Below are 273340 nucleotides of genomic sequence, written 5' to 3' on the forward strand. Positions count from 1 at the left end.
CGCTCCATGAGTTTACTGCAGGTCCAGTGGAATGCAAAGTATTGAGGGTCAATGAGGAAATATATATTATTATTATTAAAAATACACATGTGCTGATAGACATTGTCAGGTGGCATACAAGTCCCAAATAATCGCAAAAGATAATAGATAAAATCAGACTTCAAAACACAAATCTCTTTAACAAAACAAGCGAATCCCCATCCTATTTACAACCATTAATCAGCAAGAAAAAAAGATAAATTAAAAAAATTAAGCTATTACATATAATACAATACACCACACATCAATCAAATTATTACATATATACCTTACATCTTTTCTTAAAAGTATACACTCTGTTAGGAAAGGGCTCGAATATTTTTGCAGGTAAGGTGTTCCACTCAACAATTGTTCTATTTAGAAAAGAACATGTTTTTCATTTGTTCTCTGTTCCCGGCATTTTACCTTAAATTTGTGATCATTTCTGCCTATAAAATTTGGGTTCCCCGCCTCTTTCCTAAGATCTGCCCAAGCTTTCTCCCCCTTCAGAATTCGGAACATTCCACAAAGTCTGCTTACTTTCCTTTTAGTTTGTTGAGGTTCCCAGCCCAGCGTTTCTAGCATGTCAGACACACTCTCCATCCTCCTATGCTTCCCCAGTACATAACGGGCAGCCTTTCTTTGCACCTTTTCCAGTCATTTAATATGACCTTCTTCAAAATGTTTGACTTAAACCAGCGATAAGGATATGATTTGATATTCATTGAATGACATTTTACCAGGTTTTTGTGCCATAATTTGAATAGTAAATAGATACACAGCAGGATCGAGTGCAGGAATTTAGAAAATAATATTCTGTGAGGATAATTAGATTCTGAAGTATTTTCCATCGTTATTTAATTACATTGCGAAAAAAATCTAAGAATTTACTTTTGCGGAAAGTAAGTGTATTAATTGTCACATAAAAGCAGCCTTAAAAGTCGTAATTTAACTACAATTTCACAGGTAAATTTCCGGACAAATTTATGCTTATTAAGATTTTTTCGTTTTAATTATTTCCTGGTCCATTTCTGCAATTTAATTTGTCCGTTTTCTTTGTTGTTTATTAACTTTTTTACAAGCCGCTGCGTATTTGTTTTTTTTAAACTGTCGTTACACAGTAGCGTGTCCCTTTGGGGCGATGTTCTAAATCTCGGATTATTTAATGAAATCCCCCACTCACCCACCTTACGGATCGCCTCCACTTGCGACCCTTAAGAGAAGAATTAAGTAAAAAGGGACCATTTCGACTCGGAAACAGACGCGGAACAAAATGCTCCGTAAGTTTCGGATGTTCCGCAGAAGGATGCCATCACGTGGGGACGTCGACCCGTGGTCAATCCGATTGCTTCGCCACACCCTTTCCTTTTCTGTTTCTCTCTCTCACATACACACACTTTCTCCCGCCTTTCTCCTTCTTCTTCAATAGTGTCCGTTGACTCCTCCCTTCTCCCGCCTTTCTCCTTCTCCCACGGCCACACTCCCCCAGGTCCCTTTCACATACAATTACCATTCGGGCGATTGAACCCCTCTGCCGAATGCCCCCATTTCCCTCTTTCTCCGCGGGAACTTCTGGCTTTGATGGGCTCCCATTTTTTCCCTCTCCGGGTGGAGGGAACGGCCGCTACGTTGCATTCCTGTGAGGAAGGAAGGTCCTCGGGAATCGGGAGGAAATGAAAATCACAGGTGGCGGAAGCTGAGGGTGGGGACCGGGAACTGGAGAGGAGGGAAGGTGAGTGGGGAATTCAAAGAATTCCTCAGGCAATTGTCTTTTTTATTGCTGAGCGGAGCCTTTGAGTAAATTTTCGTGCGGGGAGTTTTCCGTGGATTGCCGTATCTTGGCCATAAGTTCGTCTGCCGTGGTGAAAAATCTCATCGAAGTGATCTGGGGTGAGTTGGTTGAATGAGGGAAGAAGGAGTTGGGGAGAGCTCATCCCGTAGTAGTGGGTGGTTGAGGGGGAGGGGGGATGATGATCACCGTCGGAACGGGATTTCGGGCGCCGGAATCCCTGAAGGTCTTCGGAGATAGGATCGAGAGCTGGGCCTAGTCGAATATTCAATGCTGAAAGTAAGGGAAAAACCTTTTGAAGTTTATGAACTGCGTCATTAATGCGAATAGAAAGAAGAACGGGGGTTAGAAAAATAATAAATATACGTTACGATCAATTTATTATGAGAGAAGGACTTCCTCACGTATAGCTGGTTGAAATTATACATTGGTAAAAATTAAATGCTTGAGTTTTGATCCTTTGGTTAAATTAGTCTAGATGAAATTAATTCAGATCAGTCTCTGGCAACTCGTTTGTGGTTTGGCTATTATCGTGCTTCCTTTCACTGTTTGATATAAACTAATTTTAAAGATAATTCATCAATTTAAGAGTTTATATCATGCTTAATCTATTAAACGTGAGATGCGTGTACTTTTTACTAGCACAGCATATGATTTTATTCTTTCTGTTGTGATTTTCTAATCACAGATAACTAAATGGTCGTATTAATTAGAGAAGTTCCTTTTGCTCTTGAGCCACGGATCTATTGTGTGTTTACACGGACCTATTGTGTTTATCTAAAGACACATTTTCCAATTGAATTCTTAACTATAATTAACATTACCGGATGACTTCTCTCCCTGAATCAGTACCAAACCGTTGATTTTCACGGCATAAAATGTTGACATGCCGCAATGCTTACCTTTTCGGAACGAATTTTAAGGATGAGCTTTGAATTTCACCCAGTAAAGCCACTTAGTTAAATAACCATGTAGCCTAAACCCTTAAATATTTTATAAAATAAGAATTAGTCATGAAGGTGCAAGGATCAAGATTTTATCCTCATTCTACAATAATCTTTGCCGACTAAGCACATTGGAGGAAGAATAAGTGATAAAAACATTCAATGCACCATATTTAAAAAAAATAACAGAATTAATCAAAAAAGAGTAATTAAATTCGAATCCGAGCATCAATAAATTAGGAATGCTTACCAGAAGTTTTCAACAACGCTTGAGCCGTTTCAACAGCGTCACACTTGCAGCAGGAGGAAGGGTGAGATTGAAGGCTGCGCGCATTGCCTAAATATGTTTTGCCAAATAATGTTCCGCTTTTGAGCCAGTTCTCTCGTTTTACAACCGATCAAAATTCCAGGCTGTTTTCTCGGACCATCGAGACGACGCGGAGCTCATATCCCTCAGGTTGCTAGACACCCTTATGAAGCCTGCGGAAGGAGTTTACGTGGAGGAATCGGCGGAAGAATGGGGTGTTCCTATGGAGGAGAGACGAAGGGGTTTATGCCGGGAAGGCCGGGGGTTGGAAAATGGAGATGTGGAACGGGGGAACGAGGATTATTCTATAACGACCCTCTGGTTCCCATTAAAATTTAACGGCAGCCTTTTCTATTAGGAAAACCGCAGCCGTGGGTGAGAGGGAAGGGACTCCCCATGCACGTCCCGACACGGCCATTTCCTCCGTACTCCGTATATCAACGGACGATCGATGTCGACTCCCCCTGATGGAATATAAAGTAATTGCCTTCCTGAAATGAATCCTTCCGTGCGTTTTACTGTCAATTAAAAAAATATTTTAGAGGCTAAAAGTTTACGAGAGCGACAGAGCGTGCTGTGGGGGTTATTTTGGATGCTATTTTCTGGACGGAGGGGAATATAGTATAAGCAGAAGGAAAGGTTCACGGTGCTGTCATGATGGTGCGTTGTATCACAGAGGATTATGTCCACCTACTCCATTGGCTTAGGGTCAAACCCAGATTTTATTCCTACCGTGGTGTGCTGTGCGGTACACCCCAGTTTTTCTACTCTCCCTTGTTAGGAAGGTAGAAATTCGTCTTTGTATTTTGAAGTATTATTTGCTAAAGAGCGAGCTCGTCAGTACATTCTTTCTCAATTGGTATAGACGGCAGACCTTCAGTCAGAGATTGCCGCGACTTAGTATCTGTAACGTTTTTTAAACATTTATAAATCAGTCCATTTTAGGGTGTTCTTGACTGAAAAGTTTGACCTAACTGAACTGAACTGAAAAGTTTCCGACCTAACAAAGATACTTTTACTGACATTTTTACTGAAATATTCTGAAATTTTTGAGATCGCAAACTGTTCAGACCACCCTCACAATAAGCTTCACAAATCAGTATTTCATTCCAAACGTGAAGTCTTACTTGATTCTGTGGGGAGTTGCTGATCTGATCTGATTAATTTTCACGTGGGTATTTATATGAGCGTATATATCATAGCTATCAACCTTTCGCACTAAGTAAACTCGTGTAATGAATTCTCTTTCGGAGCACGCACTACCTCAAGCTCTTCAGACAGAACGGCTCAAGATCACAAAATATTCATTCTTTTCGCTAACTGTCTTCATTTAGGGGATCATGTTGCTTAGTGGCAAGGATAAAATGTGAAGATCCTTCCAGCCACCGTACTCCATATGCTTGATACGAGTTTGCGCGTGTAACCATTAATTAACTCCTAACAACTGAAATTGTTTCTTTAGGAGAGATTCTTGTTTGTCACACTCTTAGTAGAAAGAAACGTCAAAATGACCAACTCATTGCATTTTTTTTCAACGAGATCAGGATAACCAAGAATTCGCATCCTAGACTTTCTTGACTTCATGCTTCATGGCTTATGTTTTTACGAGTTATTTTATCTAAATTAATCCATTTTGCTTCGTACCGACAAACGATAGTTTTAATTACATTATATCACAGTTCTAATCTGAGACAAATGACGATTTCTATTGCATTCATTCGATTTTTCAAAAATATTCCGTCAATCGGAAAATAAACAGTAAATTTACCAGCCGAATAAGATCTCTTATGTTCTCAAAATTAATTTACATTTTAATCCAAAAAAACGTAGGTAGTGATGCCATAGTTTCACTGGGCTGATTTGTTGCGCCTCTTAAACATCCAAAGCCATTTGAGCGAGTTACTCTGGTGGCAGTCTTTGATTGTGATAATTCAATAATAGGCGTTCTTATAAAAGCTATTTATTTTGAGTGTTAGAAGTAGGCATTCTTTGTGTCGGCGTCTTCCGCTTCCTGATTCTCCCCCTTCCCACCCGATGTTATGTAAATAGCATTTCAAGCGTGACAAATGTTTCTTCCGCATGGCGAAGTGCCAGCATGCACCTGAAACGCTTAAAAATAGGAGTCCTCACTCTCTATTTCCTGCTCCTTCTCTTCTTCCACCACTCCCTTTACCTTCGCCACACCGTTAGTTCTTCTCTGCTAATTGATCATTTGGTTATCTCAACCTCTCGCGCCGTCACCTCCGCTATGTTTGAGGTCCCATCCGTGGCCAGGGTGCTGTGACAGGGGGCCGTAGGGAAAAACTCCCAGAGCACGGCTCCACTAGGAGCCAAGAGCCTTCTCGGGGTCGTCCTCATGGCTCGTTTCGTCCATCTGTCCCGCGCACTCATATTTGTCTCGTTGGTCATTGGTAGAGACAGGATAATGGAGCGAAGTCGTCACAGCTTATTTTTCCTTTCGTGCGAGATTGATCCGAATGATCTCTGGAGTGCATGGACGGTCCCTGCCACTCCGTTTCGTTGAAGTCAAGTCCCGCTGCAACTGGGTGGAAAGTGGTCAAAAAGACTTTTTTGAAGTGGCACGGGAGGGGTCAGGTTCAGGTGACCGATGTCACTGCGTCCTGATGTTGGTCAAAGTTTTAGCCTCAATGAATGCATTGGCTGGACGACTTTAGGCGTACCACATTAAAAATTGCAAATATTTCTTCCTCGAAGATGATTTAAAAAGTATTTAAAATCAGGTCATCAGACAATAAAAGACGTTTTAAAAGAGTCTGAAACTTATTCCCTACTCTTTAAATAGTACAAAGAAAATAAATATTAACCAGTGTTTGCAATTGATTGGAGTTTTCCTCGGAATTCATCACTTTTTATTTTGATTGTGGTTGCTTTTGTCTGCATGATTTTGCCTGTGATATAAGATTTACGTTTTCTGTGCAAAGGTCATTTTAAAATTTTGCTTAGTTTAATCTGTTTTAAAGTGCAAATTTCAAGAAACAATTTTTATTTTGAAATTCTTATTCCCTACCTACTTATTAAACTCTGAAAACTGATTTACTCTGGCAACAACATATCAAGCACTGACACCTCTGTATTTTTTCCATTTTTTACAACAATTTGTTCCCCATCAATTTTATACGAGTATAAGAGTATAAATAAACGTTTCGCTCTTGAACCTTATTTAATTATTAATTACCATATTCTTTTTTTTAGGTATGTGTGGGTGAAATATCTACGATACTCACTTGCTACTTTGAAGAGTTAATGGATCATCAAATCAAGGTCTGTCTTTAATTTAAACGCTTTTCTGGGTCAGATACTCGTCAGATGTCTCAAAATTTGGTATTCTTTAGTCAGAGTTTTATGAAGCAATTTTTTCTTTGCTATACTAAAAGCAGTAGTGATTCTTTAAGAAAACCACATTTATTATTAAAATGTCAATGAAAATTTTAATGATTTCCTCCAAGACTTTCCGAGTGTATTTTTTCTCTTTCCGTTTGATGAGGCTCTAGGAAATCTTGCCGGCTTTTGCAACTATAAATTGGTCAATTATTCAAGGATTGGTCGGCTACAAAATTCCGTTTGGATCTTCTTTCGGTCAACAGCTTCATGCATATTATTTGGTTTTATTACTGCTTTCTGCTCCGTTCATCTAAACTGTTTTCATTTCCGCTCAACTTCTCTTCAATAAATGTTTTACTCAAACCACCGCGTTTCATTTAGTGCCCGACAAGCTCTTTCAGTCTCCATATTGTTTGAAACGGTTTCTGCCGTTGCCCTGTGGAACCGATTTATTCCAAAAACTTCTATGTATAATTTTACTTTTTTATTATTTGGTAATGTTTTCGATACGTTTTGGATGGTCACAAACTTTACGTCCTTACCGCGCAATTTCCCCACGCTTTTGAAACATAGTGGGCATTCGGGATTGGGTTGCTATTAACTATTATTTGATAGCCTAGCATTAAAGTTCAGTTTTGGGTGGGCACTGACTTTACATTTCAGAATTTACATATTTGACTTACGCTACATTAGCCTATCGAGGCTAATGTAACTTAAGTCTTAGATTAGCCCAAATAGGCACAACCTGACACCTTAAAATAAAATAAATGCTTCTTCAATTCCCTGAATATTCCACCTCTCTTCTTTCCGTCCAATATGCCTAATCTTTCCCTCCCCCTACCTCACTTGACTGACGTTCCCCTCACACAATCTTCAGCATTCCATCACTCATCAAAATTTTCAGTATCCATCTTTTTCGAATAACATGCTTCATTTGCAACATGGACAGCCACGAATATGATATTATAATATAGTGAAACCTAGTTCGTAGCGATAAAATATACTAAAATCGAATTAAAAAGTGATGTCTCGGTAATAATACCTAAGTGTTTATTTCCGTAGAATATCGAGTAAGAAACAATCGAGGGCATCCCGGTGTTTTTCTTCTACGTGTAGTAGCTTGTATTCTTCGAGAAATAACTGAAATTAACGTAATATTTTCCCGTAAAATACTCCTACCATTATCAATGTCTACATCTACAAAATACCCCGCAAGCCACCATAAGGACGTGTGGCGGTGGTGGTTAGGTCACCACTCGAAGATAGAATAAAACCACATGCGAAACCAAATTATGTTACCTCTACACAAATAATAGTTTGTTCAAGCGCTCGACAAGCCTTAATCATACGAAAGAAAGACTAACAAGAAACAATATTTAAGAAGAGCATACGTACATTCAATTCATGCTGTAGAACTATTGAAAAGATGGGTCTATTAAATAAAAATAATAACATGCAGAAATAAACGTGCACGATAGCGACAAATATTTATACCACCAATTTAACCATCTCCTACGCAATTGCTGTCATGTTTATTATGATCTCTAATGGTTCGAGGAAAAAAAAAACGTTTAAAATCTATCCGTTCTGCAATAAATCTCCCTGATTTTACGTTGGTGATCTGATCTACCATAGTGAGTCGGGGGCCTGTAATTTATCCTTAATATCCTCAGATTAGTAACCTGCCTCAAATTTACGAAGTGAATATAACCTGTATTTAAGCCTACGATCAACTAGAGGCTCCCATCCTGATTCGTTTAATAGTGTCGTGACACTGCTGCCTTGTTCATAAAACCTTTTGACAAACGTAGCTGCTCTACGTGGCACTCGGTCTAGTTCCAAAATTAGGCCTACTTCATGAGATATAATTTAATTGTTTGTTGGATGATGTTGTAGGTGCTTGCATGCGTCTGGGATGAAGGGATTTTTGCAAGAGTGTGGACACCACTGTGGGTGTAGTTTTGCATGTATGTGTTGATTTTGCATGTGGTTTTGTTTCTTTTTACGGTTGGTGACCTAACAACCCCCGCCACAGGCCCTTGCGGTGGCTTGCGGGGTATTATGTAGATAAGATGAGGATCCCATACACTTTCAGTATGCTCAAGATGGGGTCTATTTAACGTGAAATAACAAAGCTCCTTGACCCTTTCATTACAATTCCCAAGTATGCTTTTCTGAATCCTAACTGCTAGAGATTGAAGTTATGTCATGTGTTACGCGCAGTAATAATTACTTGGAGTAATTTGTGATGTGATAAACGTTCACAGTCAATATTTGGCGTTATGCAAACCAGTTCCATGCATTAGATTACAGAAAATGATAGTCAACGGTTGTTTCCAACAGCACCACCAACAGATTGGGTGGGCTAATAAGCGAAAACAAATCCTATAGGTACTGCAATGCAACAATTTCAGAGAGTAAAAAGCATTCACTTTGACCGGGATTCGAACCCGAAACACTCGATTTCCGGCCGAGTGCTTTAGCCAGTTTAGCTACCGAAGCGTTCCCCTTACCTTCCGAAATTTCTTTTGATTAGCGGGTAACTCCGAAAAAAGTTGCTGTAACGGCATCTCCCACAGTTTCTTTGAATTAATCCTATAGGTGTTTAAAAGGTAAATATTCAATGGAAAGGGGAAATGTGACCATTTTGTTCCTATTTTTAAGTTTTTTTACAAGGGAAATCGCTAGCAACCCTCTTTTGTATTTCCTTAAATTACGTTTCATTAAATTTCCCTCATTTTTTGGTGGCGTTAAGCGACGGGTGTGAATCCCACATTTTCGGAAGATGGTGGGAGGAGGGTGGTGGCCAGCTTACTCAGAAGCTCTCAGCATTACTCAGCAGGATCTCGTAAAGGGGATCGGAAACATAGGAAAGCCTTATGTACATTAATGCAATGTGGTACCCGGTGATGTGACGAGGAATCATTTGAAATAGAGGCTCACGATTACTGCGTGTTTCGGGGACAGATGATGTAAAATTAATGCTACACCATTAGATTATTTTTTAAAACAGCGTAAATTATCTTGCAGTGTATTTCTATGTCTCAGGAAGAATAATCTAGTTACTGGAAAAAAGAAACAAAAACTCTAGGCCAGAGAATATTGTATAAGACAGCAACGAGACACGTGGTCAATTCTCCCAATCAATGTTCGTTTAGTCGTAGGAATTACGGAACATCATCAACAATACAATATATCAACAATATAACAAATGCAGCTAAAAAAATAAGAGCCATAAAAGTATCGCTTGAGGACTAGGGGAGGAGAGGAGGAAAAGTATGGTATTATTTTGTTAACTAAACTATTTTTCTTCTTTTCGCCCATTTATTAAGAGGATGGAAATGGAGATGAGGTAGGGAGTCCCGGAAATAAGGAAAAAGGGGAGAAAGAGTTTTAGTTTTAAATTAAATTTCAGTGCTTTCAGTGTCACCAATCCGAGAAAGAGGATGAGGATGCCATGTGACATTTAGGAGTAGTCCGGGACTGCGGTGGTTCTCCTCGTACCCTCGCTGTAGTACCACCAATTCTGCGCCGGACAACATTCCCCCCGAAACCTAGTCGTCACTCCAGTCCGAAGGACGCAACGGGGTGCTTATCCTACCTCTGGCCACCGGTTTTTCCCCCACCTTGACTCCGACAAAGTTTCTGCTTCCCTCAGATTTTTCTCCCTTTCCCCATCTCCTCCTGCCCTTTTACATTAGACCTGCGGGAGGGTTGTGGCAGGCGGGGTGCGTCACCACTTGGAGAATTTGGCACTAAAAATTCCCGCGGTCATTATGGGAGAATAGTAAAAGGAAATAGTCGGGACTTGAGGGCTCTCCCCTTGCCTGATTTATACGGAATTTTTTTCTTGTCGAGCTCTTTTGGTGGAAAGAGTGGGGGTTTGGACGATAGGACATTCGCCCCATCCACATAAAAACACTAAGAAGCATGTCGCATAGAATACGTTTTTTGCTTTTCAAACCAATTTAATTGCTCGCTAGTTACATCTACATTCATCTACATCTACATAATACCTCGTAAGCCGCCGAAAGGGTGTGTGGTGGGGGATGTTAGGTTACCCGTAAAAGGGAACAAAACCACATGCAAAATCAACACATCCGCGCAAACCTATGCCCACAGTGGCGTGTGTATTTATACAAAAATCCTTTCAACTTACACGCACGCCAATACATATATTATCAACTAACCAACTCATGCACCCTGAAATGAAGTAAAAATTTATCCAATAACGAACACAATAGAATTTGAAAAACAAGAAGGGGAAATTCCACTACCAGATGAACATGCAACATACAGTGGTCTCTTCCCCAAGAAAACAGGTAGGGAACGTGACCCAACGCTGCAGGTAGCGAGAGGGTCCCACCACAGCGAGAGACGAGGAACAGAAGGGGAAACTTAAAAACAGACAAGGCAGAGCAATCAATATAGTAAAGAGCACTGCTTTATGTAATGGCATTCTAAAGCGGTCATGCGGGAAGGGTTTTGACAAAAACACACACAAAGTTAGCGAAAGTGCATGCAATTGAGTAGAGCTAATTTTTCCCAAGGCGCTGAGGGTGGCAAGTGGAATTTCTGATATCTATAACACTACTATTGCTATCCCGTAGTTACGGACTTTGTAGATTATATAAGGAAAAGATTGGAAGTCATAAAATTCTTCGATGAACGTAAGTGAACTCTCACATGGGCTTTCTTAGCCAACTAATCTTGTGGGTTTTTTTTCTTTAAGCTTTAGAATTACTCACATACGGATAAAAATTAGGAAGTAGTGCTTCTCCTTTCCACAGTATCAGTGTATCGAATCGAGACAGGTTAAAATTATTATTGGAGATTTACCGTTTAAGTTAGGTTTTGTATGAAGGCCAACTAAGCATCGATGCCCTTCTTAGCATCGTCTAACAGGACTTATCCTAACACTTAACACTTTATTGAATTGGTTTTCAATTCAACATGCTTATCCTTTTTCTCCTCCCCAGCCACACCTGCCTACGATCCCACGAATACCCACCAAATGGCGAATACAATCAGTATGGATAGGTACGAGGCTCGTATAATGTGTCAAGTGTCAAGTGTGACAAGTGTCAGAAACACATGTAATGCATAAAAATATAGCTCCTGATCGCCATTTCTTGGCCAAAAGAGTAGCTTCACGTGGTTGCATAAATCCCCGCGGGTTTCGGAAGTAATTAAATTAATTAATTAATTTAATTAATTAATCCAATAAAATTCGGTGGTAATATCGGCGGTTGCCTCGATAGATTAATAGGTAGAGAATCGCTGCGGCAAGTCGAAGATCCGCAATTCAAGTACCGAACAAGGAAACTTTTTTCTGCTGTGATTGGCACCTTTCCACCTTCCTCACCAATCCTGTATTATTCTTGCATGTGCATTTCTATCCCTTTTTTTGTATATATCCGTGTAAATATCCTTTTGAATTTAAATTTAAAATGTCGTTTTTTCCTCGAACCATTAAAGATCATGACAGACATGACAGCAATCGTGTAGGAGATAATCAAAATTGGTAGTGTATATATTTGTCGATATCTTGCATGTTTCTTCCCGCATGTTATTCTTTTTATTTCATAGACCAATCTTTGTAATAACTCTACAGCATGATTTGAATGTGCGTATTCTGTCATTAAAAATTTTCGACTGTAAGTGCTTTCTTTCGTGTGATTTAAGTTTGCCGAGTGCATGAACAAATTAATATTTGTATAAAGGTAACATGATTTGGTTTTTCATGTGGTTTTATTTTAATTTACGAGTGATGACTTAACATCCCCCGCCACACGCCCTTGCGGCAGCTTGAGGGGTATGGTGTGGATGCAGATTTAATTGACCAATTAAATATTTTGGATAGAGCAGCCGAAATGTATCACTCGAATTTGAATCTGAGACGCTCCGATCAGCTCTCGAACTCTTGTTGACCAAATATTTCTCGGTCAACGGGAACAGAGTTTTCCCCCTCCCTTTGGCATTTGTCGTGGCATGCTACTGGTAACGTAGCCGATGGTAAATTTCTCGTAAGGCGTGCGCCCGCAGTCATTGGCCCCAAGCGGAATAAGTTCATTGACTCCACCTTAAGACGATCGGGCGATGCCGTGCGTCCCTGCTTTTCTTTTAAAATTGAAACTAGCCCACTTCCGCCTTTGGAATCAGTATCTTACACTCACTACTTCGCCCTCGCTGTTGATTATATTGGGCGCTCCTTAGCAGCGGAGAATTTTGCAAAGACGTTGTTGGTGAGGTGGAAGATTCGAAAATATTTTCAAAAAGGAGGTAAATGTAAGCACGTTAACTTACGCAGGCGAAGTTTCATGAATTCTGATTACTAAAAGTATGAGTCGACTAAACTCTGAAGCAAAATTAGAGAAAATGTCACCGATTCAAACAAATATGTTATTTCGGTCCCACTGTTTTCTTTGGCTGCGGTCGTCGGAAGTGGGGAATCGTTAAACGGAGACGGAAGAGTTTTTCGCCCAGACGGAAAATACGATTCGTGTGTGAGTTGTGCGCCTCGTTTAACTAACGAGAAAGTTCTTGGGAAGAAATTTGAACAGTAAAGATTTAATAGTTTTGATTTGTTGGGAATTTTGTATTTGTGGGTATATTCTGGAAAGTATACGTGTTTGCCAATTAATCATCATATTCTCAAGGAAGCTATTACTAATTTCACCGGCCAGAGGTAAAGCGTAAAAGAGCAGAACTGCCAACTGTATTATAACTCGTCCATAATTATTTATTCTGAGGCCTTTCTCTTTGAAGTTTTCCTTAAATTTCTACCTCCTTCATGCTTATTCTGTTTCCCTATTTGCCAACTGTATTTCGCTCCAACTCTTTCCATTTCACAACTCCGCGCATCTTCACCGTTCTCATAATTTCCTTATTTGTTCTCAACGGTCGTATCTATAACCGCTTGTTGAAGACTCTGAAAGCCCTTATCCGTCCCATTACCCAGTTTCCCTTGTTACTGAAACACAAAACACCGCAATTCTCATATAAGTTTTCAAATTGGGTTCTGACGTTAACAATTAGGTTTTTTGGGCCCATTTCCAAGTAATTTATTTTTTTTCTAATTCACAGAAGTCTGCGAGTGGATTGACAATCCCAAAATCGGATTTCCACGAAACCCAATTTCGTGCACCCACGATCCGTTTATTATTTTTTTTGCGACGTCAAGCGAGGCCAACATCTCTCTCTCTCTCTCATCCATCGACCCAACTTTTCTTTCCCTGGTGTCACCGTTCTGTAAACCAAATGCTTCAGTGGGAATGTCGTCGCTCAGGATTACGATTTCATAAAAAAAATTAATTGGAGGTATAAACCCGTTCTGTCGCTTTCATTTGTGTGGGGTGAAATGAGAGGGAAAGTGAAGAGACATATCGGTGTAAAATCAATATGGAGAGAGAAGTGGTCTAGGCCAGCGAGTTTCCTGAACTAAGTTTCTCGTGAATTCTTTTTCTGTATCTGTTACAGATCCAGTTCTTTTTTTACAAGCCTAAATGTTATTCCGGGTCAATTAGCGCATTTGGAAAAGTGGTCTTTCGGTCGCTCCGCTCGAGTATTGTAAAAAGTGAATGAGAATCTAAATCAAACCAAATGGTAGAGTAAAAACTTCGAATCCTTCCAAATAATATGGGATGAACATAAGTGTCGGTTAAATACGGTGAGTGTGAGGCACTTCAGAAGCATCTGTGGGAAAATATAAAGCCCAGGATGAGAAACAAGAAGGTCAGAAAAATATGTAGTTTTATTATCCAATCATGTGAAAAATCATGAAAAAAGTACGTTATGTCACTTTGGATATTTTAGGATAATAAACGAATATCGAGTCATTAAATGTCTTACACATTCAAGAAAAGAAAATTATTTGGGAAGTAGCGGTAGACTAAGAGCACATATGGTCGTCAAAACTCTGCAAAGTTAGTTAAGATACGGTCACTGTATTTAATATGAAAGAGTTAAATAAATCGGGAGTTGTATTCGTTGCATAATTTGAAAGATGTAATTTTTAAATTTGCTTGCCTCAAAAGGAAACGAGTCCTGTGGTATTTGTGCGTGCGTCTGTAATATGACGCTGGATCGTTAGCATATTTTTAGACAGTATTTCTCAGTCATAATATTACTAATGCTATGCTATTGATAATCAGTGTGATACCTAGATGATGATAATTAATATAAGCAAAACAGAAGCTATGAGGTTTTATAAAAAGATGAATGCTAAGTTAAACGTTAAACCAGGTGGTCAAACATTAGAGTAGGTGGAATAATTTTCGTATCTTAGGAGTATCTTGGACAAGGATGGTTATAGCATTAGGAAAATCATAAGAAACATCTTTAGGCAAAAACTCTTTCAAGTGGAGAAGGATCATTGATGGACTGGGACTGGGACGTCGAATAAAGATGTTAAAAAAAGATTCGAGAAAACTTCAATACAGAGTGTGGTTTTGTACGGCGCCGAAACATGTTCGTTGAAGCAAGATAATAGGGATAGAAGAGAGAGCATTAGATAGGGCAGGAAAGGGCAAGAAAAGGGTAGTTGACGTAATTTTAAAGAGGAAGGGTGTATGTCGAATTGAAGAAGGGTCTATCGTAGTGTAAGGTGTTTGTATGTACGTATTAGGTAGGGAAAGGCTAGTTAAAATAGTGGATTCCTATCTTAAACTATAGACTGCATAATAATAATTATCATATGGTTAATATATTCTCACTCGCAAATCATTGTAAAAATTCTTCGGAGATTTTCGTAATTCCGTAGCTTTTAAACTTGGAATACCTTCTTTACATTATACTATTTGTAGCATCAGAGATCCACAATTGCTGCGTATCACAATGAGAATTTAGCGTGCTATTTGGATGATCAGATGCTAGTGCGTAAAACTCATATTACAAATTAATTAATCCAGCAAGCCAATTTTAGTGCTCTATTCCTTCTTTATTAACTTTCACCCAAGTTTCCATTATGCCATTATCTTTTAGAAAATGAGAACAGTATATTTTGACAAAAGTTAGTCAACAATGTAAACGGAAATATCTTCAGTTCTACTTTTCTGCTACGTTTTGAGTTCCATTTAACTCTCATGACACGTAGACGTCTTAAAACTGGTGTATTGTTAATTTAACTGAGCTTTACCATAAGGAACACTTTAAATGACTTAAATTCGATTGGATTAATAAAAAAAAGTAAAAGGGATAGGAATAAAGAAATACAAAATTAATGCCATCACTAAATAGGTTTGAAAAATACTGTCAGGCAGTTATGTGGGTGCATCCGGGGTAACTGCGTATGTCATGGTGCGGGGGCTAACGTACTGGCTTCCCACCGTGAGGGCGCGGGTTCAAATCCCGGCGGTGTTGAATATTTTTCAGAGGTATCTCGATCCCTACTTGAGGTGCTTTGTGGAGGGCACTTTGAGTGAGTACGCCGTCCGTCGGATGGGACGTTAAACTGCGGACCCCTTGGCGCCTTTCGTAAAGAGTAGGCTATTGCCGACGCCGGGTTTCTCTCCACCCTTCATCCTTTCCTGTCCATCTCCTATGGCGCAAATGACCTTAGCTGTCGGTCGCCCCCCCTCAAAACTACTACTACTGCGTATGTCAATCACACTCCCCAGAGTTATGATCTTTGCACATCTTTCATTGTAATCATCCCCTCCATTATGGTAAGTCATCTCAGAGTCTCAGTTGGTTAATCTCTCACGTTTGCGATCTACCTTATGCCAACATCAATATCGTTAAATTTATAAATTGAGCTCCTTTAAAATTCAACAGAAAAAACATGCCTCAAACAAGGAGATAAATCTGAAAAAAGTTAAAGTGACTAAATCTGCTAGCAGTTGTTACAATTAAGATCAATTTGAAATTAGCAATTTTTAGGTCCATGATTATGAAAGTTTTGAAGAGTTATTGTCAAAAACTACAAAAATCTGACGCGTGAGTAAAATGATACTCTGGATATTTTAAATATATTCTCTTCCGTTTTGTGGCATAAAAGGCGCATATTATTTAGTCAAACACAAACATTAATACTAAGGGCATTGTAAAACTTTGCTGACATTTTTATCCTGCAAGATTTAATATAGGTGATTGGAGCATATATATATATATATATATATATATATATATATATATATATATATATATATATATATATATATATATATATATATATATATATATATATACATATATATATATATGCATGTATATATACATATATATATATATATATATATATACATATATATATATACATGTATATATACATATATATATATATATATATATATATATATATATATATATATATATATATATATATATATATATCAGGCTAACTAACTACTGACGGGTAGATAAAAGCTGAAATAATAGGCCAAGTTGCAAGTTTTCAGCATTAAGAGTGGGCAGTGCAAAAATTTCTTCCACTAATTTTTTCATTCATCCATAGAGAAGATGCAAGAAATCTTTTATGTCTCACTTAAGGTTGGTAATTTCATATGAGACATCAATTTTTGGGTTTTCCTATGGAGAGTTTGGAAAGAATGTGCAATATATCTCCACCCGAAGAAAAAGAATAAAATTTTACCAATAAATGATTCCCTCGTCCAGCGTTCCCATCGCGTGCACATGAGCTCAACTCCCGATGAAAAATTTTCCACAGATTTCAAAAGAGGAAAAAGATCTAATATGTAATTTTTTTTTGTATTATTGCGTGCTAAATGAAAAGTTGTGCTTTAATGAAACATTACGTCGAGAAAGAACGTTTTTCGCATGACTCATTTTAGTCGATCCTTGCGTGTAATTGCGATGCTTTCTAGATTATCACACAGAGTGTGCCCATAAGGCTTTAGCAACTTGCTCTTGGACTTTCAAAAATGAATTTTTGAGCGATTTCCTTCCACTCTATCGTCAATGATATGTTCACTGCCCATCAAAAGAGAATTTGTTAATTTCTATGCCTTTTGGTGTGTACCATTTGGTGTTTCACAATGCATAAATGCTTGAATTTTATCGTCAAATCTTAATTCTGACGCGCATAGTTCTCAAATTAATTCCATTTTAATCTTTACAAGGGAAAAAATTCATTAATACAATATCTGGTTTGCAATTTTCAACTGATGTCTCACTGTACCATCTCATACGGCTCGACAGGGATTTAAGTTTACTCTAAAAATGTTTATTTTCTTTCTTTCATCAAAATACTATATTTCTATCATATTAATTCTTCGGCAAAGTACATTCTCTCTCTTATTTAATGTATATAAAAAACTCCCTAATTTTTTTGTTATATTACGTCAAGAGTAACCTTCTTTACGAATGCCTAGTAGACTCAAAATATGAAGAACTTAAAAAAAAATGTTGTTTTCGGCGTAACTTTATGGAATTTACATAGCATTTCGAAATGAAATGAAATTATTGACTATGTACGAGTAATTTCACCAACTTTATTCAAAAACACGACCCAAGTTTCGGCGTTGAACGTCATCTGATGACGGTCAACGTCAAAACCTGAGTCGTGTTTTATATAAAGTATGTGGAATTACAAAGTCATAAATTTTATTTCATTTCAATGAAGAACTCACATAAATTAGGGATTTAAAAGAATATGTGACGTCAGAGTAACTTCTCTCTATCCGGTCAAAAATTAACTATGATATGATATTTAGTAAGATATATTTATTATTGTCATGTTTAGTTAGTTAGTTTTTATACGTTTTTATGATTGAATTTATGGATGAATGTAATAATAGATTTAATGGATTTCCAACCATTATTTTTTAGATTAACTCTAACTTAATCCTTAGGATTGTGAAATATATGATGCCACTGTGATAACAATGTAAAAAATAATTCTAACGTATTATATTATGTATAAGGTTATCTTCTCCGGATATTCTTGTTTAACACTGCAGTAATTTAAATCCTACTTCATAATTTTCAACTTAACTGTGTTAAAGTTACAAGTGTGCATTTTTCTGGAACGCATTTCGAGATATCAATGGAGACTATATCAAACCTTAAGTTCAAATTGTTTGTGAAAAATTGAAAAAAAACATGAATTGTAATAACGAAATATTATAAAATGAGATTTCATTCAACGTCAGGTTCATTCTCGTGAAATAAAATGACTTTACTTAAATTAAAAACCATTACACTTACAAATTCTCGTTATTTTAATGCTGTTTAGATAAAGGTTGGTAGCTTGTTTTAAAAAGTAAAAAGTATATTATACTTTTGGATTCGTCTAGATAAAAATGGCCAGATGCTGTAGCAGCTGTTGTGCTAGCGTCAGGGTATAGCTGTAGTTGTGTTTACAGGAAGCAACTCCCGATATAATAACTACAAAAAAGTTTATTTCAACTAATTAAAATTAAATGCAACGATTTCAGTGCTAAAATCATTCGCCTTGACCGGGATTCGAAACCGGATCCCTCAATGAGGGATGGCGGGATTTTAGCGGATGACTCTGTTAAATGTGACTGCTGCGGATCTCTCGCAGTTTCTTTGGAATTTAATTAAAATTAATTAATTAAAGCAGTCTTTCAGTAATTTCAACCAACTTATCACGTACAACCCGCGGTGACCAATCATGCTTGTTTATTTGCGTTTTAAAAGAGATAGTTTTCCCGCAGCACAGATTATTTAAACTAATTCCTCCTACTGCTACCGATTTCCTTGCTTCTCATTGCCCTTGAAACATCTCCTTCATTATTGGAGAGTTTTGATTTCTCCGTGGAGTTATAAGTATGCAGCCCGTATGGTCTTTCACCTCGCGAATTTTACAAGGCACTTCCCTTTTCCAAAATTTTCTTTTTTCCTGCTTTGAGCAGGGCAAAGCCGTGCCCTTTATATGCGCTATGTGGTGTTCCTGCATTCTCTCTGAGAACTTAACCCCGTGGGATTCCAATGTGTACATAGCAACGGAGGTGGATGATGGAAAGCTTTTAGTGTTTGCGTTCGAAGGATGTTGGAGAAGTTTGGGAGGGAAGTAGTCCTCTTTCACTTTCCTTTCCAGCTTAGTGCTGATCTTAGGATTTGCCAATGTGTAGTTCTAAACCTTTCAACAGCTAAAAAACAGTTCTATGTTACAAATCAAAATAAACAAGAAAATTTTTATGATTATCTGTTTAAGATAGCATGATAAATATTACCTCTTTTCAACTCATTCATGTCACTGAAATACTGTAGTATCCACAACGTTTCTTGGTCTCACGGGCACACAGTAATCTGTGCTTAAAATACTACTGTTTACCACCAGGTATTGAATGCAATTATATTGTTTTACAGAGCAATTTTCCTGCTCAGTAGCGTCATGTAAAATTGTAGCGCTTAAATCTGACATAGTGCTGTTCTAAAATCTGACATAGAGATTTGTTCTTAATAAAATATCTGCGTGCATTTATTTATTTTTTAATATATGATGCACTTTTTTATATGCTTTGTCAAAATTTTCAGACGTGCTCATCTTACAATTACCACCGTAATCAAATTGCATAACACAGAAATATTCCATTTAGATTTAAATTCAGAGCTTGTTGATTTTATGATTCTGGGAAAATAAATTAATACAGATGTGTATACTATATGATTATGGGTGTATGTATATTTAAATTTCCATCGTTCTGAGAGTACACAATATCTTTCATTACTAAGCTGCTATTTTGAATGAAATGCCACTACAGTTGGAGTAATTTACTTCAAAATATTGAAATTTTATTCATATTTGTCCATTCTCAGTTATTCATTAAAAAATATTAAATTCTCTTTATTTAGATTTTTGACTGAGCCGACTCCTTAAATATGAGTTTCTCTTCTTTCTGCTTTGAATTTCTTGAATTTTTTAATTTTTACTGTATATTTTTCTTCAAAATGAGCCATGAATTAATTTAAAACAATCCTCTGATGAATTGAAAATTATAATCTGAAAATTGCGAAAAACTTTTTCCGTAAGTTTGATTGATAAAATTGAATTTTGTATGAATTTAATAGAGCATGAATGGGGGTGAATATGTTCCAAAATTTTTATTCTCCGTTGAGTCTTTTGAGGCTTATCTTTGATGAGGAATATTTGTGAATTCAGTCAAAAATGTATTGTGATGAGACCCAAATTTAATTTTTACAAAGACTAAATTAAAAATTGGGGTGAAATAAAGACTGCTTCTTATCATTAGGTCATACTGCAATGTATTCGGTAGATAGTTCAACTTATTATCATCAGAGTTGAGATTTTTTATATAAGCATTTTTCCTACGGAGAATCGGCTTTTTTATCAAATGAAAAACCCATGAAACCTCTCATCAGAACGATTAAATTTAATATTAATGATAAAGCCTTTTCCATTCATGTGATTGAGGAGGAGGTAAGAGTTGTAATGCATGAGCAGTGAACGGTGGAATTGAAAAGGAGAAGTAAGCAGTGAAGGGAGTTTTTATTGATCCCTGTAATAGTTGAAGTACCCTAGTGGGGTCGAATCCCTAGCAAAAGGCTTCGAAAAGGTCTCCTTTAGAGTGGCTTTCTTCCTCCCCCCCCCCCCCAAATGGGAAAACGTTCTCAGCCTTACTAGAAGCTTCTTTACTTCTTCCTTTTGCTGTCAATGCCTCTCTCTTCTCCCTCCCATACTCTATGCCTTCTCCTCTGGCTGTCGTTTCTCTGCGTTTCCTTTAAATACACTTATGAGCGCCCGTACTTTGAGGATGGAAGTGCCTCTATTGACTGACTGTGCCTCTATTGACCACAGCTGTCAACCGTTCATTCGAGTATTTATTTTATAATGGTGACACATAGTCTCACTTTGCACGGAGGGCCGTATTTTTCACACGACTCCAGAAGAGACCTGTGTAGCATTGAATGAAATACGATAGGTCGAGCACCATAGTAGTCATTTTTGGAATTTGCATACATGAAGTGCATTTCTATAACCACCATATTTTAATCGCAAAAATATTTTATAAAAGATATTTCAGTGTGTCTATGTCAATAAGGTTGTCATTTTGAGTCTCATGCCTTTATGACGGCAATGAAACATGATGCTGGACGGATAATCAGGCGAGGTCGCCACTGACTGTAATTAATTATTTTTTTGAAGCATGGTTTACTAAACAGATACCGACTTATTGATGACAAGTTTATTATATTTGGAATTGACGACTCAATTTTAGAAGATAAGAAAATGAAGTACCCAGGGAAAATGAATTCATTTATATCTGACAATTAAAATGGAAACAAAGTGTTTTTTTTTATTTTTCTTTTCATATCTCATTTCTTAATGTTTACGCTTTCCCATACGTGACTGCGTGTCTCCTTTCGGTGTTGCCCCAAAAACTTTGGGACCCGATGAAATAAGGCTTATCGCGGCTACGTTTCCAGAGCCATGAATCATTACTCATCCAGGTCTATTTGCGGCAAAGGCAACGATTAGCAGAAGACGCTGGGGAACGTCAATACTTCCCCGACACCCCGTCGCTCGCCTTATCGCTCACTCGCTCAAATGGCCCGTGGCTTGGAAGTCGTTTTGTTGTCGGCCAGTGGGTGTCGTATGGACATTCGTCATTCAAAAAAAATTAAATTAACCGACCCGCGCAACGGGCGATTTGTTTAGCAGTCAAGCGGAAGGGTGGTAGGGACGTTTTGTTTGCCAGCTCGGCAGCCACTCCAAAGGGATACCAATTTATTCCGCTCCGTTTGAAAGGAAAGAACACCGCCTTCAAAGTGACTCGCACAAACGAAATGTGAAAAGTTTTTGGTTCCCTCCGAAGCCGAACGGTGAATTTTTCCACACCAGGGCTATCCAAGGAGTAGTATATGGGATCCTTATGAAGTTCGATTGATTGCTGAATTGGATTGCGTGCAGCGTAGAGGAGCTAGATTTGTAGAACTTAGTTGCGTACCCAAAATAGTAGAGCAGCTAGGCTGGGTTATCACTCACGGAACAAAGGTTAAATTACAGATTAAATCTCTTCAATAAACTGGAAAGACAACTCTGCAGCAGTGATGCGGAAAATGTATTACTACTCCCATTTTACTAGGGTGGAGATATCATGTCTATATAATTAGAAAGATTAAATGTAGAACAGATAGATTTAAAGTGTCATATTTTCCACGCACGATAAGGGATCATAATAACATTATCTGACCGCGTTAGGGTCATATTCGGGTCAAAATTAGTCTGGTGTATATTTAAATCCTGCCACACATACTAGCTGTAGTTTGCAGGGTGCTAAAATAACTAATTAAAATCAAGGAAGAATGCAAAGAGAGTAAACGGATAGAGGAAATGCGGGAGAGAAAATATCCATGTATTGCTTCAATGGAGGGCTTTGGCATTTCCGGGCATCGGGTAGGATCTCATGCAGCGAGGGATGACTGCTTCAGAGAATAGGGTCTTGTGAAGGGACGGAGTGAAGAAACCGTTGACAAGCTGCGTTATGTGTGTGTGCACAGGGAGGGAAATGCAAAAATTTTTAATTTTGAAAAGTTGGAGACAGGCCGAGTCGTATTTCTTATTCAAACCAGCTCTGCTGCTCCGTCAGCGTCGTGTGGACTGAGAGATATAGGACAAGTGTGCATACCAAGTTCATTGAAATCAGTCGTCTTTAAGGCGGAGGATCTTTTTTCCTCAGTCTGTTTGCAAATCGCGAAATTCCCTCGCACTCCTCTTTGCGCGAATGATATCGCTGTGTGTCGTCTTCGGGCTTCTCATGTTCTCCCTCCACTCGAAACGGACCAGTTGTTTGAAGATGAGCTTCCCCTGTTTCTTTAAATGAAGTGTGCCGGAGGCATTAATTTGAATGGCTTCATCTGCCAACTTTTTTGGAACATATTGCATTTGTTTTATAATTAAAGAAACAAGTATATGCTTGCTTATTTATTTTAAGTATACGTTTTCCTTAAACTTTGCAAGTTTACTCCAGTAGTTATATTCCGCTTTGCCGTTTCATTCAAAGGGGCATTCGTTATGTATGCATAAGAAACTCTGCTCTCAAAGTTTATTTTGTCATAAATTATCTTTCAAAGGTCAAACCGTTCTTATTATTCCGTCTCGTGGGTGTTCGGTTTATCAAATGCATTTAAATACTCCTTTTCATTAGAATGCCTTCTGTCTCTTATTTTTTTACTCATCAGATCAGTTTGAAATTCTTAGATCAAAGCAGCTCTGTATCAAAAAACTCATACCTACTGAGGTAAATAAATACAATTGTTAAATATTGCAAAAATATATTGTGGAGCAGTTTTTTTGATAGGTAATTTTAGCTTGTAATTTGGATTGCGTATTTCAATAGAAAACTTTTACCAAAATGTGTAAAAATTTCACTGAATATTTGAACATTTGTAAACCAGTGTATAGTTTTAGACCTTAAAAAGATTCCCGCGCATGATAAAAAGGTCATGGTTCACATCAAAACTGTTGAAATTAATAGAATCAAAATTTGTCTCTTTCGTCTCCAACTGAGAAAAAGATATTATTTTAGGAAAAATAATCGCTGGGTAATAAGGGACAAAAAATGAACGTAAAAAAGTATTGCTCTGGATACTGAATCATAATTATTTTTCTTATCGGTAAGTTTTACAAATAAATTATACTGGGTGATCAGGTCCTGACTGTAGGAATCACAGTGTTTCAATAATATTATTTCGCTAGTATTTTTCAAACACTTAAATATTTTTATTAAAATAACTACTAGTCCATTTGATGTTCGTATTTTAACGATGCCAGAAATGTTTTTGCAAAATCATATTTTTTGGATTAATGTGAAAAAATAGTGATGAATATATTTTAAATAGGGGGCATCGTAATGCACAGGCTGAAGGTAATGAATAATAAGATACTATTAGTGAAAGAAGTTATGAGGTACATCGGTACGTTTTCGGGGTCCAAATTGGAAATCGCTGTTTCGAATTATTTCAGATATTGATTTCTTTCAGTGATCTTTTGGTAATTACGTTGAGAAAAATGTAATTACTTGGTGAGCTGGCGAGGCATTTCACGTAATGCCTGCGTTTTGCAAGGCAAGGATGCAGTTAATGAAAGGAGTGAGGCTGGGTGGAACCCCATCAAATGCATATTCTTGCTCCTACTGAAAGGTAATAAGCTGTAAACTATCTAAGTATTAGCAAACTTCACTCAAAGAGCTCTCCAAAGTAACTCAGAGCAGGTGCTGTACTTGTAATTGGTATCAAATGGAATTAATTATCATTGTGTAAAAGAAGGCTACATAGTGACCAACCCTTATGAAAACAATAAAAAAATATAAAAACTGAGGAAAGGTAAAGGATCAGTCTAATTTATAATTTATTTACCAGCCTTTTTTTGGATTTTAATCCTGATTGCGCGCAAAATTACTATTTTAATGCATTTCATTTGTATATGAAACAGAATTATCGCAAAATACAGGAGGGTCAACATGAAGTAATGGTAGAAAGTACAACGGCGATGGGAGGAGCAAGAAAGCATAACATAAATAATCAAGAAAGTATTTTTCAGGTGGATAGATTTTTATCGCTAATATAATACTAGTCTTGGCACAAAAAATTGATTTTTTAGACCTCGTAGAAGGAGTTTTCTTTTCCAAACTCTACGAGGTACGAATTAAGAAAGAAATCAGAAAAAAGAAGCTATGGAGGAAATGAAAACGTAGTGATACTCGAGCAAGGAATTGTGAAAATAAAATGGATAAAGAAGTAAGTACCTAATTCAAAAAAGAGACGGAAGGAAAAGTTTTCGGAAAGCACAATCAGACAATAGGGCATAAATTTGATGCATTCTCAAGCACTATTTTTTACAGAAAGAACATAAATACAGGAAAAATGTAGAGGAGGAATAACAGAGTAAGGCTAAAGTTATATTACGATAACAATGTTGGAAGATATCAGTGCAAAAAACTATGAAAGGAAGAAGAATTTTTCAGGTGTAAGGATTACTTGAGAGGTTACTAATGCTAACCTATGATTACAAATCATTTAATGTTAGTTTCAATGTTAAGGTAGCGGCTTTCCCGCTAAATTAAATTATTAGTAAAGATAGTAGCCCACAGGTATTGAGTCGTTTTTTGATGAATCCAACGTAATAGAAACCACTGAACTCGTAAGCTGCAACTAAACTGGCATATAATATAATTAAACCCCATTTAAAACGCGCAATAACTCTTCCCATAGATATGCATACTTTTAACCTGCCTTAACTTTGATCCAAAATTCCTATTTTTCTGCCCAACTGCCACGTTTCTCTTTTTCCCTTATCAACTCCTTTGCCACTGTCTTTGGCTGCCAATTTCCTCTTAAAATCTTTTACATTCACTTATCCTGTCTTCTAAGAAACTTTTCAAACGTCCATGCCTATACTCCCACCTTGCCTAGATCTTCATTGCTTGTTTTCGCTCAAGACCATTTTATTTCTCCCATTCTTACTTATGTTCGTATTGCAGAAACCCAAAATAAAAAATTTGAAAATAAATTTTCAACTGGCTATACTCCTCCCTGCCCTCATAAAGGATATTGGATAATAGTTAAACCAATAAATGAGATAAAATCTCTGACATGTTTGTAATATATCGTCGGCATGCATCTACACGTATTTAGAAACGCTATTCGTTTGCTGAAAAATCAACATCCAATGACATTGGCTGTTGACCATATATATGTGTATTATACATATATATATATATATATATATATATATATATATATATATATATATATATCTTCGAAATGGAACGCTCTTCGGCGACGCACAAATATATAAAAACACGGATGTAGATTTGTAGAATATATAGTAGAGACACAAAGAAAGGACACTCACAATATGTTATTTGACGATTCGACAGCTCGGCTGTCGTCTTCAGAATGGCGTTCTCAGGGAAGAGCGGAGAGGACATGTGCGGGGGAGAGGTGGGGGAAGGAGTGTTTATATATATATATATATATATATATAATTGGCTGACACAACATAACACAAATAGAAAAGAATAGACACATATAAAAGAACACTTACACGGTAAATTGTTCGAGCTTTCGGCCCTCTCAGGGGCCTTCTTCAAGAGAGACTGAAAATATGCTATGGAACAGGAGAGGGGAAAGAGTTATGGGCGTGGAGGGGAGGTGTGGAGGGGAGGTGTGGAGGGGAGGTGTGGAGGGAATGCTGGGAGGGAAATTAAATATGGCGGTTAAGGGTGGGAATTTTAAAGGAACGGAAGGATAGTATGTAGGCGGATTCACGAGTTCTCACCTCTATGTTGTTAGCTGAATCAGGTAGGGATTCTAGGATGCTGAGGGAAAAACACTGGTCGAATGAAAGGTTGTGGGAATTGGCGTGTGAAGGGATAGGAAGAGAAGAGAGTGAGGCAGAATTACAGGAGTATCGGTGATTATTCATTCGGATGGATAAGGGGGTAATGCATTCACCTATGTAGAAGGAAGTGCAATGCTTGCATGATAAAAGATAAATAATATTTTTTGAGAGGCAATTAGCGTGGGAACGAGGTGGGGGGGCTATGAGGGGATGTAGGGAGAGGGGAGTAGGCATAATAAGAGGACAGGTTTTACATCGGGGGCGGTTGCAAGTTGGGGAAATATTGGGAAATTTGTCACGGGGGGGCGCCAAAGGGTTGGTGGATCTCAGAAGGTTTTTGAGATTGGCGGGTCGTCTGTATGCGATAGATGGGCATTGGGGTAGTAAGGATGAGGTCGCGTCATTGTCATGTAGAATTGGGAACAGTTCTTTAAGGAGGGTTTTCAGTCTGTGTGATCCGGGGTAATAGGTGGTGCAAAGGTTGAGTCCTGCGTCAGATGTGGGCTTGTTATTGTGTGGTGTGTGTGGTCGGGTGGAACGGTGGATTTTATTTCGTAGCAACTTTTCTGGGTAACCGCGTTTGAGGAGTGCAAGGTGTAGATTGGCAAGGTATTTGTTGAGAGTGGCTATTTGTTGATATTTCCCCAACTTGCAACCGCCCCCGATGTAAAACCTGTCCTCTTATTATGCCTACTCCCCTCTCCCTACATCCCCTCATAGCCCCCCCACCTCGTTCCCACGCTAATTGCCTCTCAAAAAATATTATTTATCTTTTATCATGCAAGCATTGCACTTCCTTCTACATAGGTGAATGCATTACCCCCTTATCCATCCGAATGAATAATCACCGATACTCCTGTAATTCTGCCTCACTCTCTTCTCTTCCTATCCCTTCACACGCCAATTCCCACAACCTTTCATTCGACCAGTGTTTTTCCCTCAGCATCCTAGAATCCCTACCTGATTCAGCTAACAACATAGAGGTGAGAACTCGTGAATCCGCCTACATACTATCCTTCCGTTCCTTTAAAATTCCCACCCTTAACCGCCATATTTAATTTCCCTCCCAGCATTCCCTCCACACCTCCCCTCCACACCTCCCCTCCACACCTCCCCTCCACGCCCATAACTCTTTCCCCTCTCCTGTTCCATAGCATATTTTCAGTCTCTCTTGAAGAAGGCCCCTGAGAGGGCCGAAAGCTCGAACAATTTACCGTGTAAGTGTTCTTTTATATGTGTCTATTCTTTTCTATTTGTGTTATGTTGTGTCAGCCAATTATTGTGCCGCTCGTATGAGTTTTTCCGTACAATCGTGGTATATATATATATATATATATATATATATATATATATATATATATATATATAATATTTTTTATATTTTATATCATTGTAAGATAATCTACCGGTTAAGGTAGGTTTTTGGATGGACAGAACTACCAAATAAATATTTTATTACTCCTAACAAAACGCAATCCAGAAACCTATACTACAGCAGGTCCCTCTTCATCTCTGAGTACTTCCGTCCTCGCTTCATCCCATCAAACATCCCTATCCTGAGCCTACCCTTTCCTCGTTTGCCTAACATTTTCCCCTCTACTACAGTCTTCAAAATCCCACTGCCGATCAATACGCCCTTCATCTATTTTCCCTGCCTCCATTATATATATATGTATATATATAAATATATGTATAATTATATATTGGCTGTTGATTATTTAGAACCAATGCGACAGCCCCAATATTGCACTGTAATAAAAATTTGACAGGATTATTTCGTCGATTGGCTGCAGATTTTGGATAATTTGTTTTCCATCCATTTTGAAAAATATTTTTTTACCGTTCACAGCTCTTTTGCCCTCTAGAGTGAATATTTTGATTAGTTGAGACTCATTCGCCATCTCACAAGAAGAAAATTTGCCGGTGCGTTGTGTGGGTGGCCTAAGCTGTAGGATACATTATTGCCGTCTTCGTTCTTCCGTAATACTTTAAGCAGAATCTCAACGCTTATTGGTTGCATTACGAAAAACCTTGAATTTATTTGGTTCATGATTCACATATTTTCGTTAGATGGTCAAACCTTTTGTCATTCTCTTCATTTAATAATTAGCATAATGTTAGTTAAGTCATTATTTTAATTTTGAAAACGCAACATTCCAAGATGGGTCGATGCTCTCTGATCATGGTGAAGGCCAGAATTGCGAGAAAAATATGGAATGTGTTCAAAGTTGAGCTGTATGCTTGGTTCAACTCAGTAGATAAATAAAATTTTCATTTCACATTTTTTCTGCCCTTAGAATTATTCGTTTAAGGATCAAATTATTTTTACCAGAAAATTTATTATGATTTTAACCATAGCAAACCTTTCTCTATTTTACTCTAATGTTCGTTCTAATGATTGAATTTTCTGTGTTTGGTTAATTTGTTAATAAAAATTTAACAGTATTTGTAATAGTAACACTCTTGCTGCGTTGAATACAAGGTATATTGACTGATAAAAATATAATTAACGCGACAGCATCCTAAATCAAATAGTAAAATTATTCTAAATTTAACCATAAGTTAAAATACAAAATTCTATGGTTTTTATAACGAACATAGCTTTAAGCATATTCACCTAAGTAAAAAAGGCAAAATTTAGTGCTCTCTTCACCTAAGACCTTTGGGCATTCAAAGTAATTGCCATTTATGTATCGCAACGAGAGTAGGATGTGCCAAATCGCAACATATAGAGCGTATAAATAATTAAATTCTTTCGTCATTGTTACAGTCTATCAGTACCGTTAATTTTCCCCTACCGCGTCTACCGAAGTACAAATCCGTGGTAATGTAAGTGTATAGAACAAGTTGAACTAATATTACATGACTATTTTGAAAATCAGAATTCAGAGGAAACTGTTTGCCGCACGTAGAGGACTTGAACTTCTCCCCTCGCCATGATGTGAGAATTTAACTTACCGTAGAGATTATTGAAAAGTGAGGTTTACCTTTGATTACGCCGCAATTACACTGTCGTAATACTGGAAAGAAATCACAAAATGTCCTTGGTAAGAATAATGGTATAGAATTATAATTATCCCTAATTGTTATCAAAATTTAATTTTCTTATAATTTAGCATTGAAGTACTATTTTGTATCACTTATATGATAAGATTACGATGAAAAATCATCTTCTAACGTAAAAATATTTTACTAATTTCAAGTGGCATCGATTAAAGTATTATCGGTACACACGAAATGCTATACATGTACAAAGACACATTCTTTTGAATTTATGCGAGATCTGATTAATTTTATAAATTTTTCCCACTAAAGTTAAATGATTTCATGGTACATGTGGTATTTTTGACACCACATCTCCCTAACTAAGTAGTAAGACTTCATATTATCATTAGTATTCTACCGATTAATATATTTTCGATGGACACAGCCTATACTTCTATGTAGCCATACATTTGCTTGCATCTCCTTACAAAAAAACCTAAAATTTGGCCTCATCGTTTTTTCTTCTTTCTGTTCACTTCACCTTTCCCATCTTTCTCCCTCAAACACATTTCAAATGTTTACATTCTATACCTATTTAAATCACTTGATTATTCAAAAACTTATTTAAAATCATATTGCCTAAGACGTCCGAAATTTGCGCATTAGTTTCGTGTATGACACAAATGTATGCTTTACCTCTGGTTCAGCACTTACATAAAAACATACACACAAAGGAAGGACACTTTCGAGTATGTTTACAGTTCCGGCGGGCAGGTCATCACCTTCACAATGCCGTTCTCAGAGAAAGAGCAGAGAGAATATTTGGAAATTGAGTGGAGGGTTAAGGAGGCAAGGGACAAAGAGGTGAGAGTGGAGGGTGGCTGGATATTGGATACTTTTGGTGGAAGATATTAAGTCCGGGTTGTTTAAAAGACTGAAGCACCCAAGTGAGCATTCTCGCTTGTTCTCCCTTCCAGACGGCTTGTGGATTGGAAGAGGGTTTCGGGCACCGAAACAGAGAAGCCTTTGCCAATTGATTAGTCCTGTGAATCTGTATGAGTAGAGATAGGATGATTTAGGAAATCCGAAAATTTAGTGGAGTAGCGGTGGTTATTGCGCAGTGAAAGGGATATGGTTCATTCTTCCACTGAGAAGGTGGGACAGAAGCTATAGGAGAGGCGGTAGATATTTTTTTTGAGGTGCAAGAGGCAAAGGAATGATTTATGGATGGATCAGGATGGTGTGGTGGTTAACGCACTGGCCTAACCCAGAGGGTCTTGGTTCAAATTCTGAAGGTGGCAGATATTTTTCAGTGGTATCCCGATCCCTACTTTAGGTGCTTTGTGGAGAGCACTTTGAGCGAGCACGCGTACAATGATTTATTGGTTGGGATTTTGGAATTAGGGAGATGGCGGGTCGAAAATGATCAAAGCCATCCAAACGTACAGGAAAAACATTGATAATAGGAAGTACTATAGAGCCTTTATTGCGTCTGGAGAGAAAAATATCGACATGTCGATATAAAAAACATTTGCATATTGATGGGAAGCGTTGAAATGGAGAGCGATGAATGATGGACCCGGAAGTTTTGCCTTATGAACAAGGGGTTGTACGAGTCAGGGGGGGGGGCAGTTTTAGGGATCGAGATTGTGGACATGCCCCCTGAGGACTTCCCCGTAAAGTAGCGAGGGTTTGATAACATCGGAGGGGTCTCTCCCGGGGAGTGGTCTCGTGTTTAACGCTCGAGAGGCCGGAGTGCGAGAACGTAATGAGAAGGGTAGTGGGAGGAGGAGGGAGAGGGGTAAGTTGAGAGAAGCGCGGATCCCTTCCCACAGCGCGCCTTCTCTAGTGGAATTGGAGATCTCCAAAGGAAAAGGAAAAGTGGTCGTGGGAAAATATAATCCAGGAAAATAATTTCGTCACTCGGGGGATGAGGCGGTCGTAAATAGAGACAGTCACCCTGATATTCATCGCCCGCGAAGTGAGGAGAGGACACAGGGGGGAGAGTAGAATTTACGCTCCGTCAAAGATTAAAAAGAAAAAATAAACAATCTGAGATCCTGTCCACAGATGTTTACCATATCAGAAGCTCTCAAAAAAGGGACGTTATATAAAATCCGGGTCCGTTGAACTGTGTACTGAGGCAGCGGGAATGAGGAAAAAGGGGTTACTCCCGAATAAATCATCACCCTGTAAAATTTTACGTCCGGGATGCCGAGAAAGTTTTACGGCTCAGTTTTCTACCGCAAATAAAAATAATCGCAATTTTCATCCCTCAGAATTTGCCTGTCTTCACTTAATAAGATAGCGGCCGAAATTGGTGGTTTTTTTTATGGCGCACGACAAAAAAATCATTAATATTCCTACGTATATTGGTGACTGATGAACGAAAGATATAAAAGACTCATGAAGAGAACCCATTATTCTTCCTACATTTAGACGCAAATCTAACAATGCCTATAGTGTATTTATATTCATATAACCCAATTACGGTTATAGTTAGGGTAGAAATTATATACATAAATATAGTGTAGAGATAGAGTAAAAGAGTGATGATAATAGAAATTAAAATTTTACCACGAATAAACAGGGGATCAGGATGATGTGGTAGCTAACGAACTGGCTTCCCACTCAGAGAGTCCAGCTTTGAATCCCGGAGGACGAAGATATTTTTCAGTGTTATCCGCATCCCTACTTAAAGTGATTTGTAGAGAGCACTTCGAGTGAGTACTTTCGTTAAGAGTAGGCTAATACCAAAGCCGGGGTTCCCTCCTTCCTTCCTCCTTTCCCATCCATCCCTAATGGCGCAAATGACCTCTGTTGTCGGTTGCCTCCCGTAATAACAACAGCGAATTGAATTTTTAACTCAACGCCAATAAATTCCCGACATAATTTGATGTCAGTTTTCATTTTAAATAGTTTGAAACGCAAGATTGGCATCGTTCTCCAGTACCTATTTAAACATCAATGTTAAATGCCAAATTCAATTAGTTGGGTGAATTTTCCTGCTTCACTTATTTGATGAAGGCTGGTGAAATTCTGGCAGAGGCAGTACATATCCTTCATTGAATCGCGAAAAAAATTCCATTCATCTATTTCGACTAAATCACATGCATGAAAGTACTCATATTGTGATTGAAAAATTTCGGAAGCATTAACAATGAATCTTTTCATCTCAATATATAAACCATTTAGGAATCGGTTTTTTGCATTTCTCTTCAAAAATACTCCTGCTAGTCTTCCACATTTCCAAATTTAACTTTCTTCGTGCATTGATTTTCTTTCATTCCGAGTGACGATCCCATTGATTTGAAATTCGAGTCTGCTGATAAAGGCAAGACGTTCCAATTAAGGGGTACACCTGACACCCTAATGAGCCTGTTTGTCAGCCATATGCCAAGAAAAAGTTAGGAAATGCCATTCGATGCATTCAGACATTAATTGAGTTTCAGTAATCCCGCCCTATTGTGCCCAAACACTCGAAATAATTTTACTTATTGATAGAGTTTCATTCACCGGGAAATAAATCTCAAGAGAAATCACCAATTTTGGAAATTTCCGTCTCCTCAGTATCATTTTTCGCATGTCTCATTTGCAGGCCTTTGAAATTTGATATAATACATGATAAGCAGATATTTATTCGCATTTAGTAATAGCATTGTGGTTAGTATATAAAAAGCAGGTTTATTATTTTCTATTTATTGAGTTAAAATGAACAAAGTAATTGCAAATTTATTTTTTTAAATTTATGTTTTAATTTGAAATCAAGTTCACAAATTCGTCCATCTATGTGTCATCTCTTCATAAAATAGTAATCAAGGGTTTGAATGAAATTACTTGTTTTTACAATAGTAATTTACCTGAAATAGTCTTACATATTCAATTTACGTAGATGTGGATCTAATTTCGAACTATTTTGATGAAGGGGGAACTTTATATCATGAAGTCTTTTCGACTAAAATTATGGGGTTAAAATTTACATCACTTCTCCAGGTCTCAAAAAATCTCCTCATATAATTTCTTTGATTATTCTTCAAAATCTCTCCCTCCCTTCAATTTTATGTACTGCTTTTAGGTTAGATAAATTCTCCATGTTTTCTTCACCCTTATGCGTATACATCTTTAAAGTTCCCATGCTATAGTAACCTTTTAACAAGAACTAGGTGCTGTTCGTAAAACTTATTTTCGTATCTTTGCAGAACTCTTCTCCATAGCCGTATCACCGAATGACGCCAAATTTATTTCAGTACTGAGGTGAAAAAGAATTAAATGTGTTTTTTATACTGAAAATTGTGTTAAAAATTTTTGACAGTGATCCTGATTGAAAATTGACATTTTTTAAAAGACCTGTAAACAAAGGCATGACATTGTACGCCGGATACTTTTACATTTCTAATTCTTTGAAAATCATACGTTTATATGTACTTTTCCATAAACCTTCGGTCATTAGTTCTCTCATCGTATTTTTTTTCTAACATGAATCTTTAAATTTACCTGATGGGGAGTTTAAATTCCTTCCGAGATACTGCCAAACACGTTCTGACTCGTTTTAACATGTACACTCCTGCTGCGTTTTGCTCTTCTACGAGGGTCATCCGGAAAGTAGTACCCGTTCGTGAAATAAAGACACAAAAGTAAATATTAACAAACATAAAAAATTTTATTTGAAAGAGGATACTTTAAACTACTTCTCAACATAATCTCCAAGCAAATTAAGGCATTTGTCATAACGTGTGACAAGTTTCTGTATTCCTGCTGCATAGTCCTTCGCCGCCAGCTCATTGAGATACGCGAGGGACCCATCTTGCACAAATTTTTGCATAATGCAGATGGTGTTTAACAATTTCATGAACAATTGTTCGAGAAACATTGGGAAAATGCTCACAGATGTCATCAATTGTGACGCGCCGATCGTTCCTCACGAATTCGTCAACTGAGCTCACCAGTTGGTCTGTAATGACAGAACGCTCTCTCCCCGAACGCTCATCGTCGTGTGTGTTCCCCCTCCCCATGTTGAAGTTGCGACACCACCGCCGAACAGACGACTCGTCCATTACATTGTCTCCATACACCTCCTTTAATTGGCGATGAATATCACATGGGCGAACGTTTCTTGCATTGAGGAATTTAATCACTGCCCTCACTTCACAACTGGCGGCGTTCTCAATTTTTTTAAACATTGTAAACAATCACAGAAACAACACAGGCAATGCTAGCGTCACGCAACTTGGCTCAGAGAAGGCAGACAAGCCACTGAAGCTATCTGACCTCGTCCAGCGGCTACTCGCGTCGTCAGCACTTCATGCGGCACGAACGGGTACTACTTTCCGGATGACCCTCGTATCTTCCGGGCATATTTTTTTCTTTCATTTTTATGGATTTAATTTCATTAATGCTTTTCTAAATGGATCCATATTTTTTCCTAAAACGACTGCTACTTTTTGCATGATTGCCCAACTTAGGTTTAATTCCACTAGAAAATTACGGAATAATCTCCACGACAAATTTCATTAATACCTCACTTTAATTAATACGTCAGTACTTGCCTTGTTTCTCATGCTATTATTACCTTTGCGTCATTGTTAAAAATATCAGGTGGAAACAGTGTGCGTTATTATTTTCCAATATGTATTACTATCCAATCTTTGGCATCTAGACATTGACAATTTCACGGAAGAAACACAGATATGCTATGTTTCATATTTTCATTGATTTTTTTATCTATATATATTAATGCTCCTTCCCCTCTCTTTCCCAAACCTTTTTTTTTGTTTCAGTTAAATAGTCGTTTGCCCTTTATTCAATATTTTTTTAGGAATGACAGTACTACTCAATCTGTTCGCGAAAATACACTTCTGGAATTAAGGCTTCACACAGCGCTTTATACTTGTTGCAATAATCAGATACATTCTATCGGTTAAGTTAGGATTCCAATGAGCCAAGGAGCTAAAGCTTTTTACTTTTTACCCGCCGATACTAAAAATTAATACGCTAAAATCATACGTCACGATAAACACTTTTTCAGCTCAACAAACTTTCTGTCTCCTATCATTCCGATCAACATGCCTTTTCTTTTCCTGCGTTCGCTCAATGTCCTAACCTCTACCAGAGCCTTTAACACTCCATTACTCCTGAATATAAACTTAAACAACTCTTCCTTCAATTGAATTTCTCCAAACATTCTTCTCTTCTTTCCTTTTATCCTTAGTACTTCCTCCCTTGAATCATTCTGTTAATTTAGTTTTTTTTCATTTTGATTAAGGTAAAAAATAAGAGAAACATTAAAAGTGTGTGGAAGTGTAAAGTGTCTCTTAATTTTTAATCTTATCATGAAGGAATTCCACAAAGTTAAGCCTGAAACTGTAAACGTTTTCCATTTTCCTTAACTCCCATATCTTGAATGCTAAATTCTAAGCGTTTGCTTGTGTCTGGTATAAAAAGGTTTCAGAGCCATGTAAAAACTCTTCCTTATTTAATTGCCCTTGGTCCTTTCCTAGATCTACCTAAGTCAGTCTCTACCACGTTGGCAGTTTTGACTATCTAAGTGTACTAGTACAATACCTCTGGCTTTCAGTTTTCCTCACATTGCATTCACTATTTCTCAATATATTTCCGTTAATTTAATTTTAGTAGTTTAATTACAATAAATTTTTACTATTCACATGAAATAAGCAACTAGATATAGGACATAATACTTGAGATCATACCAAGAGCAGCCGTGATTGTTACAGTTCCCATTGCCAATTGGAATACTCAACACGCTAATATTGTAAGTACTGAGACAGGATTACTTTGAAGTTTATGGATATTATCTGTTTACAAAATTATTTTCAAGTAGCAGTTGTAGTTATTAGGAAAGTAGAGCGGTAGCTGAGGTCATTTGTGCCATTGGGAACGAAGAAAAGATGAAGAGAAATCCGGCGTCGGTATTAAAGTATTTTTTCCATTGGTTGTTTTAATTCTTGTAATTAATTATAATTATTTTAATAATACAATTTAGCTGAATATTTTGATTATGATTAGTGATTATTCACCTTTTTCGACGATTGATAAGCTTTTAAATGTTGGTCAACCGCGGGTAATCGATTGGTCATGAATATTTTCGCTGGGCTCTTTTGTCTTCTGGCCACGGTAAGTCACTCGCCTTAGATCGATGGCGTTCTTCATTCTATGGAAAACAGCACTCTTTTCACGAATCGATTTTCTCATACTTTACGTCTGTTTTCTTAGGTGGGCGCGTTTATCTGACGGAGGGAAGATGTTTGTTTACGCGGTGCGGGGAGGGAAAGAGAGGTCTTTTCGTATTCCTCGAAGGAATTTTATGCCAAAGAACATCGAATGAGGGAGATATTTTACCGTTTTAGAGGGATTGGTCCAAGTTCTCGAGTTTTCATGCCGTGTTTTCCTTTGATTCCAGACTTTCCTTGAGTTATTCATGGTGTGCTATCTTTTCGTGACCCTGGTCACTTGTGCTAATATACTTGTATGTACGAGTTCGTAAATGAATGTAAGCTTTTTGATTACGATTGTATATTTCAGTATGAATACCAGAATATTCCTCAATCGTGATTGAATGCGGCGGAATTGAGAGTATCGTTGAATCAATTGTGAGTTAAATAGACATTTTTTTCGTCATTTTTTCTTGATCTAATCTTAGCAAGTGTCACCAAAACGTAAGTACTCCTTATATTCACATGTATCATTCTCTACTTGATGCATTAATTTGTTAGAGACGCTTGATACCAGTTCAAGAATATACTTTCTGGGGAATTTATCTCATATAGTAGCCAGAACCCTTCCAAATAATAGGACCGGTCTTCTATAGCATAGGCAACTTAGGGAATCTTTTATCCAACAGCAAGGAAAAAATTCCCATCATAGAAAAGAGTGGAGTGTATGAATTGCGCGGTGAGTACTCAGCCATTTACATTGGACAAAGCGGGAGGAAAGCGATAGGAAAAATATTTGGACATATTACTCCGCGAGTTATTTCCATCACCTGCTCCTCTTTATATTTCTTAATTTCTTATTTGATGTCTGGGTTTATAATCATATTATTTCTCTGCCATAACAATAGAAAACTTCTAGCCTTCTTTTGTTAAATTTTCTAATGGGTCAATGTTATTGACTCTTGGCGTTCTTCGCATTAATAATATCAACTGTTTCTTCCTTGTGTGCAAATGTATTCTATTATCTTAATCATTATGAAGGTGTTTGAAGCTATTCAGGCCAGTCCAAGTTCTCCCATCTCATTTCATTTCACATCCACGTTATTTTTCCCCCGATTGATTTTCATGCAACGTCCCTGCTTCCATTGCTTCCAAATTTGCTTGCTTTTCTACTTGATTTGCCGCATACGGGCGGTGTCATTTGTTTACAAAATTTTCACTTCTTGTCCATTTTTGAAAAGATATATTTTTACAAAATACAAAATTACAATTATAGATTTAGAAATTAAAATAAAGTTGGCAATAAAAATCGCGGATTTTTTTATTAGCACTGCCAAGACATAGAGGTACGTTGAAAAACCGTGATAAAATGGAATCATTCTTGGGCAAATGTTGAAGAAATAGGAAGGGATGTATTCTTTTCGGATGGCATGAAGGCAGGTGGAAGATACACGGAGCTGAAGAAGGGAAATATGAAGCGATAGAAAGACAATGTAAAACGTCATGCATAACAGTAGTTAGGGTCCGTCCAAAATCTACCTTGAATATGTGGATTATCCATGATAGTGTTACGAAGTTTTCGGGATGGCTTATGGTTTTTTTCGGCTTCCCTGCTTTCATCATGTGATAGGAAAGCTGAAGCTTGTTTCATAGAAATCCACGCTCAAACATGTTCACGTGCCTCTATTTTTCCATCCATTTTCCCCAATTTATCTCTTACGCTCCCCTTATCCCACCACCAATAACCTCGCGGCTCCCCCGCGGGAGGGCATCAAACAGAGGGGTTGTCTTTGCCCGGAGAAAGACAGGAGAGAGGGTCTTAAGAGGGGCAGCAGCCAAGGCGAGTACGGCATCCCATCAAAGGAACCCTTACAGTGCTTTTACGGCTTTCTGTTTTATGGACCCATTTCCTCTTTGCTCGCACCCCCTTAAGCACCATGAACGGCCGGACTTGGGCTATCACAGCGGACGCCCCCGTTCCCCTATCAATTCCATCCCTTTGCGAGTTATCGACGAAACTATCCATGACAACCAATGGCACGCATCCGCAAAATTAGCTTCTCTATGAGCCCTTTATAATCGATACCGTGGGGCCGTGAGTGTTTTTCGAAGCATTCCATGGTAGGATAGGTCCATGAAAATACATGTATGTCATCGATTAAAATATTTTGCATCACTCAATTGTGGTATATACTAAATGTGAAACTCCAATAGCCGTAAACAGTTTACCTTTCTAAACAAAGTAAAAATGAAATTAATTGGCTAGCGCCACAAGTCAAGAAGGGGTAAAAGGTAAAAAAGGATAATGAGGTAGGTAAAAGGGGTAAAAGGTAAAAAAGGAGAGGATAAGAAAGGCGAATACGAATACGCGTATTTCGGCCACAAAGTAGCCCTCTTCAGCGTACTGAAGGGTAATCGTCACTACAACACAAGTCGAAGTGAGCTAGCTAGCTCGCTCAGTATCAGTATCAATACTCAATTGTGGGTTTATTTCGTCCATTTTATGTGTGCAATCAAACAATTTCTTTATTTTACAATGAAGGATGTACGGAAACAAATGAAAGCGGGTGCGCATGCCTGTACGCGGGCAAAGAAACGGATTTTCGAATTGCTTCACCTAGAATCTCTGTCTGTGATTCCTGTCATCCCTCGTTGTTTGTAATTATTTGAACATCATGTCTTATTGCAGATGTGATAAAGTTATACATTTTTGCTGTCGATGATCTCATCAGACGTGCTTACTCTGCCTCTCCTTTCAATCTCCTCGCTAGTTTTCAAATTCTTCAACTTTGATCGTTAACTTTGGATATAGAATATTATTAAATTAATTGTTATCATGTTTCAATATTGAAGAAAAATTATGTATCTCCCGTAACGTTTCGATGCGTTACATAGAAACAGTGCTTATAATCACGTGTGATGACATATTTCAGATTATTTATTATTATAAATGAATTTTTCAGATGTTTAATTATGCTGTCTCATGTAAAACTTCATTAGTGTTAATGTATATTTACAATGAGGATGGAACCGCACCTTAAATAAATTGATGCACGTCGTATCATATCGCATATTTTTTCGATACACATGCTATACCATGTGTGCACATTTGTGATGGCTTCTAGATAAATATTGTGATATAAATGAATAAAATTCCAGTACAAACCAAGTCATGGACATCTTAGACGGCAGCTCAATTTGCTATATACCCCATATCATTGGTTTTTTTATCCATACTCCTTGATCAAAAAGTTCCCGGAATAACCACCGTGTGGCGCTCCCATCGTTCCGATTTGAGTTCTGTTTTTTTTGTTAAATTGGTACATCTGTTGTTGATATTCCCTTTAAATCTTAGTGTCATAACTTGACATTTGCAAAAGTTACGTAGCCAAGAGTACATCTATCTCTGTGTGTGTTGGCGATTTTTTACAATTGCAGAAATGGATTTAAATTTCCAACAACGAACTTGTATTAAATTTTGCGTAAAAAACGGATTTAGTGGCGCACGGACGTTGGAAATGTTGGAAAAGTGTTTCGGCAACGATTCTCTAAAAAAAACGGTCGTTTACCAGTGGCACGAGCGGTTCAGAAGTGGTCGTGAGTCAATCGAAGATGATGAACGCAGTGGCAGACCATCGACATCGAAAGTCGGTGAAAAAATTGATAAAGTAAAAGAAATGTTGGTCAATAACCGCAAATTAACCATCAGATAAATAGCGGAGGACTTGAACATTGCCTATGGATCCGCCCAAGACATTGTGGTTAATGATTTGGGTTTCCGTCGTGTAGCAGCAAAGTTGGTTCCAAAAGACCTCAATTTCATGCAAAAAAGAGACCGTGTTGACGTCGCAGAAGACATGATTTGCGAGGCTGAATCCGATCCCACATTCATCAAAAGGATCATTACTGGAGACGAGACGTGGGTTTATGAGTACGACACGCAATCCAGACATCAGGCAAGTGAATGGCGTTCACCAAATGAGCCGAGACCAAAAAAACCACGTCGTTTTCAGTCAAAAAAGAAGGCAATGCTGACGGTTTTCATGGATTACAACGGTGTAGTGCATCATGAATTTTTGCCAGAAGGCCAGACAGTAAACAAAGAGTATTATTTGGGCGTTATGAGACGTTTGCGTGAAGCAATTCGCCGAAAGAGACCAGAAATGTGGGCAGAAAACTCGTGGATTTTGCACCATGATAACGCACCGTCGCACAGTGCTATCATTATTCGTAATTTTTTGACGAAAAATGCAACAAATACCATCCAACAGCCACCGAATTCACCTGATTTGGCTCCCTGTGACTTCTTTCTGTTCAATCGAGTTAAAAAACCATTACGGGGAACGCGTTTTAGCAGCCGAGAGGAAGTAATGGAAAAATCGCAGGAAGCACTGATGGACATACCGAAAACCGAATATAAAAAATGTTTCGAGGATTGGATCAAGCGCTGGCATAAGTGTGTTGCAGTCGATGGGGATTACTTTGAAGGGGACAATATAGATTTAGATGAATAAACTTGTATTTTTAATTTTCTGAATAAATTCCGGGAAATTTTTGATCAAGGTAGTATATCGAATGGAATCTGATAGTACTTGGGGATGAATCTGTTCCCCTTCTTTCCCCAAGGGAGAGATATTTTAGTTTCGCTCAAATTATGAGTGTGCATCACCCAGACATATTAAACTATCGTCTGAAGCAAATAAAGGATGGTTATAGGAGAAAAAAGCGTTTTTACTTCTCTTTCTTGAATTTTAGTAATTTTGGAGAATGTTTCATTCATATTTAAACTTGACCGTCCTTTATTATTCATTTCACATCCCTAAAACATCTTGAAACGATTTAGGGGACCAAATTTTTTCCTAAACTAGATTTCAAACATCATCCAATAATTAAGATACTTCAAATTCGCCCCGTTAGCACCTGTGTAGTAAATCAATCCAATCGGTTGGGTCCAGTGAATATTTGGTTGTGCAACAACTGAAATGCTAACATTTGCGATAACGTTGGCGTAAGATAAAACTATGCAAACTTGTGTTAACCATGCACAATATATCTTCATTCCCATCGTAAACGTGACGTCCTGGGGGCGCGAATTGAACGGTGAACTAGGTCAAGAACTTGTACGCTTCCCAGCGAGACGTCATTGAATTCTGAAACTAACACGTTCAAATAATGTTTCTCACTTCCATTTCACCCTTAGGTTCTCAAATGGAATTTCCGATTCCCGTTCCAGAAACTCATCCCAATTGTTCACCTGTACTTGAAAACGTTTACATGGTTTCGTGGTTTATTTACTGTTAGATCAAAACATCTCACGGTAAATGAGGACACGTTTATATTTCAGAAATTGAATGGTTATTTTTCTCGAAATTTTTGTCACCATTCACCAATTTAAAAAAAGTTAGCGTGACAGAGTATGAGACGCCAAATATTCACCAATATGAAAATTAGTATACCTATATTTCACGGCACAGATTCCGATAAATAGAGCTTTTCTGGTGTAGCTATGACGTAAAATATAATTTTCAGATGATTCCAAATTATTTTAGATTCTTTTTACGGAAAATAGGAAATTTATAAACGATGGATGTTACGAAAAAATGTTGTAATATACGGATCTAAGGTTATAATGGATTTCCGACAATTTTAGTGCTTAAATGCGATCTTGTTAAGCTGAGATATGGCCCCTTTACGCTTTGAGAGGCTTATTAGTGAGTAGTTGTTTAAAAAACCGAGCCTTTATAGATAATGTTCTTGATTTACACGAGAAAAATACTGATTCTATAAAAAAATTAACAACTCGCCTCCGCAACTGAATAATTTTGACCGGCAAACGAAAAGTAGTAGTAATCTATGAAGGCGTTCATAACGAAGAAGTGACCTTTACGTTCAGAGAGAATTAACTAGCAATCAAGGAAGCAGTTCGTCATTCGTATGGAGCATGGCAATCTAAGGATCAGAGACATGGACTATTGGATAAGTATACCGAGGAAGAATGGAGCCATTAAAACATCATGATGTGGAGAATTCTGACGATTAAATGGACTTAGCGAGGAACTAAGAAGCATATCGAAGAGCAGAAGGGTAGTATGGAAAACTTTTCGGAAAAGAAGAACTAGATGAATTGGGAACACTTTGACGCACAATGGGTTCGTTAGAAATATAGAATAAGGGAAAATTGTAGAGAAGATCCCGCGAGGAAGATTAAGAGTTAAGTACATAGGGCAAATTGAGTAGGACGTAAAAAAGTGAAGCTTGTTAGGGAGTGAGGAAAATAACAGGGAACCAACAAAAATGGACGGCTACAGTCAATCAATCCCGGCATTGAAATACTGAGGTTACGATCAACCTTGGCATTTATTTCATATGCACATATTTTTTTAGTGGGCCATTGTAGTCCAGGGGTGGAGCGTTGGACTACCGAGCAGAGAGTCCGGTCTTGTTTCCAGGACTCTCTGGGCACCTGCAGCTCCACCCAAGCTATGTCATTTTTCGGGTTTCATATCCTCCTGGGAAACCAAAAGGAAAGAAAGAACAAGGAAACAGGGCACAGGGAAAGGAACTGCCCCCCCTACCCTGATGTGTGCATTTCACGCGCCGTATAGGGCTTAGTACTGGGTTAACCCTACGATCACTTACCAAACCAATTTTCGGGTTGATTAATATGTTTATTGTGTTATTATTATGCTATAGACTTTTAATCTTCGCTGCTGATTGGTTCCACGCATATGATACTAGCAAGTTCGACAATGGTACCTAACATTTAATCTTATTCATTAGAGATACTAATATTAAATGGCAACGACATAATTATGTTAACTTAGAATGTAATGTATTTTGTTTTCCCAGTGATCACGTGCACACATTTCCACACACGCCGTCGCCTAATGGTGGCTCTGCACGAGATATCAGATCTCTCGGTAGCCGACACGACCCAAGTCGATACGACAGTCACAGTCACAAAGTCGTTGGGTACTCGAGCCTTGGGGTTAATAGTTGGGTCGATGCTCTCTTGATCTTATCTTGATGCAGTAGTCACTTTTCTTTATTTCATGATGAAAAAATTCAATCTTTTCAACTCGAGACGATATTTTATCGTGTAATCATTGTGCCATCTAAATGTTAATAAAAGGCACGTCCCTGAGTCACGAGGCAAACGGTAAGATAGGTCAAGAGCCTGTACGTTTCCGTGCGGAACAGTTAAATGATATTGATTTAGTTTCGCCTTCATGCTCTCAAAGGGGATTATCGATTTCCGTTGTAAAATAATACTTATTTTTGTGAGCTTTTTGCCAAGCACGTAATTGATCGAGGACCCTCGGATGGTTGAGGCATTCTTCCGATTCATGTTGAAAAGAAATGCGTCAGACTTGACAGTTAAGAACGACTGTAGATCTTCCTCCGCGATAAACTCTTTAACTTTAATATTGAATACTCCCATTTCCTTACCTCCCCTTATAGATGTCGCAGTACGCTTTTGACCCCAAGCCCTTCCTGCTGCATACCTTCTTCCACTGCTCCACTCTACCTGCCCTGCGATCCAAACCACCGTAAAAATACCTTCATCTAACCCAACACCCCATTACCCCTCAGTCATCCACATCTACATCTGCATAATACACCGCAAGCCGTCGCAAGGGCGTGTGGTGTGGGGTGTTAGGCCAACACCCGTAAAAGAGAACAAAACCACGCGCAAATTTAACATATTTGTGCAAACTTACACCCACATTAGCGTATACATTCATGCAAAAACCATTTCAATTTGATCAATCATAAGCATTTTGATAAAATGAGGTCCCCAAGCACGCAAAGATCTGAAATGGATCACATTATATTAATTTTTCGATAACCTGAAATATTTCTGGGATTTTATAACAACTGTATTAAGACTAAGTACCCGACATGGTCTTTCAATGATAGCGTGAGGACCCAGGCAATAGAAGATGTATGTTTTTCACAGGTAATAACTTTGAAAAAATAGGTCAAAACAATCTGAGAATGCATATGGAATGGTCCCGGCTTAGACAGATAGTTGTACGCATTATATATTCCAGTTCATAGTAAATATTTTATATTATTTAAAATATGATGGTTTTAGCAAAATAAAAGATCAAACATGTTTCGCAAATTTAAGGACAATTTGCTGCTGTAATCAAGCGGCTACTTCTTTGACACTCCGCTAGGAATCAGCACCAATTAGGCGTTCCAACGTCAATGTGCGAAGTTATCAGGGCGAGCGGGATTACCCTTCGCTCCTCCCTTACATATTACCGGTCTCTCTCTCTTTCTCTCCCCTCCCCCGCCCAACCATCCCTCCTATGCTTGATTAACGCACTCTCGTCCGTCGCTTACTGAAGCTTGCCACCAAACTCTCCCCAAACTGCTCTGGGCACCCGAACTATCTCTTTCCGACCACGATGCCCTCACACCCGCTCTTCCTAAACCTCCGTATTTATAAGTGATAAACCCTCACACCGAGGTATAGGAGGACGAAGTGTGTTTAGGCAAATCATCTACGAAAACCCGGTGTGCAAACAAACAAGAAGGAACCTCTATCATGTCCGGCTTACCCCTCCCGCGTCACGGTAAGTTGTCACGTGATGGAGGGCCGCACGTATCAAGCGCTTCAAGAACGCTGCACCATATTCGGGGAGTTATTCCATGTCTTAGGTAATGACGCAGTTAGTATAGATAGTATTTGTAAAGTTTTACCCGGAGGAAAATCTTATATCAAAATTATATATAAATTAAACCGATGACCCACGGTCAAATAACGTTTTCAAATATATTTAATCGATATGTAAACACTCTAAAATAATGTCTCTTATGTCACACACTGGTCGGATTCGTGAAACATTTGCGTAAAATACAATTGGTTTCATTATGTGAAAGGTCTGTCCCAAATGTAGTAGAAATGAGTCGATTAAAAAAATGTATTGCCAGAATAAATACATTCCCTCAAAGGTCTTCGAAGTAGCACCCTTGTGCGTCCACGCAACGCTGCCAGCAGGTTTTCCACGCCTCGTATGCATCCTGGAAGGCGGCGCCCGAAATACTACTAAGCTCCCTCGACACGATTCCACCGAGCCGTGGTGACGTCCTTCCAGCACGGATTTGAGACGGCGGAAGGGGAAGAAATCTCGTCCCTAGTAACGGCATTGTCTAAAAAATTTGGATCCTCTCTCACATGGTCCAGAAGCTCTTGGCAGATCCACGTGCTTGTTTCGCAAACAAATTATCTGCACTCAGCAAAGGCTGGGAGCTGACTACCACCGGCTTCCAGCCTTTTCTGAGACTCCGTCCGCCCGTCTATCCGGGATAAAATAAGTCCTACTACCTTTGGGACAGACCTTGTTAGTTCCACCGTCAGGCGTCGCTCTTAATGCGCATTAGTGGTTGATCGTGATGAAAGGTGATTTACGAAAGTAAACTTAAGAACGTAAACAAATCTTAAATGAAACAAGCGGAACAAACCAAAGTCGTAGTTAACCCTCTGCTAGTTAAAATTGGACTGGTTATGGATTTCAAATTTCTTCCGGTTCTTCCAGCGTCATATTCATTGGGACCATACGACTGAATGTAATTTAATCTGGATTTTTAAATATGAAATGGTCAAATTATAACCTCGTTATGTTTAAAGTTAATAAACTCATATGGCGCTCAAACGATTGCGCATGAGATGTCTTTGAGTTAATAACGTTTTTACGATTACGTGAGAATTTCCTTGGTTATTATTTTATTCCTCCAGGGTTCGAAATAAGGTTCTTTTGTGATTTTTATGAACCCTTAATTAATTTGGCAGTTGACAACTTAGGGTAAGTGTATTCTCCAAGCGAATAGCATAAACTGACGATAATACACAAGAGTCAACTCTCTAAGCAGCCCCCCTTCAAAGAGCGAACTCCACGTAAATCAAAACGACTAATACGATACGAGTCCTGAATCTAATACGGTCGATTGAGATACCTGACTGGAGTAGCTGACACACCGGGCGGAATCTGAGGAAGTGGCAGTACTTGTCATATCGGCCTAAATCGGGCTTTCAACAGGACAATTTTCATTATTTTGCTCTAACCATTACTGAATTAATTATACCCTTCATTATAAATAACGAATTCCATTATTAATATTAAATTAATGCTTGAAACTTTTTTAGAGTATCAAACCACAAAACATTGTTTACGGTAGCTGTAAAGGTGTGGAAAAAATTTATTTCCAGCTTTAGCCGAAGTGATATTCGAGTTAATATATGTTGATCAGTATCGAGTCAACTCCAGTGTACATGCATTTACGAGGGATGTTCAATAAGTACCCGTGTTAGAAATGAAGAAACAATTTTTTTCAAAAACATTTTTTTTTAATTTTTCAACATAGTCCCCTTTTAGAAAGATACACTTTTTCCAACGTTCCGACCATTTTTTTAACCCCTCCAAAAAATAGAATTTGTCGAACTCTCCAAAATACGCCTTTGTCTCGGCGATAACTTCCTTGTTTGAGCTGAATTTTTTTCCCGCGAGTCATTTCTTCATGTTAGGGAATAAGAAAAAGTCGCAGACAGCCAGATCGGGTGAATACGGGGCGTGCCGCAGTAATTCATAACGTAGTTCATGCAGTTTGGCGGTGACAACTCCGGATGAATGTGCTGGTGCGTTATCATGGTGAAACAGCACCTTCTCGCCAAATGCGGCCGTGTCTCCTTCAATTTTTTGTCAAAGCGGTTCAATAACGCGCTGTAGTATTTCCCAGTGATCGTTCTTCCTTTTTCTAAAATGTCCATGAGGATGACGCCATTTGCATCCCAAAAAACCGTCGCCATGACCTTTCCGGCCGATCGGACCATATTCGACTTCTTTGGAGCAGATTCACCGGCAGAAATCCATTGTTTTGATTGTTGCTTAGTTTCTGGTGTGTAATGATGAATCCAGGTTTCATCAGCAGTGATAACTCGACGCAAAAACACCTTCGGATCTCGCTTAAATTGCTGCAAACACTACGAAGTTGACAGCCGGATCAGCTTGTTGTCCACCGCGAGCAATCGCGGCACCCATCGGTCCGACAATTTTTTCATCGCCCACTTATCATGTAAAATATTAATTGCCGTTCCGGTCGACGCACCCACAGCCTCTGATACTTCGAGCACTTTCGTTCGTCGATCAGCGAGAATCATGGCTTGGACTTTTTGAATGATTACCTCGGTAACCACGTCTGCCGGGCGTCCTGGTCGCTCCTCATCAAGAACAGATGTTCGCCCACGTTTAAATGCGTTGAATCAATATCTATGAGGTCATAGATTTCGAAGTGTCCCCATAAACAGCATCCAACATTGCTTTTATCCCCTCGCATTTCTTTCCATCCAAAAACAAAAAGCGAATTACCGAACGATACTGGTCTTTTTCCATCTTAGCGAAAATCACGAAACACGTCATACTCGAATGGCTGCCAAATCCAAACGCTAACCTTTAAATCAGTCTTAAATTTGTTTCAGCGTCGTTAGATAGATGGCAGCACACGATGATAACATTAAATTCCCTCAGGAACGCCCTTTGTCGTCAAACATGGGTACGTATTGAACCGCCTTTGTATGTCGCTTAAACTGATTATTATGGCTCGCCCAAACACGAAGCTATGACATACACTAAAATCAACAAAATTGGTCCATACGATAAGTACAAAAGACCAAACATGGTGTTAAACCCCTAACACATAGGAAAAAAATAATATATAAATAATGAATATAATGACAATTAAAAAATGGAAAAGGGAAATAAAAACGACGCTGGATTGGTAGTCCAGGAAAAGACGGAAAAAATACACAGGACACAGAGCAAAAGCCCAAATAAGGCGATCTCTGAAATAAAAAAGCCGCCTAAAAAACGGCAAGACATCTTCGTGTTACGTCAATGTAAGCTAGCTTCAATTGCTTAGAGATCATTTGAGCTGGTATCGACGAGCATACCACCATCATTATTTTAATCTTTAAAATGTGTGTTGAACATGATTTTTAATATTATTTCATGTTTATTGCTTGGATTTATCCATAATTTAAATATAAAACTATATATTATAACCCTATTACGATATCTCTGAACAGGACTTAAATGGTCAAAGTAGGAAAAAAATTAAATAGAGGTGCTATCAGTCATTGAAAGAACCCCAAATTCAATACTTTGTCGATAAGAAAGCCGACTTGCAGGCTGCCTAAGAACAGGGATATGGATTGTGACAAAAATTGTGTTTATTTAATGAAATTTAAAAACAGATAATTGCGATTTCTTTATCAGAGTGGAAAATAGAAGAATGCATGAAGATATATATATGCGTATAAAATGTTAGTCTGCATTGAGAAAACGTTTAATCGTTGGCAAATTTCGTTCGCATTTTTTGCCTACGATTTGTAATTTCTATATGCTTGCGGTATGGATGCTAAATATCAATTTTGTGGAGAATTTGAAGAATTCCAAAATTTGGTGTCATCATATTGTTAAATGATTTGGTTCGTTTGATCTTCACTTCCTCTTTACGGTACCTGTCTCCTTCACCATTTCCCACTCGCGCATTATAGAAGTTGACCGTATCCTTTTTGTTGGGTAAATTTGATGTGTTTGCAATAACGTCAGTTGATACAATTTCACCCTTCAAAATCTCACTCTTCAACTTGGCACAGGTGTATTTGGCAGGTGGTTTACATCACCAAACATCGGCGAAGCTGGTGGTCATTTTTATTGATATCATTTTATTTTTAAAGAGTTCAAATCGTCTAACTGGATGATCTGGTCAGCTATAATCACGAATTTTGTGAGGAAAAACAGATTCCATGAAAATCTTTGTTCGGCAGTGAATTTTCCTCAACTTCTAAGCGCAATCTCTCCAGCCAATTTATATGCATTAGAGAATTATTGCTCTTGCGATTTGGTTGAAATGTTGCATTCACTTTGCTCTTGCTATTTGTAATCCTCTTGCAAATGGCTGAATAGTTCGAAACCGTTGAGGTGTCCTAAAGCACGCAAATTGCTTCATATTGCAGTCTTTTATTTCAATCACGCTGATGAGACTTTTGAACGAGTTTGAGCGAATAACCTTCCATGCTCAGAGATTAATTTCTCTTCAATTCGATTATTAGCCATCAGTTTTTCTGTCAACTCATGTACGTGATCAACCCTTTAGCCAAAGAAAGTCTTGTCATTCTTTTGAAGTGCTCCGGGGGATGTTTGGGGGTAATTCCTAGAGATTAAAATTGACGTAAAAAAATAAATTTTTCCTTTTAGTCGAACGAGCAATAATGAATGGGTAGCGACGTCGGCATTGTGTGTACTCTGTCGCCCTCCTAAAACGCGCTGCTCTCATGTCGATTTCATTTTACGCTCACTTGGGGACTGGAAAAGCTTCCGACCGGGAGAGTAGATCAACCCCGGAAGGCAAGAGGCAACTCCTTCAGCGTTCCTCTCAAGAGGGGCACAAAGGCGCGCGCATTTCCTGATGTTTGCTAGAAAATCTGATGGGGTTCACATATTTCCCTTCGAAGGGCTCCCCCCTCCCGCATGCCTGGTTTGCGGCAAGTGCTCGTTTGCGATGGAGTGAATGGAAAGACATTCCATTTCTCCATTCTCAGTGGTGTGGGCGGGTCAGGAAGGAATGATATATGCGTTGAATTCACACTTTTGACGGAAGTCAAATGACCTTTGCGTTGAACGTGTAACCCAGCATTTCCCATGGCATCACATAATTTCATTTTGGCTTCAAATCGAATGATTTGTAAGTGTGCCCATCTAATAGGAATTTATTTCACAAATAAAATTTTTTGTCGTGATTTTGGTTTTAACAAAACTCTCTCTCACTGTCTGTTGAGTTATTGAATGATTTCATTTCAAAAAATGAATTCTTTATACATACTTACTTGCTAAAGGGAGGGAAATGTTTTTATTTGACGATAGTAAATATAGTTGTAATTATGAGGTTAAAATGTTGTATTCATCAAAGATTATCCTGTACGTATTGCAGGTAATTAATCCATGATGTTGCTATAAATGCATCAGTTAACATTAAAATAATATTGAAACAGTCGGCATGTTATCGTATATACCAAGCCATTAGTCCCATATTATTCTACAAAATTATGAAATATCTGTCTGCATGTAAAACATTGATTGTGTGAGAGAAAATTTAACTCCGACTCCGTCGATTCTACACTAATTTGCTATTATCTTAGCACTAATTCATAACTTATAAAAAGATTATACGTTGACAATCATTGCATTGATAGGGCGGTAGTTTTTTTCGTCCATATACGAAGCACAAGCAAAGTAGGAGATGTGAACAAACGCTGATGAAATCCACTGCCCATTAATCCCGAACTTAGTTATGCCATGTTTTAGATCTCCAGCGACTGTATTTAGAGACGCGCATTATATGCAATTCTTGCATCAAATTGATCGCAACGTTATCTCTCTTTGTGTTGTTTTTCTCTTTTCTTGACGTATGCTCATTGGATTCGCACTTATAAATATATTTTCCTCATGTATGCCACATAATAGAGATTATCACGGAGAAAAATTACTCATTTATGCGGGAAAGGGGATCATTTTATTGGGCGGGCGGTTTAGACGGGTAGATTCCAAACGTAAGATGAAATAATGAAAATTCAAGCATATGAAATTAGCGTGGAGGACGGTTAAGTCAAGTGAGAAGGAAATAATTTCATAAGGAGGGGGTAAGGGTGGTAAAAATGTATGCTTTGGCACTTTTTCGATGGGATCGATGTAGCGCTGGGTGAAAATTAACTCATTTTTGAATACGAAGATGATATTTGAACGTGTGATAATTTTATGCATAAAAGATGTACGAAATAAAATTTGAAAACATTGTTCTATCCAAATAGTCCAATAAAAAATATTCATTCACATTACATGGCACTTATTATTCTTCTTTATGCGTCTTTGAGTCTCATGATTAAATCATGTGTTGTTCTAAGGAAATGTAATCGTTCTTTTTTCATTTCAGTCAGAGATATCTCATTGGACATTGTAGATTGGCCATTGGAACTATTTTTGATTTGTTGCATTATTTTAATTATTATTGTTTTCGTGTAATTTTAGCTCCCATTAAAAACCATCATGTACGAAATTCTCTGAAATTATATCTATACATTTTATGTTACACAGTAGTATTCTCAGCATCTGAATTCATGTTTAATCAAATTATTTTTCACCGTGTTCAATCATTTAAAGCGAGGCATTTTATTTTTAAAATATTTTTTTTTCAAGATTTACGTTCTCATGTATTGTCGACCTTTGAAGAGAGTAAATAATTGCACCTGCAATAGAAGTTGCAATACTAATGAATTTAATTCCCATAGTAAAATGTACCATTTCATCGTTTAGAGCGTAAAGTGCGTGTGCATTTTATGAATAGCAGCACGCATTTTTTTTCAATTTTTATCTCATAAAGCACTCTTCAACATTTAAGTGTACCTCTTTCAACATTTTTTACTATCTTGTCTTTTCAACTCCTTGGTGGCAGGTTTTTTTATTCAGTTACCGTCTCATGAAATACAACCCTGTAATATTAAATTTTTTGTAAGCAATACTTGGTCAGTAGGCAATGATTTATTTCCTCAGCTCGAACAACGTGACAAAAAATATGATATTTTCAGTGAGTTGCCAAAATAAATGAGAGAACAATTTTTCAGATATTAAATTCATGAGTAAAATAATAATTGGTGATTTAAATTTTGAAATAATTCATTTTCAGCGTGACATATTGACTTTCATATTGAAAATGTCAGCATTCAGTTAATGCAAGGTTTATAATTTCCTCTGGTTATTTAAATATTCCTTAAGTTAATGATAAATAGAACTCAATGATAACCAATGGTTCATACTTTTGATTTTTACATCTGATATCCATTTTTTTCGAATCATTAGAATAAACAATATGTTTTTAACTTTAGATCGTTGCCAAGTGGCAATTAAGCCCTTGCAGAACTTTACTCCACGTTGATAGTATTCTTAACCATTCTTTTAATGCGAAATGCGCCTTTCATCCCGAAGTATACGTGAAAATAGCATTCTTTGAGGACACAATCAATCGGGAAAATATTCACGAATTATTGCCAGTGATTTGCATCCATCTTAAGACACGCACATTCTTCCATTAACCAGGCACGCACCAAATTTACGCCCTCATTCTTATTTTTGCAAGGCCCGCGATCGCATAGCCTGATACTCTTCCTCATTGCTCTGGCAGTAATCTTTTTCTCAGGGCGTGATATCGGATGACGTCCATTGTCTCCCATGCCTCCGAATCTTTATTGCCACCGTCCTCTCCCAACCCTTTATCTCTCCTTTATTTATCTCCCTCTCCATAGCGACTGAAAGCAATAACCCTCCGCAAGAACCGCGTTTCCTCCGGGGAAGAGTGAATTTCACCGACGGTGGTGCAATAAAGAAGTAACAAGAAAAAAAGAAAAGACAGTGAAGAAAAATAGTCATCTGCTTTCGGGAGAGGAGGCTCGACGGAAGGGCAGGTATCGCGCGGGGAGGAGAGAACCGGCGAGCGCTTGTGGCATGTCGACGGCGACTCTTTATTTTATTTTTCGCTACAACCCAGAAGCAATAAGTTTTTTTGGATAATTTCCGTTATTTTCATGCCCTTCCTCAAGTTTAAACGAGATTTTTCTTTCTTCCGTAGTTATATCTTTTGGTTTAATCTTTGGGAAACAAATTGATTTTCTATGCTCTTAAATAAATCCGTAGTTTTACGTTTATGAAAGGAATAAGTTCGGAATCTTTTGAGGCAGTTCAGTGCGGCCCACCATGGCAACTGCGCTCCCTCATCGCTCTACCGTCGCGCCACTTGGCGGGCCAAAAGCCTGGAGGAAAGTAAATGGGAAGCAGACGCGTTTCATCGAGAAGATAGACGAGGTTTACTGCTCTTATAAAATTCCATAGCTGAGTGAACAATTGTCTTAATCTTCGATTAACAGAAAGTTGAAAAATTGTGTTCCTGGGAGACTAAAGTTGACAAAGCAAGTAACTTATGGACTGTGTTTGAGGCATCAAAAGCTCCAGGGTTGGATGCATTCATCCAGCCAATGATGGAGAAGCCTGTGGCATAGTTTCGTGCCTTAGGCTTGAAATTAGCTGCTGGTTTGAGTGACACGTCCTCAAGGTTAGCCTGTATATATCAAGTTATGCCATATTTACCGTAAGCATAGCTTAAGCTTGCACTTATTTGTCATTATACCCAAATAATTCGCAATTACTGGATCCCTTTCTGAGCATTCGCTTATTAATAAGATAGTTTTCGCTCTCCTGTAAAGTAATCATTAGAAATAGCTTATTTTTTACATGGTTGTGAATCTCTTAAAAATTAAATCTTGAAAAATTCATGTGAAAATGTGGAAAATATGTGTAGATACTTGAAAAGAAATCCTGCTCTTCGCCTTCTCATTCGACATTTCTAATTGATATTCGTAATATTAATGCATGGGGAATCTTTTTTAATAATATCCATATGATAAACTTCGGTGCTAAGTGTTCCACACTATTGTTTCTGTTGTCGAACTTGATAAGATGAAATAAAATATAGCACGCCGTAAGTGAATTAAAGAAATTGAGAAAGAATGGAAGAAAATGGGACATGCGGGCTGGTTTCGAGTCCGACAACATACTTAGGAGCCTGGTAGTTACTTGTACCCTCCTGCCGTGGAATTGTAGTAAAATTGCGAAGCGCCCAAGAGCTCAAACTGTCCTTTCCTCCCAGGGCTAAACAAAGGCTAGAAAGTTATTTAATTTCGTTGGTCATGTCGGGTGAATCTTTTTTGCAAAAATAAAAGTTTTTCCTCGTTTATTCCGTTTATTTATTCCGATGCCTCTCTCCTCTTCTCTCCTTCCGAAAAAAAGAGAACCTCCCGGCGGGCCGCCAGCCCAAGTTTCCTCTCTGTCGTTCCTCTTGTTGAAGAGTCTCTCCTGGCCAGCATATCCGAAGTTCCCGGAGATGAGAGGAGAGAGAGAGGGGGGAGGGGGGAGAGGGAAAGGAGAAGCTGGTTGGGGAGAGGACAGAGGCATGGGAAGCGATGGACGGGAGGGTGGAATAATAAAACGGGGAGGAGGTGTGGGAGGGTGGTTGTTGGGGGTGGGGGAGAAGGCAGGATATGTGGAGGGAAGGGAGGCGGGTCGATCGGTCGCGCTTTCGTGTCGTATGAATTGCGGGGTCGGCACGAAGGCACGCACGGCTCTACACTCTAATGTCCATCACGTGGCGCTATCTTCGCCGCGTTCGAGACCGTGGTGTCTGGGGGAGGGAGGAAGGGAGGTTACGCACTCACACTCCGGGAAGGGAGGATGGGGTGGAGGGAAACGCCTTCCCCTCCCGAGAATGATAAGTCCAGAACGTCTTTCCTCCTCTCCCCTCTCACGCCGACCTTTCGCAGCCTCCCCCTCTAGTAGTGCCTTTCACGACGGTGAGTATGCGCTATTTTCGGGGAAAAACAGCGTTCATTTCTTACTTTTTGTTTTAGCCTTTTTTACCCTCTGAATCCTGTTTTTTTACTCCCTCCTCTTCCCTTCAAGCGGCTATGCTCTCTTCTTCTGGTGGAATAAATTTTCTTGCTTATTGTAACGAAATTAGGGGTTGTCACCTTTAAAATGCAGTCAACGTCCCTACCGTATCATTACAGTTTAAAATGAAACGGAGGGAATACGGTACAAGGTCAACCGGGAAGAGTGTAAAGTGATCTACGTTTATAAGTTATCCTGTGAAAATATTGAGCCGTTACACAGGTTAAACTAGGGAAGAAAAATGTAAGAATGCTATTCTAAAAGTATTCAATCATAATTATGATCAATAATTTCATATTAGTTACATAGGAGACCTAATTCTGCTTAAAGATTAAATTTGTTTGTCATTATGCAACTTGTGAGAATTTTATAGTATTACTTTATTATTAGTTACATTCTTACCATTGTATTGTAATCTTTTCAAAAATAAAAACAGTAAATGTTAACATTACATTATCCCAGTAGTCAAGCGTGTGATACCAGCGGTAGACAGACAACAAATCGTTTTCAAGAAATGTACTTTACTGGGATACAAACGGCTTCGGATTCAGAAATATAACTCTGTGCATTCCGCCTAGAGTGTACCACTCTGTTTCTTTAGATGTGTAATTCATTTTCTTTTAGTATGCAGGTGGTATTTTTTATATGTACATATGTACTAATATGTATAGTTTTTGCATCTCATGGTAGAACTGTTAGGAAGACCTCTCATTTATGGCCGATAGCACATTTTTTGTGGGTTTTAACGAAGTTCGTAAATTATTGTATAAACTAAACAAAGTTAAAAATAATGAGCTAGTATAGGTATAAAATAACTTCACCTTTATTTCATCACAAACTTTAATGAAAGTTTTTCAACTTACAGCCAGAATATATGTCGTGTCAGGCCGGTTTCCCATCGCGTTATTTTTTTCTAAGAGTCCCTATATCGCTTTAAAGACAGGTTTAATTCACCCCCACCCTCCTTCCTTCCCTTAGTTAAATTTTCTCAAACTTTCCAATAGTTAAACATAGGATTTTATATGCATTAATTCAATTTTTTTATTTTGGAAAATTTTCCAGTTGCAACAATATTGCTGTTTTCAGTTGCAATTTTCAACAGTTGCAATTTTCAACGGTTGCAATTTTTGCAATTTCAACAATTGCAACAATAATTTCAATTTTCCAGTTGCAACAATCTATCTACAGCAAATCATCACATCTGATGATGATTGTACACGATTATTTTCTTCAGGAACTGCTCTGGGTACCTATGCACACTTAAACCTGTTCTCTTAAAGGAGTTACCCATTCATATATTTTCTTCCCATACGCGCGCCTTTAAATTTTTTTTATCATGTTGAAGTCTACCCGCTATAGCCATTCAGAAGAGAGTGAAAATTAAATTCTTATCATTAGTGTCAACAAAATCAACCCTATGAGTTTAAGCTGTGAGATAGGGTTTTTTTTATTTTGGTTACTTCTCTCACCGTCAGGAATAACGCTACGTGACTAAGTTGAAAGTGGATTTCCTCCTGTGAAATTGACGTATTTCATTGCAGTTATCCCCTGCATAGAAGCAATGAATTGTTACCGCAGACAGTGACTCCGCTGATGGATGAAGACGCTGGTCCGTCGCTCGCGTTTGGAGGCGGGAGTGGGGTGGGTCGAAAGAGAGGGTGGCTTGTGGATGGATCGGGGTCAATTGAATCGAGGTTAATTGGAACGGGGGAGGATTTGGAAGTAGGTGGCGCGGGTTGCGAGGAGGGTGAGTGGTGGAAGGAAGCGATTGAAAGTCGTCGGTGGTGTCGATTCGCGCGGAGAGAGAAGTGGGAAAGGGAGTGAACGGAAAGAAACCACACGGACGGGGTCATCTCTCCAGCCCATGTCTCTCTTCCCATAATGACATGGGAACGAACTCTCTCTGTGTCCCTGCACAACTAGCCAACTTCAGAAAGAGTTCTGTTATACGCGGAGAGCGCGATTCGAAGACAAGATGAATCTACGAAAGGTGTGGTTTTGAATCATTGCCAAGTTAAAAAAAATATTATTCCAATAAAAAATATTAATGATAAATCGTTATATTTCATAAAAGATGAAAATCTACGCGGATATATGTAGAGATAAAAATCGAAGTGGAGATGGATAGACATGAAGAAGTTTTGAAATGGAATGATATTTTGCAGAGCATTAGACATGGACTGAAGGAAGGGAAAACGTAAGTGTTTTATGCAGAGTGGATTTACGGGTGGAGCGCCATGGGCATGGTATGTCCCTACTTCCGTGTGAGAATATTCGTTGCTTGAGTACAATTCAAAATAAATATTACTTACATTCCGGAAACTAATTTCAAATGCTATTCACCAGGAATAAAATTATGTACTCTAGATTGAATTGCGGACTCTTAAGTTAAGTTTATTAATTAAAACTTCATGGGTATCGACTTTCTTTGAAAGAAGGCAGGTATTTAAATTATTTTTGTTCACATATGAAAGTAGACCTCTGTCTTCAAGATATTTTATATATCCGTAACTGAGCGTATTTCTGAGCTGTGCAAGTACATAGAAATTGTAAAAAAAACTAAGGAAAGGAGAATTGAAGATTTTGACACATGAATGTAGAAGGGATTGAAGTAAATAAATTGGAAAGCTTGGGATAAAAATAGGAATGTTTCTAAGAAAATCTTTATAAAATAGAACCCTTTTGCCGGCAAGAAGAAAGGGAAAAATAAACTGGATACGGCATTTGCTTAAGGGACACGGTTTGTTGAAAAAAATTATTGCGAGCGTGACTGATGATAAGAAGGAGTGAGCGGAAGAAGAATAAAGATATTGGACGACTTTAGAAGAGAGGGCAGTCTCATGAAATGAGGAAAGTGACAGAAAAATAGCGTCGGTGTAGAAGAAAGGGGAAATTGGTGATCAATCTAATGCAGAGACAAACGACGTAGAATGCTGACTTGAGAGTTTTATTTTTTTCCGTTACCTTCAATTTGGTGACTGAAATCACAATTAATAATTGCTTGAGCTCCGGAGTTGGGGATGAAAGTTAAAAGTGAATGAAAGTTATCATGTAATGTAATGTGTAATATCATATGAAGTTACCAATAATATTTTGTAAACTTTCACCATCGAATTTCAGGGGAAAGAACAAATAACAAATTTTTCTTAATATAACCTCCGGATTCGTGTTTCTAAGCGTTGATGTGTTTGCAGCGCAAAAGTGTAATGGATTAAACGGTGGAGTATTGGAAACCGTTCCTCAACATTTCCCGTTGTGTGCAAGTTTTTATAAATATAATAAAATATATTTTGGCGTGTAATTGGTATAAAAATTTATTTGCAAATATATTTTCCAAATGTAGACCGTCACGTCATATCACAGCGACGTGAATAATCACTTTTTGTATCTTCTCTTCGATTTTAGTCTTGAGGTATTTTTCAAATATTATACCCAACAGCCATCGGCAACCAGTGAGTACCGTTTCGTAGTACAATCGAATGTGCCTTAGCCCTGGAACTGTAACGCAATTTTTTTCACCCTATTCTGGCAGCAATTTTCAAAAATTCGTATCTCACACCCATTATGGCTATGAGGGTCCTATGGGGGCTCATTTTTTACGTTTTTAATGTAGAATGACGTGACACAAAGATTTATTGTTCTAAGTTTATTGGATGAGAGAAAATTTATTTCATATAGCGATATCTTCAATCGCTCTGGGATGTTTTTTCACTCCAGTTACCGCTCTAGGGTTAAAATCACTATTTCCCATCAGTATTTCTTATTGCGCTTACACAAATCATCGTAACCACTGATATATGTTGAATTATCCAGGACAAATCTAGGATATAATTTCAAACAAAAAAGTACCTACTTTTAAAGCGTAAATGCGCCGTAGGTTTTAATAAAAACGGATAAAGGAACTTAATATGTTCATTATTATTATTAATAACCAATGTAGCAGTTTTTTATGGTGAATTTATTATTGCTTTTCTGAAAATGTTCACTATTTCGTTCATATTCATTTCCTATTGATCGTCATTTAGGTGCCTACACATTTCGACACGTATGCCATGTTTACGATTAATTATTGCTCAAGCCTGCAATCCTTTAATCTCCGTGGTAATGGGGCAAAGTTCCCAAATTGACGGTAATGCTCCGAGGCTCATATGCATGAGCTTAATGCATGAGGGGAACTTGCAGATCTGAGGTATTAAACGCCTCGCGGTCAGCGCCGAACCAGGCCGACGTCGCGGAGGAAAGCGCATTAGCTGGCTCACTTACGGGCGCACCATCAGACCTGCACCTGGGGGCACGGTGGAGTATGAGGTACAGTGAAACCTTTCAAAACCCCTCGGCTTTAAGAATTTCTAAGATTCTAATGCCTGTTATCCACAGTTGGAACCAAAATGGCAAATTTGCAAGCTTAGTTTTATTTGAGTAAAAAGAGGAATGCGTTGAGCAGCCCGTAATGTAGAAGATTTTCTATAAAGTAAAACAAAACTTTGCCAATTATAATGGGATGTATGCTCTGCAATTATCACGCCGGATTAGCATTATAATTAAGTGTATGCAGATTTAACAACAAGGTGAAAGGTTATTATTTGGTACGTATTTCTAAAAAAATGAAACTCGGCTTTGTGTGCCTATGTACATAAACTACTGAAAATGTTTCAAACGGCCTATTTGGAACGTTATATTTGTAAGCCGGAATTATGAGAATTACGTGCGATGGAAATAGTTTCCGCATTGAAAATTGCATCAAAAGATCATTTCATTAAAATTTTACTTTGAATATAAATTTTCAAATTTATACAATATATTATCATTTGAATTCAGCTGTCTTTGGTTATTTATGTTTAACATATGAATGAAGTGATTTATTTTCATAATATGGTTTGTACTGTGTTTGAATGAGTACCGCTTATGATATGCGATGAAATAGGGGTGATTGGTTCGCTCAAAATTTTTTTTGTCCGTTCGCCTAGCGTTTTTTTATAAAACAAAGCCATTTTTTCTACGCCTTCCGAAAAAAAACTGCAAATACTCGGTCGTTTGAGGTAAGGGGAGCGTATAATATGTGGTAAGGGGAGAGAGGGTTCTTGCAGGGCCCTTATAAGCTTCCCCAACGCCACTTCACCTCAACACTTGTTAAAGTTTCGAAAGCTCGGCTCCTCCGACCCCCCCCCTTTGCCCTCTTCCCTTCCCCCATCTGTCAACACGATTTTCAACTCTTCCGACGTCCCGGCCCTCCGCTCTACGCCTCCCTCCACCCCGCACCTTCCCGCGAACCCCGACCGCCCCGGGCCATTTCACCCACTTCCGAGAGTTCCCCATCGCGCACGTCCTTCGCCACTCTCCCCACCCTCCACTACTCCCTTCCTTTTTTCCGACCTCAGACCCCCAAAACCCCGAACCCAACCCTTATTCACGCACCTCATCCCACCAACTCCCTCATCTCCCATCGGGAGTTGGTGCGGAAAGATTTAATTTTCGAATGGGCCGAAATTCAAGGAAATGTGGCTCCGTTCGATTTGCTAAAAAGCGTTCCGAAAGAGCAAAAAGACGCCACCCGGTGGGAAACGTTTGCTCGTGTTGATCCACGGAATAAACGGAAATCGTATGAGTTTGGTGTTGACAAGGAGGGGATGGTTTTTTTCTAACCACAGGTTGCATTGACAGGCGTGATCAAAATTAGAAGTTGAGGGAAATAGAGTTTCGTCTGAACCGATACGAGAATCACTTTAACAAAAGCAAAATATGTGAGGATGCCAGCACATACCTACAATTGGTACGACCACACTCTAACACACGAATGAAATATTAATTAATTTTTATTTATGTTTCGTTTACTCCCTTGTAGCTGCATGAAGTTTAAGTAATAAGTGCGAGAATTTCTCCTCGAAAATCGTCAAAACATTCTTGAAATCTAAATATGAATATGGATTCAGGTATAAAATTTTGTGAAGGTAAACGTTCACAAAAATCCGCAAAGATTTATATCAAAATAAAAGGAAAAGAATTTCCAATTTTTCGGTTACTTGCGAAATATTTGCGAATAAGGAATTCGGGTTATTGATAGAATTTAAGTTGTTCGTGAAAACGTATTGGTGTGACCATTAAGGAACGTAGTGGTAGCATTTATCTTTTGGAAGCTGACGCGTAGGTCCCGTGTTACAAATCTGAATAAAAAAACTCAGCGAGTCGATTTTTTTCTGCATGCCAGACCCAGGAATGCCAGAGCAGTGGGCAGGCGGTGGAGAGAACTAGACCCCCATATTCTGAAAGTGCGAGTTAAGCACGGCTGAGGGCTTGGCACGTGGCGATCCCGACCTAACCCATAAAATTCAACTTTCGTGTTGATTACTTTGAGGGTGAGATGGTGGTGGCCACACTAACGGATCCGTTTACGCCTCATTCACCGAAAGGTGCTCCCACGAAGTACGCCGTAAGTCGTCGCATTATCGTTGAAGAGTTAAGCGCACTCTTAATTTTTTTTTTACTTTGGAGTTAAAAAAAGTAATTCGTTGAAACAGGAGCATTTAGTTTTAAGGCATAAAGACAAAGTATAACCGGTACGTTTAGCATTTCATAAATGCTTTCACAAATTAGATCTTTAAATGAAGGCTAACTCTATTAACATCAAAATTTTTTATATTGACACCACTCACCTTTGGGATAATGAGCAGAAGAAAATAAGATGGCAATCGAAAAGGTTGAATTATAAGTAAATTGTTGGAAATTACCACTAACTAACGCGTATCTGCGCGTGCTTAAATGCTTCTAATTTTTTTCTTTTGATATTGTCGTAGTTTTATCGGTAAATTACATTTTTGGGAACGGTTTCTGGTACACTTGATAACTCTCTTCTTCATTCATGTAGTAATATTTTAAAGTCTCATCATCATCTTTGTGGAATACAGGCATATATGTAAGGGAGGCAGTCGTACTTATGTAGGCATTTTTCTTCTAAGACATATTGAAAGTGGACCGGATCCTGGGTGGGAGTGTTTGTCCAATGGTTAGAGCGCTTGATTTCCGATCAGAGGGCCAGGAATCGATTCTGGGTGACGCCGCTGTTCACCTTTAGCTTCATACAAGTTTTGCGAACTTTTGGGTACCATATCTCCCTGGGACACTAACCAAAGGCGCACGCGGTTAGGCTCCGTACTTACTATTTGAGCCTTAAACCTCACCCCTCCAAACGAACGTTTGGGTTTAGTTGGTGGAAGGGTTTGAGTGGTTTGGATGGGTAATGGGTTGAAACTTTTATCAAAATTATTCATTTTCGAAGTTAAGCTTCAAACAATTCAAATGTTCATGTATTTTAGTAGTTTTGATGTGCTTGTATTGTTTACCTGTATGTCGACCACAGAGATCCCTTTGGACTTATCCTGACGTCTTTAATCGTCCGTGAATGCTTTCCTCCCAACCTTCAGTTCGGAGCTGCCCCTCACATCGTCCTTTTCCCCTCCCGAATCTCCCACTCTCCCACTTCAAATATTCCTGCCCACCCATCCCCGGATCTTATCGTTACCGGCAGGGAGCAGTCTTCTTCCTCCCATCAGCATTCGTTAAATTGTGAGGGCAGATATGACCTGTCCTGCGAGTGGAAAAAATGTGAAAAATGGGGCCAATGATTAATACGTGAAACGGTAATAAATGTATTCACGGGAATCCAAGACGACTGGTGCGAAATAAATTTTAGAATATCGATGAATATTTTTGTGTCACATTCCCTACCCGAGTCCCTGGAGACGGAGGAAATTGTATGTTGTACGTCCACGTGGCAGTGGAATGTCACCTTCTTACTTTTCAAATTCTAGCTTACATGTCATTGGGTAAATTTTCACTACTTTCAAGGGTACATGTTTTTGTTAGTTGATAGTATATGTATTTGCAAGCGTGTAAGTTAAAAACGTTTTTGCATGAATGTATACGCCACAATGGTTGTAGGTTCGCATAAATATTTTTATTTTGCATGTGGTTTTGCTCTCTTTTACAGGTGGTGACCTAACACCCCCCGCCAAATTCCCTTGCAGCGGCTTGCGGGGTTTTATGTAGATGTAGATGAATATCAAACGTATTAAGTTTCCTCGGGGATTGCGTTTTTGGATAAACTGCAGGAGAAATAATTGTTCCAGGTAGCAAAATAACGGATGTCATGCTTCAATCAATTCGATGCGTTCACACAAATCTGAACCATTTCCTTCATTTTTTATTCATCGAGCGTATCATATTAAGTCGGTGATGTATTCTACAGGATAGTACGCATCACTGTGGCTCAATTAGGCAGTGAGTGAGAAAAATATGAGTTTATATCTTATTTTCGCCCACATCCCCACGTGTGCACACCTGCACATCATTGAACATATGTTTGCCTCAAGCGAATAACGCCCACCGAAACTTGATAATAATCTGACGAGCAAAATTTTGGTCATTCTATAATTCAACTTAATTTACTTTATTGCATTAAAGATTCAATTTATTTGGTCTACCAGATAATCACGAATTTGCTGTCATTGTCAGTATAAAAACTATTATCTCATCCAGTTCTGTTATATTTTGCTGGCATGTCAAATTATATTAATTTTCTGCGTCAGCAATCAAAGATGCATGGCTGTTGGACCCCAAAAAGTATAAATATTTTGTAATTTCTGTATTAAGTGTATGCTCAATATAGAGCCGGAAATGCAAAAAACATTAGGCTGTGAAAATACTAATAGCTGCGAAAACCTTCTGAAATGTCTCTTGCTAACTTAACTGCATGTCAATTCCTTCTAGTATGAGCTATACGTATGCCCACGAGGTAAAGAGAAAATTAATGAAAGCTACATTATTATTTGTAATAATATTCAAGTCAGAGTTTTGAGTACATGAATTTTGAACGCTATGTAACCTTAATACTCAAAGAAGAATCGAACTTCTTTGCATGAGCTTTTATATGTTACACAAAGGTCACATTTAGAACCACATAATGTTGTACTGCATTTAAGTATAATATCAAGCCTTTATTTTGAGTGATATGCATTAATATGCTCCAAATATGTATTAATTTCTGCAGAAAAGACTCTAAATAAGACTTAATGCCGCAGAAGGATAATATCACAATGCATTATCCTTCATAATCTCTCATTACGCGAAATGGAAGCGTTTTCCGCGGGAGTAAACCGTTCTAAGACCGACAGGAAGGCCTTGATACGATTATTGGTGCCTTTGGACACTCATAGTCTCTCCTGAACCGTGTGACTTTTCGGGTAAAAGCTCTTTTTGGGATATCAAAGGTAACACAGTGACTGGCAGTTCCGCTCCTTCCATGCACTAGATGCATACGTATAATTGGTCCATGCCGAAGGGCTTAGTACGAGATGAGTATTACTACTATCACCTGCAGACCAACTTTAGAGGCTTAATTTAATGTGGTCGTAAATTCATTTCTGGCACAATAATCTGAAAGTATTTGAGATGTATAAGTTCAAATAAGGGATATATAATGACGAGTATTTGCCATTTGTAATGATTATTCTGTTAGCACGAGTATTTAAATGAGCTCCTTGATAGGACTTTCATTCTACCGGCCACGCACGAACTTATTCGGAGGAGGTCAGATATCCTTTTGGAAGACTTTATAATTCCATGACCTCCCAAGGCGAAACCCTAACCAATACTGTCTTTCTTTTTGATTCTTCTCCGAAACTTTTCAATTTTTCTCCCGTTCACTCTCCGTCATTCTGCTGCCCTTTCTCCTCTCAGTTCCCGTAACTTTCCTCTGCGGCCCTGGATATCACCGCCCGAAGAAACCCTCGGCCCTCGGAAACTTAACGTCGTTCAGTCCATCAATCTTCGGCAGAGTGGTAAACGAAAACCTCTCTCAAGCCTCTCGGTACATTCTTCAAAGGTTTTACACCTTTTTTATTCCACGAGAAGACGTTAAAGTAAAAACTCCGCAAACCCTTTTGTCTTTCCTTTCCTCGCTTGGCCCGGTTTAATCTTTTCTGCGTCAGTGGTTCTTTTGGTTTTATCAAAGTAACCGTCAATTTCCTCTAATTTTCCGTACGAGTTACGAAAAGAATTACTCTAATTCCCTCACATATTGATGCTTTAAAATTTTAAGCGGTTTTGTTTTGTCTATTTCTATGATTACAGGTATAATTCCCTGAATGCTGCGTATTTTAAATATCGTTGGGATGGCAACGCAGAGCGAAGGAGCCAGTCAGCCAACCACCAGAATAGCCAGAGTGATGTTGGTATCTATTTCTCTTTGATTGGTGTGCAGATGTGTGGATTTCGTTTTTATGGGGTCGAACATTAATGCTCAGGAGACTGATATCGAATTTGTGTGTTGAAGAAGGCAATTTTGAGAGGAAAACTAATTTTGAGCCTCAAATATTATTAATGAGGGAATCCCGTGACAAATTCCCAAAGGAAAATATTGATAAGCAAAGAAATGCTTGTGGAGAATAGGCATTTTGGACTGCATGAAGCAAGATACGCGAAAATATTTTAGCTTGTGGTATGTCTTTGGCCTCAACTATTTCGCGAGCTTTGATTCGTCTATCACTCAAAATCATATCGTGGATTTTATCTATTATTTCGGAGGAAGCTGCTTCCACTAAACGTCCAGAAAGATTTTCATCATTTGGGGATGTACGGTTACTTTAAAACTTAATTACCCAATTTAAACACTTGGAAACATAGGGTCAGATGTGACATGGACTTTATCCAGCTAGGCTTTGACCTCTTTCAAAGAAGATAATGGTAAGGAATAGATGTAATAATGGCCCACTCATACGAATGAACAGCTGTCTTCTAGTGATGCTGGAAAACGCGAATTCACTTATTAGATCGTTATTTATTTAACTGTCCCATTTCTTTAACTATTACCATAAAATTTACTAATTAGAATGCATTATAACAAATTAAGAAGACATTTTTAATTCATAATTAATTGTAAACTGTATCATTCAACGGGAAACTCGATTAGAAATTTAATATTTAAGTCATAAAATGTCGACCACTGGATTTGCACAAATTTCATTTTGCGTTGATTTTATGCCTAGGGTTTTTAGGGGGCTCATTTTGAAAAGGGTAAACGGCTTCACTATTTATCGTCAAAGACTTTCACAAGAATTTATAATCATCAGCGGTAGCTACGCTTCAGAATTTAATCTTCTTACCGTTCTTGCTATGCGAATATTAGGTCGGAGAAAGAAGAAAACTTCGGAATTCCACTCTTGAGTGGGTCACACGGAGTATTTTAGTTTTCTCTCAAAGCTTTGTAAACCCAAAGATTATCATAATCAGATTAAATTATTTTTATGGAATTTTACCCTTTGTCGTCAAGTTGATGAAGATGACGTTCTAAGCTGCCCGTCAAATCTCCAATGATAATAAGGCGTGAACATTTTTGAAAATATTGTTGCTGCGTCACTAAGAGTACCGTGATGCAAGTCTGTGATAGAAATAAGACTTCTTGAATCCCACTAATCAAACATTCTTCTGCCCCCGCTCTTCATCCGGCGTGCACAATATAAATGCCTTTGGACCTCAAATAATTTATTTAATTACACCGCTCGTCTTACCACTTATCACCCACTCGTTCCTTGCCCGAATTCTCATTTACTCATTCCCTTCTACTTTCCCAAAAAATCCTTTTCAATTTCTTAGGTCGGTGAATACCACACTAATTACATCTAAATCTGCCTTTTAATATATTTCGACTTCGTAATATAATTTATGCATAATCGGTCAAAATGTACTGTTAATATTCATTTGGATTCAAATTTAATTACCACTTTAAGCATTCAATATTTTTCCTCTAAAAATAGAAATTTTTAGAAGATTTTTTGTTGCCAATGTTTATCACCGTACAAAATCATTGATAACCCATTTTATTTCCGTTTCTGAATTACCTGACATGTAGTACGAATTGTGTCTATTGTTTTTGTCCATAATGTTCGTCGTTTTTCAATAGTTTTCCACTGACTGCGACCATACTGATTTGGCTAGCTTTGATATGAGCAGTCAGGGAACGGATTTTTTTACCATGTTGGATATTTTTCTGACAAAAGTGTCAAAAAACTTTTTCAAAGTCCATTTCTTTCGAAGGGCACATGACAGCTAAAAAGGAATGGGCTGAATATTGCTAATTTTATCCGGCAATCGAATTCAAGTTTTGTCTTCAGGATGGATATAAACATGAGTGCTCAAATAAACATTACTTTTAACAGGAAAAGACTCTCAAAAGAAAAAATTCTTTTGCTAAAATTTGTTTGTGCCTCCTCAGTCCTTAAGACAAACGAACCTTTGAATTCACTTACATCCTTCCTTCAAATAACCTTTACATTGTTGCGATTGTCTTGCATTTGAATGCAATAAGCAGCCTTCAACTGAATGAAATTACCTAAGATAACCATAATTTTCGGATTTTTATTTTTGAACCTGATGGTTCATACATTGGCAGGATTTTCTTCGAGGATTTCTAAGTAGCGATTTTTTATTACGTTCTTTTTGATTACTATATTTGGAAACTTCGGCAGAGAGACTTAAAACACCATTCTTTCTCTTCTTAATTTTATTGATTACAAAATATATTTTCATGTGTGGAGCACATTCTTGCAAAGTCTAAAACATAGAATTATTACGCGTGTACATTATTAATCTATTAATCATTCCATTGCCGTGAAACAAATTCAAAGGTTGAGAGGAACATTAATCGCACACATACAAAAATATTTGGTACAAATTAACAATTAGACTACATCATAGCCATTACATTCCTAGCCAATAATAATTTGCATTAAGTAGGTCATACGAAGAAGTATAACCATTGTCAAATCAATTGGCAAAAAGCGCATTATTACAAAGATGTTAATATTGGTCACGCCGGGTTTTTAATGAACGCAGGGACTAGCCAAATTTTTACGCAATGGGATACCGTAAAAATCATAATCGTCCAGAGTAGGATAAACTAGTCATCAAATCCACGTTATTAATTTTACTTCTCTTCATTTCGTCAAACATTATTCTTCACCCCTCTAATCCGCTTCGCCAAGGTTCTCCAAAAAACACTCACACATACCAATAATTAATATAGAACTTATGTGCCGTGAAAATAAACTACAATCACATGCAAATTCATCCCTCATTGAACTCCTAATTCGAGTGTACCAACGTCGGTAGGAGTTCACCAGCCACTTTTATTCGGCAAAATCCATTTTCCGAGCCTCCCAAGTTGGGCAATTTCCCCTCTATCACGTTAATTCGACCCATTCCCCCCCCTTTCCCCCGGTCTTCTCTCATTCCGGGGACAGATTGAATCCATCCAGATTCCCTCCCACCCATCTCCGTATCCCCGTCAGTTATCCCCTTTTCCACACTCCCGTGCACTTTTCGTTTATCGCCGCAGCGTCGTTTGATATCCACCCTATCCTACCACCCTCCCCCCCTTCGCCACACCTTCCGGCATTCCCATTCTCTCCCTCCGAACCCCTCTCTCCGGATAACCCTTTATCCCCATTATCCCTTCCTCGCTCAAGCCTAAACCCTTATTTCCTCTAAACCCTCCCTTCTTATCCTTCCACTTTCTCCTTTGAGGCACTCCAACCCTTCCGCTCCGAGATCAAATGCTGTGGAAATGGGAAAGGGGCACAAGGAAGTGGTAGAGGGTGTCTCCTGCACCCTTGGTCGATTCAAGGATTTCGGTATTATGGGGATTTATTTTTATTTTAAGGGTACGGATCAACTTCCGATCAATCCCAAGAGATTTTCTTTTTCTTTTCAGAACCGCTTCACACCCCCTGGGTCTACCTAGGGGTGGACATTCTCCTCCCCTTCGCGAGTCAGTCATCAATTAATATATCGATGTAAAAAATCGATGCTAAGAGCATGTATCAATGTGAGAGAGAACATGTTCATATGTTCATGAAAATCTCGTTGCACTCTTGAAATCTCCAAAGAAATCTAAAATCTAAAGATCTAAAGAAATTGAATCGACAATTGTTCGACGCCTAAAATTGAAATGGTGTGATTGCTCGCTTGAAACTAAATCTGAAATAAATCAAAAGCTTGAAGTCGAATAGGTGTAATCCATCAATAATTTTGTATAAATTGTGCTTTTCCTCGTCATGAATCTTTCAACGTCCGAATATCATCGCCCACAACTAAGTGTAATGGTTTTAGCCTCATTCTTCTGATTCGTAATTGTTTAATTTGCCCGTAAGATAAGCATATTAATTTATGAAATCTGCATTGAAATTGATTTCTTTCTCTTTCATGTGACGATTCTACTTACGTGTATATATCGATGTCATGGATATCTTTTTACCCTTGAAAATATCGGGTTAAACGTTGAATGTGTATATAATTATATTTTATTACATTTCTATTTCCGTGCGTTTCCATCATTTATCACCGTCACGTTATTCTCTCGCCGAGGAATTTGGGAATTTATAGGCTTCCAGCCATTAGCCCAAGAGCGGAATTCGCGACGCCGTCGATACATTACTCTCTTTTGCGTGCCATTCCTAACTGGCACCCTTCTCATGTTCAATTCACGAGTTTGAAATGTTTCCTGGGAATTTCTTGTTAGAAGCCCGGATATATCATGTGGCATTGACGGCTGGCGTATATTCCTCCCGGGTCTCCTGCTTTAGCGCAGTGTTGAGTTCGCCCGCCTAGTCACGATCCCGAGTTAGAATCCTTTGCTTTTACGGGACTCGGTGTTTGTGTTTCAGCGATAGGGTTAGAGCCAAGGAGAAGAGAAAGCCAAAGAAATATTTCTTAATCCGAAATCCTCTTCAGCGTAAGGGGAAGAAGACTGGTAAACTTCACAGTCATACCCTTGCGCTGAAGAAGGTGGTTGTGCCACCGAATAATTCAAATTCAAAAATGATGTTTTTTCCTTATTTTATTCCACCCCCTGTCCCGTGACCGTACTTATACTCGCTTCATTAAAATATTAACGTGCGTGTGCGTACACACACAAAAAAACCTCTTCCCCGATTGCATAGAAATCTTCCCTTCTGCCACAGCCGTCACCATTCTACTGCCTCTCGATAAATCCTTCGTCCATATTTGTATCTCCTTCGAATTTCAACCAGCATGGTCCTCTCTTATCCCACCTTGTATACATTTGTAAGACGTCTACGTTTGTTTCATTTCATCCCGCTAATTTTCTTCACTCTTCTTAAAACCCTGGCATAGAAAGATTATAATCTATTCTTGACTTCTTGCCTCAAATTCCTTCTCTGCTCCTCAAATTAGTCTTCACTAATCCTTTCATTACGTTTCCACTTAGCGTTTCTGGCATCGGCTTCATCCACTTGGCAAATTCTTTTTTATTCGCCGACCCAAATCTTCTCGTGGCATGTCTATTACTGCCCCCATTTTCTTCTAAAATGCCGCCTAAATTCGTCAACAATTCATCTCACTCCACTTTACTCAATCATAATGTAATTATTAACTATGATTTCTAATTCTAAAGAATCTCATGATTTTCCTTTCATTTTAATTACGTTTTTTGTTCATGAAATTCCTTTCTGCATTTGTGTTATGTCTGATTTGTAGAAGCAGTACATTGTTGTATATCCATTGTTGTGTTTTATCAATGCAACGTGCGTACGTTGGGAAGCAGAATAAAGTTATTTCAGATATACCCAACGAAACTTATCCTTTGAATAAAGTTATCGAATAAGTTGATAGTACCACTTTCATCTATACTGTTTAAACGATGAAACGAAGCTGATAAGCTTGTAATTAAATACTGGATTAAAGGCAGTTTGATTGGTCTCTTACAAAATTCAGTCATACGAGTCTGGTATATGGTGTTAGCTTAAATGCAGTAAAAGTTTTTTCAGTTGTTTCTCTGGGAAGTGTAATCGGACCTCTTTTATTCCTTTTTTACGGTAACGACTTTAACGTCGTGGTAAATACGAGGGTCATCCGGAAAGTAGTACCCGTTCGTGCCGCATGAAGTGCTGACGACGCGAGTAGCCGCTGGACGAGGTCAGATAGCTTCAGTGGCTTGTCTGCCTTCTCTGAGCCAAGTTGCGTGACGCTAGCATTGCCTGTGTTGTTTCTGTGATTGTTTACAATGTTTAAAAAAATTGAGAACGCCGCCAGTTGTGAAGTGAGGGCAGTGATTAAATTCCTCAATGCAAGAAACGTTCGCCCATGTGATATTCATCGCCAATTAAAGGAGGTGTATGGAGACAATGTAATGGACGAGTCGTCTGTTCGGCGGTGGTGTCGCAACTTCAACATGGGGAGGGGGAACACACACGACGATGAGCGTTCGGAGAGACCGTCTGTCATTACAGACCAACTGGTGAGCTCAGTTGACGAATTCGTGAGGAACGATCGGCGCGTCACAATTGATGACATCTGTGAGCATTTTCCCAATGTGTCTCGAACAATTTTTCATGAAATTGTTAAACACCATCTGCATTATGCAAAAATTTGTGCAAGATGGGTCCCTCGCGTATCTCAATGAGCTGGCGGCGAAGGACTATGCAGCAGGAATACAGAAACTTGTCACACGTTATGACAAATGCCTTAATTTGCTTGGAGATTATGTTGAGAAGTAGTTTAAAGTATCCTCTTTCAAATAAAATTTTTTATGTTTGTTAATATTTACTTTTGTGTCTTTATTTCACGAACGGGTACTACTTTCCGGATGACCCTCGTATTAAGATACATTTATTTGCCCACGATGGAATCTTTCGGTAGTTAGGCCTCATTTAGAATGTGCTGCTAGTATATATGGGATCTTCATGAAATTGCATTGATTGCCGAATTAGATCGCAGGTAACGTAGAGGAGCTAGATTTGCGAAGCGTTGTTCTGCTAAACTAAGTAGCGTATCAAAATTATTAGAGAATTGGGCATCACTAACGAGGGTTAAATTGCAGATTAATTCTCTTGTAAAAATAGTTTTTCTTAGCGGATATGCTAAAATTATATTAAACTATCAAACTACGTTAATAAGAACATGTGAATAAAATTTGAGCGGTAAATTATTGAATAGATAGATTTATGGATTTTATAGTTTGTGAGGCTCTACTATATTAAAATTCACTATCACAAAACAAATAAACTTTTAATTTCAATAATAACAAATAAATTGTTATTTTTTCACTGAAAAAACTTAATAATACCTTACTTTAAGTTTATAAAGACTTTACTTTAAAAGTTTTTTGTGTGAAGAAATTCAAAGTTTATTTATTCAGTGAGATAGGTTTATGATGCAATTTTCCAATGATAGATAAGGGCTCCGAATAAATGTATCCGACTACGCTTGAGGGGATAATATTTTGCATCAAAAGTTGTCGTGTGTAATCATACCCTGCCATACACCCTAGAGGTGGCTTGCAGGGTACCATGTATAAATAAATGCGGACAAAAAGGTCAATAATCGTGCATTTTAAGTATCACTTAGTAGAGGAGAATTTGCATCAAAAATGAAGTTTTGTTTTTAGTTAGGAAAACATGCGCAATTGACCTAAATCAGGCAGTGCATTTATTGAGTGAATCTTTTAATTTTACATAATTTCAATGAAATGTGAAAGATTGTTTTGTTGTTGAGTCTTACGCTCAATTCAACCACCTTTTTCGTCAATAGGTTGATGTGACATCGATTCATCGTACTAAAGAAGCCAAAAAATAAGTTAAAAGAATGGAAATTGCGTTAATATAATTTAAAATCAATTGTTTTCACTATAGAAATTACTGAGGGGCTTTCATTCCAATCACCTCTTCCCCCATTTCCCGAGATATTATTTACAGAAATGGAATAAGTGCGTGAAACCCGTTATCAACCCGAACCGTGTCGTTTATCCCCCAAACCATGCCTTCCTTCCTTCCTACTCTCCCCAAGACCCACAGAACTTTCCCATCCGTACAAAATTCCATCCACGCCGATAACTTCCAAATTTCTCACTCCTCCTCTTGACTCGGGGAGGGGGTTGGGGGTGTTCTCCGTTCCTCCATCTCGCGGAGTTCAGGAGAACTGCGGCTTCTTTCGTCGGAATGCCGTCGCGCGCGCACAATTTCGGAGCCCGAACTTCGTTTGTTCGGAACCGCCGCGCGTCCTTGGATGTTCCTGCTCTGCTTCAGGTCCGCCGAGTGAGATTGGTTACCGGGTTGTTTGCTCCCCGCGAAAAGGTTAAAGGTCATGGTCTCAGCCCAGGGAGGCACATTTTCGTTTTCCTACCCTCGTTGTAATCTAGACTTACTTTATACGCAAATCAGGTTTCCATTCGCGTCGAAAATGTCGTTTTTCTTTTTATTTGTTCCAAAGTTACTCTGACATGCATGGGTTCTCAGAATTAAAGAAATCATTATTGTAAACCTTATCTTTTGTCGATGTGTGATCCCTTGAGACATTTTCCGGAAAACAATATTTTCATATAATGAATCCAATTCTTAGTGCACGGTAATTACATTATTATACATTAGGATAGTGTTTATGAGAGAGAAGAGAGTACTTTAATGATTAGATTCTTAATAATTGTTACCAATGAAATAGTTATAAAGCTTTAGGTATTTTACCATGTCGTGAGTTTGGTATATGAATCACAGCATTAAAGCATCATCATTTCAGTGAAAATAAGCACCTGATATCCTAGATATTTCTACATAGGTTTATGTCATCCATATAATTTAATTATTCCAAATTTCTGACGAGGCTCTGGTTCTCAAAGACAATAATGTCACGAAACAGATATTATATATTCGACCGAACATTCGTTAACTTTTGGAAAAATTGAATATCAACCTATAAGTCGGTAGAAGTAGTTCCATTTCTTATTTTAAGTTCTCCATAATGGATCGATTACTGTATGATACTTGTTGTTTAATAATTTCTTCTTCATAATGCGATGTAATTTAGAAAAATGATGACAGGTTGCGTTGTAATTTATGTACGAAATGTCATTGAAAAGCAATTCTTCGTTATTTTTAATAGTAGGCCATAAATAAAAGGCTTGATTTTTATCACAATTTAAGAAAACATTGCAATTTATTATGCTTATCTTAGAGGTAATGAAGTGAAAACAGAAATATGGAAAAAAATTGATAAATGATTAGGTGTTTTCCCGGCGTATCAGCTGCGTAAAATCCTCTCGGGTCCTCCACCGGGTTATATCGTCCATATTGGCCGACGTTTCGATGTTCCACTCGGTCATCGAAACGTCGGCCAATATGGACGATATAACCCGGTGGAGGACTCGAGAGGAATTTACGTACATGGAAAAAATTGCTAACTAAAATATAAAAATGGAACAAAGAGTTTATCGAACTACAAAACAGCATGGCAACTGTTTTTTCCATGCTGTTTTGTAGTTCTGTAGTTCAAAGTCGTAGTCCTCATAGTAGTAGTAGTCACGTAGTTTTGTAGTTCGATTTACAGCATGGCAATAAAGACGTTGCTAATCAATTGGTGGAGTAGTACATGAACATGTAAGAGCTATACGTACAAGTACACATGCATTGGAACCGATATCACACCATAAATCATTGTATTTTGAGGAGCCTAGTAAAGGAAGAAGGGACTTCTCTTACATATGTCAAAATGAATCATTGCCAAAGAATAATAAAAAAAATGAAAAAAACAAAGTCGGTGTGTAAAAATGAGTTCTGAAATAAATTGTTCATTAAAAAGAAAATCACGTTGTAATAGCATTTAAATTCCACAATAAATATTATAGAGTTATCAAATAAAATAATTGAATAGCCTTGGTAAAATGTAGCGTTATTTAGAACGAATACAAGCAAACAGAGACGAAAAGGAATTTTGAGTATGATATGATAATAAATTAACTTGAAACCGAATGAGTGAGCTGGAACTTAGGAGAGATTTGATGGGTGACTCCTGAACTTCAAAAACCTTGAAAAAACGTGAAGGGTGAAATGGAGCAATCTCACCAAACAGTTCATTTCGAGATTTCTTAAAACTTATTAACTTAATATTTTCAAATATGTTCAATTTTTAAGCTTTGTTCGCCGGAGCACAGAGAGATTAGTTCAAACATACCTGCGTGTTTTGTCTTACTCGATTGGTTATCATACTGAGATCAGTAGTTAAATTGTTATCAATATTTAGCATATTCTAAAAACCGGGTTCTTAATTTCGAGGTGGGTTCAATTTCTAAAAATCCCCCAATTTTTCTCTCATCAACTACTTAAAATCCGAAATTTTGAACTTTGTTTGATTCTCTAAATAATTTCTCTGGGGACGCATATGTGCATTTTAACATTTTCTGCGTCATGTTTCCATGGCCGCTGAGAACGCTTCCGTGGGACGATCCCTTTCGCGAAAAAGAAAAACTTGCCGCGGCCGTCCGAGGCTTTGTGGGTTCGTTGACAAACGACTGCCGACCTTCTTTAAACCCTCGCACCCAAAGCTTTTTTTTGCATCCACCACACCATACTTACATTTCCACTCATTTAACCATTAATTTCGATGGATATTAAATAGAGAAAGTGGGGTAAACGTATGATCATGTTGTTCTTATTCACAGCATAAAGTATTCACTACATTTTAGGTATTGTAAACACTTCCAGGATACGTTTAGACACGTTTCGATTACTAACTTGGTCTTCGTCCTCATCAACTCTGCCATTATCAAAAGTCGTTGGTCATGCGTAAGTCTATCATGACATTATCTTAAAACGTCAATTATAAACGTCTTAAAGTGCCTTTTTCTTCCGTGTGAGACTATGCTGGCGGAATATTTTCCGTAGATGAAAAGCAATACATTATTATCTACATTGCCTCAGCAATCTACACACTAGGGTGTGTGGTAGGGAGTGGTTTGTCACCAACCATTAGAGTAATTGGTGGTTCACGGCATTTGAAAAGTTCAGGATGCCACTTGTTTTTTTTTCATTGGTGTGGTCTTGAATTGAGCTATTGAATATCCTTATATCGATCGGTTTAAGCCATCAATTTTCCTTGTAACTTCTCTCTCTGGCCTTGCACACTTACCTATGTGGCAAATATCCCCGTCTCTGCTTCAAACTCGGTTGATTTGAGTTAATCTAAAACTTTAGGTTATGCCGTTACCCTTCGTACTTCCATTTTTCATTCAACTTAGGCATCCAATGAATCACTTTTGTTTCATGGGCAGCGATTACTCACTTAATAGGCTGCTTTTTATTGTATTCTGTACCATTTTGAAATTTCAAGGTCTCAAATACTATGCCATCTGATATGGTGTAGTAGTTAGGGGTTTATTCCAAATAACTTCCTATTAAATAGCAGGTTTTGACGGAGACTTTCTATATGTCGATGTGACATGGCTCAAATGTCGATGAATTTTTGTTAGTTTTGATAGCCATAGTCATTTTTTAAATTTCAGAGTGCGATATTTTTCCGAATTTCAACCAAGTTCTGACTCTAAAATGAAATGTTACACGCCTTAGTCTCAATATATAAGGAATCAATCAATATATAACAAGTATAATGCAGTAAAATAATTATCAAAGCTAGGGAAAGATGATAGGTCTGTAGTTACCATTCATCAGAATGAAGACTGCAATCAACAATTAATTGGCGACGTTGTCAAACGTGAGAAGGAAAGTTTTCAGATGGATAGAGAAAAGATTAGATGTTACGATCGCTTTGTTTTTCTATAAATCCGTTGAATGGAATGGCAGTTCCGTTTGGTCTCTTTTCAAGGAACCTTGGAGTGATAAAAATGGAAAAAAATCCTCAGCGGCTCTTTAGGACTCTTAAACATTTACGTAGGTCCCCATTATGGGTGCTGCTGATTTTTTTTCAGGATCGATAAGCCTAGTGATAATATTATTTTCATCCTCCATTTGATCTTCCTTATGATGTAGAATGGGCCATGACTTTCCTTTTATGCTCATTTGTATTATTCCTTTTGGTCAATTCGAATTTAAGAGGTGGGAGAGGTTTTTGATGGGCCACACGTATTCCATGGTTCACCGACTCCACCTCACCTACGTGCTCCTTTAAATTTCCAGAAATCTGTGGGCATAATGTAGTAGAGTTCTTAGGATGCATCTACAAGTAACAAGTCTCTCTTGTAAGTAATCCGCTTTCGAATGCCTTCATCAAAATATTCGAAAAATGCATGATTTTAACATTATGACTTCCACATATTTTGGACTTAATAATTCACATATTTTATATTTGAAAATCGAACATCATATAATCAAATTCATGGCGGAATATATGAAAGTTTAGAAATTTTACATGAAAGTGAGTTTACGTCATAATTGAAATGGTACATTACAATACTTCTCACATTCTGAGAGCGGGACTATTCAGCATCCTGCTCATTTATGTCTCCAAATTTTGTTCAACTCTTTTCCTCAATAATTTAAATTTCAAGAATATTTTCGACGACTTTAGCGTTCTTAGGAAAACTTTGATCGTCAGAAAATCTTTGTTTAAGAATCCGCGTTCAAATGACGTTTGAAAAAAAAAACAAATATTTTTGCATTCAAGTTTGGTGCTCCAATGAAATAATTCCATAGTTCTGCAAATACACTTCAAGTAAGGTGGAACTCTGATTAAAACAAGTAATTTTGCTTGATTCAAGTAAATGTCACCTCCGTTTTTTCTAGACAAAGTTTGGCCTACTAGCTTTTAGAACTCGCCTTTTTTAATTATTATTGATTTAAACCTGTCAAAATTCAAGTCCGCTATGGTGTGGAACATGTTCTGATTGTGATTTCTCATTGTACAAACCCGACGGAAGAGTCAGTATAGCATAAAATTCAAATAGTTTCATAGTTAATCAATTGTATTTTGGCTTGTTATAGTTGCGGGTAACTATTATGAGTTCATATCTCATGGGCTTCCCATTACCTCCCCTAAATTATTATCTTATTTGAATAAGTGTATCGCCATGGAAAAAGCTTTCCATCCAGAGTGATACTGACAGAAATGGAAATTCCGGACATATACATTAGAAATTAGGGAAATTGTCAATTAAAAGTTTTAAATGTAATATTTTATCAAAACAAGACTTCCGCTGCTGTAAATAAAAATTATTCCACATTCGCTTCCCCTGTTAATTTCTGCTTCGCCTAACATACACCGTAGAGCGTAGGTGTTATATTATAATATGAATTATTAAATATTTTCCCCTTTAAATATTGAGTATCTGAATGGCGTGCATTACCCTGGAATTAAGAGTTAAAAAGCTGTATAAATTTTCATTACTTCGTACAAAATGGTTTGGTACAGCCTCACGTGTCGTAATTAGGTGTATGCCGCAAGAGTACCTCAGGCTGATCAGGTTTACCAAAGTAAATCACGCTTTTCGAGGCTATAAGCATGTAATGTGTGCCTATTTGGAAAAACAGCATTATTAACAAATTTGTAATAATTTTGCAGAAAAACGAAAATTGCTATATCAGTTGCACTTACATCCACCGCTCGTCGAGGTTATAGATACAATGAATATGAAAATAACTACTTGGATTTATTTTATCCGCAGTCTAATTCGTGAAAGGAACACATAGAAATTACATGTACTCGATTAATAGGTATTATATGCAAAAGTATACAAATAACAGAAGCACAAATATATACTAAATGGATAAATAAAAGTCATGTAAATAAGGGGATTGTTTTCAAGACGTAGTGTCGTATGATTTTTTTCAAATTATATTTTTTCCTTTAGCTCTTCACTGGGACTATAATAAAATTAGCACTCACAATCAACGCTAAAATATAGTTCTAATGTGCTTTTATTTAATTTCTTTTGAATGAGATATAATATTGCCCTTTAAGGGGTATTTCCGTTTGATTTTCATTATGATTTTCAACTACTGAAGTGTATTTTCCATGTTCTCGTATGAAAATTAACTACAAGGTTTTGTATGCCTAAATGTGCCGGTGACAGAGTGTGCCATTAAATACACAGTGTATTTAACAGAGTCGTTTAAAAAAGAAACTTTTCGATGATTGGATTTCTGGGAAATATAGGAAACTGATGTGAAGGGACACTATTCCACCGCCAAAGAGCTGTTGTCCAGGCGAGAGCGCCACAAAATTGAAAAAAAACGACACGGCCGCATAAGTAAACACGGTCAATTTTGAGTTTTCAGAGAATTCCGCTTTGGCTCATTTTAACGAAAATTTGACGCACGTTGTCGGTCGAGTGGAAAAAATTCTCAGTCAACCCTAAAGATAGTCTTTTGAAAAATAGCACATCGCAAGATTTCTGTGCGGATATCTCATCAATCATTTTCCCCCAGTCCTGTTAATATTAATTTTTTTCGTTATGAGCCTTGAACCAGAACCCTTTCTATGGACCAGAAAAATGTTACCCATGTGAGTTATCGTGAACCCTTAAGTCCCGTCAGTCGATTGACATGGAGACTCCCGAATGCAACCCTAGCAATGCACCTCATCAGCGTTAGTTTCGTTATCATTCTAAGACCTAATTTTGAAAAATTATAAAATTTTATCAGTTCATTGTCCTAACGTGAGAACCCTAAATTGCTTCGCTATTCGTCTCGAAGTTCTTTGCACATTTATTCAATTGGGATTCGTATTTTATTTTATTATTATATTTTATAATCCCCCTTCAAGCGGTAAATATTCGTGTTTCGTTGTTTACATTGACAGCACTAAATAAACGGGCACTGTGTTACTGGGTTGAAAAGGATGGTTTATGATTAGAGCAGTATGAATTCTCATAAAGGGAAACTGTTGGTGTCATAGAAAAGGGGTATTACAACTTAGACTGTTGTGGATCATGCCAGAAGACGTTTCTGTACCATCAATGTACCATAATTATGTTTCACTGTAAAATGTATGCTTTCCCACGTTTTCATGAGTTCTGAAGGAGGATAGTTATCCGCTTTACCACCCGAAGATGCAGTTTAGTGTGAATTATTTTTAACCAAATTCTGTTGCGTCGGACGACGGCTAAAGGCGGGAAAAGCCGACGACCGGGAATCACCGACACCATTGGGCTATTATTTGATCATCCAAGCCATTATCTCCACATTATCTCGAATAATAACGTTAATAGAGTAATTTTTATCGAACGATGTCGACAATACTTAATACTTTATGAGAATTTCCATTATCTTCGATCGTATAATCATTTCTTTAAGCAACTATGAGGGACATCTGATAGAAGCTAACTGCTTTCGACCCAGTCTTTTGGCTGATACTTCCTTCTTATGGAATAAACAATCGAGGTAAGAAAAATTAGAGTTTATGTGAATCGATAAACTTTTCAAAAACTCTCTTCCGCATTAAGTAGCCTCCGTTTCCCGTGGATCCTTCAATATCGGTGAGACGCACTGACATTTGCAGTGGAAATAAAAAATAAATAAATAAATGCGACAGTATTTTTTTCAGGATCTCTTTCAAAAAAATTGTCGGCGTCCCATGACAGCCTCGCTCAAAGCATTTGCACCCCATCCGGGGACGTGTCTGTCATCCTGGGTCACAACTTGCCGCCTGCGGTCACAACCCCCCCCCCCCCCACACCCCCTACGCAGTGACGGGGGCGCACCCGACGGCTGTCAGCCGAAAGAATGGAAAATAAATGATGGCCCTCGCTCGTCTGTTGTGGTCTCCGGAGTTGTATGCATTAGTGCGCGGGTTTCATCGGGAATCGCGGCAGGCGTGTGTTTAGAAGAAAAAATAAAACGGAGAGCTGGCTGCGTGCCCTCATCTGCGGTTCAAGTCCAATGCTGTAAGCAGCTGCCGGGCCAGTTCCTCAGGAGGGAGGGAGGGGAGACAGAAGAAACGGAAGTCTGGTGGTTAAGTCGGTTATTATCCATCTCTTAGGTCTGACGGAAATAATTGAAGGCGCGGCGTCGAATGCGGCAGAGTGCTTTGCCAAGATCTCGTGCCTAACAATCTTTTCCTACCGCTTTGGGACACGGCATTTACTTTGACCATGCCCTCGCGGCTCTAGCTTTGCTTCCCTAGTATCTCATCATAGCTTAAATTATGCAACAATCGCTTTTTTTTCGTGTTCTGTCCTAGAATAAATTATATTAGCTGTAGCCAATATTTTGGCGTGGAGTTGAGGTATTTTTATTACAAATAATTACGTTTTTCCCTTTCATTGAATTTCGGACTTTAAAGTTCATTATTCAATTGCTTATAACAAATTCTTTTTCGGTCATCACTCATGATGCTCCAATTTTTTATGTATAAACAATTCAATGTCTAACCCAATATATGTGAAATTAAAGTCAAATTAATGGTTGAATTTTCTGATCTTTCCCGTTGTAATGTAAGTTTTTGTCAAAACTAGTAGAAATTTCATCCGCCGAAATGACCCACAAGTATTTTGAAGTCTGGTTTTGATAAACATTTAACCAGGAGAAAAATATTCCAAGTTTCACCACTCGAAAACGTGGCCCATTTCATGGTGCCTGGCATGTAAACGTTTCTGTGTCTGCTCAGATAGTTTCACACGAAGGAGATCTCTTAAATATACAGGGTTCGTCCGGAAAATAAGTGTACTGATTTTTTCCCGCCACTCCAGGCGCGCCCAGCACCGCTCTGACGGGCTGCGATTGGAGGGGGGTATGCTGGCAAGCGACGCTGAAAAAGGCAGTCGGCTCTGAGCTGTGGTGTAGTGAGGAACTCTGTTAACGCGAACCTCCACGCTCGACCCACGTCACGGAACGCGATGCCGAAGTTTTTGGAGCAGCGTTATTCCATCAAATTTGCGGTAAAGCTTGGGAAATCGTCTACCGAAACTGTCGGTATGATTAACCAGGCTTACGGGGAGTCAGCCATGTCCAGAAACATGATCTTTCGGTGGCACAAGATGTTCGTGGAGGGCAGAGAAGACGTCGACGACGAGTCTTCGAGAGGTTCCCGATGATGCCTTCACGGGAGCGTTCCAGGAATGGGAACGCCGCTGGAACAAGTGTATCGACTCACAAGGGTCCTATTTTGAGGAATATTAGCTTAAGATATGTAAAAGTGTAATAATTTTTTTTTCCTGAGCTCAGTACACTTATTTTCCGGACGAACCCTGTACATTCATTGGGTTTGTTCAAAGTTTCGTTAAAATATTATAATTTGAGTATAAGTCTATTAAAATATTATTAGGGCTCAACGGTCTAATCATGAGCTTGTTTATGAGTCCACCACTTTATTATTATTAGAATTAGTGATTTTTTATATTTATTTATAATTTAACACGTCCATTGGTGTTTATTAACCACCCGTTTATTAACTAATTAATATTGCATCTCACTTAAAACGTTGCAAACTGCTTTCCGTGTATTCGTGTGTTACAGTTTATCTCGTATACGTAAATTCCTCGCGAAACCAAACCATTTAAAGCCAGTTAACGTTCAAATTTCATACTTAGGTGCACAGAAGTAATGCATTATTGATATAAGCGTGCTTGAATGCGGGGAAAAAATGTATTCGTAATAAATACACGAATTTTTTGTCGTTTCCATAAGTTCAATAAGGTACCGCCAGTATGGGTTTCACTTTCACAATCATAGTTAGAATAAAGACTATTCTTACTTCTTAAAATAATTATTCTTACTCTGAATTTTACCTGCATCGTAGCTTGGCCATGCGAAATACGAGCACCACAAGAAATGCTCGTACATAGCACGGAATGAACAGGATGAATTCATCAGAAGGGGAGGAGGAGGTAACCTCAGGAGGGTAGAGGAGGTAACCACAGTAGTTCGTGAGGAGTTAAGTGTTTCGGACACCTATATTCATATCACGACAGAATGTTTAAGGACAAGGGTTGATAAGAAGGAGGAAGTGACCATGAGGAGTATTCCGGGGAAGGGGTTAAAGTAGGCGGGGGGTAAGAGGATGGAGCGGTGGGGGGAGAGTGAAAAAGTTGGGGAAGGTCTAATTTGAGGTTAGGGGTCAAAAAGCACTGCCTGGGGAGATGACAGGGCAGTTCAGGGATGACAGGTTTTCGAGCACATCTTCATCAAAAAGTTTATTATTGACTTTTCACTTGGATTTTAGTTCTGAGAATAATATCCAAGCAGTATCCCGGCAGAATTTAAAGGAGTATATAAAATGCCCTTCAGAACATGCTGAAATGGTAATTCGCTACATCTCGGAGACGTTCAAACAAGGTTCGCATGGAAGAAAACCATAAGTTTGAATAGACTGTCGCAATAAACAATAGATTCAATCGCCAAGAAAAAGGGGTGCATGCGGCCTTTGAACGTGAGATGAGAACTTGGGAATAACAAGAGTCATTTATCAAGTGGTAGAATATAAACGTAGACTCATCCGATAATCCCTACAAGTCATGTCACGAGTAATCCAAAGCCATGAATCGAGCCTTGGCAGTTGGTCCGAAGCAAAAACCTATGCCTGCATTCAAAGGGTCTTTTTCCATTTTTCACGTTCACGTTGCATTGTGCCAGGTTAAGGTGGATCAGCCCTGACCACGTGAGGCACTGGGATAAAAATATTTACTCTTTTCATCGGCTCAATGTGTATCAAATTACAGTTAACCTTTCATTGCTAAAAGTTAAAAACGTTTGTTATCATTTATTTTTAATGGTATTATTTTATATCTCCTGTGGATAAAATTTGAAATAATGATGATGTTGGTGACATTTTGTGATGGTTGAGTCACCTTTTCCAAGAAAGTTTACCTGCGTTCAGGAAAAGCGATCACTGGTTTATCAATTAAACTTGGTATTTTGACACAAAAACCTAATTACACTAATGCCGGCTTCGATGCATAGGCAGCATCATTTGGTGACACACTGGTCTTAACCGGTTGAAGTGAAATAAATTTTTCGTTATAAAAACACTGCTTACCAATCCAGTGAACTTGAAGTTTCACTAAGCTTAGCCTGAAACCATCAAATTCAAGGAAAGCAACATTTGTATATTTATCATTTTAAAAATCAGTTTATTTATATTGCAATAGCAATCTACAAATATATTATGTAAAGACATTTCGGCAAGCCAAAATCATGTATCCTTCGTCCTATTTTTGTTTCAAGGAGAAACAAAAGTTGTTTATCCGGCATTAACCAACATAGGCCTGTAATTTTCGACTGCGCATCAAATGCATTCTCGTAATGCCCAATTATTTGTGTGAACTTAGCATTTTCCCCTCAGATTTTTTCCCTTAGTGGCGAGAAGTACGGAAGTATTGGAACTTTAGCACTACTGATACCTACCAAAGTAACGTGTCAGGGCATGTATAGTCTTTTTACCATCAAAGGAAAACATCACTTTTATCTGTGAAAAAGGAAATACTCGTGATAAGTAAACATAGAAGAAGATTGTTAGGGACCGTCCGAAACTTGCCTTTAATACGAAGAATACCCTGAATGAATCAGTTAATTTTCATTTTTTTAACACTTGAGTGTTGAATCACTTTTTAATTTCCAGTTAATATTTACCAAAATTGCTAGTCTATAATGCCTAGTTGAACAGATTTTCGGCGTATTTTGTTAAGAATACATGTTCTAGAATACATCTCGTAGGTTCATATCGACGCCGGATCCCTCTCCACCCTCCCTTAAGTCATATAACATCCTACCCCCATCATATTACCCACCTATCCCAATCTCCTGCAAATTAACCTTGCTATAGGATGCCTCCCCTAATAACTGATAATACTACTACAACAGATTCCCTTTGAAGGGAAAAATTGAGGTAAATTTGGCATGGAAAGCCGATGGATGGAAATATATTCTTTGGAGAGGCTTAAATGATTAGTTCTGTCTATCTTGGGTGATTCGTTTCGAAGCCATATCCACTCTCCCCTGACGAGGAAGAGGGTCGGGTGCGGTGGGGTGAGCGCCTCGTGCCCCGCATTCGGATCGCCGGGCGATGAGTCGGACGCGCCGCGGCGATGGCCAAACTTGTTCGAATCGCATTCATCCCCCTATTAATAGACATTCATTTGGTGTCCGAGGGGAGAGGAGAGGGGGGAGCGGATGGAGGGGAGGAGGTTTGCGGGAGGTGGGAGCGAAGGGGGAGAGGCGGGGAAAGTGGATTCGGGTACGAGACAGCGAAGCAAGGACCGGGAGAGGCCGCGACGGGTAGCTCTCCGGAAATTTCGTCTACATCCGGGAGCCGATGAATTTATACCATCACAACAAGAACCAATTGAGTTTATGTCCTCTTCTTTGTTTATGGGGCAGCGTTCCCACCTTGGCATTTAATTGCTGAATTTTCTAATCTTCCAGGTTTTTTTTCCGTTTTGCGCACGCTGCGCCGTGACTGTTTCGCTTAAGGTTAGCGATCCGTTTTGCGACTGTATGGGGCGAGTCACCAAATGTGTCACGCTTTTCCTCGACCTCACGGTAATTCATTGTGATTGGGCAGTTAGGTCACGTGACTCAGTGAGATGACCGGTCAACAGAGCCCTTAAGGTCTATTACCAAATCAATCGCGAATCAGTAAACTTTATCCTATTTATGTGGCCTATTTTATGGTACCTAGCATGGAAACGTTTTTTCGATATTTGAACGATATGAACGAGTAGTTAGAAAATTGACTCAAGTCCCTAGTTTGTGACTCTGGAAAACGATGCCGTTGGAAGCAAATTTAAGAAATCAAATCACTTGACCATCATAAACTCGGTTGTAATTGGGTAGTTCAAGATAAGCTTGCATTTTTAGCGTAATATTTTGCTTTGGAAAAAGTGAATGAAGACAGAAAGGCATAGGAGGGGTGATTTAAATAGAATCTATGACACTAGTTTGAGTACACCTGGAGCATATGCAAAACTATGCATGGGAAAGGAGTGTGAGACTGAATTATCGCATATAGTAGAAGTAAGTATTAAAGATTTAGTCAGCTCATATCTGAAACCCAGTGGTTGATTTTGCATATTTTTAAGTGCGAATTTTGCAACTCTTGATTTAGAATATCCCTATATTCCGCAGGAAAAGTATAAAATGATGCGTTTTTTATAGTCCGAGAAAATTAATGGTTTAATGTTAACTGCTGACGTTATGAGAAATGATTCCACTCAAGTGAAGAATAGGATTTTGATTGTAAATACGCCCGTTGAAACGTAGTGTTACGGGATAATCACATTCCTTACATGCCAGTTATGAATTTTGCATAATTTTGTATCAATTGCGTTTTTTTTAATTTCTTCCCAGTTGGCCAGAAATAAAATTGGGAGAACACACATTTCTGTTTTGTGAAATTTTTATCGATAACAACTCCATGTAATTCTCTATTAGAATTTTTACAACCAACACAGCTAATAAAAATTGCATAGGGAAAGAAATTTACTGTGCCATATATCTCGTTCGGATTCGGAAAACTTTATTTGAGCGCGAAAATTGGTGTGCTCACGTAAGCGATAATTGAATTCGCATACTTTTTTTGGGAACTCCTCTCACTCGTAATTCGCCTGTTTGCAGCCCGCTGGGTAAAAGTGGGAGGGTATAGTCACAAAGGCAGCGGAGCAGTTTCGTTTCTCCTGGCACTCAACTCCGAGCGCCGCTGTTTATTTTTGTTTATATCCTGTGAAGACTTTGAAAACGAGATTTTTTTCGCGAGGCGGCTTGTCCAGAGGGGGGGATGCTGTTGGACCCTTCCGGCGGGCATAACAATTAGGAAGGCGAGGGGCGGGTGGTCGCAGGGGACGAGGGGTGAAGGAGGGAAGTGGGTTGATGGGTGGGAGTGTCATAGAAGACGGCCAAGGTTGAGATGGATCGCGGACGGCTTTGAAAAAAATACCTCTTCAGAAAATGAAGGCGTTTCTAAGGATACCGGGAAAGATTGTGCCACACCCTTTTCTTTGAACGTCACTTAAGTTTTTGTGAAGGAGATAACCGTTATCGTAACTTCGAAACTTTTTACGCAGATCCTGTAGTCCCTTCCACCCTCTCTGCGACTTACGTGAACTAATTTTATCCCAGCAGGTGCATAATTGGTGTTGGGAGTTGCGCTGGTGTCTCGCAAGAGCCAACTTTCGACTAGAGGAAGTGAACTAGGGAAACAAGTGTCACTCGAAACCTACTGACGAATATGTATGAACTAGGCACCTTAAGATGCTAAAAAAACGCAAGATTAGTAAGATAACATGTCCTTAGCGAAGGTATTTTGTGAGTCCCCTTGAATATTATTCTTTGCCCACGTGACATCAAACAGATTGATAAATCATTCCGTGCAAGGCATCGCAGCAAATAAAAAGGCATACCTTGGATAATCATCGAATATATACATATCGTCCCTGATTATTTTTTAATGAAGAAGTGTAGATGTTATTGAGAGTATGTTGATGAATCCCGTAATGTTTATATATGTTTCGATTGTTCCATATTTAAATATTTCGAATGAGTTTATATCTTTGACGAGTGATTTCATAATTTAAAGTTTGTTGTGAACATAAAATTAAAATTGTTTCAGTTATCGCTTTCATTGTTCCGAATTATGACCAGGTTTTCAATAAGGATCTTAATAATTCTTTTGGCAGCATTAAACTTTGAAAAAGAAAAATTTCATAGCTTACGGATTTATTCGTGAATATTACATGTATCTCCAAATAATGGATGTAAGTACAGTCATAAACAATAGCTGTAATTTTAAAAAATCAAAAGGATTTGAATATTACGATGAATATATGTCTCACGGCTACAAATCGCAGATTATCCTTTACTGTATTTGTTTTATCTTTCGGTGAAATGCAATTAGAGAAAAGGGTATATTTTGTGAAGTTAAAATAATAACTTACCAGGGAATAATTTTAAATTACAGAATTCTTTACACTCCAGCCGATGTTTTGGTGGACAAGAGTGAATTGATTTGCTAAACTCAATAAATATTTGTACAGATGAGAGGATGTAGGAAAAGTGCTTATACGAGTAATACCCATCCATTTTAGGTTTACTCTTTACTTGATTCTGGATATAGCCCAAATGACTGGAATGCACCAAGAAAACGCATGTTGATCAAGCGGAATTCATTACCTTTGAAACTGGAATTAATTTAAAAATAGATTATTCCATGCTCCACAATATATTAAGCAGCTCACCATTGGATCATTACAACCTGAAATTGGAATTTAAAATCTCGCGAATAATGAATTATGATAAAAAGTTTTGCTTTTTCAGTCGTTCATTAGTTTTTTAATCCATTCGTCTTCTGTATTTCTCAATGCCTTTACACGTGCTCTAATTCATTATGATCTGATAGCTATTCTTTTTATAGCAACCCTCTATGTTTTCTCTAAATCCCTTGATTCTTCTCTTTTGAGCTCTTTTTACTATCCTCCTGATAAGTCAGCTGTTTCAAGGTCTGCCAAACCAATCCGCGCTTCCTTTTTCATTTAGTTCTCCAAGTGCTACCAATCTCTTCCATTCATTCGTATACCCCTTCGTTTCCCACCCTATCTGCCCATTTGATCTTTAGCATCGTCTTCCAGCTCCAGAGTCCAAAGCGTTTCTCTGGTCTACTTTTCCAATAACCCTTATCACATAAACAAAAGAATGTTCTCACGTAATCTAACTTCTTGGTCACCTAATCTTCTTTGAGTACATAGTTGTTTCTTCATCAATAACGAATTTTTACGTGGAACAATACAAGTTAATCACTGCCTCACTTATGCCATATTTATTAACATTTGTATATTTGCTAAAGGAAGTATTTTCCCATGCTCTACGTGATGGTGTATGGCACACTATGATTTTATCAGGTGTTTAACAGTCGTCTATGGACTAAATGCTCAAAAAAAAAATTTTTAATGAAGAGAGGTCCTATGATTTTATCATCTAGTAGCCATCACGTGTAACGCGTTCAGTTACTAACCTCATTGCTGCTAAATTTTGATAGTCGTGACTTTTAATCACACCTCCAGTACGGATGTTTACTGCGGAGTGCAGACAGACTTAACTGGTTGAGTTAATCTTTGGGTATGACATTAGTTTGAATAAATTTAGAGTTTATGATACTTTAAGTACTGCACAACTTAGCGTATGGACTTTCACAATCAAAATCACAGTTCATAGCACCTTATTGACTTGATTGAATCGATTTGTTAGGGAATATCGACGGAGAATAATCAATTAGAAAAAGTTCAAAAAGGAGTAAAAGGTCAAAAATTATAATAAACGATTGATATGTTTTTGGTGATCCATTGACAATTCTGTGATCATTGATGATATGATGCAGTTGGAGTTATCATTTCCTTTTTTTCAGATTCAATTCGATAATTTTCCTACGTTTTATTATTTGTTACATTAATATTCTCTCCCAGAGATAATTCCGATCTATTGAAGGGGCTTAATCTTCTTCTCATTTTCTGCCCCCTGTTAACATTTGCAGCGCCGGAATTATTGTAATATATGATGGCAGGATGAATGTTATATCAATACTCTCTCTGACTTGATGGATGGATTTATTTTAAAATTCTTTCCTTCCTTTTCGTCGAGGAAACATGCGATTTTCCAGGGAATGAAATTATTTTTTTTTAATTGCTTATATATATTTTTAAATATATATATAAAGTGTAAAGAAAATGCTAGAGAAAACATTTATATTGCGCGTACTTTTGTACGGCTCAGAAACATGGTCACAAAGGTTAGGGAACAAGCGTAGATTGACGGATTTGGAGATGTGGGTGTGGAATATAATGGAGAAAATAACATGGAAAGGTGTACAAAAATGAAATATATTAGGTGAAGAAAGGCGGCTCTTGGGAGAAAGTTAAAGGAGAAGGCTAAAAGTGTGTAGGAAATGCTCAAAACGGTAGTGAAGGGGAGAATATGCGGAATATAAGGAAGAGGGAGGGAAACAATAAGCATTTTGGATGTAATTACGGGATATAAATTATAAATTGAACGGTATTTAGTGTTGTGTAAGTCAAGGCTGTGGAGTACAGTTGTGTGTACTCTTAGAGGCCATTGAAAGCCTAGCCTAACCCAGTAGACTGCTGCTGATAACAATCAAACCATTTTGAAATATGTTCTTCCTAAAGTAATCATAAGCATGCACCCGAAAGAATAATCTTCATGTCAGCCGATTCATATCTGCTCACGATCAAATGTGTTTACATAATCGACGCATCGCTTAGTGGATGAGTTTGCGAACGTTTCCATCCCCGCTGCACTGCGCGCGGTGAATACCAAAAGCGGAAGGAGTGAAAGTTGGGGAAGGGGATTTTAAACGGGGAGCGAGCGGAATGGAAGAGTAGGAAGGGAAAAAGAGAAAAGAATTAACGGGAGGGGAGAATTCCGGCCCAGCGTGAGTCACGCGGACGAGATCTTTATGCGAGCCACTTCTGAGGCGGAGCCAAGCGCTCGGCTATCACGCGACGGCCCGGCGGAACGGAATTACAACCCCTCCCTCTTAGGCCCGCCGGGTTGCGTAGCGAAGAGTGGGCGTAGATCACGGGGTGTGTCCTTATCTCTCGCGCCGTGGCAAAGCCAGCCTATCCTTTGAGACTCCTTAGAAGTGAGACGGATCAACGGTCGCACTTGATGATTTCCGCATTAAGAAATTGAACCTCGTTTACTTGTGCAATCGGTTAAACTCATCTCTCCGATTTTTTTACGGCCGACGCCGTGAAATAACGCTCCTGTGGTATCAAAAGTATTATTATTTCAAGTCGCTCTTCTTCTACTCTGGACTACCCTTTAAGAATTACTTTGATCTTTAATTTGAAATTTCTTTGATGTCGAAAGAACTGAAGGGAATATTCGACAGTTGCTTTTTAACGGATCCGTCCGCTGACTCGCACGGTAATGCGAGAATTTCACGGAGTAAAAATCATCCCTATCAAGGCAAATGATTTTCGCTCTGAGGAAATGCTTGCTTCTCCACTGTTGATGTTGTTGCGTTTAAGCATTCAATTGTTTAAGGTCTAAAAATTCCAAGGACCGAACAAATGGAGAAGGCCCCGCGCTGAGGATTTGAGGACAGCAAACAGACTATTCCGAGAAGCTTCTTCCCGTCACGTGGGACTCTTCGACAAGTGACGATCACCAGTTCCCGCTTCATTGCCTAATAAGAACATTGCGTCTCAGGTAGTAGTTCTGTGGCGTCAAAACTTATGGCTAAATGAGCAAAAAATGAATTATGGTGTGTCATTTTATGTTGTAAACACCGAACGAAACTGTGTGAATGACATGTAATCAATCCTTCGCATAAACGAGAGTAACGCTAATAGCGCTGGTAAACGAAAAAAATATCGGACGCAAGCCGAGGGAGAACAATATCAGAGAAGACGTTGCGAATGAAATAATCGAGATACTTTAATGCGTCGCGATTCATCGTGACGTTCTAAGAATCCCAATTTAAACTTATTATTTTAATGAAACCGAAGTAGGATTTACACAGAATTTCTCAAGTAAATCGAAATAAAATGTTTATATAACAGTTGGAAAGGGCGTCCAGGGAATCCAAGTAATGAAGGAAAATGTGTACATGGATGCTTTTAAAGAAGGTGGTGAATATAGGCGACAACGGAACTTTGGTAATCGACTTAAAGTTGGTTTAATGGTTATGAATCGAGCTAACCTAAAACCAGGGTAAACGATATAACAAATTCACATTTCGGTGGGGAACTGTGACATTTTCTTTCTATAGTTTTAAATAAACAGAAAACTATCTCTGGAAAATTAGCCATTCATAAGTGCTATATTTTCTACTGCTAGAAACCACATAGCTTCGTGTTGTGCATTGTAACGCAACGTGTTGTCAAAAATAAGTACGGAAGTTGGAGAAAAATTGCTGATATTAAATTAAGCCGGATTTATAATTGGTTTTCGTAAATATGCAAGTGGTATTTTCACAAACGCTAGCAGTGTGGTATAAAGACGGATGAAACTGGATACTTTTGTTAAAAGTTTGAAATTTTAGATCCATACAGTGAATTAAATGACACAAAGACCCCAAATGAAATGTTTAGGCTAAAATACATCCAACCGATTATTTTCTTTAACATGTGCCACTGACTTCAGACCACTGTCACGTCAGTTTAAAAATTAAAATTTTGAGCAACTGGGGATGACATTTGAAATCCTATTTTATTCCTATAAATCCAACAAGAAAAAATATTATTAGAGATCTTGATAATTGTTCCCATAAACATTTCAATCGGAGTGACCTGAAACAACAAATTCCATTTTTACAATAAGATGTCACTTTTTTATGAGTTTCAGTTGATGTTGAGATCGTTTAAAAATATATTTTCACGATTTGCTTGCAGTAATTTCTTTTGAAAGGGCTTTTAAATTATTTTTACGCTGGCAAGATTTCCAAGAACATTTAAGAAGGGCATATATATTTTAAGTATCATGTGACACCATTTATGAACTCTCCAAGAAGTTGAATTGTCTCCTCAAGGAATGCTTGAGCTCCAGTTTCTCTCCATTTTCGAGAGGAATTCTTGAGAATTTTTGGTAAAAGTTAGACGTAAATGGGAATCTTCCATTCTTTTAACCAGTGGCAGAAAATCAGTAAAGATATTTCACTTTCGTGGAGGAGTATTAGATATGAAAACTTTTGAAATTTTATTTTTGGAGCCAGAAATGCTATATTAGTGCATTTGTTTAGTAAGTAAATGTTTAATTTACTGAGACAAGATGAGGAAACCACGGCCATTCATTGTTGTTATTTCTTCCTATTGCTCAATGGCCTAAACTATATCCAAAATGAATTTTCCTCTGCTAATTCAGGGAGACTCATCTCGTTAGATCTCAAAGTCATGAAGTTAGAGTAAAGTCTAAGATAAGCCAGGTGATGTAATGTATTTATTGAATATTTTAACTCCAAAATTATGTATACGTGCCCCTTGAAAACTTAGAAGTGGTATTTTTGCAGCATTTTCAAAGTAATTTATCTTCCCGCTCCGTTTTAAATGCAAACATCTCTTCACAAAAGCTCTCGTCCGTAACGTCTGGCTCACTCACCCAGTCACGTATATTTCCCGTTCTTCGTTTCCACTTGGCAACTTGAAAATTTGGAAAGAGGCACACTGACCTTGTTATTTGGAAGGAGTCTTGATGTCAAGTGATTATGTAACTGTCGAGGATAAATTAGTCGAAGAAATTTGTGTAATCTCTTTCTTGTGTCAGGCAAGGGAAAAGTATGACCGCGATGGTCTCCTGTTGCGTGAGTTGATCTCATATTACATACTGTCATAGGCCTCCTTCTTCTGCGATTTTTAAAACAGTAAAATACTGGTATTAGTTTAATTGCATTTTATATACAGCCACTGTTTTTAATTGCCTAGTCATTTCACGTTAAAGAACGCGAAAATTAGTGATGAATTGACATCTATACGTTCATTTAGAGGAATAAAACAGAGGGTCCAGAAAGCAGTTGTGAAAGATTTTCAAGGAATCGGATCCGGGGTAGAAATATTTTATTGTAGAGGTTGCTCGTGGAAAAATAACTCCTAAAGTATTTTATTGTTGGCTTTTATTTCTCCAATTTATGTATTTGAGATCCAATTCAGAGGGCTGTGTTAATTTTTTTTCAATTCAAACCATCATTGGTAGTGAAACCATCATTTCATATTTCAGTCAATAATAACAATTGCAATTGTCTTGGTTGAACTTTTATCTTTGTCGTTATATGCTTAACCTAAATTCAATATCAGCCACAGCTACTATAAACATAATCTCGCTGCGTAAAATCGTTCCATAAAAATATTTACCTTATGACATTCATTGAAATTCATTTGTAAATGGTATACCTTTATTTATACGTAATTTACCTCTACCTCACTTATACGTAATCAAATTTAGTAACCAAATACGTCATCAAAATCCTGAGCAAATTTTCTTTGGGATGAGTTGAATGTTGCTGGGCTTCAGCCATTGAAACTTCTTGTAGATATTTCTTTTTAGTTGTTAAATTTATAGCGATATCTCCTTGAAAACGTTGAGGTTTTGCTCATGCACTCAACGCAAACAATTTAATGGAAAAATGTACACAATTAGAGCCATGATGAAAGCACATTAAGCGATTATTCTATTTTATTTTGTTGTTTTAAGTTAAAAAAATTAAATTGTGGACTTTGTGCATTTTTTATCAATTTCAGTATTATGTGAACTTTTAGTGATATAGCAACGCACATACAACGGCTAAAAACAAAGAGGTAAATCATCGAACATATTATTTCGTAAATATTGTTATTGTGAAATCATCCACTTGCATAGGGATTAACTCTTTTCAATATTAGTAAATCGGATAATATACTTTTATATGAATCACGCTCTTATTTCTAAGGGAAGATATAATTTTATTCACGGAAACCACGCATAGAGAAAACGTTTTACCATTTGACCATTAAATCCGACGCGTAAAACAACCGATCGTGAACAAGAATAATAGATATGAATCAGTAAAATAAATACCGGTTTTTTCATTACTTCGAAATAATTTCAATCAGTCTTATTCAATTATTCCATAATGCCAAATATACATGTTTGCTTTCAATATGCATACATAATCATAATCTCCTCCTAATATATATTCTTCAAGCATCATAGACATTCCAAAAGTTTCTGAAGCTCTGCTAAAAGTAATCTTCATTGTTTTTGTAATTGATCTTTTGAAAAAGCACCCTGTCATTTTTTGATAAGAATACATACTAACTGAAATAGCGAACAATATATTCCGATTCTGCGGATTCAAATATTATGTCAATTTTTCTCTCATTCGTAAAACATCATTCGCAAAACTAATTTAGCTATGATAATTCGCCTATATCATAGTTAACCTTCTATGATCAATCATATTCTTTTAGTTAACAATGTACAGTTAAGTTTAAATTTCTCTTAAATTCTTCGTTTCAACAATTTATGTTGCCCTTTTGTAAAGACTAATCGATGGCATAATAGGAAGAAATCTGAAAATATAGAACGCATTTGTTACTAGTTTGCCTGCACCTGTCGGAAGTTGGGTGCAACTGCAGACATAAATGACGTTCAATCACTAAGGCGCGAGAAAATTTTCCCCTTGGGTGAGAAAACAAGCGGGCTTAAGTTCAAAGGTAAACGACAAACACACGGCTTTACAACCCCTTTATGCCGGCAATAACTTAAAAATTTTACAGCTCCCTGAGTCTTGGTGTTTGATGGCTTAGGATCCGAGGTTAGAAGCTTTTTGTAGTTCCACCTGCAAGGAATAAATCAGAAAGGATTTGTAATAACTTCAATCTGGAATGGATTTTGTTGCTGGGACTAACGTTTACAGAATATTACTTAACTTTATTTTCAAATTCGAACTAAAAATGTAAATCGTCCTCATAAGGACTTAATCCAAATTGGATGCCTAAAAGCAAGAGGAAAGATAAACTGGGAAACACTACTTCGATATTTAGATTTACAGCTCTTAGGTGCATACGTTGACGGACTTTTTTTCGATATTTTATGACGCGAACTTTGTGTGACACTCGGCACTAAAAATGCAATCATAAGAAATGGTTTTCAGTTTATTGGAGAGACAATTTAACTGCCGACACCGTCTTAATGTTAAGGGATATTGAGAAGCAAGCGCAAGTCTTAACTTCCCAACCTATCCGTGAAATTAGAAATATGAAAGAGTTCAGTTTTGATGAAAAATACGCACGCGCCAGACAGAAGTAGTAAAAAGGCTCCCTCCTCGATATTTTAGTTTTGTTAGATGGACAGAACAGCGATAGATAAATCCTCTCCTCTAACAGTCAGAATTGGCAGGTAGCACTTAAACTCTATCGTAATCGTGCATTAACTATTACTTGGTCCTAGTAACTATTTCATAATAATTGTCCTTCTCTGAAGGAGCTATTAGGTGATTTGAATTCCATTAATAGCTCGTGAATTAAAAAAACCTTAACCGTGTATTTAATTCAATTAATGCGGGTGATGCCGCAACAATTACTTTAACGGAGGTATCAGATAATTTTCATTGAAACACGGGTATTACACGGTATGGTTAATATTTTTTGTACTTAAATAGAAGATCCAAGGGCTTGGTTTAAGTAAAAATGCAATTATTCAAAGCAAAAAAATTCAGGAACTTATTTATTGATGTTTACGATTACTAATCTTTATAGCGGTTGAACTTGTAAGTTTCTTGATTTTAATATTTATGATACTTTGCAAGACTTATCTAATATAGGTGCCCTTTTCCGATTCTATTATGTATTTTGTTTTTAATTTTCAATCGGTTTGGTAGGTGTGCATATTTATTGTTGGAGACGTTTACAAAATGTTTTTGAGTACAAAAATGCATGACAGGCGAAAAATGTGCATAATAAAAACAAATCCGATTATTACTCGTATTTTCGTGAAAATCATCCAATGTAAAATGAATGAAGTCAGATTGTGGGAGGTTCTACTCGCACGTGAATATCCAGGGTATAATTTTCCGGGGTATAATTTCCCAGGGTATAATATTTCTGTTCGTTTATAGTAGTTTTGGATGCTATGTGATTTTTTTGCTAGACGAGGCTCGGAAATATAGTAGTTTTCAGCCTGCGTCCATCCAAAACTTACCTCAAACGGTAAACTACCAGAAAGTAATTAAATACCAAAGAAGAGATGGACAATTGAAAGGCTGGGGTAAATGTTTGAATTGTACGCGGGGAATGAGGCAAGGGGAGACCTCAAGGGAAAAATAAGAGCTGGTTGTTACAAAGGGGGGGTCATACTTATACACAGAAACTAGAGCGGTTCACTTCAAAAAGCGATATAATTAAGCACCCCTTCCGAAATAATGACTTAGTGATTGGAATAGATTACCTAGAGATGTTTTTGAACCTTTTTCTGCAAACTTCAGGAGCTTCAAAAAGAGGATGGCCAACTATCTGAACTGAATTACTTTTTCTTCTTATGTTTTGATCTGGCTGATACTTGACTTGAATCAAATTATCGATTGGTTTTGTTGTATTTTTTGTGACCAGAAATTTTAATTTTTTGTTGTTACTGTGATTTTTAAATATTAATCGTTTGAACTGTTCATTGCTATCGTGCTGATTGCAATATGCATTGTAATAATTGCATTATATTCATCGGTTCCAAGGAGTTAAATCCGGATGACTCTTGGTAATGACCAACAAAACATTTCTGGCACCACAATTAAAGTGATGTATTGAAAAAACGCGTGGTTAAAGCGGAATTGTTGCTAAACTCTCGTAATCTTTATGACCACAGACGTTGTTAAGAATAAGGTTAACACATTTGTTTGGTAAACTGAATTGGTTGACGTGTATGTTAAGGAAGGTTCTGAGTTTTTTAATTGTTTCTCGTTCCATTACTGTATAAAGTTGAACTATCTCATTGTCGATAGCGTGTTGTTTTGCATTGGATTATGGGTCGCATAAGATCTAAGCGCACCTTTTTTTATCGCCACTGTCAACTGTGAAACTACGAGGAACTTCATAATCATTTAGTCATCATTATACCTCATGCCAAAGCTTTCATAATACACGTACGAATCTTTACGAATATGTTCACTGATTAATATCTGTCATATCCATCCCATCTCTTCCAATTGCAGTTAATAAAAATGAGTTATGCAAACTTATTTAACGAGGAAACTGTATAGGTTGTTAATAAACACTGGATGCCTTTAGAATGAATGATAAATGTATTCAGCTTGTTTAATCATTTTTTTTTACTGATTTCTCGTTTGTTCTCTTTGGTATTTTCAAATTTGCCTACTTTTTTTGAGCAGGGAAACATATGATTGGACTTTAAAAATGAGCACCTCTCTGGGCGCTGGTCTTCATGTTGAGCAGCGATTAAAATAGATATCTTTTTCCCCGGGCTCCTCCGTCCGCTTGAAAAGTGCGAATTTCGCTCTAATTTTTTTAGATGTAATTCGGCCAATTTCCGGTATCGGAAAGTTAGCCGGCGGACGAAGCGAGCTCATAGGTGCTCAAACTTCTCTCTTCTTTTCTCTCTCCATCTTCCCGCGACTCCCCAACCGAGCAGGCGTCGTGAACCGAGGCGACTCGTTCCGTCGCCGGCGGTCCCGGAGCAACAGTCTCCTGCCACCGGGACAGCAGGGAGAGGGTGCGGCAGGGGAAGCGGACGGCGGCCCCAAGGCGGACGCGGAGGACAAGAAGGTCGAGGGGGCGGCGGACGGCATCGTGACGCCCCTCGACCCATACCGGGTGGTGATGGTGGGAACCCAGGGCGTGGGCAAGACGGCGCTCATCAGCCAGTTCATGACCTCCGAGTGTATCAACGCGTACGACCGACAGTCAAGAGGTGAGTGCCGGGCGATCGGAGGGGAGTGTCTCCTTCAATTGTGCGCTCAATCGCAAGCGGAAACCATATACCACTGCTCTTCGTCGACGGGGATGTGTAAATTTCATGATTTGATGCAATATATCTAGCAGATTCAGGCGAGATGTAGTGGAAGTTCGTCATTATGAGATAAACAAAATTTGCACTTGTCCACAGATTTATTTGTAACGTACGAGTTTTACTTCATCGAACCATCTTCAGGTACAAGACCAGATTCAGCATGTGATACATCATATTTATACCTGTTTGAGGTAGAGGGGGGCAAGAAAAGAGTGAGGAGTAAGGTAGGCGGGGACAAAGAGGGGAAATATGGAAAACCCAAAGAAATAGGGAAACTAAAGAAATGGAAAGGTAAAAAGAGGGGGGGTCTCTAGAGCAAATCTCCCCCCCTCTTTTTACCTCTTCATTTCTTTAGTGATGAACATGTTTATCGTCGAATTTCTCACGAACAATTACGATCATTCGGGAAAAGCTTAAGATCGATCTCTCTCCCGTTTAACACTTTCATAAAATGGCTCTTCCATGAAAACTTCTATTTTTATGCTGGCGTAGGGTGTTCTTATGTCCTTTGAGGTAAGTGTCTAAGGTTCAGATGTCGTTTATCTCGTTCATTTCTACCTAAAAGCTTTGAAGGGAAGGGCTTCGTCAGGTTTGCATACACTTTGTCGTACGCTTTGCTCCATTTTACGGTAAATTCTCTCTTTCTCATTTACAACGAATAGTGTACGTGGCAAAACGATGTTTACCCTTTTTCTTCGCATCAAAACTAATTTTAAATTACATTAAGCCAAAATATTCGTCCTTCGTCTACTCTGTGTGAAAATACTCAGGAGGGCCCGGCGCCATTTGCGCGGGGGTTAATGAAAGCCGCAAGAGGGTGCGGTCCTACGCGTCCCTTTCCCTCGCTCCCGTCCCTCCTCATTGCCCAATTTCGTCTCAATCCCTCATTCTAAGGGCGCCCGCCCTTTGTCCTCCTTTCACGTGTCCCTCTTCGGGCCTTCGCAAGGGCGTGTCGCAGGGCGCGTGACGAAATGTGAAGTAGGATAATGTCCATGTTAATGGAAGCCATTCTCTAATATTTTACTTCCCTTCTTTAAAGGTTATGGTCGATAATTAATACTGGAAAGGTGAACATTGGGATCAGTTTTCCCACAAATGTTTCTCTATATACGGCATTATGTTTTTTTACCTCTTATTTTACTTTTTAACCCGTTTATAATGTTCCTGGGTTATTTCTTCGATGTTAAAACAACACGTGTCATTGATATATCCGCAATAAGATAAATCTACCATTGTGGATTCGCATCTCCATAGGCCCCAACCAAGATATTGAAATTATCCATTTTTATTATAAATTTTTCTAGGATATATTCAAAAGCATACTCAAATTGCTGTCTATCGTGAAATGCAATTTATTTAATTACTCCAACAAGATCAATCCATTGATGAATCATCATCATATTTTCCCCCTTTGAAATTAACGGATTCCAGCATCTCCAAGACAAAATCGTATATTTTGCTAATACATTTAACCAATGTTGGGTTCCTTGGTATTTGTATGAATTTAAATCATATGTTGAATCCTGTTTTTGTTTATAAGTAGACCGGCTTCCAAGTCATTTTTTTCAAAACATTTTAAGGGTACTCAATAAATATTCTGGTATTTTTTGAGGTAGCATATCGGAATTTCAGTTTTTTCAATTAATTAATTAGCTTTCGTATGAGTGAAAGGTTTAACTACAAATTAAACTGCTCTGAGAGTATCTAAAAACTTATAATACTTGTATCGCATTAAATGGCAAACCTTTATTTTTAGCTTTCAAAAATTACCCTTTCCCTGCAAGATGAGTGGATTGGCATTATAAAGATGCGTGGGTCGTACGCAGTGTACCCTTTTCTCTAAATGCCTTCCACTGAGAGAAAAAACTACGGCCATGGATAATCTGCGGTTTGCAGCCGTGAGTCAAGCATTCATCGTATCATTCACATACTTTTGATTTCTTAAAGTGAAATCTATATTTTATGTGCCTGACCTGTATGTCTAATATATATATATATATATATATATATATATATATATATATATATATATATATATATATATATATATATATATGTATATATATATATTTATTTATTTATTTATTTATTTATTTATTTATTTATTTACTTATTTATTTATTTATTCATTATTTGGAGACGTACGTGTATACGCGCATTTCATAATAGCAAGTTAATTTTATATTTTTCAAAGAGGATGTCTTTCATTTTCCACTTGAAAGTGGAGCTACCTTCGAAATGCGGACATATAGTAAGTGAGGTAAACTATTTAAAAGTCCTGTCGAATGCGCGTTGGATAATTCACTTCATTCGCAGTCACTGATGCTGCCCGCGCGTCTTTTCTTCTCTTCCTCACCTTCTCCTTGTAATGAGGAACATGGTGGGATCCGACTGCGATTGAATTGCTGATCAGGACACCAGATATTGGATCCGTTCCTTCCCGTTTATTTTTCATTTTCCTTAATCAGTCGCCATTTCCACCGAGTCGATCGAGCTCCATTTTCGGGTCCTTACAAAACCCTCATCACGTGTGCCACGTCCTGGAGCAAGTCGTTTTGTTTGCGTCGAGAATGATTAAAGAAATAATTGAATCAGTCGCTCGTGGACAGCATGGAAATCTCAAACGAAAGACTTCAGTGTCGTCCAATCGGATTAAATTTACGCCTGAGGGTAAGCCAAAAATGTGTATATTATGCACATTTTTGGCTTACCCTCAGGCTTAATGCACATAATACGTACTCCGTAATACAATCGAGAAGTTTTGAATGACTCCGTCGACGGATATAGTTTTAGATTAATGAACCGCGTTTTCTCCACAAATTTCCTCAATTGTTGATTTCATGCTAAAATAAAACAATATTGTAAAGGTTTGGTAACTTTTTTTCGGGCAAGGATAATTTCAAAAATCAAAGTATCATTTCTCAAAGAAGTATGCGTAGTACTCGGATATTCGAATAGTGTACATAACATTTAGAAGATTTTGTTAGCACAATAAATGCTTGTGATTCCTTGAATGTGTTTTCCTACATATTACATGTCTAATATTAGATAATAGTTTTTAAATTAATGCAGGTAATCTTTACGTAGAATGGATAGTTATTAATTACTAGGTTCTTTGACAGGGTACTTTGTCTTATTCAAGGTAAGGAAATAAGTGTGTATTCAGATTTTGAAATCGGGCAAGTTTTGGATACATGAAAATATCTTCTAAGTATATCAACAATTCCATTCTAAAGTTTTGTTTGACTTTCATTTCATTTTATTCTCTCTTCCCGAGGAAGTTATTGAAATTTTTTCCGATCTATTTTCTAGAGAGTCTTCCTTAACGCGAATTTGATTCGGTTTTGTATTTGGAACACCAGGATCACTTAAAGGGTCAGGTGGCGAATCGCGCTCGCCTCTTAATTTTTCATGAAAATTTTTCACAAGGCATATAGCTCACGTCCTGATTCGTGCGTCAAGATGTTTCGTTAAAGCTGTTGTACGCGCAAATTCGCCGAGTAACGACGTAAAATTCGACGAGGCAAGATGGGATTCTTCAGTTTTTAAATTCACTAAGCTCACTGAGGGAAAATTTGAAGTGCTCAGAAAATAAATTCTCATAGATTGATTTAGATTTCATATGAGTCTAAAATGTGAAAAAATATTCCGTGAAAAATATTGAAATAGCATCCCCTCAATGCATAGTGGATCTCTTATTCCACGTGAGAATTCACTAAAACTCAGATCTGGTTCAAGATATGTTTCTCGAAATATCACGACGCATGAAACTGAAGTGCCTGTTTAAAAAAATATTTTGTCTTAATTTTAAGTTAAGTATTGCACGCCGGGGTGGAATGGATGTTAATCACAATAAAAAAATGCTTGAGGCACGTGATGCGGAATGAAAATCACGGGATTACCCATAAAAAAGTGAAACAAGCGACTATCCCTATCCCGCCTATCGTCTCGAGTGCCAACCATAGTCGTTTGATTAAAAAAATCTACGCTCTGACTCGTCCCTAAATGATTTAATTACCAAGGAAGCTAGCGCCACTTGAGGAGAGCGTAAAATTAAAAATAGATTGCATCGGAACCCGTTCCCCATGACGGGTTCTTCCAAGAATGTCTTCCATCTCAGGCCGTAAAGATCAGTAATGGCCACAAGGAGCGAAGACATTTGTGGGAAACTGGAAACGTGCACATTCCTTATTTTCCGAGAGACTTTTCTATTGTGATCCACAGAAGTGAAAAAAATTGGTATTTCGCGAGTATTTTGCCCCTTGTGTGTCTGCGTGGCTTCGAGAAGGTTGCTTCCAAACGAGAGTAGTAGCGGAATTATTTTCGCGACATACGTCTCCTTCGGTAATTCGTTCAAGATAAGAAGACGCTGGTGTAATAGAGATTTATTTTCGTGCAAGTACCTTTACTCACAAGGGACTAGTCAATATGTACAATTTAAACTACGTAGCATCCCTATCGCTCGCCTGGTTCCAGCGCCCAGGAAGACCCTATACGTTTAATAGTATAAAGGAAGCGATGAACCGAAAGCCAACGTTGAGGCATATACAAAAATACAGCTTACCAAAGTCGTCATTAGTAATCACAGCAAAAACATTCCAAAACGCTGATAAAAAAACGTAGTAAGTTTTTGGAAAAAATTACGCAACATTTGTTTATGTTTTTGACAAAAATCATCGTTCTTTTTCCATGGTACATGAGATATTGTCTGTCTGGTGCGTGACGAGGAAGTACGAAAATCTCAAAAATTCCATAATTAATTCATTTTGCTCTTAGTCAATTCTAACATTTTAAATTAGGGATATGTATGACGCTAACATAATTCAATATGATTAAATTGATTTCGCGATATAATTCAGTACTTTGCTTCCTCGCCGCGACACCCTTGGTAGATATTGGTGGCGCATGAAAAATGACCGAGTCGCCGGTCTAAAACACTGGGTGAATCCCCTTCATCGCCATCGTTTTTCATGCCAATGTATTTTCATCCCTGCCACTCTAGTGCTATCCTGCTGCTTTTCTCATCCACGCCTCACAATCGTAATAAAATGCACTCAAAACAAACAGAGGCTTTTATGATGCGCCCTTTCCTCTTGTCCAGACTGGGCTTAATTGCCTCTTGCCGTTATTTTCTCACAAAGCATATACGTCCTCACTTGCTCTCCTTTTGATTGCTATCTCCCTTTCAGTTATAACAGCTGAGAACGCAGGTGTAACCGTCCAGGTGTGCACCTGATGATGACACCTGGGCGTCGAAACATGCGGCGCGTTTACAAGAGTGATTAAGTGCCCACTGTGTTCCCAATTATTTCACTTCACCGCTGTCCCACCTTAGCTTGATAATTTAATCCCTCTCGCTTCTTACATGTCTATCTATCCTGCTTCTCGAGAGAGGGAAAGGCTTAATTAATTCATTCGTTCCCGTGCGTCATTCTTGAGTTTCACTCTCCAACTAGCGCCAGCCACAAAAACTTACGCTTCAAGTGCATACATCTTGAGGTGGCGCTTTTTTAATGGATCCGTTGAAAATTCTCCTCCTCTGTACCATATGGCATCAACCGGTCGTGGTCTGCTCCCCGCGGCGATTAATATTTTGGCAGACACCGGACCAAGGCGTAACAGTGCGTAAGAACCAGTCACGCGGGATCTCGGGAAATTTATTTTTGAACTCGGGAGAGGTCGTCGCTCTCTCTCTCTCCCTCTCATTCTTTACAGTTATAACCCTCGTCGAAAATTTCATGTTAATGGCATTTTTCATGCCTCCCTCTCCACTCATCTTCCACCACACCCTTCCCCCACCTGTTTCCCTCCTCAGGAGCAAAGACCTACGGTGTAGGGGGGAGCGGTGCGTGATGGGAAAGAGGGAAAGTGAGTTCTGAGTTTTCAAAGAGAAGAAGACCCTGTGATTTGTGTCCTTCATAAAAAGGCAGAGTCGGAAGAAAATAAAATGGCACTAAATAACTTTTGCCTCCAGGGAGATGAGGATGGTGTGACCCTTCCGACATCAGGCCCTAAAAATCTTGAAAGAGAATTCGCAAACCGACACAAACATTGTGTGTGTGTGTGTGTGTGTGTATATATATATATATATATATATATATATATATATATATATACACACACACATAAACCCACACACGTAAATATGACTGAATAAATACTTAGCGAAACCCACTTGCTCCCCTATTTTTGGAAAGGAAAGCATAATTCAAATCTTTTCAATTCTTCACTCCGCTCCTTCCTTCTTCTCCGGTTTCTGTCACTATTTCTAATGTTTTATATGCTAAGTCATCCACATCACACCAATATTATGGTTATGCAGAGGCATGATGTACCGCAGATTTGAGGTAAATAACCAATATTTAGATAGAACCGGTAGATATCTGCTCATATCTGCTAATGGTTGCTTTAGAATATGAAATATATATTGTTTGTGGATATCTGATATAGTTCATTAAGCCAACGTGGGTTTCGAAAATAAATAAATGAAATCCTTTTTTAAAGGTTTTTTTCCGATTCAAAAATTTGTTTAATCTAAAATAAATAAGTTATTAAAGGAAAATTATTAAAACTTCAAAAAAGTTTTTATTTTTAAAACACCCATTTTATTGGATATTTACAACCAAAATAACTTACCCAACCCGTGGTTAAATGACAGAATTATTAATGCTGGAGTATTTTCCAATTTCTTACGCGGTGAGGGAATAAACAGAATCATGAATGCTTATAGTATTACAAAGTGGATTCTGATTATATTACTTTTTGAACAAGCACCTTGAATTGATTATAATTATTCAACGGTATGTAGGTCGCTTAAGAAAATAATATTTTCTTGTTTTTCTTTTTTAATATAATAGTAACCCAAAAGTAGTAATTTTTAATCTTTACAATGGATTGATAAATCGTAACAATTTACGATGAAATATGGACCGTTCGCCCTTCCATTCCTATCAAAGAAGATATTCGGATTATACTCTGAATCATAAGGGACATTCATATATGCTCGTCTGTTTTAGATGCACCAGGTGATATTGTTATCGCTTCGATTTATTTCAATATCGAGTATCGATGCTTCATGCGGTGTAAGCACAAATTATACTCCTTTTAGACTACACACGCGTATGTTTTTCGCAATTCCTTAGTTCTTAATTTATTGGTGTAGTTCCCCTTACACCCCCTCTCCCCGCTTCCGACGAGGTTTGGCTTTATCCCTGATCCATAACAAATTTGTTTTTTGACTTTTTAAAGCTGCACTAAAGAGGACCTCGTCCGACCTCCATCAACCATAGCTTTACCTTTATGCACAACCCTTCAGCTAGGGACATGAACTCAGATCGCAAAATTGCACGTCCGATGCACGTTTCGTTTGAGAGCCTAAATTCAGGCGTTCCCGTCGTATTCCCTTGCTCTGCACTCCATTTTGAGTGGGCGAACTGAAGTTCGATTTTGCTCACTCAAATTTTTGATTTAAGAAAAAATGTGATTCCGCGGTGCACGTGACTCTGTTACGAAAGTGCGAAATACGTGCACATCGTGGAAACATTCTTCGATAGAGTGCCAGGTGCAAAAAAGTATTTTCATGCAGCAATTGCCCCTATAAGATGTACTTTGCAATTTTCATATGCGTCGACGTTTGTAACTTTGGCATTTAAATAATCGGGTGGGTACTGAATGGGCGAACGAGAAAGTTATATAGTGACTGGAGGGTTATGGTTTTAAATTATTTTGAAATATCTAAGTTTAAGGTTTATTATTACTCACGGTTATTTTTTGGCTTCAGAATTTTCAAGGAAACCTTAGGTGACAGAGGGAAAAGAGATTGCAACCGTACCATGAATCTGGAAACTTCGCGTTTCGTAGACCCAGAACCTGCGAGGTTAACACCGCTATGCCCGCCCTTTTTCTGTACTTCTGCCCTACCTCTAGCATTCATATGTGCATAATAAAATCATAGAAAACAAAATTGGCATAACTTATTAATTACGAGGGTCATCCGGAAAGTAGTACCCGTTCGTGAAATAAAGACACAAAAGTAAATATTAACAAACATAAAAAATTTTATTTGAAAGAGGATACTTTAAACTACTTCTCAACATAATCTCCAAGCAAATTAAGGCATTTGTCATAACGTGTGACAAGTTTCTGTATTCCTGCTGCATAGTCCTTCGCCGCCAGCTCATTGAGATACGCGAGGGACCCATCTTGCACAAATTTTTGCATAATGCAGATGGTGTTTAACAATTTCATGAACAATTGTTCGAGAAACATTGGGAAAATGCTCACAGATGTCATCAATTGTGACGCGCCGATCGTTCCTCACGAATTCGTCAACTGAGCTCACCAGCTGGTCTGTAATGACAGACGGTCTCCCCGAACGCTCATCGTCGTGTGTGTTCCCCCTCCCCATGTTGAAGTTGCGACACCACCGCCGAACAGACGACTCGTCCATTACATTGTCTCCATACACCTCCTTTAATTGGCGATGAATATCACATGGGCGAACGTTTCTTGCATTGAGGAATTTAATCACTGCCCTCACTTCACAACTGGCGGCGTTCTCAATTTTTTTAAACATTGTAAACAATCACAGAAACAACACAGGCAATGCTAGCGTCACGCAACTTGGCTCAGAGAAGGCAGACAAGCCACTGAAGCTATCTGACCTCGTCCAGCGGCTACTCGCGTCGTCAGCACTTCATGCGGCACGAACGGGTACTACTTTCCGGATGACCCTCGTATCATCATATAATGAGGCTTATAAATCAGTTGAACTTTTGTTTAATTTTTATCATGCGTTCAGTTTTATTATTCGTAATCCTTTTTTGTGTATAAATTAATTTTTTAAGCTTTAAAAGTCTTAAAAATAAGTTTTATTTAATAGTTTGGTGTAGTTTGCTAACCGTAATGAAGACTTCAGACAAAAATGTTCTCAAAATCCTGATCTATTAGCGTAATATTTAGTCTTCAATTGCGACGTCGTATACTATATATTTAAATTTTTTGTCCCAATTCTATTACATGATAACCATTCGCAGGAAAGAATTTCATGAATTGTGTAGTCATCAATGGCAAAATAACACCGTTCAGTTTATAAATTACTTAAAACTGTGAAATAATTGCATTTGTATCAATTTAATATTAACATGCTATGCACATTATTCGACCATTTATCCGTGAGACAAATACCCCGTCAATGATTTTTGTGAATTTCCTTGACCCTAAATCTATCAATCATATTGGTGGCAAAATTGAAATTTTCTTTTACTCACTGCTTTTTGAGTTTTGACACCCAATTAAAGGGTTAATAAAAGTTTAACTGTCATATTAATGACACTTCTGTTTCCGAAATAATCCAGAAAAATCAACAGTCATGAAAAAAGGACAGGTTTTGGGGCGATCTTCCTATCCCTATAACTGACGGGAATTGGATGTTCTCAATTTGACAGTTCTCTCTTTTAAATAATTGTAAGTTTTTTATATAAATTTATTCCAGACTTCAAATTCATGATGATAATATCACTATTCAAAATGTTCTGAGGGTAAGATTTAATTGAAGGCTTAAAATCATACCTTAATTTTATGAACTCTTAAGTTTACAATTGTCGAATTTAATGGCCAAGTAAAAATCCATTTTCCACTGTACTTGGGGTAATTTTTGAAGAAGGGAGATAATGAATTCCTTGGCAAAAATTTGTAGAAGTTGGATGAAGACTCGTCCGCCTTTATTGGCAAATGAGGACGAAAGAATCGGCGCGGGAACAATCGGACGCCATTCGTGGAGTCCTTGTTAAGTTAATGGAGAGGAATTACATATGTACCTCCTTGATTAGGTTGAGACTCATGTAAATGGCAAAGATCGGAATGAACGCGAAGGATGTCATTTCTCCCTGATTAAAAGAAAGGAAGCCTTCCAACTAATCTTCTTCCTTCGCTTGGGTCCACCTCCGATTCGGATGACAAATCTAGGATTTTGAAAAAATTTCCAATTTTTGCCACGATTCATTTCGATCGATATGGTATTCTAACCATTACAGGCCTCATAAAAAAATCTAATTTTACAGAAAATTTTCCATCCGTTATATTCCAACAACTCACTCGGTTCCCCGAGCCCTGTTTTAATTAATTGTTGTTCCCCTTTTCTTGTTTCTTTGCCTTTTGATGCTAAAACTTTGCGGCACAAATAATTCCGAATTTAATCTATCTGCCACTTTGATTCCACATCGAGTTTTGGCCTAATTAAAATTTAGGCACATCCGTTTTTTATTGACTTAGTTTCGCAACCAACTCTGATTTTAATTTGGAGAAAGTTACTCATTTACACGGCAAACCATTGTGTTTAAATTGAAACCCCTAAGACTTGTGAGATGGACAACCGCTGAAACTACGAATAAAGGGTTCGTCCGGAAAATAAGTGTACTGAGCTCAGGAAAAAAATGTATTACCCTTTTACATATCTTAAGCTAATATTCCTCAAAATAGGACCCTTGTGAGTCGATACACTTGTTCCAGCGGCGTTCCCATTCCTTGAACGCTCCCGCGAAGGCATCATCGGGAACCTCTGGAAGACACGTCGTCACGGCCTCTTTGACGGCGTCCAAAGTCCCGTATCGCGTTCCTTTCAAACTCCTCTTTATCTTCGGGAACAGAAAGAAGTCCGGTGGTGCCAAGTCCGGGCTGTAGGGCGGGTGCGGCAGCGTTGCCACGCCGTGCTTGGCCAAGAAGTCCGACACGACAAGCGCGGTATGAGACGGCGCATTGTCGTGATGCAGCCGCCAGAAGTTTTTGATCGCTGGCCGGACGCGAGCGACTCGTTTTCGAAGCCTGTCGAGCACTTGGACGTAAAATGCAGCATTTACAGTTTGTCGTTCTGGTACAAATTCGTAGTGGACGACTCCCCTTTTGTCAAAAAAGACAATGAGCATCGCCTTGATCCGAGATTTGCTCATGCGAGCTTTCTTTTGACGGGGTGATGATGGGGTGTGCCACTCCACACTTTGTCTCTTCGACTCCGGGTCGTACTCAAAGATCCACGTCTCGTCACCCGAAACAACGTTCTCTAAAAAATGTGGATCATTTTTGCAGTGATCCGCAAGTTGTGTCGCGATTTCCAAACTATTGAGTCTGTGATCATCACTGAGCACTTTCGGCACCAACTTTGCACAAATTTTTCGCATCTGTAATTGGTGCCTAATAATCTCGTGCACTATTGTTTTTGGCACATTACACTGCTCTGCTATCATCCGAACAATAAGACGACGATCAGAGTTCAGTACATCGCGAACTTTTCGCACATTTTCGTCGGTGAGTGTCGTTGATGGGCGTCCAGGCCGTGGTTCGTCGTCGACCTCTTCTCTGCCCTCCACGAACATCTTGTGCCACCGAAAGATCATGTTTCTGGACATGGCTGACTCCCCGTAAGCCTGGTTAATCATACCGACAGTTTCGGTAGACGATTTCCCAAGCTTTACCGCAAATTTGATGGAATAACGCTGCTCCAAAAACTTCGGCATCGCGTTCAGTGACGTGGGTCGAGCGTGGAGGTTCGCGTTAACAGAGCTCCTCACTACACCACAGCTCAGAGCCGACTGCCTTTTTCAGCGTCGCTTGCCAACATACCCCCCTCCAATCGCAGCCCGTCAGAGCGGTGCTGGGCGCGCCTGGAGCGGCGGGAAAAAATCAGTACACTTATTTTCCGGACGAACCCTGTATATAAGAACTTATTCGTTCCGAGCGACTTAACAAGAGCTGCTAAACTTTTAATCTTCGAAAATGGCAACTAGACGCTGAAAACTTTCTCCCACTGCCGACACCTTACTTTTTAAGCATTTGAAATAGTTCCTTAAAGTATAATCAGCTTCCCGAAAATGGATACTTTGGAGTGTTGAGATAGTTTCTTAGCGCTCACTTTGTGTCTAAATCATTTCGGATTTCGGAAAATAAGTACCACGGCGTGGATGCTGAGTTTAGAGTGGGTGTCAATGGCTTTGCGACGAATGAATCTCACGGGAGTTAGTTAGTGGCGATTTTTTCACCCCCACCCCCTAATCTTCCGGGAAAATAACGAGTTTTCGCTTCCATTTATTCCCTCATCAAGGGGCTATAATTATACATGGAGAGAAGCGTTTCTGGGAGGGATCTCTTTCCCAGTCCATTCAAGCTTGAGAGAACCCTTTTCCCCATCCCGCACGAATGGAGAAAGGAATCCCCCGCGAGTGGGAAACACTTCCCTGTAATCCGTTTCGAGGATGGTGTATGATTCCGCAATTGCATGCAGCCTTGCAGTCCATTGTTTTAGTTGCTCTCCGCGGTGGAGGTGGGTGAGGAGGATCGTAGCAAACTTCGCTGCTCGCTCGGAGCCGCTTACGTGACAGAGCGAAAGCTAGGTGCTCCGGGAGAATTCCCTCAACCTCATCTGAGGAGAGTCTGCCTACGCACGCGTCCCATAAAAATGATAAACGTGTTTCCTCATTGGCCTTCTTAGCTTTACTCGTTACAGACTGCTGCCTTGTCCGTGTCGCGCTTTGTATGATCTTTGGCATTCGTCTTGTCAGAAGTCACGTGACTCTATAGCGGGAGAAGTAGAAGCACTTGGCCCTGCTCTTCCTTCGGAAAAATGGAGTTACGCGAATTTTTTAAAATATCTGTACGGGGCACATCAAGGTAGGAATACACCCAGAAGTTCAGCGATATGGGAACAAAAACCGGTTCGAATTACAAAACTTTTGTAGAGTAAAACTGTAAAAAATACTTCTTTCAAAACTAATAACAAACCAACAGGGGAAACGTTTAGACAATTGCACTCCATCCGTCATTGCAGAAGAGAGGTTTATTGCAGCATGTCTTCAGAGTATAGCTTAATAATGGCAAACATCTCAGCGTTTTAGTGGTAATCGAAAAAATAAATATTTTTTTAGAATATGATACAGTATTATTTTATCATTAAAACCAATTTCCGCAAAGTGTAGTCAAATTTTTTGAGCGTAAAAAGAATTTTTTTTACTTTATGAAATTTAGAAAGAAATGCGATATCAACATTCGTATGCAGGGCGAATTTCCTCTAATTAATTCTGGCTAAGCAAGCAAATAATTCCGGTCCTTTACGCAGATAATAATGATAGCGTGTATACCTACCGATCTTATAAAGGTTCGCATGCCGATGGTTCCGTATACGTTCTGCCAATAGCAGCGTGGATGTTTCAACCATATTGGCGCATAAAATTAAATCGTCTGCCGATACACGAGAACGCAGTGCTGTTTGTCGGTCGCTGACCTCGTCTATGTAAACGGCTATGGATGGTTTATTCACTGTCTCAAAGTTGACTTTTGATAAATTGAGATAATTTTAACCTGGTGATATATTAATGATCAAATATAAATAATGATCAATGAAATAATTACCTTAGTTTATGCATAGCTATAAGTTAGAGTGAAGAGATTGGAGAACTATAATATGACAAAAAATGTGACGGAGCACGTTTGAAAGAGGCTTCCCTTTCAAGACACATAATTAAAATGAAGCCATTTATTATAAACTATCCTCATCCCTCAAATATTCTGTGACCTTAAAATGCTTCTTAAAACTTCATAATTATTTTCCTTCCTGAATGAACGGGAGTTAATTTGTTCCGTCTTGACTAAGGAACTTGACTCACTCACTTTTTTATTCACTCTTCAAGGCTCTCACTCAACACTCGTATGAATACAATATGTCCGAAACTTAACGTATTAAGGAATTTGCCAAAACTTTGGCATTGATGAAATTATTTAGTTTCGCATTCATGCTCGGTACCGGAGTAAATATAGCATTGAGTATCCGAAGTAGAATAGAGCATGGCAACTCAGTAACTCGAGAAAACTTAACGCCTTCCATAAGAAACGTATCATAAATTACAATTAACCTGTGCATCCAAGATACTGATGCGCCCGTACTCCACTTGCCGTAAATAATTATCACTGTATGTGACATCACTAGTACTACTTTTCCTGCTAAAACTGTCCCCACAAATTACTAAACCACGGCGGGCGTCACCATACCTGTCGCAAACCAATGGCTAATGTCATCGTGGGTGAATTCAAACAATTTCACGTACGCTTAAATAAAAAACTTGGCAATTTTCCGCAAAATATTATTGTGGAAATCTATTGAGTGGAAAATTGCCAATTTTTCAATCAGTCATGATATTCCACCACATCACGCCTGAAACGTCTCTTCTTATTTTCACGTGCGCTATTCAGTCGGATTTTTACAACTGAATGTATTAAATTGTTGAATCGATAACCATTGATTCCTCCCAATCAAAGAATGCTTCTTACCAAGTATTCATCACTTCTATAGTATGAGACATTGGAGTCCAAATTTAAATTTTTTTTGTCAAAATTCGTAAGAGGCAGGAATGTTTTCTCCACCGGTCTCGACTTAACGAGTTATGCCTAAATGATTTTAATGAAGAAACTGCTATGAATTAATGAAAAGGCGTGCACGGGTTGGATAATAATCCAGTTAAACGAACAAAAATTTTCTTTAACGCTCAAAAGAAAAAAGGGATGGCTGACGATCCTCATTTTCTCGAAATAAGGCCGCTCGACGCAATGCCCTCTCCTATACCTCTTTCTTTCCCCCATTCACTTTCCTTCTCTCCTTCCTCCTCTATCACCAACGCCTCTACACCTCTGCACTCCCGAGCATCTCTCAACCAATCAGCGCCCTTTCTTTCTTCTCCCATCCCACCCGTCTCCCCCCACCGCCTCCCCCCGCCGGCCGACCCAATCCTCCTCTCTTTAAAACCTTTCACAAAATAATCTCTGGGCGCGGCGCGCAGCCCACTCAACGCCCACCCTTCAGCTCTCGTGTGCGTCGGCGTTCGAGCGTATTTGCGGACGAGAGCCCAATTCCTCGCACGTATTCCCATCCCTCATTCCCTCTCCCGACCCAAAAGCCCGACCCACCTCTTCCTTCCTCACCCTGAAGAGTATCCTAAACTCCTCTCTCACGCAGGCGTTTCCTGGAGCGAATCCTCTAAATCCCCACCCCATCGATGATGCCCCTCTCGTTATTTCTCTTTATTGTTTAGCTTTTTTTTAAACTTTTATTTGCCTAAGCTCGCTCTGTCTACCCTTTCCGACGATTTAAACTATATCTCCCATAGAAAGATTGATGCGACCTTATTCATACACACACACACGCGATTATGCATATATATATATATATATATATATATATATATATATATATATATATATATATATATATGCATAGATCGTGATGGCCGGCAAAAAAATTGAAACACGCATAAAAAAAGGAACTCGCACGTATTCAGAAATTTTCGGTGGCAAGGCCGCCTTTCTCTGCGGACAGAAGCAACTCTCAAAGGAATATTTGAATTATTATTCACATCAGTGAGACTTACGTATAAGATAAATGTATATGTATACATGCATTACTACGTGAGTATATATATATATATATATATATATATATATATATATATATATATACATATATATATACATATATATATACACTCACACACATTTAATACATGCAGGTTGCGACAGCATAATTTCCTTTATTCAGTGCAAACTTGCATTGAAAAAGGAAGTTATGTTTCCGCATCCTGTATACCCGCATATACATGCACGTACACACACTAGACACACGAGCACTGGCAGCATTAAGGAGGTTTCATGAAAAGTTATTTCGGGCTACGCATGGGATAATACAATAAGCATGAAATCATTTCTGATATATTATTTTGTTTGAAATTCTAGCAACGTGCATACATTTTCAAAGGATAATTTGGGTTTATATCGCATTCATTTAATAAAAATTCCCCGAGTAATGACCGGAGCTAAGTAAATGAAAAGAGAGTCGAAACATGCGTATATATATTTTTTTGTCTTTGTATAACTTATATTTTTGAGCTACCAGCCATTAAATCTCCACCTTTATATTCTTTTTGTTAAGTTGGGAGTTTATTACATAATTAATAAAGAACGTTACTGTAACATAGATTTGGTTAAGCTTTTAAAGTAATGCTGAGTGTGGAACAATAATGGATTCTAAATGAACGCTAAGCCATGCCATTGTATTGAATTGCAACGTATAATTAAGGGAATGGCAAGATCAACTCACCATTCATTATAAATAACATCTCCCGAAAGAGCATTGTAATGTTAAATACAACCAAATATTTGCAGGTAAAAGAAAATGACGTTTCATTAATTCCTCTACTCAAAAAGCTTTATTTAATCAGCCGTAGAACGTATTCTGGACCGGCAGTAAATGATTCAGTGTGATGAAATGCATACATTACTCGGTATATCCCAAAAGTCATACATAATTAATTGGTCGAGTGCTTTTTCCACGTCGGATGCTCTTTCAATCACATTTTTTACTTTTTTGTACTCCATTTTAGGTCGTTGTGGTTGAATATAAGACCTTGAACGTTAAAAGTTATTCTTTGGTTTACTATATAAAAAACCAATATGTTGTGAGTACTGAAAAATTTACTAAATTATATATGTGTCTATATGTACATGTATATACTCGTGTATATATATATATATATATATATATATATATATATATATATATATATATATATATATATACATATCGTATGTATATATGTATATATAGTATATATGCAACTGTATATGTATTTTTGTGTGTAATTGTGGGTTTTTATGATATTTGTACGTTCTGATGGACCCTAGAGTTATGCCGGTGGGAGAAATAATCATGGTAGCCACAACCATGTAGGTCGAAGGGTAGGAACCAGACAGAAGACAGTCTGCGTTTGTTCATCAGAGGTGGCTGCGAAGTCGTCTGACCCCAGTGGGAGTGGTATAATGGTACCAATAAAAACTTTATGAAGGAATTCAACGAGAAACCAATTAAATTTTATTCCAAGAATGTAATGAAGGGCACTGTAGGGACAATATGATATGGCAACTACGGGAATCGGCTAAATTGGCCGTTTGTCGTTCCCTGCAGCAAGACAGACTTGGCTTCCGCGATCGTCGTGTCACGAAATCCTTGCAAAGCGGCGGTGGCATCAGGAGGGCAGAAGACACAGGTTAGGACTGAAACACTTACAATACGGTCTTGTATTTTTAGAACGTTTTTGAGCACAGACAAATTTTACTAACTGTGTGAGTTCAAAAGGATGCATAATGGGGATTACTTGAGTGATAGATGCACAGCTGGGGAGAAGAAAGTCCGCGAGGGGTGGCAATAATATGGAGCCAAAAGTTAGGAAGAGGGGTAATAAACAAGTGACTGGTAGAATATTATCGTTAGAACTAAAAGTTGAGCGAACGAACTTGATTATTTTTTAGGTCTACATGACAACAAGCAATAATAGGGAGGAAAAATTCAACAGTGCATATGATCAATTAGAGGAAATATATGCTTATAAGAGGACATGGTGCTCCTGTAAGGAGACATTTGATTATGATGAGGCATTGAGGCTCCATGGGCGAAGTGAGAGATAGTAACGAGATACGTAGTATGCTGCGCTTTAGGAACGAGGAATCGTCGCGAGGAGAAAACAGTAGAGTTCCGCAGATGACTTGGTTTAATCGTAACGATCACTTGGTTAAAATACCAAAAATGTTTTAGGTGAATATGAGAAATTCCGCAGGATTAACAAGAATATAAGTTCTCGACCTTATCATCGGAAAAGAAAAACTTTGTTCCAGAACTACTAGAACAAAGTTTTTCTTTACCGATATGAATCGGTTCCACAAAGTGACGCCTCAAACCATTCTATTCGATCATATTATGGTTTGTCACTGATTGAGAAATAGTTTGATGAATTTTTAGTTTCCCAGGATCAGATGCATATTCAAATCAAATTTTACAATTGATGAAATGTAACGTCAGATTCAATAGGATAACACCCGCACATGGAAGATGTTTGAGGAAATGGAATGTAGGCAGATTAACTGGAAAAATGAAAGGAGCACCAGACAGTGGAGAACAATACGACAATGCAGCGAGGTGGGCAGAAAAATAGGAGCATACCAAAAATGGGTTGTAAAAATCCTCAAATGAAACTATAGTTTCACATTTAAAAATAAATAGGAAAAAGACAAAGATGGCCTGGACTGAATATAAGATGGTTGGAAAGGTAGAACAAAGAAGGAAATGAAAGAAAGTTCAAAAGAAAGTTAGTAGAAAGTAGTTAATTACTAAGGTGGGAAACACACAGAGCGAAAGTTGCGTGGTGGAATACGCAGTGCAAGGATATGAAATGTTTACAAAGGAAAGATAAAATTGGAGCACTATACAGGAAGATGTAAACACTGATAGGAAGTAATTATCTGTGCAAACGATTAAAGATAAGTCAGGTTATCGATTTACTTTTTTGTTAATAAGTTGTGCCAGCAAGCTTAGAAGTAGAAAGAGAATATGATGTAAATGAGGATAGCCCAGGTCAAGGCTTACTCAATGGCGGGATAGAAATTAATACGAGAACTGAAATGAAAGAAGCCAAAATTACCTCGAAACTATTGAAAGGTTTAGGAAACGGTGAGAGGAAGGGTTTATGGATTAGTTTTTAGCATTTATTAAGGAGGAAATTGGCCGGAAGATTACGTCAGATCAGTTTCAATTTCTATCTTTCTTTAAAAAAATGGAAAGGCAGCAATATGTGAGGACTGCAGAAAGTTAAGTTACATTGCATAGCGGAAAAATTGTTTTTCAGGATCATCAATAAGATGGTGAAAAACAAGACAAATGCTTACTCAAAGGTTGTTCAGTTTTATTTCAGAAAGGAGAGGGGTTCGCGTGAAGCCAGAGCCGTAAAGAGGTCACTAATACGGACATAGAATACAATGAGGATGTATCAGTGTTTCGGAAAATACGAGAAAGCATTCGAAACAGTGAATTAGGTTGAATTAATTAATCTATTGCAGATTATAGGAATAGATTGGTGGGATAGGAGACTTATCCGCAATTTGCATTTGTCTATGACTGCACAAACGAGAGTGGCGGATCAAGAGTCCAGATGGGAAGTGTTAGGAGGAGGAATAAGACAGTGGTGTCCATTATGACCCGTGTTATATATGACCGCGTACTATAGTTCGGTCAATTGTATTCTAAATAGCTCATGAATTTTCACAGTTTTGAAGCATCCTCTAATATCGTTGCACACGCATGAGTGAAGGAGAAAGCGTTACAAAGGGGTTTCTAACGAATCCATAAAGATGTCAGTCGTTCCAAATGCCTGTTGGATTCAATTGAAATACTTTTACCGAATGGTTAATCATTTCCTGATAAAAGTCACAGTTGCAATTGAGATTTTTAACCATCATATATTTTTTATCACCATATCAAATTAGCAAGGTGCAAAAATTTTATTTATTTTGTTGATTTTCCCATATTCCAGTATCTTATTGCCATGAAAAACGTGATGAGTAGTGCTGAGGATTTGAAAGAAGCAGTGATTGAGTATGTTGTCTCCATAAGTGGTGCTCATTCTAATGAGGAGCGTTTCTGCCATCCCCTTCAGAGCGTCCCGTACCTGGTCCATCCATCCATCTGCGTGTTTTCAGGAGAGGGAGACCTCTCCTCTAGGATCCAGCTCCCCGTTTGAATTGTGCGCACTGTCCCCGAACGCGTCTAGCGAAAAGAAGATTTTGAGTCAAACCCAACCTTCAACCGACCAAAGGGACTCGAGGCGACAGGAATAATTATTCCTGGAGTGCGAGTTGGGGACGGGGTGGGGGTGAGGAGGGTTACGAGAGAGAGAGAGAGAGGAGATAGAAAGAGACGAAGGAGGTTTTGTTGGTTAATGACCCGTAAGGCCGAAGGGGGAAAGTTTTGCGGGTGCTGCGAGGGCAAAGAGAGAGGGGGACAGTCTCAATATGTCGGGGGGCGGGCAGCCTTGACTCTCGTGGATGGAGTGCACTGGGGGATGGGGAGTTCCTGCGGGGAGCCAGAGATTAATGCGGAGATATTCCCGCCTCCCCTCCACAACCCTTTCGCTCGATTTTCACCCCGCTTAACCTCTCAAAAACCCCGTCCCCGGCTCATTCCCTTCAAATTTAAGGGTTCTGGATACTTCTGCACGTATACAGTTATCAAACCTGAACGTAGGCTAGATTTTTCCCTTATTATTTCATCATAATTGGGTTTAAGGTTTAAAAGGTTTCACGATGATTGATTTGCAAAGGCTTCCCAATGTATCCTGCTACCGCTTAATCTCTCGCAACCCTCCGTAGTTCTTTGCACTCATAGTCTTCAATCTTCTTCTTCTCGTAATTCGCCACGGGTCTTCCTCTTTAAATCTTTCCCTCTGAAGTTACTCCTTTCATGATCTCCGGAAATCTATATTACCTCAGGATATTTTCCATTAGTTCCCTATTAGCTATTTATGTATAAATATTCACTTAAAGATTAATATAAATTTCCACGTTTGAATGTACCTTAACATACATACAATTCTACGTGTATATACGAGGGTAGTAAGGGGATCAGGATAGTGCGGTGGCTAACGTACTGGCTTCCCTACCTGAAGGCCCAGGTTCGAATTCCGGAGGTGACAGATATTTTTCAGTGGTATCTCGATCCCTGCTTGACGTACTTTGTGAAGGGCACTTTGAGTTATTTCGCCATCCATCGAATGGGACGAGTTAAGCTTTCGTCAAGGGTTCGCATAGGGTTGAAATTTCGTTAAGAGGAGGTTAATGCCGACGTCGGATTCCTCTCCACCATTCATCCTCTCCTGTCCATGCCTAATGGCACAAATGACCTCAGCTCTCGGTCGCCTCCCCTAAAACTACTACCACGACGGTATTTGGAATCACCGCGCTGGAGCAGCGAGTTTCCCGCGAAGTAAAAGGTACTTGTTTATGGGTGAACACGTAACGCGTCAGTGCTCTGGGAAGACATCTGTAGTGCGGACACCTCTCCGTTGTTGTTTTCCTGTCATAATTTGTGAAGATGGAAAAAATTTAGGTTCGATTAATGGGTAAATATTTCGTAAAGAAAGTTATGAAAGCAAAGGAAAGTCATACTGACTTTCAGAATACTCTGGGGTTCTCTACTCCTTCATATTCAACTGTTGCAAAGTGGGCAAACGAGTTAAAGTTTGGTCGGGAAAGCTTAGATAATGATCCGCGTAGTGGTCGGCCAAAATGTGATTCTACCCCAGAAATTATCGCAAAATGCATTAAACGGCCATGGAGGGTCGCCAACTGAAACAATGAGAAATCGCTGAAGTGTTAGGGATGTCATCTGAACGGACATATCTCATTTTAACATTGGAATTGGATATGAGAAAATTATCTCCCAGATGGGTGCCGGAACTATTGACGCAGGATCACAAGCGTATCAGAATTAAAATTTCGAAACAATGTTTGGCCCATTTTAAGCCTAGCCAACAAATTTTTTTGCGTCATTTTGTGACCAGAGATGACAACTGAGTCCACTACTATGCTCCAGAGACAAAGCAGTGAAAACGTGTTGATTTACCAACACCGTAGAAAGCAAAGGCAATATAGTCGGCCGGAAAGGTAATAACTTGAGTTTTCTGGGATGCGAAACGGATTCTGGTGATATATAATAATAAAATTAACTGATCAAACAATGACTGAACACTACTACACTAACCTCTTGGACCAACTTGAGCAAAAGATACAAGAAAAAAGGCCTGGTTTGGCAAGGAAGAAAGTTATCTTTCATCAAGACAATGCACGCCCACACATTTACCATGGCAAATATACGTGAACTTAAGATACGCATTGTTGCCAAACCCGACTTATTCGCTTGATTTGGTTTCATCAGGTTTCCATCTCTTCCCCAAGCTCAAACGTTTCCTCCGTGGACGGAGATTCTCTTCAAACAAAGAACTAACAACCGAAGTAGACGGATATTTAGCAGGCCTGAAGAAATATAATTTTCGAGATGGGATCAAGACATTGGAAAATCGCTGGACCAAGTGAATTAGTATAACGGAATACTACATTGAGAATTAGAAAAAGTTTCACATATATAAATCGTTTATTTCCTTTTCATCACGAGAACATTTCAAATTACCTACGTAAAACTTTAAATTTCACTTTTTGAACTAATAAATTAGAAGTGTTTACGTCTTTTGCTATGACTAAGTTCAGGAATCAGCCTGTGATGGTACCTATCTCCATTACTCTATTCTGTAGAGCCAATCTGAAAGTGCACCTTAGTAATCCCCTCAGTGTCACTAGTACACTCGTTTGTTCTCTATCTCTCTAAAAGCCTTATTAGAAATTTTTACTTGCTCTCTTTGTGACTCTAAGAGCTTCCATCGAAATTTCTCCAGCATACCCGTCGCGCTTACTTGTTCCTCGGAGCAATCTTTAACAAGCTTACTCTCTTAACACAAAATTCCTCTTAAATATTCACAGTTCTTTATTCAATCTTAACTCGCATAGGTCCCAAACGGTTGCAACGTGATACAAATTTGGCCTAACTAAAACGAATTAGCACCAATCGTTTATTTTCGTTACATTTTGCTGCACCTCATGTAAGGAAACTTAGTTTTCTTTTTAATCTGATCAACTTATTTTCCTAATGTTTGTACTTAAAGACGGATTGGATTCAAGTATATGACCCAAGGAATTGACGTGTTCTGAGTTGATCAATCCAAATAATTCGTTTTACTAGGATCGAAGAAAAAACACGTACATCTCTGACAAAGCATGGAGACATTTGCAGGAGCATTCATATTAAACGTCTGTCCCAAAATTAGTAGGACTGAGTCGATTAAAAATATGTATGGCCAGAATGGATACAGTCACTCAAAAGTCTTCGAAGCAGCAACCTTGTGTGTCCACACAACGCTTCCAGTGGGTTTTCCACGTCTCGTACGCCTTCTGGAAGGTGGCGCCCGGAATTCTGCTAAGCTCTCTCGTCACGGTCTGTTGTAACGCTTCCGCTGAGTCGTGGTGACGTCCTTATAGCACGGATTTGAGGCGAAGGAAGACGAAGAAGTCTGGTGGAGCATAGTCAAAAAATATTGGATCCTTGTATCACATGGTATCTTTCAAGTATTTCAAAATGATCTTGACGTTCGCAAACCTTACAACTAATACAACTTCCACTATCTATACTTGTAGCACAGATAAGGAAAGTGGATATAGCATGTATAAGCCTAGTGACTTTTTCATTTTTCGGTGAGTTTTCGGTCGGCTTTAGGAAAATATCGGTGAAGTCTCTGGCATTCTGCGTTGGCTTAATACGTATGATTCGGGGACAAGTCGATGGAGGAAAGAGGATAATCGGTTTTTGAGATTTTGAAAGGGAAAAATGGGAAAAAATTAATTGAAAGCAAGGGAATAAGCGAATGTGTATCTAAATATGAAAGAGGAAGAGAAACAAAATTAAAAGTAACCCGAAAACGTGGACGGAGGAGAGATAATGGGATTAAAAGCCCGTGCCGGATTTGATAACTTTGGATAAGCTGGATCGGAGGAGATTGAGTGTTTGGCCTATTGTAAGACGAGTTCAAGAGTATGAAGAACTGTGGAAAAAGCAATAGAGAGCATAGAAAGGTAAACATGAAAGGATTTGGCATCAAAATAAAAAGCGATATGCATTTTTACTGAAACCAATCTCTATCGCCCGACGTTACTTGATGACTGGTTTTCATCACATCAGAATTTTTATAGTTTGATTGTAATATTATTTTATTATTATTATTTAAAAATTACGTTGCAATTAGGCGATTTTCCTGGTGGCAACGGTCAAGTTTGATCAATGATCACTCTTACAACGAGAAATACATACATACACGCACTAGAAAAACAGATAGGAGACAAAATATTCTTACATACAATGACACCTCCACATCACATACAAACAAACTTCCACATCACGTACAAAATGCCGTCTACATCACATACAAACAATATTTTAATAACTACAATGAATTTTATTACCCAGTGGCTGCTTTACATTAATGCTTAAAACTTCTAACATTGGATGGAAAGGGCCCAAACAAACCTCCAGGCAGCTGGTTCCAATCAATAATAGTTCTAATATGAGTGATGAGAAAACAAAACATTATTTTAATATCACAAAGTATGAGTCAAAAGCAATGTACAATACTGTTAGAGTAAAAATAAGGGTTTCATGGGAATTTTTACAATATGTCCGTTAACGGACTATTTCAATTTTTATGCAGTTAACTAATTCTAGTCGCGTCTCAACCTTGGAGCTGCTTTGATGGCAGAAAATACTACTTTCGTTGTGCAGAGACACCCTATGGCATGAAAAGTCACCCTTGTTGAGGGTGGTGAAAGTTCCAATTTCTGTGCTAATTTGAATGCCTCCTTACGCCTCCATTTTTCCGAAAATCGAACAACATATTTATTGATGCCAAATTTCAACGGGCGAATTAAAACTAGCCGCCCACTAATTAGCACCGGCAGCTAAAAGTTTATCTACTTAAACTTTGTTTATTTTAATTAATCCAGGCTTATAGATTGATTGTAAATATTTGGCATATTTAAAGATAGCACCAAAAATCAGGAATCTCTACGGATTCTATCACTATCGATTTTTCTTTTCAATTGATTGAAGGATAAATTGAAGAATTCGGTAGTACATTCCAATTGGTAACAAACGATTCATTCGTGGGAAGCATTTTTTTGTTTGTCGATTTAAAGGACGCGGGTCATTGATAGAGATGATATCTTTTCAACAATCACAGACAAGTATCCCCCATAAACATTTTGATGAGTTCATGTTTATATATCATCAGGGCAAATGTTCAAAGTTTACGGTATAATTGTGTATTTTTTTTTATTTGAAGGCGTGAAATGAAATTTCGGGAAAGCAGCTAGGTAATTAAGGTGAATTTGAGCAAATCGGTTACTCATATTTTGCATTCCCATGGATTTAGTTATCAGCATGCGTTTAATCAAACTCTTATTAGTTTACCGTACTGCAATGTAATCATCCTTTGTTTTAGTTACTTTTAAAAAAATACTTCGGTTAGAAATGGATTTCTCTCGCCTTTGCTTTCAGGAAATTGAGTTGAAACCCATGAACTGTGATATGCATGCCTCAAATGCGAGACTTTTTTTTCATTCCTGCGTTTTCTGTTCCTTTTTTCATTTTTATTTACTTAAAAACCCATTTATATGAAAATTTTTTCAGAAAACAAATACCACTGAAGTCCCCTCAGAATCAACTCCGAACACCAAAGTAATCTTTGGCGAAATTGAGTAATGAGCTATTGAGCTGTTTAGGCATGAGTATTTACATAACAGAAAACCGACCCGCGGCAGGTTTCGAACCCGTAGCATTTGATTTGAAACGGGGAGTGATTTGAACTACAAATTAAAAGGCACGGCCATTGAATTTATTGTGAAACATATTTTATGCATTGATTTGTTGTTTAAATGGAATACATGTCCAGGATTATCATGTTTATATTTTCTTGGGAATTATTCACCTGGGTATATTATTGATAACGCTTGCTAAAAACTTGAAAAATAAGAATGGAAAAGAAAAGGATTGACCCGCAGTGTAACATCTTGAGACATAGCTATGGAACCCAATTATTAAGGTCCTTGCTTCCAATTTTGAAAGCACGGAAAGATCTATGGAAGTATGATCAGCCTTAATAACTTTATCAACAGGGTAAATATCACGTTTATTAAATAAGGAATACAATATATCTTTCAACTGTCTTTTATTGACGTAAAACTAGTTTTAACGCTGAAAGCGTCTTAATTTAATAAACATGAATTTCCACAAAGTTGAGCCGGGAACAATTAAATATCACGTATTCGTAATACAGCAGTACTCCTGCTCGTAAAATGTTTCAGAGAGAGAAAATATGAAAAACTTTGACATTGAAGAGCGTACGAAAGAGAAATAGGACAACGGGGAGAAGCTACCTAACGATTCACCGAAAGTGAAGAGAGGGGAAGGGGGATCCTCTCGAAATAAATGAAGCACGGAGGGCGAAATGAAGTTGCACGTACCCCACCTCCCCCCCCACTAAGGATTTGAGGATGACTAACCCTTTACATCTTCCCGAATCGGACCCCTTTCCCATTGCCCTTTTCCGGTTATCTCTCCGTGCTTCGCTCACTCTCCACCCACTCTCCTCGACCTCCTGTATCCCTGCGGGGTCCGGACATCAGTCCTTTGTCTCTGCCGGTCCCTGTCGGGCCTCTGGCGGGGTTTCTATTCCCCGTTGGCCTACCGTCCGTGACGCGGGCTCCCCGGTGATAGGGTCGGGAAAAGGGGTGGGCGAGATGATGGGGGGCATCCGTAAAAATGGCTTTTTCGTGGAGTCACGTGCCCACCAAACAGACGAGGAGAGGTGGTTACGAAAAGTCTTCATTGATAAGCTTTTATCTATATATCCCCACATTTATAAAAATATGTATATATGTATGTGCATGTATATATATAGTATAATATTTACCATATAAATAATATTTCGAAAAAATATAAGTGTAATAAGTTTTCATTCGATAATGATTTGATAAATATCGTTTATACAACATTTTGACGATGCTTGATTTGATACTTTAAGTCTTTTAATTTTTTTCAAAAGAGTACGCATACGTTTTCATGTCGGTTAATTTTAATTTCGTTCAGGCTTTAATGGGTGTGAAAGTTATGAAATAGGAGCAAAGAATATAATCATTTTGTTATAAGAGACTTCGTACATTTACACAGGTGCACGATATTTAGATGGTACGGCGCGTGACATTAGCCTAATTAAATGCAGATATTGAGGTTAGAGTTGGTATATATACTAGAGTTGGTATATTGACTTTGTGGAAGTTGGGGGATAGGACTGGAAATCTTAAGATTGTGTGGAAAGGAAGGGAGAATGACAATGCCCTGATGAGTTGCCAGTGATTAAAAAGTGCTGTTTATGGAAAAAGCATTGATTCAAAAGGTGTGTATGGGGAGTTACGATGATAAGATCTTAACTTTAAACATTTCCAGTAATTTCTACGGGGTGCGGCAATATAACTTCCCATTTCGAAAGAGTAATGCGTTTTAAGAAGAAGTAATGTTGCCGCATCCTGTGCTTCATCTCAGTCGGATAGATTGTTTTAGAAATCTGGGTTGACAGCATACGTGTATAGGGCACGAAGCAGGCTAACTCTGAAGCATATGCTTTGGTTGTTTTCATAGGATGATTGAGTGAAAATGCATGGTGTAAAAAGGCAGTTTAGAATTAATTGAATCATCCATGTCATTATCCACACGAGAAGTTTCATGAAAATTCAAATAAAATTTCAATTTATCAAAATATACTTACATGAGGCCTAAAGTTTTGATCTTCCTATTTCTAGCCTCTATATGACAAGGTTTCTAATCCATTTTGACCACACTAATTATGTGTTTACTCTGCAAAAATATGTGAGTAAATTATTAAAAAATACTTTTGTGTGTTTTAAAAATTCAGTGAATGAGGATTGCACAAGTTTTTTTGCAATAAATTCCACTTTTATTAGAAAATAAGAAAACAATTTTGGCTGAGGTGTTCTCTATCGGTACTTGATTCCATTTATCCGCATTTAAATCGAAAATGCATTGATCATTATTACTCATATTGTACAGATATGTCGACCGATAACATCAATAACCTTGCGAGTCATCGATGCGAATTGTCGAGAATTTCTCTTCAGTTACTTTTCACCATTAATTCGACTTTTGGAAGAACTCTCTCTTTGACTCCGTCTCCCGTGGGGGGTGGGTGGAAGGAGTGGAATTGAGGGAGGGGGGTGTGGAGGAGTTTGGTGGTAAGGGAAGAGTTGACTGGGAATAAAGAAGCGGGGCGTGGCGCTTCCTGTAAGAGTTTGAAAGCTCGGGGAGGGGATGTAACAGCGGCCGAGATGGGCGGTTGTGAGCTGGGGAGGGAAGGCCTTGGGAAAGAAGGAGGGGGGTTGTTGAGAGAGAGGAGAAGGGTGCTGGTGAGAAAACCGACGAGCCAGATGGCCCCTGTGGTCACTCCATGTGCTCGCGCTCGTTTCCTCGGTGGTCAGGGCTGGGCGCCGCCGTTTCGGGAAGGGGAGGGGGGAGAGAGTTTCTGCGGTCCATTGTGCGAATTGGAGGTGGGCCGTAAGAAACGGGTCGCGTCCCTCTCCCCCACCATCCTAGCCAGTCGAACCCGCGGGCACATCCGGACCGAGCGGGTCCGCCGATCGAGCAAGCAGTTTAAGTGCTCTCGCCTCATCGAGAGACTGCGCTTGGAACTGCGCAACTCGTAATGCTATCACGGTTAGCGGGATGCAATCCCGGTGGGATAAGAGTTCCAGCGGTGAGGCAAAAAAAGCTTCGATTGTTCTAGCGTGACTAGGTAAACGGGAATGTATTTTAATCGAAATAAATCCACCACGTACCTATTTCTCTATTTAAAATTTTTAAAAAAGTGAAGTTCAACAGGATGAACTGGAAAACTAACGTTCTAAAGAGAGTTTGGAAAGAAAAAGAATTTATGAAGCCTACGACATTATATTAATTTAATGGGAGGGAATGTAATCAGTAAAATAATTTGTACAGCATACAAAAAAAAATTATTTCCTAACCTCCGACTAATGTACAGAAATTTTCAAGATCAAAGTTTTTTTTTGGGCTTTACAAAGTCTTTCACTGAGTGTGTTATGAAGTTCCGTCAATGGTTGCTGGAAAACCGTAACAACACTATAAATAAGAATTAGCAGCCTGATCGATACATCCATCTAATCCCAGGAGTTATTACCATGAGTGTTACTCGAGCAGGATGGATTTTTTTATTTCATGGCACCCATCTTGTTCGAGGAGGGTTTTAAAGCCATTCTCTACGAGCTGCCAGACCTGTGAGTCACCGACCAGACTGCCGTGACCGACACACCTTAATATAACTACTTTGTTCCTGCTTGCAGATCTATCTCTTAAAATCGGCAAAAAGCTGAAATCGCAAGGTCAAAAACTTTTCTCGTACAATTGTTCAAATGAGGGAACACATTGACGTAACGTTTATTTTCATTTAAATTGAAATAAAGCTAATGGATTAACATTTTAAAGCTAATTTAATTTTTGCATTCTTCGTTTAAAACCAAGATGTGAATATTAATAAATTAAATTTCAAAGTTAATGTATATTTACCTGGTTATAGCTTAATTTGGTCACCCGTTCATTTTCAGCATGATTGAGTGCCTCTTTATTCCTCAGTTGAAAATGTAGGATGAAAGAGGTCAATACGTAATGAGTCCCGTGGGACAAAGAAGTTCTGCCGAGAGAAAGTTTCAGATCAATATTGGTAATGCCATTGGGATACTAATGAAATAAGAACTATCCGCTTCGGGCTTCACAGGAATACAGGATATGTAAGAAATATATTAATCACACATGCACATAATCCAGTTCAATACATTACGTAATAAATAGTCTTATGTGTATTTGTATGTATGTAAGTTGAAGAGGTTTTCGTATGAATAAATGCGCCGCTGTGGGTGTAGATTTACATGAGTTTGTTGGTTTTGCATGCGGTTTTATTCTATTTTACGGGTGGTGACCTAACATCCCCCGCCACAAACCTCTGTGGTGGCTTGCGGGGTATTATGTAGTTGTATGCTAGCATTGTCAATGGATTCTCTTTGATGAGGTGAAAGTATTTTGTTGCTAATTCGCTGCCAATTCGCCATAACTCATGTTTAGTGTAACAATTTCTCACTTCTTACTTGAGATAATGGAAGCGCGAAAGTGTTGGGACGAACTTAAATTGAATTAAAACAGTAATTCAATGGATAACAGTTGCATTGGTAATAACTAAATGTCCTTTGTTGCAACGTAAATACTGAAAAAAAACACGTGAAATGGTTACATTTGGTGTAAACTTTATTGCATAATGTGGCATATTAGTATTTAACAAATACTTCTGTACGATATGATAAATATTTACGTTATAAATGAATACACTGGAGCGTCAACTTAATGAAAGTGGATATGATCCAAAATTTGTTTTGTAATTTACAAGTCCTAAGTAAATGTTTCTGCATGTTCCATGTTTCACTTGTGAACCACTTGCATAGCTACCCATGCCCCGTACTCCCCCGTAGCATATTGTTCCTTTATAATTACGCAACGCTTTAGCCGTAAACGAGCAGCCATTTTAATGGTTAAAAACGGCAATCTATTTTTAGAATTTCACAGTAGTATCTCAATTTGCTTAATACTTTTTTTTAGCTTTCTCTACCTAACATTTTCGAAAATTATAATAATAATTTTCCAAAACTTACAGGAGAATTTGATAAAATTCCTTGAGGAAACTTATTTCCATCTAATATGTCTTCCCCATCCTCGTTCTCTTTCTCTCAACTTTGCCTTTCAATTTATTTCCTTTATAATTTGATTTTCCAAATTTCACTTGCTCAACAGTGCTTCAATCCAAAGATTACTTGTAGTTAGACCTCCTGTCTTTCCTTTCCAATGCTCTCTTCCTAATGGGCTTCTTTCGACGTCAAAGATGATTCTTTACCTGACCTACCTGTTCGTACACGTTTACTTACCTACCTCGTATTTGCCTCTCGGCTTTCCCAGCGGAGACTATCTTGGTTCATCTTCTCTTGTGTTTTTAACAAACTCATTCCCTCTAGAATTGCCCAATAGAAGAATCCATCTGGTTCTTAAAATTTCCTATAGTGTGCTCTATTTTCTTCTTAGTTCCACTTTTCTATATTCTTGCCCGTTTATCACTTATCCATCCATCTGATCTTCATAATCCTCCTCCAGCACTAGATATCAAAGGCCTCTATTCGTCCAGAGTCTGTATTTCCAATTAGTCCATACATTGCAGTTCATTTTTGATCATTTTTGACCGTGTTTAGAAGTAAGATAAATCTTAATATTTGCACAGATAGTCAACTTGATTTACTTAACGGCATTTCAAAATTTCTTATCGTTCCCGTGTCGGTGCGGCGTCTTTGCTGTTTCGAAACCTTAAGTCCCAATGTGCTGAAAATATCTGATTTTTAAATCAAATTTTAAAAATCACGCTCCGTCTGCAATTATAGTCTGGCTTGACGCTAATGCACATTAGAACCCCCATAGTAAAAACTGGGAACATAACTCCAATTTTACGCATATTGTAGATTATATTTTCCTTCGTTTTAATAATTTTAGATAGCATGCATCGTCTGCAATTATAGTTCAGTTTGACCTTTTTGTAGTACTGCTATCAGAAAAAAATTGAAAAAACAAAATTTTTTGCATAAATAATAGTTAAAACTTTCCTTCGTAGATTCACCAAAAGTTTGTCGTGGCTCATTGAACGGAAAATCCGTGTTTTAAAATTGCCTTGCATTATCACGTTTAGCATTTCCCTTTCGACGCATTGGTGAAAACCTCATTTTTAACATTTTTAAAACGAATGTAACCGAAAAAGTCCATCTCAAAATTTAACTCCGAATCTCTAACGCGTTTAAGAATACGATAGATTTTTGTCAACACATGTGTATCGAGGGCGTAAGGTTCCAGATAGAACATCAGTATTCATGGAACTTTCTGCTAAGCAGTTGCCATTTTTCCAATAATATGGCAACGCTGTCCTCCGATGTCAACAGACCATTATTCACGGCTTCATATCGCTTCACTGAACATTAATATGATTTCTCAATTTTGGCATTTAAAATTTTGTGAGGAACCCAACGACATGTATGACAATGTGATTTGTATCAAACGCGTTAAAAGCAGTATAATCGAAAATCAAATGTCCCTGCGACACGCAGGTGGTAGTGGTAGCAAATATTTCATGCTTCACTATCAACCCTACCGAAATTTAGAATGTTTTAAAAGCTAACAATTTCAGGCTTAACTTTGTGGAATTCTTTCATGGTGAGGGTGAAAGAAAGAGAAAAAACAACTTTGCACTTCCACACACTTTTAATATAACACGACCATGGTTTCGATTATGCGCAGCATCGAAACCATTGTCGTGTTATAATTAAAGTGTGTGGAAGTGCAAAGTTTTTTTTTCTCTTTCTTTCACCCTCACTTAGAATGTTTTGTTCCTTTACAATGCTAGCTATACTATATACTATATGCTCCAGAATTACTCAACATATCTTCATCCAGGAAAGATTGTTGTAATACTAGGGCAAGAAACAGGCAACTTGTTCGATTTGTTTACTTGAAAGCGTAGGTAAGTCAACTTACATTGTTGATCAGTGCTTCAAGACTAAATTCTCTGGTAACATTATAAATACCGTAAAACCATTAAACATGAATTTCTGGAATTAAGAACGCCTGTATATTATTTTATGGTTGAATTTCATTATATTACATCCGTTTTTGCCGTCGAGGATATCAGGAGAATGCTCTTTTACCGCGACCGTAAAAATAAAATCGTAATTTTGAAAGCAAAAATGTAATAATTTTAATTAAAATCAATACACCGTTGCAAACGCATAGACGATTTAGAATATACAATGTGTAGTATTAGCTTTATTTTGAGTTTTATCATCCGATTTTTGTTCCAAAATTATTCTCATAAAAAAGTTATTTGTGGTGCAGGTTCTACTTTAACTGGACTCAAATAGAACAGTTTGATCAGCTATATAAAAATGGTAAAAAACTTATTGTTTTCCGATTTTTCAGCGTATGTGGTGACATCTTCCCGCTAAATACAATATATTTTTTCGGATTTCTTACGTGAAGTGCCTGATAACTCAGAAGGTTACGGGGAAAATAAAAACATATGCTGCATTTAACTTAATTTCTCGCAGCATATATCCACTTTCATCTTTCTTGCCAGCTCATTTTCCATTACAGTGACTCCTCTGTTTGCACGTCTCTGATCCATTGTGTAATACACCTCACCCGAATGCATGAAGTATTTCTGTCCTGTTTATAAGCGATTCCTCTTTGAATAGAATTTTGGTCTCTTTGTCGTAAATGTGGTTTTAGATTTTACCCTCCCCAAACATAAATAATAATGTACATCGGCGAATTTGACTATTTATAAATGGTGTAACCAGGATAGTAAAAAAATTCCATTTTGAGCACCCATTTATCTGTTATTGAAATCGTATAAAGGCAAGAATAGTCGGTAAGCCTTATGGTGGTTCAATCCGGCGCTCATCCCTTTAAGGTAAACATCAGGGAATCCCAAAATAGAGAAAGGAAAATTTTGGTCCAAATCATGCTCTACAACCTGTTGTTCTCCGCCCTCCCTTCAGGGGCAATGGGCGTGTCGTGGCAACATTTTGGGACCTTATGATTCTAGATATCTTTAATGACATGAATAAACTATCTCCATTTCCCTTCACTCACGAATGCGATAAATTACCATTTAATCTCCACAGCTATAAACATGTTGTACAAGGTAATCTTTCCAGGGAAATTCTTGGCAATTTATTTCCCTGACCGATGATGACAGAAGAGAGGTTTATCATTTTCCCTCTCTCGAAAAAAAATAAGTATTCGCAGTTCAAATGATATAATATTGGCAAATTGACACCTTAAGAGTAGAGTTTTATTTATATGTATTTATCTCATTATCTTATCTAATTTATGCATAAGCGTAAAACCAGTTGATATAGGGAAGTTGAGAAGTTTGGCTTAAATTTTGGCTTTTTTAATTTTGGCTTAAATTTTGGCTTTGGCTTAATGGCTTGGAAATCGGATAAGTTTTCTCCCGTAAAATTTCTGTAAAACTTGAGTATCGATCCTTTATTAGAATTTTTCTCGATATTATAACTGTGCCAGATACAAGAGAGAAATATCGTAGAAATATAGGTTTCTCTGAGTAATGGCGTGACTTCCTACCATCCATTTATTTCAGTAAATAATCTAAATCACGGCAAGCATATGTGGAGTGACGTAACATGAGATATGTTTTGGGCTATCATTTGGTTACCGTTACATTTTACCGTTATTTTTTCATGTTTCCCAGAAATTTTAACACTCATTCATTGCCACACCTAAAAATTATTCTTACTCCTGACATTTTATGGAAAACGTTTCGGGAAATTGTATATATTTTTTCTTTGAGAAAATAAATTAGGAGTTACTCTTATGTTTACGAAAGCATTATTCGAGAAAAAGGAATCAAATGATAGACGACCTCAATTTTAGAAATTGGATGTCTCCCGGGTTTTTTTTTCAAAACGACGTTATAACGTGTCAGCACTCGAATATAGTATGGGAAAGCGGAGTTAGTTCATCAATAAAAATTGAAGGAGAGCGCTCTCAAAAGAATTCGGAATTAATGGAAAAAGAAAGGCTTCCCATTAATGAGATCTGGAAATCCGAGATCGAATGCAAATAGAGAGAGAATGCTAGGGGATCAATTGGAACCTTGAGTTGGAGAGAGTTTCGACGGTTTAAAAGGCGGAAATGATTGAAATTTCGTGTGAACGGCACGAAAAGTCGAATTGAGAAGCAGCGTAGTCAAACGAGGAGAAAACAAAAGAAAAGTAGGAAAGCAGGCGGGTCTGAAATAAATTAACTTATTAGTTCTATTTTAGTCCTAGAAAAATTTTATTAGACGGAGATGGCAAATTCAATGAAATTCTGGAACAGGCGCTTTATTCTCCTTTACGTATATAATCACCGAATTCACCAATATACTCGCGTTGACTTCCGATACCTGATCCATATCACCACACTGTCTATGCTCATACAGTTGAGTAATACCAACATCCTCATGTCTAACTTTATGTACCCTGTGGACTGAGTGGAAGGAAGGTTCCCCCCAAGAGAATGGAAAAATTAAGGCGTTAGGAAAATCTAAAGTAATGATCCCTCGGATTGACATTAGTGAGTGTTTTATTATTATTTTTTCGAAAACCTCATTAAGTGAGTGATGTGAATTTTCACACGTTGGATCTCTGTGGAATAGAGGATATCCTAATTATAATCTTTCACTAATGTGAACCTCTTCAAAAATTAAATGCTTTACCGACGAAACTTCAATCTTATTATGTATTTCGGGGTTCTTTATCTGAAAGCAACAAATTACTTTTAAGTCCTAGTAACTTTCACAATCGTAGTCTCCTCATGGTAATAAATCTCGCAGCTTTTTTACTAGCCTGCATTACACATCATACGAATTCGAAAAAAATTATTACATTTAAGACTGTGTTCTTAATATTTCTAAATTGTCTTTAAGCTTTTGAGAAATGGGCTCCTCGTGATGTGTTTTGTGTTCAATGATAACGGTGACGACTAACTCCAAATTCCAGAGCGTATGCAAGTGGAGAGCTCTTAATAAGAATAAATTACTGGTTATGATTCCTTCATAATTCATAATCTTTGCACCATTAACTTAATATTTAAAAAAATATATTCTAGGCATCTCTTTCTACTCGTCTAAATGCCAGCACCATTATTTATAAAATACGAAAATCCGTTATCAGTTAAAAATTGTTGCAATAAGTACTTACATACAGCAATCAATGCATCCCACTTTCGTGTTGATAGCCAAAGGAAAATTTTCATGCTTGATACTAGTCAGAATATTTCGAAAATTGTAATATCATGGGTTAAGGAATTAATAATCGATATTTTCAGTAGATTTCCTGGAAAAGTATTTCTATTTTCACATCTTTAACTCCAGCGTATTACAAAATTTGCAGGTATCCAAAATGGATAGCCTCGATTTAGCTGGAATTACTCCGCGGAAAACAATGTTGGTGATGTTGTAAATTACATGATTGAATGGAAGGCGATATGTATGCTCACCGCTCTTATCACAACCAATATAAGGAAGTGGCCATCTATCACCCTCTGACCTGGTACGGTATTAAATTGTTACCCTGAGCAATCTATGACGTTTATGAGGCCAGAGGTACAATGGATAAGGGTTTCCCTATATAATTCACGCCAACGCTATCTACACTTGTGTTTAGACGATTAATTGGACGAAAGTGATGATAAAACCTTTTCAATCACACCTGTTTGGGATAAAAAGGATCATATTTGACAAACCTAGCGTAGATAAATAGGTCTGTTTAAGACCGAAAAACATATAATTGCGTGAAAGAAGTCAAGAGGAGCCTACAGCTAAGAATGCCAGGGTGCCGTCCACGCTGACAAGTCATTTAGCAACAGTTAATCGTAATAATAACAATTTTCTAATGTAAATTAGTGGGATACCAGGCTATAGGATCAGGTGGTGTATTTATTTTAAATTATACCTCATGCGGGGTATTTTTACCTGTCATTATAACATCAAACATACCTGTTTTCATTGAAATTTCTAGCATATAAATGGAATTAGCCCGCTCAAATACCTTTCTCTGTTAACGCAATAATAAAAAATCTACAAAAAATGTATCACAACCAATGAAGAGCTTTGAGGGGATCATGTAGCCAATGAAATTTCCATTTTGCTTCTATCAGTATGTAATGCGTCAAACCCTTGAGGACTTATTTTTAATGCTTAATCAGGGCATTTAAGTCTTCAATGAATTTACTTCTGTTCTAAATTTTCAAATAGGATATCTATCACCCATATTAAACGTTTTAACCATCCAAATCTCTAGCAATTTTAGCTATACAATCTCCTTATATTTAATCATTCGCTTGTGTAATTATTTTTCTGATTTTTAAATACACCCAATTTCATGTAGCCCCCACGTTAGTATGAGATTTTTCTCGCGAATTTTCATTACCAGCTAAGCTGAATATTTTATTTTCCTTGCCTACCAAAAGAAGGGCTCGCAGCGGCATGCATACCTTTTTGCATAGCTATAAACTCCGGCTAAAAGACAATCGCTCTGGGGAAAATATGACATGGTGGCATGTCTGAGTTCGAGGAGTACAAGCCTTTTGGGCTCTCCACAGATCGTATAGGAAGAAATGGAAGGGTTCTCTGAACAGTTCCCAAGGCGAGGAAGCTCTTTTGGCATGGCTTAAAGGAGGAATTGCTGGGCAATTCGGAGGAAGTCACTTTTAGCGATGGCGAACGGCTGATCATGCGGCAAGAGCCAACCGTCTCTGGTTTCTTACTATTGTTATCAGGAAAAGTCTCCCTGTCAAGGTAAATCTATGATAGATCCATCATCTAAGTACTGCTAAAATCCCACTTAACCATTACACCTAAATTAATATCCTAAAGCCTGGATTAATATAAATAATATTTCGGCCTTACTGACTTGTGAGTTATGGAAATGGCTGTAGAAAGGAATTTTTCAATTTTGAACAGTTCGATGGGGATCTGATCATTTCAGTTAGATTTGTGGGTGATCAAACTTTATTTAGCCAGTTGGCCAGGAGGTTGGAATTATTATTGAGTATATTAAGAAATCAGCATGATAGGGATGGTATGAGATTCAATGATTAATAAATGAAGGTAATGAGGTTCTCCGGTAAAGGGAAAGCTCAGATAAACATTAGAGTTGAGGAAAAATATTAGAGCAGGTGGAACAGTGCACCTATTTAGGAAGTATTGAAGATGCTGGGAAAAAGGTCTCGTACAATAAAATAAAAATTGGGCAGTTTGAAAAATCGTTTACTAAGAGTATACCAAGATGACGGAGACATTTTTAAAGAAAGCTGTAAAGAAGAAAAGATTATTGGAAACTTTCATATGGAGCGTAGCTTTGTACGGTGAAGATACGTGGTCGTTCAGGCAAGAGGTAAACGTAGATTGAAGACTTTTGAGGAGTGCGTAGGAGGATTGAAAAAGTAATCTAATTTTTTTTCAATCACCCCTTCAGTTTTTGGTCACGTCAGGACTAAATTATTTTCCTCCTCAACTCTCAGCTGCCAATCAAGCATTCAGTGGCCGAAAAAGATCAAAATCCTGACTGTGCAAGGGAGTATTGGGTAATTTTTTTTCTGGGCACGTGTTCCATTTTCGATGTCATCGAAATGCCACGTCACTCACTTTTCAATCCTCTTCCTCCCTCCAAGGAGAGGGAGAGGGGATAGATAGAGGGCGCGCACCTAAGAAAGATAATTCCTGGGAAATATAAATGCGGCGAAAATTACGTGTTATGTCAGAGAGTACGAGTTCACTCTATCGTACTCGGTGAGGATGTAATACGAATTCAATTATATAGTATACCAAGACGGGCGTCGAGAACTGTAAATGAATGCCAACAGATGACATTTATCCATTGTTTTTGGCAGCCGGACGTTTTTCAAGCCAAATAAATGGCTTTTGTGAGAAGAAAGCCATCTGAAACTGCATTTCCGTTTGAAACGTTTTCCCAGATCCTTCTTAAAGTAATACATGGACGTTAGAAAATGTTACCCGGTACAATACAAAAAGTAATTCAGCGATTCTCCCGACCCAGTATGGCATTATCGTAGTGTAACACTTAAGGTGTTGATTTAAAAAATATCCGGGAGCAAAGCAGTAAATTAGGTGTATGCATGTAAAGGAAAGTCTCAACTCCATGGACTAACATTCTTATCAAACAATTAGTCTCACCCATCTTAGTACATACAACACTCAATTGCCTAGGATGGAGTAATTAAGTCTGCGTTTTAACTGATGTAGAAGAATCAGGATTCAATTTGTATGAAACATATATTGATAAAATTATAAAATAATGAATATTTCGGAGTTGTTAGAATATGAAATTATTCTGTTGGACAGCGACCATTGTTTTCTGTGCGAGCTAAATATACCCTGCCTATAAAGGGTCGCCGATTCAGAAAGAAAACAGCCAATAAATGGCAGAGAACGTAACGCGAGAAATGTTTTCGTTCGACATATCTTGGAGACGATCAGACTTTCCGAAGGAAACAAAGCAATCCCTTCCCCTTTTATTTTCTTTCTGCCGACTTCATTTTCTCTTTTTCTGCACCAACTGGAATGTATAATACAACACTCGGCGGAATTGAAATGTCGGCTTGAGTTATTTCGAACCAATCGCACGGAACGCTGGTGATGTTCAGGATTATTCCACGAGCAAGTTCACCTTGCTCATAAAATGTTCAGACATTTCATGCCCGAATACACGTTATTTCCAAGTAAATGTTCCATAGGAAATAACTGCGGGTGCATTCCATGAACTCTTTACCGATGGTAATCTATCTAAATGTTTCCATTGGGATAGTACATATTGAAAATACGAAGTGCCATGCAACATTGATGGCGACCCTAAAGATCCGTGGGAAAGTTCTTCTTTCGTATCAGTGTCCTTTATAGGTAACTTCAGCGTCTCTTTATGTCAGTGTCCACACAATACCAGGGAAGGAGGCAAGGTGGTCTTTCGCACGCACGTCAATGTGATACGATTCCAGGTACTTTCTGATGCTCTGTAAAATGAAATCCATATTGTCTTTTTCAGCACGCTTATATTCTTTCCATTTTTAGTTTATGGTAACATAATTTCGCCGGTTCTACCAAATCTCCTTGTAGCTCCCAACTTCGTGTAAGTTATTTGAAAAAACATGCGCAGGAACGAAAAACTATTCTTTCCTAGACTACCATTGCCAAATTCTACTCTCCACCCACTGCGTTGACTTCTCTAGGCGTAGTCACGCGATAATGATTTCTTATTGTTTCATGAACAAAAATTACTAAGCCTTAAAACTTATAGCTGATATAATACTAATTTCACGTACAATCAAATAAAACACCTACACTACTTGACTAATCTTCCATACCCTGTGATATTTTCATTGCCTCAATCATTCACTTAAACTAGAGATGAAAATGCAGCAGTTTCATTTTGATTCATCCAGGCGCGGAGAAATTTCATGAGAATATAAAAAGTTCATAATTTAATTAATTTCTGAAAATAATAATGCTCACAGAATTTGTAGGGTTAACAGGCTTGGGAGAAAAACCAGAAAATAACTCTTTGGATTTGGACCAATCCGTAATTTGAACGAAAAGACGCCAAAAAATTCGTCATGCTATCACCCGAGGGGGAAAATCAATGCAGTACGCCCCTTCCTTTAAAAAAAACTTCCTGTTGCACGCTTCTTGACACGCAACAGGAGCCTTTAGGCACGAGCCGGTGCCCAGCCGTCCGATCTGCCTCGTCCAGAGGAATGTGGGTTAGCGTGTCAAAACTCGCGCCCCACGTGAGAAAGAGCAGAGGGCCTTCCGCGAGAGGGTCTCTCAGCGTCCAGCCGGGGAATAACCTTTGATATTTCGATGTTATCGCCATTTGCCGCGAAATGCGAACCGAGCCTGGATCAAAGGGAAGGCGTCTATTTCGGCGTGCGTTGTTCGCGAACGTGAGGCGAATACTGGCTGAAGATTTCTCCCCGTGACTCGCTCAGCGTCTTCAAAGGTATCTATGAATAGTGATGCCTCCGTGAACATGATGATTACTACGCTCATGTTTTTTGCGACAGTGCATTCTTTCGGCGTGCAAAACGATGGATGAATTTCCGCTTTCCATCGCTTCGTATTTAGTTAAAGTTTCCTCACTCATGTTCTTTATAGCAGTATGGTTCAAAATGATTACCACAGAGAATTTCCCAAGGTGCTAGTGCGAAACGTTAAACGAAAGATTCGGTTTCTCGTCGAATCAACATCAAAGACATCCACTAAAATATTAAGATCGTTTATGGAATGGGCTATATCAAACTTCAAATGGACTTGCCTGTTCTCTTGTGTACATTTCATTTTGAATTGTAAGATAGCGTGTTTGCCTTTAATAAAAGTGGCACTTATTACTATATGTCAGTTATTTGCAGTTACTATGGTTAAGTTTCCGAACAACTTTGCAGTTAGCCAAAACATTCATAGCGACTTTCTATGCAGCCCATCTTAGAAAATTCTTCATTAAATTAAGTCATCAAAATATTTTTCTAATTATATTATAAAACAAGAGAACTTATATAATTAACTCAGAGGTAAATAATTTCAGTAATGCGTTTTCAACAAATAAAGATTGGCTCTGCCCTGTTCTTTTTTTGTACTGATCCTGCTGCATATCGATTTTTATCCTCAGTGCTGAGTCAATGATAATGTCATGGTTAACCAATATGCTCCGTGTTGGAGCAGTCTCTCTCCGTTTTCATATTCATTGACTCAAAAGTACGACTTTATATACGAAAAATATACGACTTCAGATGATTTCCCGCTACTATCTTGAACTTCAAAGTTTCAGCCGGCCAAAGAAGTTCGACCATTGCTGTACCTGTTGTAGGCCCGCTATAAACAATGCTTCGCTCCATTGTTAGTAGATAAATCATAAGAAAAGTTTACATTATCAAGGAGGTAAACAATAACGATTAATATTAATTCAGGATTGATATATTGAGGCAGATTTGAACAGTTCACGCATTTAGAGATCACTGAGGGCGAAAATATCCCTAGTTTGACCGCCTACGGAAAATACTTATTGGTGTTATCCGCATTTGCGAAATGCCAAAATCGGCATTTCCGAAATCTCTGGAGCAGACATGAGGAGAGAGAGGTTGAATAAGGAGTTTAACGTTTTATGGCTCAGACATGTGTGGGAGAGTGGTGATCCCCCCAGGGAAGGATTTCGAGTTGTGCGTACGGTGAAGGAGGTAGGAAGTTGAGCGAAATTAAAAATGGGGCTGTAGAAGAAATGCAGAATACAGACTAGGCGCTCGAATTAACCAGAAAAATGAGTGGGGGAGTTACAAATTGTTGGATGTTGGAAGGCTGCTAGGGAAGGGAGGATGCCAGATTTTCGAGAAACAAGGGGAGGGGGAATAGGCATTGCGGACTTGATTGAAAGTGCGGAACTATGAGTTGTGAAAAGGATAAATTAGGGTAAGAGATTAGGTGTATAAGCTGTGTACAAATATATATTTAGCACACAAGGTTTATTAATAACTTCAGAGACTTCAAGTAACCCATATTTATTATAATAATCAATGATTGGCTAAAATTTTTAGTTAAATACGTCAGTTCTGCTCAACCTTCACTTCACGCCGTTCCGTGTAATCGGACTCTTTCAAAGTCTGGTTTACAAGGGTGTCCATGTTAATGAAAAGATAATTTAGGTGTATTTATTTCGCTTCACTCGTCACTGAAGGTGATTTTCATATCAAATATATCCAAAACGTTAATAATCTGACGAACAAAATGCGATGCCTTTTCAATTGCAAATGTGAATTGTGATGCAAATATGAATTGTGAGAGTAGAATGAAAATTCAAGAGTTTAAAAAGTATTTTATTTCCCTTTGTGGGAAACATCTGACAATATTCATATATCGGTGCCATTTATTTTTCTAAAGTCACCAACAGCGTCGGTTTAGCCAGCAGATCAAGAACAATTGTCCTCTCGTCGCTCTTAGTAATTGAATCAACGAATAAGGTTTGTTACTGGCGTAGCCATCTCTTGGTGAAATTTGCTAATTCTGAACATAATTAATTCTCCATTTAAAAATGTTTTATGTCACACTCCGGTTTTAGCACGGTGTAACTTTTTCATTTCCGTTGGTGAAGGTAGTAGTGTTATGCTAAAAATATTGTTTTTGGAAATAAGTACAGAGTTAAAGATACCCCTTGAGAATGACCCTTATTGTCATAATCAGTTTTATTGTCCCCTCAGTATAAAGTAAGCATGAATCGAATAAGCCGAAACAAGTGATGAAGTTGGAAATTTATGTTCACACTTTTCTGAATTTGGAAAATTAAAAGTTGTATTTGCTTTTATTGTTCCTAAAATTTAGAATAACTAATGCCACATGCTGCACATATTTTATTTTAAAATAAATCGTTGAAAAATGTTATTTGTTTCCCACCAACTTTTTTATTCCATATGATATTACTAAGCAACAATATTCGGTCCTTTCATCTCTTGTGGCCAAATCATTTCAAGGTGTTTTGCTAGCCGTGACTCATTTCCAGGTCTTGGAGAAAAGTCTTTTAAATTCGAGACATTCAAAACGCTCAACGATTTAATTTTTTCCAAATAGTTTTTAATGAAATAATATCCTTGCGATTTTCAGTGAGCTCATATTGTAACCCCTGTGGGGTGTTAACTTTCTTAATGGCGCTTCCAGGGTATGTTTGCAATCGGTTGATGAGAGACCGCCATTTTTTGTGTAATTCGCAGCTCATCAGATAGCATATAATATGTTGCAGTATTCACGTTTTCTGAGACTCTGATTAGTTTAAAAATTCTCCAATAGTGTCATACATTGATTAGTAAGAGAATGATCACATGGAATATGTACCGTCCTGAGGTTAGATGCCATTTAACAGGAGGTATTTAATTGCAAATTAAAGTTTACTATCAATTCCAGCAATCAGCCACATATTCACTCGTTTTGCAAGAATAAAGGACAACAGCTTCACGCGGTGCATTTAAGCGTAATATAGCCAGTAATTTCTATGTGAAATGATTTTGCAATGAGGCATTATTTTTGCAGGGAATAGTTTTCGTGCGGAAAGTTTTTTGTATTCTACAGCATATCGACTGCTATTGTGAGAATTCAATACGAGAAACTGTCATGGTAATGCAAGAGGAAATGTCCATAATGTGGCAGTGGGAGTATATTTTGCATAATTATATGGAGTGGGATATTATAATAGTTTTAGAAGGAAAATAACCATTTGGACTAAGGGGTGGATTCGAAGGAGTGAAAGAGGTAGAGATCTTCTCAGGATGTTGCACAAGAAGTTGCATGTGAAAGACCGATATTTGGTAATTGCATGATAGTGACATATAGTATGTACCTTATCCCACTCGAGGTCACTTAAGCTCTAAAAATTGGTTTTTGGTCCAACTCTTTGAGATTCATTATTAATACCTCAGAAGATGTGGTCCTCTTTTCTCAGAAATAACACCCAACACATTTGACGCAATTACCACACTTCAATTTGGGAACACCAGATGGTAGTATATTGCCCGGATTCCTTTACATAGTCACCTCGATAACTACCGGGTAATATTTTATAGTGCTTATGTGAGCATGTAGAGGCCTCTGATGTATCCAAAAACTCAATATTGCATGCGAAAACATAGCCAAACTCAATGCTATCGCTATTATAATTGTTCAAATGCAAATTATTCCAACGTGACGGGTAATAAATTGATCCTAATCACTTTATGTGACGAGCTGGACTGAGAGTTCCAAAGTGAAACCTGTAAAAATAAAAGAAAAGTAACTTATTTTTGGACTTGAAATGGAATCGGGAATACGTTTACTTTACTTGGTAATCTATAGCTTTTGTTATCTAAAACGCTAGATTATATAAATTCAAAGTTCTCGTGGTGTCGCTAGGATATTTGCGCCACCTAGAGTGTCAGAATCATAGAAATCGCGCCAAAGAATACGTGAAAACAGATCAGGGGCTAATCTTTACCGTCCTTGCGGTCATTTATTCACTTGTGCACAATATTTCTTCCGTTCTGCTAATTATTTTCGATGCGCAAATTTCCATGAATATCTTGATCCGACTTTGAATGCCTTATGCAAAACAGCTTTTTTTACTCTTCTCGGGTCACCTTTTCGTTCATCTCATTTTGTGTTTCCGCAGCCAGTCTCACTCAGCTCGCCAGAGCAGGTTGCGATGCGTAGTATTTGCCCATTTCTCAACTTTCACCGCATGTTGGGTTGCCGCAGTTGCGGTAGCCAGCGGAAATTGACGCTCGCTGTCTGTTATGGACTCATCATTCGTCGAAGCGCAGCGCCGCGCGGGTTATCGCCGTCATCTTTTTTTCTCTTGGCACGAAAACTGAGTTTAGTGGATGACGCATGCACTGTAGCACCGAGGCAAACAACGGATGCATTGGAAAACGTTGCCTAGCATTTGAAGGACCAGTTAGAGAGGTACTGTGGATTTATTTAGTCCTTAACTCTTTGATCACAGAAACGCGCTTGTTTTGAGCCCAGATGCTTCTTTCTCCATGAGAAAAATGCAATTGTGTGCAACAAAAAATCAATATTGATTGGGTACCAAATTTTGAAGTAGGAATTATGATAGCATTCCTTATTTCTGTACCTTTTCTGTGCAACTATTATGCATTCATGTTTTCCTTTTTTTTCTCTGAGATTGTGATATAAGCGAATGTTATTGCGAAAGGGATAAAATTTTCGGGAAAAAAGTTCAATAAAAATGTTCATTTATAATCCCTCGGTGAAAAAAAGAGGTGAAAGACGAATTATCTTCATTAAACGTGGAGAAAGGTAATAATACCAGAATTGCCAACAAAAACGTTGGGGGACGACAAAAGATATTTTCCGTCGTGGGTCTTTGAACCTTTAAAAATGTTCCCTTACCTTGACGCAAAAATGAAATTTTCATATATAAAATGTTATTTACCTACACGCCAAAAGGGATGTATCTACAATCAAGGAGTAAGGAAAAAAATGCTGACGTTTTAGTCGAATCTGTCATCAATTGACCTTGTACGTAATTGGATGGCAGCGAATCCTAAAACCTATGATATTTTGTTCATTATTTCTAATGATATCCATTGAATGCGAATGAATGCCCCTTTAAATTTTATTTTCTTGACTCAAAGTACGTATATACCTGTAGAGTGAGTTTGAACAAAAATTCAATTTCTGATTCACGCGATTCTTCGGTTTATTAGCTTTGATCGTTTTAGGGTACCGTTTTTAGGGAATAATTTTTAGTGAATGGCATATTAAATGTTTAAATTGTATCCTAACGTTGACATTATTATACTATTACCATTATACTACATCGATAACATTAATGCAAAGGATATAGATAGGAGCTCTCCAGAAAAAATTGTACTTTTTCAGCAAATTTACTGTGGTGGTCATTCGCATTATTACGAGTATTATTGGCCATGCTTCTTCTTCTTGGACCACCGAAAATTCGAAACCTATTGAGTTTCTTTTCTTTTTTTGTGTGCTTCTGTGTTTTTTTCTATGTCCAATAGAGCTAAATTTTATGCATTATATGGGTATATGTGTATATATATATATATACTCATTTATATAGAAACAGATATAAGGAAAAGGGATAGGAACACACATAAAGGACGAACACTAAATGAGTATTTATTCGCCGTTTGGCGGGATTTCGTGTTTGAATGTGTATTTGGCCAATGTGGCTCATCTCTTTCTTCTGGCTATGCGTGCTACGAAACGCACTGTTCCTTTCCTGTATGATGTTGTATGAATTCTAACCCACTGTCCTTTCCTTTCCTTGTGTATTGTCTATTTCTCCTTTGGTGGGTGAAACAGCCCCCTGACGCCATCTCTTGGCTGAAAGAATCGGGGCGCTTGGCGACACATTAGACCCACGGATCTCAGGGTAAATTGACTATCCTCGATAGCTCAAGTGGTTAAGAGCATCCGCCCGGCAAGTGGAAAGATCCGGTGTTCGACTCCCGGTTGAGGAAATATTTTTACTCTTGTGATCCGTTCGATTCCGCCTTCCCCACCTCTATTGTGTTCGTCCTTTATGTGTGTTCCTATCCCTTTTCCTTATATCTGTTTCTGTATATATGAGTATTTATTCGCCGTTTGGCGGGATTTCGTGTTTGAATGTGTATTTGGCCAATGTGGCTCATCTCTTTCTTCTGGCTATGCGTGCCACGAAACGCACTGTTCCTTTCCTGTATGATGTTGTATGAATTCTAACCCACTGTCCTTTCCTTTCCTTGTGTATTGTCTATTTCTCCTTTGGTGGGTGAAACAGCCCCCTGACGCCATCTCTTGGCTGAAAGAATCGGGGCGCTTGGCGACATATTAGACCCACGGATCTCAGGGTAAATTGACTATCCTCGATAGCTCAAGTGGTTAAGAGCATCCGCCCGGCAAGTGGAAAGATCCGGTGTTCGAGTCCCGGTTGAGGAAATATTTTTACTCTTGTGATCCGTTCGATTCCGCCTTCCCCACCTCTATTGTGTTCGTCCTTTATATGTGTTCCTATCCCTTTTCCTTATATCTGTTTCTGTATATATGAGTATTTATTCGCCGTTTGGCGGGATTTCGTGTTTGAATGTATATATATATATATATATATATATATATATATATATATATATATATATATATATATATATATATATATATATATATATATATATATGAAACTTGGACAGCAACACACAATATAAGAACACATAAAAACAACACTGATACGTTATTTCTTAATAATTTTGACGGAATTTAGCTCCGTCCTCCTCAGAGGAAACAGTAATACTACTGTTTCTTCTGAAGAAGACAGAGATAAATTTCGTCGAAATTATTCAGAAATGTGTGAGTGTTCTTATATAGTTTGTTGCTGTACAAGTTTTTTATCCAACACTTCCGTGTTACTTCGACGAAATCATATATATATATATATATATATATATATATATATATATATATATATATATATATATATATATATATATATAACACTTTTTGAAAGTCTCACGGACGTGAATAATAATGTATAACACTTGAATAATGTGTGCACTAGTGGGCACAGACAAAAACACAGAAACACACAAAAAAGAGACTCACTATTTTTCGAATTTTCGGTGGTCGTTACCACCTTTATCAAGGAAGAGAGGGACAGAACTCTGTCCCTCTCTTCCTTGATAAAGGTGGTAACGACCACCGAAAATTCTCTTCTGAGTCTCTTTTTTGTTTGTTTCTGTGTTTTTGTCAGTGTCCACTAGTGCTAAGTGTTATATATATATATATACACACGTACATAAAATTCATGTTTAAAATCTTCAAATTTTGCCGGACTATATTATGCCGATTGTGCTTTTAGGAAATGGTTTTGGTTGATTTGTAATGCGCTATATTGTTTACCCATTAGAAAAGGGTAAAATGTATGCCGTTAAACAGTATTAACTGTGAGCTCATTTGTTTTTTGTCTTGGATTTGCAATACCGTTTTAACTGAAGATAAATATTTTTTTTTATTTAATCCATTGAATAATATTCAATGCGGTGGCAATTTCCTGAGTCATCACAGTTCCTTTAATAAATTGCCCATTTTCTATGCAAAACCCAACTCCTCTTTAGTGATTACGATGCTTTCAGCACGTTTTTTCGATGACTTGAGCCGGATGCATTTAGTCTCGTATGTTAAGACATCTATTTTGCTCCCACCGTGTCCGCTAAGCAAAGGTTATGATTTCAAACTGTTGTTTATCTTCCTTAAAAATCACGCAGCTGAATTATTTTTGGAAAAAAAATAATCATCACTAAACTTACACTGCATCATACCGAGCGCAAGCAGAGCCTGATGCACGGCACTTTGTCAGATTAATGGGGTGCTTTGAATAGCAAAATCTTAACGAACCACGCAGATGGAGGCAATATATGCATGCATTTTTTTCGAAAATAATGAAGATATCAGCCATAAAATCTCTTTCGTCCGGGCGTAAATGCTAAGCGCGATATTTTTGGCTCGTAAAACAAGGCTCGCTATCGTCTTTTAATGGTACCATGTGTTCCGGTCATCATCTTTCCCCATCTTGAGTCAAATTTTTTATTTTGGCCTTAAATTGCGATGGGCGATCAAAAGAAGAAAAATTCAAACGATTACGACTTCCAGAGATTCTATCGGAGGGAACAAAATACCCGTTTTATTACGGACCGATTTTGCCCAAATCTGAGTGCCACTGAGATATCTCAATGGGATGCTGGCATGTGTTCATCCAGCTGCTTCCTCCTTCCAGTTGCTAAGAAAACAAATTTTCTTTGGGTGGTGGTTGCACTTAATGTTTAGTATGCTACTCGCAAAGCCTGTCCAACACCATAATGAAGAAGCATTGTAATTCTTTTTTTATCCCACAGGTGAAAAGATTTTTGCCGGAATTGTATCTTGATGCTTACGTCTAAGCTTTCCTTTATTGGCAACGTATGAGTTTGAGAAAATATTGATTTATTGTTTTCTAAGAATTTCCCAAATTAATATTCTTTTAGGATATTCCCCTAAAAAGTTCGATTGGCGAAACCTGTAGTATTTTTCAATGTCGTTTTCAAAGCTTATGTGCTCATATCCACGAAAGCACATTTAAACACTACACTCACGTATTGTTCCACGGAGTTCTCATGTTTCTGTTTACTATTCAATTTAATGGGTAATTCTTTTCATTTGAAATGTTGTAAAATATAATGATATGATTCGAAGGAATTCAATCAACTGCCAAGGCCCAGTTTATTCAGTGGTTTTTTGCCGTTAACTTTTGATAGAGCTAATATTAAAAACACTGCAAAATTTTTGCAAGGCAATAACCATCTTGTAAATTCGTTAGATTGAATTATCTAAATATATATTGGGAACGAATTGAATTTAAGATTCAAGTATCTCAGATTAATCAATTATTCCTTCCCAATAAATATGCTAATGAGTTAAAAATGATGTTCCATTCATTGGGAACCGAGACCACCTATATGCGTCGTGCGTGAATGAACAAATGAGGCTCATAATGCATATTTATATGAGACCATTAATTTGGATGGACCGAATACTAAAAGAATTGATTCCTCTCAGTTGGCGACTAAAAAATGCAAAACATGTTATTTTTTCGTTAAATTTTACTTCAATAACGTAGTTGTGACTTTGTGCCATATGTTTCAGCATGCTGGGTGAATTCTCAATAGTCAGCCTTCTTACTTTAAAAAATTGGGCCATCTATACAGGTAGGTCTGATGATCAGTAGTGCTAAAAAATGAATATATAATTTTTTTTTTGTTTTTTTTTTTTTGTTGTCTCAGGCGTAACTTTGTGGAATTTGCATAACATATTGAAATGTAATGAAATAATTGACTTTGTAATTCCACACACTTTTCCACACTTTTCCACACACACAATTCCACACAAAAGTGTGTGGAATTACAAAGTCAATTATTTCATTACATTTCAATATGAATATATAATGTTGTGCCCATACATAGAGAAATGAACACGAAAGGTTTCACTCTGATAACTCTCACATAGTATGAAATACTATACTATTAATTACATTAAGTGACTTGATACTGAGTATCGGACCACGAGAACTCTTCCTTCGTGGCGAATCCTCAAATCTTCCGCAAAACTGTCCGTGATTCTAAAGCCCAACGAAATGCGAGTCGAGTCCAAACATACGCTCCATGAGCAGTTCTATGAAACGAACCAATGTGTTTGCTTATGTTTGGTATTTCTTGGAGCCGTTCGGAGTAGACAACTTCTTAAGGTTTTCAAGTGAACTCGATTTAATGGCCCCTTTGCCCGTTTTCTTCAAGAAGACGCATGAGCATCTTGTTAATTTCTGTCGGAGGAAATGGCTTTCTCTCTCTCTCTCTCTCTCTCTCTCATTGCCAATGACTCATTCTCATTTGACTGCCTCCCTTAAATTCTATTCCTGGCATGAATAGGGTGCTTTCAGCTCGTCTGCTCTGAGACCTCTGAAAAAGAGCGACGGTAGAAGGAACATTACCCTACGTGCTTCGTGTGTTTCAGGGTGAGGAGTTCACTTTCAAGTCGCGAAACCACGGAAGTTCCTCGAGGGGCATTACCAGAGATGCGGGAAATCGAACTTTTATACAAGTTTTAGGGATTGGGATTTCGTTCCCCTGTTCCCTTACCGCATGACGGGATGGAATTCGTGACCATGATAATGCCACCACCGATACGCGTTTAGGGGATATCTCATACGGAAATGAATATTTAATTTATGGCAAAACTCTTATCAAAGCGTTAAAGTCCGCATCCTGATTGTTTTTATGGTGTCAAAATTAATAAGTCACTTGTCCGACGGGAAAACAAGTTCCAGGAAAATTGATGCGGAGTGGAGTGGAAAGTTTCATCCCGTACTTCAACCCAGAAGAAAAGGCGATGTAAGAACAAGATACTCGTGTAGGGGGGGCCGAAATCTCTCAATTTAAAATACATGGCCCATTATGAAAGTAATGCGCATGGTTTTATTGTGACGCGGCTATCCCTGGTAGTGCCGTAAAGCCGGTCGGGAAATATGATGAGGGGTCTGCCCTTCCAACGCAGCCGGTCCCCAGTTTTCCCCGGGCAGTCTGAGCAGAAAGACGTGTCTCCACGTGAAGTATGTCTTCCGACTTTGTAAAACGGCGAAAAGGAGCGTTCGCTTGACCATGACAATACCCCCAGCCACACGTCCTTCATCGTTACCAACTTCCTGGTCCTAACCACCACCCCCGTGGTCCCCCAGCTCCCTTAAAGTCCCGACTTGGCTCCGTGTGACATTTTTTTTGTTACCCTGCCTAAAGAAAGAGCTATAAGGAAAGCATTAAGATACCGTGGAAAACATCCGAAAATCATCAAGAAAAACCTTCCGTTCCTGAGAGGTATTCCCGTCGAGATGTTTCAGGGTGCCTTCCAGACGTGGTAGTCACGTCTTCATAAGTGTATTGATGCAGAGGGAGAGTATTTTGAATAATTTCAAGCATTCGCACAAGTACGATCAATAAATCTATTTTTCCCAGAGAATGAGCATTACTGTTATAATGAACCCTGTATAAACTGCGCTTATTATATGTATGGTTCCCTCGTTTGTAAGTTAAGTAAGTTAAGGCAGAATTCAAACATGGTGCGGACACTGCATTCTCTACCCGCGTATTAAAACATTTCGTCAATGTTCCTGGATTTCATATTTTAAAAATACCCGAACTAAAACATTTTCTTTTAAGTTTTAAACGTGAAATGATATTTAAAAACGTACTTCCCAATTAATCCATCATTGTCTCATCTTATTAGGAATACTATTCTGTTGTGGCCGGATAAAAGTGGCCGACTCTTGATTCTAAACGGATTTTATGTGACCCAATTGCATAAGATAACCGATTTGTTTCGTTATATTTTATGTTTCATACGTTTGATGATATTTCAGTTTCCCAGCCGCCATTTGGCATTTACACAACCCACTAGTCCACGCCCTCCAATTGACTCCGCTTTGATTTACGCAGCTCAAAAGGTTTCATGCATTATTCTCGGTCTCTTAAATAAAACATCAGCGGCGTTTATCCTCACAATCGCTTCTCGGCCTCGGTTTGACGCTTCGAAAGAGAAGGCGTCGGAATCTCATAGAATTTCCCTGCAAATAAATCACGGATATCTCGGACAGCGGAGTAATCGATTTCCTCACGTGACGTCAGTGGATTTTTAAGAGGCGCCGGTGAAGAGCAGTGTCTTGAGAGAGAAGGGTGCGGGAGGTGGCGATCTTAAAGGAGGAAGATATTTCTGTCGTCTTGACTTGGCTGCTGGAATGTTCCATTTGAAAAAGTGCTTACCCCCACCACTTCTCTCTAATTATGCGCGGCAAGAATAAGGTTCATTGAAAAACCAGTAGGTATTTCGGTAGGAGCGAGATGCTAAGGGAGGCGAGGGAGAGTGGAGAGAAACCCGGCGTCGGAACTAGCTTACCTTGAACGAAAGGCGCCAAGGGGTCATACAGTTAAACATCCCATCCGAAGGATGGCGTACTCCACTTTAATCGCTCTCTCATCTCTGGCACTGATTAAGGGCTTGGGATATCACTGGAAAACCCTGGTACCTCCAGGATTCAAACCTGATTCCTCATCTTGGGAATTCATTACATTAAGCACCGCGCATTTCCGATTCCCTAATAATTGTTTTACTGATATGATGTACACAAAACACGTTTGTGCATTGCAGGTTCCTATTGGATACTCGTGTTCTAACATCATCAGTTAAATAAAATTAGTAGATTAGCAATACGTATTAAATTCAAAAGGTTCGATGCATCCGCGTAACATTTTGAGCCAAATACATGCTCCGGTGAATAAAATGGGTAGCGCCTCTTCACCGTGTTACCTATCATCATCCTTCCTTTTCTCTTCATGAGTAATATTTTTTAATTTGTAGCAATAATTATAATTATTTAGCCATAGTTTTTAGCGTCGTGGGTATTGCTTGGCCCGTTGTAGAGTCTGATAAGTATGAATTGTAACATAATCATAAGAAAACGAAGGAAATAAGACTCTCAAGTAGTGCAAGTAGATGTACGTAGATGGACATTATGTAGATAAGCATTTAAGTTGCGGATATAAGCTAGAGCAATCGGGATGTTCGGGGGGTTCGGGGGTTCACCATTTTGGGAAGCGTTCTAATGGAGGATCACAGATTATTGAAGAGGAATTATCTGAGAGGGGATGTTTTTACGAAGAATTGAGAGTTGATGACCATATAGTATTCTTCATTAAATATCAAAAGGAAAGGCTAGCAAAAACTTGAATCTAGAGCGTATTATTGTATGGATCAGAAGAAATGGTCGACGCAAGAGAGAAAGCCTTTTTTAAATGTTTTTTTAGAGAAGAATGACAAAAAAGTTAAATTTACGGAAAGAAAAAAAACGATGCAGTTCGATAGGGGAAGCGAGATGGTCGTCGGAAGAAACACGAAGAAAGTGGGATAAGGGTATGCAGGTCATATGGAATGCTGAAGACGGCGATAAAGGGGAAAATTCTGGGAAAGTGGGGTGTAGTGGGGAAAAGAATAGGCGTTTTTAATGGAATAAAGGGTATATAGTATGGTAAATTAAGCAAGGCTAAAGAACGACTTATCGTAATGCACAGTATAGGGGTTTAGGATATTTTGCGTGATGTTATTCAGGGTTTAGAAGTAGAGTATTATGCATTTTCGGGTCCATCGAAAAATTGCCCTAATCCGGTTTACTACTGCGTATTATAATGTTATTTCATTTAATGTGCGTACTTAAGTTCATGTGTAAGTACACTTGCAATCGTTCTTATGAATACATATTGCGTGGATATGCGAGAGTGGAATGGATGCGGATTCACGCACGTAGGATCCTTCAAGACGTGTGCCATTAGCATCTGTTCTTTTCCGATGGAAAATAAACACAAAAGGGTACGGTCGGAGTTCTTTTTATTGGGTGCCTCAAGAGAGGTCGTTTAGGGGGGAGGGGCAAGGGTGTATTAGGAAGGGGTGGGGCTTCTCTAAAGCCTGCAACTACCTCTCCTCTTCTTTTCCCTCGAGAATAAAAAGATATCTCATTCGCTTTATTGTATCTCGACTGACCCTTACTTCTCTTCATCCCTCTACCCCCTCCCCATCCTCGCTCCATTCTCCATCCTCTCCCAACCCCTCCCCTCTACAGACCCCCTCTTCGCCCCTCATGCACGACCCATAGCTCCTCTTCACCCAATTCCATCCTTCCAGCTCATCCCACATTTCACAAGGCAAATCGGCGTATTTTTTTCCTGCGGAAAATGGAATTCCTCCCGAGTCGTCTTCCTATTTTGCCCCTTTTGTGATTTATTTTTACTGCTTAGATAGTTATATCGCCGGCTCCTTTTTAGATCCGTTAAAGACCCCGCGGGGTGTTATATAGTCCACAGCTGGGCAAGCCCTTTTTTTCTCCCGTGTTGCTTCCTCGGCGTGATATTTTTTTTCCTCCCACTTATTTCCTCTTACTTTCCACGGTAGCCCCTTGAGCGTGGAGTCTCCACGCGGGCGCAAATGGGTCCCGCCCGGGAGATTAGCTACGGGCCTCGTGCCGCCCTTTTACACCCCCGCTAGGAGAAAGGGTGAGCGGAAAGGACTCTGGCGAGGAAAAGTTGATTCTTTTATTTCCAGGAATGAAATATAGCAACAGGCTCCAATGTTTTTTTTCTCATTTCACGTCACAAAGTGTTATAATACTATGAATCCCGAGCACACTTGCAAACATGTGAATATGCCTTATTAATACAAAAAGATATCTTACCCTAATTTTGTACCGCTATATCGTTCCTCTAGTTTATTCCATAACGTTCCGCTTTAGAAAAATATCTTTAATTAATTCCATACCACTATTTTGTACCTTAAATTCCTTAGGTAACTGGTATCTAAATGTATTGTACTTTCATTTCTTACCGTCTCTTTCCATCTTAGCGTACTGGTATCGAACGATACACAAGAGGTTGACTCATGCAGTATATAATGTATTTTGTATCTTTCCCTAACTTCGAACCGGTATTCTCCGTCTCTAATTTCTTTAAGGAAATCTTTCTGCGGTGAACATTAACCGAATGCGCTCTAGTTTAATGCATTGAGACATTCAAAAAATAATTGTAAGTCATTAAATGAAACTTGGTTCTTTTTCATATAAAAGTGCCAACAAACAAATAAATATGAAATAAGAACGGATAACATTTCTTGAAAGCTCGGTGGTAAGAGTTCTGATTGTCTTTGTGTTCCTTTACTCTCTGTGGAGACTAATTTTTAGATTTATTTCATAATATTTTATATTACTTGTCTCAAGAAAAGGGTTGGTAACGTGAAATCATAGTGTATAAAGGAGTCTCTTTGGTTAATCCTAAGGCTTTGGCTTTAAATTGCAGTATAGCGTAATTATTGAAATGCACGGAGACAAGGGAGCACGATCAACGTGCCAGAGCCCTCCGAATAAGGTTCTTTGTATTTTGCTTAATTCAAGATGCGAGCCTTGTACGGATGTGGGAAGACATTTATTTCCACGCAATTCACGCTTTGAGCGTCGGTTTGTGTAAACCACTATCGTAGCGCAAACTGTTGAGAATGGTTATTTGACTTCCTGTATGTCATGATACGCACTAATTTACATGAGGACTAGGAAATTCAACGGTGCATCTCTTTGTGAGAACTAATCCTTTTTGAATGGTTTCAAGTCCTCTTAAATTCTTGTCATAAATTTCATAAATTTCGTGGATATTCGCAAGAAAGGGGAAACTCCTTTGAGCGGGAGAACTCGGGTCACGTTCCGAAGTTGGAAGGGAGTCTCGGGAAAAAAGTAAAATAAATATGTCTCAAAAATCTTTATTCTCAGAGATAAAAAATCTTTCCTAGCAATCACGAACTGAACGCCGTTCGAACGGCGTTCAGTTCGTGATTGCTAGGAAAGAGTTTAACCTCTTCAGACAAAACGAAATGAAAAAAGATCTTCCGTTTCATGATATACCCTAGAAAATGTTCTATACCGTTATTTCTTTACGTGCTTTTAAACTTAAAATTATTTTGTCTCATACTGTCATTTTGGCATGCTCCGTATATTTCTGCCATTTTTAACTTTGGTCAACATAAGCAGAATAGCCGGTGTCATTGCGGCATGTACCACTTCTAGAAACTGACTTAACTTCCTATTACAATGACTCGCAGTAAGTTGACTTCTCAGGTTACTGAATGGTGTTTCCTAGGTTGGTGAAGACGTTCTTGGCAACTATCTCTAACCGAATAATACCGAAATTTTACATATCCACGCCGTTATCTTGGGCAAAGTGTAGTTTCAAAGAACTCAGTTCAAATTCCGTATGGAAAATCCTCTGAGCGCGCCTGTGATAGAAAATAATGCATTTGGCAATGCGCAAAGGAAAAAATCCCTTTATCCTTTCATGCGCATGCCCCTCCTCCCGCCATCTGAAAATGCTAGGCTCTTGCATCCACTTTGGCAGAGTCTGGAACAAGAAAGGGAATGCTAAGAGTCGCAAAGGAATAGGGCATATATTCCGAGTGCAAGTAATAAGTGTCTTCCCTCCCGAGAAAGGGTGACGTGATGGGAATTTCCAATTACCAGTTTCGTTTTGCTCAGCACGAATCTGAATTTCAGCTCTCGAAACTCACTAATTAAGTTAATTCTTTATTTTGTAAAGTTAAATTAGAGCCTCTCCATAAGTTCCATTGCCTCAAAAGGAAACGATCCCAGACTTAAAGTTTACTCTCGTTTGTTTTCATTCGGTCTTGTGTGTAGCAGACTTCATCGATTTCGTTAAAACCTTAATCAGACGGCACTCGAAGGCATCGTTTGGTAATAATGAGGTTTTTCTCCGAGACTTACAAACCAGAAACCATTCATGTCCATATTCTTCTCAATATTTTCTTAGATCAGGACTTTTTTTATGAGTTTAATTTTTACACAAAATCATTCACGTTTCAGTGATCATGCAACAACTCTGTTGCATTCTTTTAGAGTTACTTAAGATTCAACCCGGCGTTTCTCCCTCAGTTCTGTATCACTCTAGCTCTCTAACGAGAAAATCAGTATTCCTATAGGTACATTGGGAATTGAATTTGAATTGATTCAATCTTGAATGTTTTCCCATATTTTAAGAAAACTTTAAACATTTGGAAAGAAAACTTAAAACACAGCACCCTGTCGGGGACCGGCGGGAGATGAACTTTAATACCTATGTATACATACCTGTCATACCATAATGTATGTATTAATCGCTATCCTGCCTGTTATTCTTTTTATTCAATTGGCCCATATTTTAAGAGTTCTACAGTACGTTTTGAATATACCTGTACGTATTCGGTTATTGAATACTGTTGCATGTAATTACCATCTTTCGTGTGGTTAAAATTATTCGAGTGCATGATCAAACTAATATTTGTGTAGAGGTAAAGTGATTACGATTGAGCATGCATGGCTGGTGACCTAACAATCCCCGCCACTCGCCCTTGTGGCGACCTGCGAGGTATTGTGGGGATGTAGATACCTATCTTCATGGAGGCAGCCGATGAGTTCACACTATAACTGGCTCAACCCGCAGCGAAGGAAGAGTTACGCCTATACTCGTACTTGTTTACGAATTGAGAAACGGGCGATTTTTACATATTGTTTGCCTTAATCAAAATTTAAAAAAATATTGAACAGGAATCAACCCACCTTTCAATACGAAGTGTTTTAGTATCAGATTGTAACTCGCCGTCGCGGATCATGAACTAAGTAGATACATTGCTTCTGATCGTACACTGCAACATACCCTCAATTAGTACACAATAAAGACCCCATTTGAAATATTGATTCGAATCCATCTCTTCATCAACATTCTATAAACATTGCCCTTACCAAGGATGTACTAATCAATCTTGTTTATTGCTTATATCGGGATGTATGCTTATAGTTTGGGTACTCTCTAATATTAATAGTCTAATTTTTGAACTTGTTGATCGTCTGTGCGATTCCCTTCCTTTTCCCTGTTTTTCCGTTGATTCTGGATGATTTCGAATTTCGTAGCGTACAGTTCTCATTTGATTGTATTTTGTTAAATCTTTTCATCTATCAACGAAATCCTAGCATTATGACTACATTCTAATAAGTGGCTTTCAGTACTAAATATTATTGGCGTCGGAATGGAAGTCGATTCAAAAGGATTTTCTGAAATCCTTGTGGTACCACTGCATACATTCTCAGAAGTGGCAGTTAGTAGTAACATTTTTAGCGCCGGAATGTTGGTCAATTCTAAAGGAATTTCTACTTGCGTTATCATTTTTCATGCCCCTGCCAGCCCGCCATGGAAGAGTGTTCTCACCTTGAAAACTCAATTGAGAATTATAGGCTTGAGTTCGGAGGAAGCTATACATCACCAGCCGAATTCTTGGGGGTAAGACATGAATGCTGAGGCGATAGGAATGAAAGTATTCACGGGTTCCAAATTTTACTTTTGTTTTTATTTAATGTTCAGCAGTTTCGATCAGGATCCAACGTACGTGGTCCCTTGTGTTTTCCATAAAGTAATTTACTCGGGAAAATGAATGTTCACGTATAGTTCCATTCGAGAGGGTAACTTTAATTGATTTCTATGGCAAATGTTCGCTTATTCTATTTCCCTATTTTCCAGATGAATGGTGAAACAATGCACAATATGTAACTTTTTTTACATTATTCAGTTTTTTTTAAGTTTATCATATAATAAAACGGCTAAAGTGAAAATTTTTACGTATTTTTGGGTTTTAAGAGTTTTTCTGTAGAAAAAGTAGAGTTACGCAGGGTAAGTCAAGGTTTTAAAAAAATATGATATTGAAAACTTTGGTATTGGAAAGTAGTATTTTATAGCTCGGGAAACTATTCGTTGAGACAAGATGATGGGCGTAGATTGGAAGTCTTTCACGATGCAGTTTGGGAGATGGTGTAAACCCACAAAATAAATGGAAAAGAAAACAAAGATGGAGTTATTGATGCGGTAGTGGAAGAAAGAAGGTAGTTATGAGACATTTGAAGAAGGCAGGATAGTTGGAAGAAGAAGATACTGTGAAGCAATGGGATGTTGAAGATGGTGATAGAGGGGATGATGCTGGAAAATATGAATTAGAGGGAGGAAAGTATGGATTGTTTTTAGATAGCTAGAGGTCATATATAGGCGAAATTGAGACCTAATCGTCCCTTCTGCCATTCAACCCATAATTTTTTAGTGGAATTATTGAAGGTAGAAAGTGGACAGAGCTAAATAATGAGTTATTGTAATATTAAGCACGGAGTTTAAGGATATTTTCTGCCATATATGTTAAGACTGTTGGAATGATGAAGAAATTGCTCCAGGAAGAATTTTATTTGTTTGTTCTTAAAGATGGTGAAATTCAAATTCCATCATGTTGCATGATAAAACTGAAACCTCCCACAAATATAGAGTTGATACAATGACTCCGATTAATGCTGGTTCATATTTGTAGACATAAAATAAATTTCATACACATCTCACCACAATTAACTGTTTTGTAACTCCACGCACTTCCTATGTCAGTTGCTGTCCACATGTCATCTCTCCTACCCCCTCTAGCTAGCCTAAGCCGACATTACACCCTTTGTCACAGTCTTCAGCATTTCATTACCACTCGATGTGACCTGTTTAAGCTTTTCCTATTTTTTCTAATCCTTTTAGGAATTTTTCTTCCAGCAAAAGTCTTTCTCCTCCTACCATGCCCCCAAAACTTCTTTCTTTGTACTCCTTCCTCTAAATCTCATTTTTTTCTATTGTACAACACACAATTATCCTAAAAGCCTTCAATTTTACGCTTCTCGTCTTACATTAACGACCAAGTTTCAGGTCGTTGATGCAAGCGATTCACGCTACATTTTAATTTCTGCCTTGAGCAATTATTTCTTTTATTAATTTATTTGCTTAGCCAAGTACTGCTTGATGTGTTTTTGTCAAAATTTCTTTATGGTTTTATATGTAAAATGTGTGCTGGAATTAAATCGAAATCATTAATAATTTGGGAAGAAAGAAATGAATGAATGGAGTGAACAGAAAATTTTATTCAAATAGAATATTTTCAATAATTTGGAAAGGATTATAAGTAGGCCTAGTGATTATTTGATTCTAACCAGGGACTATTTTGAGTTTTACAGGCCAATTAATAGAAGGAGGAAATAGATGTTATTCTATGAGATCTTTAGTACATCGCTACATTTTATGGCAGCTTTCATCGTTGAAATTAAGGAAATTATTCACACCGTAGGTATTGTGGTAAAGATTACCCTCATCTGAGTACTTTCTTCGACATTGAAATTCGACTTAGCGCATCATCCTCTTCAAGGAAAGGGTTTAGGTATCCTAGTGGTTACTCGAGTGTTTTTCTGCTGACCAGAGAAAAAAGGATTCAAATTATGGAGATCGGATTCCCCTCGATTCTCCCGGGCTGTCATCATTTTTCGTGTACCATATCTTCCAGGGAAACCAGACTCGTCAATAGTACAATAACTGGCCCCTTACCCTGAAACGTAAATGTCGCATGCTGTAGGTCTCGGTGAGGGGTGGGTCCTACCTTAAACTATCAAACCAATCATCGCGTTGACTAGTAATTCCTTTCATTTTTTATCATATAATTTATATTTAATTAATTAAATGTAAGGAACAGCCAAGGGGTAAAAAGATGAGGAGATTCGCGAGAAGTAGGAAAGCTAGGTGAAATGTTAAAGCAGGAGGGAATAAACTAGTGGAGTAGATGGAGCGGTTCATGTATTTATTCAGGCCGTAATTTAGAGAAAAAGGGGAATTGTAATGGGGACATTCGGAAAAAAAACTGCGTTAGCAATAGAGGCATTTACAAAGAAAACGAGAATTAATGACGGGGCGCTGAGTAAAGATGTGAAGAAAAGATTAGTAAAACTTTTAAATGGACCGTATTACTTTAATGGATGAGAGACTTGGTCTTTAACGCAGGAGGATGAGTGTATATTGGAGGCTTTGAAGATGTGAGTCTGGCGAGGAGTAGATAAAATAAGTTTGACAGAGAGGAAGACTAACGCCGGGAATTTAAAAAGGGTATCAAAGAGAGGAAGCTACAGGGGGAAATCCGATACGGCAATGGAAACAGATGGGAGAAATAATGAAAGGTAATGGTATGTTTTAGGCCGTGATAGAAGGGAGAGCATTGGGAAAGATAGATAGATAGAGGTCTTTATTTGTGCGAAATTGAGGCCAAAGCGAGGTAGAGGAAGGAAGAAGGGTTTTTTTTGAGCAGCATGAAGTCAGGCAGAAGTTACGAAGAAATGAAGAAGGAAATAAGAAATTCTCACGACATTTAGAAATCAATAGTCGCAAAGGGAGAGGCCAAAACCTACCTTTGTAATTGGTAAAATACCCGAATTGATTTACTGAAAGGATATTGGCATGGCATTCAGCAATGTGATTATGTTGTGCGAAATATCGACGATGCACTTTTTTAATTTGATGTCAGAAATCACTACGATGGTTTCAGGGGTATTTATAAAGAACATGTATGAACATGCAAGACTCGCAGCTCCCATAGAGGGCCAATGAGGTGGGTGACGTCGCTCTACGAACCAAAAATTACGTATACGTTAGGATTGGCATCAACTAGGACTGTTCATAAAGATTGATTATAGATATTTCACTCCCGTAATTTATTGTATAAAATATAGTTTTGTACAATTTTGTGTTATCTTAATGGGCATTGCATATTTGTTACCAGTCCAATTGATTTCAATGCAGTATTGCGGCAGCCGTCGCTGGTTGAAACATGTTCTGCCCACACAGACCTGATTCTAATGAGGAAAAATGCCTTCAACGAATGTACTTCTTCACGTTGAGGAACGGGAAAAATTCACGTGGTCTAGGTCATAATAAGATTTAGAAAGACGCTTTGCGTTGATTTTTTCCAGGGATTCCGCAACAACATTTGCAAGGTGCGGCAGTGGAAATTCCAGCCTGTTGTTTGAAATATGACCTTTTGCAATTGATATGGCCTTGGAGAATTTTGAGTGCTTGCTGGTGTGACTTGTTAAAAATGATAAACCATATCCTCCTAACTATCGAAAAATGATATAACCATGACTTCACCAGCAGAAGCCCCTTGGACTTAAACTAAGAAAAAAGGAACCAGGACTTACACTGAGAGAAAAAACCTGCACGCGAATGCTCTCTTCTTCGCATGTGAGCAGTCTTGGAACCCACCGCTCACAAACACGCCATATGCCATTTTTATTAAATATATTAAATATTATTTGCATATTTAATAATTCAGATAGTATATTTAACGCTATTCGATAAAAGTTTCTCATAATGACATCAAAAGTGTCAATGTTTACTTTTGTGAGAGTAGTGACTTGATCTCCTTGTCCACCTTTCCTAGAAATTTATTGTCTCCTCACTTTGTACATTTAAATAATCTGCTAGCTGCGTTATAGGGAAGAACAGACTTTACTGCCGCCGACATAAGCGAAATAGCCAACGTTTATGCGACATAGACCACTACAAGAAACAGATTCTTCATAATACTCCAGCATATATTAATTAGTCCTTGCCTGGTCGTACACACTTGCCGCATGCATAAAACTGAACGCTTAAACCTTTAGTCTCTGCCGCTGACGCAATATTGGTTTTAAATCATTGAAAATTGTGTCAAATATCCAATTCAAAACTAAGCTAACAAGGTAGAAAATTGACTTTTTGCGCAATGAATAAATTGGAATAAACAACTGATTACCCTTCCTTATTTAACAGCCTCCGTATTCACTTCAAACTTCTCTGTAGCACAATTCGCATGTTAATAGCTCGATATTTATGCTCGGCATTCACGATCGTTCGCAATTTAATGCCTTTTATTAACGATCGTGCACTGTTTTTCAAAAATTAATGCCTACATAAATTTGTAAAACTGACACAAATTACGGTTTAATAGCTGGAGGTAATCTTTTAAGTTGATTTATGGCCATTTCGTTTCTGTTACATTGTATTTATGTTTTTTGATACTGCGTTAGTATCAAACAATGTGAGTGCTACGGAATAGCTTCTAAGATTTGCCGCGACTAAAATGACCCATCAGAAGACAATTAGTCAAATATACTGCTCCACATTTCTCTAGGAATTCTAATCTTTTGGCAATATTTGTATTGAATTATTTTTAACTTGCCTTTCTGTGATTGAATACTGAAATAGAAATTTAAGGGAGTTGTTATAAGGTTAGGGCTCGTGGTTATAAGCTCCCTTTGTTACAATACGTAATTTATTTGGTTATTTAACCAAAGGAGAGGAGTAGAAAGGCAAAACTGTACACTACTCGTACACTGTAGCTTTTGGAACATCTTTTTAAACAGATACACTGAGATGGACCACCACACACGGCTCTTTAAAGCTTTCAAACCTCCCGGGCTTAATAACACCCTGTAAAACTTACTAATATCCGCTCTCTCCTCACCTCCTTGTTCCTTCACCCTTCGTCCCTTACCTCATTTCTTTGTGCTTCTAACTATATTTAACCTTGTTAAGTTTTTCCACCAGATTTTATGCATATTTTTTTGCGTCTGTGAAGAGCGTTTGTTTTCGGAAAATGAATATGCCATACGAGTATATATGAGCTGGCGCATCGGCCCGGAAAGTTGAACGCCATCTGCTGACTAAAGAATTGGAGCAGTTGGTTGGGGCAGATATCCTCTTCAGATTTCAGCACAATTTACGTTTCCTCTAAAGCTCAAGCGGCTAGGAGCATCGGTCCGGCAAGCCGTGAATCCGTGGTTCAACTCCCGGTCAAGGAAACTTGTTTGCAGTTGTGATCTGTTCGATTCCACCTGCCTTGCCATTTCTGTGTTCGCCCTTATGTGTGTTCCTATCCTTTTTCTTTATATCTATTTCCATGTGAATAAATATGTGTTCGCCATTCGGCGGGTTTTCGTGTTTGAATGTGTAAATGGCCAATGTCGCTCGTTTCCTTCTTCTGGCTCGTCAATAGGCAGGTACAAATGAAATTTTCTTCGCTGATATGGTTGCTTTAGAGGAGTGTATGAGTGTGGAATCACTGAAGAGGTAAAGGTTTAAGAGAAAGGGTTGACTGGGAAGTTATGGGTATAGTATTTCGGTGAAGAGACTTTCAAAACAACTAGCACTCGGTGTCTCGGGAATATTTTGAAGGTGAAAGAAGTTTTCAAAAACGTATAGGCAAAATAATAAATAAAGTAGCTTTCCAGAAAACAGCTTAAAGTCAGGATAAGCAGAATGTTTTTTACTTAGTTCGTCCCGAAAGGTAACACCACGGGGTGCACAAATGCATTTGCCTTTTGGAATTGTTCGCATTTAGTAGGCCTATATCTGGCTAGTGTCATTTACCACAAGAATAAAATAATTCAGCCGGATATTTGAGAAGGATGGGACGTGATAAAAGTTGATGGGTTGCCCGAAGAAGAGAGGGACGAAAAGGGTAATTTTACTTCATGTGTCGTCCTGTCTGGAGAGCCTCCAGTGGAGAGAGAAAGAGACGGAGAAATGGCTTCGGCAGGTAGGCTGGCGGATCAAGATTCGCCACCGTACCTGATCGGAATATCTGTTGCGAGTGAAGAAAAGATTTACCTGACCACCTCCTGCGAGAGGAGTAGTTCCCTCTCTGGGTTGGTGGAAGGGATTGAATGGCAAATAAGCAAAAGAATCGGAGTCGAGAGGGGAGTTTAATTCCCCCAAAACACGCAACAGAGGTGACTGTGTAAGGAAGATTGATGGCAAAGGGAAGAAAAAAGGAAAGAGTTGAGATATTGAGCGAGAAATTAGAATGTGGGGGTAAGGGTTTTTATATATTAATTTTGGCGGAATTGCGGTTTACAAGTGGAATTACTAAGATGTGACACTCAGGACGAAATGCGGGAAATGAATTTTTAGGCCATTTATTGCCATTTGAAGGCACTGTGATGGAAAGATGAGAATGTCACGTGGTCAGAGATGTCTCGTTGGCTGGCTGATGGCAAACGTTATACCTTTCGGGCCTGGTCATTATTTTCGAGAAATAGTAACTCATCAAAAAAAACTGTATGCATTGCCGAATTCAAGTTATTTTTTCACCTCTCAAGATGAAAAATGCATCAGAGACATCTTCAATATCTCAGAAGTAACTATCTATGTGGAATTCTATTGAGAAAAGAGACTTGATATCATAGTCAGAGCAAAATGCATGAGTTTTAGTATTGCTTTGAGATCCATGATCGATATCACACATTGTAACGACTACCTAGTCAAAACCAGAGTGTAAAAATTAAAATTTTTGCGTAGGGTACTCGCAAACTTTCTTTTCACAAGAATCGATCATTCAGGGCAATATATTATTAAATATTAGGCTTTCTGTGCGTCAAAAAGTTGATTTGAATTGAATCAGATGTTGGATCAAATTTTGCCACACTGAGACCACGGGCATGTTTGCGCGAATATTATCAACATAAGGCAGTTTTCAACCGAAAATATTTCGCTAAAAATTTGTTCCTTTCAATTGGTTTTTTGAACACTACTTACCACGAGTCATCGAAATATGTTGCATTTTTTATGCAAATTTTCTGGTGCAATCCTGTTTCTTTATTATTACCCTGGATAAAACGGGCATAAAGGGTTTCTTGAAATTTAAAGAATGACCAAAAATGACCATTTTATTTTTGATGAAAAAATGTTTACTTCGACTTAAGCTTTGATGTGATGTGTCTTATCCATTTAAAGAGTGAAGACAAATGCTTCCTCTGATATACAGTAATATCATGTGAGATGGAGTAATATCATGTGAATTGGTAATAAATATATTTTTCAAAATACATCCCATGAATATGCACTTAAATCAAAACATTTCCCATCGAAAAAATGTGTTTGGTGCTCATTTGAAGTGCTCCTATTTTAATCATGACCTTTCAATATTTACCTCTATGAAGACAAATGATGTTCATACCTATTTTCCCCACGTACGAACATAAACTTCAAACATCTATTCATTGAAAATTTATGCAGTTGTAGCAAAAGGACTGTGTTGAGTGGGTGAATAGAAAAACCTATGGAGGACCCTCGCAAAAAAAGGGGAAATTGAGTGAATATAACCTGAGCCACAATACAAGCAAACAGAAGGTAATACGTTATTGAAAGAAATAGAGATTGATAGAGTCATTATTTGGGCAAAATTGAGACCTAATGGTCCCTTCTTCCATTTAACCCATCGTCGTATACATATTATAATAGGCATTAAACTTATAGTTACATTCATGTGTACGCATAAATACATATAGACAGACAAATTCATTTAGCACAGATTTGCACATCGAAAAGTAAAAAAGTATATATATATATATATATATATATATATATATATACACACACACGAGGGTCATCCGGAAAGTAGTACCCGTTCGTGCCGCATGAAGTGCTGACGACGCGAGTAGCCGCTGGACGAGGTCAGATAGCTTCAGTGGCTTGTCTGCCTTCTCTGAGCCAAGTTGCGTGACGCTAGCATTGCCTGTGTTGTTTCTGTGATTGTTTACAATGTTTAAAAAAATTGAGAACGCCGCCAGTTGTGAAGTGAGGGCAGTGATTAAATTCCTCAATGCAAGAAACGTTCGCCCATGTGATATTCATCGCCAATTAAAGGAGGTGTATGGAGACAATGTAATGGACGAGTCGTCTGTTCGGCGGTGGTGTCGCAACTTCAACATGGGGAGGGGGAACACACACGACGATGAGCGTTCGGGGAGACCGTCTGTCATTACAGACCAACTGGTGAGCTCAGTTGACGAATTCGTGAGGAACGATCGGCGCGTCACAATTTATGACATCTGTGAGCATTTTCCCAATGTTTCTCGAACAATTGTTCATGAAATTGTTAAACACCATCTGCATTATGCAAAAATTTGTGCAAGATGGGTCCCTCGCGTATCTCAATGAGCTGGCGGCGAAGGACTATGCAGCAGGAATACAGAAACTTGTCACACGTTATGACAAATGCCTTAATTTGCTTGGAGATTATGTTGAGAAGTAGTTTAAAGTATCCTCTTTCAAATAAAATTTTTTATGTTTGTTAATATTTACTTTTGTGTCTTTATTTCACGAACGGGTACTACTTTCCGGATGACCCTCGTGTGTGTGTATATATATATACACACACATTTATACATGTATACATACACATACATAAATACATACATTATTACGCACATATACACCCATATATACATACATTTATAAATTACGGATACACTTACACACACACATACTCAAATTAAATGACAGTTAAGATAGAGAACAATAAAATAAGGAAAGTCTAAGCAAATAATGAGGTTTGTGGGGAAAGAAAATATACAGGGGACGGATACGAAAGAGCGAAGGCCTAAGGTGAACTTCGAGAAGCAAATAATGCTAATGTCAATGCAAGGAGTTATAACGGAATTGGGGCATTGGCAAGAGGTCCCATAGTTTGGAGAGCGGCCACAAACCAATCCTCTCATTGAAAAGGGTATCTGTATGGCACAGGAGCTAATGTACTGGCTTCCCATCCCTAAAGCTTCGACTCGAATCCCGGTGGTGGCCGGATTTTTCTGCAATATCACGATCACTACTTGGATTGCTTTGTGAAAAGCTCTTTAAGTGAGTATGCCGTTCGTCGGATGGGGCGTTAAATTATGGACGTCTTTTGGTAAGAAAAGGTTAATACCGAAGCAGTGTTACTCTCTACCTTTCCTTTATTTATATCCTGAACATCTTACTGTTATTATTTTGATCACTAATACTCCTCACTATTTGTTACAATATTTCAAAGCACAAGACCAGGTTCATAAAACAAATACACGAGGGATAAAAAACCTGGTTGTACCGTAGAATCGAATGGCTATCTGAAATAAAGCATTTATTGTTACTATTTACCGCGAGCGTAACAAATTCAGTCCATCCTTGAGGAAAGCTCCTTCAATTGCATCATTTAAAAATACCTTACATAAGACACTCCTAAAATTACAGCAGAATTGCAAGTAAAACACTTAAGGAGCTCACAGTCGTATCATATAAACACAACTATTAGTCAGAAATATCCACTTAACATATTAATCTTACCCTTAAAATCTCTCTTCTGGTAACGGGTTGTCGTTCATTTTTTTAATTATAATTTAATTGTATTTTAGCAATTTTTTTCCTTCAATTTTTTTTATTTAATATTTTTTAATCCTGAATTATTAATCAGTGATTTTATAAATCGATTTTTCTTCGCAATTATACGTACACATTAGTTCTTTTGTTTTTTCTCTTATTTTTATGAATTTCTTTATTTTTATTTATTTATTTTATTTAGTAAGTCATTACATTAGCATTATCTATATGTAGGTTCTCGTGGGTTTTTCACACTCTCCTTTACGTGCGGGTGTTTACCTGCAGTGGGTTTTCTTCGTCAAGGATAAAAGCCTTATTCCTTACATTTTCCCAAAAAATTACATATCCTTCTACATTCTTTGTACTCATGTATACTCACTGTAAATCGATTTTCATTGTCTAGTTAATTTTTATGTTACTTATAATTATAATTCTAATGTAATTATATTTTCTTTCACCTCATTTGACGATGGGTTAGATGGAAGAAGGGACTGCCATAGTCTTCAGCTGTCAGTCGCATCCCCTAACCACTCGGATTGATAACCCCCTGATTATGAATCATTTGCAGGATGATGTACAAAACTTCTAATTATTAATTTTCCTTTCATTGTTTTCATTTCACGCGTGAGATGCCCCCGTGAGAGTACAGTTTTCTTTTAAAATCTCCGAAGGGCCGTGATATCAGGATAGGCAAGATGGAGAGAGGGCGTCCGATCAAGCACGATGCAATGCGTGGAACGCCCCCTCATCCGCGAGCCGACCACTTTCTCCCAACATCTGCTGTAGGCAGGGAAGAGATCATCTTTAAGCCCCGTGAGTCACCCCTGGAACCGACGATCCGATAAACCGTTCTCTGGGAAACTATTTTGCGGGAAGCCTTGTCGGTTTCCTAATTCTTCTCGGTTTAGTCTGTAAGCGCGGATGGCAGATACATCGATCGAGACCCGTGGCAATGGAAGTCAGGGTTTTGCTTAATTCTCGTCCAAACTTGTGGACGAGTTGGGCTCTCAGTCGTTGGCGTGTGTGCCCCTCCCCCATTCTCACTCCTTCTCTCCACAGCTGAGGGGAAAAAGCTCCATCGGAAGTCGGCGCTGGGAATGGCGAAATCAGGATTTAATGACCGGAAACGCTAAACGTCGAGTGGAGTGAAATATATTCCTCCCTCTCTCCCCTTCCCTTTGAGGGTCGAAATATTCTTTTTTTTTGCCTGGAATGAAAATAATCAGGCGTGGAAAGTTTCTGGGAGCCATTTGCTTAGTAATGTGCACGTGGCCCACTCAAGCAAACCTTGCGGTTTTCACGACTCGTTATTCGTCGACTCGTAAATCGTCAAAATTTCCTTACGATATGGTCCTTTAATTCCTGAAAACTTTAACTTTTACCGTTGCCTTTACGAAGATTTTTCCCTTGAAGTAGAGTTGTGAAATTCATATAAGATGTTATACTCGTAACTGACGATTACAGGGTAGATGAAAGTATGTGCGCCGCAAAGAAGAGAATTACGTACTTTTTAATTTTTACCTAAGCATGGGGAATAAGCTTATTTCCAAAATCACAAAGTTGAACGGCATTTATTAAGGATGACGAAATGGCATTTGAGTAGAGTATCCGAATGGTGTGGTTATTGAAACTTGTAACACTAATCCAGACTAAAATACGGAAAATGATAAACATGTCATTTCCTTAACTAATGAGCTGCATTATATTCAAAAAGTAGGTATTAATCACATTAAATCTGCTTGTTAAAAAACTGCATTGAGCAAATAACTCATTGTTGGCAATTTATCCAAAACATTTGACAGCTATAAATTAGAAAACGCTTCAAAGCACACATAGCCTACTAATAAATATTCCAGGTGTGTATTATGCTGTGCGGTACCTCATGGAGAGATTCCATTAAACAATATTTTCTCAATTAACAGCAGTTGTGGTCGTTTACTGCATGCAGCTTAGCAGTATCGTGGCAATTTAAAATTTACTTCAGGCAACTATGAAACGCCTGTAAAATTCACCAACGCCTGTAAAATTCACCAGTATTTCTTGAAATACAATTAAACTTGTGCAATGGCTCTTTCACACGCGTAAGTATATGGTAGAATTATTAATGTCATGCTTTGCGTTTAAAATAAAATATTAAAGAGTTAAAAACTTCAACCCTACATCAACCTACTTTTTTTGATATTTTTAACTCAACTAATTTTCCATTGCAGAATAAATATCTTGAATAGCCAAAAACAAATTCTATAAAATTGGCTTTTTAAACCAAATTTGTTAACATTGCTTTCATTGAAGAATAAAGTCTTTGTTAAATGTAAAATATTTTATTATTTTAACTTTTGATCAAATTTCACTCATTGTAAACGCAAATTTTTTCAATGATTAATTTATCTGTCATAGCAATGCAAGGGAAAATGGTCACTGTTGTCGAACGTGTACTTAGTTTGCATGAGGAAGGAAATAAACAAAATTGGAATGAAGTCTATGTGGTCCTGCTAAGCCAATCAGATGTTGACTTGACAGCAGGTTCCACACAGACAAAACATATTAGAAGTTTGTAGGAATTACTTAATTGATTATCGTAAAGGAGAATATTTAAAAATGTTATTTCATTCCAATTAAAGCCATATTTGTAATTTCTTTTCCACTACATTTATAGAATCTAATTTCCATAAATTGCCATGAGAATCAATCGCCAATCTCTCCCACTATCTCTTTTACTCAAAATCCGTATATCATTCAAGAAGTTCTCTCGGGCTTCCCACCGGGTCAGGTTACAGTACACCGATGTTTCGATGGCAGAGTCAGCCATCGAAACATCGGTGTACTGTAACTTGACCCGGTGGGAAACCCGAGAGAACTTCTTGAATACCATGCCCCGGGAAAACCTGAGATCCTTCATTTGTATATTAGTTCGTCGTTTGCTAAACATCGAAGAATGCTTGTAACGTTGGAGATTGTGTCGTGGATATATAACAAGAAGATTGGAGGCCCTATTATATTTCCCTGCGGCACTCCCGAAGTTGTGTCTGCCTCTAGTGAATTCAACACGTGCACGACTACAAAGTGTTTTACGGTTGCATAAGAAGTTGTTACTTTCTCGTTAACACCGTAATATCTTAGCAAATTAGAATTAGTTAATGTACCTTTGCTTTTACGACCTAAATTATGTCAATGGAAAAACATATATTGTCACAAAATATTAAGAAAAACTCGGATGTTGCATCCTTGGTATTGAATCATCTCCTGCCGCCTACCATAGCAGTGACTTGACTGTTGCCTTTTAGGTGTGGATGAATTCAGAAGAGTAAAACTTACCGACGACGTTCTTCGAAGGAGACATTTACTTTTTCATTTCATCATATATTCCAGTCCCCCTCCCTTTAACTGTTTGCATTCATGCCCCAGACGCACGTTCCTGGGAACGGGCTCTCCGTTTGGCCTCTGTTGTTGGAAAGTTGGATGGGAAACGGACGCGGGTCGCACGCGAAAAAGGGGGGCTCGTCGATTGAGTCAGACCATCCTCTCTCTCTCTCTCTCGCCACCCTTTCACTCTCCCTTTCATTTTATTCCGAATTTATTATTCTCGAAAAGGAGGACGTTGGGTGGACGTTTTGGGGGGAGGGAGGTGGCGGGAGGAGGGATGGGTGAGCCGTTTGGGGGGGATGGCACTGTGCGAGCGATGGAAATGGATGAAGGACCCCTCTCGATTCACATTCACCCCCTCCTGGCCGATATCCCAGTCCCTAAGTGACAAATTTAGAGGGAGGCAGGTGCCAGATTGTAGGATGGGGGAGAGGAGTGGAAGGTTGGGATAGATTGGGAAAAGAGGGTGCAGAATCCGGAGGAGAGTTTTTGAGAGGGGGGATTGAAGGTGCGAGAAGGGAAGGTTTTAGTGTGTGAGGATGCGGAGGGGAGATTTTAACTGAATCGTCCAGGCGAGATTAACGGAGCGTTAGATCTCCGTCTTTCGACACTCCAGTGTATCACATCGTGGAGAGCGGATGCGAATCAAGTCTTGAGCACACAGAGAACGACGCTCTTAAATTCATGACGAGGGAACAAATAACGGACGACCAGAGTAGTTTCCACCCATATCCTCTCCAAAATGACCTACTTTAACCCGGCTACCCAATCTTAATCTAGTAAGCGTTGGTATAATTCATTTTTTTCTGAAGGATAGCTATTGGATTTCTTATGTCATTGAAATGAAAAGTTAATATTGTAAAAGGGTAGGCTACAATGAAATGCCACAGCAAATAGAGATATCTATGTAAAAAATAATTGACCGTGAAGGAGTGTAAATCTTGGGAATAATAGAATAGGTTGAGAAATTGAGTTATTAATCAATCTCTTCAATAATTAATTGAATATAAATTGTCACAGAAAGCACACAATGATTAACACCCATTACATATGCTGATGTCTTTAAGTGAAACATCGATACGAAATCATACTCATCCTCCCGAACGGCGTGCTTTTCGGGTACCAGATCTTCCTGAGAAATCATTACCGGTACAGGGAAAGGAACTGCCCCCCTACCCTGATGTGGGAATCACATGCCTACGAGTACCTGTATTTTTGGGTAGGCTCTGCCTACCAAAAACGAGATGACTGCTATGTTTATAATACTACCTTTGGAACACAAGTACATAAAACATCGAGCTCAAAAAAATGGAAACACATTGGTTGAGTTAAAATTGTGATAAACCATAGTTGTGATAAAATTGCCATAAACACAGTAATCAACCCGAAGGTCGGTTGGTAGGTGACGGTAGAGTTATACAGTACTAAGCCCAACGGCGTGTGAAATTTACACATCAGGGTAGGGGGGCCAGTTCCTTCCCCTGTGCCGGTTATAGTTTCCCAGAAAGATCTGGTACCCGAAAAATCATATAGCTTGGGTGGAGCCGCAGGTACCCAGAGAGACTTGCCCGAGAATCGAACCCGGGCCTTCCGGTCTACCCCCTGGACTACCACGACCCGCATATATATATATATATATATATATATATATATATATATATATATATATATATATATATATATATATATATAATATTTTTATAATAGATATATATAAATATTACAATTTTAAATCAACCAATGTGTTTCCATTTTTTTGAGCTCTGTGTTTTATGTTGTGTTCCTGTGTTTTGTGTTGTTTTCCAAAGGTAATATTATAAACACAGCAGTCACCTCGTCAGAGAGGAGGTATTTGGGAATGAAATCTTGAAGTGATGCCTTGGAAGAGAGAGAGTATTAGTATGACGGAGAGAACGGTGGAATACTCGAAGAGGGAGAAATGAAAATCGACGGGGCGCGCTATAATGCATATATGAACGGAGGCGGATTGCTTCTGGGACGCGCGTCTCCAAAGGCTTGATTTACGGTGCTCTGACTCTGTTAAGTTTTAACGTTTGAGCATCCATTTGCCTCGCAGGAGAGACCTTCTCCTGAAAATTTTGTGCCTGCAGTCCTTAACCCTAACGAAGAAGCGCGACCAGGAAGCTGAAAGAATTCAACACCGTAGTTATTAATCCGTGGAATTTTTACACAGTGATAAGGTGAAAGAGAGATATATAGTAGGAATGATCCACCTTTAAAATAATCTCTCTTAATGTTTTTTGTGAACAGTTACTGTTGATAAAAAGCATATAAATGTAGCGACTGAAACTGTGAACTGGTAAGTTCATGTTTAAATTTCTATGCATTGTCTTCGATAAACCTTAGCCTTCGTCACACATGTTGAAATACATTTGAGAGGAAACCTAGCCTTCTCTACGTAAAAACATCACACGAGTTTCATAATATAGGAATAAATGTGTGCATTTAGAAATAATTTGTTTTAAGGCCATGTATGTGAATTACATTTAAGGCGGTGTCATGTACTTTACATCGAAATATTTATTATCCGTCATTTTGTTTTGAAATTTCTATATTAGTAATTTTAAGCGCTCTCAATTAAACGGCAATGATAAAACGGGGTCTTTTCTTGTTAGTATGCATAGACATTGACAATGTCTATGCAGACTTTTACAATGATCTTTAGAATAACTGCTTATCTGTACGGCTAAGATTGGAGGGCCTAGCGTTTGCCCCAAGAGTATTTCCTCAATGGAATAGCTTTCAGCGAAAAGCGTTCACCGAAGAACAAACAGTTCCTCAATTAAATGACAATGAAGGCCAATTTTTCACTCCAGTCATTTAGAAAAGTTGCGTAAATCAACTGGTTCTTTCTAAGATCCTCTACGAAATAGGAATCTCGGTTCTTTCATGAAGGCTTTTGCACCAGTTCTGTAATCTTTACATCATTTGTTGGTGCTATGATCGGCTCGGTGGATATAGATTCTCTCTCCTGAACAGGGAAAGTTGGAGAGCTGTCATTTAGTTAACAGTACATTTCCCCGAACGGTAGTTAATGGTACTAAAATGTTATTAATGAATTCCATTACAATTTTTATCACCAGGCCCCAGGTTTAGCCTATTCCTTGGCATCTATCATTTGTATTAATTAATTATTTTTTATTCCGCCAAAGAAAGTCGGTGGGTATTGGGTGACCCAGAAATTACTATCGGCGACTGTAAACTGACACCCATTATTGGAAAATGAAAATCCACTACAAGTGTTTCCTGCAATCGTTTAAGACACGGTTAAATGTTCTGTAGTGTTTTGTCATTTATCTCTGAAAGAAAACCATCAAAGAACCCATCGAACCAGATCGATACCTTTAAAAGTTCTGTCAACTCTTCACGCTCGTTTTTTCCTGGAGGCTTCATGGGTCTACTAACCTTTTAGAGACCTTTATGTCTCGAATGAGGTCGAAGGAAACAAGTTATTTTCCAGACCGTTTACCGGTATTGTCTTTCACGTGACCTAACTTTATGTTTCCATATTTCTTTTTTAGGGAATGATATAAAACGAGTGATGAGATGGAGTTATTGAATTTTCAATTAAGCAAGGGATTTTTTTCTCGTCACTAGGATTCTAAACACAACCGGTACTATGAAAGAACATTTCTTTGTAAAGCATGTTTACTGAACCTTACCATGCTCCTCCATAACCTTACGATTGCAAGTAGAAACGTTTTCTGTTCAGTGTGACCAGCTTATAACTTTTGAAGTCCATCATCACCTTGGCCATTATTGGCACAAAAATATCTTTGATGATAAAATTGAGTTGTCATATTTTCTTCTGCGACTGAAGGTTTTTCATCATGGCATAAAAGGCATACGTTATGAAAATAATGTCTACACCAGTAGTTGATTAAAAGTGTCCCCGGGGGTTTTCTGACACCGTAAAAAACCTCTTTCGATTTGGAGAAGAGAAAAAATGTATTCAGAACAAGTATTCAACTCCTCTGCAACGATAAAATTCTTCCTGTTTTTCATCTTCCCAGTTTCTAGTAGTAGTAGTTATTAGTGGAGGCAACCGAGAGCAAAGGTCATTTGCGACAGAAGGTATGGAGAAAGAGCGGAGGGAAACCCGGCGTCGGCATTAGCCTACTCTTGACAAAAGCCACCAAGGGATTCACAGCTTAGCGTCCCATCCGACGGACGGCGTACTCACTCAAAGGGCTTTGTATAAAGCACCTCAAGTAGGGATCAGACTACCTATGAAAAATCCGGTCACCACTGGGATTCGAACCCGGGGCCTCGGGGTGGGAAGTCAGTTCATTAGCCATTGCATCATCCTGATCCCCTTCCCAGTTCTTTCAGTGGCTTTGGTGTGTATTGCTATGGCTGAAACTTTCAGGAGACGAGTCATGTCAGGGTCTTGATTCCGTGTGTTGTTTGCATAGTTGTATCCAGGAAATTTAGCCGTAGGGGGAGGGAAATGTTGGCCTCTCTTTGCCAACTGCGCTGTACCTGATGCGAAAAAATAAAACTTTAATTTTCTAAATATAATTATGTACCTGATGATGTACCATTGAAACGTCTTTTAAGTAATAAATCGCTGGGTTAAGTTAAAAATGTATTATTTGGCAACATATTTCAGTTCCACAAATTATAGCCAATTACTTCTGGTGCACTTTACCTGGAGAAGTTTATTTTGCTAGTCCAATTGCCATTCAGTAGTGTTTGCCAAGCTATTTGTGTCTATATTCTTTCGAATCTACAACCAAACGTTTTCATTGTCACCGTTTGAGACGAGGTGATTTACAGCTATTTTGGTGTGATAAAATTTTAATGAAAAAATTTGATAATAGGAAATATGCAATGTAGTATGATTAATGAGGAAAAATATTATTATGTGCAAAAAAATTATTTTTCTTTCAGGTTTGTCTTTTTCTAAGAGAAATTAAAATTACGTGAAATCACCAAAGTGCTTTACTGAGTCAATGAGTAAAATATTTGTGGGCGCTCTGCGCTAAAACTCGAGTTATGCCACTATATCTGTACTTCAGTTGCAAGCTTGGTCCCACTAGCCTCCTATTGAGCCATATTTACTCCCCCAGAAATTATCTTTTTTTCTGTTATTGTCTTGATTTAACAAAACACTCGAGGTCTCGTTTCACCATTTAACCTTTCTCCCTAGTGCTCCATATTTCTCTTGTAAAGTTTGTCCATTCCATCCTTTTCTTCGGTATTGCTCGTGTTCCATTGTGTTCGGCCCTTCTTATCTTATCTTTTTCCTCAATTCTCATTTCCTCCGTCCTCTTGGCTTAATTTGGTTCCCTCTATTTTTCTCGAGAATTCCTTTCGGGGGGAGGGGGGAAGGGTTGTTCGCGTATTTTTTTTTCGTGTCCCACCGTGTTCCTGCCTCATAAAGTTCATAAAAGTGCGATACTTTGCTCGTCCACTTCATTTTCCGCCGTCGACTCCAGAAAAACGTTTCAGAAGCTCATGGTCCCCACAAGGTTTGTTTTTATAACTGACTGAATTTCCTGATCCACGCGGTACAGCAGTGAAATGTGAGGAAGGGGGAAGAAAAAGAGAACAGGATGACTGCCGTAGGTCGTCGGACGGGAGGAAAAGTAAAAATTGTTCCCCTTTCTCCGAGACTAGGGAGTGTTGAATTTTTTTCCCATCGTCCTTCGCTCCCTACCCTCCTCCCGACGGGGATCGCCGGGTATAAACAAACAGACTAACGGGCCACTTTCGTCTGTCACGACCACTCGGCCGTGGCGTGGCCCCTTCCCGGAATAGCCCATCCCATCCCCCACACTTCCCTCCTAACCCCCTCCTCGTCCCCACCTCCCCTAACCGCCTCTATCCCTTCAACCCCCCCCCCCCCCCATTCTCGGCCAGGCCGACGCTTTCTCTACCCTCTCTCACTCGCTCCCCCCTCCCCTCCCCCACACATACCCTCTCTCTCTCTATTTACAATTCATTCGTTTATTTACCCTCACCTCCTCCGCTACTCCTCCGCCTTCCGCTGCTCCTCACGCAATACGCTGCTCTTTTGTCGTCGCTTCCCGGTTTTTTGTTATTCCCTTGAGGTAGTGGCGCCGCGGACGGCGTAACGCTCTCACCGCGCCTCGAAGTTAGAATAGAATCTTTCGCCGTCATTTCTATCCTTCAGTCCTTTAAACGCGGGGTTCCGTTCTCGCTGCGGGACGTTATGGCTGGGCAACTCTTCGGCTTTTTCCGCCGGCGGTCCTGTTCATGTCCCGGCACCGGGGTTCTCTCCGCTCTTTCTTCCCCCCAAAGGACTTTTACCTTCGGGAGTGTGCACACAAGTGACGCGGGTGGCCATTAGGATTTGTTCACCTCCCCTCGTGACTTTTTTATTTTACGGCCACGTCATACAAATACTTCCGTTGGTATCGATTGATGATTCCGCTCGTCTCTCCGTCGATCCCTCTACGTGATGCATATACTTACAGCAAACCTGAAGTGATAGCCTCCTTATAGAATTTCTGCGAAAGGTCGAGTCCTCCATTTGGTTTACGACTAAAATTACTGTCTAGCCGTTTAAATGTTGGCCTTCAAGAGTTTTCAGTGCAAATAGTATTTTTAAAGCATCATAACATTTCGAGGTCTCAAGGTGACATTCTTATCAGATGTAAATGCCTCATTTTTTAACATTTCATTATATTGCATACTTATTTTAATAATATTTAGAGTTCTCTTAATTTCCAGTTTCAAAATATTCGCGTGCCTTTAAAAATATCGATGATGTTTTAAAAGGATCAAAAAATGGCACATTATTTTTTTCCATTAAGGCAACCATAATACTGTTTACCGTGCTACCCATGTTGAGAAAAACAACCTTCCTCCATCATAGGTTATTTTTAACTTCAACCGTAATGATTCGATTGCAGATTTTGTAACTCTCGGTCTAAGCCAGGTATTTAGTTTTCTTTGTGCTTTTATGTTGATTAAATTTTTACTCTTGATTTCGATGGATTTTTTTTAATTGATGTGCGTCATCGAAGTGGTTCGTCAATACCAAAGGGCTATCGTTTCATGAACCAGTTCCTCCCTGCTTGTACTATGGTTGAGGCGAACGCAGAGGCTGAGGGAAGGAGTGAGAAAGTTAGCGAAGATTGAACAGAAGCAGAGCACGAATTAAAAATTGGTTCGAGTCAACAGGACGTAATTAAAGGGAAGGCGAGGATAAATAAATGGAAATGAAACAGCTGAGAAAATACATGAGTTTTATGCTCAATTCAATCACCAGATGTGCGGCGGGGAGAATCGCTACTGAGCTTCGGATTCTATTGCAAGACTCGTTTTTAATATCGGAATAAAATTTTATTTCAATCGTAAAAGACAAACGTTCGGGAGTATTTTAAGAGTTGGCTAAGCGGTTTTCAAAAGTAGTGCCTCGTCAAATCATGGTGCCATTATCACACCCAAAGGGTATGGCAAAATACACTGACGTGCGGCCACATATTGTTTCTTAGGTATATCACTGGTAGGCAGAAATGGTCATTGTTCTAAATTTATAAAATAATTGATGCCTTTAATAATTTTATTGATTGGGAATGAATTTAATAATTAATTCTCAATAAAATGATTTAACATCTATGTCAATTAGCATATAATTCGGGCGCAAAATTCCATAAAGAAAAATGGATACCAAAATAAAAATAAACCTGACCCGGAGGTGATATCATTGGAAAAAATGATTGTGAAACACTTGAGTTGGGCCGTCGTCGACATAAATGTTGATTCACGGAACAAAAAAGATATGTGTTAGGTGACCTCGACATCAGATATGCGGTAAAAGTACCGCATGGTTGTCCCAAGGTTTCCCTCTTTGAGGGAAAAAAATTCCTATCCGTAAATTTTCCGTAGCGTGGTCAGAAAAGAGACTACTTAGGTAAAATTGTTGGAAAAATACGAATCATTTGAATAGGAGTCTCATTTCTCTACTCCAAGCATCAAATTGCATAGACAAAGTGAATTCAAAGTGGTAAGTGGATTAAAATGCATTATACAGCCGTCCGAGGGAAGGAATCGTTTTTTTCCCGCGCAATTTTCGCGATGAAGTTCAGAGAAATACCAGAAAACGTCATTTCATACGGAATTATCTTAATTTCATACCTACGCCGTTCTTTTTCCGGAAAAACCGGGTGGAAAAAGCTTAAATGTACGTTGTTTCAATGTACTTATCCCCTTTTACTAATTTCCTCCATACTACTCGCTACATTGCTTCATGCCAGCCACTCCGTTCCTGTGACTTCTATTATTCCATATCCTTTAAGGTCCTTCCATCACATCAGTATTTCAGTCTAGTCTTCCATTCCTTTTTACAGTCTACTGATATACGTAGTTCTAATTAAACCAACCTTTTAATTACAGAATAATACTACTCCCCCGTAAGCCCCTTAATTATTTATGGTTCTATTTCTTTAAATACTGGAGACGAATTGACCTTTCGAAAATTTTATTTGGTAGCTTGCGGAGAAAAGTAAAAATATTTCCATAAAAACAATACTGATATAAAATAATTTTCTTGCTTCCAAAATTTTTAAGTTAATCTGATGAAAATGATTTTTTGACGAATTTTCATCGTATTATTCGGAAAAATATTCCCAGTTTGTTTCTTTCGTTGAAACGAATTTTTTTAATAAAATGAAATGAAAGAATTACTGAGACGCATTAAATTATCATCTTTGCCAAGTCGGATCGAATCTCTTATGTATGTTGCTTGTTCGAACATATCCATGATACTTTAATAGTGCAGCTAATAGATGGGTATTTAAAATTTCTGATTATCCCCCGTGTGCTGATTATTAAATGATTAAAATTCCATTTGAGTTAATTCACTTGCATCTTAATTCCACTTAGCCACCATACTTCATAAACGGCTAAGTAGTTTACGTTTAAGCTCAACTTGCATATTGATATAACTTATTTAAATATTCGGCTGTTATTTTCAGCGTTTAGGAATGTCAAGAAGAAATTGCTGCTTGGGGCGAAAAATATCTACTGAAAAATCATGATCTAACGCTAAAAATTAAAATGCGAATTTTGTATGAATTGTGATTGACGTCCTAAGGTTTACAACATTAGCACCGAGTTTCTTTGAATCTTATTCTTTGTTTCTCTTATGGCTTTTTCCAACGTGATCGCTATAAAGCATTGAACAAGTACGTGTATGAACTACTTCCAGATAATCTACAGATGGTCTTAATTTGGACAAATACCTGTTGATGAATGTCAATAAATATACTTATACACAAATACCATGTTCCCATTGAGCACTCCCTAAAAAAATGTTTTCAAGTAATCGAAACGAATGCGTATGAAGGTTTTAAAATGTCGAAGAGAATATCGATTGAAAATTTATCTGTTAATTTTGCATTTTATATAGTATTTCTTCATTATTATGCTAAACAAAGATGAGGGGCGTTTTCCTATTTCTTCCCATTTCATCTTTTAGATACGAGGGACAAATTTCTCCGAGTCTCCATGTGAATAATGGGACTATAAATATTTGACGCCTTTGTTTAAGTCCTCCGCGCCAAGTTATTCGGCCCCGTCTGCTGTGCGTTGAAACGGTGCGAATTTTTCATTACCAGTCCGACAACTCGGAACTTCCAACCCGCTCCTGTCTCTTTCCCACTCGCCTCCGGAATAAAATTGCAAACATTCCTCGCGGCCATCGCTCATACTTCTTCCCTCTCTCCCCCAGCCATAAACTAAAGCGAAAAATTTCCCCAGGAAAAGGGACAACAAATGCACGAAAACAAAGGCGATGCGATATTTCCCGTGCCGTAATAAATCCTGCGAGAGGTTTCCTCATCAGAAACATTTAGGTATCCACAATCCCTCTCAGCCATAGCGCCTGTGGATTAATCAACCTCGAGCAAGAGAGAAACCTCTTTTCAAACGGATAACCACTCATATTTTAATCAAAATGTCTGATGAATTTTTGACAACTTGGTGCTTTTTTCAAACATCTTCTGCGTATTTCTGAACAGATACATCTTCTTTGTTTCCAAGTAGTGAAAATTTCCAGCATCACCACTGATATATCGTAAGAATATGGGTATTCATGAAGAGAGATTCATTGAATTTTCTTGAGGTGGGCAGCTTGCAATCGTTCAAACGTGTTATTTGATTTGAATTAAATATTCACAAAAAAAATTAATTAAATGCCCTTCATTCAATTTTAATCTTTGTTTAATGATTTATGATTCTTTCCATGCTAATCAGTTAAGTAATTAGTTTTCTCCATCACGATATATATTATGTCTCTCTCTCTGTCTCGAGAAATTACAGGTCTCAAGAGTTTTGGAGCATTTGCTACCTTTAAATATGCATAATTTCTCCATTGACATGGCCTTAAATCAATCTTCGCGAGGTTTTTAGGCCCAATGTAAGTAACTCATTTTGTCGGAAATTATTTTTCTCAAGACAAGAGGAGTTCACGAAATAACCGTGTTCAGCTTTCAAGTGCAGGAATGTGCTTCAAGTACCTGTATGTGCACTTGCCATCTGTATCGATGCAAATGCCGACTGTAGTTTCTTGGGCTACCAGTTCCAGGGTATGGATAGGGGCGATAGGTAACTGTATAATATTTAAATATTCAAGATAGTCAATTTCCAAGGTTAAATTCTCATAAACATTTACTAATATAACTTTAAGCCAAAAATTTTCAGTGCAGGGAAGGATTACGGAATGGTAAATTACATTCAGAAACGCCATGTCTTTGGGTTTGCGATCGCAAGTATCACAAACACCCGCCGAAGCTGCAGCGGGTTCCACTGACCAAAGCGTCTTTCTTTCCATATTGAATATCCCAGAATTCCTTCTTCTTTCCCTTCACCTACTCGGAACCCCCATCTCATATAAACCTCTGGCTTAGACCGACCCTCGTCTCAGCCGTAAGATCCCACAAATCCCCGTAACAATTCACACTTTTATTCCTTTTAATCTTCTAAAGAAAACGAACTAAGACCGAGAAGGGATACCAAGGGGTAATAGAGGCCGTTTTACTCCTCCGAGGTTAGGTAACTCAGTAAGGGGGTAGGGAGTTAGGGAGTAGGATGCACGTGGGATATTATGTTAGAGCCCACGTAATCTTAGAGGTCGAATATCGATACGTCGACGGTATCGCATTTTACATTACAATTCAGCGATGTTTTTTCGAAAAATCGATTTTAAGCCACCTTTATTTTCTAATCAACTTCGACCAAGTGACAACGACTGAAAGATTACAATCAGCAACGCTCTCTCCATGGGAAAAACTTTGCGATCGTGCAAAGTTTTCCCCATCAATTGCGAAGATTCACCGCTAATGGAAACTCAAACTGAAATTTTGGGAGCTGTCCATGCGCGTGGACTCACTATTGAGGAAGACGACAAAGAAAAAGGATAATTGAAAAGATTTCAGCTACGGAAAGCAATGGTAATAAACAAATAGGGGAACGGCTGGGAGAGAGCGCGTTTGCAATTTCATGCCGATGGGAACTGAATTTTAAAAAGGTCAGACCGTTGCACAGGGTTAATCTGGAGTCAAAACATGAAACTACAAAAAGCTGTGCAACATGTTATTATTTTTTTACCGAAAGAGGAAAAAATGTTGGGGAAAACTAGGAGGTGGCACAGAAATTGGATTCAGGAGAGATCTTGAGGAAGGATGTTGATGGCTCGGGTATTTCTGGGAATATATAGCATGTAGGGATGAGGGAAGAAGAGAGAAAACATATGGAATCACACAAGGAGGGATAGGGAGGAGGCAATGAATAAGGAAGTACGGGAAGAGGGTGTAGGGTAAAAGGGTTTTATGATGTCCGGAAATGTTTTTGTCACCTTCATATTCCTGTACAGGGTTCGTCCGGAAAATAAGTGTACTGAGCTCAGGAAAAAAAGATTTATTACACTTTTACATATCTTAAGCTAATATTCCTCAAAATAGGACCCTTGTGAGTCGATACACTTGTTCCAGCGGCGTTCCCATTCCTGGAACGCTCCCGCGAAGGCATCATCGGGAACCTCTCGAAGACACGTCGTCACGGCCTCTTTGACGGCGTCCAAAGTCCCGTATCGCGTTCCTTTCAAACTCTTCTTTATCTTCGGGAACAGAAAGAAGTCCGGTGGTGCCAAGTCCGGGCTGTAGGGCGGGTGCGGCAGCGTTGCCACGCCGTGCTTGGCCAAGAAGTCCGACACGACAAGCGCGGTGTGAGACGGCGCATTGTCGTGATGCAGCCGCCAGATGTTTTTGATCGCTGGCCGGACGCGGGCGACTCGTTTTCGAAGCCTGTCGAGCACTTGGACGTAAAATGCAGCATTTACAGTTTGTCGTTCAGGTACAAATTCGTAGTGGACGACTCCCCTTTTGTCAAAAAAGACAATCAAATCAGTACACTTATTTTCCGGACGAACCCTGTATTAGTTTTCGAGAAGTGACCATTCAGAACCCACCTCTTAATTGTTGATCTGCGTACAGTAAAGATCACCAATATCGTTATCAAAGGTTGCAACTGAATATTATTAAACCAGCAAATCAATCAACTTGTTGGTTGGTTTGAACGATTAAGATAAGAAATCGGAATGAGCCCCAGTTTCCTCCTCACTGTATGGTCAGTTGTTCCAATGAATAATTCAACGTCATCGTAATTGATTACTCAATTAGGTTTTACGATGATTTTTGTGAATATTTGTTTTTTAAATACCAGGCAAAGGTATAAATAAATACCTGTAGCTGAACATTTGTGAAACAATTGAGTTCCCTCATTGAAAATCCCTTAACTCTGAAAAGAACGTTATCCGGCTCCCAACGGCTGCAAACAACAAGCTCTGGTTTAAGTTGAACTAGTACAATTCCAGGTCTATTGGACTGCTGATATACCTTAGAGATGTCTGCTCAGTAAAATTTCGAAACAAAATCCCTTCGCAAAAAAAAGGAAAAAAAGTTCGGCAGTTTGAGATTTGTATTCTCCGAGTAGCACGGTCATCAGTCCGACACTCTACCCACAAGTCTGAAACGACCCCAGATAATTTTTTTCTGAGTATTGCCATGATGGATAAAACCCTTTCAAATATGTTAAAGGGGAGCGATCTGATTCCTTAACAATGCGAGGAGGGAAGGTGATAAGGGTTTCCTTTCACTCCACTGACTGTATTTCTTCGCGTCCCCCCCTCCACCTTTCCGTGGGTCTCCCTGCGGTAATTTTCAAAAAAATAAATAAAAAATAAATTCAAGAAATGCGCTTCCCTTGCCGTTGCAGATTTCACGCTCACGAGACGAGGAGAGGAGAAAGTAAAGGATGGCCGTGGGTGGGGTCTTGTGGGGGAGAATGAGAAATAAAAAGGGTGCTTCCGAAGGGATTGTGTGGAGACCCCCATCGATCGGTATTTCTGAGTAAATGGTGGCGGAGGGATACGAAGGGTTTTCCCTCCCCCCTCACTGCGTGGCGCGCGTGAGGCGTGGTTTTTAATCCCCTGGGGGATGTGGAGGAGGGAGGAGACATTTGACATTTGATTTATTTCGTGTGGGTGGCTGGAGGAAAGCGGGGGTCGTCTTTAAGGAGACAGAGGCGGATCCCAATTTCCCTTATTTCGTGGCTGTCTGTGATCTTTTCGCTTCGACTCATTTGAAAAATATCAACCGAGAACAGTTTCTATTATGAAATTTTTGTCGTTTGTTTAATCTGAGGAATCTCAGTGTTTTTTTTTAAACCGAGATAGATGAAATTCGAACATTGAGGAACTGCTTAAAACTAGTAAATATTAGTGAGACACCTGAGTTAAACATTGTGTCAATGCTCCATATCAATAAAAGACTTAGCTAATTCGTGATTGTTTAGATTTTGAGAGAATAATCATGTCCTTTCTTTACATTACTGGAAATTCTTACTTTACATCACTCTTGAAATATTTCCCCATCGAAGTTTATACGTTAACGTAATCCTTTTGGATTAAACGTAATCCTGTAGATTAAAAGAATCAATCCACCATGTTTTGTCTCACTAACATTTGCCCCTCCACACTGCGTCTTCATTGACAGACTATAGTATTCTCTTCCTTTGTAAGTTGCATTTCGCTCTGAATCGCTCACTATATTTCCCTTTGATCACCATTACTGTTTCTAAAAGTTTGTCACCACCCAATTGAACCCAAACAATATCTCTGATACCCGAAAATGTTATAATGCAAAGGAGTTAACTTGATAGTTAAAGTTGTCAAGAGTAGACGGTGTTGTAATGATTCCAAGCCATTACCCCCTAGATATTTGTTCGTCAAAACCTCATTTTATAAATATTGCATTTTGATTAATTTTATTCTAACCGTTGCGCTATTTAATACTCACGCGCATTCCGTGTTTAGTCAATTTCATGATCGGTTATAACCGAAAACGGAGGAGAATGAAGGAAGCGGAGGTGAGACGCGATGAATATGACATTCTAGTTGGTAAACGAGAGCACTAAACTAAATGCTGAGATTACCGTTATTCCGGAGAGCAACAGGTTGTGGACCCTTGATGCAGACTTATGGCCCCCATGAGTATGCGATTATCGCTATAATCCAGCTTCTTCTACACATCTAGATTAGCATAATGGCCCGCATTGTGTTGGAAGGGTAAGGCTTGGATTTCGTCCAGGATAAAAAGTGGTGGATGAAGTCCCGCAAAGTTTGTGTTTTGGTCTCATGTTGTGCAAAGCATATTTAACATCCTTGAATCCATCTGGCGGAGATCTATTTCAATTTTTCTGGTCGCAATATTCTGGTGTCCCTAAAAATGATACGGCTCTTGGGTTCTTCCCTCGCTATTGTAAGTAAAATAACTGTGATTGATACCTATGTTTCCCAATGGCAATGACGCCAGCGTTTTTAACATCAAAGGAAGATAATATATTTAGTGTTCGCATGACTGTACGTGGTCGGAACTTTTGGCACGTGATTCCCGAACATTTTGAGAACTTTTGTACGTGATTCCTGAACTTTTTGAACTTCGCGTATTCTGGCACGAAGCCTAAAAGTCTGCAGAGAATTAACATATAAGCAAACCACATCCGTCACGCCATTCACTTTCGGGATAATCGCTCACCTGGCCCCGGTTTTGAAGAACAGTAGGATATCCTCTATGGTTTTTTCGCTTAGTGATATACCATATCTAACTGCCTACCGCTTCTTTCGTTTTTACTGCAGTTAATTTTATCTTGTGTTTGGAGGCTAGAAAGTATAATGATATGACCTAACATTTAGTTAAGTTATTAACGTCCAAAATTGTCCTATTTTCAATGTTTTACTCTCTCAAATTATGTTTTTAAAAAAAGGCCCCGAGAGTGATGTTAATAAGTTAACAAAATATGCATGCCAAACACCTTAAAGAAACTAAAATTTTTCTTGTAAAAGCGATGCTTGCCAATCGATAAAACTTAAATGAACCAGGTGCTAATTAATATTTTCGAAAAAACAGGATGCAGTCCAGTGGGAGACACTGAAAGGGTGTTAATGTTTAACATGTGTTGTGTTAACCGTTTCTTCAGTTAACATTTTTCACGTTTCGGTTTTTTCAGGTAATTTTAACCTAAAAACTTGATGATTTTGCCATATACTTGGACATAACTTTCACCTCCATCAAATTCGATAAATTGGTGGGGAAAACATTATCCAAGTTTTGATCTCGGTCTTTTTTTAAGAGTTTTATTTAGAACGGACAGAATAGTGGTACTTTGGTTGATAAAAGCTCGCAGAAAATAATAAATTACGAGTAATGTCTCAAAACTGGGTATTGAATTTGAATTAAGTGTTCTATCCTTCTGTGAAACCTCAGAAGCCTTTTAGGATGGATGGTAGCAAAGGGCTAGGTAGTCAGAAAATGGGAAAACGAATAAAGATCCTGACTCTATTTGAGGGAGACTACAGTGAATTGATTAATGAAAAGCCAAAATAGAATTCTTTCCCCAAATTTCAAACCCACTTTGTATTGATCGAATAAAAAAAGTTTCTCGAGTGATACTTGTGGTCCTCGCTGCAAAAGTGTCAATAGGAAATAGTTAAAGAACATATGATGCCATGAATGGGTCTGTCAAACATAAAAATATTACCTTATTGTGATATACAAAAAAATCCTCCAAATCACATGAATTAATGTCCAAATTTGTGGAAGAGTAGGCATGCGTATAGCATGATACTGCAAGATTCTATACAAAAAGTTCTGGCGTGTTTCTTGGGCGAAGATCTTTTAAAAAATGTCTCAAAGATCACATGAACGTAGTAACATTTTTCTCTCTTTTGAGTAAAAATATAATATATTATCCCGGCATCAAAGAGGCAGGAGATAGAGTTTTTATAAATATCTCTTTCCAGGATCACTGTAAAAAATGAAACTTTTCCGTGAAAAAGCTTTTAAAGAGCAAAGTCAATGTAAACTGATACTGTTATGCTATCTACTGGGTACCTTTTACGCTCTCTTTATAGAATTTGCAAGGAAAGAAAGGCGAGCCGAATCTGGTAATTCAATATTTTTTTGAATTCTCAAGAGATAAAAACTCTTGTTCAATGAAAATAGATAGTAATTTTCCAGAATTTTTCTTGGAATTCTAAACTCTACTGATCGATCACATTTTTGTTGATGCAATGCATTTCAAGGTTTGTGTGTGTGTATGTCGATGTTAAAATAAATTTGTAAAAACAAAACTCTCTGAATTGAGTAAAACTTATAGAATATGATATTTTTATACTGTATAGAGTTAAAAAGTTTTTTTTTCCTTTCCTTTCCTTTCCTTTTTTCCTTTTTTACATGATAACTAATTTTAGTGTTAAAATATACATTCAATTGTAGAAAAAAATTATTTAACAATATACGTATTCATAAAACGCTGTCATTACCAACAATTACATTTTTTTATAACTTTTTCAATTGGAATTTTTTAACTCTTCAATTTCGGAGGACATAATTAGAACTCAGATTTGAAATGGGAGATATTTTTTATGATTACTTTTTATATGAAGTTTGTGGCACTTCATCTTGAAAGCTCGGGTTTTGAGTGCTACTATTTCGTACATTATGTACTTATCAAGGTAATTTCAATAAATATATATAGATTAAGTTATTAGTCGTTGCATTCCAATGTTATTATCGAATACCTATTACATTTTTTTAATCGATTCGTCGAAGAAAAACTGTAATGTGGACACCACTGGAGAATCCACCTGATGGGTGTGGCTTCATTCTAACCAACTATATCACTAAGTTGTAAGTCATACCATCTTATGCCGCCACTAAATAGAAATTTGAAAATAAAATTTTAATATTTTAACCATAAATTTCATCCAGCCTAACGATTTTTTGGGCTTACATGTATTTGCGGAAGATTTAAACGCTCTACTGAGGGAGGAGTCTATAACATCAGAAAAAATAGGACAATGAGGGGAGTGAGCGGCCTAAAAACATAGATATCTTTCAAATGCATTCCATTTTTCTTTTTGCGTAAACTTTATCTTCCGACCTGCCTCCCCTATAGTTGCTACCATCTTTTCACGATTTCTTTCTTTGCATTATTTCATTTTTCAAGCCCACCAAGCGTCATCTTTCATTTTCCGGACCACAACCTTACCGCATGAACTTCCAGTACTTGCAAATAGTCATTCCTTTCAAATATTTCGATCTAAGCTCAAATTTTCGTTTACATTCAAAACATCGTACTTCTCTAAAATCTAATATTAATTAAACACGCATATTTATTGAAGTGAGATCACAGATACAAAGTGACTTCCACCAAGTGAGGTTGTAAAAAAATACTTGACTGATATACTACCTTGATCAAAAAGTTCCCGGAATAACCACGGCGTGGCACGGTGTGGCGCTCCCATCGTTCCGATTTGAGTTCTGTTTTTTTTGTTAAATTGGTACATCTGTTGTTGATATTCCCTTTAAATCTTAGTGTCATAACTTGACATTTGCAAAAGTTACGTAGCCAAGAGTACATCTATCTCTGTGTGTGTTGGCGATTTTTTACAATTGCAGAAATGGATTTAAATTTGCAACAACGAACTTGTATTAAATTTTGCGTAAAAAACGGATTTAGTGGCGCACGGACGTTGGAAATGTTGGAAAAGTGTTTCGGCAACGATTCTCTAAAAAAAACGGTCGTTTACCAGTGGCACGAGCGGTTCAGAAGTGGTCGTGAGTCACTCGAAGATGATGAACGCAGTGGCAGACCATCGACATCGAAAGTCGGTGAAAAAATTGATAAAGTAAAAGAAATGTTGGTCAATAACCGCAAATTAACCATCAGAGAAATAGCGGAGGACTTGAACATTGCCTATGGATCCGCCCAAGACATTGTGGTTAATGATTTGGGTTTCCGTCGAGAAGCAGCAAAGTTGGTGCCAAAATACCTCAATTTCATGCAAAAAAGAGACCGTGTTGACGTCGCAAAAGACATGATTTGCGAGGCTGAATCCGATCCCACATTCATCAAAAGGATCATTACTGGAGACGAGACGTGGGTTTATGAGTACGACACGCAATCCAGACATCAGGCAAGTGAATGGCGTTCACCAAATGAGCCGAGACCAAAAAAACCACGTCGTTTTCAGTCAAAAAAGAAGGCAATGCTGACGGTTTTCATGGATTACAACGGTGTAGTGCATCATGAATTTTTGCCAGAAGGCCAGACAGTAAACAAAGAGTATTATTTGGGCGTTATGAGACGTTTGCGTGAAGCGATTCGCCGAAAGAGACCAGAAATGTGGGCAGAAAACTCGTGGATTTTGCACCATGATAACGCACCGTCGCACAGTGCTATCATTATTCGTAATTTTTTGACGAAAAATGCAACAAATACCATCCAACAGCCACCGAATTCACCTGATTTGGCTCCCTGTGACTTCTTTCTGTTCAATCGAGTTAAAAAACCATTACGGGGAACGCGTTTTAGCAGCCGAGAGGAAGTAATGGAAAAATCGCAGGAAGCACTGATGGACATACCGAAAACCGACTATAAAAAATGTTTCGAGGATTGGATCAAGCGCTGGCATAAGTGTGTTGCAGTCGATGGGGATTACTTTGAAGGGGACAATATAGATTTAGATGAATAAACTTGTATTTTTAATTTTCTGAATAAATTCCGGGAAATATTTGATCAAGGTAGTATGACATGAAATTTCTCTTCACTGTCTTTATGGGGAATTCAAAAGATAACTTAAATCAATTTAATCGTATTTCGGAATTCGAATCGTTATCATGTATGAATTATCTAATAAATAGAAGGGTAGAATAAAAAAAGGAATGGGACTCATAACCAAGTAGAGGCCAGCGTTGAAATATTCCATCGCTAAAATGGTCCACATTTACTTCCATTTGGTAAAAGACTATTTTTCTTTGGTACGAAATTCATTTATGAAGAAATATGGCGTTTTTCCATTTTTAAATTTCCTTCATGTGCAGAGAAAACGGACCTACTCCGAATTTTTACCTCTTCTTTTAAATATAACGTCTCTTTATGCAAATTTCAAATTAATGCACTCAACCAAAGAATGGACGTATTACACACATTGTACTCACTTCCTCCCTTTTCCATGAATTCCACAAATTTACATATAAAAGTATACCGCAAGTATAGGAAAGGAAGACTCAGTTGTTGAAAATGAAAATGTTTAGTCATGCATCGTTTACTGTAATAACTTTATTGTGATTCACTCTTAAATCCATTGTAAGGTTTGAGTCATTTTAATTGAACCCAGGGGTGGGTTTTTATGGCCATAATAACTAGAGGAGAAACAATGTTTCCATAAACCAAATTACTACCATAGGTAATTGTGGCGTGACTGGTAAGGTTTGGAAAATCACCAATATACAAAATAAATTCTGTATTATACCATTCAAATATTTTTAATATTATCTCAGAATGCGTACTAATATTTGCAATGGAGCAGTTAACCGGATGGACATTGTACTATCAATTTCAGGTAATAAATCCAGATAATCAAAGCTAGAAACACAAGCGAGAGACTTTTGGAACTCCATGACTTTGGCGACAAAACAAAAAGGGCAACCAAAATGTAATTGCCTCTCATTATTTGAGCGCAAACATTCACTTGCTGTAGGGCTTTGTATATTAGCACTAACTACTAATGAGTTTGATTACTGCACCTGTGTAATACATTTGAAAACCCGTGTGTCATTGTATTTCTGCGTTGCAAAATCTAACATAGGGAAGTTACTTCTTGTCCTAAGGGAAAGATATATCCGACGAATCATTGTCCAATTTAATTTATACGTTAAATTAAACAACGCCACCGAATTGGGAATTGAACTGTTTTTTTAATCCATATCTTACGCTTCCATGTACGGGTTTCCTTTCTTTGGATATCCTGAACATGAAAAAGTGATACTGGACGTCATCGTTTTTTCAAACCCTGGTGACCTCTTGGAACTCCCGCTTAACAAGAGCATGTTCTGGCGTTGTCAATCCTCAGGACGATTGAAAAGCGTTTGGGTTATCGCCAACGTTTCGCAAATCCGCCCTTCAAAGAAAAAATGAAGACAAATTGATGGACGAATGGGAAACATTTTTCCGTGAACGGTAAACTGCAAAGGTTGAGGAGAAGGTAAAGGTTTAATGGTCCAGAACTCTTTCAACTCCGTTTTTGTACACCCCGAGGTCTCGCATGGAAACTTCCTTCAGAGTAAGCTCCCTCATTTCCGGCGACTCCCCTTCAGAGAGTTCCACCGCACACACACACACACACACACACAGTCCTACCCCTCTCTTCTTCCCCCTCTACGCACCGCAATCTCCCATTTTCCGCCAAACCTCACCGCATACACCACTTCGCCTCTTGCCAAGCGAAAATTCCCATGCGGTTTGCCAAACTTTTCCATTTCCCAAATGACCCCTTTGCTAGGAACTTGTACAGATTCCTCATTTTTTTTTGCTATTTCTGAGTGTTGATCAGAAACATTTCTGCTAGGCTATATTTATCCCCGAATTACGAGCAACAATGAAACTTCTTCATCCTCCATTTAAGCAGCTCCCCGCGGAATGCTTTTGCGGTCACCGTTATTATCAACTCCCGGTTTCGATTTCCCCTGTTGTTTAGGAAGCTTCCCGTTGAAAATTGCATCTATTGGGTGAAGTCAGCCAGGTATATTTATTTAAATGTTTCAGGAGGACTTAATTAACATTCTGAAACTCATCTTTAAAAAATAACAAAATAAAATTTCCTAAGAAATTACCTCCCACCTGTTGCTTTTAACCAGCACATCTACCATTAATACGTACGATACCTAGGGCATTCCAAGTTAAAAATTAATCTTTACCTGGTGAAGGCAATATTTTAAAAACAGTATCGAAAAAGTGGTGAAGTTATGTATTTTTTGGTTTTGTTCTTGCAAAATGAAAACCAGACGTGTTTTTTTGCGACCTTTGATACTGAAAGAGAATATTTTTTAGGAAACGTATAGTGAATATAGGTTTTTCCTAACTCTTTAGTAATGATTACAGGTTTCGTAGATGAAAAGACATGTTCAAATATAATGCTACATAAGGCGAAGGCAGTGGGATTGGGTCACTTGGTCAGACCACGCTAAAAGGGAGAGTAAGGGGGGGGGCAAAGTGTCAAAATTAATCTTATGCAATACCAGAACGATCCCTTGGTATCAATGCCACTAAAAATAAGTAGCGTCCTCAACCATCACACAGGAAATTTTTAAATGGATGTATCCTGTGTAATATGCAACTTTTAATACATAACGGTAATTGCAGGTTGCCGCTTTTCGGGCGGAAAAGCCAATGATATTCTTATATATTTTTTTCTATTCAATCAATACAAATAAAAAATACTAATAATTGCTCTATCTATCTATATATTTCATTCATATACGCAAGTTGAAAGTTCCATTCTATAATATGATCGTTATTTCAATGCTATGTTTGTTTGAAACGAGGAAAAATTGCTTGGAGTACCTTCTTTTCGCCTTGTCCTGGATTCAATTTGCGTCGATCCGCAGGTGTAATATGATAATATATGTAAATGCATTTCGGTTCCCTGGAGCATTGAATTTTTTGAGGCAGTTATTCTTCGTTGCTTAATGAAAGGAAATAATATTTTTTCAAAGGTGAAAGTGCGATCTAAGGGAACGGCGGAAACTAGTAAGCACATGCATGTGTAAATGGTGACTACGTTTGACTACTACTACTATGTTACTTCATGAAATCGTGTTATATTTAAATGGAAAACTGTAACTTTGCCATTGCACAATATTTATCTAGAGATGACCTGGATCTTGACGCTCAACATAATAACCTCAATATGACGTTGAACGTCAAAACCTGGATTGTATCCAAATAAAAAACTACTATGGTTTCAAAAAATTCTGGTTTTTCAATTTTAAGTGCCTAATTACCCATGGTTTTGCCTTTACTTAAGGAAAAAAGAATAACTGTTTTACTAACTATGTATCCAAGAAAATTAGTATTTTCATGAAACTTCTGGAAATAAGACTCCAGCATTCTGTTTGAATAATCTTAGCTTTAAGAAAAAATCAATACATTATCTTGTCTTGCTTGCTGAATTTCCTTTTTTTTAGGTTACTCTTAAAAAGGTCTACTTTTACGCCATCATAATAAATAGTAAATAAAAAGTCGATGTAACAAGCCTTAGGTTAGCCATTTTGCAATAAAAAATGTAATTTTTAGTGCTTTTATCAACATAAGAGTGCTTAAAAAGGCGTTTGAAAGAATTCGGTAGAAATTGAAAGTATCTTTTCCTAAAATTTTAACCATTGGCGCGATAAAATGATTACTTCAAATGAAAATCATACATCGGAATATTTTCCATTGTCAGGGCTCAAAAGTATGTATAGTTTATTCTAGTTTATCTACTTTACACCTTAATTGAGAATATTGTTGTATCAGTATTATTATCTAGTAGTATGGTGGTATCAGTTATCATTTACATGTTAAATATATACACGACTGTTTTCTCGCCTAAAAAATAAGGATAATATTGTCGGCCAAAAGTGAATTTGGAAACTAAAACCATGCTCTAATGCATGTACAATTTATAAATCATGATATATTTAGATCCGATGTTATTTCAAACGCTAGGTTCTGTAGGTTTGAAATAAGCCATAGCATTTGTAATGTATCTCTCAAACTCATATTTAAATAAACTCATTAATTGTGGAACTCATTTACTACTAAATTAAGATGCATTACAATTAAAGCCTCGTGCAAATATCTCGCAAGTTTTAAAATGAACAATAAAGATTAATTTCCCTCCCGGGCTGGAGCAAAATGTCTACTTAGATGCGAATCTCCACTTTCAATAATTGAACGATCAGTCCAAGCATTGATAAACCTCCAACGACCATTCCATCGCATGTGCATCCTATTCCTTCCGTATATCATCTTTGAAATGTTTATCACGGTGGCATCTAACTACGGACTTGGAGAAAAAATAATAGACTCGTCAATCCATTTCCTTCGCATTAACGAAAGGAAATTCTTCGTTGACTCTACTAACTTCTACTCTACTCCGGATGAGATCTCTGGACAAAATGCATGCCTAAATATTAATATGTAATTATATTTTATGGTTTCAATAGATTTTTGGCCTCCCTTGAATTGTACTTATGGAAACTCGTCCTATGGCAAATTAGTGAAATTAGTTGAAGATTCAACATTAGTTTGAATGATCATATCGTTAGAAAAATTAAATTTTGTCATTCCTCATGCATGTCAAACCTAAGGTAGATATCATGAAGTCCTTTCCAAGCGTCGTAAGCAGTCCAAAAGCAACCCATTGGAGACAAGTAACGCTATTTTGTCCACCCAAATGTGTCGTTCACCTTACACGAAAACCTGGAAGTCTGCCGAGGAGGCCAAGATGAATGGTTGGAAACGGAGAGGGGAATTGGGGGAAGAGAGAACGAGAAAGGAAGAGTTGAAAGTGGAGAGAGGTTGCGAATAAAAGCGTTTTTGTCAAGTGCCACTTCCGCTCGCGTGACCGTCTCGCAAGCGAGCACCAAATACCCTTGTTCTTCCACGTAAAATATCTAAGTCTATCACTCGTGTGACAAGCGAGCAATAGCCCTTGGTGCAAGGATTTTACCGCGCATATATAACTACTTAGAATTGATAACAAAGAATTATTTGCAGAAAATATAATTATAAACCCTGCAGCAAAATGCGGTAGGAAAATACATGAGGAGTTATGAAACTGAATTTCTCCCATAGGGATAGTGGATAACCGCGGAAAACCTGGATTAATACAGCTAATAAAACTATCAAAATGGGGATTATTATAATCATGACTTACAAAGATAATGAGCAACTTGATGAATAGTTATTATTAGGCAGTAGGGAAGGGTTGTATAATAATAAGTCAACTTGGTGTAAATAGGCAATGTGTGATTGAATAGAATGTATGATATATATATATATATATATATATATATATATATATATATATATTATTTATTTATTTATTTATTTACATTTTTATATATATATAACAAAATACATGATTTATTCTTATAACATTGTACCTATTTATTGCTGACAGATATTGGAAGAATCATTCTATTTTGCGATCGTAACTGAAAGTAGATTCATGATTTGGAATCGATGGTAACTTCATTCAAATTAATCGTTTAAATTGAGTCCAGGTTGCAGCTTGAAAAAAATTTTGCTAATGGTTTGGGTGGTAGTTCCATAATCTGAATAGTTTTTTCCATCATTACCATATCAGACGTGAGGCATAGAAATATTTTTCTCGACCTTTGCATATCTACCGGACACAGAAATGATGTCTCATGTCTCAAGGTACGTCCAAGCCGTAAATAACCTTCTCCGTGCTGGTGCTTGAGTCAACGGAAAAGAGGACTAGCCCAACCTTTTGAAGGGACAGTTCAGAAGGGAAAGAAGGATCCCTTCCTGGTGCCAACCGAACCATAGCGTGGTATTAACCCCACTTCGCTTCCTGCCCCCCTCTCCTATACAATACAAGAGAGAGCTCTCGAGTGGAATCAGAGTGGACGTAGGACTAAAGTAAAACGATCGACAAAGGCTCCAGGAAAGAGCGCAGATTCCGACAATCTCCTTTCCTGATCTAGTAAGGTGCACACTCAACACATGAAATACCTGATTAATCCCTACGCAAAAGACTAGGAAATCCCCATTTTTGAAGGTTTAACAATCTATACGCATAAATCGCATAAGACGCATAAATCTCTAATTCAGTTCTTTGTGTATATATATATATATATATATATATATATATATATATATATATATATATATGGGTCGCGGTAGTCCAGTGGGTAGAGAAATGCACTGTTGACCGATTTCGGTTCGGCTGACTGGTTCGATTCCCGGGCAAGGCATTCTGGGCACCTGCAGCTCCAACCAAGCTATGTGATTTTTCGGGTACCAGATCCTCCTGGGAAACCATTACCGGCACAGGGAAAGGAACTGGCCCCCCTACCCTGATGTGTGAATTTTCACACGCCGTATAGGGCTTAGTACTGGGCGATCTCTACCATCACCTACTAAACCGTCCTTCGGGTTGATTACTGTGTTTATGGTTTATATATATATATATATATATATATATATATATATATATATATACATATATATATATATATATATATATATATCTGTGTATATTCAGAGAAAGAGAGTGGGGAAATTATCCCACTGATTCCAATTATTTAACCATGATCCATCCTGAAATGACACAAAATTACCCAGCTACGTAGTACTGTTACAATTATTATTTTTTCCGGCCAATTATTCTCAGGAAGGCAACATTCTTGTTTGATAGTCATACTGACTCGGGAAAGCCTTGAACGCAAGCAGAAGCTTGAATAAATTCCGGGAACAAATTCACCGTAAACTTGAAAGAATCAACACAACATTTTTGTTGTCTATTAAAAACCTTGTCTATGATAAACTTTTATTTTAAATTCAAATTGAAAGTATTATTCGAAAAGTAATATCAATTGATATTGCCGATATGTAATTCTATGACGTCGTTTACCACAAGAACTGAGATATGCGATGAAAGCTTCAAGCTAAGAAGGCATGTATAGGTAATTAAAACATAGGGTTTAAGCTTTTTTTCCTATTATATATTTTTCCACTACTTGTTTTAGGGAGTGTAGAACTATCGTGTGAATGCTTGAGATATTGAAGAAGAGTAAGCAGGTCTCTTGCGTCATTGGTATTAACACTTACATTGAGTAGGACCACTGAGTGACGATCCGAACTCCTTATTTGTTAAGACTTCGCAAAACGGAGATTGAGAGAAAATAACATCAAATCTTGTTGGATATTTAGCTAATTTACCCATATCTTACGCGTGGAATGGTTGGCATTGTCTTATACCAGAAATGAACTTTCGGTTCTCATTGTGTTCACATTATAGTCGTATAGTAAAATTATTATGGTACTTTTGAACTTCGTGAAATCCAGTTTTTTTAATTTTTCCATCATAGAACACGGGAGTTGAAATTTTTCAAGCATTCCTTTACAATTCATATAGTTCCACACGCCCTGTTTATTCAAAATCAACCCAAAATTCAATGTTATCCCTAATTTACACGTTTTTACACCAAAACTTAGAGGGTAGTCAAACGATCGGGTGTTTGTTTTTCGTATAGTATAGAAAATATTTTTCTCTACTGTCACAACAGTTTTAAGTTCAATGAAAAGATGATGTGAAAAATTGTCCGAGATAAGAAAATGTCCGTAATGTGTTCTCTTCAGTAAGCACATTAGATCATAGAGCATTCAAAGTTTACGGCTTAGATTTTCTTTAAACCGTTAATGTTAACTCATTTCCATCATTACCGTAACTTAATTCTTTGATGAACCTCAGTCCACACAAATAAAAGCATCAAACGTGGACACGCGACGGCAGAATTCATCCTGTTTGGCCAAACTACTTTCATCACCGCTGATTTGGCTCCATTGAATCGAGAAATGTTTTTTTTCCCATTATTTCTTCCATTTATTTGGTTTTCTCTAAAATACAGACCAGCATAGAATAATATTTCCCAAGTCCTGTTAGCCAAAAGCCAAGTTTAAAGATAACTTAATGAGGCGTGGAATAATAATTTCTTTAAGGCAGCTTAATAGTTTAATAGTTTAAGGTAGCTTTGTTATTAATTAGACTCACAATGCTATTTAATAAATCATTTAAAGAGCTAAGACCCAATTCCTTAATGCATTTTCATCATGATTTGGGTTTTCTTATTCATTCGTACCATCTCTAATACTATCTAAAAGCTTACGTTTAAAACTTAAAGATCGAGCTAAAATATCTCGTGATCATTCTTCTGGCTGAATTAAAATATTGTGGAGTAAAAATTATCTTAACTCGAATTTCATACATTCACCTAATCACTGTATATAGTTTCACACAAAACATTTACCTCTAAAACATGAACGTACGGAATAATTACTTAATTTATCATGACTATTTTCTCCAATACATTTATTTCATGAGTGAAAATATTTGACAGATAAAGCTCTTTGTTTAAATTGTTCAACTTTCATTGAAATGTTCTATTTAATTAAAATCATTTTAGATCAACTCTTCGGATTACCAATAATTTTCTACCGGAAAAGTTTTTAATTTATTTCGCCGACAGTGATTATTACAATATATAGTAAATCCGAAAGTTTTCTTATGTTGGCATTTGAGGTCTCTACAGATCATACAGCTATTTTAGCTGTTAAAATAATTAAATTTAGTTTGAGAGGTCCAAAGAAATAGCATGTCACGGTTTTCCGTCAAATAAAAATTTATAATGCAATTTCAACGCGCATTCAATTTTCAAATATGTCGCGACAAATCGTTTGTTATTTGTGTTTCATTGAATTAATCTTAAACAATTCATATTCAAGCTCTTAACCCTTTGCTCTTTATTTGGGTGGTAAGTAACCTGGTTGCAGACTGAAAAGTTGGTTATTTTTGCCAGAGTTCACCTGAAATAGCTCTTGTAAAAGTTGTTAAAACAGAAAGAATGTCGCAAGTTTGAATTTTCTGTTTCCCATACATCTCAGTCAAGTGTGATGTTTCTGTTTGGTTGGATTTATTGATTTTTTAAGGAAGTTGCGCCGTAATGCCAAGTATATGTCATTTTGATTAAATATTCCTAATTTGTACTCTATCAAATGGCGTTGATAGAAAAGGATCGTTTCATGTTATTTATCATACGAATTGTGATCGAAAATCCAAAATTTTACACACGAGTGTGTTATTATTGCATTTAAGGATTACCACGAGAAGAATCAAGGATGAATGGCCAAGAAATACATGATTTATTTAAATTTTATGATAGTTGCATGAATTTTTAACGTAAAAGTACCTATCCGCCTTTGAGTAAATGGTATTAATAAATTTGTGGGAAAAATACAACCTAAATCCCAAAATCTCCAATTTTTGTGCCTCGGACATAGTCCTAAGTAAGCTTTAGAGCCAGTTTCAAAAGGTAATAAGAATCATAAGAGTGTTTGAAAACTGTTTGTTTACTTCTTATATGTTTGCGAAATGTATATGACTGAGGTTTGCACTAATTTAATCACTCATCAATAATATAGAAACTTAAGTGACACAGAATTGTACAGCCAAGATTCAATCTCCTTAATTACACCAGCCGACACGGATAGCCGATGTGTCTCGGGAGCTTGGTGCTCTGAGTGGTAGAAGATTTGATGGATCACTCGATTCACTCGTCAACACGTGAACCATTTGCATTGGCGGGTGGGGGACGACGGGACCTCTGATTTCCCGAATTAGAATCGCCCGGCGTCTGGAGATGAGAGAGAAGTTCGGGTACATCCTCCACGCTCGGGGGGAGAGGCTGGGATGGCGGAGAGAGAGGTGGTGAAGGGGAGAGAATATACGCGGAAGCACACTTTCTCGACGCGAATAGCCATATGAGATATTTTTTCGCGGTTAGTCAGTTCTGCGGACTTCTTAGTCTTACCTAATTGTTTATGGTTAATATATTATGAGGATAAATCTAATGAGCCCATAAAGATGTAAAATGGTGCCTCTCTCGGAGTATCTTTGAATTTTCCGGTTCGTACAGTAACATTCAAAACTTAGAAAGACAGGTGAGTATAGTGCCATGATCTATCGAAAACCTACGTACTTACTCTGTAGAATGCTGCTAAAAATTCCGGAATTACTTCCTCCCCTTCACCCTTCTGTACATACATCTCCTCATTTCTCACTCTGATCCCTATTCATTTTCGTTCACTGTCTTCGTTGCCGTGCTTCACATTACCGAAAACATCTCGTATCGGAATTTCTAATCAACTGAGACACAGGAAGGCTATGCACCCTTGAGACGATGTTCGTTGCCTTAGTCCCATGCTCTCATGGCGCAGTAACAAATGCATCACGATGAGCGCGGTGGTCATGTTGGGTCGATTACGTGATGCCCAGATGACAGAAAGGTCGTGGTTCTGCAAACAGTTGGCGGATGTGTCACTCCCGTGACGGAAATGAATACGCGGTGCACACGGCGTCATTGAAATTATGAGAGTAGTGAAACAGCGGCCTGCCCAAGAATTTTACGTAGAATTAACTCTTACATGTTTCGTATTTACGACAAATCTTTGTTGACGTTTGGTTTTCGTGACCACAGTCCTTTTGAATCTTCATTGTGTTTTTTTATTTAATATGGAAAATAATTAATTGTAGATTATAAAGATTTATTAATTAATATTACCTTTTTATTTAGTCTTCATTGATGAATCGTTGAGAGCGACCTCAGGGAATATTGTCATACTTAAATTGCACCGATACCGATTGCATTAATAAATAACTGGTATCAATAGAAATATTTGCTCGTTTGTTTAAGAATGCGAGCGAATAAATTATTGATCTGGTGAAAACGAACGACCCGTGATAATCAGTGAAAGTCTGAAAATCATGCCTCTAAATAAATGCTCGAAGGAAAATTTTCTGAGATCACATAGATGATAAAAAAAGGAAAATAGTTATAAACATATGCTATACATGTAAGTGTTTGTATATTCTCTAATGCGCCTGCACGTCCATATACATGAATATACTTGTATTTCTATTTTAATTAGATGTAAATGCCTAAATTTATTTCAAGTACAAGGTACGCTTAATTCCAAGCTTAATTTGCAGAATCAGTCAAGTTCTCAAAACTGTCTTCGGATAAGTACTTCCATTCTTTTAGTCCTCAATGAAAAAAGGGGATTTTTCAATAACAGAGCTTGCAATGAAAACTAAACTGTAAATGTAACCTCTTTGGATATAAATTCAGAATTAAATTTAGCTCACTATTCCACGGTCGTGTTTGCCACCCAAAGGCATGGATGATGTCTCTCTGCAGTGGTGTTAGCGTTCAAATTAGAAGGACAAGCAAAACCTTGGCCGCTGTGGAGTCTGAAACTAAAATCTATTTCCACCTCGAATGCATCTCTCAATACTCCGGAAATAAACAAAGGAAGACGAGGAAATCCGTGAGGGAGCGCTTTGGGAGTCTCTCCTGCATCATCCCGCTCGTGTGTTTCCGGGGGCGAGTTTTTTTTCCCACCCCCTTACCCGCCCTTACCCTTTCCCTCTACCCTCCCCTTCACTCCCCCCCCCCTCACGCTCTGACCCATTTGCCTACCTGGCAATTGGTGGCGTATAATTAGGGTGCAAAATCTCGGGGCCGAGGAGGGACAGAAGCCCGCCGCGAAGTCCATTGACATGGCAAAATGGCACCGAAGCGTGTCGCCCTCGTTTCGTTTTGCGAGGCTCCTCTGGCACCTGTCCCGAAGTGCTTCCGTAGGAAACTTCCGAATTACGGCTAATGTGATCCTTGCTCGATCGGTAGCCATAGATCTCAGCCTCGTTTGTCATATGGAGGGAACTTAGAAATACAAATACGGAGATTAGATCATGCTACTCATTACGAAATCCAATTATTTTGCAAACCTTTTACGCTCTTTACCAATTCGTTTATATTCTAAAATATATAATGAAATACGGCTTCTGGATCCATAGATTTTCGTCTCTGAAACATAATGTTTTATTTTTTTCCATTAAGAATTCATAGTTTGTTTTTTTTTAATAAATATTTTGAGGGTTATATCCTGGGTGGCATTATTCATATATTTTACCAAAGTTAATATTCGCGGCATGAAAACCTGATCGAAAAAAATTGACGCCGTCGAGTTAATGTTGGTGAACAGTGCGCACATAAATGAACTGATGCATCGAGTTTTATAAATAAAATGTAATATGCTGCCGTTTCCATGATTGGGAAAAATTGTGTTTCAAAAAATTGTATCTGTAAATAAAAAGGCGAGAAATAAGACTATAATGAGTACAATGAAAAATATTGGCTGAAAATTGATTCTTTATATTTGAGCCGGGGCTATTCTGGGTTCTTAAATACGTCAATACTGCGTTGCCATTCTAATTTTACAAAGATTTTTTTTTAGTAGGCTACTGCATAAAGTTTTAAGCTGGGTTGACACACTGAGTACCTAAAATTATTTATTTCCAACTTTTAATACGCTTTCATAAGACTATATTCAAATGCGTTTACGTTTTAATTTAATTTCCAAGGCCTTGGTTAGTTTATTAGGAAATTTAGCAGCTCGCCCTACAGATATTCATGTACGAACAGATAGACCTTTTGTGCACATTTTCATGTTTGTATTAAATTCATTTTGTCTGGTTTGGGCTTTTGGAGGGCACTTCATGGAAACTACGGCTTTCCCCATGTGATAAAAGAGAGGTCAAATTTATCCCCCTTTCAATACTCTAGTAGCACACGTAGGCCCGCAGTTTTCATTATTGATCGTGCATATTAAACGGCCATACATTAGTTCACATCGCAAATATTTTCCCCATGCCTTCAGGTGGAAATGGCTCTGCACAAAAAGTCACCAGTGGTAATTGAAAATGTATGGTATCCTTAAACTTTAGATCTTATTCCACCGTAAACATAACTAACGAACACACGCCTATTGAAAAAAATAGTACCGAAAATGTGAGTGGCCGAAGAGTGCTCCGCCCCACTTACCCTCTGTGTCATCTCCGAAAACAACTTATCCTCCTTACGTGGGTGTGGAAACGGGAAACTCCTAAGACGGATGTGAAAAAGGATTATTTATCCTCAAAGAAAAAAACAGTTCATGTTTGGCAAAGCAAGTCCCGTGATCAACAATTGCATCATTCTAGGTGGAATGAAATAATTTATAAAAACATTTGATTGGAGAGTGGTGATATTTCGATGAAAAATCTCGAATTTCGGAAAGCAGGAGGCAAGTAAAATAGATGCTACAGAAATACGTGTATATGAGGAGTAATAAAAATAAGTTGGACGGAGAATAAAAGTAACTCTCAGTTACTGACAGAAGTTGAAAAGATATGAGTTTTGAAGACTATAGAAAAAAGAACAATCCAACTAATCAGCATAAGCCATCACAATTTTATGCAGAACACTCACGAGGGTAAATTTGGTTTGCAAAATACCAAAAATGCCACCAATATTATCTTATTTCACAAAAATGGATTTCCATTCCGTGAAAATGATATCTCCTGGCGATATCTGACGACCTTCCGAAAAATATGACTACAGCGTCAAGTAACTGCCGTTAGTTGATGTTGACCCTCATAGGTAAGGTGTTTAAGTACTAGTTCTAAATATCAGTCTAGACGATTTCCATTTCTCATTTATGTCAGTGGTTGATAAAGGGGATTGGTATTTCAGCATGGTCTCCTGTATGGCGATCACATACTCAGCAAGTTCATTTTTCTCCATCCGAAAAATATTCAGGAGGGGCTAATGCCCTCCACTCTCTGATCCGCCTCCGGGTTGAGCATGTGGAAATCGTTAACACCCACAGGATTTGACCCCAGGGATGTCCCAGTTATCTCGTGAGCGATGGGCTTTCTCGAACCTCCCTTCTTGACGAAACTGCGGAGCGCCAGATTCGAGATCAGAGAAATTTTCCAGTCCCGGTTCCTCTCCTGGCTCCAGTCTCTCTATAAATTTCCAGCCACATTTTAAAAAGTTTTTTTCAAGCACGCCTTTCATCACTCTATTTATTCTGTGTCACATTTTTAAAAACAATTTTTCCCTCCGTGAGAACATCACAACGAGGTATGTCACCCATTAACGAGGCGTTTGGTCCGTTAAAAAGAAGCGAAAGAAAGCAGCCGCAAAAAAAATTAGTAATGGGAGACATCTCGTGTGACGACTAAGTTATGAAATCAGCATTCGCACAAAATTTTTGCCGAGCATTTTTAACATCAGCGATTCATTTGGCGAATTTTCGAGGGTGGTGAAAGGGTAGCTATGGATAATGAGTTTAAAATATAATTGTGGTCTCATTTTGAATTTGCTTAAATTGTGTCGGGTGAATATGAAAAAGTATTTGGAAAATAAATTGAATGAAAATCAAATGAAGGTGGCTCTCTTTTTGTGGGATAGGTTATAGAAATGCGAAATAAGGGAGCATTTATCAGGCATTCACGATCCAGTTGAGAGTTATAGTTGGTAGATTTGAAAATCCCAATTTTCACGAACTAATTGAAACAAAATCTAAACAAAGCTGGTAGACAGAGCAAAGACAAAGGGGGGTACTCATTTTTCGAGCACTTGGCTGTAGACCAAAACGATTTTAGTGCCCTATTGGCCTTAGACTATTTTACCAAAAATTCTCACCTGTTTCAAGCAGAAGATTCAAATTTAATCTTTGTGTGGTATTTTATATTTTTTAGACACCAGATTGAATGTGTTCTCATGAAAACTATACGTTAGTCTAACGCAATGTTCTTTACAAATAAGCATACTACAAGTTGAACAGTAGGGTCGCAGTGCTGAAACCTTTGCTTAATATTTGAGCTCTAACACCGGTCCGATCCAATTCCCATGGTACGTAATTGTATGGCTGGCCTGAACCGTGATTCTCTAGAGACTGGGAAACAATTTACGCGGTCTGTGACTCTCGATATTTCGTGACGAGTTTTCTCTACGGCCTTAACGCATAGTCATTTTTTCTTCGCATTTCATTAACATAATTTTCTAAAAATATGCTCAAATTCCGTTAATCCATGAAACCGAATGCGTGTCATCGGATAATACATATTATGGATAATCTGGATATTATTAAATTATCCAGAACATTTCAGCCCCAATCCCCACGCGCCCGTTTCTCCCTTCGACCCCATTTCCGCCGCTTGCACTTAACCCTCCTCCCACTTGCCTCCACCGCGCTCGCCCCTCTCTTCTCACCCTACTTCTCCATTCTGTCGTCCCCCGATTCAAAAATAGGCCGCCCGTTCATTCATAGCCCTGCCCACGCCAGGGAACGGACTACGGAATCGTTTTTTTCGAGCCGAGAGCGCACGATAACCAATTGGTTGAGGATACTACGAAATAATATATATTCCCTTAGTTTAAGTGTATACTCAGGGCCGCCATAACACTCAAAGCGTCCCAAGCAATGAATGGAGGCGTCGAACAATTTTCCAATTAATTTTTACACATTGGCGGAAACTAATTTCTTGGTAGAAGTATATGGTATGATAGGAGTGAAACAATGCGTTTTACGAAACTTTAAAGACCGTTCTAATTCAATTTAATTTATCAATTATATTATATGGTGTAACATAATATTATTTTGTATTTCTCTTACGTTTTCTAAAGTACAAGCGGAGTTAGGGCACATCCCATTTCATTTCGATGATTCGAAACATTTTTCATAGAAGTCAGTAGACGTCATGACAAATTATATTAAACAAGTTTCTATGCGAAGACAAGTCTACAGTTTTTATTAATGTAATATTAATGGAAAACCTATTTCCTAAATGATTATTTCCGCAGGGAAAACAAAAGCCTTAGGGCGGCACTGTGTATGGTATGCATGTAACTTAAGTTTTGGAAAAGTTCCACGCTGAAAATAATGAGACCTCCGTCGGATGAAACGTGCTTCTTGATAATTATGAAAAAATAAGTTCAATAATAAATTCTCCCCACGTTTAAAAGCGAACTGCATCCCCCCCTCTAATGATAATTTGTGTTATGGAGTTTTGGAAACAATATTATACGTGTTACTTGTTCGTAAACTTTCTTCATTATACATCCCAGGCATTGTAGGGAGCACAGAAAGCAATATCGTACTGTACTTCTCTACCTTGCTGACCTATTTCGAGGTCTCAAGTTTAAGTAAGCTTGAATAAATGAAAAACTCCAATAGCCGTCAACAGTTAACCTTTCTAAACACAAGTCGAAGCTCACTTCGACTTGTGTTGTCGTGACGATTCACCTTCAGTACGCTGAAGAGGGCTACTTTGTGGCCGAAATACGCGTATTCGTATTCACCTTTCGTATCCCTTTCCTTTTTACCTTTTACCCCATCCTTGACTTGTGGCGTTAGCCAACTAATCTTATTTGTACTTTGTTTAGAAAGGTTAACTGTTTACGGCTATTGAATTTTTTTATTTATTCAATACTGCTAGCCGTAAGAGCTCAATTCTATCATTATTAACTAAGCTTCTTTGAAGTTAATAAGTCTTTTGTATCAATTAATAAACATTTGTTTGCTTTAAAAAATCATAGCAGTTAAAAAAATTGTATGGGTATCAATTTATCGTTGTTTAAAGACTTCGTAAATATTCTAAGAATTTAGAATGAAAGGTAATTAATTACTCATGAATCAAAGAAACACACTATCTTTCTATAAAAAGACTGAGTTGATATGTAACGCAGCTGTTCATGTTTCAGCGCCATATTTATGTGTTTTCCAACATTGCCAATCTTTTGGTTTTTTGTGATTTCAGGGCTCGCATTGTTTATAGCTTACTATATTTTGATTAGAGAAACAACTAATGTATTTTTTCATTATCACGCGACCTCTGCTAAGTAGATGAGAGATAAAAATAAGGTTTATAAGCATATTAATAACGTAACTTGGTGTTTTGGCTTATGATCATGCTCTATCGTAATGGAACGGGAAACTAGATTACGAAGGTGCACATTATTTTGACTATGTAGTACGTAAATTTAATACATGTACGCTTGCTAATGCGTAATGGCCCATCTTGTTCAACGCTGATTCTTTCCACTATGACTACATGGCTAAATAATCAGCTGTACTGATAAATTCTTGGGCTAACTTGAATTTCGACGGCACAGTATCATTTCCCAGGGTTTATCCCCCCTTTTAGTAACCTAAATGGAACCCTCGTTGTGAAATTACCACCATGGCTCGTGGCGAAAACAGCGGCAGTCAAAGAGGCTGTATAGCGGAACGAATCCCCTCCGCTTCGCGAATTAGGACGGTGATGATACAAAAGTGGCTTTAATTTCTTGTGTGTTCTGCACTTAACAACCGCACTGAAGGAATACCAAGCACCCATGGGCGATTAAAGGCGTGTAGAGGGAGTCAACGCGTGAATCTGTCGGCAGAACGCGGATCGAAAGTGGAAGGTTGGAAACCAGTGTCTAAGGGTGGGGGGGAAGGGATTTTGGCGCCATGATACGGTCCGCGAATCAACGCACGATGATAGGAGGGAAGGGGTGGGTGGTGGAATGGGGGAAGGGAATACCCTACCGCCTCGCTTTCAGTCGACAGCCGACTCGACGCTGAAACATGCTAGAGGCGCCGGGATTGTTTTTAGGCAAGCCTCTTAGACTACACTCAACATTGGTCCTCGATCGTTGTTTGGATGGATTACTCGGCGCGCGTTTATATTTAATTTTCCAGTTCTCCCCTTGTTCCTTTTTAACCCGTCGTCACGGAACCTATGGAGAGAAATGCGGGGAGCCGGAGGGCATGCCTTCATGAACTCACAGAACTTCAATCTGCGGTGTAGGCAAAGTCAGGCTTAAAAATGATCGAAATGACGAGAAAGAGCAAGCAAAAGAAATCGTTTAACATTAATTTTCCATATGATTTGGCTCTGTGACTCGTGGGAATTGTCATTCATCAAGTGAATAAAATTTTTAAAAGTGTTAATTTTAAATATTAAATAATTTGATTTGAGAGGAATGAAAAGGATGCTCAAGAACCACGAGCTGTCCTCTGCAACTAAGTCCCACACATGCTCACACTGAACAGGCCGTTCCCTTTCGGATACAGCCAAAAATGTTCTTTGTCTTTGGGTATCACTAAGGAAATTTATCTCTTTTTACCACAGTCAAACTTGTGGTTAGTTTTAATTTCGTATCCAGCGCAACTATAATCGCTTCCTGAGTTTATTTTTTCTGGAAATCCACACATAGATTCGAACGGTTCTTTTAATACCATAACAACAGCTGTGGGCTGCTTTGGCGAAATTTCATGTGAATACAGTTTAGCATACGATACGGTAAATTGAGCTGTTAATGCGAAATAAGTCACTTCGTATGGATTTCACAGCTAGTTCTAATGTTTATTACAGAGTGAAAAGTCAATCCGCTGAGAATTGTATTTCAATAAGTTGCTTGACTTCGTTCTTCTACCCAAAATGAAAGACGTCGCACCAAAAATAAAAGAAATCAAATCATTTTTTGAGTAATTCCGATACATTCCATAAGTTTTGAAACTATTGAAAGAGACAGCCGGTGTTATTGTAGCCCATTGCGGCAAAAATCGATTCATAAATTTTAACGAATCGGATAGTTTCAACAAAAACGATTCCTCAATGAATGTTATGTCGATCACTGCGTTAGAGGAACATTTTCCACGTCCTTTAACACTGCATCCTGACTCAAACATTTAAAAAAAGTATTAAAAAATTAAACGTTTTGATCGACACGAATGTTGGTTCGTGACGTAATGAATTGTTCACGAACAAGTGCCTTGATCAGTGCGCGAAGCGCTGTGCGTCTTGAGGCGACGAATTCGTAACGTGTTACGGAATCGCCGAGTGGCTTGTAAACAGTGACGAGTGCGCCGAAAAGCTTTCGTATCCCATTCGCCCGTAAGGTGGGAACTGAGTGGCATGGGTCTGGGTTCGGGTCGCGTAGGAGGACGGGAAGACGGAGAGAGTTCGCAAGTATGCACTCGGAAGTTCAACCCAAGCCCTCCACATCCGTGCTCCTCTCCCGCCTCCTTCCCCCCTCCCATCCACAACTACCCCTCCCTCCCCATCCCCCCTCCATAAACCGTGAGCAGTTGAGCAAGAGTCGCATTACCACAGGCGAGTGAAATTTTCGGTCTATAATTAGGTGCGGCCGAGAATAACCGAGGGTGGCTCTTCGAATGCGGAAGACCTCACGCAAAGGATTCTTTCGTAATAACACGAGTCGTGGGAAAGAAGGGAGGGGAAACAAGTGACGGGAGGAGCGAGGAGAAAGGGGTTTGGGGGTCGGTTCATGCGCACCCGTGCGTAATTGCTATGCTTATTGATAGTGACACTATTTTTTTGAGCGAATTTGATCACGCCCCAACCCCTGTAAGCTGGCCCGAGATATTTCCTCAGGCCCCCAATAAGTTAATCGCCGGATAAAAAAACCTTTGATCGTGATCGTGGGGCTTCTTCTACGCGCGGCAAGTGTCACCCCAAGATCGTCCGATAGCGAAAGCGGTTCTTCGATTTTCGAGCGACATCCCAACGCGACCCCCAAGATAAATACGTGGTGGTAAACGCCGGGGAGAAAATTCGCGCCATGGGAGACGGCTGGGATGACGAGCGGGAACTTATCATTTTTGTATCTTTGAAGACGCGTCTTCGTCATCATCCCGATCCGTAACTCGATTTTGGTGGCCATGTCATAATATCTAGGTGCACAAATATGGTCTTCGGGAAAATCATCTCAAAGAGAACTGCATGTTTACGCTGCTTATAGAAGCATGTTTCTGCCTTACCGCGGTGTTTTCAAAATATTATTGTAATCATATTATTCACGTATTGCGGTTTTTCTCTGATCGTGCGACGATTGCCGGCCAAGTCGCATTTTCCTAATTTGCATCAAGAACTTCCCCACTTAGTGTTTGTTTTGAATATTAATACTTTGTACATGTTTGAGTGGACATGTGGATGAATTCCTATTTCTTCGATGCATTTTATCAAATTTTTGCCTATTACTGACATGATTGACACAAAATTTATGTAATTTTCTTCCAGAGATATTTCAACTTAATGAACACGGGAATGTGTTTTGATATTTTTAATTCTTCTTTTTGTGTTAGAATAGGGTCATTTGGATTGGCTTTGTCCATTAGGAATGTTTCATTTATTATTGTGTTAGCACCCTTGTATGTAATGTCTGGTATGCTATTAATTATTGTTTTATCACTGTACAGTGTTCTGTTGCAATATAGGTGGCATTCTTCATTTTTCAAGGATGGTATCAGGAGTATGCATATAATGGGGAGCGTCTTGTAATTAGTTGATGTTTTACTGATATTTCTTAGTGTATTCTTTTCACTGTTATGTTGAATCTCTTGATGTACTTTGTTTTGGCTAGAATATTAATATCACTATTGATAACCTACCGTTAAAGCCGGTTTTCAATATAATACTGTTTGGTTTATTCATTAGTTTTGCCAAATTCTTTCTTATCAAACGCCTTTCCAAAATCTACAGAACAGGCAAATACTTTATGATTGTATTACAGGGTTCGTCCGGAAAATAAGTGTACTGAGCTCAGGAAAAAAAAATTATTACACTTTTACATATCTTAAGCTAATATTCCTCAAAATAGGACCCTTGTGAGTCGATACACTTGTTCCAGCGGCGTTCCCATTCCTGGAACGCTCCCGCGAAGGCATCATCGGGAACCTCTCGAAGACTCGTCGTCGACCTCTTCTCTGCCCTCCACGAACATCTTGTGCCACCGAAAGATCATGTTTCTGGACATGGCTGACTCCCCGTAAGCCTGGTTAATCATACCGACAGTTTCGGTAGACGATTTCCCAAGCTTTACCGCAAATTTGATGGAATAACGCTGCTCCAAAAACTTCGGCATCGCGTTCCGTGACGTGAGTCGAGCGTGGAGGTTCGCGTTAACAGAGCTCCTCACTACACCACAGCTCAGAGCCGACTGCCTTTTTCAGCGTCGCTTGCCAACATACCCCTCTCCAATCGCAGCCCGTCAGAGCGGTGCTGGGCGCGCCTGGAGCGGCGCGCCCAGCCCAGGAGTCAGTACACTTATTTTCCGGACGAACCCTGTATATATTCATCTCTATTAGTGATCTTATTACTGCAATGGCATCACGTGAGCCTCTCCCCTTCTTGAATGCATACTTATCATCCCCTAAGTAATCATTTGACCTGCTCTCCATCCTTTTGTTGATGATCCTGAGAACCACTTTTGCTGCATGGAAAATCAAACTTATTGTTCTGTAGTCCTCATATGATTCAGTTATTACCTTTTTTGAGATAGGAACTAATACTGATCTCACAAAGCCTTCCAGCCAGATTCCTTTCACAAAGGTGCTACGAATAAGTCCAAATAGAATCATCTCCCCACATTTTCTTACACCTTTTAGTAGTTCAGCAGGAATGTGGTCTACCCCCACGATCTCATTTGATTTCATCTCCCTTTATCCCCTTTCTATCTCATCATTCCGACTCTGGTTTTATTCCTCCCAAACCTACATTATTCCCTTCTCCACCGAGGTTAACCTGCATCCCTCCTAAATAATCGAAAGATATGCTTACACAAAACCTTCCTCCACTGCAGAAACCCATCCTCTTTCAATTTGTACTACCTAAAAAACCTAATCCATCCTAAAAACTTATTCCCTATACTCAAGAACCACAACCCCAATAACAATCTTTTTCCCAAATGTCCCTGCGTTACTTCCAAATGCTTCGCTAACTTATCAGATCTCCTAAAATCAACCAGTCAACTCATTAAATCCCTGCCATATTCCAAAGCCACTGCTATGGCCTGTAGTAAACCTAGATGCAAAACATGACCTATTTTCAAAACCCAAAACCGTAATCCCATCCCTCTCCAACCTGCTTTTTAACTCTCTCCCACCAATTACCTAGTCCTGGTGCACCTCCAGGTTTCCTCTGGCTCAAGTGGTTGAGAGTATCGGCCAGGCAAGTCAAAAGATCTGTGGTTCAAGTCACAGTCAAGGAAACATTTTTACGCTTGTGATCTGCTCTATTCCATCTTCCCTACCATTTCTGTGTTTGCCTTTTAAGTGGGTTCGTATTCCTTTTACTAATATCTATATCCATGTGAATGAAAAAATACATATATAATTTCTCCTATTCTTTTTTGTGACCATGACTGTATCTTGGAACCCGATAAAATTTTATTTATTACCAGAAATTAATGGACCAATCTCCACATGTAAAATAAATTGCCTTGTTAATACATTTTGTGACCCCAGTGATGAGGCCCATTTTTAATAGAAAGCACAAACTAGGAGTATTCTTCCAAGGAATTTGCATGTGGGCAGCTGGTAAAGGGTTAAAATGAATGTACATAATAATAAGAATTGCATAAATTTTTAAATGCACAACAAACAATGTCAATTGTGAACTCCAGAGGGTACATGAACCAAAAGCTAAGAAATGCTGGCATTGAGGATATGAGCTGATGAAAAATATTGCCTTCTCTCCAATGGCATGCGATGTGTTGCCACCAGTTGTAATGCTTGAAGCCAGAAAAGTACTGGATATGGATAATTTTATTCTCATTTTAGATAGCAGTAGTTTACATGAGACATTCAGTGAGAGATACTCGAGGCACAAACTACAGTGACTATGTGATTCAAAGAACCCAGAATGGAATTATCTAGTAATTGATTTTTTCACCAAGCTAGGCTTCTTCATGTATTAAATTTTGAATTTCTTCCATACTTTCAGATGAACCAGCTGAACAGTCTGTTTCAATAATGCTGAATGGTGAGGAGTCTGAACTCTGGTTCATCAATGTATCAAATTCCAAGGTAAGAAATTGGAAAACAATTTGCATGAAGAGTATTGTCTCTCTATTAATTCTTACATGGTGTTTTATTTATTTATTTACCATTTAAAATATTTCCCCATTACGAATGTCAGTAATACAAGGCAGTTGTAACTACCTACATGTATATCATAAAAAATAGCAGTGCAAAATAAATTATGAAAAGAGAATGTCAATATAACTTCCATTGCACTTTTGTATACAATGTTGTTTCAAAAATACACTGAAAAAGGCAAGGTACATGGAAACAAAACATCTATTAAATTGAATCATTTAGATTAATGATTGCATTCTTGAATTTTGAAATTGAGAATAAAAAATATCTATATTTTGTGAGAATTTCTTCCATTCTCTCATGATTTAAAAATAAGTAAATAATAATTATAAGTACACATACATTTTTGGGCAAATATATTTTTAATTTCAAATTTGGTGCTCAATCAACCATTAACATTAATTAGATAAATTGATAATTTTTCATTATAATTCAGCATAGCCATTGATAATGATAACATTTGGTTGTCATTTTCCACAGAATTTATTGCGTGCTCTGCATTTCAATGCAAATGTATCATTTTCAAATACAAAATATTATTTATCTTCAGGCATTAATGTTATCAATCACACACATGAAATCAATCATAAAAGTTATTATGGGATGTAAGCACTATTGAAATGACACAGTGAATTTTGTGGAATTTTGTGCACAGCTAACTTTTATCATTGAGACAAATTTACCACAAATTGAAGTTGCCCTCAATTACTTAGTCATTGATTTTCATCTTGATGAGCAGTTGTTTGCCATCAACTTGGCAAAAGTGCATTTTAATAACAAATACTCGACTTTTAAATGTAAGATTGCACACAATAGTTATCTCAGCAATTGATTTAGAGTAAATCAATGATTTCTGTTTGCTAAACTAGACCCATGGAACAAGAAACACCCACTTAAAATTTAATCAGGTGTGTGCTTGAAGAGTTGGATATTGAATGTCATAGTATTCTATTTCATCTCTTCCAACAGACAGAAATAGATCCTACAGATCCTCCAGATGCATTTGTTGTGATGTATTCAGTGATCGACAAAGCCAGCTTCCAGAGAGCAGAAGATGAACTAGAACGGCTGCAAGACTGGGACCTCCTACGCACACGCCCAGCCATCCTTGTAGGTAATAAGGTGGACCTGGTGCGAAGTAGAGCAGTTTCTACTCAAGGTAAACTTAACTTGATTGCTTCCTATTTTCACTCTTTGATGCAGTTGAAAAATTTATGGAGGTATTATTCGATGCTATATTTATCATCCATACTTAACTACACTATGGAAGACAAATTTTTTGATTCCTAGCAAATAATAGTGCAACATTCAAATGTTAATAAGATATATTTAATCCTATGTTTTGATGTTACTTTATCATCTTCAGGTGGCTAAATATTAATATCGAAACCTAGGTTTCAATATTAAATTTTAGTCGACTGGAGATGATAAATAAACTCATAGATTGTGGATAATTTTTTTACTGCATCCTAAGGTGCAATTGTTTGTTAGATGATAGTATATGTATTTGCATGTGTGTAAAATGAAAGGATTTTTTGCATGAATGTATATGCCAATGTGGGTATAGTTTTGCATGGATGTGTTGTTTTTGCATGTGGTTTTGTTCCCTTTTACAGGTAATGACCTAACGCCCCCCGGCCACACTCCCTTGTGGCAGCTTGTGGGGTAGATGTATTGTTTATTGATAGAAATGAGCTCTTACGGCTAGTAGTATATAATAAATTTGAAACTCCAATAGCCGTAAACAGTTTACAACAGTTTAAAACTGTTTACGGCTATTGGAGTTTCAAATTTATTAGATGTATTGTTTGTCACAAATCGATCATGTATACTTTCCACATTATCACGCTTGAATCCAAAATATTGAAGACAATTTGTGTGCATCTTGTTTCTTCTCCAAAGGATATATCATGTCATATACGCAGCATACTTTTTCATGGCATAATTGTGTTCGATTGGGACCTCAGAAACTCCTAGGTTCAATATTAAAAGGCAGTTCATTTCTTCAAATACTGTCTTTATTATTCAAGCTCAAATGTTCAAGATAGTTTCATATGTTTATTTATATGAAATATTTTTGAATTCAATAAAAATATTTAGTGCATGAATACACTTTAAGCCATATTATCAGAATCCTAAGCAAAATATTTTTCTCTTTGCACAGATGGAAAATGTCTTGCCTGCACTTATCGTGCCAAGTTCATTGAAATATCTGTTGGGATCAATCACAATGTGGATGAATTGCTAGTAGGAATCCTGAGTCAGATACGCCTGAAGAATGAGCAGTTTAAAAACAAAGGTGCGGGTGATGGTGGCGGATCTCATTGGTACAAGAGCCGAGGTGTGGTTCGAGCCAGTATGAAGGCTCGTCAAGTTTTCACATGGCTCTTTGGTAAAGAGGACTCCAAGTTCAAAAACTGTGAAAACCTACATGTGCTCTAATGAGAAAGTGAGTAAGTGATGGTAAGGCCCACATTTTACATGGCCCTTTAATCATGTATGCATATATAAATTAGAAGGAAAGTAACCAAAAATAAACAGTGGTGATATGAAAAGTTTGTAAGTCCAGGTTTTCCTGATTCTAAGCAGTTCTTCCCTTACAAATCATATCACACAGTTACATGCCAACTGATGGAACATTCTCCATGACATGAATGAATAATTTGATTTGAGGAAACTATAATTTTTTTTCCACTGGCAATTTGTGGTTTTGAATTGTCTTTTGGTGCAATGCAAATTGGTGAATACTTTTTATATGTAACGTCGGCAAGGTGCATTGTATTATAATGTGACTATGGATCAAATTAATCTGAGGAACATGAAATTTTGCTATGTTCTATTTTCAAAAACATCTCAATGGCAGTAACTTTTATTTTTACAGAGTACAGTATAACCGCATACTACACTGCATTATTTAAATAGACTTTTAACTAAACTTGACTTCTGCAAAATACATAATAGTGACATCTCTGATTAGCCCTGGTGAGCTTTCAAATCGGTAAAATGGGTAATATCAAGTTCTCATATGACATTTTCAATAGTGTGAAAATGTACAGGCTTGAATATGCAAAGGAACTCTACTTTTGGATTGCAGGAATGTATATTTTAAAGCATAAGCATATGCATCTCCTAAACTAAACTGTCTACTTTTTCTGTCTACATGAGAAGATACTGACATAATACTATAATGTAAGAAAAAAAGAAAACCTATGTTAATTCATGCCTACTAATATTTGTCCAGTAGGTCATTAGTAAACATATCAGTGATATTGAGCAGAATGTCATCATGTAGGTACCTTCTTCTATAATGCTGCCACAAATATCTGACATGTTAAGTGTGCCTCTGAAAGTCCAGTATGCTTGTTAAAGACATGTGGTATTTGTTACTTGACTGCTATAATATTTTAATCATTAGGTAGGCAAATTTTCAAGCTTTTATTTTAACTGGAAGCCATTTTATAAATTAAATGGGAAATTACACAGATATGACTGTTCTGTGCTGTTGTACCATGCTGAGATTTTCAGATTTTTTTAATTTGGAAGCCTTCATTGAAATGGCTGTTGAATTTAAATCATGATCCTTTCAAGATTTTTTAAAGTTTTTTTTTGTCCTGAAAGCGTCGCTTGGCATGTAAATATTAAGGACAATACTGGAATATTGTAGCTTTTTAGAAATTTAACAATTTCACAATGAAATTAATATATATATATATATATTTAAGTGCAGCAAATATGTTGTCAACTTGATAAAATAAAGATAAAATGATGGTGTTACCTATGTAATAGTGAAAAATTTGTCACATTATGAAAACAAAAAAGTGAGCCTAATAGGGTGATTATTGAATTGCCATGCTGAGAAATTTGGGGATCAATGTTTGAAACTACTCCCAGTGGATAAAGGGTATCACTGAGATAAGGAAACAAGGTGGTGTATCCGAGTGTGTAGTTGTTCATTTTGCTGAATTCTGCCTGAGAATTAGCAATATTTATCAGAAGTGATGTTTAGTTGTTGAGTGCTCAAATGGTTTTCAAGATAAAATTTCACGAATGCTCTTTAAAGTTAGATGTATGATAATAATCATTTTGATGGGCTCTTGATTCCCATGAATTGAGAGTTACCTTAAAATGATTTTAATGGAAATAAAGCTGGTGATCATTATGAAATATCCTCTGAATGCTGACCATTATCATTTATATTCATGAATTTAACTGAGTTTGCACACAAACTAAATGTGATGGATATTTCAGAATATATTTCTTAACAGTTTAGCATGAACACCAATTTTCACCAAACTAAGATTTTTGGAAGAGAAATCTGTAAAAAAAAATGTCATGAAAATAGTGATTTTCTGGAATTATGATATATATGATAGTTAGAATATCAAAGTGCCTTTTTTGAGTATTTTTGTATTATACATTCATCTTACACTTAATTAGGTACATTCATTAATCCCACTGGTTTAATCATTGTGGTGATTTGAAATGATCTTGAGAATTTTGGCAGTTTTTTCATTGCCTTTCCGATCAGTAACTAAGCCATCTTAAGGTATCAATCACCAGTGAGTTCCAAAGGGTAATAAAAAGAAATACTAGATGTGTTTTTGACCTGGGTATTGCATTGATTTTTAATTAAAATTTTGAGGTTACTGCATTTAAAAAAAACAAATGTTATGCATATTTTCTCTTTTATAAAAAGCCGACCTGATATTTTGAAAGATTTTACATAATAAGTGAACAGTAAGAAGGGCTACCAATGACATTATTTTTATGTTTGGTTGGTCCTCCCAAGTAGTTGGCCTGCTGCAATCTATGACACATGGAAGGTTTTCAGTATGGGCAAGAGTATTTCTGCCTGTGAAGCAAAGGCAGCTGCTTTTTCAAGGTAGCAAATAGCAGGAAATGCAGCGTTAAGTGGGATAAGCTTAATTTTATATATATATATATATATATGTATATATATATATATATATATATATATATATATATATATATATATATTAATATATATATATATATATATATATATATATATATATATATGTATATATATATATATATGTATATATATATATATATATATATATATATATATATATATATATGTATATATATGTATATATATGTGTGTATATATATATATATATATATATATATGTATATATATGTATATATATGTATATATATGTATATATATGTGTGTGTATATATATATATATATATATATATATATATATATATATATATATATATATATATATATATATATCTGTTAAAACACTAAGGGATTATTCATGAATGTTATGGACTATTCAAAAAGGCGATATAAAAGTTCCACATTAGACAATGGAGTAAAATTAGTTTACCTCAAGTTACATCACTTTATTGTGCATAGCTATATGCTGCACCTCATATGTCTTAACTTTTTCCCTGAGTTGAATACATTCTTCCTGAAAATTCTTCAAATTTGTCTCAGTCTGCAAAAACATTTCTCCCTGCGAAGAGAAAGCAGCTTCCTGTCGATAATTTGTAGATTTCACTTCTTCAAACTCGCATGATAAAATCCTAAGTCTTTCCTCCTTTATTACTAGACCATGATTTGCACTTTCAAGGGATGATGATGTCTGCCTCAAAATTCGCTCATTCTCATCATGCTTAATTTGTAACGTTTTGGCCCTCTTTGAACTGCAAATGTAGCCAACATTCAGACTTCAAATTTGTTGTCTTTTCCCCGAAGGTAGAGTGGAAGATCCGTTGGTCAATAAATGGCAAGCCATAACAAATATGAAAGGAATATCCAGCAATGTAACCACAGTTAACCAACCTGAGTTCTGATTCCAAAAACTGAACTTTATCCACCAAGTTTTGATTTTGGCTGTTTCAAATTAACAAACTCAGATTTATTGGTCTTTATGGCCTCCTTTTTTTTAAATCCCTTTCATCAGCCAATGTCAGTTTGCCTTCTGGTTCAAAGTAAAAACTATTAAAAAAAATAATACATCTATATCACAGTTTGTGTTAATGAAATAGCCTGGTTATACCAGGGGAGCTGCAGGAAACAAACCAAAATCGTTCAAAACAGGACTATTCCACTGAAGTCAGGACATGGTGCAGTTCTAGTTTTTCCCAAGTGTACCTATACAATTCAAAAACATTAATGGGACCCATGGTGATCCTTCCAGTAAGTTCATTGATTGTCTTGCCTTTAAGCCAAGTATCTACACAAAGCCAAAATTTTTACAATCAGAACATGAGGACAGTGTTTGAGATCGTGCTCTACAACCAGCCTCCTCTAAATATTTCATTATGTTCAATGTCTTTATTATTTAATGATCCAGATAATGGTAACTACTATCATGCTTCAATACTGCTAAAGCCCTGTGGTAAGCAATCAATTAATTGACATATATTTTATCAGCAAGATGCATGAGAGTCCATCAGTTTCATATAGGAAATCAAAATTGATTGGTTTTATTATAATACGCCCATACACACGCATCTCCATATTGAAGGGCATGTTCCCCATATTATAAGGGACCCACCAGATTGTGTACATGGCCATAAAGTGCTGTGCATGTCTTTATACAAAACTGTTGGGAATTTTTGTTTGGGATAAAAACTTGAATGATTGAATGGCACTGACTATTATTGTGTAAGCTTATGTCCCCCATAATACATATATATATTTAATAAAAGAATAATAATTATGTACGAAAAGAACAATAAGTAATGTGTATAAACAGTTAATATAGATTTGGTTGTATTGTTTACCTATGTGTAATGTTTCTTTTGGTGTGATATAAGAAACATTGATTGCCATTAAGCTCGAGTTTAATGTGACCAATAAAAATGTAGAAATGAGAAGTTGTAGCATATGCAAAATACATATATATATATAAATATATATACATACATTTATAAAATTTTATGTCTGCATTCAGACTCAAATTTTATCCAGGTGGAATTGATTGAACACTTGTTAATCAGCACTCAGTGTGTAATAATTTGTACTTTTCTGCCTCTTTAACTATCCCAGGTATATTTACCATGAAAGCCTAAATATATATCCCATGAACACTTATGTGAAACATTTCCTCTATTCGAGTGCATTGATTTGGCCGAGTTTGTAAAAGAACACAGGGAAATAAGATAATTCTGATTGAGTATATCAATATTATTTATTGCTTTAGATTGGTAAAAATACAGTATGTGTGGACTTCTGAGTGTTATTTTAATATGTAAATGTAAATAAAATGCCTATGATTTCTTAAAGATGTTTTTCAATACCCATCTTTGAAATCCATAATGAAATACAATTTATCCCAAAAATCAGTAATGAAATAAAATAATCCCAGTTATCCATCTGACAGATTATTATTTAAACTTAAAAAGATACCATCATAGTGGATAGGTGATGTAGAACAGGTTGCATTATTTTCCTCCATTTGAAAGTAAGGTAAAACTAACTTGAAATCTGAAATATTAATTATCAATTGAAATGAAATTATTGACTACTATTATTCCATACACGACCCAGGCTTCGACTTTGGATGTAATTATCAACGTCAAACCTGGGTTGTGTTTTTAAATAAAGTGTGTAGAATTACAAAATCAATAATTTCATTTCAATATGTTAAGCAAATTCCATAATGTTACACAGGAGACAACAAATTTTATTAATTGTGAAGGTGTAATAACAACCATTGGAAAAGCCTTTGCAAACAAGGATGTCTGCTAGCAAACTTTTAACACATTTCTAGTTTTTCAGGAAGGATTCACAATTTTTTAGGGCATTCCACATCCCAAAAACGTCTAATTTGGGCAAATATTGCTAACATGCAGTAATTATTGACTCTAGGAATCAGAAATAAAAAGGAATAGTTTGTAGTTTCTTGGTGATATTGGGCATATAACATTATGCATATCCTGTTCCATTCTCTTAGTATGTTGAAAATATGAAGTTATTACCCCATCCTGATCAGAAATATGCTTTCAATCACAGGTTATTGAGTGAAAAAGCAAGAAAATATGAATATTCAAGCTGAATTTTTCATAATGTAGCAGCAGCTGCCAAAATAAACAACCCAATGCCTGAGTCACTTAACAAGTCCTTAAGTTTTGCCTTAAAGCAACTTAAAACCAAAATATTTTCAACTACAATTGACACAAAAAACCTCTCTTTCAAAGTGAAATTGTTGCAAGATTATTAAAATGGCTCAAGATTCTAGTCAAACTTTACTGGAAACTTTTCAAGGAAAAAATTGAGTGTGATGTGAAAGGTATTTTATCATTATAATTATAGTATTTATTTCTCCTACAACTACTCTAATGGTACCTCTATAATGATTCAACTTTTTTATCAATAAAAAGGGGAGCATATGCCATTGTTCACCAACATGGAATTTTTTTTGAATGTGGAATTGGAAATAAAGCCTCTGCTTGCTTGCAATTCCATGGGCCTTCAAGAAGTGTTAAGCCCGAAACAGCAGGCTAAATGTGATGTGGAGATCATGGTTAACTATAGCATCATATCTTGCTTACGAGGCATCACCCTAATAACGAAGTAGTAATCCATGTTAAAAATATACCATTTAATGATAATTCTGAGTGCAGTTTTACCAAATTTTGAAGCGTCGACAAAAATTAATGTTTCTAGACTAGCTCTCCAGTAAAAAGGAAGTAGGCACATATCATTAATGATGAACTATTTATTTTGATTCTTTTTTGCTCTTACAAATCAAGTTTGTATCCCGATCATTCCGCAATAGAAGAAAAGATGAACATGATCAAGGTGGCGTTAAACAATGTATAGATAATTTGTTTGAATAAACCTTTTTCACAATTATTTTTTTTGCATGAATGCATTATTATATTTTACATTTATTTATATGGTAAAATTTGTTTCATAAATTAATTTTGCTTTACGAGAGAGACCTCAGAATAAACTATGGTCATTGTACAAGGTTCCACTGTACAATACTTAATTATGCATTCGTTGATAGATAGATACTCCAGTTTTGAAAATACATAAAAATCAAAATGAATAGGAAGTCTTACTCTTAAGACATAAAAAACAATTTGGTTTCATTTTCAAGGATTAGCTAATTTTAATGTCATGTTTGTGTATGCACACATAAATCAATCATCAATTACAATTTTTAACATGAGTCATTTTAAAAATTTACAATCAATTTTTGATCACATACATGTACACTACTTCAATTTTATTTTTTAATGTGAAATAAAATTGTCATATTTACAATGCAAAATTCAATGACTGGTGACAACTTCAAAAATTAACATAAAATATACACGTTGAATCATAAAATATGAGCAAAAAAGAAAAATGTCATGCTACAACTGAACAAGCCATTACACCAAAAACAGATACTTTTAGTTTTATAGAAAAAAATATTTAAAAAAATACAATAATGTACAGCAATTATTAATATATTTGTTCCCCCACATTTAAAATATTGCAAAGAGGTATTAATATTGCGATTGTTTCATTTTTTTTTTGATATTGCAGCAACTCAGGAGCTAAAAAGTGAACAATCTCATTTTGTCTTCCGCCGAGCTTGCCCAATGTGGCACTCACTCACTCTGGTTGCAAACCTCAGAGAATTGAGTGTCTCCTCTACACACTCCTCCCTTGGAGACAGGTTGATCAGCATGAGTGTTTTGGAATTCCCACCGAGACTTGGCTGTAGCAAATGGGTCAACTTGGAATTCCTATAAGGCACGTGCTCATTCTGAAACAGCACCACAGGCATTATATCATTCATAGGAAAAAAATCAGTAATTAATAGATTCATGACCAAAAATGGAACCAATTGATTACAAATGCCATGAATTGGCGTTATTATCCAATTAACCTGCATTATTCTTGGTAGCACTAACTTTTGTGAAATGAATGAAATTGTAAAATTTTCTCATTCCTCTTATTCAGGTGAAATCTATCACCACAAAGGTTTCCACAAATTATTTTTTTCAAACACCAGCACAGGAAGCATCATTCATTTTGGAATTATCAGTATGGCCTATCATTAACTGATATTACAGATGTTAATTTCTCAATGAGTCAGCTTTTATCCATTTAATCTTATTTGAGAAAATTATTTTTATGCAATTCTTTTAATTTAATTATTTTTAATTTGGTGAGTCATTTAGGCTAACTACATCATGTCCTAATTGGTCTTTATTGATAGATGGGAAGGATTTAATTTGTTTGAATTAAAAATATTAAACTTGAATAATTTCTATGACCTACAGCAATGAAGTTTCAAGACCAGTAATCATTATATATAATAAATGAGTTTTACATTGCAGTATTTCCTCAGTAATTCATACACCAGAAGCATCATGAATAAATACAAAATTCAAAAATATCAGAATGTTCTCCAGAAGAGTAGGTAGCAACATTCATGAAGTAAGTTATTCCTCACTAACTAAAACATTTTCAACATTACGCAACAATATACCAATGGTTTAACCAGTATCAATGTATCGGTTGTTTAGATTTGCTTAAAAAAATATAAGCAAAATACTTCAGTTCCATACCTTAAGTGATAATGCCAAAATCACATTTCCCAGATTGGAAAGGGATTTATTTATATTTTTCGTTTCAGTCACCCTTAAATTCTCTGTTATATCGACTAGCCTCTCAGATCCAGCCAAATCCACCAGGCTTAAAATGGCTGTGAAGAGATAAACATATAAGTCAAATTCATTTTCATACAGTTCCAAATTTACTAATTAAAAAAATGAGAAATTTAGTATTTATCCACAAAATAAAGTTTTTCTTAATGATGCATGGCGAAACTCACAGATTTATCTTTACATACAGAACACCAGAGAGAAATAAGATGACCCTTATCAGTTGAAACCCATATTGTTTATTAAATGTCTTTAGAAAAACGCTAAAATTATATCTTGTATTATATATAGTATATTCTATCTTGTATACCACATCAAGCCAAAAAATGTGAAGCTTATTCAAAACATAAGCAGACATTTTCACATAAAACATTAAAATAAAAATCACACACAACCAGTTTTACCAGGGAGAAAATTGGACTACACATATCTAAGCAGCCATTATATCTTTGCGGCATAGAAAACCGTTGCATGTTGAGCATGGAGGCTGAATACAATAAAACCTTGTTAATTTAAGCAACCTTCATTCAAAAGTCATATAATTCATACATTGAAGCAGACCCAAAGAAAAGCAAAGAAATTTGCTTGCCTTTTAAAAGGGTAAATTGAAAAATGTCTGCCATGAAATTTGAGGACGCGATCTAGTGCCATGGCCCACGACAATATACTTCATTTTAAAGTCGTTCCCATAGGTGCAGCAGCTTCAACTACTTGCTTATAACAAAGGATTTGGTTTAAAATAAAACAGCATCATGTTGGTTCTTCAATCCTCCTTTCACAGGCCGGACCCGGTGGCAGCAGGGTATCATCCTTGCCTACCAGCCTAGAGGTCGCGGGTTCGATTCCCGCCTAGGTGGATTTTCCTGCATCTAGGGCTTGGTTGTATGTGATCGTCTTCAATGTAATGTTAGGGTTAGGTGGAAGAAGGGACTATAGGTCTCAAACTCACCCAATTAAGTCGATAAATAAATTCACAAGCAACTACTTTTTGCTTACTCAATGGTCCAGATGAAGCACAGGGGAGATCATACTACCAGAGATGGTTGCACAAGGTTCATTTATGGACCGTGGAGTAAGATGCATTTTCAATATTAAAAATGGCATCATTTGGTGAGAAAGAGTAGTGTATGTAGTCATTAATTTTTCAACTTGTGTGATTTAAAATCCATTGTAACTTAAAATCAATGAGGAGTGACACGTGGTGGTCTAAGAGTTTGAATGCATCTCATGTAATTCCAATTGGAAAAATTACTGCAAAATTGCACTCTAGAGAGTAATAATTGGAAGCACTTGCCCAAATTGTACGTCTCAACACCACCTCCACATGAGGAACTAATTCCAAAAATTAACAAGTGACACAACAACCCTGAAATCATGGTCCACCTCATGACCACAGACCCACCAAATTTGCCTCCAATGACACAATTCATCTTTCAAAATTTCAATACGAAGGAAAACAACACATGATATTTTTATTAATAACTAAGTTATTTTCCCACTATTTCAAATCATGAATTACAATAAATAACACTTTCATGATCCATGATGATGGTCCAAAACAAGAGCTTCTGTGAACAGGATCATGCTAAGTATGGACACATGTCAACTAGTCAAAAGCCAAAAAGATTCTCTCACGGTAACAGTACTGACGGTAACAATGGAACACGAGCACACTGATATAAAGTGCTCCATAAAATGACAAACTTTGGTTTGATTAGATATACATTTAGGTAATTGTTCAGAATATTCATTAAACAGTATTCCTGGGGAATGGACTTTTTCTATGATTCCGCTTCAGCTTCTCTGATGGCCTGGTTGCGGAAAGTAAAATGGCTGATTTTGGTGATTCAAGAACATGATGAAGAAATATAAAGGCTGGGGGGAAAATCAATGCAGCGCATGCCACTGTGCTACCAAATCCAAACCAGGAGTTTTTTTCCTCCGAAACTCAAAGGACCCTGCTTGTGAAGGATTTCATGGCAAAGAGTTGGCATAATAATCTGCATCTCACAGCACCATAGTGAAGATTAGGTATTTTACAATGCTATTTATATATGCAGCAATTAGTTTGCTTACAGATAACGCCTACATTTCATTGGATAAATTAGTCTTTAGCATACTTACAATCAGTGCCCTTTCCTGTATCACTATTTGATACTTGTAACCGAAGCTTGAAAATAAAATGTGACCTCGATGAATGGCTATTATGAACCGTTGCTGCCACAGCTCTGTTTGTACGAGCAATGTTCAGCAATTCATTCACTTGAAATGCTGAATTCACGGGTTCCACCTAGTTAAAAAAACAAATATAGTCATGAAAAACAATTCAAATATCCACCCACAAACTAATGTAACGTGTCAAGGTCAAATGACTTTAGCAAAAAAATATTAGTATGCAGAGAAACTAAAATATCACAACACCTTTAAGTTGGTCACAACCATATCGCCTCCAGGTGACGAGGGATTTCTTATTTCACATGATTTAGTTGACTGGCCAACATCTAATAAATCATGAACTTGCTCATTGTATATTTCCAAAAAGGACGCTTCCACTTGGTAAGTCCACCCCTGCAATAATATAACACTTGTTATTAGCCTCTTTGCCATGTGAATAATTAATGTTCTAAAAATGTGACCATGGAGATACTACACCAATTTAGGATTACACATTTAGTCGCGTACCAATTTGGCCAATTCTTCCAGTTTTGCAAAAATCAAATCCACACTCCGTGGAATCATGCCTCTGACTTCCTGGCCCAAACCCCCTTCCATTGTGTACGTCTTGCCAGAACCTGTTTGCCCATATGCAAATACGCACACATTATACCCATCGATGACAGACTGCAAAAGACATACATAATTAATAAGTATATGTCATAGTGTTATTAATTAATATTCAATTGAAAAAATAGCAAATATAGAATGTTTCAATTTAAAGAAAATCAATTCTTGCTGAATTAAGTTTTATTTTGCTTTTGTGAAGTGATATTTCAAGGTGATGTAGCTACAACTTCCAAAAATCCGCAAATAAATTAATAGTTGAAACAAAAGCTTGCTGTGTCGGGGATTTGCAAACAGTTTAATGAACCAAATGGGCATCATTGCTATTATTAACCAGATATATTACAATAGACTTAAAAATTGAAAAGATAGTTATAAAAATACACTAAAGATAAGAGCAATTCAGCCATCAACAATAGCATTTGTGGAGCTGAATAATACATTTAATACAAGTACCTGGACTAGTTCAGAAAGATCTTCAAATAAGTCAGCTTGAACAGCTGAGGGAGGGAAAACTCGATCAAAAGAAAAGGAGTTCTTCAGTTTTTTTGGACCTAAAAGGAAAACAAGATTATTTCCCTTTACACAAATTGCTAAAATTATACAACTATAATTTTAGAGTTATGCAAATTATTACCTTTGAAAACTTCAAGAGAATTCTCATCTACATAGTTTAAGTGCTCTGTTGAACTGTTCTTTTCGCTTTCTGCAGGCAGGAGAGGTCTTACTCGACAGAACACCCTAATATTGCCCTAGAAAAGGTAAAAGGGCCATCGTTTTAATAACTGATGGAATGATTAATTCATTACTAATTCTTGTAAAAATTTTTACATGTCAGTCATTCAGCCACAAGAGAATGAAGGAAGTAGATTTTTAAGACATTATAATTTTAATAAAAATTAAGCAATCAAATTGGTTACTGTGAACAATTTATGAGGGAGCTACAGTTTAAAGTATCCAGAGAATGCTGATTTTAGAGGCATCCCCTTGATATCCATTTTTATGGTATCACAACCGGTTTTTGAAATAACTGTACTAAATGTAATGCAATGGAGGCAGTGCGCTTTTGATAGATAAACTACCTAAGCACTGCTGCATTTCTAAACCTCATGAAACATGACATAGAAGAAACACTCTAAAATATGGATTACAATAAACAATTCTTCAACTTCACATTTAAGCTGCCCAATTTCACTCTTATTACCTCCCCATGTTAAACAAAATCCACACATAAGAACCATAAAATTTTCTACAAATATGCATCTATTCTATAGGCAAACACGCAATGTCCGGTGGGGTTTCCTTCATCATATATCCCTTAAAGCGTATGGGGAGTATTCATGAATGTGGTGTATCATTTAAGAAGGCAATAGAAGTTCCAGATTCAGATGGACACTGGAGTTAAATTAGCTTACCTTGAGTTCCATCACTTTATTGTGCATAGCTTTACGCTGCACCTCATATGTCTTCACTTTTTCCTGAAGTTTAATGCATTCTTCCTGAAAATGCTTCAAATTTGCCTCAGTCTGCAACAATGTTTCTGCCTGCGAAGAGAAGGCAGCTTCCCGTCGATAATTTGTAGATTTCAGTTCTTCAAACTCACAAGATAAAATTTTAAGTCTTTCCTCCTTTATTGCTAGACTATGATTTGCACTTTCAAGCGATGATGATGTCTGCCTCAAAATTCGCTCATTCTCATCACTCTTAATTTGTAACGTTTCGGCTCTCTCTTTGCACTGTGAATGTAGCCTACGTTCAGACTCCAAATTTGTTGTCTTCTCCCTGAAGATAGAGTGGAAGATGAGTAGGTCAATAAATGGCAAGTCATAATAAATATGAAAGAAATGACGAACAATTTAACCACAGTTAACCAACCTGAGTTCTGCTTCCAAAAACTGAACTTTATCCATCAAGTTCTGGTTTTGGCTTTTTAAATTAACAATCTCAGATTTATTGGTCTGTATGGCTTCCTTCATTTTTAAATTCCTTTCATCTGCCAATTTCAGCTTGCCTTTCATGTCCCAGGGAGGCAATTTTCCCTTTTCTAATCAAAAGAGAAAATAATCGTCAATCAAGATAGATGAAAGGACAGGACTGAAAATGAGTCCCAAACTTATTTCATTAAACCCTTCCTAACAGTGCAAACCAGGAGCATAAAAATTCGTAAATGGACAAGAATTATAAAGAACATGAATTTAATTGATTAGGATAGGTAAAAGAGAGCAGAATTGCTGCTCAATTCTTGATTTTGACCTCTCTTGTCTCAGCAAAAAGCCTAAACTAATCATTGGCGAAAACTTATTTATTTAGTTATTGATTGTAACAAAGTTTAAAAACAGTGAAAATGGGTGGATTTTGTGAACAGATGTCAATAATAGATGATAGGATTGATTGATTGTCAAACGATTGAGCATTTACCTGAGAATGGGCCAAAGTGAATGTTGTTTCCTAAACTTGAAACACATGCCAATTAAGAAATCTCATCTGCAATATCTGGAGTATCAGAGGAAAAATACTTAGCGGTAAACAGGACATGTAAGTTAAGGATACCTGATGCGAATGGTAACATTTGTAATACAAATAAATTATCACGCTGACCTTTCGGAGATCTAGTTTTATTTCTGTGGGCGTTCACTAAAAGTAATAAACATAGATTGAACCATTTCAATTATTTGATAAAACAATTAGTATTCATCTGTATTTCAGAGCGTTTGAAAAATATCCAGAGCTCTACATTGTTCAATATCATAACAATGTTTCCAAATGACAAGACATTTAAATTATTCCTCAGCAAAAATTTATACTATTAAAATGTATTAATGAATATATTTTGGTGGGTGGAAACTAAAGGACAGGCTCCAGGCAGATATTTAGATTTTGTAATCTAGAAAATCTTTGTACTAGAATGACTTAGCTCACTTCAAATCCAGGATAGACATTTTTGTTTTCACACTATTACTCACGATTGGGAGGAGGTGCCATGGCTTGCCTCTTAGCATCTGGAACATTTTCTTGGGTTGCGGTGGCCGGACGTTTCAATAAATTTATTCGAGGCTGAAGAACTGCCTTCGCCGATTTTACGTGCGTGGGGGGCTGGGCCCTCGACATTGTTTTTCCTTCAAGTAGAGCGTTAACATGAGAAAAATCGCTATTTGAAATAGCAAAATATTATTATATTCACCAGAAGTTACCAGACAGAGTCCCGACACTAATCGAAATATCTGCATTTGCCACAATCCGTCCAAGACGCGGTGCACTGAAATTCACTCGAGGGATTCTCGAATTGTTAACTGAAATGTACCATGAAATTCAAACATAATCGGAAAAACTAACAAATCGCAGTATGAAAAATAAGCGCAAATTCAGACAACATAACGAATATACCTGGAGTAGCACTGTCCATTTGGTAAACAGAAGTTCGCGATGTACTTTCGTGAATGAAAACCGTTTGATGTTTTTAACTGCCGTGTCTGAATTTGAATGAACCAATCATATGACGATGCTACTCTAGTGCTGCCATCTAGTGTAGAAACGGTGACTGGAGGAGGACCGTGAATGTTTGTATCCGTAGTCCGCACTGCCCCCTCCTCTCACGTTGTAGTAGTTTTAGGGGAGGCGACTAACAGTTGAGTGCATAGCGAATACTGGAGAGAAACCTGGTATCAGTATCAGCCCACTCTTAACGCTAGGGGCCCGATACTTAACGTCCTATACGAAGGACGGCCCCCAATTCGTAAGTAGGATAGAGTTGCATTGTGTGGGAGATAGAACAAAGTAAGTTGTATTAATCCGTTTGGGAAATGGGAGTGAAGTTAATCCATAAACTATCGAATGTTTGTTCTCAATTTTACCGGTATTACTTTATTCATAATTTCCCATCGCCTTAAGTGGAATGTCCATTTACCATGTTACATCTAATACCAGAAAACTGGGATTATGTCATTATGAGACTGGCAGCAACATGAACTTCGTAATGTCTTACTTTAAAGGAGGATGCAGGTTTCACAGGAAACCCAATGGCAACGACCTTTATAGATCATGAGGGACGTAAGTAATACTTTCCTGCAGCTCAAGACGACAATAGTGCTTCCAATCATGAATATTCTCCCACAATTTTGAGCTTCTTGGCAACAATATGTTTTATTTTTAGTGGTTGTAATCCGTTTGGGAAATAGGGGTGCAGTTAATCCAAAAATTAGCGAATGCTAGTTTCAAAAATCAAGCCTTAATAAAGCGCCCACTAAGTTTTTGTTAGTTTCATGTAGAAATTATGAAACCATGTGGCCCGTCTTATAATTTCCAATTACCCTAATGAAAGGATGATGTTTTCAATTTGCAATATTCAACCAAGCCCCGACCGTCAAAATTTGTGGCTGAATCATTAACTCGTCCTAAAACAACTGTAACTGCTTTTTCGTAGATTTGTAAACCATGCTCTTTGGAAAGAAGACTGCATACGCGTAATGATATATTTCCGTCAGAATTTCCTGATCGAGCGAATTACAGGATTTCTAAATTTCCTTGTGGCATTTTGAGAATTCGCTGAAGTTACTTTTCGTAAAAATTCTAATTTCACCATATTAACCGAAAGATCTTGTGGCGTTTGAATTTAAGGTTTTTCAATCATAAAATTTGCCATGGCTTTTAATTGACAACATTCAAATTATTAAATTGTACGAAAGTTTACTCTTTAGTCTTTTTTGCTTTCAAATAGCCCCCTTTATAGACGATTTCACGTATTATTTAAGCAAAATCGTCAGCACAAGGGTTGTGACAGTTAAAGAGCCTGTGTTTGTATTCCTTTGTACCCTCTCGCGCGGTGATATTGCATTTTAAGACTCTTATGCACCAAACTTTACTTGCCATTTGTTTTCTATATTTTCATATTTGCCTTAGGATCATATATAATTAATACCACTATGAAATTATCCTTAATGGGTTATCTTCTAATTGGGGTGGACAAAGGAAAAATGAAATAGTGTAAACTTATGTTTTTGGTGGGATTCCTTATAGAGTGGCTAGTTATTTTTCCAAAAGAAGTGACTTTTAATGACAAAAACTATTTGAATAATTCATCAACAAAATCAAAATACTATGTTAAACCCGATGATGGAATTGGTGTATTTAAATATAAATACCTCTCCTTGATGTCCTTTATACCAAGTAATGTTGTGAATGAAACCCCTGTATGTTCTGACTGCATACCCTCTTCACTTTCCTTTTCTACCTTGCACCACCATCAATCCTCCATGAACAGTCCACTCAACCATTCATGACTGGCACCATACCTTTAATCTATACCCTCTTCTCTCCCTCCCTTTAATCAGTCACTAACCACCTCCCCCTTCTCCCTAGTTCTCCCACCTAAACGTTCCTTTACAGTCCTTAAATAGCACAATCCCTTGCAATCCTTCCAACCTCACCACAACCCTCCCTAATCTCCTTCAACCACATTCAGGTGTATATGGCAAAAGTCCTGTACTTTGTACCTGATGATGTACCCTGGTAAATGAAACCAGTCTGAAATAATATTATTAAAGTTAATCACTCAAAAAGAATCATTTGCACCCCAATCCTGGGCAATAATTTTTTAGATAGATTTTTATGTGGCATCAGGTTTTTTTGCTATTGAAGTATATAATATTTCCTGATGAAATTCTGAGAATCAAAACAACATAGATTTAAATAGCTCCCTTGGCAGATATTTCCGAGTTTTAATATGTCAATAAATGATATGAAGTAGTGCAAAATCCAAGAATATATTAATGTTCATTCCCAGCATTATTATTATGTGAATTTTTTAATGTAATTTAAGGAATTGTTGATTATTTTCTTTATTAAAACTTATTTAGTGGTGTAAAGAAACATGTTACTGTTTTACATGGTACAGGTTTTTTCATATTACATATTCGTATAAAATTTTTTGTGTTTGTAATAGTTTGTTTCCCTAAGTGCATCGTTTTGAAGGGGTCTTTTAAATGATTTATCAGTGAGGTAATCATTGATTTACAATCACTAAGTGAAAAATAGAATCGTGATGCACAAAGCAAAGCTGGACCTGCCGTTGAAGATATGTTGTAATTGAAAAAGTACAAGACAATGTTGAAATCAAGGGTATAGATTAAGAAAATGGCTCATGAAGTGCATAATGAGAAAGGTGATGTGAGAACTAGATTATTAATTCTGGAATTATTGTGCTAATGTTTAATCCTGTGAGTATAAGCACATGACTTTTTTTCTTTCATAATGCTTTTTGTATGTTCTTATATTCTGGTGAACTTTTTTTTATTAGATAGCTTCCTTTTGATGAAAAAATAGAAAATCATTTCAGCAACAAGCTATTACATCAGCTAAGATAAGTGATTAACTTACTATATTTATAATCAATTGTAAAAAATCATTCTTGCTGAAAATATGACAACTGATGGAATGATGCATGAGATTCATTATTGCTTTGTCTGTCAGAAGTAGATACTGTCAAAACTCAATAAATACATCATGTAAACCTTTTACTTAGGCTGTGGCAAATAATTTGTTTGTGTATATAGTAAGTGTGAACCAAAGTGAATTTTATTGTTCCAACATAGCTTGATTGTATAGAGCAATGGCATTATATTTGGGTACATAAATGACATTTTTTCCATATGTCATCAAGGAGGAAATACTCTAGATATTCTGTCATATCACTTTATATTTCCCTGAAGGAATAGGTATATATATTATTTCAAAAATGATTGATATTAGAGTAAAAAATACAGTATCATGAGTTGAGGTGCTAGACAATGTGTGGTTTGCATATACTTTGGTGAGACTAACAAGAAGAGGTAATGGTGTAATTGCTATATGAATATCAAAATAGATTCTCGCTTAAAATATAAATGTGTGAGTGCAATATTTCTTGGTGATTGTACAAGTATTAAAGAGTTTTTGCTTGGCTGATGAAAATGAATTCTTCCAAGAAATAATAGGCATTTTTGGAAAAAATTAGATACCCTCTTAATGTAGAAACAATTTGTTGTGCTAGTATTTGACTCAGAATAGATGAAAATTTATCAATTTTTCATGGACAATGCATTTCATATTTATTGATAATTTAGGTTTACTGAGAAAAAAGTGCCATTTGTGTAGTAATTTCATATCAAAGCTGTGGTGCTTGCTATTTCATATAAGCTTGTAAAAAATTAGAAAAAACTCAGAACTGTTCATAGGTCTATCAGAATTCTCACAGCTAACAGTGCTCAAAATTCCTAAGTGACTAATGGAGGCTTAATGCCAACCACTTTGTGATAGCCGTTCATTCAATTCTAGATTTATCACATCAATAAATTTGGTTAGCTTTAATTTATTTTTGAGAAGAAATTGTTTTCAGCATTAACATTCATCTTAACAGATAATTATAACAGGTTTGCTCAAGTCGTCATGGCATTTGAACAGCAATATGCTATCAATAAAGTTTTGAATATGACTGGGATGTTAAAATTAAATTTGAAACAAGTGAACTCATTTTTGAGTTTGTACAATATGGCACTAAGAAATTGAGAAATGAAAATTTGATGTAGCTGGAAGACAAAAGCAAAAGCCAAAATGTCCAAGAGAGGCCGTTCTAGAACACCAGAGAGTGTTCTAGCATAAAAATGGTAGATTTTTTACACATTGAAGAGAAATAGCTAGCAGATTTTTAGACTGACAAAAAGTAATGTTTTACAAACTTACCCAGATTGCACCATTGTACCACCAATCAATACTGTTCGATGTTGAACAATTGAATGTGCAGAGGATAATGGCTGATACCCAAATATCACTAGACAAATAGATACACAAATTAGAAACTAATTATTTGCCATTGTAATTTTTTTCATATTTTTTTTTACTTGTGCTCTCAGATGATGTATCCAATGACATGAGTATTAAATTTCTTCAATGTCAACTTATGTAAATGACTTTGATCTGAGCCATTGGCTAAAAGCTCTCTAAATGAAATTGAAATATTAGACCCGTACATTCCAAGGGTCCAGGAATCCTCCTTTTGGAGATCCTTGGATTGGCTTTATCCCACGTACAGAAGAAATGTTTTTAATCATTTTGCTCTGTTTCCAGTGATGATGTAGCTGATTTTTTTCATATACCTGCTTCATTACTAGATGAAAATTAATTGATCATGTCATGGTGAAGGCATGAAGTGTGAGTTTGCTAAAGTTCAGCATTTAGGCATAAACTCTGTCAAGGGTATTGGTGAATATCTCTTTGTTTTTTTGTGCATGACTCTTATCTCATATCTGAAAGATGCCTGCTTGCTAAAAAGCATATGGAAAAAGGGGAGGAGAGCAAAATTTGTAACACATGCGTTATTTTTCACCTGTTGCAAAGGAAAGTTTTATCTTTTGAATGCCTAATGGTATACAATAGCCATGTCTTGTGCCTTTGGCTCCCTGTAGATATCTTACTTCAAGATGAATTTCTTAGCAATGCAACATGTTGTGTATTGGGTAAAATCCAGACTAGCCTACATAAAATTCTCTTGTTAAAGAACAAGTGGAAAGATTTGTATGTCTTGTATTTTTTTCTTATCAACTGTACCATTTTGATTCAGCTCCTGTCTTTTCTCTCACTTAGTATTGTGGGGTGACACTAGTTTATAGAAACATCAAGGTATTTCATGTGAGATTAATTTGCACTTAGAGTAATCATTGTAAATGTTAGGTTTATCATTTAATCTATAATATTTGTTTACCATCATGTTATTCTAGACAAGGCACACAATTAATGAAAACATAGATGCATGTATATCAATTAAGAATAGGTAATATATGTATAGTTCAATTATAAGTTAGTGTGATTTAGCCATTGAGGTCATGAAGTTTTGTTGAAGTTTTCATGCAGTTTTATATGGTTTAATATATTTTCTTAAAGTTTAAATGTTAGTAATTGGCATCCAGATGAGGGAAGTAACTATGAAAATTGTAGCCTTTATTCATGTAGGTTGTTGAAATGGTAGCTTGTTATTTTTGCTTCTTTCATATTATTTTGTAAATGTGATGCCTTGGTAGCCATATCACCAACCCAGACTCTCAACGCACAACTAAAATACAGCTCCAGCCTATGCAACAAATACAGTTGTTTAGGCTGGAGCGTATAAAGGCATTGAGGTAATGCCTATTTGCCTTTCAGAAAATGTACTGATATAGAAGTTGTTCAATATTTTTGCAGGTTTATGTTCATAGATTTGTAGATTGGATTTACCTAAGAGCTGTAAGATCAGCTGTTTGCTATATTAAGAAAACTCCTAATGTTTTTACGTGAGGAAGTTACTTATATGTGCCTGTAATGACATGAAATTTATATTGTCTTTTATTTGAAACCAAAGTGTTAAGGAATTTATTCTGAATTTATATGACATTTGTGGTCATTATGCACATCAAGTAACCTATTTATTTTGTGGTAGTGAAATTATAAAAAATTGGAAAACTTGTTGACTGCTGTAATTGCAAATTCCAATTTTATCATAATGTAGGTACATCCAAATATGAAATGATCCTCAGTTTTCCAATGCTAGATAACTCACAGACAGTAAACCATTTTTTTTTTTTTTTCTTATTTAATTAAGTAGATATAACTATAATGAGACCAAGATAGAAAGCATGTGATGATAGGTTCTCTGCAAGAGAAGGCCAAAAAAGCCTTTGCATTTTAACTCTTTCAAATACCTTCTCATGTTGGCCCTGTTAATCTGGGCAACCTGGTGGAAGGTTGGGACTCAATCCCAGTGGAAACCAAATCTGTGGGGATCGAGATGGTGCGGGGGCTAACGTACTGGCTTCCCACCCTGAGGGCGCGGGTTCAAATCCCGGCGGTGTTGAATATTTTTCAGAGGTATCTCGATCCCTACTTGAGGTGCTTTGTGGAGGGCACTTTGAGTGAGTACGCCGTCCGTCGGATGGGACGTTAAACTGCGGACCCCTTGGCGCCTTTCGTAAAGAGTAGGCTAATGCCGACGCCGGGTTTCTCTCCACCCTTCATCCTTTCCTGTCCATCCCCTATGGCGCAAATGACCTTAGCTGTCGGTCGCCTCCCCTTAAAACTACTACTACCAAATCTGTGAAACAATGTAGCACAAAGTTCTTTTAATATGGATATGACATACTTCCACAAAGTGAAGCCTGAAACATTAAAATATACTGTGAAACAATGTTTTGAGGGAATTAGTCATCTGAACCACGGGGAATTTTTAGGAAACTTTGCTTCACTGATGCAGTATTACCATCAAATGAGGGGGAGTTAAGTATCCCTTAGCTTCAATAAACAATTATTTTCAGCATAAATAAACCATTATCAATATTATTAATCTTTATTTATGCAATTGTATTCATTACATAACAAAAACAATCAAATAAACTATAGAAAAAAATGATGACCGGAACTTTCCAGCCCTGGAAGATTTTTTTTTTAAATACTAAATAGGTTGTAATTTGGGAATACTTTATTTTCATCGTAAGTAGTAGCATTGGTGCAGAGGGAAACCATCATGCAACCAGAAGTGAAGGAAGAAGAAATAAGGTAGAAAGTACAATGAGAGCAAAAGGAGTAGCAAAGGTCTGATGGACAATGGAATTTAAAAATTTATTTATAGTCTAATGGCATAGTGAATGAGTCATATTGGCATTAAATTTACTACCCTGGTTACAGTTGACAGACAGTCAATTGAATGTGGAACATAGGATATCACGGAACTGCGATTATTAATAAGGATGGTGCATTTAATGTTCAGTTTCTCTTTTCTTCACTGTGGTAAGGGTTCAAGGGAAGAGAGGGAAATCTTCCCTTGAACTAAGGTTGCTAAGGAGTAGAGGTGACCTGCTGATGTTGGGGAAGTGGTACCTCGGGACAATAGATCGACAGGAGAAAGGTGGTGACCCTGGCTAATGACAGCAGGCTGCTCAGAATGGTGGTAAGCTAAGGGTTTGCTCCAGGGGTGTCAGGTGAGAGGAGCAGTTGCTTAAGTATACTGCATTCTAAATATAGAAAAGGGTCTATGAGAGGATTGCAAGCACAAGTTACTCCACAGCACTGCATTTTTGAAGAGCTAGCCATACCCCGTGGCCATTGGCTCAAATTCTATTGGTCACAGTGGCAACTATCATCCGAAAACTTCCCCTATATATCTCCTGAAATAAAGATAATTATGTGGGGTTACACCTAAGTCTTTGACAATGGGATCTGGAGTAATGTGCTGGTTCCATATCTGGAGGGTGACAGGCCCACCTTCGGTGTCCATTGGAGCTGGAAATCACTGCAAAAGAGGATTTGATGGGGTTAGGATGAAGGCATCACATTTTAAATCATCCGTGCAAGGTGTTAGTTGCTTAATTGTAATTGTGTTAGATACCTTCAATGTGTACTGGAATCCTATGCACCATGACATCGGCATATTGTGCAAGGGTAACTTGCATGCCAGAGTTTGTGTGTATATCCCAGCATTTCATCGTTAAGAGCAGGGGTAGACCACTGTTATCTAGGGAACACACTCTAGCAGGTGAAAGGGTGTGGAATAATGTTTGCCTATTTATCAGGCTTAACTGTTGGGTAGAAATAAAAGATCAATCTTAATATGGGGATGACGACCCTGGTGAAAGGTAAATCTTCCTATGAGGTCATCATGGCATGCTTGGTGGAATGTGCTCTTGATGCCCAGGAAAAAGGTAATTATCATAATTCATGGTGTTGATCACATCTTTGCATAAAGGAGTTCTGAAACACCTGTGAGAGCTGAATACTGGCTGACCAAACATCACAACTAAAAGCATTCCACTGTCACATGAGTCTTCAAGTTGATCTTTTCAAACATGCTTGTGAGAGAAATAGACTAATACTTTTCTGCAAGGTTGAAATCAATAATAGATACGGGCAGCATCACTGTGTCCTTAGACTTCCAGGCATATGGATAGATTAACAATCCAAGATGGGAGTTACATACATAAAGCAAAAACCGGTTCCAATCGGGGCCATTTGGATATGTCTAGTGATGATTCTATTTTGGCCTTGTGCCTTGGGATGTTCTTTCAACCATTTATTCTGGAAAGATGAGTGAAATTATGTCGTTGCCATCGTGCCACTGTAGTTCCAGGAGAGAGATGGGAAGTGGATTAATTTGTACCCCCCCGCGGGTAGGGGGATAGAGAATACTCCCGCAGTATCCCTGCTTGTCGTAAGAGGCGACTAAAAGGGCGGGGAGAAAACCCCGAAAACAAACCCCAAGCCAGCAAGGGATGCGTCCGGACAGTGCTGTGGATCCACTGTCTGATAGCGGCCATACCATCTGGCCTGCGATCCGCCCAGGTGTTTGCCGTGCCTGGAGACCCGTAAGGGAGAGAAGGGGATCCTGGAGGGTGATCTCTCTGGTTCCCAGCAGGGTGTCGGATGCCCTGTATGGACCGGGGAGTGATACCCCTCTTCGGCCCCGGATTTCGTGTAAACGGGAGGCCGGGAGCTAGCCACTCCCGGTCAATCGGCTTCCGTCGCGTTTTCGCTCCGGTGGCGAGTGCCAAGGTTGTGGGGGTCTGCGTAGGGAGGTCGGAGATGTAAGGGTTTTGGTGGGCCCTTGCACCGAAGATCCACCCCGAAACAGACAACCACTCCAGAAGCGCTATATCCCTCGAGTTAGCCCTGGCGACCGCTCCGGTTTGGCGGAGTGGCGTCCCAAATGTGTGGCTCCGTGGTGGGTGGGGAGGCCGAGGGACGAATCATTTACTATTATGGAGGAAAAACCCTTTCCACCACTAAAAAGATCCCGTCCGGACACCGGCGGGGGAGAAAAGTGTATTGGCGCATGTAAGCGCTATTTAATTATGTCCTGCATAAAGGAAGGTGAAACCTTGAAAAAGGTTTCTCCTTTCTTAATTCGCAGAGTGTTGTCACAGATTGTGCCTGGGGACCCAAAGAGCGTGAAGAAGCTCCGGAATGGTACACTTCTTATAGAGACCCTGAACGATACACAAAGTGAAAAACTGCTTGCTATGGGAATGCTCCATGACATTCCGATTAAGGTGGAGGTGCACCGCACTCTTAACACCTGTCGGGGAGTCATCAGTCACTACGACCTCCTATACGTGGACATCGAAGAAATCAAGAGAGAAATGTTCTCTCAGGGAGTGACTGATTGTCGTCGACTCACCACAAGGCGCAACGGAGAAAACGTAAACAGCACCTCCGTGATCTTGACGTTTGCGCGTGATAGACTACCCGACAAGGTGTTTGTGGGCTATGAATCGGTACCAGTGAGGCCATTCATCCCAAATCCCGTGCGTTGTTTCAAATGCCAACGGTTCGGCCATGTCGCGTCGCGCTGCGAGGGCAAGGCCACCTGCCCGCGCTGTGGCAAAGACGCGCACGAGGATAAAGAGTGCTCTTCGGAACCTCTTTGTGTCAATTGCGAGGGTACACACCCAGTGTACTCTCGTGATTGCCCGAAGATGAAAGAAGAGAGGAAAGTCATGGAGATAAAAACACTGGAAAAAATCCCATATGCGGAAGCGAGGAGAAAATACAGGGCGCTAATCGCCCCAACTTTCTCCCGGTCCTTTGCTTCCGTTGCAACCACGCCATGTGTAAAGTGTACCATCGCCACGCAGACGGAGATACCGAAAGAATCCCCAATGGAAAACACGCAAGTGCCTAAACCCAAAAGGGTGAAGGACGGAAAGAGTAAGGTGGACAAGGAGCCACCTACTCCTGTGGGCCCTTCAAAGAAGAGCCCACTAAAAACCACCAAGGGGAACACGCCAAAAGGGCGTGAGAATACACCTTCCCCGCCGCCTCCAGTGAAGCCAAAGAAGCCGGAGGTATTTGAAGAGGACCAGAGTATCTCTGATACTGAGGTCTTCGCAAACGAGTGGAAGAGGAAACATCGCTTCAAGCGATAACCTCAATAGAGTTGGTCATCTCCCTTTTTAGTCAACTTATTTATTTATATATTTATTTATTTATTCATTTTAATTTAACACTTTAAATGTGTTCCATTCTGCAGTGGAACTGCAATGGTTTTTATCGGCACAAGGAGGAGCTGGCCATTTTAATCCAAGATTTTAAACCCTCTTGTATTTGTCTCCAAGAGACCCATTTTAAGGCTGAAGATAAGGGTATTCTGAAGGGATTCACTGTTTTTAGAACGGATGACCTAAGTGGCCAACGAGCCCAAGGGGGAGTAGCAGTTGCGGCCCGTGAGGCCCTTTACACCTCGCGAGTCCAACTGAACTCTCCATTCCAGGCCGTCGCTGTCACGGTGCACACCCCTGAGAGGATGACGTTATGCAACGTGTATCTGCCAGAGGGTGCACCGGTGACTCGCCTGAACCTTGAAGCCCTTGTCCACCAGCTTCCTCAGCCGTTCATTTTGATGGGAGATTTTAATGCCCATGATCCTCTCTGGGGAGGGCCAAAAACCCAAAGTAATAGGAGAGGTCGAATTTTATCCAACTTTATTGAGGATTTTAACCTGTTTTTATTAAATAGCGGCGAAAAAACCCGCTTTAACAGCTTCAATGGGGAATTCTCAGCAATAGATCTTTGTCTATGCTCGAGAAGTCTAGCCCCAAAGCTGAAAATGTCCACCCACAACGATCTCTGTGGGAGTGACCATTTTCCTCTTCTACTCGTTAAAGAAGACTCTTCGCCCACCATTTCAAAACCTCCGGAAAAGTGGCGTATTAACCGTGCGGACTGGCCACTTTTCAAGCGTACGTTTACATATAAACACGACGCAAGTTTCGACGCGTTGCACAACGTCGATAAACTAAGTTCAACGCTGTTGGCGGCAGCTACCAAAAGTATCCCTCGTACGTCCGGGAATATAAATCGAGCTCCTGTCCCTTGGTGGAACGGGGAATGCGACCGGGCGATTCGGGCGAGGAAAAAAGCATTGAATATTTTTAGAAAATATCCCACGGCAACTAATCTGGCATCGTACCGCCGCCTGAGAGCGCGAGCTCGAAGGGCCGTGAAGGTGGCCAAGAGGGCTTCCTGGATAGAATACGTCTCTACCATCAACCATCGCACGCCACTGGGTCAGGTATGGGACAAAGTCAAGAAAATCTCCGGGTCCAAGGGCTCATTTGTCATCTCGCCTTTGCTTGTTGCTGGCCGGGTGGTTAATTCACCTGCCGAAATAAGCAACATATTTGCCAGTCAGTTCGCGGCCAATAGCAGTGACGAGGGCTATGCCGCGGACTTTGCGAACCGGAAGAGGCGATGCGAGAGAGTCCCTCTCAATTTTGGTGCAGGTCCTACAAGCGAATATTACAATGAGCCTTTCACGTCCTGGGAGCTTAAATCCGCCATCGAAGACTCCCATTACACCTCGCCAGGGGCGGACGAAATCCACAACGCATTTCTCCGGAACATTCCGGAAACCGCGATTGGGGAGGTCCTAAATAACCTCAACCAACTCTGGAACGAGGGCAGTTTTCCAAATGCCTGGCGAGAGTCCATCGTGATACCAATCCCAAAACAGGGCAAGGACAAAAATGACCCGAACAACTACCGTCCCATATCTCTCACCAGCTGCCTGTGCAAGGTGATGGAACGGATGGTAAACCGACGTCTCATGTGGTGCTTGGAGAGTCGACACCTGCTCTCCGACGCTCAGTGCGGCTTTCGGCGTGGCAGGTCCACGACAGACCATCTGGTTCGCACTGAGAACTTCATCCAGGAAGCCTTTCTCCAACGTCAACACGTCATAGCAGTCTTCTTCGACCTGGAGAAGGCCTATGATAGTGTGTGGCGATGGAGAATCCTCAACACGCTCCACAAGTGGGGATTTAGAGGCAACATGGCCCTATTTATCAGAAATTTTTTAACCAACCGCCTTTTTAAAGTAAGGACTGGGAAGCACTTTTCCCGATCTTTTACACAGGAGAACGGGGTACCCCAGGGTTCAGTACTGAGCGTGACGTTATTTGCCATCGCCATCAACGACGTGGTGGAATGCATCAATGCCCCGGTGATGGCATCGCTCTATGTGGACGACCTAGCCATATTTTGCCGGTCGACACGACTGCCAAACGCTTCCAGGCAAGCCCAGGTGACTCTAAACAAACTGGGAGAGTGGTCGCGAAAGAACGGATTTCGTTTCTCCATGGAGAAAACGAAATGCGTGCACTTTCACCGTGTTCGCGGTTACCACGTTACCCCGACCCTAACCCTGTTGGGTAGGATTCTTCCATTTGTGGAGTCCGTCCGCTTTCTCGGCTTGATCCTGGACCAAAAGCTGAACTGGCGGGAGCATATCCGCGTGTTACGTGAGAGGTGTCGCCAAACCCTCAACGTTTTAAAGTTTTTAACTCACTCCACTTGGGGAGCAGACCGCACCACCATGCTTTTATTGTACAGAGGCTTGGTGCGATCCAAACTGGACTATGGTTCCATAGTGTATTCCTCAGGACGAGAGTCTTACTTGAGACCACTTACATGTGTCCACAATGCTGGGATACGGTTGGCCACCGGGGCATTTAGAACAAGCCCAGTCCCAAGCTTACTTGCAGACGCAGGGGAGCCTCCGTTGGAAACCCGCAGGATGATTTTAATGGGCAACTATGCCTGTAAAATTTTATCAGAGACAATCCACCCTTGTTTTAACATAGTTTTTAACCAACGGTTTTTAGACTTATTTAACAGGCGGAGAAGGGCAACTAGGCCCTTTGCCGCTCGTTTTAATGATTTTATTAACGCGGTAAATTTTACATTTCCTCAAGTATGCCCCGTCTCCTATGCTAAGTACCCGCCTTGGTTAACGCCAATGCCGGATATTAAACTCATTGCCAGTGCACGCCGCAAAGCCAAGACGACCGATTCCGAATACCAGCAGCTCTTCAGTGCCGTCCTCGGCTCACTTTCTGACTTTGTCCCAGTCTACACCGACGGGTCAAAGTCAGAATCTGCATGTGCCTATGCGGTCGTGTCCCACTACCATGGAGTCGTGAGGAAAAAACTGCACACTTCTTGCAGCATTTTCACAGCCGAGCTGTCAGCCATAAGGACGGCCCTAGGAGAAATAAAAGAAAGCAATGGCTCTTTCCTCATCTGCACCGACTCGTTGAGCGCCCTAAAATCTTTATCGGTCTTTGCACCTGTGCACCCGATAGTCCAGGAGATCCATTATACCCTGTTGTCCCTTCAGAGAAAGGGGAACAGGGTCTCCTTTATATGGACTCCTGGTCACGTCGGCATAAGAGGTAACGAAAAAGCTGACCAGGCAGCGAAGGATGCCCTTCGAAAACTCGAGACCGACTCCACCTTGGTTCCAATGGAGGACGTAAAGGCTGCCTTGCGGAACTCGGTCCTGCATCAGTGGAAGGAGACTTGGCAGTCTCTGCAAAATAATAAACTCAGGGCAATAAAACCGGTCGTTTCACCATGGTCCTCTTCCATCCGGAAAATTCGGAGGGAAGAGGTCATGATTACGCGCCTGAGAATAGGACACTCTGCCCTCACTCATTCGTACCTCTTTGCGGAGGTAAAAGAACAGCCCCGCTGCAATGAGTGTTTCCAACCCCTGACGATAAAACATATCCTGACGGAATGCACAACATACCAAAGGGCCAGAGACATGTTGAAGATAAGGGGAGACTTAAAAAATATTTTAGGGGATGACTCTGGGTCTATTAACCGAGTCTTAAGTTTTTTAAGGTCAACCGGTTTAATGGGGCAGCTTTAGCTTTGGAGCTCATAATTTTAATGCTTTTGATTTTAGCATTTTCCTTTTTTTTGTTTATTTTATTTATTTATATATTTATTCGTATTTATTTGTTTACTTATTCCTTGTTTAAAAGGAACATAAGTTTTACGTTATGACAGTGGTGCAAAATGACCATAGCTGTCGACGCACCCTACAAACCCCTAAAACTACTACTACTACTGAGAGCAAAGATTAATAGCTCGTGCACAGTTTACTCAGTGGAACTCTTTGGCATCAATATAGCCCTGCGAGAGATAAAAGACAATAACTGCTCCTTCACAATGTGCTTCAACTCTTCGAGCACACTTAAATTCATTTCCTGCTTATCCTGTACCCACCGTATAATCGAGGGAATATACCCTGGGCTCGTATCCCTTCACCAGAGGGGTAACAAAATATCCTTTCGATGCAACAATTCCAGAGTGTAAAAATCATTCGCTTTGACCGGGATATGAACCAGGATCCCTCGATGAAATGCATATTAGCGGATGACTCCGTTAAAAGTTACTGTGGTGGCATCTCCCACAGTTTCTTGCAATTTAAAATATCCTTTCTTTGGATCCCTGGACACGAAGGGACCACTGGAATCGAAAATAATGACGCAGCGCATCCACGAGGGCAGTTGGATAGAGAACATTCGCGCAATATTGCTGCTTTTCGTAAGAGGCGACTAAAAGGGCGGGGAGAACATCTCGAAAACCAACTCCCAGCCAGCAAGGGATGCGTCCGGGCAATCCACTGCCTGTGTGCGGCCGCACCATATGGCCTGTCCCCGGAGACCCGTAAGGGAGAGATGGGGATCCTGGAGGGTGAGCTTTCTGGTTCCCACTAGGGTTTCGGATGCCCTGTATGGACCGGGGAGTGATACCCCTCTTCGGCTCCGGATTTCGTGTGAACGGAAGACCAGGAGATAGCCAGCCACTCCTGTTAAATCGGCTTCCGTCGCGTTTTTGCTCCGTTGGCGAGTGCCAAGTTTGAAAGGGTCAGTAGAGGGAGGTTGGAGATAAAAGGGTTTTGGTGGGCCCTTGCATCGAAGGTCCACCCCGAAACAGACAACCACTCCTAAAGCGCTATATCCCTCGAGCACTGGCGACCGCTGCGTTTCAGCGGAGCGGCGTCCCGAATGAGTGGCTGTTTATTGGGTGGTGAGGAAAAATTATTTATTATAGAGGAAAAAACTTTTCCACCACCCAAGAGATCCCGTCAGGACGCGGGCGGGGGATATAATGGTTATGCCGCATGCCAGCGGTACTTAATTATGTCATGGGCCAAGGAAGGAGAGACTTTGAAAAGGGTCCCTCCTTTCCTTATTCGGAGAGTGCTGTCACAGATCGTACCTGGTGACCCCAAGAGCCTGAACAAACTGAGGGATGGTAGACTGCACATTGAGACCCTGAATGACAGATAGAGCGAAAAAAGATTGGCAATGGGAATGCTCCATGACATTCCGATACAGTTGGAGGTGCATCGCAATCTAAACATTCGCCGCGGAGTCACTAGCCATTATGACCTCCTACACGTGGAAGTTGACGAAATCTATTTTCTTAGGGAGTGATTGAAGGTCGTCGACTGACCACGAGGCGCAATGGAGAAAGTATCAACAGTACCTCCGTGGTACTGACGTTTGCGTGACATAAGCTCCCCGACTAGGTGTTCGTTGGGTATGAATCGGTTCCAGTTTGGTCGTTCATAACAGACCCAGTGCGTTGTTTTCAGTGCCAACGTTTCGGCCACATCGCGATGCGAAGGCGAGGCCACCTACCCGCGTTAAGTCAACGACACGCAAGATGGTAAATAGAACGACTCGGACCCTCTTTTCGTTAATGGCGAGGGTGCACATCCATTGTACTCCTGTGATTGTCCGAAGATGAAAGAGGAAAAGAAGGTCATGAAGATAAAAACGCTGGAAAAAATCCCATGCATGGAAGCGAGGAAAAAATATAGGGCGCTTATCGCCCCACCTTTCTACCAATTTTTATTATCTTCTTCACACCTGCTGTGGTATCTACTTATTTTCAGCACTAAGCACGACGAAAAAACGAGGTTTTAAATGTATTTGGTCTACTATCTTATCTCCCTAATTTTAGGTTAGTGATCTCATCTAACAAAGTCGGGCCCCGTAATGTCCTTAACATCCTCATGTTACTAACCTGCCTCAAATTTACTCGGCAAATTTAACGTATTTTAAGCCTACGGTCAACTAGTGTTTCCCATCCTATTTCTTCTAATAGTGTTTTGACCCTGCTACCTTGTGCATAACCGCTTTTCACAAACCTACGAGGGTGGTTCAATAAGTACCGGAGTTGTCGCCGCCAAACTGCATGAACTATTTTTTTTTAATGAGGTGTGGAACTGCCTTTACGCACGCCTGGGGAGGTAACCCAGGCAGTGTGGGACTCCCCCTGTGTGTCGACAGGGAACTACCCACTAAAACCACACCTCTGCTCGATGTTGCATCCGGTGATTGGATGGAGCCACGGCTTCATTACTCGCTGCCGGTTTGAAGATGTTCTTGGGGCGAGTTTTCAATGCGGTGTTACCAGAGTTCTTTCTTCTTAACCTACTCCTTCCCTCGCTGGCCCTTGTTTCGGATGGCAGATTTTAGTCATCTGATTCCATCTTGTGAAGTTTAAGAATGATCCTTGAAGCACTCGGGTGGTGATGGCTGCCAGCAGTCCTTTCGTTAGTCCCAGGCTCAACAGGTGTTCGGCTGATTTCCTTGCCCATACTCCCTTCCAGGAGATGGTGCACGTTGTTACCTCTACAGCGTCCTTCGTCACTTCATTCTGTGCGGCAACCAGCTCTATGAGTTCCGGTGTGTTGTACTTCCCTACCCTCCGCGCATGCGCGTCGGATAGGGAGGTAGCGCCGGAGACGATTTGTATGTCGATGATCTTCACACAGCTGTTCTTCGCAACCAGGTCCGGCTTCTGCAGCATTCAATTCGCTCTGTAATGGGGTTGTTCCTTGACGGTCCACTCTGCTTGCTCCAACGCGTTCTTTATTGTTCTTGCTACCGCGTCGTGGTGACGGACCCGCCCCCCATGCGTCCGGAAGCAATTCTGGATTACATGGGCGGCGGTTTCCGATGCGGCGCATTTTGCTCTGCAGTTCGTGGCGGCTGCTCCGTCTTTCCGCCGTCCTCTGGATGTCCTCACGCGGGTTGGTAGCGCGTTTATGTGCCCTTGATGATAGTGGACGTAGTCGCGTCCTGGGATGGCGAAGCTGCCCCCGTCGATCCACCCCGTGCTGGCACTCACCTTGACCGACTCTCTCAACTCGCGTCCGTCGTTTGATTGGTGCAGTGTGTCTGCCCAATACCGACTCACTTTTTCTCTGGTGTTCAGGGTCTCGCCCTCGATAGTCAAGGCTTGCTTCGCCCACCTGAGCCTTGATTGGACCCATTCGTGATCGTAGATTGCCTTCGCCACTTGATAATTGGATGAGTGAAGTGAGGTGAGTCTTCGCAACATGAGTGAAGGGATTGCCGTTGTGAACGAGGGAAGACCCAGTCCTCCCTCCCTACATTGTGCATGGAAGTAGCCTTCCGTGGTGTCGTGGGGCAGGTGCAACCATTTTCTTGCAGCACCCCTCAGTTATTTATCGAGGGCCCTAAGAACTTTCATGGTTGTTCCCGCCAAGGTAAGAAGATGGTAGAAACAGGGGACTAAGAAACATCCCCCCTGCGGGTAGGGGGTTAGAGAATACTCCCGCAGTATCCCTGCTTGTCGTAAGAGGCGACTAAAAGGGCGGGGAGAAAACCCCGAAATCAAACCCCAAGCCAGCAAGGGATGCGTCCGGACAGTGCTGTGGATCCACTGTCTGTGAGCGGCCATACCATCTGGCCTGCGATCCGCCCAGGTGTTTGCCGTGCCTGGAGACCCGTAAGGGAGAGAAGGGGATCCTGGAGGGTGAGCTTTCTGGTTCCCAGCAGGGTGTCGGATGCCCTGCATGGACCGGGGAGTGATACCCCTCTTCGGCCCCGGATTTCGTGTAAACGGGAGGCCGGGAGCTAGCCACTCCCGGTCAATCGGCTTCCGTCGCGTTTTCGCTCCGGTGGCGAGTGCCAAGGTTGTGGGAGTCTGCGTAGGGAGGTCGGAGATTTAAGGGTTTTGGTGGGCCCTTGTATCGAAGATCCACCCCGAAACAGACAACCACTCCTGAAGCGCTATATCCCTCGCGTTAGCCCTGGCGACCGCTCCGGTTTGGCGGAGCGGCGTCCCGAATGTGTGGCTCCGTGGTGGGTGGGGAGGCCGAGGGACGAATCATTTATTATTATGGAGGAAAAACCCTTTCCACCACTAAAAAGATCCCGTCCGGACACCGGCGGGGGAGAAAAGTGTATCGGCGCATGTAAGCGCTATTTAATTATGTCTTGTGCAAAGGAAGGTGAGACCTTGAAAAAGGTTTCTCCCTTCTTAATTCGCAGAGTGTTGTCACAGATTGTGCCTGGGGACCCAAAGAGCGTGAAGAAGCTCAGGGATGGTACACTACTTATAGAGACCCTGAACGACACACAGAGCGAAAAACTGCTAGCTATGGGAATGCTCCATGACATTCCGATTAAGGTGGAGGTGCACCGCACTCTTAACACCTGTCGGGGAGTCATCAGTCACTACGACCTCCTATACGTGGACATCGAAGAAATCAAGAGAGAAATGTTCTCTCAGGGAGTGACTGATTGTCGTCGACTCACCACGAGGCGCAACGGAGAAAACGTGAACAGCACCTCCGTGATCTTGACGTTTGCGCGCGATAGACTACCCGACAAGGTGTTTGTGGGCTATGAATCGGTACCAGTGAGGCCATTCATCCCGAATCCCGTGCGTTGTTTCAAATGCCAACGGTTCGGCCATGTCGCGTCGCGCTGCGAGGGCAAGGCCACCTGCCCGCGCTGTGGCAAAGACGCGCACGAGGATAAAGAGTGCTCTTCGGAACCTCTTTGTGTCAATTGCGAGGGTACACACCCAGTGTACTCTCGTGATTGCCCGAAGATGAAAGAAGAGAGGAAAGTCATGGAGATAAAAACCCTTGAAAAAATCCCATATGCGGAAGCGAGGAGAAAATACAGGGCGCTAATCGCTCCAACTTTCTCCCGGTCCTTCGCTTCCGTTGCAACCACGCAATGTGTAAAGTGTACCATCGCCACGCAGACGGAGATACGGAAAGAATCCCCAATGGAAATCACGCAAGTGCCTAAACCCAAAAGGGTAAAGGACACAAAGAACAAGGTGGACAAGGAGCCACCTACTCCTGTGGGCCCTTCAAAGAAGAGCCCACTAAAAACCACCAAGGGGAACACGCCAAAAGGGCGTGAGAATACACCTTCCCCGCCGCCTCCAGTGAAGCCAAAGAAGCCGGAGGTATTTGAAGAGGACCAGAGTATCTCTGATACTGAGGTCTTCGCAAACGAGTGGAAGAGGAAACATCGCTTCAAGCGATAACCTCAATAGAGTTGGTCATCTCCCTTTTTAGTCATCTTATTTATTTATATATTTATTTATTTATTTTAATTTAACACTTTAAATGTGTTCCATTCTGCAGTGGAACTGCAATGGCTTTTATCGGCACAAGGAGGAGCTGGCCATTTTAATCCAAGATTTTAAACCCTCTTGTATTTGTCTCCAAGAGACCCATTTTAAGGCTGAAGATAAGGGTATTCTGAAGGGATTCACTGTTTTTAGAACGGATGACCTAAGTGGCCAACGAGCCCAAGGGGGAGTAGCAGTTGCGGCCCGTGAGGCCCTTAACACCTCGCGAGTCCAACTGAACTCTCCATTCCAGGCCGTCGCTGTCACGGTGCACACCCCTGAGAGGATGACGTTATGCAACGTGTATCTGCCAGAGGGTGCACCGGTGACCCGCCTGAACCTTGAAGCCCTTGTCCACCAGCTTCCTCAGCCGTTCATTTTGATGGGAGATTTTAATGCCCATGATCCTCTCTGGGGAGGGCCAGAAACCCAAAGCAATAGGAGAGGTCGAATTTTATCCAACTTTATTGAGGATTTTAACCTGTTTTTATTAAATAGCGGCGAAAAAACCCGCTTTAACAGCTTCAATGGGGAATTCTCAGCAATAGATCTTTGTCTATGCTCGAGAAGTCTAGCCCCAAAGCTGAAAATGTCCACCCACAACGATCTCTGTGGGAGTGACCATTTTCCTCTTCTACTCGTTAAGGAAGACTCTTCGCCCACCATTTCAAAACCTCCGGAAAAGTGGCGTATTAACCGTGCGGACTGGCCACTTTTTAAGCGTACGTTTACATATAAACACGACGCAAGTTTCGACGCGTTGCACAACGTCGATAAACTAAGTTCAACGCTGTTGGCGGCAGCTACCAAAAGTATCCCTCGTACGTCCGGGAACATTAATCGAGCTCCTGTCCCTTGGTGGAACGGGGAATGCGACCGGGCGATTCGGGCGAGGAAAAAAGCATTAAATATTTTTAGAAAATATCCCACGGCAACTAATCTGGCATCGTACCGCCGCCTGAGAGCGCGAGCTCGAAGGGCCGTGAAGGAGGCCAAGAGGGCTTCCTGGATAGAATACGTCTCTACCATCAACCATCGCACGCCGCTTGGTCAGGTATGGGACAAAGTCAAGAAAATCTCCGGGTCCAAGGGCTCATTTGTCATCTCGCCATTGCTTGTTGCTGGCCGGGTGGTTAATTCACCTGCCGAAATAAGCAACATATTTGCCAGTCAGTTCGCGGCCAATAGCAGTGACGAGGGCTATGCCGCGGACTTTGCGAACCTGAAGAGGCGATGCGAGAGAGTCCCTCTCAATTTTGGTGCAGGTCCTACAAGTGAATATTACAATGAGCCTTTCACGTCCTGGGAGCTTAAATCTGCCATCGAAGACTCCCATTACACCTCGCCAGGGGCGGACGAAATCCACAACGCATTTCTCCGGAACATTCCGGAAACTGCGATTGGGGAGGTCCTAAATACCCTCAACCAACTTTGGAACGAGGGCAGTTTTCCAAATGCCTGGCGAGAGTCCATCGTGATACCAATCCCAAAACAGGGCAAGGACAAAAATGACCCGAACAACTACCGTCCCATATCTCTCACCAGCTGCCTGTGCAAGGTGATGGAACGGATGGTAAACCGACGTCTCATGTGGTGCTTGGAGAGTCGACACCTGCTCTCCGACGCTCAGTGCCGCTTTCGGCGTGGCAGGTCCACGACAGACCATCTGGTGCGCACTGAGAACTTCATCCAGGAAGCCTTTCTCCACCGTCAACACGTCATAGCAGTCTTTTTCGACCTGGAGAAGGCCTATGATAGTGTGTGGCGATGGAGAATCCTCAACACGCTCCACAAGTGGGGATTTAGAGGCAACATGGCCCTATTTATCAGAAATTTTTTAACTAACCGCCTTTTTAAAGTAAGGACTGGGAAGCACTTATCCCGATCTTTTACACAGGAGAACGGGGTACCCCAGGGTTCAGTACTGAGCGTGACGTTATTTGCCATCGCCATCAACGACGTGGTGGAATGCATCAATGCCCCGGTGATGGCATCGCTCTATGTGGACGACTTAGCCATATTTTGCCGGTCGACACGACTGCCAAACGCTTCCAGGCAAGCCCAGGTGACTCTAAACAAACTGGGAGAGTGGTCGCGAAAGAACGGATTTCGTTTCCCCATGGAGAAAACGAAATGCGTGCACTTTCACCGTCTTCGCGGTTACCACGTTACCCCGACCCTAACCCTGTTGGGTAGGATTCTTCCATTTGTGGAGTCCGTCCGCTTTCTCGGCTTGATCCTGGACCAAAAGCTGAACTGGCGGGAGCATATCCGCGTGTTACGTGAGAGGTGTCGCCAAACCCTCAACGTTTTAAAGTTTTTAACTCACTCCACTTGGGGAGCAGACCGCACCACCATGCTTTTATTGTACAGAGGCTTGGTGCGATCCAAACTGGACTATGGTTCCATAGTGTATTCCTCAGGACGAGAGTCTTACTTGAGACCACTCACATGTGTCCACAATGCTGGGATACGGTTGGCCACCGGGGCATTTAGAACAAGCCCAGTCCCAAGCTTACTTGCAGACGCAGGGGAGCCTCCGTTGGAAACCCGCAGGATGATTTTAATGGGCAACTATGCCTGTAAAATTTTATCAGAGACAATCCACCCTTGTTTTAACATAGTTTTTAACCAACGGTTTTTAGACTTATTTAACAGGCGGAGAAGGGCAACTAGGCCCTTTGCCGTTCGTTTTAATGATTTTATTAATGAGGTAAATTTTACATTTCCTCAAATATGCCCCGTCTCCTATGCTAAGTATCCGCCTTGGTTAACACCAATGCCGGATATTAAACTCATTGCCAGTGCACGCCGCAAAGCCAAAACGACCGATTCCGAATACCAGCAGCTCTTCAGTGCCGTCCTCAGCTCACTTTCTGACTTTGTCCCAGTCTACACCGACGGGTCAAAGTCAGAATCTGCATGTGCCTATGCGGTCGTGTCCCACTACCATGGAGTCGTGAGGAAAAAACTGCACACTTCTTGCAGCATTTTCACAGCCGAGCTGTCAGCCATAAGGACGGCCCTAGGAGAAATAAAAGAAAGCAATGGCTCTTTCCTCATCTGCACCGACTCGTTGAGCGCCCTAAAATCTTTATCGGCCTTTGCACCTGTGCACCCGATAGTCCAGGAGATCCATTATACCCTGTTGTCCCTTCAGAGAAAGGGGAACAGGGTCTCCTTTATATGGACTCCTGGTCACGTCGGCATAAGAGGCAACGAAAAAGCTGACCAGGCAGCGAAGGATGCCCTTCGACAACCCGAGACCGACTCCACCTTGGTTCCAATGGAGGACGTGAAGGCCGCCTTGCGGAACTCGGTCCTGCATCAGTGGAAGGAGACTTGGCAGTCTCTTCAAAATAATAAACTCAGGGCAATAAAACCGGTCGTTTCACCATGGTCCTCTTCCATCCGGAACATTCGGAGGGAAGAGGTCATGATTACGCGCCTGAGAATAGGACACTCTGCCCTCACTCATTCGTACCTCTTTGCGGAGGTAAAAGAACAGCCCCGCTGCAATGAGTGTTTCCAACCCCTGACGATAAAACATATCCTGACGGAATGTACAACATACCAAAGGGCCAGAGACATGTTGAAGATAAGGGGAGACTTAAAAAATATTTTAGGGGATGACTCTGGGTCTATAAATCGAGTCTTAACTTTTTTAAGGGCAACCGGTTTAATGGGGCAGCTTTAGCTTCGGAGCGCATAATTTTAATGCTTCTTGATTTTAGCATTTTCCTTTTTTTTTGTTTATTTTATTTATTTATATATTTATTCGTATTTATCTGTTTACTTATTCCTAGTTTAAAAGGAACATAAGTTTTACGTAATGACAGTGGTGCAAAATGACCATAGCTGTCGACGCACCCTACAAACCCCTAAAACTACTACTACTCGAGAAGGCCTACGACAGTGTGTGGCGACGAAAGATTTTAAACACGTTGCAAAAGTGGGGTTTTAAGGGCAATATGGCCATATTTATAAAAAAAATTTTAACAAACCGCCTTTTTAGAGTAAGGACGGGCAATCATGTATCCCGATCCTACACTCAGGAGAACGGCGTACCTCAGGGATCAGTGCTGAGCGTGACGTTGTTCGCCATCGCAATCAACGACGTCACGGAATGCATCAATGCCCCGGTGATGGCATCGCTATTTGTTGACGACCTGGCTATTTTCTGCCGCTCTACAAGACTGGCATACGTCTCCAGGCAAGCCCAGGTCACCTTGAACAAACTGGGAGAGTGGTCGCGAAGGAACGGGTTTCGCTTCTCCACGAAGACAACGAAATGTGTTCATTTCCACCGTCTTCGCGGACAGCACATACCACCGACCTTAGGCCTTCTGGTCAGAAATCTCCCATTTGTCGAGTCCATCCGCTTTCTCGGCATGATCCTGGACGAAAAACTAAATTGGCGGGAGCATATACGGGTATTACGGGAGAGGTGTCGCCAGACCCTAAACGTCCTAAGGTTTTTAACCCACTCCAAATCGGGAGCAGCCCCCCTGCGGGTAGGGGGGTAGAGAATACTCCCGCAGTATCCCTGCTTGTCGTAAGAGGCGACTAAAAGGGCGGGGAGAAAACCCCGAAAACAAACCCCAAGCCAGCAAGGGATGCGTCCGGACAGTGCTGTGGATCCACTGTCTGTGAGCGGCCATACCATCTGGCCTGCGATCCGCCCAGGTGTTTGCCGTGCCTGGAGACCCGTAAGGGAGAAAAGGGGATCCTGGAGGGTGAGCTTTCTGGTTCCCAGCAGGGTGTCGGATGCCCTGTATGGACCGGGGAGTGATACCCCTCTTCGGCCCCGGATTTCGTGTAAACGGGAGGCCGGGAGCTAGCCACTCCCGGTCAATCGGCTTCCGTCGCGTTTTCGCTCCGGTGGCGAGTGCCAAGGTTGTGGGGGTCTGCGTAGGGAGGTCGGAGATGTAAGGGTTTTGGTGGGCCCTTGCACCGAAGATCCACCCCGAAACAGACAACCACTCCTGAAGCGCTATATCCCTCGAGTTAACCCTGGCGACCGCTCCGGTTTGGCGGAGTGGCGTCCCAAATGTGTGGCTCCGTGGCGGGTGGGGAGGCCGAGGGACGAATCATTTATTATTATGGAGGAAAAACCCTTTCCACCACTTAAAAGATCCCGTCCGGACACCGGCGGGGGAGAAAAGTGTATTGGCGCATGTAAGCGCTATTTAATTATGTCTTGTGCAAAGGAAGGTGAGACCTTGAAAAAGGTTTCTCCCTTCTTAATTCGCAGAGTGTTATCACAGATTGTGCCTGGGGACCCAAAGAGCGTGAACAAGCTCAGGGATGGTACACTACTTATAGATACCCTGAACGACACACAGAGCGAAAAACTACTTGCTATGGGAACGCTCCATGACATTCCGATTAAGGTGGAGGTGCACCGCACTCTTAACACCTGTCGGGGAGTCATCAGTCACTACGACCTTCTATACGTGGACATCGAAGAAATCAAGAGAGAAATGTTCTCTCAGGGAGTGACTGATTGTCGTCGACTCACCACAAGGCGCAACGGAGAAAACGTAAACAGCACCTCCGTGATCTTGACGTTTGCGCGTGATAGACTACCCGACAAGGTGTTTGTGGGCTATGAATCGGTACCAGTGAGGCCATTCATCCCAAATCCCGTGCGTTGTTTCAAATGCCAACGGTTCGGCCATGTCGCGTCGCGCTGCGAGGGCAAGGCCACCTGCCCGCGCTGTGGCAAAGACGCGCACGAGGATAAAGAGTGCTCTTCGGAACCTCTTTGTGTGAATTGCGAGGGTACACACCCAGTGTACTCTCGTGATTGCCCGAAGATGAAAGAAGAGAGGAAAGTCATGGAGATAAAAACACTGGAAAAAATCCCATATGCGGAAGCGAGGAGAAAATACAGGGCGCTAATCGCTCCAACTTTCTCCCGGTTCTTTGCTTCCGTTGCAACCACGCAATGTGTAAAGTGTACCATCGCCACGCAGACAGAGATCCCGAAAGAATCCCCAATAGAAACCACGCAAGTGCCTAAACCAAAAAGGGTGAAGGATGGAAAGAGTAAGGTGGACAAGGAGCCACCTACTCCTGTGGGCCCTTCAAAGAAGAGCCCACTAAAAACCACCAAGGGGAACACGCCAAAAGGGCGTGAGAATACACCTTCCCCGCCGCCTCCAGTGAAGCCAAAGAAGCCGGAGGTATTTGAAGAGGACCAGAGTATCTCTGATACTGAGGTCTTCGCAAACGAGTGGAAGAGGAAACATCGCTTCAAGCGATAACCTCAATAGAGTTGGTCATCTCCCTTTTTAGTCAACTTATTTATTTATATATTTATTTATTTATTCAATTTAATTTAACACTTTAAATGTGTTCCATTCTGCAGTGGAACTGCAATGGTTTTTATCGGCACAAGGAGGAGCTGGCCATTTTAATCCAAGATTTTAAACCCTCTTGTATTTGTCTCCAAGAGACCCATTTTAAGGCAGAAGATAAGGGTATTCTGAAGGGGTTCACTGTTTTTAGAACGGATGACCTAAGTGGCCAACGAGCCCAAGGGGGAGTAGCAGTTGCGGCCCGTGAGGCCCTTTACACCTCGCGAGTCCAACTGAACTCTCCATCCCAGGCCGTCGCTGTCACGGTGCACACCCCTGAGAGGATGACGTTATGCAACGTGTATCTGCCAGAGGGTGCACCGGTGACCCGCCTGAACCTTGAAGCCCTTGTCCACCAGCTTCCTCAGCCGTTCATTTTGATGGGAGATTTTAATGCCCATGATCCTCTCTGGGGAGGTCCAGAAACCCAAAGCAATAGGAGAGGTCGAATTTTATCCAACTTTATTGAGGATTTTAACCTGTTTTTATTAAATAGCGGCTTTAACAGCTTCAATGGGGAATTCTCAGCAATAGATCTTTGTCTATGCTCGAGAAGTCTAGCCCCAAAGCTGAAAATGTCCACCCACAACGATCTCTGTGGGAGTGACCATTTTCCTCTTCTACTCGTTAAAGAAGACTCTTCGCCCACCATTTCAAAACCTCCGGAAAAGTGGCGTATTAACCGTGCGGACTGGCCACTTTTCAAGCGCACGTTTACATATAAACACGACGCAAGTTTCGACGCGTTGCACAACGTCGATAAACTAAGTTCAACGCTGTTGGCGGCAGCTACCAAAAGTATCCCTCGTACGTCCGGGAACATTAATCGAGCTCCTGTCCCTTGGTGGAACGGGGAATGCGACCGGGCGATTCGGGCGAGGAAAAAAGTTTGAATATTTTTAGAAAATATCCCACGGCAACTAATCTGGCATCGTACCGCCGCCTGAGAGCGCGAGCTCGAAGGGCCGTGAAGGAGGCCAAGAGGGCTTCCTGGATAGAATACGTCTCTACCATCAACCATCGCACTCCGCTTGGTCAGGTATGGGACAAAGTGAAGAAAATCTCCGGGTCCAAGGGCTCATTTGTCATCTCGCCATTGCTTGTTGCTGGCCGGGTGGTTAATTCACCTGCCGAAATAAGCAACATATTTGCCAGTCAGTTCGCGGCCAATAGCAGTGACGAGGGCTATGCCGCGGACTTTGCGAAACTGAAGAGGCGATGCGAGAGAGTCCCTCTCAATTTTGATGCAGGTCCTACAAGTGAATATTACAATGAGCCTTTCACGTCCTGGGAGCTTAAATCTGCCATCGAAGACTCCCATTACACCTCGCCAGGGGCGGACGAAATCCACAACGCATTTCTCCGGAACATTCCGGAAACTGCGATTGGGGAGGTCCTAAATACCCTCAACCAACTTTGGAACGAGGGCAGTTTTCCAAATGCCTGGCGAGAGTCCATCGTGATACCAATCCCAAAACAGGGCAAGGACAAAAATGACCCGAACAACTACCGTCCCATATCTCTCACCAGCTGCCTGTGCAAGGTGATGGAACGGATGGTAAACCGACGTCTCATGTGGTGCTTGGAGAGTCGACACCTGCTCTCCGACGCTCAGTGCGGCTTTCGGCGTGGCAGGTCCACGACAGACCATCTGGTTCGCACTGAGAACTTCATCCAGGAAGCCTTTCTCCACCGTCAACACGTCATAGCAGTCTTTTTCGACCTGGAGAAGGCCTATGATAGTGTGTGGCGATGGAGAATCCTCAACACGCTCCACAAGTGGGGATTTAGAGGCAGCATGGCCCTATTTATCAGGAATTTTTTAACTAACTGCCTTTTTAAAGTAAGGACTGGGAAGCACTTATCCCGATCTTTTACACAGGAGAACGGGGTACCCCAGGGTTCAGTACTGAGCGTGACGTTATTTGCCATCGCCATCAACGACGTGGTGGAATGCATCAATGCCCCGGTGATGGCATCGCTCTACGTGGACGACCTAGCCATATTTTGCCGGTCGACACGACTGCCAAACGCTTCCAGGCAAGCCCAGGTGACTCTAAACAAACTGGGAGAGTGGTCGCGAAAGAACGGATTTCGTTCCTCCATGGAGAAAACGAAATGCGTGCACTTTCACCGTGTTCGCGGTTACCACGTTACCCCGACCCTAACCCTGTTGGGTAGGCTTCTTCCATTTGTGGAGTCCGTCCGCTTTCTCGGCATGATCCTGGACCAAAAGCTGAACTGGCGGGAGCATATCCGCGTGTTAAGCGAGAGGTGTCGCCAAACCCTCAACGTTTTAAAGTTTTTAACTCACTCCACTTGGGGAGCAGACCGCACCACCATGCTTTTATTGTACAGAGGCTTGGTGCGATCCAAACTGGACTACGGTTCCATAGTGTATTCCTCAGGACGAGAGTCTTACTTGAGACCACTCACATGTGTCCACAATGCTGGGATACGGTTGGCCACCGGGGCATTTAGAACAAGCCCAGTCCCAAGCTTACTTGCAGACGCAGGGGAGCCTCCGTTGGAAACCCGCAGGATGATTTTAATGGGCAACTATGCCTGTAAAATTTTATCGGATACAATCCACCCTTGTTTTAACATAGTTTTTAACCAACGGTTTTTAGACTTATTTAACAGGCGGAGAAGGGCAACTAGGCCCTTTGCCGTTCGTTTTAATGATTTTATTAATGAGGTAAATTTTACATTTCCTCAAATATGCCACGTCTCCTATGCTAAGTATCCGCCTTGGTTAACACCAATGCCGGATATTAAACTCATTGCCTGTGCACGCCGCAAAGCCAAAACGACCGATTCCGAATACCAGCAGCTCTTCAGTGCCGTCCTCAGCTCACTTTCTGACTTTGTCCCAGTCTACACTGACGGGTCAAAGTCAGAATCTGCATGTGCCTATGCGGTCGTGTCCCACTACCATGGAGTCGTGAGGAAAAAACTGCACACTTCTTGCAGCATTTTCACAGCTGAGCTGTCAGCCATAAGGACGGCCCTAGGAGAAATAAAAGAAAGCAATGGCTCTTTCCTCATCTGCACAGACTCGTTGAGCGCCCTAAAATCTTTATCGGTCTTTGCACCTGTGCACCCGATAGTCCAGGAGATCCATTATACCCTGTTGTCCCTTCAGAGAAAGGGGAACAGGGTCTCCTTTATATGGACTCCTGGTCACGTCGGCATAAGAGGTAACGAAAAAGCTGACCAGGCAGCGAAGGATGCCCTTCGACAACCCGAGACCGACTCCACCTTGGTTCCAATGGAGGACGTGAAGGCCGCCTTGCGGAACTCGGTCCTGCATCAGTGGAAGGAGACTTGGCAGTCTCTGCAAAATAATAAACTCAGGGCAATAAAACCGGTCGTTTCACCATGGTCCTCTTCCATCCGGAAAATTCGGAGGGAAGAGGTCATGATTACGCGCCTGAGAATAGGACACTCTGCCCTCACTCATTCGTACCTCTTTGCGGAGGTAAAAGAACAGCCCCGCTGCAATGAGTGTTTCCAACCCCTGACGATAAAACATATCCTGACGGAATGCACAACATACCAAAGGGCCAGAGACATGTTGAAGATAAGGGGAGACTTAAAAAATATTTTAGGGGATGACTCTGGGTCTATTAACCGAGTCTTAAGTTTTTTAAGGTCAACCGGTTTAATGGGGCAGCTTTAGCTTTGGAGCTCATAATTTTAATGCTTTTGATTTTAGCATTTTCCTTTTTTTTTTTTGTTTTTTTTTGTTTTTTTTATTTATTTATATATTTATTCGTATTTATTTGTTTACTTATTCCTAGTTTAAAAGGAACATAAGTTTTACGTTATGACAGTGGTGCAAAATGACCATAGCTGTCGACGCACCCTACAAACCCCTAAAACTACTACTACTAAGAAACATCTGAGCAACTTTAAGCGCTGCTGTGGTTTAAGTGGGGCCGCCGAGATGCGGCCTAGCTCCGTTTCGACTCTCCCGCCGGCACGGAGGACTCCTGTGGGAGCGAAGTTCAGCCCAAGGTATCGCCAACTTTCGGATGAACGAAGTTGGCGTATGAATTCGCCACTAGCGGTTTTGAATTGTGGCTTGGCACTGATTTTATAGGTCTTTTGTTTACCGGCGAGAAGCAATGAGAAAGCGATGCACTTTGCTGCATTGAAGCTTAGTCCTCGTTTTGTCGCCTCCGTCTCGAGGATGGATAGAGATGTCTGCATCCCGGTGGCGGTGGTTGCTATGGCAATGAGATCGTCGGCGTAGGCAAGCGATGTGACATGGGTCCCCGTTATTTTGTACCCAATTTGACTAGGCACCGATCGAAGTATCTCATCGATTACCAGGCAGAATATTGGGGTGGACAGGGGATCCCCCTGCCTAACCCCCCTGGTGATATTTATTGGGGCGGATATTTCTCCATTCACTTCAAGCACTGTGGTACTATCTCTGTACGATTGGGTGATATAGTTCACGAAGGTACGGGGTAGCCCCAGCCGCTGAAGTTGGCGTACGACCACTGATGTGATGCTGATCGGTCTGAAATCTTCAGGGCTGGAGGCCCCGTCCTTCTTGGGAATGAAAATCGTTCGGCTAGTCTGGAGCTTAGCTGGGAATGCTCCCAGAGATAGTATCATATTGTAATAGAGTGCCCGGATATCGGCTGGAACACTACGCCATTGCCTTGGTGTTATTTGATCACTCCCAGGCGCGGAATTTGTCGATATGATGATTCGATCGACTTCCGAGGTTTTGATGGGGTTAGCGAGCCAACGCAGTTCATTTCTTACGCCCCTTATTTCCTCCAAGGTTGTTTCGGTGGGAGGCTTGGTGCAGAATATGGGTTCCCAATATGCCTGCATGGGTCCTATGTCTGGCATTTCTGCCTTAAGCTGGCCGTCAATTATGATTTCGGCCGCTCTACCCATATTCTTTTTAAAGAGTTTCTGCGTGGCAGCGTAATCTCTGCGCCTTTTGCGCCATCGCGCTGTTTTGGGATTAAAGTTTCTCATCTCTCTCCTTTTCGGCGGGGGTTTTTTGGTGGGGAACACATTATCCAACCACGATAAGTCTTCAGGGTTCGTACACTCTCCAGTAAGGATTAATTCGGCAGTTCTGACAAGTTCTTCTGCCTTGTAGGATGAAATTTTTCGTACCTTATGGCAGAGCGTCTCGATTGCCTCGAGAAGGTCACCTTTTTCGGCTTTTCCTGTCCCGGAAGCTCCGGCGACGCAAGGTTCAGACACGTCAGAGGTGTTCAGCTTCGCTTTTTGCTGAGGGGCTGCTCTTTCCATTTGGGATCCGGTTGTATGATTTGGATCAGTATTACTGAGTTCAGCAAGTAAGCGGGCCACACGTTCACGGTATTGTGGCTTCTTTCGCGCCCCCTTGATACTCTCGAGGGTTCTTCCCTGGAGTATCATTTTCTCTAGCAGCACTTAAATGTCCCCCCCTGTTAATATCCCCCCCGCGGGTAGGGGGATAGAGAATACTCCCGCAGTATCCCTGCTTGTCGTAAGAGGCGACTAAAAGGGCGGGGAGAAAACCCCGAAAACAAACCCCAAGCCAGCAAGGGATGCGTCCGGACAGTGCTGTGGATCCACTGTCTGTGAGCGGCCATACCATCTGGCCTGCGATCCGCCCAGGTGTTTGCCGTGCCTGGAGACCCGTAAGGGAGAAAAGGGGATCCTGGAGGGTGAGCTTTCTGGTTCCCAGCAGGGTGTCGGATGCCCTGTATGGACCGGGGAGTGATACCCCTCTTCGGCCCCGGATTTCGTGTAAACGGGAGGCCGGGAGCTAGCCACTCCCGGTCAATCGGCTTCCGTCGCGTTTTCGCTCCGGTGGCGAGTGCCAAGGTTGTGGGGGTCTGCGTAGGGAGGTCGGAGATGTAAGGGTTTTGGTGGGCCCTTGCACCGAAGATCCACCCCGAAACAGACAACCACTCCTGAAGCGCTATATCCCTCGAGTTAGCCCTGGCGACCGCTCCGGTTTGGCGGAGTGGCGTCCCAAATGTGTGGCTCCGTGGTGGGTGGGGAGGCCGAGGGACGAATATTTAATTATTATGGAGGAAAAACCCTTTCCACCACTAAAAAGATCCCGTCCGGACACCGGCGGGGGAGAAAAGTGCATAGGCGCATGTAAGCGCTATTTAATTATGTCGTGCATAAAGGAAGGTGAAACCTTGAAAAAGGTTTCTCCTTTCCTTATACGGAGAGTTTTGTCGCAGATAGTACCTGGGGACCCAAAGAGCGTCAAGAAACTAAGGGACGGTACTCTGCTTATAGAGACATCTAATGAAAAGCAAAGCGAAAAATTATTGGCAATGGGAATGCTCCATGACATTCCGGTAAAAGTGGAGGTGCACCGCACTCTCAACACTTGTCGGGGAGTCAGCCATTACGACCTCCTCTATGTCGACGTCGACGAAATCAAGAGAGAAATGTTCTCTCAGGGAGTGACGGATTGTCGTCGACTAACGACAAGGCGCAACGGCGAGAATATTAACACCACGTCCGTGATTTTGACGTTCGCACGTGATAGGCTGCCCGACAAGGTATTCATTGGATATGAATCGGTCCCAGTGAGGCCGTTCATTCCAAATCCCGTGCGTTGTTTTCAGTGCCAACGTTTCGGCCACGTCGCGTCGCGCTGCGAGGGCAAGGCAACCTGCCCGCGCTGTGGCAAGGACGCGCACGAGGATAGAGAGTGCTCCTCGGAAGCTCTTTGCGTCAATTGCGAGGGTACACATCCAGTGTACTCCCGTGATTGTCCAAAGATGAAAGAGGAAGGAAGGAGGAAGAAAGATCATGGAGATAAAGACGCTGGAAAAGATATCGTATTTGGAAGCGAGGAGAAAGTACAGGGCACTCGTCGCCCCGACGTTCTCCCGGTCCTTTGCTTCCGTCGCGTCTACCCCATTGCCAAAGTGCACCATCGCCACGCAAACTGACGACCCTCAAGTCACCGCTTTGGACACGCGAAGCAAAAAACAAAAGAGCACCAAAGAGACAAAGAGTAAGGTGGACAATGAGTCACCTACTCCGGTGGGCCCTTCGAAGAAGAGCCCACCACGAAAAACCACCAAGGGGAACACGACGTTACGGCGTGAGAAGACACCTTCCCCTACACCTCCCGCAAAACCAGGGAGGCCGGAGGTTCTGGAGGACCAGAGTATCTCGGATACGGAGGTCCTGGCAACCGAGTGGAGGAGGAAACATCGCTTTAAGCGATGATTTCTTAACAACCGGTCATCTCCCAAATTTTAAAACACATTTATTCCTATATTTATTTATTTTAATTATAATTAATTTTAATGGCCTTTTTACTGCAGTGGAACTGCAACGGTTTTTATCGGCACAAGGAGGAGCTGGCCGTTTTAATGGACGCTTTTGATCCCTCTTGCATCTGTCTGCAAGAGACACATTTTAAGGCGACAGACAAGGGTGTTTTAAAGGGGTGCACTGTTTTTAGACTGGACGACACGAGTGGTCAACGCGCCCAAGGAGGAGTGGCAGTCGCGATTCGCGAGGCCCTTTACACCTCCCGAGTCCAACTGAACACCCCATTCCTGGCAGTGGCTGTCACAGTGCACACCCCAGAGACGATGACGTTATGCAACGTCTATCTGCCGGAGGGTGCACCCGTAACTCGTTTTAACTTGGAAGCCGTTGTCCGTCAGCTACCTCGGCCATTTATTTTGATGGGCGATTTTAATGCCCATGACCCACTATGGGGAGGCCCATCCACCCCAAGCAATAGGAGAGGCCGAATTTTATCGAATTTTATTGAGGATTTTAATTTGTTTTTATTAAATAGCGGGGAAAAAACTCGCTTCAACAGCTTCAATGGGGAATTTTCAGCAATAGATCTTGCCATATGCTCGAGAAGCCTAGCCCCGAAGCTTACGATGATTGTCCACAACGATCTCTGTGGGAGTGACCACTTTCCTCTTCTACTCGAGAAAGTAGATCGTTCGCCAAACACCTTCAGACCTCCGGAAAACTGGCGTATCAGCCGTGCCGACTGGTCGCTTTTTAGGAATAATTTTCATTTTAAGCACGACGCAAGTCTCGACGCGTTGCAAAATGTCGAGACACTGACTTCAACGCTCGTAGCCGCAGCTACCGAAAGTGTTCCTCGCACGTCCGGCACCCTTCATCGAGCACCCGTCCCTTGGTGGAACGAGGAATGCGACAGGGCGATCCGGACGAGGAAAAAAGCGTTGAATATTTTTAAGAAATACCCCACGGCAACAAACCTGGCAGCCTACCGCCACCTACGAGCGCGAGCCCGGAAGGCGGTGAAGCAGGCCAAGAGGGCATCCTGGATAGAGTATGTCTCTACCATTAACCAGAGAACCCCACTTGCGCAGGTATGGGACAAAGTCAAAAAAATCTCTGGGTCCAAGGGCTCCTTCGTCATCTCGCAACTGCTTGTTGCTGGACGGGTGGTGACTTGACCCCCAGAAATAAGCGACACTTTCGCCAAGCAGTTCGCGGCCAGCAGCAGTGATGAACTATATGACGCCAACTTCGCAAACTTCAAGAGGCAATGTGAGAGAGTCCCTCTCAATTTTCGCGAAGCTGGAAATCCTGCAGCATACAATGAGCCATTCTCGCCATGGGAACTCGAGTCCGCTATCACGGACTCCCATTACACCTCACCGGGAATGGATCAGATCCACAACGCCTTTCTTCGGAATATTCCGAAGTCAGCGTTGGGGGAGGTCCTCAATACCCTCAACCAATTGTGGATTGAGGGTAGTTTCCCGAATTCCTGGCAGGAGTCCCTGGTGATACCCGTTCCGAAACAGGGTAAGAACAAGAGCGACCCGAACAGCTATCGGCCTATCTCTCTCACCAGTTGCCTGTGCAAGGTGATGGAAAGAATGGTTAACCGACGTCTCGTCTGGTGCCTGGAGAGACGACACCTCCTCTCCGACGCTCAGTGCGGCTTCCGGCGTGAGAGGTCCGCGACAGATCATCTGGTGCGCACTGAAAATTTCATCCAGGAAGCCTTTCTGTTACGCCAACACGTCGTAGCAGTCTTCTTCGACCTCGAGAAGGCCCCCCCCTGCGGGTAGGGGGTTAGAGAATACTCCCGCAGTATCCCTGCTTGTCGTAAGAGGCGACTAAAAGGGCGGGGAGAAAACCCCGAAAACAAACCCCAAGCCAGCAAGGGATGCGTCCGGACAGTGCTGTGGATCCACTGTCTGTGAGCGGCCATACCATCTGGCCTGCGATCCGCCCAGGTGTTTGCCGTGCCTGGAGACCCGTAAGGGAGCCCCCCCGCGGGTAGGGGGATAGAGAATACTCCCGCAGTATCCCTGCTTGTCGTAAGAGGCGACTAAAAGGGCGGGGAGAAAACCCCGAAAACAAACCCCAAGCCAGCAAGGGATGCGTCCGGACAGTGCTGTGGATCCACTGTCTGTGAGCGGCCATACCATCTGGCCTGCGATCCGCCCAGGTGTTTGCCGTGCCTGGAGACCCGTAAGGGAGAAAAGGGGATCCTGGAGGGTGAGCTTTCTGGTTCCCAGCAGGGTGTCGGATGCCCTGTATGGACCGGGGAGTGATACCCCTCTTCGGCCCCGGATTTCGTGTAAACGGGAGGCCGGGAGCTAGCCACTCCCGGTCAATCGGCTTCCGTCGCGTTTTCGCTCCGGTGGCGAGTGCCAAGGTTGTGGGGGTCTGCGTAGGGAGGTCGGAGATGTAAGGGTTTTGGTGGGCCCTTGCACCGAAGATCCACCCCGAAACAGACAACCACTCCTGAAGCGCTATATCCCTCGAGTTAGCCCTGGCGACCGCTCCGGTTTGGCGGAGTGGCGTCCCAAATGTGTGGCTCCGTGGCGGGTGGGGAGGCCGAGGGACGAATAATTAATTATTATGGAGGAAAAACCCTTTCCACCACTAAAAAGATCCCGTCCGGACACCGGCGGGGGAGAAAAGTGCATAGGCGCATGTAAGCGCTATTTAATTATGTCGTGCATAAAGGAAGGTGAAACCTTGAAAAAGGTTTCTCCTTTCTTAATTCGCAGAGTTTTGTCACAGATTGTGCCTGGGGACCCAAAGAGCGTGAAGAAGCTCCGGGATGGTACACTTCTTATAGAGACCCTGAACGATACACAAAGCGATAAACTGCTTGCTATGGGAATGCTCCATGACATTCCGATTAAGGTGGAGGTGCACCGCACTCTTAACACCTGTCGGGGAGTCATCAGTCACTACGACCTCCTATACGTGGACATCGAAGAAATCAAGAGAGAAATGTTCTCTCAGGGAGTGACTGATTGTCGTCGACTCACCACAAGGCGCAACGGAGAAAACGTAAACAGCACCTCCGTGATCTTGACGTTTGCGCGTGATAGACTACCCGACAAGGTGTTTGTGGGCTATGAATCGGTACCAGTGAGGCCATTCATCCCAAATCCCGTGCGTTGTTTCAAATGCCAACGGTTCGGCCATGTCGCGTCGCGTTGCGAGGGTAAGGCCACCTGCCCGCGCTGTGGCAAAGACGCGCACGAGGATAAAGAGTGCTCTTCGGAACCTCTTTGTGTCAATTGCGAGGGTACACACCCAGTGTACTCTCGTGATTGCCCGAAGATGAAAGAAGAGAGGAAAGTCATGGAGATAAAAACCCTTGAAAAAATCCCATATGCGGAAGCGAGGAGAAAATACAGGGCGCTAATCGCTCCAACTTTCTCCCGGTCCTTTGCTTCCGTTGCAACCACGCAATGTGTAAAGTGTACCAACGCCACGCAGACGGAGATACCGAAAGAATCCCCAGTTGAAAACACGCAAGTGCCTAAACCCAAAAGGGTGAAGGATGGGAAGAGTAAGGTGGACAAGGAGCCACCTACTCCTGTGGGCCCTTCAAAGAAGAGCCCACAGAAAACCACCAAGGGGAACACGCCAAAAGGGCGTGAGAATACACCTTCCCCGCCGCCTCCAGTGAAGTCAAAGAGGCCGGAGGTAATTGAAGAGGACCAGAGTATCTCTGATACTGAGGTCTTCGCAAACGAGTGGAAGAGGAAACATCGCTTCAAGCGATAACCTCAATAGAGTTGGTCATCTCCCTTTTTAGTCATCTTATTTATTTATATATTTATTTATTTATTTTAATTTAACACTTTAAATGTGTTCCATTCTGCAGTGGAACTGCAATGGCTTTTATCGGCACAAGGAGGAGCTGGCCATTTTAATCCAAGATTTTAAACCCTCTTGTATTTGTCTCCAAGAGACCCATTTTAAGGCTGAAGATAAGGGTATTCTGAAGGGATTCACTGTTTTTAGAACGGATGACCTAAGTGGCCAACGAGCCCAAGGGGGAGTAGCAGTTGCGGCCCGTGAGGCCCTTTACACCTCGCGAGTCCAACTGAACTCTCCATTCCAGGCCGTCGCTGTCACGGTGCACACCCCTGAGAGGATGACGTTATGCAACGTGTATCTGCCAGAGGGTGCACCGGTGACCCGCCTGAACCTTGAAGCCCTTGTCCACCAGCTTCCTCAGCCGTTCATTTTGATGGGAGATTTTAATGCCCATGATCCTCTCTGGGGAGGGCCAGAAACCCAAAGCAATAGGAGAGGTCGAATTTTATCCAACTTTATTGAGGATTTTAACCTGTTTTTATTAAATAGCGGCGAAAAAACCCGCTTTAACAGCTTCAATGGGGAATTCTCAGCAATAGATCTTTGTCTATGCTCGAGAAGTCTAGCCCCAAAGCTGAAAATGTCCACCCACAACGATCTCTGTGGGAGTGACCATTTTCCTCTTCTACTCGTTAAGGAAGACTCTTCGCCCACCATTTCAAAACCTCCGGAAAAGTGGCGTATTAACCGTGCGGACTGGCCACTTTTTAAGCGTACGTTTACATATAAACACGACGCAAGTTTCGACGCGTTGCACAACGTCGATAAACTAAGTTCAACGCTGTTGGCGGCAGCTACCAAAACTATCCCTCGTACGTCCGGGAACATTAATCGAGCTCCTGTCCCTTGGTGGAACAGGGAATGCGACCGGGCGATTCGGGCGAGGAAAAAAGCATTAAATATTTTTAGAAAATATCCCACGTCAACTAATCTGGCATCGTACCGCCGCCTGAGAGCGCGAGCTCGAAGGGCCGTGAAGGAGGCCAAGAGGGCTTCCTGGATAGAATACGTCTCTACCATCAACCATCGCACGCCGCTTGGTCAGGTATGGGACAAAGTGAAGAAAATCTCCGGGTCCAAGGGCTCATTTGTCATCTCGCCATTGCTTGTTGCTGGCCGGGTGGTTAATTCACCTGCCGAAATAAGCAACATATTTGCCAGTCAGTTCGCGGCCAATAGCAGTGACGAGGGCTATGCCGCGGACTTTGCGAACCTGAAGAGGCGATGCGAGAGAGTCCCTCTCAATTTTGGTGCAGGTCCTACAAGTGAATATTACAATGAGCCTTTCACGTCCTGGGAGCTTAAATCCGCCATCGAAGACTCCCATTACACCTCGCCAGGGGCGGACGAAATCCACAACGCATTTCTCCGGAACATTCCGGAAACTGCGATTGGGGAGGTCCTAAATACCCTCAACCAACTTTGGAACGAGGGCAGTTTTCCAAATGCCTGGCGAGAGTCCATCGTGATACCAATCCCAAAACAGGGCAAGGACAAAAATGACCCGAACAACTACCGTCCCATATCTCTCACCAGCTGCCTGTGCAAGGTGATGGAACGGATGGTAAACCGACGTCTCATGTGGTGCTTGGAGAGTCGACACCTGCTCTCCGACGCTCAGTGCGGCTTTCGGCGTGGCAGGTCCACGACAGACCATCTGGTGCGCACTGAGAACTTCATCCAGGAAGCCTTTCTCCACCGTCAACACGTCATAGCAGTCTTTTTCGACCTGGAGAAGGCCTATGATAGTGTGTGGCGATGGAGAATCCTCAACACGCTCCACAAGTGGGGATTTAGAGGCAACATGGCCCTATTTATCAGAAATTTTTTAACTAACCGCCTTTTTAAAGTAAGGACTGGGAAGCACTTATCCCGATCTTTTACACAGGAGAACGGGGTACCCCAGGGTTCAGTACTGAGCGTGACGTTATTTGCCATCGCCATCAACGACGTGGTGGAATGCATCAATGCCCCGGTGATGGCATCGCTCTATGTGGACGACTTAGCCATATTTTGCCGGTCGACACGACTGCCAAACGCTTCCAGGCAAGCCCAGGTGACTCTAAACAAACTGGGAGAGTGGTCGCGAAAGAACGGATTTCGTTTCCCCATGGAGAAAACGAAATGCGTGCACTTTCACCGTCTTCGCGGTTACCACGTTACCCCGACCCTAACCCTGTTGGGTAGGATTCTTCCATTTGTGGAGTCCGTCCGCTTTCTCGGCATGATCCTGGACCAAAAGCTGAACTGGCGGGAGCATATCCGCGTGTTACGCGAGAGGTGTCGCCAAACCCTCAACGTTTTAAAGTTTTTAACTCACTCCACTTGGGGAGCAGACCGCTCCACCATGCTTTTATTGTACAGAGGCTTGGTGCGATCCAAACTGGACTATGGTTCCATAGTGTATTCCTCAGGACGAGAGTCTTACTTGAGACCACTCACATGTGTCCACAATGCTGGGATACGGTTGGCCACCGGGGCATTTAGAACAAGCCCAGTCCCAAGCTTACTTGCAGACGCAGGGGAGCCTCCGTTGGAAACCCGCAGGATGATTTTAATGGGCAACTATGCCTGTAAAATTTTATCAGAGACAATCCACCCTTGTTTTAACATAGTTTTTAACCAACGGTTTTTAGACTTATTAAACAGGCGGAGAAGGGCAACTAGGCCCTTTGCCGTTCGTTTTAATGATTTTATTAATGAGGTAAATTTTACATTTCCTCAAATATGCCCCGTCTCCTATGCTAAGTATCCGCCTTGGTTAACACCAATGCCGGATATTAAACTCATTGCCTGCGCACGCCGCAAAGCCAAGACGACCGATTCCGAATACCAGCAGCTCTTTAGTGCCGTCCTCAGCTCACTTTCTGACTTCGTCCCAGTCTACACCGACGGGTCAAAGTCAGAATCTGCATGTGCCTATGCGGTCGTGTCCCACTACCATGGAGTCGTGAGGAAAAAACTGCACACTTCTTGCAGCATTTTCACAGCCGAGCTGTCAGCCATAAGGACGGCCCTAGGAGAAATAAAAGAAAGCAATGGCTCTTTCCTCATCTGCACCGACTCGTTGAGCGCCCTAAAATCTTTATCGGCCTTTGCACCTGTGCACCCGATAGTCCAGGAGATCCATTATACCCTGTTGTCCCTTCAGAGAAAGGGGAACAGGGTCTCCTTTATATGGACTCCTGGTCACGTCGGCATAAGAGGCAACGAAAAAGCTGACCAGGCAGCGAAGGATGCCCTTCGACAACCCGAGACCGACTCCACCTTGGTTCCAATGGAGGACGTGAAGGCCGCCTTGCGGAACTCGGTCCTGCATCAGTGGAAGGAGACTTGGCAGTCTCTTCAAAATAATAAACTCAGGGCAATAAAACCGGTCGTTTCACCATGGTCCTCTTCCATCCGGAACATTCGGAGGGAAGAGGTCATGATTACGCGCCTGAGAATAGGACACTCTGCCCTCACTCATTCGTACCTCTTTGCGGAGGTAAAAGAACAGCCCCGCTGCAATGAGTGTTTCCAACCCCTGACGATAAAACATATCCTGACGGAATGTACAACATACCAAAGGGCCAGAGACATGTTGAAGATAAGGGGAGACTTAAAAAATATTTTAGGGGATGACTCTGGGTCTATAAATCGAGTCTTAACTTTTTTAAGGGCAACCGGTTTAATGGGGCAGCTTTAGCTTCGGAGCGCATAATTTTAATGCTTTTGATTTTAGCATTTTCCTTTTTTTTTTGTCTATTTTATTTATTTATATATTTATTCGTATTTATCTGTTTACCTATTCCTAGTTTAAAAGGAACATAAGTTTTACGTAATGACAGTGGTGCAAAATGACCATAGCTGTCGACGCACCCTACAAACCCCTAAAACTACTACTACCCCGTAAGGGAGAAAAGGGGATCCTGGAGGGTGAGCTTTCTGGTTCCCAGCAGGGTGTCGGATGCCCTGTATGGACCGGGGAGTGATACCCCTCTTCGGCCCCGGATTTCGTGTAAACGGGAGGCCGGGAGCTAGCCACTCCCGGTCAATCGGCTTCCGTCGCGTTTTCGCTCCGGTGGCGAGTGCCAAGGTTGTGGGGGTCTGCGTAGGGAGGTCGGAGATGTAAGGGTTTTGGTGGGCCCTTGCACCGAAGATCCACCCCGAAACAGACAACCACTCCTGAAGCGCTATATCCCTCGAGTTAGCCCTGGCGACCGCTCCGGTTTGGCGGAGTGGCGTCCCAAATGTGTGGCTCCGTGGTGGGTGGGGAGGCCGAGGGACGAATATTTAATTATTATGGAGGAAAAACCCTTTCCACCACTAAAAAGATCCCGTCCGGACACCGGCGGGGGAGAAAAGTGCATAGGCGCATGTAAGCGCTATTTAATTATGTCGTGCATAAAGGAAGGTGAAACCTTGAAAAAGGTTTCTCCTTTCTTAATTCGCAGAGTTTTGTCACAGATTGTGCCTGGGGACCCAAAGAGCGTGAAGAAGCTCCGGGATGGTACACTACTTATAGAGACCCTGAACGATACACAAAGCGATAAACTGCTTGCTATGGGAATGCTCCATGACATTCCGATTAAGGTGGAGGTGCACCGCACTCTTAACACCTGTCGGGGAGTCATCAGTCACTACGACCTCCTATACGTGGACATCGAAGAAATCAAGAGAGAAATGTTCTCTCAGGGAGTGACTGATTGTCGTCGACTCACCACGAGGCGCAACGGAGAAAACGTAAACAGCACCTCCGTGATCTTGACGTTTGCGCGTGATAGACTACCCGACAAGGTGTTTGTGGGCTATGAATCGGTACCAGATAGGCCATTCATCCCAAATCCCGTGCGTTGTTTCAAATGCCAACGGTTCGGCCATGTCGCGTCGCGTTGCGAGGGTAAGGCCACCTGCCCGCGCTGTGGCAAAGACGCGCACGAGGATAAAGAGTGCTCTTCGGAACCTCTTTGTGTCAATTGCGAGGGTACACACCCAGTGTACTCTCGTGATTGCCCGAAGATGAAAGAAGAGAGGAAAGTCATGGAGATAAAAACCCTTGAAAAAATCCCATATGCGGAAGCGAGGAGAAAATACAGGGCGCTAATCGCTCCAACTTTCTCCCGGTCCTTTGCTTCCGTTGCAACCACGCAATGTGTAAAGTGTACCATCGCCACGCAGACGGAGATACCGAAAGAATCCCCAGTTGAAAACACGCAAGTGCCTAAACCCAAAAGGGTGAAGGATGGGAAGAGTAAGGTGGACAAGGAGCCACCTACTCCTGTGGGCCCTTCAAAGAAGAGCCCACAGAAAACCACCAAGGGGAACACGCCAAAAGGGCGTGAGAATACACCTTCCCCGCCGCCTCCAGTGAAGTCAAAGAGGCCGGAGGTAATTGAAGAGGACCAGAGTATCTCTGATACTGAGGTCTTCGCAAACGAGTGGAAGAGGAAACATCGCTTCAAGCGATAACCTCAATAGAGTTGGTCATCTCCCTTTTTAGTCATCTTATTTATTTATATATTTATTTATTTATTTTAATTTAACACTTTAAATGTGTTCCATTCTGCAGTGGAACTGCAATGGCTTTTATCGGCACAAGGAGGAGCTGGCCATTTTAATCCAAGATTTTAAACCCTCTTGTATTTGTCTCCAAGAGACCCATTTTAAGGCTGAAGATAAGGGTATTCTGAAGGGATTCACTGTTTTTAGAACGGATGACCTAAGTGGCCAACGAGCCCAAGGGGGAGTAGCAGTTGCGGCCCGTGAGGCCCTTTACACCTCGCGAGTCCAACTGAACTCTCCATTCCAGGCCGTCGCTGTCACGGTGCACACCCCTGAGAGGATGACGTTATGCAACGTGTATCTGCCAGAGGGTGCACCGGTGACCCGCCTGAACCTTGAAGCCCTTGTCCACCAGCTTCCTCAGCCGTTCATTTTGATGGGAGATTTTAATGCCCATGATCCTCTCTGGGGAGGGCCAGAAACCCAAAGCAATAGGAGAGGTCGAATTTTATCCAACTTTATTGAGGATTTTAACCTGTTTTTATTAAATAGCGGCGAAAAAACCCGCTTTAACAGCTTCAATGGGGAATTCTCAGCAATAGATCTTTGTCTATGCTCGAGAAGTCTAGCCCCAAAGCTGAAAATGTCCACCCACAACGATCTCTGTGGGAGTGACCATTTTCCTCTTCTACTCGTTAAGGAAGACTCTTCGCCCACCATTTCAAAACCTCCGGAAAAGTGGCGTATTAACCGTGCGGACTGGCCACTTTTTAAGCGTACGTTTACATATAAACACGACGCAAGTTTCGACGCGTTGCACAACGTCGATAAACTAAGTTCAACGCTGTTGGCGGCAGCTACCAAAAGTATCCCTCGTACGTCCGGGAACATTAATCGAGCTCCTGTCCCTTGGTGGAACGGGGAATGCGACCGGGCGATTCGGGCGAGGAAAAAAGCATTAAATATTTTTAGAAAATATCCCACGGCAACTAATCTGGCATCGTACCGCCGCCTGAGAGCGCGAGCTCGAAGGGCCGTGAAGGAGGCCAAGAGGGCTTCCTGGATAGAATACGTCTCTACCATCAACCATCGCACGCCGCTTGGTCAGGTATGGGACAAAGTCAAGAAAATCTCCGGGTCCAAGGGCTCATTTGTCATCTCGCCATTGCTTGTTGCTGGCCGGGTGGTTAATTCACCTGCCGAAATAAGCAACATATTTGCCAGTCAGTTCGCGGCCAATAGCAGTGACGAGGGCTATGCCGCGGACTTTGCGAACCTGAAGAGGCGATGCGAGAGAGTCCCTCTCAATTTTGGTGCAGGTCCTACAAGTGAATATTACAATGAGCCTTTCACGTCCTGGGAGCTTAAATCCGCCATCGAAGACTCCCATTACACCTCGCCAGGGGCGGACGAAATCCACAACGCATTTCTCCGGAACATTCCGGAAACTGCGATTGGGGAGGTCCTAAATACCCTCAACCAACTTTGGAACGAGGGCAGTTTTCCAAATGCCTGGCGAGAGTCCATCGTGATACCAATCCCAAAACAGGGCAAGGACAAAAATGACCCGAACAACTACCGTCCCATATCTCTCACCAGCTGCCTGTGCAAGGTGATGGAACGGATGGTAAACCGACGTCTCATGTGGTGCTTGGAGAGTCGACACCTGCTCTCCGACGCTCAGTGCGGCTTTCGGCGTGGCAGGTCCACGACAGACCATCTGGTGCGCACTGAGAACTTCATCCAGGAAGCCTTTCTCCACCGTCAACACGTCATAGCAGTCTTTTTCGACCTGGAGAAGGCCTATGATAGTGTGTGGCGATGGAGAA

The 273340-nt window shown here is 39.4% G+C and overlaps 2 protein-coding genes and 1 long non-coding RNA gene across 3 annotated transcripts; 1 reads left to right on the forward strand and 2 right to left on the reverse strand.

Moving 5' to 3' along the window:
• The first annotated feature begins 98250 nt into the window (after positions 1-98250).
• Positions 98251-216003, forward strand: Rgk3 (Rad, Gem/Kir family member 3). Its single transcript, XM_071595023.1, has 4 exons — positions 98251-98525; positions 211685-211767; positions 212809-212998; positions 214004-216003. The coding sequence occupies exons 1-4, from the start codon at positions 98435-98437 to the stop codon at positions 214279-214281; spliced, it is 642 nt and encodes a 213-aa protein (XP_071451124.1). The 5' UTR covers positions 98251-98434; the 3' UTR covers positions 214282-216003.
• A 5225-nt stretch (positions 216004-221228) lies between these two features.
• ncd (non-claret disjunctional) lies at positions 221229-225937 on the reverse strand. The gene is made up of 7 exons (XM_071595401.1): positions 225911-225937; positions 225730-225852; positions 225175-225333; positions 224914-225060; positions 224617-224782; positions 222397-222533; positions 221229-221588 (listed from the first exon to the last, which is right to left on the reverse strand). Exons 1-7 carry the CDS (start codon positions 225935-225937, stop codon positions 221394-221396), a joined length of 954 nt encoding a protein of 317 aa, XP_071451502.1. The 3' UTR covers positions 221229-221393.
• Positions 225938-227229: 1292 nt separating this feature from the next.
• Positions 227230-228566, reverse strand: LOC139696743 (uncharacterized). The gene is made up of 3 exons (XR_011702651.1): positions 228465-228566; positions 228237-228389; positions 227230-227317 (listed from the first exon to the last, which is right to left on the reverse strand). It is a non-coding gene; the product is annotated as an uncharacterized lncRNA (long non-coding RNA).
• Between the last annotated feature and the right edge of the window lie 44774 nt (positions 228567-273340).

This window comes from Hetaerina americana, unplaced genomic scaffold (assembly GCF_022747635.1).
Source record: "Hetaerina americana unplaced genomic scaffold, ioHetAmer1.1.p SCAF_7, whole genome shotgun sequence".
NCBI classification, from domain to species: domain Eukaryota; kingdom Metazoa; phylum Arthropoda; class Insecta; order Odonata; family Calopterygidae; genus Hetaerina; species Hetaerina americana.

What these genes read in the sequence shown, in the direction of transcription:
- Rgk3 (XM_071595023.1), top strand. Translation starts at nt 98,435, where the DNA reads ATGGTGGGAACCCAGGGCGTGGGCAAGACGGCGCTCATCAGCCAGTTC. An exon ending in TCAATGTATCAAATTCCAAG is followed by an intron (nt 211,768 to 212,808) that starts GTAAGAAATTGG and finishes CTCTTCCAACAG; the next exon opens with ACAGAAATAGATCCTACAGA. An exon ending in TAGAGCAGTTTCTACTCAAG is followed by an intron (nt 212,999 to 214,003) that starts GTAAACTTAACT and finishes CTCTTTGCACAG; the next exon opens with ATGGAAAATGTCTTGCCTGC.
- ncd (XM_071595401.1), bottom strand. Translation starts at nt 225,937, where the DNA reads ATGAGAATTCTCTTGAAGTTTTCAAAG. An exon ending in TTCTCTTGAAGTTTTCAAAG is followed by an intron (nt 225,853 to 225,910) that starts GTAATAATTTGC and finishes ATTTGTGTAAAG; the next exon opens with GGAAATAATCTTGTTTTCCT. An exon ending in TGGTTGTGACCAACTTAAAG is followed by an intron (nt 224,783 to 224,913) that starts GTGTTGTGATAT and finishes TTTTTTAACTAG; the next exon opens with GTGGAACCCGTGAATTCAGC.